We start from the raw sequence: 216,007 nt of genomic DNA, 5'->3' as shown, positions 1-216,007 counted from the left end.
AGATTAGATGCATTATTGACCTCAGCTCAGAAGTTTTTAGGTCATTGCGGTCGCTTTCTGAGTGATTTGGAGCTGTTTGTGTTCAGATCTGCCTGTTGAAATCACACAGTTCTTGAGGTAGCACTCAGTGGCACTCAACCAACATTTTTTTTCCTCTCATGTGCTTGGAGAAACAGGGTGAGGAGCAGATTCTGACAACCGCCCACGTGAGAAACATGTTCTGCCAAAAAGACGCATTTTTAAAAGGCTGGAACTGCTAAGCAGAAGGTCAGACATTTGATCAAAGCAGCTTTCAGAGCAAGAGAGTCTGAAGCCAGACCTCAGGAAAGCTGATCAACCCAATTCTGACGTGACAAAAAGTACTAAAGACAGAAAATGAACAAACAACAAGCAGCCCACTCAACCCGGCTTAACTGTGGAGATAGAAATGATAAATTTGATGAGAATGTAATTAAAAAATATATATGCATGAATGTCATTGCATTAAACTTTTCAAGCCAAATATTTCACGAATGATAAATCGATAAATACCATAAACGTATCTGGATACATTCTGGTTGTCAAATATTAGTGTTACAAGTGTCAAAATATATTTTGTCACTGCACTATATGATAGTGGAAAACTGTATGAAATGGACACAATTCTGAGAGGAGAAAACAACAGGATTGATGAAAAACATAGATGTAAGGCAATGGAAACCTCAGTGGAAATAATGTGGTTTGGTCATGTAAATTTCACACTGACAATATCTAATTTCCACAAACAGAGTTTACTGAAAAACAATGAAAGTGAAAGAGGAAAAAAGGTAAGGTATGTAAGAGGATGTTTGTATTGAATTTACAAAAGTGTAAATAATAAAATAACATCAATCCTTCCATTCTCCAAACTGTATTCTCTGGGTCCCAGGGATGCTGGGGTCTAATAATGTAAATATAAAGTAATAAAAATATAATATTTTAAAATACAAACAGATATAATAAATTAATTAAAATATTTTAAAATAGGAGCTATATATTTTATTATATTTTTTATTATTTTAAATAAAATTTAAATACTTATTTTAAAATATTTTAATTTATTATAATAAATGTATTAAGTCTAATAATGTGAATATAAAATAATACAAATAAGCTAATAAAATATTTTTTAAAATAATATAATAAATTAATTAAAATATTTTAAAATACAAAATATAATAAATATATATATTTTAAAATAAGAACAAATATACAAATTTATTCAAATAATTTAAAATAAGAACTATATATTTTATTTATTTAATATAATAAAGTAAAATTTTAAAATTAGAAAAAAATATAAATAAAATAAATAGTTCTTATTTTAAATTATTTTTATTTGTATTATATTTTAAAATATAAATAAAATATATTATAAAATAAGAAAAATATAATGAATTAAAATATTAAGAAAAATATAATAAAATATATTTTAAAATAATATAAAATATAATAAATATTTTAAAATAACACAAAACTAATCAATCAATCGATAAATAGTTGTAAGTTGTATTTGAAAAATAGGCTTTATTTTAATGTGCTCTATGTAACAAAGAAACATTATTTAGTAACAAAAGTGGCCGTTCAACAGACACCCTGAGGATAAACACATAATTCACCACATGATGTGATGCCACAATAAAAAAAATGACACAGAATAAACAGAATATATAATATACAATTGACCGTGTCAATGCAAGCAAATGTAAACAATCCGTCCATGGAGACGCCAGCGTCAGTGAACAGTGGGGTTTATCAGACAGCACCATCTGGAGGCTGCTGGAAGAATGTCACGCTTCAATCAGATCAACTGACAGATGCTACTCGTGTTTCTCAACAGTACAGCCACACCATGATGACTGACTGTGGTGTCAGAGGTCTGTGAGCCTCATGGCTGATCTCAGGGATGTTTGTTTGGTGTCCATACAAATCTGATCCCTTTTTTCTTCTTGGTGAAATTGTCACTGACAGGATGTCGGTTATTTTTTTTACAAGAAATCCAAGACCACAGACAGTTTGTAGACTTTTCCTCTTACAATAATCGTCCTGCCGTTCATCTTATCCTCTTCGTCCACACCTGTGGACACTCAAACAACTTCTCTCCTCTGGGCTCTGTGAGGCCGGTGTGGTGTTCAGTCGGACTGCTCGAATCGCTGATCCAGCACGTGCTCGTCGCTCTCGGGGCTTTTCACGCTGTCTGTGCGGACGATGCAGGTGGGCCGATGGAGGTTGAGCATCACGATCAGCTGCTGTCTCTCGGATTTCAGCTCCTCGATCTGAGACTTCAGCTCCGAGTTCAACGTCTCCAACCGTTCGGATTCCTAAGAAGACCAACAAAAAAGAGTTCGGTTAATTATACTGCCTCACGGGACGCATTTATGTGAAAAAAAAAAAAAAATGTGATCAATCACACTATTTTACAGTGTTCATGTTACAGGTTATTTACAAAGGTTTTGCGAATTCAAATGACAGCCGTGGTATTTATATATATTCCATTCATCACAATTAATATCATAAAAAAAAAAAAATAAACCTTTTAAATAAATGTCTTTACTTTTTTAAAATAAACTGATGTTTCAATGACTTTTTTTAACCATCACTAGTTCATTTTTAATTGTTTTATGAAGTGACAAACAAAATGAAAAATAGTAATACCATAAAAATGGCATGCATATAAAGTATATTTTTAAAATAGTTCTACAATGTGACAAATTAATTTTAAAAAGCACAAATATTCCATGTAATCTCTCAATAATTACAAAATAATAACATCATAAAAATGGCATGCATAAAAATTACACAAGTATCATATTTAAAAAATAAATAAAATTTAAAATATATTTTTAAAATAAAATTACGATTTAATGATGTTTTTACCTTCACTAGTTTTTAAAAATAGTTCTACAATGTGACAAATCAATTTCAAAAAGCACAAATATTCCATGGAAACTCAATTAATAATTACAAAATATTAACTTAAGAAGTTAATGCATAAAATGACAGAAGTTTCATATTTTAAAAATTAATAAATAAAAAAGGACATTTTAAACATATATTTTAATACAATTATGATTTAATGATGTTTTTAGCTTCACTAGTTTTAAATAGTTCTGCAATGTGACAAATTAATTTTTAAAAGCATAAAAAATATTCTATGTAATCTCAATTCATAATTACAAAATAATAACCATAAATATGGCATGCATAAAAATTACACAAGTATGATGTTTAAAAAAATAATATTTTAAATATATATATATATATTTAATTACAATTTTTTTTTACCTTACTAGTTTTTTAAGTAATTCTGCAAAGTGACATTAATTTTAAAAAGCACAAATATTCCATGTAATCTCTCAATTAATAATTACAAAATAAATATATTAAAAAATTATATAAATATATATTTTAATAAAATTACGATTTAATGACGTTTTAACCTTCACTAGTTCATTTTAAATACTTATGCAATGTGACAAAATAATTTTTAAAAGCACAATTATTCCATGTGATCCCTAAATTAATTTAATAAAAATGACAAAATAATAATATATATTAAAAAAAATGGCTTGCATAAAAATCACACAAGTAACAGAAAAATATGTTAACTACCCACTGCTACTAGTCATTAATAAAAGTAACATGTAATATGTGCAACAAGAACACTGTAAAATCAAGTTTTACTCATTTTTCTTTGCCAAACTCTGATATGTTACTGAATTTTCAAACTCACTTTCTGTAGAAAGTCGGTTCTTTCCTTCTTTCTGTTCCGACAGCGAGCAGCTGCAACTTTATTTTTCTCTCGCCTTCTTTTCTTGCGTTCATCATCATCATCATCATCACCTTCCTCCTATGGTCAGAAAGTTCAAATGTGTTAGTTTAGATACCTGCTTAGTGTAAACTCAACCATCATAATCAACCTACGAGCAACCTATCTCACAAAAAAGAATTGTGAAGTAAGGATCTGACAAAAACAATCGTGTCCACCAGGTGTCACTCTTGACTAGGGAGTAAAGAGCTTTCAAAGGAGCTTCTCAAACAATAGAACATCAGTTTCACTTTCTCAAACTATCGCACATATGTTGTTAACTAAAGCTATTGGAATTTTTACAACAATTCTGCAAATCTGAAGCATTCAGAAACTGGGCTTTAATATCTTGAGTTCTTAAATGTGATGTTTCGTTCTCACCTCACCCTTGATGACGTCGAACGGTCTCTTGGCGTGTCGGTTCAGGATGAGAGGAGACAGAACCGCACCGAGGCTGTAGAGCTCTGCCAGTTTGAGCTGGTCTGTCAGGGTGGTGGCGGGGATGCCGGCCAGCGGACCGACGCTGGGAAGAGACCCGGCTGTGACCAACGGATCAGGGATTTGACCTGGCATCATTGCTGCTTCAGAAAGAAAGAAAGAGATGTCAATATTTTTGTTGATCATGCATGAAGTTTTGAAGTGCCTTTTACAGATACAAGTGCATATGCAATAGGCATTCATTTAAAAAAACACTATCTATTGAGCTTTTAACAAGTTTAAGAAGAGTTTTTGCTTTGGAATAAGTTTAATAAGGACTGATAATGTGTGTTTTCTGTGGAAAGTCACAGAGAATAATGAAGTTTCCGTAAGAGGAACACAAACTCTGTAAATCTGCTTCTCAGAGAGTTATAGGGAAACTTCAAGATTCCCAAGAGCAAAAACAACACCTACGCATGTTAAAACCGAGGCTTAAAACAGCTCTTGAATTGTCTGTAAAGGCCATTACAGGATTATGTAACAGTCAAACATGTTTCTGTGCTAGAAAACTCTTGAAGTCTTTTGCAGCAGTTACTGGCTACAGTCTGCATGCTTCTTAAGAAAAACTTTACTAACAGTGAAAAAAAATCACGTGTTTTTGCAACATTTCTGCATGGTTTCTTTATTTCTGCATTTGTATTTTGACTTTTGGAAGTGAATCACTTAGGGTCTCCAATAAAAAGGACATTCTTATAGATAGATTTACATCAATGTATGGAAACATATAGGTGCTGTAACTGGTAACTATATTTTTTAAGTTTTAGGTGTTTTGTAGTTGATTTCAATAATCCTATAGTGTGACAAATGAATTTTAAGTACAAAAATAACATTAAAATAATAAAAAAGATGCATGTATAAAAACATAAGCATATGAAAATGTTGTTGCAGAATAGTTTTAGATGGGGCATTACATTGCAGGACATGTCAGCTACCAGTGTTACTCTCTATCCAGACATTCAAACGAGGGGCCTCAAACATTAAAGACTCTGACCCCATGCATCAAGACCCTCCTGATATAAAAAGCTAGATTTTCCAAAAAAAACTTTCAATTTTCATTAATAACTTAAATTGCCACTTTCTATAAAGATTAACAGATCATTAATGTATCGAAAAAATAATAAAAAAAGACATTTTAAATACATTCATGGACCTTAAAGCCTGGATTTAAACAATACAGTCAGTTAAAGTACGGTACATAATGTACTTTAGTATGCAGTAAATAACCAGGGTGTTTCAGAAAAAATACATTCAGGACATTAGTGATGCACTAACATGATTTTATTCTTCTCGAGCTTTTATTTCTTCTCATTGTCATTGCACTTCTATTTTATGTAAATATGAAATCATTTGAAGTGCAGCAGTTACGTTCGACCTTTAAAACGCGTCTTATGTCTCGTCTAATTCAACTCGTTTCCCTTTGTGATCGATTTTTGCATTAAAATCCCTCAAAATAAAGCACTTACTTGTTTTGTTCTGAGAGTTGGCGGTTGCTTGTCCGTTCAGCTTGTTTGTGCGTTTGTTCCCGTTGCATCAGCGCGTTTATATATCGCTTGGCGCTGTGGAATGCGGAACTCTCCGCGGCGTGACGCCAGCAGACGTTATAAAAATAAGAGAGAAAGAGGGTTAGGCCCCGCCCATAGCAACCAAAAAAACACAACACAGCAGCAGCCCGGGACTCCCTGTGAGAAGCCACCAGCGCGGGATATCCCGTCAAAACATAAACAGTTGAACATGATGAGCTCATATGTTTATCTCACTATAATGAGTTTCAGTAATCAACCCACGAAAAAACGAATCAAGTTATTTTTGGCTATTTAAAAAAAAGATGTGAGAAATAAAGTTCACTTTATGATAAAATGTGTAAAATATTATTTGGAAAATATTTAGTTTCTATTATGTTACATTATTAGATTTGTTTCTACTCACTATAGTACTGTATTGGTAGTATTATTTATGTTTTTATTTATTTTTTTTTTAAATATAAATCGTTTTTTAAATAAAAAAGATTTGTTTTAATTTAATCTTATTTATTTTTACACTGTTTTCCTTTAAACTATCTAGAGAGAAAATAATAATAATTATAATAAGGACCGTTCACACCAAGGACGATCAACACCAGCCTGACCCTTTTCACTTGTCCGGGTTTCTCAGAAGCGGAAGTCGTTATTGTTGAGTAAAATTCTATGGCGGTGAAAAAGAAAATTCATTAAATATGGTTTTTGTGTCCCCATTTTCTCAAATAGAAAAAGATCATCTCAACAATCATGTTTTCACAACTTTCAAAAAGAGGAAAAAAAAAAAAAAAATAGAGAGCGATTGATAACGGCAGTCAGAAGAGAGAAAGATATCAACTTTACCGTCACTCCCACAGCCGCTGTATTAGAAACACCCTAACAGCAGTGTTAACTAGTTTTTTGTAATTTGATGAAAAGGTAATACAATACTAAGTATTAAGTGTTATAAATATACATACATATTTTTAAAAATGAAAATATAAAAAACTTTGCAAGATTTACGATGCTGATGACCGTTAAAACGCGTCATCACAGTCCGTGAAAATGGTCCACTCTAAGCGCGCGCTTTAAAGCAGAATGGATTCTGATTGGCTGTCAATGTTTTCATCGTTCATCAGCTGGAAAAAAATCGTTCTGAAAGTGATTACAACGATATTGTTCCTCAGTGCCATTATCGTTATAGTTTTGGTGCGAACTCTTCTTTTATATATAGAATGATTTTTAGATCTCTATCGTTATCATTGTGAATGGGCCTTTAGACTATATAAATATTTAATAAAGATTGTATTCTATTAAGGCCCGTTCACACCAAGGACAATAATATAATGATAAAGATATAGTTCTAAAATATAAAAGAAGAGTTCACACCACAACTATAACAATAACGGCACAGAGGAACGATATCGTTGGAATCACTTTTAGAACATTGACAGCCAATCAGAATCCATCCTGCTTTAAAGAGCTCAAGCATTTAAAGCGGCAGACAACAAATTAATGCAGCGCAATAAACAGAACAATATCATCCGCTGGTGTGGTTATCACTCTTGGTGTGAATGTGCCATTACTGTCCAATGCAGTATAGAATACAGTCAGAAAGATTTGGCTTAACAAAATATCAAACTAATGCATTTATTTTACAGAAACACAGCATATAAGTAGGCCTACACATTTCTAAGCAGGAAAACCTCTTAAAAGTTGATAAAATAACAAATATCGTGTTGAGAATGAAGATAAAACACTGTTGACAGTTTGTGGTTGTGAAATGCAGGTGTGAGCTGCACCTGCGGTTTCTCTGCTATATAACACCTGTTTGAATTTGAGGGAAACTGAATTCACATACATACAAAATCATTTTGATGTTACACCAGTTAAAAGTTTAAAAAAAGGGCAAAAATGGCTCTGAAAAGTAAAGTTTGTTATGAGAAAAACAGACACACACTGTAAAAAGTAATACGCCCTATCTACTCAATAAAACTGTAGCAACAGATTACTAGCAATATTATTAATTAAATTCAACATATAAGAATTGAGTTAGAATTAATCAAATTAATTGCTTAAAAGTCAAATATTTAAAATGTGTAAATTAGCAAACATTACAAAATGACATAAAAATCAAAGAGTCAAACTGCCCAACTAAATGAAACACCGATCACCATAATGGTGACCAAACATTTTCAATAAAATCAACATCAACATCTAAACCTCTGTTAATTCTTGTGTTTCTCTTTCCTTCAGTGATTCTGCTTGTTATCATCAGGTGTCTTCAATGCTGGCAATAAAAAATAAAGAGTTCCTAATTCATCTTTGACACCTGTCTGTTATTCAGAAATTTTTGTTTAAATTTTATGTTTTAAATGGTTGACATTTAAGGAATTAATTTGATTAATTCTAACTCAATTCTATTTGTTGAATTTAATTAATAATATTGCTTGCAATCTGTTGCCAAAATTTTACGGAGTAGATATAGCGTATTACTTTTTACAGTGCAGGCACTTTCTTTGATACTTTGTTATCTAATGCAATGACAACTGTCATTATGTGTGGCTTAAATGTCCAACTCTAGACTTTAAAGACACTCATCCTCCTGCTGTTTAACAATTTCCATTTCTCAAAAACAGCTACAGGTCAGATGCAATATCAGCATAGCAGTATATGAGTTTATAACTGATTTTCTTGCTCCCTTTCCTTAAGTTACAGTGTTTTAAATGTTACTGCAGACAATATATTGCCATTAAAAAACATATTAAATTTTGCTACACTTAGAAAAAAGGTTCAATGGGGTTCTAGAACTCAATTTTAAAGAACCCTTTATGCCAAATAGGTTCTATACAAGGGTAAATGTCTTAAATTTTTGCATAATACATTCATGTTTAATGGTTATTTCATTTTTTTCTAGTAACATAAAGTATATTTATGTTCTAGCGATAAAGTATGTTTGTTAAAATTTTATTAAAACTGAATTAAAACAAAATGTATTCATTAAAACTAAATCCATAAAATGGGAAGCCCTAAAAGATTATATTTGAAGCACCTGACAGAACCTTTAAGGTTCTATATAGAACCTTTTTATCTAAGAGTGTGTAATATATTATTTTATTCCATGACTCTCTAAAGTATTTTTTTACTTGTCAATCATGGCATTCTCTGGTCAAATAAACAATATAACATGACCGCTGTTCTACGTAACTGATTTAATCTCAAATAATAAAATAAGACATCACAACCACAGGCACATGAGAGGGATACTCATCTAATAAAATGGGCGTTTAATGAGCATCTCGTTTGAATCTATGAGTATGGCTTATACATATATATGATTAAATCCATCCATCCAACCAGTTCCTGGATATTTTGCACTGGCATGCACTGAAATACACAGACAGACCGCAGACACAATCACCTCTGTGCCTCACCTCTTACACACAGACAAACTTCCTCTTCCACATTTATTATCCGGCAACATTATTGTATCATCAGAAGATTCATCAAGATTCATAAGGCCTGGACTTTTCAGTCTCAAGTTAAATTTAATGCATAAGAACTTCAAGATGTGGCTCATTTTAAAGATCTCACACAAAGTGCAGAAATTACAGGAAAAAGTGCAAAAATATAAACCTAATGTTAAGGACAAAAGGGTAAAAATGGCATGAAACGTGACCAGACATGATCAGAGCCCAATTCCTCCTTCAATGGCTGAACGTTCACATTCAGATCCTGATGAGCAATGCTGAGTACAACACTTCCGCATTTCATGATCATATTAATAAACTCAAGACAATGATAAAGACTGAGCAGCAACCAGACATTGTTCCAAACACAAGCCCATTTCCGACTCTGGAAATATGATATAATCGGAAAGACACAAACATAAAATTCAATTATGGCCGATGCACATTTATTCACTATTCACACACTTAAACAGGAGATAACGCTCAGTATCAGTAATAGAGGAGCCCTGCACGGTGCTTTCAAGCTCCCACATTTTTTCATACTGTTTATTTGCAAAAGATTTCCTAAGGCAAAATATGCTGGATTTATAATGCCTTTGCATTCCTGCAAAAGTTGCTTTGTGCATGATGCTTTTGGTTTCTCTATTAAAGAATCAACAAAGAATCAATCAAAAGCCTTGTATATTGTATGTACTGCATCAATACAAGTTGACATCAGGATTTAAATATGAACTCCATTAACATCTAAACATTTGTAAGTCAAATATAAAGGAAGAAAGTACTCTAATTCAAGCTGTTGTGAACATCCGACACGCCAGACATCTGGCTGGCTATAAACTTCAGTATATGCTAAAAAACTGAATCATGCCAAAAAAGAAGAAGTCCAGCAAGACATCATTTTATTTCGGCCAGTTGAATCATTAGCGGCCGCACACGTTGACTAATCCTGAGCTGAACCTGAAAAAACTAATCATACACCATCATCTGTCTGTCTGTCTGTCTGTCACTCATATTTATTTCCCTTTTTATCCTTTTACACTTGAACAAAGTGGCCTCCATGAAATGTTTATATTGTGTTTGTGCCAAGAACACTCTGTAATTGTACGCTGCCAGCAGTCGCGGTATGTAAGGGCAACATGAGCAGTGTGTCTCTCTGTATTGAGCTGTTTGTGTGGGGAAAGAGAGTTTCACCTGCTCATATTGCAGTCTGTCTGAGTGCTGAGATAGTCTGAGCAATGATACAGCTGAACACTGAGGCATGATATAATATGAGCAATTATTGAATAGACTATTAATAACCAATGATTTAATGATTATTTTAAAATAATACACAAACACACACACACACACACACACACACAAATATATATATCCATGAATTGCGATTAATCCCACATAACATAAAAGTTTGTGTGTGTGTCTGTATATATATATATATATGGTAACACTTTAGTTTAGGGTCCAATTCTCATATTGACTAGTTGCTTATTTGCCTGCATATTACTAGGATATTGGCTGTTTATAAGTACTTATAAAGCACATATTAATGCCTTATTCTGCATGACCATATTGACCATATTCTACATCCCTTAATCCTACCCAATACCTAAACTTAACAACTACCTTACTATTAATAAGCAGTAAATTAGGAGTTTATTAGGGCAAATGTAGTAGTTAATAGTTATATATAAATATATCCTGAAGGATTCTGAACTTTTTAAATTGTATGATGTAAGTTTGTCAGTGAAACACACACCAAGTTAATTTTTCAGTTAAACTTTTCACTCAAATTGTTGAGATGAACATTTTTTGTAAATATTAGTCTATTAAACTGCAGAACTTAATGCAAAATAGAATCGTTTTCACTAGTGGCCTTCGACTTTTGGACCTCACTGTATACTAACGTTAACCAAACACAAAGATACGCATTTCTACAGTTAATGTAGCTCTTATTAATAATTCTTAATTTAAAAACATGCGTTTAAAAGCTCAAATGAAGACTGCGCAGTGTTTGACATTGCGGGTAGTACACTTGTGTGTAAGAGGGTTTTAACACAATGTTTTCATTTATCTTTCATAGATATTATTAAAACTTTGCAACGGAGCAGTGGCCATTTTATTCAAACATACGGTTTCGGGTTGTATATGAACGCATTAAATGTTTAAAATGTACGCTGGATACCAGAACCAACTCCTGCAAAACGTTTGCGAAACAAAACAGTTCCCGTAACCTACCGAGAGCTCCACTCCTCTCTCTACTAGATCTTCCGGGAAAACATTCATTGGTGAAACAGGACTCCCACTGTTTCCATAGAGACTAAAACAACATGCCATTTTTATTACCAAATATGGACACGGAAGTGAACCCGAGAGCAAAAAAACCTGCGTGGCGTGCAAATACGCATTGACGTCAGACGCTTTACGTTGCGTCCCAGGCGTAGAGAGAACGTTCCAACCATGACAACAACCTACAACCTCAATATCGACAAATCGTCGTGGGTGAATCTCGTTGCACAGAAACCTTAAAAATAGATGGATCGCGAAACTTGATGATAATTATAAATAATAACTTGATGAAATGATAATGTGCAGATAATAGACGTGGGTGAATGTTTTCCTTATTCGAAACGAATTTCCTCGCAGACATTTCATGCAAATGAAAGAATGCGCTTGAATGAGAGGGTTTAAATTCTGCCTTTTTAACCCAGAAGAGAAAAGAAGCCTCACTCTGATAAAAAAAAAAAAAAAAAAAAATACATCCATACGTTTTTTAATTGTAATATTCATTCTTTGTTTATTAGAAACATGCCAGACCACTGAAAAGGAAGCAGGAAGAACAAAAAAAATGCATAATGATATATATATATATATATATTTTTTTTTTTTGCCACCATGGTCAGGATTACATTTTGACAATACCAAAAAACAGTTAGTCACACACTTAGACACGGTGTAACGGACTGCACTGTACATCACCACATCAACTGATACAGTTACACGTACCTACTGGTACAAAAGTGCATGAAAGCATGTCTTTCACAGGATGAACAACATATTCAACAATGTCAACATCTGGAAGAAACAAACAGTGACTATAGTGACTTCACTGGATGTAAAGATCACATTACATCTACTGCACAGCATTCACTATTTTTTGTAAATGTTGAACATGTCAGACTCATTTATGAAAGCATTTTTCTGAGGGGTTTTCGGTTCATGGACAGATATATTTCACACCCTTCTTCCTCAGAATATTTCACTCTTAAAAATAAAGGTTCTTTATTGGCATTTATGGTTCCATGAAGAACCTTTAACATCCACGGAACCTTTACAATGCGCAAAAGTTCTTTATAGTGGAAATAATTTAAAATGTTCTACACTAAGAAAAAATGGTTCTTTGGGGAACTAAAAAGTTAGTCACTGGGGAAAAAAAACCCTTTATTTTTAAGAGTGATGTGCCAGAACCTTCATAAAGTCTTCAAGATTTCTTTGGCTGCATTAGGTTTGCCAGTGTCATGCTTCTCCACATCTGCATTGCTGAAGCTGAAGACGGGCACAGCGTTGGTGCTGCTACAGGTGGGGCTGCATGTAGGCGAGCTGAGAGGTTCTAACCCGCCCCCCATTGACATGTACAGGGTTTCCCATTCACTCAGGCCCAGAGAGCTAGTGAGGTCGATATCTGGCACTAACAGATCCATGTCATCGCCGCTGTCTATCACGTCGCTAATGTCTTCCATGGACACATCCCTCATATCGATGTACGGTTCCACCTCAGCGGCACCCAGTTCGGCACTGGAACACAGAAGGACGTCAGAGTCCCCAAAGATCGCAGTGCTGGTGGGGTCGACCTGCTGAGGGGAGGTGGGCACCTGTTCTGGGGAGGCGGTGGGAGCTTGATTCTGCTCGTCCTGGGCTTGGGTTTGTTCCTCGGTCTCCGCTGCTGTCTCCTCCGTGAGTTTACAGTGGGGTTTGTGAGCAGAAAGGATGAGCTCGAGTCGTTCTTTCTCCTTTAACAGACTGGCGATCTCAGACTGCAGAGCTGCTTTGTCCTCCTCGAGACTGTCAGTTTCCTGGACATATGCAGATTATAGTCATATCATGCACAAAGTTGGATGAAGGAGATTGCAGATTATGGTGATTTATTTGTAAACTTACAGCTTGGAGACTGTTGGTTAGTTCTCGCCGACGATTTCGACACTTAGCGGCTGCGAGTTTATTTCTTTCTCTTCTAATCCTCTTCCTCTCCTCTTCCTCTGGAGAAAGCTGAAATGAAGAAACACATGCATATATATCATCGCTACATGCATATTGTAAATTAATGATTGTATGTTTATTTAATGGCAAATGCTGCATATATCTGTGGTTAATATAAACATAATTGAGTGACAGCTATTGTACACAAATTACTTCAATTCATTTTACTTAAAATTTACTAAAAATAAGGATTTCAAGAGGAGGTTTTTGCATCGATGCCAAAGAAGATTCAATTTTAGGAACCTTTAAAGGATTAGAGTTAAAATTTCCAGATAATTTACTCACCCTTATGTCTTAAGGTTTTTGAGGAAAACATTCCAGGATTTTTCTCCATATAGTGGACTTCAACAGTTACCAATGGGTTGAAGGTCCAGTTTCAGTGCAGCTTCAAAGGGCTCTACACGATCCCAGCCGAGGAATAAGGCTCTTATCTAGTGAAACAATCAATAATTTTCTTTAAAAAAATGTATACACTTTTTAACCACAAATGCCCGTCTTGCACTGCGATGCAATGCGCCACGCATTACGTAATCACGTTGGAAAGGTCATGCGTGATGTAGGCGGAAGTACTGAGCTAGTGTTTACAAAGCGAACCTGCAAAGGCTAAGTCAAACGGCCTTTACAAAAAAAGGTAAAACAACGATGTTGGACGATTTTGAAATTGGAGTAGAAAACGAGATGGAGTTTTTCGTCCTACCACAGTACTTCCACCTACGTGACCTTTCCAACATGATTACGTAATGCGTTGCGCAGAGCTAGTGGAAGATGAGCATTTGTGGTTAAAAAGTATATAAATTTTATTTATTTTTTTAGAAAATGACCGATCATTTCGCTAGATAAGACCCTTATTCCTCGCTGGGATCGTGTTTGAAGCTGCACTGAAACTGCAATTTGGACCTTCAACCTGTTGGTAACCATTGAAGTCCACTATATGGAGAAAAATCCTGGAATATTTTCCTGAAAAAACCTTAATTTCTTTTCGACTGAAGAAAGAAAGACATAAACATCTTGGATGAAATTGGGGTGAGTAAATTATCAGGAAATTTTAATTGTGAAGTGAACTAATCCTTTAAGTGAACAATTTTTAAAAGAACCATTTTTTCCCCCTTATAGTGTATAGAACGTTCTAGTAATCTGAAGAACCTTTTTCCACTATAAAGAATCTTTTGTGGTTCCATGGATGTTTCATGGAATTATAGATGCCAATAAAGAACCTTTATTTAAAAAAAATTAAAACAGGGAAGGTCACTGTCCTTGCCAATATATATCAGACGTAAATACATGTTGAAGTGTTTTCTACAGCCAGCTGAATGTGGAATTCTCCAGAAAGCCCTGTTGCATTTAAACACAAATCAAATATAAATGCTAAGCTTAGAGGTAACAGCTTAAAAAAATATATGTATTTACCTGATCTTTCACCCCCTTTCTCCGGCCAGTGAAGGTCTTTCGAGCTGGTTTGGCATCTGTTGAGTGAGATGAGCTCTGTGTTTTCTCGTGTCTGCAGGGCGACACTGAAGAGATGTCAGTCGACAGGACCATCCACTTGAGATCTGGAGCTGAAGCTACAGCAGTGACCGTTGGAACAAAGGGAGCATCAGCATCCTTCAGAATACCTGTCTTCTGAGAATGAGCATGAAATTGTGTTCATCATGTATTGTTCATAACACAAAACTGCATTTTAATACAACTTGCATCAAAAAATTTGATTGTATTGAAGAAATATTAGATCATCACATAAGCATACATCATTAATTACATAGTCTATTTAGGTTGCATTCTAGGTAAACATGCAGTTGATTGTACCTGCGTATCCTTCATCTCAGCAGCTGATGTGTGCAGCAGCTGTTCTGCAGACACCTGAGAAACACTCGCGTTTTTAGGCATCACTTCTGCTAGATCGCTCCAGGAGATGCTGGGAACCAGATCAATATGTGACTAATGTCAACAAATGCTATTCTGCAGGGGTTTTTTTTTTAATCTAGATTGAGGTTACTACGCTAGGAGGCACCAGCCATCAGCGCTGCTTCTCTTTATAGTGAGGCAGATTTTTATGAATGAAATCTGTGAGACTGTACCACTGATCCGGAGGGGAGACAGATAAGCACGAGCCAAATATATATACGGCATTTTACAAATATCCCTGGCACAAAATGATGCTCATTTTAAGTCAACATTTTATGCATTCAAATAAAAGTGCTTAATGCGTAAAGTTAGGTGGTTTTGTTAAGTTATAACGCTGCAGCTTTCACATGAATGAACAAGTACGTCATTTTACGTGCTTTGTTTGCAGCCTATCTTTCGCATTCCTCTGTGAGGTTACGATTTATGCACATTATAGAGATTTACATGGCTTAAATCTTGGTTCATCTGCGAGTGCTTGATTGTCTCACAAAGAATATAATTATGAGAAATAGACACATCATTAATGTATGAACCGAGTATGCAAAATGACCAAAAAAGAATATAACATTTTGAAATAATTGTTGTGATACTTCAACCGCGCCCTTTTCTATTAAAAACTGTGATTTTTCGTATCCCTTGTCAATTAGAATGATGGATCTCCCACTCAGAGCGCTCCAGCAACAACCCTGTCGCTAATGTGAGCAGCCAATCAGAGAGCAGCGTGTCTTGGCCATATTTGGAATATCCGGTGTGGAGCCTCTAGCTGCAGCGCTACTGCGGCACAGCCTATTTTTATCATATCACACTTAATTCAATGACATTCTTATGACGACATCTTCGCCAAGTACCCAAAATATCTTAGTATGTGTTTTTAGCTTTTTTCATGAAAGTTGGCTATTTCATAAAGCTATTATTCTGTCTAACCTGTTTATTAGGATCTGCACAAAAAAAATCAAAGGCTTTCTATGCTTCATTTAACACTTGAACTGGAAGAAAATGCCGTTGTTCTTCTCCATAACCTGTGTGAAAATCTCTATTCATAGCTCAGATGAGGTAATCCTGCTTTCACACGAGGGCGCGTGAGCGGGGCCTCCCTTCTGTCCACAGTCCAAGTGTTTCCCGGCAGATCCGCCCCTGGTTTCTGATCTGTGAGTCTCATGAACGGAATAGGGTCATATGGACCTATCACCAACATTTTAAAAGTATTATTTATAAATTATTATTTTAATAAAATATAATTTTAAAAACAAATTCCAGTAACTATATTCTTCTTCTTCTTCTTCTTTCTCCACGAGTATCCCATGATCGGCCTGTCCTCTGTCCAAACTCATAATGACATCATCATCTTTAGAATATTATTCAAGGACATTAAAGTGTTTTATTTTTTTCAGCACATCTTCTTTTATTAAATATGTTGTTAGGTTTCTTAAATAATCACAGGGTTCTGTTAGCATGACTTTTTACAGTAAATAGGCCTAATTAATTATTAAAAAACTAGATATTTACACACTGTGGTCTCGTGACCTTGCACACAATGGCGAAATAAACAGTAAAACAGTCAAAGGCATATAGTTATATGAACATGTGAAGATAAAAATGAAAAATCAATGTCGTTTCTTAACACTTCTTGCTTTAAAAATAACCACATTTTCAAACTGGAATCTCTCGCTACACCTAAAGTGTACATAATCAAAGAATTACGTTTATTTACACTAAATATTGATAGAAGACTTTCGTTGTTGAAAGGCGAAACTTCAGAGCGCTTTTGCAGAGGCTCGGGTTGCAGTGACGTCAGTGGGCGGGGCGTCGCTAAGACAACGCGGAAGATCAAACAAAACACAAACACAAAAGTAGAGCAGTAAAACATGACATCACATGGGAACGCTGATAGAGCTGTTTTCGTTTGTTAATCAATAACAAACTACCTTCAGTCATGTTTACCCGTAGCCCCTGGCAGAACATTAATAAAACAAGACTAAATATGCGCAATTTATAGGAAATCCAAACATTAGCTTGGACTTTAATTTTAACACAATATAGTAGGCCTATATGTTAATAATAATAATATTAATATATTTTAATAATAATAATAATATGTACATCACGTTTTTAAAAATGCACAGGCCTACATTTAGACTGTTTGAAATCTTACATCATGTGATTACTTATTGGTGACGCAATACGCAAAGCTGAGAGGCGAACTCAGCATTTTATTACAAAGGAATCCCTCATTAAACGTGTGAAGCCAGTTCACACTGGAAATCTGTTACTCCTCCCTTCATTCGACACGCCTTTCATTACTCAAAGGTACGAACACAACCCAAGGCAATGAATGTCTTCTGTGTTCCGCAGAAAGTATGAAATCTAACAACATTAAGTGCAAAGGTAAACATAGTCTAAACGTGAAACATATTTGATGTCTGGGCCAAATAGTTTTCAATTCCATGTCATTAAACCAATTGTATTTAGGATACAGTATAGACCTAATAATACAGTAACATTAGAACTAATAATATAATTTAATATGTTTGTAAACAGAAAAGTTTATGTTGTTTTGAAAAAACACTGAACCTTTCTCGAAGTATCTTTACATAATGCTGTATCTACACTGCACAGAGTATTTCCCATCAGCACTCCGCCTCTTCAGGATGTTTTCCATATAAGGTAAATGACGTCGTGGGATACCCTGCCATGGAACGTAATGTATTTTACTCCGTTTCACTCAAAAATGATAATCTACGAACATTTTTGCAAATATTTTGTTATGTATTAAGATTATACGTTTGCATTAATTATGTATCGATCATGTAATCAGTAAAATGCGTTCCCGGAGACGTGTTTTCCTTACGTTTCTAGGCAATCACTGGAAGCCCATCGCAACGCCTTCTCTGACGTCAGTCACAGACTGACATATAAACCTCGCGAGCGCTGGAGAGCGACAGTCAAACTTTGGATACCGACAGAGAGAAGGACAGCAGACGAACAGGGAACTAACAGACCGAGGCTTTTTAAACCGTTCTAACTTTCTGGATATATTAGCGCTGGATAGCTCTTGCTTCTCGACTTTTGACAGGATGATGTTTACCAGCCTTAGCGCCGACTGTGACGCGTCTTCCCGGTGCAGCACGGCGTCGCCGAGCGGCGAGAGTGTCGCGTATTACCCGCTCAACCAGACTCAGGTAGGGTATATTTGACAATTACCATTATTTAATTCACTATTGTATAATTATTCAATCTTAAATAAGTAGTTTTTGTTGTAGCTCAAGTGTTCAAATTATATTACAAGCCCATTATAAGCAATTAAAATAAAAACTATTAAACATAGGCTAACTAATAAATGAGTTACATATTTTAAAATCAGTCCTATATAACATTTATTAAATGATTTCTTATTTACATTTCAGGAGTTGACAGATCTGAGTGTCTCAAGTGCCTCTTTCGTGCCAACCGTCACGGCGATCTCTTCTTGCCCGGACCTGCAGTGGATGGTTCAGCCCATGATTTCATCTGTGGCGCCATCCAACGGTGGAGCTCGATCTTACAACCCAAACCCTTACCCCAAAATGAGAGTCACTGGAACGAAGTCCAACAAGAGATCCCGATCTGAACAGGTAAATAATGCATTGACTTTGTTTTTAAGGATTGATCAGCCAGTGTGGACCTACATTTTGTCTATAAGTTTGCAGTGTTCAAAAAAGTAAAATATCTGTGTTATTGCTTCCACAGCTTTCTCCAGAGGAGGAAGAAAAGAAAAGAGTCCGCAGAGAACGTAACAAGATGGCTGCTGCAAAATGTCGCAACCGCAGACGAGAACTCACTGACACACTGCAAGCTGTAAGTATTTCACAGATCTTTGTGGACATGCTTCATTTAGCAAAGTATAAATGTTTAGTAGTGTCTGACAATATTTGGTTTTGTCTCTAACAGGAAACCGACCAACTTGAGGATGAGAAATCCGCTCTTCAAAACGACATCGCCAGCCTGCTCAAAGAGAAGGAGAGGTTGGAGTTCATCCTCGCTGCACACAAACCCATCTGCAAGATCCCCACTGACATGGCCGCCAGCTTTCCAGAGCCATCCGTCTCACCTATCACCTCCGATTCGGTCCCTGAGATCCACAGCGTCACTACCTCAGTGGTCTCCACACAAAGCGCACCGGTTACAACCTCTTCCAGCAGCTCACTGTTTTCCAGCACGCCCTCCACCGACAGCTTCAGCTCCACGGTGAGGATCTCAGACCTGGAGCCCTCACTGGAGGAGTCTCTGGAGCTCCTGGCCAAAGCTGAGCTGGAAACGGCTCGCTCTGTCCCAGACATGGACCTGTCTAGCTCTCTGTACACTCAAGACTGGGAGCCGCTCTACACGCCCGCTAACACCGACCTGGAGCCTCTTTGCACGCCTGTCGTCACCTGCACTCCGGCCTGCACCACCTATACGTCTTCCTTTATGTTCACCTACCCAGAAAACGACACCTTCCCCAGCTGTGGGCCCGTGCACCGGAGGGGCAGCAGCAGCAACGACCAGTCGTCCGACTCCTTGAATTCCCCAACCCTCCTCACTCTTTGAATTCACTATTGACTCTTAGAATTTATATTTCTGTCACAACTTGATATAAAAAGGCATTGCAGGGCTATGGAACTGACTCTATCAAGCAATCACGATTGCTTCCTATATTTATCTGAACCATATATGCCTGCCAAATGTAGCAAGATAAGCATGGATTAACTGATTTTGCATTAATGATCTGGTTAATGTTAAGTTAAACTAATAATCTAGTTTTTTTTTTTTTTTTTTTGAGTTTACTGGTGCTAGATTTCAATTGTTGTATTAGTGTGTTCTGAGCAATAGAGAACTAATATGTTTTGACTTCACGGTTGATTTATGAATGTGTGAATTTTATTTACTCAAATGTGTGCTGCCTAACCATTGCATTAAATGGTCTAATGTCCAAGTATGAAGTTTTCTGTGAAAACGTAGTCTCTTTAATTTATGGGATTTTTATTTTTGTACTGAAATGTGAACTTGCGAATTGTTTGCAAAACTAGAAACAATAAATATTAAATGTACAAAAATGATTTGCTTGTGTGGATGTGAGCTCACTGTGTGATACTTTATCACAGACAAGATTTATTGACTAAATGTTTCACAAAACGTACAAACTTTTGGGGTCAGTAAGAGTTTATATATTTTATTTTAAAGAGTTTTTTTTTTTTTTTTTTTCTGATTAGTTGATGAAAAGTGATCGTAAAGACATTTATAATGTTCAAATAAATGCTGTTATTTTGAACTTTCTGTTCATGATAAACATGCATAACGGAGCACAACTGTTTTCAAAATTCATCTTTTCCATCACAAGAATGAATTACATTTTAAAATAAATTGAAATAGAAAACAGTTATTTTAAATTGTAGTAATATTTCACAATATTATTGTTTTTACTTTATTTGTGATCATGTAAACACAAGCACAAGATTTCTTCCAAAAACATAAAAAAAACTTTCCTGACCCCAAACTTTTGAACAGTCTATCAGACTATTACATATCACAATCTTTTCATAGTCATATTTTGGCCTAATATTGAGCTTCACCCTTCAAACCACACCTTAACGGTGAATGGGAATCAAGATCATTTCCTATTAATGTTTAAGCTGTGCTTTTGTGTTCTGCTCTGGTTCAGATGCAAGTAGTACTGATAAACATCAAATCAATTCATCTGAATAAATCCTAAATGTGTCAACATTCATGTTAACCTATAACCAAAGGCCAGATTAGTTTGCATCATTTTATCTACAATATTATACTGCAGCCCAAAGAAATTTCAGCGGAAATGTTGTTCATGTGCGTAAGAGACTGTGATGCAATCACGCCATTACGCTTAGGTCACTTCCTTCCCATTTCATGCTTATCGCGGTTGCACACATAATAAGTGACTGCTGATCCTCAAGAACGTGAGGATGTTCTTCCTTTTCTATGTATGCTTTTTACACGGATTTATCTTTCCATTAAGTTAGTGGCTATTAAAATGATGCTTTTAAATGTACAATATACATACAAAAAGAGGCAATTGCAAAAGACTAAATAAAACATTAGTAAGCCTCAAAACTACCGCTCTGTATCTCCAGCAGCAGACACAGCCAGTCAGTGAGATTATGGCCCTGACGTGAAATCACGTAGTATGTAATAATTCCCTGTCTATTAATACAATTGGCAGACCCCAGAGAGAGGCAGAGACAGAAATAGCAGGTGCGCTGCCTTCACCATCAGCATCAACAGCAGTAAAATTAGAACACGGTGACGCCGACCTGCGTCGATGCTGCAGCCCAGGGGAGGAAACAGACAGCCAACGTATGCTGGAGAAAAAAGCAGAAGAAAAGGGAAAAAAGGCAGAGAGAATCCAGGCTAAAGATAGACCATAATGCACTGCTCTCTCACTGATAAAGACACACAGTTGGATCACCGCCATTTTCTACATCATCTGGTGGATAATTACAGAAGTAAGGCATGAGCAGATTGTTTAGATATAGACACATTTATAAATGTGTACAGCTGCTATAGTGTCTCCACTACTAGGTATTGATAGTAAGAAGATGTCAGACAAGACAACCCTTCACCCAGAGATCATATACAGTAATAAATATGAGCAGCTGTCTGTATATAATTGCATGACATCACACTTGTGAAAGATCTAAGGTCCACAAAGGCTTGGCTTTAAAGGGAGGAACTATTTCGCTGATTTTCAGTATGAAAGTAATTCTCCAAATGAATGCAGATTTGACTGATGTTCGAATCTCCTTCACAGTAAAAAATTATTTTCATGATTTGTTATCACAAAATTTTTCCTTTTCTCAAATAAACTTCAATAATTAATGTGGTTCAGATAACATAATATTTTGAGTTTCTGTTGATTAAACCTTCGCCTTCATTGTATTAACTCAAATTTTTAATTTCAATGAACTCAAAATTTTAAGGCAACCAGGTAACTTTCTTTTTTTAAGTTAAACCAACAATTCTTTTTTACACTGTTGAAGTTACCTGAGCAGGTTGCCAATATTGTGTCAATGGCAAAACCTCTCACAAGGAGACCAAAAATAAAGTGCAACAAAATATGAAAAAATTCAGTATTGCAAATTTCAACTGAATTCATTAATGAAAAAAAAAAAAAAAAAAAAAAAACCCTAAATCTAAACAATTATGGATTTTACATATTAAATCAACAAATAAAAAAAATAGCTGTTTATTATGCACAAGGGTCAAGATATCATAACCAGTGCTGGGTGGTAACAGATTACATGTAATCTGGATTATGTAATCAGATTCCAAAAATTAAGCACTTGTAATTAGATTATATAACTACAGTTACTTCTTTTTACATGATTACATGTTATTATAACAATGGCAGTAAATTATTCAGAATTCATTGATTCTTCCTACTACTTTTTTTTTTAATCTTTATTCAATTTACTTTCTTTAAAAGCCTACTGCTTATCAGTGGTGTGCGGTGGTGTTTTAAAATGAGGAGGCAAAGTCCTCAATTTTTTATTCATACATATCAAATGTAAATTTATGTCCCTGTTACACAATTGTCCTGGTTAAATACACATTACATAAAAACAGTGACCAAATACAATTCTATTTTGTATTTTTACACTATGTAATGTTCTGTTTATTAAAACCAAGTATACATTTCATCATGTTAGTGTTTTTACACATTTTTACATTTATTTTATAACTAACATTAGTTTATTATTAGTTTATTTATAGGATTTGTCGCACGAACCAATCATGTCCAACCATAACCGAACATATCCAATCATAGCGCGGTGGAGGCACTGCCTCCTCTCACATGAATTTCCCCCATTCATTCTCAAATTACCCCCCACCAAACCTACGGCACGCTTAGGGGTTCTGCTTTATTTCTATATGATCAAGGGAGGCACAAGAGACGCGGACTCTGCGCTGTAACTTTACCTGCAGGTGTCGCTGTTGGACACTGTTACAAGTAACGGGTGACTTTTACACTTTTTAATGTCAAATTCTGTAATATGTGTTGGTTTTTTTTTCCTGTAATATCAATTATTTTCTCATCCAGTTTTTTTGAGGAGGCACCCCTGCTGCTTATATCCGTTCAGAAGGTCTTCCAGGTTTGTGGAACTGCACATACAGACCAGCCACTAGTCATGTGACTATCACTGAAAACTGAGCAAAACACAGCAGTTGATCACTGGATTTACAGAAATCATTTCACTTTTAAGAAGTGTTTACTCAACATTGCAACACTGCATATGTAATTAACTCCTGACGAGCACATTAATTATTATTTTGAATTATCACTCAGTGAGTCATTTAACCATGTATTACTGTCTTTGGAAGGCTTTTGTCTTTCAGACACATTAAAATGTGCAAATTCATGTCATTTTTATATTTTCATGCGATGCAGGGATTCCCCAACTTTTTTGTCAGCTGAACCTCTTTGACCTAATATATTTACTTGAAGTAAGCCCTTCGAAGGTAATAAGTTAGGTCAATAATAATAATAATAATAACAATAATAATAATAATAATAAATAAAATTAAGTTCATGGTTCTCTGATGTCGTTTAATGTTCACATGACATGCAGGTAAACAAATAAATTATTTTTTAAAATATTTTTAGTGTTTTATTTTGATTGTTTTTTTATTTTACAAATATTTATTTACATTTTGAAATTTTTCAGATTTAATTAATATCTTTTCATTAAACTCACAAACCCCCTGCAGTTCCATCAGGAACCCCTGTCTTGGAAACCCTGATGTAATATAATATTTAATGCACTTCATAACAAAGAAAGGCACATATTTTCTCTCTTTTTGTAATTTTATATCAGTATTTTACAAGATTATCCTATTCAAATCAATGTGATAAACAAGTTAGGTCAAAAGTAATCTAAACTAAAAGTAATCAAAAAGTAGTCAGATTATATTACCTTCAATGTGTAATGTAATGGATTATATGATTACTACAATTTTTGTCATCAGTAATTGACTGCAATTAGTAAGTAAAACCATATATTTTAAATAAAATCTTTAATCACAGTAGATTTTCAAGTTGGCAGTGTTGTTTTCAAGCTCAGTGCATGTTTTCAATGTTTATTTAAGTTTTTTTACACTAAATATGAGCAACAACACTCACCTCAGAGACAGTGAATCCAGATATCTGACAGCTGCAGTATATCTGCTGCTGAGGCACTAAATACATTCCCAGATTGATCTAAAATACAATAGAATAGATCAAGTGTTAAAAATATACATAAAAGGCCTTCAAATTACCATTATTTTGTCCCCCCAAACTGAATTTGTTTCATTTTGTCACATACGAGGGTATTTTTCCCTGAGTCAAGTGCCAATTTCAGACCTTGCTTCTGAATGCACAACGTCTCAAAAAGAAAAAAGAACAAACATTTTTGTACGTGTGTTCTAGAGACGTCTATAGATCTCCACGAGGAGGCGCTGTAGATACACAGAGAATAGCAGAGGCAGTGCGCATGCGCGGAACGAGAGCGCAGGCGCAGTGACTAGCTCGACCCGGGCCTGCAGTAGTGGAGCGATCAGCTCGTCATGGCGCGGTTCCGTGTGCTTTCGCTCTCGATCTCATTATTGTTTGTGGTTCAGTCGGTCGTGTCGATCTCATTCTACTTACCGGTGCGCAGCAGAAAGTGTCTGCGGGAGGAGATCCATAAAGATGTGCTCGTTACCGGAGAATACGAGATCAGCGAGCAGCTGAACACTAAAACCAACCTGAAGGTGACGTCACATTTAACACATCTACAGGATTAACGATTTAAATATTCACACAAACAATCGTTACAGTTATATTCAACTATTACACTACGTTTGACTGGGGTTTTTAGTTAATTTGTGATGATTGTAGCGGTTCTGTGAGTTTAAACTCAATGCCTTATGTTAGTGCTACATGGCGCTTCCTGGTTGGACGGTGATTTAATGGTTTAATTATCATCGTTTTTAATTATATTAAGCTGGTTAAATATATCAAATGACTTATGTAAATTATATTGTGTCTTTATTTAGCAATATAAAGTGGGTAAAGAATAAATGCGGGTGTTTGTGTGTTTTTCCTTTGATCTCATTCACTCTAGTTATAACACGTCAGTCTTACTTCCATACTCGCCGGCACAGAAAAAGTATTATAGCTTATAATATACATGTCAGTGTAAAAAGATTTAACTAAACATTATTGATCGGTGCTGCATTCAATAATAATTAATTTAATTATGATAATAATAACAACACATTGGTTACGTTTCTGGCCTTTATAATGCCTTTTGACCTCACTTTATAATACATGTATAGATGTTTCAGATATTTGTCTGATTTTTCTGTTTGGCTTTTACTGAATATCAAATGTTGTAACCCTGTTAGATCACAGACTCCTCTGGACACATCCTCTATGTGAAAGAAGATGCAACCAAAGGCAAGTTTGCCTTCACCACAGAGGACTATGACATGTTTGAGGTGTGCTTCGAGAGCAAGTCACCTATGGGTGAGTGTTTCACACGTCTGCAAACTTCTCAAACTGCAGCTTTAGATAAAAATATAGGTCCTCGACTGACATATGTTCAGTTTAAAGTGATACTGTGATGGTAGATAGATTCTGAATTAGCACTGATATGCTGTATGAATTCATGACTGTTAAATTTTTCTTCATTTTAGGAACTGGAAGAGTTCCTGACCAACAGATCAACTTGGACATGAAGCATGGTGTTGAGGCCAAAAATTATGAAGAGGTTTGTTTTCGCATGGCTGATTTTTATTTGCTATTTTATATCATTTGTCATTCAAAATTTTAAACTACACTTTTATCATGGTAAGATTTATTATATACCTTTAATATATACTTTTGCTCACCAAGGCTGCATTTATTTGATCAAAAATATAGTAAAACCATTATATTTTTAAATATTACTACAATTTAAAAGGACTATTTTCCATTTTAATATTTTTTAAAAACGTAATTTATTCCAGTGATCAAAGCTGAATTTTCAGCATCATTACTCCAGTCGTCAGTGTCACATGATCCTTCAGAAATCATTCTAATATGCTGATTTGCTGCTCAAGAAATATTTCTTATTATAAATATCTATGTTTCCATTCAAAGTTGTGAATTTAACTTTAAGCAAAATTGGAATATTGCATAAAATATTTGAGAATAAAGCCCATGTGTTCAAGAGAACAAAATCGTCTCTTCCTGAGAAATTGACACAAAATATCTGTAATAAAAATTAAATGCTGCAATCGGGGGATCCAATGTAGCTCTTTTTTCCTCCATCATAAATGACTTGGTGTTACATCCTGCATTTTTTATGTGTTATCCCAAAATGCGCATAATAATAGGTGGATGGAAGCATAGCTATTGTTAAACAGTTGTGCTACTTAATATTTTTGTGGAAACTGTGAACATTTTTCATTTCAAAACAACAGCATTTATTTGAAATAGAAATGTTTTGTAACATTATAAAAGTCTTTACTGTCACTTGATTAATTTAATGCATCTTTACTGGATAAAAATATTAATTTATTTAAAAAAAAAAAAATCATGCTGACCACAAACTTTTGAACGATGATGTACATTGCAATTGGAGATTATATACACCTACTTCTAATGGCAGATGTGTAGCTGTTGGTTTGAAGTCATTCTGATTGTGCCGCTTTGTTCAGATTGCCAAGGTAGAGAAACTGAAGCCCCTGGAGGTGGAGCTCCGTCGGCTGGAGGATCTTTCCGAGTCTATTGTCAACGACTTCGCCTACATGAAGAAGAGAGAGGAGGAGATGAGAGATACTAATGGTAAGAACCAACCCACTGAAGTTTAGTTCCAGCTCTAAGCAAGATTGGATAAAAGGCCCGGTTTACACCCAGTATTAAGATGCGTTTTAGTTGATCGGATGACGAGTAGACACATTCCCGTTTACACCTGGTGTTTAAATCTGTCTCTTTTGTCCACTTTCAACCACTTCTGTCCTGATTTCTTCGAGGGGAGGGTCTACGGGTGGCTAAATGTGTGGGTTTTTTCAGACAACGATGAACAGTGTGTGTGTTAGAAATCAGGAATGGTGAGAGAACATTGTGCTTTACGTTTTTCGTCTTCAAACCAAACTTTGGTCTTCACCCAAAAAAGTTTAAATCCCATCTGGCTAGCACGCTTCCCATAATGTTTAGGCATTAGGTCAGTAGGCGGTCTACACTATGAAAGCAATCCAGTCAAATGCGTTTTTGACTACCTCTGGTTGAAAATGGACGAGCTCAAAACGTTTTAGTCCCCGTTTACACTGATCAACCAAAACGCATCTTAATACCAGGTGTAAACAGGGCCAAAGTGTCTTCGAAATTAACAAATATAGATGTAAATGCAGTATTTTGTGTATGAATTGTTTCTGACGTCCTGTCATGTTTTGCAGAGTCCACCAACACACGCGTGCTGTACTTCAGCATCTTCTCTATGTGCTGTCTGATCGGTCTGGCCACATGGCAGGTCTTCTACCTGCGTCGTTTCTTCAAGGCCAAGAAGCTCATTGAGTAAAATCTGCCTGTACAATCAGGGACCCAGAACTACTTCCTGACATCAGAACCTCCGGCCCCTGACATTTGCTTTGCCTCGGCGATCCGTTCTGGTCGCCACAGGTGACCTGAAGTTTATCGGGAGTGGACGTGCATCAGGGAATTCTCTGGGAAGCGATTGATGCTTGACGGCCAAATTGTCTTTCAGTGCGTGTACATTTTTGATACAAGCTTGCTCAGTATCATTTGGAAAAAACACCCAGTCTTTCAAAAAAAAATTCTGCTTTATTTTTTTTTTTTTGTATTTATACTAAATGACAGCACAAGCCCCTATAACTGATAAAAGATGCGCTCCTGTGAGAGAAACTTTGTGGTCATCTGTCGGTTATTGAATGTGTGTGTTAATTACTGTAATTATTATTTGGAAGGATAGAATGATTGTTTCAGCCTTTAGTCATGAAGTTCTCATGAACTGATGTGTTTAGCTATCTTTCAAACACAAGTAGAAAGACTTGTTTTTGAAAATGTAAAGCCATTTTGTCAAAATGAAGTCCCACTCACTGCAAGTGAAGAGCGAATGCACATCAGAGCTTCAAGCTAAAATTTACCCTTTTGACTTTGAGAAATTTACTAATTTTTTTTAAAGCAGTTTTATTTTGGGGGGCAGAATCTAATTTTAGTTTGTTTATGGGAAAGCCTGAGTTCATCTGTAATTAAAGTCTTTATTTGTTGATTGTTAGTTGTTAGTTTCTCCACAGACTGAATAAATGCTCAATCCAACAGAACTCCTGCAGTGGGCTTGAGGTTAAAGGTGTGTAAATGCCATCATTGCTGCCCCATCAATTCTGGTGTCTTTAATTGTTTGATTTGTATTTGACGGATCAAACTAGACTTTCAGTTTTGCATTTTCTCTTCTTTTCAAATGCTTTTATGGAATAGTGGTTACACATGACCTGGGTGGAAGGTTTGGATCAGATTTATTATTATTATTATTTGCTACCAGTGGTTTAATTCTTTGCTCCAGTGTTCAATCTTTTTAAACAGCAATGTTTTTCTTCTGATTAATTTTGGTGAAAGTGGATTTCAGAAATATAATTGGCTTGTCATTCAATAAAAATTGTTAGTAAAGTATTTTGAGTGTTTGAGTGTCAGTTACTAATGAATGAAGTTGTGATGTAAACTCGACAGCAACAAAGCAGAATTTAGTCATTATCTTAGAGAATCTGAACGTCTTATACTATAATAAACTAAATTTAAAGGAAATCAGAAAATATCTGACGTTTGTTAGACAGATTCATAATATTCTAACCAATATATTTACACATTTTGAATAAAGACGTGAAAATAGACTCAATAATAAAACAAAAATTTAATAACTATTAAAAGCGAAGTTCAGCATGTATAATAACAATTACAGACATGCTTTATTTAGCCACATAACAGTATTAAAATGACAACATACTGTGCCTTCTGCATATAATATGCAGAATATTCTAATAATAGGCAAGAAGATCATTATGAGATGATTAGGAGCAATAACATTGTATAAAAACTACATGAAATACTTTTTGTTTTAATTGATTGCTTTTGATTCCAAAGAGTGTTAAATGTTACTTTCTTGAGCAGCAAATCATCATTTTAGCATGATTTTTGAAGGATCATGTGACACTCAAGACTGGAGTAATGATGCTGAAAATTCAGCTTTGATCACAGGATTAAATTACATTTTCAAATGTATTAAAACAGAAAACAGTTATTTTAATATTGTACTTGTATTAATATTACTGTTTTTACTGTATTATTGTGTAGTAAATGTAGTCTTGGTGAGCAAAAAAATAAAAATCTTACTTTCTTTTGAACACTGATGTATAATAAAAAATCATAAACCATCATGTTTTATATATCCACGTAACAGTACATATATTAGAATGGTAAATAATATATAAATTATTTTATATATAATTTAACATATTCAATACCATTATAAAAATACTTAAAATACATTTTAGATGTATAAACATTCTTGATTTAAAGAGTGCTGATATATTCGATGATTTCAATTCATTTTTTTTTTTTTTTTGGCAAATAATGAGTAGCTTTATAAAATATATGCTGATAGTGAGTGTTGATATGGATGGACGGTTGGTGGGGCTGTTGCAACACATTCCTGATCGCCGTTAAACAACAGAAGAAGAGCCGGACTCATGACCCGGAGGAGGTTTCTGTCTGGTTCCGTGAGTGTTCAAGCTGTCAGGAGAAACTCGGTCTGAATCGGCGCTTTATTGAGACAGTAGTGAAAATGCCTGGCGCTGATAAAGAGACGGATCTGTCCGAGCGCATCGAGTCGTTTCTGTCCGAGCTGAAGCGCTGCGGCAGCGGGGCAGGATCCCTCCGGGGCTCCGCGGAAACTGCCCGAGAAACGAGCGCTTTACTCCGCAAAATCACCGCACAGGCCCGCTGGAGCAACGCAGGTGAGTGAGAACCCGAGACCGGATCAGAACCCGAGCGCTGTTCCAGATGCTGGTCATATCTTGCACTACACACGGCTACTATTACATCATTCACTGTGCATGAATTGTCACGGACCCCCATTCTAAAATTTAAAAGGCAGCTATATATTTTCATGTATAAAGATCCCATATATAGGGAAAAAAATATTATTTATTATAATTAATAGTTTTATATAAAAAATATTTAGTTACATTGTTTTAACATTAAGTGTTTTTCTACTTACTATAGAAGTCTACTGTTATATGTATTTATTGTTAATTTTAAACAAATTTTTATTATTTATTTAAAGGCACAATATGTAATTTTTCACCGCTTGAGGTCGCCTGTTCAAAACAAAGGCGTAACTTGATGATTTTGCGGAATCATGGGAGATGTTGTCTTCACCTCACAGCCGGTGGAAAAGAATCCGATGGTACTCGGGCAGAAATCATGTTCATGGATGAGATTATTAACGTTACTGTAGTATGATCTCCGCTGTGCGAGCTGAACGAGGCCGCTGGAGCGATTACTAATGAGAGACTAGCGTGACACACGGCTCGACAGCAGAGGAACTTTTATTATGCCACAGTCGCCGCTTCCGCTTCTTCCGGTCAAGTGTATGTGGGGTAACGCAGCGCTGTTTATCATATTAGATACATTTGAGTGTGTTGAAAATGACGTTATAACGTTACTCTCTGCGTTTGCTCGGCGTCTGCTATGAGACACTTGTTGCACACTGCAGTAAGCTAGATCAATATTAGTCATAGTAAAACATGGTACTAGCGGTAAATCAAGACTATTAGAGACTAACTGTGTTGAGCTATATAACAATGATTAGTTTTCTGTCTTTAAACGTATCCAAACAGTTGTTCCCTTGTCTAATAAAACATAATATATTAAAGCGTCTTTGGTGTTTCCATGGTTTCTACAAAATAAAACCGGAAATCGAGGGTACCATAGGTATGATGTCATTGATAGGTGACGCAGATATGGTCCGTGTCCTTTTTAAGTATTTTTTATTTTTTTTTATTTTAATCTGCTTTTTATTGCTTATTTATTTAAAATTTTCATTGTTTATTTATTTTAAATCTCACTTTTGTTTATTTATATGAGTCTAATTTTTATTTATTTTAATCTGATATCTATTGTTTATTTTTACATTTTTAAATTTACTTTACATTATTAAACTTTTCGACGGACACCCTAGCCCTCCCTGAACCCCTGGTTTACAAGATCTTGAAGTCTCTGGTGTCCTTTTTCAGGTGAGCTGATGGAAATCATACGGAAGGAGGGCCGGCGGATGACAGCAGCGCAGCCGTCAGAGACCACCGTCGGGAACATGGTCCGCAGGGTGCTGAAGATTATTCGAGAAGAATATGCGAGGTGAGACACTCCGGCTGTATCTGAAACAGCCCTTATAACTTAATTCCCTCTTCCCTTCCACTAATATATTAAACTTGAAGAAGTGAAGGACAGAAGTTGAAGTGGTATGCATCATCTTTGGTACACATGCAAACATGTTCTTTAAAGGGGGGGTATCACACACAGTTTCTGCCAATCTCATGTTAAACTTAAGTACCTATAGAGTAGTATAGCATCCTTCATATCGCCAAAAAGTCTTTAGTTTTGTCATATTTATAAAAGATACATACGCTGTACCGAGTCTTTCCGAAAACAGCCGAGCGCCTGGAGGCGTGTCGTGTGAGCGGAGATAGAGTGACGAGCTTGTGTAGAGATCGGCTGCAAGCTATCAATGGTCAGCTAAACAAATATATTTAAACACATGCAATATACCATCGCATTATCCTTGGATAACTTTTGAATCCCTATAATGAATATAGCTTATAGTGAATGATGAATAATTAATTTATAAATTCACTGCGTTCGTGTTGTTTACATTATATGCACTTAGGCGCCTACTGCCAACAAAACAGACATTTGAAGCAGTTTTACTCACCACCTGCGGTTCTGACTCATAACCAGGATCATTATCGCTGTGACCGCTCCATCTTTCAGTTTCAAACGATCTGTAAATCCAGCGTAGAACTGGGCCTTGTTTATAAAACCACAAGCGCCGATCCTGAGGGCTCGAGCAGCCACGGAAAAACACGAGATATTCTCCATTCATTTTAACCAATAAAAAAAGTGATTGCAACTATCAGTTTCTATGGTTATTTTAATAACAAATATCGAGAGCGCATCAATGTAATGCTTGAGCACAAATCTCTCAGCTCCACTGGGTTCTTTGGGAAGCAAGGTTATCTTTCCCTCACAACCAAAAACACACTTCCTTGGTGACATTGTTGATCTCGTGGTCTAAAAACAAAGTGACAAATCTTTCTCGAGCAAGTCCTGTGCAGCGCTGCTGATGACTTCCATAAAGCCGAACGAAGTGCGTTGATGGTCATGCCTCTTGCTCTCTCGACGTGTGCGCACGCGCTCTTCTGGGAGAAGTGCCTGTACAAGGAATATAATATAATTTATAATTTTATTTTTATAATTTATAATATAATTTATAATATAATTTTTGGCACAGAAATACTCTGTCATACGTCCAACTCGTGTTTTGAAACTTTGGCTATGTTTAGCATGAGAATCCAACTCTTTAACAGTGTAAATAAGTCAGAATGCATGAAATAGCATTATACCCCCCCTTTAAATATCACTCAGACAAATGAGCAAACATGGCCAGCCAATCAAAATTTTAGCATTTTCTCAACGCGAATGACAGAAGAGCGTTATAATACTAATTTTGTAATTTTGTCCACTAGAGGGACAAAATCTAAAATCTAATCTTTTCCCTTCAATTTGAATGCCTGAACATTTCTTGATTTCCTTTTTGAAGTTAGTCTCTTTTGGATCTATCTAAGCTGTTTCATCAAATCCTATCATAGTATCAGTGGAGATTACAGACTGTTGACTTTGGAGTACAATTATATAATATTTGGAAAGATACATGGCTGTTGTGTTACCTATTTGCCTACATTAGACCCCTGTATAGAGTACCTCAGGGATGACGTGTATTTGTAGGCAAAACCCGGAAGCGAGTTAGCATTTTAGGACTTCCGGTTCCATCGCCCTAAAGTCTATGGGGTTTTTGAATGGGTTTTTGCTAAATCGCTTGAAATAAGGTCTGTAGTTAACAAAGCCTCTTAATATTTTCACGTTTTGATCTATGACATAAAACACACCAGTTATAACCCGCTTGAGATTTTTTTTATTTATTTTTAAACCTTTATTGTGTTTTAAAAACGGCGGTTGCTAACAAATTGCTAAAAGGGACTACTTCCTTTGGCAGGGACTTTAGACTTCATCATGACAAATAGGACATTTGGACAGCATTTCTCATGAAAAAGTGGATAAGTATTCATACACAGCGCAGATCATAATCAGCGAGCATGTTTTTAAATAAAGTTGTTTTTTTAAATAAAGTTTGAGGAAGCTTGGTGGTGGTGGTGGTGAGGTTGATCCACGACCATGGTGTGCTGTAGTCCATTTATAGCCCACTGTTAGCTTTTTATATCTGACGACTTTATATAGGCTTCAAAATGTATAAATGTTGTGTTAACTTATAAAGATTATCTTGATAGACAAAACGTGTAAGTGTCATAACCCTTTGTTAAACACAGAGCTTATTTTTTTGCAATTTTCCAAAAGTCTATGGGAAAAATGCATAGGCTTTCGATCGTGGAAACCCGTGCGCCGCTAACTTCCGGGTTGGCCTACAAAAACACGTCATCCCTGAAGTACTCTATTAGTTGTCGGGACGGATTTCCCGGGAAACGGCATACTTTTACCCGCACATTTTTATGCATATCCATAAATAAAAGAAAGAAGATCAGGGTACTACTATATGCAGTGGAAGTAGCTTGAACCCACAACAACTAAACCTCGATGCGAAAAAAGGAAAGTGACAGTAGGCTACCTGTAATAAACTAGGAAGTAGAAAATCAACTTCATTTGCATAGCATCACATTTACAATGCAATGTTTATGTTAGTAACAATACTAATCTCCAAATGAGTTGGTCTATTTGCCTATAAATAGCCTTGCCAAGTTATGTTATATGTATAGCTATTGACCCTTCGCCGGGAGTTTGATTGACAAGCGATCTAACCAATCATAACGCCGAATCCGCCATTTTGTCCGACAAAGCAATCAGGAGTTAGAAGATTAACCTCAGTGGACTTCAACTTGAAAAATGGTGTGTATTTACGTCTTTCCGCGTTTTAAACAACATTCCTTCTCATGTTCATTCATGTTTATTTGATGCTATAAATTCACTAGTAGGAAGAGATGATTGGTTCACGAGCCGCTTGAGCTGAGGCGCTATAGCAATCTGTCACGACACATTAAAGAGCCACAAAACGGTATTTATTGTTCGAATTTCTTAAAAAAAAAATACACAATTTAAAAGTTGGGACAATGTTTAATATCATAATTAAGTACCCTGCTCTGTATTGTCTGTCGACGTGTTGTCAGTGTCCTCTTTGCTCCGCGATGTATTTTTCATAACAGTAACTAAGCGGGGCGGGTCTTTGCGAAGGGTCAATTGTTGTCTAATGTAAGAGTTGCCAAACTTTTGTCATGTTATTTTAAAACAATTTATTTCAACAAGTCAGAACAACAACGGCATTTATAAGCTACTTACCCTCTAAGACATATTTTTCAGATATCCGCCTTTCGTTATCCTGAGAGTTTTGATGTTGTTAGTGACATTCGCACTGATAAGGCGATCATATGTAACCATCGGCGCGCCTCAAACCATCAAATTCATCCGCGCCGAAGCACAACTCACGTGATTACATAACACAATATTCTTCCGCAAGTAGTTGTAGTGTAATGCTTCAACCGCTAGAGGGCGTAAAGTTACATAGTGTAGCTTTAAGGTTTAAATAACTCCAATTAGCAGCATACACGTTTAGAAACGTGATGGTGAGTAAACAATGACAAACTTTTCATTTTTAGGTGAACAGTTTGATTTCATCAGAAGATAAATGTGTCTCTCCTCAGGTCCAGAGGCAGCAGTGAGGAGGCGGATCAGCAGGAATCTCTACATAAGCTCCTGACGTCTGGAGGATCCAGTGAGGACAACTTCAGACAGCACTTCGCTCATCTCAAAGCCAACGTCATTGAAGCCATCAACGAGCTGCTGACAGAACTGGGTGAGAATCCATAAGATGATCAAGCTTGCTCTTCTATCCAGTAGTGAATGTTCTTGTAATGCTAAATATGTTTGACTGTATAATTAGTTGAATGTTTGCCTGTGATTTTAGAGGGCACCACAGACAACATCTCCATGCAGGCGCTGGAGCACATCCACTCCAACGAGGTCATCATGACCATCGGCCGCTCCAGAACGGTGGAAGCGTTCCTGAAAGACGCAGCGCGGAAACGCAAATTTCATGTTATCGTTGCAGAGTGTGCGCCCTTCTGTCAGGTGAGCACATACTTGCATTCATTGTATTTTACTAAAGCAGCTCTGGAAAACAATACTGGCAGATTTAATAATAACAGAACATACAGCCAAAAATAAACAACACTGTCATTATGCATTAGAATAATATTTAATCATTATTTAATATTATTAATTATTATTAGAATATTATAATAATATTTATATAATATAATGTTAAATAATATAATATTATTTAATACTTTATAAAATAATATAAATTATAATTGTTATTTTTTTCAATAATTATAATGTAGTAATAATTATTAAACATTTTAATATTAAGTTCTTGTCATAATGATAATAAATTAATAATACTAATATTAGAACATTTAATAATCGTTATTAAATTATTATTTTTGAATATATTTAATAATTTATAATATGATTAATTATTGAAGAAATTAATAAATATAATGTAATTAATTTTTTTTATTTATTATTATTATGAAGTTCTTGTCATTGATGAATACATAATACATTAATTATAATAATATATTTAAATGTTTAATAATCATTTAATATTATAAATATTTTATAATATAATTATTAAATAACATTATTTAATAATTTATATTATAAAATAATATAAATGATTATAATTACTGAAAAATAATTATAATGTAATAAATAAAAATTAAACATTTTAATTTATTAAGTTCTTGTCATTAATACATGATAATAAATTAACAATAATAAAGTATATTTAAACGTGTGTGTGTATATACTATAAATATTAAACATTTTAATGTATGATTATTATTAATAATTTATTATCATTATTAATAAATGCATAATATTCAATTTTACTATTTAATTTCTTAAATAATAACATTTAAAAAATATATTAAATGGTAATATCTAATAATATTTTTAATGACATATTTATTCTATTAGTATTATTTATAAAAAAATAAGTTTTATGTGAGCATTTTAACAGGTTATGAGGTTAACTTCACATTTGTTTTAGTGTTTTAAGCAAGTGTATTTGGTGCTTGGAAAATAACTTGACTAAACTCATGAACTCCTTTTTGTCCATCAGGGGCATGAAATGGCCACAAGTCTTTCCAAAGAGGACATTGAGACAACGGTCATCCCAGACGCTGCCATTTTCGCTGTAATGTCAAGAGTCAATAAGGTGAAATAAAGGATTGATGCATCAATAGAATAGTCAAGATATAATAATTATTCAGAATCACACAACTATAAATGTTATCACATACCTAAAACATTATTATTTTGTTATATGTTAGTCATACACAGGCTTTAGTTTCTTTTAAATAATTAAATCACTTGTTTCCGCGTGTGTGTGTGTGTTGTTCAGGTCATCATCGGCACACAGACGGTTCTGGCTAACGGGGGTCTGCGGGCGCTTAATGGCACACATACACTGGCTCTGGCTGCAAAGCATCACTCGACTCCTCTCATTGTGTGCGCTCCCATGTTCAAGCTCTCGCCGCAGGTATCTGACACACCGTACACGTACAATCACACACTTGCACAGTGCAGTCAGCAGATAAGATCCTGCAAATGCTGTTTTGAGGATTAACTTGTCTTTGTTTTTGTAGTTTCCGAACGAGGAGGACACGTTTCACAAATTTGTTTCACCACATGAAGTTCTTCCCTTCACTGAAGGTAATGTCACACAGCAACATTTTACTCCTTTTTATGAAACGATTTACAATTTTAAAGTTATCAAAAGCCAAAAATAAATTGCACACCTGGTATTTTTCATTTGTATTACTTAAAGAGGCCATTTGATGCTTTTTAATGTTGTCCCTTTCCTTAGTGGGCCTGTTTACACCTGGTCACCTCATGCATTTTCTCTGATTTGATAGCAATGCGATCATGAAAAGACCAAGTGTAAATGCCCTCCGAAATGCATTTGAGACTAATTTAAATCCGATCACTCAAACTACTTCAAGGAGGTGGTTTGAGATATATTCCAGACAAAACTTCAGAAAATGTGGTGTTTGAGCGCTTCGAAACAGTGAATCATTTTGCAAAGCAATTTGTTCAATTGATTCAAAGTTTCAGTTTGTTTCTTCCGTCACTACATTAAAGCACAACCTATTGTAGTATACCCAATAAACAAAATAATGACCTTTTAAAATAGCATCACATGGCCTTTTTAATAATGCTGAATAACATATCTGACATGAAATTTGTTTCCAGGTGAGATCTTATCTAAGGTCAACGCTCACTGTCCGGTATTTGATTACGTCCCTCCTGAACTCATCACGCTGTTCATCTCAAATATCGGTGGAAACGCTCCGTCGTACATTTACCGTTTGATGAGTGAACTTTACCACCCTGAAGATCATGAACTTTAGTCTGGAAAATAAAGAATCTCTGACTCGCAATGTTTGTGTCACACTTTGGCATTCAAAACTTCTGAGATGGTGATCCACACTGTTACATGTTTACAAAGTAAAGACGACATTCATGTGTGTATTGTTGACATTTAATACACAAAAGATATTCTGCAAACAGTTTACAGAAAGTAGCATTTTATAAAATTCATTTGTTTTAAAAATTAATCAAAAAACATAAAAGCACAAAACAAAAATGTTCAGATTGATGTCAGAAGAGACCGAGGAAGCTCTGCATGAACTGTAGAAACACTGCAGCTTGATCACTCACTTGATTGTTTCTCAACTGTGGGGAAAGAAACAGAACATTAGTCATTACAGAAGTTCGATTCACAGGTAAATCTCAAACACTGAGTTTGCTGTACCTGCTTTGTGTTTTGGTCCATTTCAGAGCACTTCTGGGCGGCACTGCCACAGCTGGATGGTAGAAAGTACAGTCTGCTCGCTTACACTGCGCCGCAAATCTACACGGCTGCAAAAAAATATTAAGAGATATGAGCATATAAACATACTTTTAGCATCGGAGTCAAAATGCATTAAAACATAAGATTCTTAAATCCCAATTTGGAATAACATGCACAAAGAGTAATTAAACACTGTCAATTTTGATTTTATGTTGACTTATGTATCAGTTTAAAGTTTGAAATAATAAAGATTTTTAATGTTTTTGGGGGGAAAAAAGCTGGTAACACTTTAATTTGTAAAAAATATATTAATATATACATTGTTAGTTAATGCATTTACTAATGTTAACAAATGAGACCTTATTGTAAAGTGTTACCAAGAAGTTTCTAATGCTCACCAACGCTGCATTTATTTGATCAAAAATACAGTAATATTGTGAAATATTACAATTTAAAAGACCCATTTTCTATTTGAATATATTTTAAAATATAATTTATTCCTGTGATCAACGCTGAATTTTCAGCATCATTACTCCAGTCTTCAGAGTCACATGATCCTTCTAATGTGTGTAAATGTTTACATCAGATTTCAGCTTTATATGAGTTTGTGTTTCACGGACATTTTGAACACCACATAATAAAAATATACCCCTCAAAGTGAAACCAGCTGATGTAGAACTCACTTTAGGGTGGTAGAACGGACAGTCTGGCTTTTTACACTCTGGGAAGAAACGGCACACGCTGCTGGTTGGAGCTGGAGCTACAGGGTCAGAGGTCACAAGGTCAGATGTCAGCAGCTGTATCAAAGTGCCATTTTTAACACATTCCCATGTAGTTTATCTTTGTCCTACACACCTGCTCTTGTAGGGTTGCCGTTGACTCTTCTGCTGACGTGTGTGAATGGACAGTCTGCTTTGGTGCACTTTGCATCGAACTTACAGTTTGGATGAATAAACAGACATTTGTCTGCAAATTTACAGTTGGGAAACATTCTGCAACAGAACCAAAAACAACATGATTACATATTACGCATTTCTACATAACATACAAAAATATTACAGTCACCACATCTAGTTGTTCTTAAGGAGGTCTGTATAATTAAGATAGTTTAGTCATGTCCACCACGCATGTTTCCTGGAGGACGTTCACAAGGCACAGCCTCAGTGCTCAAGGAATAAGATGCTGAAATTGTCTTGAAATATATTGTTCAAAAATGATACAAAAATTCTGTAAATGTACGCAAAACATCCCATAGAAGGTTTTATGTGCTGGCAGTCCAGTGGTTACTGTTCAAGCGAACCGGACTAAAGCTGTCTTCTAGACAATATTCCTTGTTTAAATAATTTCTGGCCAAGGCATACGCAAAATAAAGTGGCAAGGCGCGGTTGAGTTAGTAGTGTGTTAAAACTCGCGGTTATGGTAAGGGGCGTGACATTTCCCAAACACGCTTAAAGCGGTTGACCAATCGCAACACACTGCTCTAGCTGACCAATCAGAGCACACTGCGCTTTTCAGAAGGAGGGGCTTCATAGAGACAGGAACTAAACAGAGCGTTACTGTAAGACTGGGAAGAGAGGAGCTGCAACGATGTAAAATGTGTGAAAAATAATGTGTTTTTTAAACATTCAAGCATGAAAACCTATTCTAGTACACCCCAAAAACAAGATTTTGTAAAAGGGCATAATATGGCCTCTTTAATATGTTCTCACTTGCACTGTGTGTTGGGGTGATGGTACAAACACTCGTCTCCGCTCTTGCACGCAGGCCAGAACTTGCAGCGCTCTGGAAGTTTCTGCCGCTTAGCCTGAACCGGCTCTGTGTCCATGTCCTCCAGCTCATCCATCTCTCTATCTGCAGAAGACAGAGAATGAAGGTGAGCAGGGCACAAATTGGAGAGGAATGTTGACTACAGCTAGAATAAATGATGTGTCACATGACTACACTACGAAAATGGTCCGGGTTTTGTATTAAAATTAAGCTGGCATAATGGTCATTACCACAGAAAAATAATGAGCAATTGATCATTAACCCTAACTTGTTACTGATCATCAAAAACACACATCCCAACATAGTTGTGTGTTATACAAATCATTTTAGGGGATACATTTTCCAGAAAAAAACAGCTGTATTGTGATATACACTGTTATTGCAGTACAAGTTACCTAGATAGCTATCTTACCACCAGCGTTTATAAATTCAGTGCCGAGTCTGAGGTGGATGGAAGGTTTGGGTTTGTCATTTTCCGGAAGATTAGAGGTCGTGTTGAACTCGTCCTCAGGCTCCATCTCCTGATCTGTGCGGCTGGCTAATGGACTGGGAACTCCATCCAATGTCACGATAAACTTTGGACTCGAGCCGCCCGCGCCCTCCGCTTTCTCTCTGTGTGGGAAGAGAACCAGATATGAGCGCATACACTACCATCAGTTTTTTAATACTTTATTCAGTAAGGATGCATTAAACTGATCAAAAGTGACAGTAAAGACATTTATGTTACAAAATATTTCTATTTCAAATAAATACTAATGCAAAAAAAAAAAAAAAAAAAAAAAAAATAAATCTGAAGCAACGCAACTGTTTTCAACATTGATAATTAGAATGTTTCTTGAGCAGCAAATCATCATATTAGAATGATTTCTGAAGGATCATGTGACACTGAAGACTGACATAATGATGATGAAAATTCAGCTTCGATCACAGGAATAAATTACATTTTAAAATATATTCAAACAGAAAACAGTTGTTGTAAATTGTAATAATATTTTGCAATATCACTGTTTTTACTGTATGTTTGATCAAATAAAGGAGGAGATGTCTTTCTACTTAAAAATATTATCAACCTCAAACTTTACTGTACAATACTGTATATGGATAAAAATACAGATCTGAATGTACCTGGCCTGCACCATTCTGGATGTGGTGGGCGGGTCTTCATTCTGATTGACAGTAGTAAGCCTGCTCCTGACTGGTGGAGTCTGTTCCAGCTCTGGTTTCCTCATGATGAACGAACGTGTGTCCAGAGCCTTGAGTCTCGCCGCCTCTAAAACCTGCAGCTCTGAATCAAAACAACCACAGGTCTGAGTTAGTACACCACTGTTCAACGTTTAAGGGGTTGGTACGATTTTTTTTAATGTTTTGGAAAGTCATTCTAATATGCTGATTTGCTGCTCAAGAAACATTTCTTCTTATTATCAATGTTGAAAACAGTTGTGCTTTACATTTTGTGGAAACCTTGACACATTTTGTTCAGGATTCTTTGATGAATAGAAAAGAACAGCATTTATTTGAAAGATTTTTTGTCATTTAGAAATCTTTACTGTCACCTTTGAACAATTTAACACATCCTTGCTGAATACAGAAAAAAAAAAATCCCTTACTGACCCTGAACTTTTGAATGCTAGTGTACATTCAAATAACTAAATGCCACATAAAAAACTGGTTAGTTGCTTTACACGTTGCTCAGATGGTCTCTTCCTGTCTACGTGGGCGGTTGCATGTTGCGGACCATTTCCTCAAATGTCTGGGACATTACATGAGACTACTGAGCATCACAGAATGTGACTGAATGACATCCATAGTACAATTAAGCTGTACTTTGCTATTAAGTGGTCATATCTCTCACCGTATTCACTGAGCTGCTCTTGGCTGTCCTCCTCTGGAAGCTCCAACTGCAGACGAGATGCTAAAGCTCTGGATTGGGCTGCAAAACACAAAAGAGAAAGAAATGTGTAGTCTGATTTCTAGTTCCTTCTGACAACACAATACTTCTTTAAGCAACAGATGCTTACTATTGTGCAGTGTCTCCTGGGGCGTGAGAGCATGCAGGTGCTCCTGGACCAACCGAATTGCAGCGTTACTCATCTCGTCACTGGCTGAACGTGTCCGTGGCGCTACAGGGACCGTCTGCCGCTGGGGAACTGGACATGAGAATATAGACCAAAGTTATTATCATTAACTAAAACTTTTGAAAAAATTTCTGTTCATTGAAATAAAGCTGAAATAAAATAAATTAAATATAAATATTAGATGAAAACTTAAAGCTAAAGATAAAAACTTCTAATCTCTAATCGTTTCCCCTCATGATCTCCTCCATACCGCTTTAAAATATATCATTCTGTGCAGAATTCAAATGGGTCCAATACGTTTTGTGGTCTATGGCGACTCACGCATATGATCCGCTCTGTGCTATTGTGTCTCTGGACCGGAGCAGACTGTGCCACACTGTGGCGGTTCGCATTACACTAACATTAAACCAGACATCATTCGCCTCAATGGAAAGCATGTTTACACCGTCTTAATCCTTCCCTATCCCCTATATAGTGCACTATGTACCATTTACCATGTAGAAAATAATAAATGTGTGAACAAGTGACTGATTTCACCCACAGCTTCAGCATCTATTTATAATGTATGGGGCGGGATGCTTTAGATTCTAGAGAGCATCTGATTGGACAGAAGATCTGATGAGAAGCTGAAGGGCAGCGTGACGTCATCAAAATTGTTGATCCATACTGGCGGAGTTTTGAACGCTTATATCTTCTAAATACGAATTTTATCATTGTTTTGGAGCGCACTAGCTTTCAGATAACAGTAAGGCTAACATATTGATACTAAAAGCCAAACAACTTCAATTTTGATTTCATGGTGACTTCAAATGAGGAATATTGTGACATGTTTGTTCCTGTAAGAAAACTCAAGGCTACAATGGAGGCGTTTCAGAGAGAGAAACAGTGACACTGATACAGAGAATAACTCCCGTTGGAGTGACTTTAGGCATAATAGGACCCCTTAAAATTAAAAATTAGAAAAGTTGCCTTGGCAAATAACTGAAATAAATAACGCTAAAATTACAAACGGGAAATATATAAAAACTAAACCTGAAATAAAAAAAATAAAAAATTAACAAAAATTACAAAAGCACATAAAATTAATGGGGAAAAAAAAAAAAAAAAAAAAGTATAAAAATATATAAAAAAGCTAATTCACAAAAAGATATTCAGGAAGAAGGGTCATATTTATAGACATAGGTCAAACAACAATCTCCAGGATGGCTTGAGCTTCCAATCATATGACTTAAGAGTCAAACCTTACCATGTATGGCATTTCAAGAAATATCATAACAAGTAAGAAATGTATGTGCGTAAATGCGTGTGTGTCTTCAACTTCTGGTTGTTTGCGAGAGTGTCAGTGTGTCCAAGGACTACTACTACTTGTTTTGTCTAGGTAGGTACATGATGTGCATAATGGAAAAAACCCAAGACACAAAGAAAGTCAAAAAGTGAAGCCCAAGAAATAAGAAATTATTTAACAGTTATATAAATATTAACTGATACAAACAGATCAACTCAATAGGTCACATTTCAGTTCAATATTTAATAATTGCACTGTGTTGAGTCAAAACATTTGTTCTTATTAATTGTAATATTAAATGTTGAACCTGTGTATGTAGTAGTCTTGTTGATGGATTCCTGAGCTTCTGAGATTGCTTTGAGGATCAGATTTTTGTTGGCTTGTTTGGCTGGTGGGAGAGAAGGCCTGCGAAATACACAAAAAAAACAAATTACTTCTGTTAGGAAGAGTAAACAATCCATCTTGGCAATAATATCCGAAAACATCATTATCATTTCAAAAATGTGTTTCCTATTATTTCAGAGAGGGACGTACTTGCGCTCAGGTTTTGATGGCAGAGACACTTTGCTAGCCATACCATAGTCTTCCTCGTCTTCATCCTCCTCCTCATCCAGTTCATCAGCCTCCTGCCCGCGTTCATGACCTCTGTGAACCCGAACCACTGAACTGGCCATGGGCGCTTTTCGTTTCCGGTACAAATCCTGCCAGAAGGATGACATTCATTGAGGTGATGAGCTGTGGAATCAGAGCAGGACTGAACTGATGCTTTGAATAAATCGAAATTCACTCACCCTGCTGCTCTCTGCTGAGCTCCTGTAGCCCCGCTCATGGCTGGATCCTGACCTTTCCTGACCTCTTGTGACGTCTGTGGACCTGTAAGCGTCCGCCGTCCGTCTTGAAGACTCCACAGCTGGCCGAGGCCTCTCTGCTGTCGAACGGCTGTATAAAGCCTGCGTGTGAACCGAGGTCAAGCTCTGCTCCAGAGGGTCATAGCCAATGAGGTCATCGTCCAGGTCGGGCTTGATGTCAATCACAGCTTCAGCCGATGCCTCCATCAGTGGTTTGACAGCGGATGTGAGTCGGGAGGGTCTTTCAGAAGAGCCTCTCCTACTAGATAATATAAAAATGTGAGAGTTTGTAATCAATTTTATTTTGACATATACAGCCCCAAGTCGTGAGAATGAAATACCTGGCGCGGTTCTCATGGGCGGAGCTCGAGACACGCCCCTCCACCTTATCAGAGCGCGAGCTGGAAACAGCGAGAGCGCGAGGCTCCGCCCCCCTCCTTTTGCTTTCTGCTGGGATGCTCGTCTCTGAGTGCACAACAGGAGGACGGACAGATGTGGGCTCTGCACAAGAAAAAAAGTTAAAGTAAAAATATGCACTATGGGATGCAACAAGTCACGTGATGTGAGTGTAAACAACATCTCCAACATGAAACATACCAACTGCAACTGATCTCAGCTTTTCCAGAACACCATGTAACCTACAACACACACAAAGAGCATTTACTTCATTGCTTTTAACCTTCTCTTTACTGGGTTTAAGCAGCACAACTGTTTTCAACATTGATAATAATCAGAAATGTTTCTTTAGCAGCAAATCAGCATATTAGAATGATTTCTGAAGGATCATGTGACACTGAAGACTGGAGTAATGATGCTGAAAATTCAGCTTTGACTACAGGAATAACTTTTCATTTATTTTAAACTTTAATAATATTTCACAATATCACTGTTTTACTTTACTTTTCATCAAATAAACTGTCTTGGTGAGCATGAGAGACTAAGAGACACCAAACCAAACCTACCATACGGTGAACTTGATGGTATTGTTGCCTAGAAACAAGGACAGGTCATCCGCCATCTGCTGCGGGTTCTTCTTATTGGCCACCATGACCATGATGTAATCCGGAAGCTCCTCGTCTGACAGAGACGCATGGTAAAATGTTTAATCCAATGAACCATCATATTAACCATCATAGAAACAGTTTAATCTTGTTTATAATACAGAAATGCATTAGGATGTAATTATTTACTGCTAATTTAACCCTGAATAATGATGATTACAACCCATTTGTTCAATTTTCTCCTACCGTTTAAATGTATTTGCTGCTTTCTTAGTTACTCTGCACTGTTATATTACTTAATGCTACTCATTTTGCTTGTTTATTTACACTATTGTACTTTTATATTTCAGAATACATCACTGTACACAGCTGTGCAACACAAATATAAAGTTTCTGTCATGCAAGAGTGAAAATGTAAATGCCACTTCGATCCGATTCTCTAGAAAACTTACTAAACTTCCTGTTTTGCAGATGACAAGATTTTCCTGTTACAGTTTGCTGCAGCAAGCATACTACAAATAACTCATGAAAACACAATACAGTTGAGCAAAACTAGACCATGTTGATCTGGATTGATGTGAGATCTTACCCACATAAGCGCCAAGCTCCTGCAACTTTCCTTTGATCGCCGCCTGAAAAACATTATTACAGGAGAAAATAAATAAATGAAGAACTTTGTCTGCACTGAAACATTAGTATTAAACACCAAAATAACCTTGACAGAGCACTGTGGTGGTATCATTGTACAAGTGACGCCATCACATGACTATAACATGGCTCTTTAAAATAAATCATGGTACTGAAAGCTCATATAACATAGTATTTACATGGTACTCCCGCAACGTCCTTCAAATAACACTATGATACTTAGTGAAGATATGATATCAAAACACACAACAATCACCCAAACAAACTCTTTACTCTATTTTAAAATACAGAAAACATTCCGAACACGCTCAATAATAAGGAAACGCACGTGATAAAAGACAGAAAACGAGTAATAACACACACGCAAACATACATTGAAACAACTGTGTAGGCAAGCTAGCATGCTAAACAGAGCTGAATGCAAAGCAATTTAAAAGGTTTACCCTTATTTTCTTGCTAATCTCCGTTCCAATCTCCATATTTATTTAGTGTGTTGCTTTACCTCGGATTAAGATATTATTTTAATTAATAGAATTCTAAGAAAAGAGGAAAGAGTAAGAGTTTTGCTGTTGCTAGGCCTCGCGTCCGGCTTCTCTATTCATACTGCGCACGCGCCGCCCATTCAGCTCGACAGAATAATTTTATTAATATAAACAAATATACAAGTGTCAATAATTTTGAAATGTGTTTTTGGACACAGTTCTTTTGAATCGTCTGTTTATATAAATAAAATCGTCTGTTTATATAAATAAAACTACTGCTATAATTACATTAATAATAATAATAATTTATTATTACATTTAGTGTTTTTAGTTTTATTTTATTATATACTTGATGATTAGACCAAAAAAGTCATTAAATCTTCGTATAGAAAATGGTAAAAAAACAACAACATGGATACAAAGATATGTTTTAAACTAGATTTTTAAAAGATTTCTACAACTTCTTTGTCAGAGACCCTTGATATTAATTATTATTGTAGTCTATACCTTTTTCATTTTCGTTTTACTGTGTATTTTTTAATTTCTCCCCGAATTTTTTATTATTTTTCACTTTATTTTCTGTTTTCTTGTTCAATGATATGGTTTTGTTTTCTAGTAGTTTATAATATGAAAAACAGTTTCGTGACTCCTCCTGTCCGCAAGGGTGCGCTAATGCACCCACATACACACACTCTCTCACACATGCATACAAACATACGCATGTCGTTAGCTGTCAAACAGTGTAAGTTTGATGTGTTTCAGATATTTAGGCATTAATTCAATAATCAAAAGTGAGAAGATGAGTCAGAGTTGTGTTTATATCTCTAAATCATAAGAATAAATATGAATAAAGTGATCGCGAGTTAGATCCGCGCGAGAGAAACGCAGATGTACTGATATAGGAGGATTCAGGGGGATTTTACAGGCAGGAAACGATGAGCTGGTTCGGTAGGAGCACAGTGATCGGTCTTGGTGTCGGTGTGACTATCAGCACCGGCCTGATCGCATTGTTGATCATTAAAGAGGCTCTCAGGAGGAGAAACCGCCGCCGTCTGCTTCTGCACAACACGAGCTCCGGATTGCAGAATGACGCAGGTATGGACCAAAAACACCATGTACATCATCACTCAAAACATCGTATATCACTCGTTAAATATGACCTGGCACAAAAGGCACATGGATATGGCACTAATGATGAGCTTCTCTGTCTGTGTTTATTCAGTGGACTCCGCGGCTTTTTCTGCAGCAGTGAGGGGTTTGTCTCCTGAGCAGCATGTGGAACTGAGGAAGACTCTGGATGAGGTGATGAAGAGCGTGTCCAGTCTGAGGAATGAGATCGCAGAGCTGCGTGAGGGTCTGAGGGACATCACCACCACCATCGCTGAAGATGTGAAGTGGGTGATCAGTGTTTCTTCTCATCTGATCTTCTTTGTCATCCCACATGGCATCTGTCACCTTATCTCATTTGAGTCTCCCTCTTGCCTCATCTGACTCACTTCCTCTCACATTTATTTATTTTCACTCATCTAATCTGAGTCTCTCAAATCTCTGTGAGTATCTGAGTATCTATTGTCTCATCTCACACTCTCCTGTCTCATCTGAATCTACATCCTGTCTCATCTCTCCTTTCATTCTCTCTTTTGTCTCATCTGACTTTCACATGTCTCATCTGAGAGTCTTGTCTCATTTGAGTCTCCAATTGAGCTCTTTCCTTTCATCTTATTCTCCCTATTGTTTCTTCCGACTTTCACTTCACTCATCTGAGTCTCCCTCCTACCTCATCTGACTCTTGTTTCATTTGGGTCTCCGTTGTCTCAGCTCACTTCCTCTTTTCTCATCTTATTCTCTCTCTTGTCTCATCTGACTTTCACCTGTCTCATCTGAGTCTCCCTCCTGTCTCATCTGACTTGTCTCATTTGTTCTCAGTCTCAATTGTTTCAGCTGACTCATTCTCTTTCTTCTGGCCTTCACTTGTCTCATTTGAGTCTCTTTTGTTTCTTCTGACTTTCACTTGTCTCATCTGAGTCTCTCTTATGTCTCATCAGACTCTCGTCTCATTTGAGTCTCCATTGTCTCAGCTGACTGTCTTTCCTCTCATTCTCTTGTTTCTTCTGCCTTTCACTTGTCTCATCTTAGTCTCTCTCCTGTCTCATCTGACTCTCGTCTCATTTGAGTCTCCATTGTCTCAGCTGACTTTCTCCCCTCTTCTCTTATTCTCTCTCTTGTTACCTCTGACTTACACTTGTTTCATCTAAGTCTCCCTCCTGTCTCATCAGACTCTTCTCTCTGAGTTTAAGTCTCCATTGTCTCAGCTGACTTTCTCTCCTCTCATTCTCTTTTGTTTCTTCTGACTTTCACTTGTCTCATCTGAGTCTCCCTTCTGTCTCACCCAACTTTCTTGTCTCATTTGAGTCTCTCTTGTTTCTTCTGACTTTCACTTGTCTCATCTGAGTCTCTCTCCTGTCTCATTTGAGCCTCCATCGTCTCAGCTGACTTTCTGTCCTCTTCTCTCATTCTCTCGGTTTCCTATGACTTTCACTTGTCTTACCTGAGTCTCTCTCCTGTCTCATTTGAGACTCCAATGTCTCAGCTGACTTTCTCTCCTCTCCTCTCATTCTCTCTTTTGTTTCTTCTGACTTTCACTTGTCTCATCTGAGTCTCCTGTCTCATCAGACTCTTGTCTCATTTGAGTCTCCATTGTTTCAGCTGATTTTCTCTCCTCTTATTCTCTCTCTTGTTTCTTCTAACTTTCACTTGTCTCCCTCCTGTCTTATGGGACTGTCTTTTCTCTTTTTAGTCTCTCTTGTCTCCATTCTTTCATCTTATTCTCTCTCTTGTTTCTTCTGACTCTCACCTGTCTCATCTGAGTCTCTCTTTTTTCAGGAAGACTGTGGAGGAGAATCAAAGATCGCGGCGGCGACGGGCGTTTATGCCGAGGGAACGCTCTGAATCCGTGAGCTCCAGCTCCATTTATTTCACCGCCAGCGCCGGGGCCACCAGTCTCTATGACGACAGTGAGGTTGGGTATGTCACAGTGTCATAGAGCTGCTGTGTCACACATGACGTTTGTACATCAGGATGCTGTGTAGCACTTGAGGTTGTGTTCATTTCAGTAATTGAGCTCTTCCACAGATACACCACGGCATATTCCAACGCTGAGTCCGACTACACGGACAGAGAGACGGATCGCGAGACAGATAAAGATGGTGAGGACGACGGCAGAGACTCAGATGAGGAGGAAGAGATGAGCTGCGCCACGGTGCTCACGCTGCGACAGGACGATTCGCAGCTCGAGGAAGAGGATGATGAAGATGCCGGGCTAATGGTGGACACTTTAACAGACATTCCCAGTCCTGAACTCACACTCCTGCTCGCCCAGTGTGATCTGCTGCATGCAGGGGACTCTGGGAAAAAAGCAGAGGGCTTCAAGCTGCTGACGGAGAACAGACCACTGGTGAGTGACTGATTTCTAGAGAGCAGATATTTAATTATAACCATAGAGATGTTTCTTGAGCAGCAAATCAGAATATTAGAATGATTTCCGAAGGATCATGTGACACTGAAGACTGGAGGAATGATGCTGAAAATTCAGCTTTGAACATATTAAATTAGTTTTGAATAGAAAACAATTATTTTTAAATTGTAATATTTCATAATATTACTGTTTTTATTATTGATCAAATAAATGCAGCCTTGGTTAAAATTAAACATTAAACATTTAAATTTAAACACTTAAAATGTATAAATATTAAAGATTTGAAGCAAGTGGCAAGTATTTTAAAAGAAAGATAGCGTAATTACATTGTTCAAACAAAATATTTCACAAAAGAGCGTTTGAAATGATAAAACAATAAAAATAAAGATAAATCATATAAACTAATAAAAATTGTGTTTCTTTTTGTGTCAGTATGCTGATAACATGGAGTTTATGTGGCGACTGGCTCGTGCATACAGCGACATGTGTGAGACGACAGACAACAGAGAAGAAAAGAGAAACTACGCAGAGCAAGGTAGGAAATAACATCTTAACATCATGCTTTGTGAGAAAGTCACTGTAAATGGATAGAAAACATCCCCTCCTGAGCATCTTAATTTAGGGAGCATTAAACACTCTATAGGGACCTTATGACCTGGAACGCAGCTTATAATGTACTATAAATGCACTGACCCCTGACCTTTTGACATTTAAGGTCATTATGAAGCTGAGGCAGCGCTGATGAGGAATGGACTGAGTGCAGATTGTCACAAGTGGTATGAAAACAACACACACATTCACACACTCTCTTCTGTGGAAGAGAGTTTCTGCCACAGAATAAAAAAAAAGGTAATTGCAACTTTTTATCTCACAATTCTAAGTTTAGTCAGAGTTGTGAGATATGAACTCAGAATTAAAAAGAAAAAAGTCAGAATTGTGAAATATAAATTTGGAATTGCGAGAAAAAAGTCAGAATTACAAGTCATAAACTCAGAATTGTGAGAAAAAAAAAGTCAGAATTTCAAATTATAAACTCGGAATTGTGAGAAAAAAGTCAGAATTGCAAGTTATAAACTCAGAATTGCAAGAAAAAAGTCAGAATTGCAAGTTGTAAACTCGGAATTGTGAGAAAAAAATCAGAATTGCAAGTTGTAAACTTGGAATTGTGAGAAAAAAAGAGAATTGTGAGATATAAACTCAATTGTGAGTCACAAAGTTTGAAGTGCAAGATATAAACTCGCAATTGTAAGGGGAAGAAATCAGAATTATGAGATAAAAAGTTGCAATTACCTTTTTAATTTTTTTTATTCTATGGAGGAAACAAACTTCCATACCCTTCACCTCTACTGTATGAGATGATTTGTAATATCTGTAGTTCATAATACATTGGCACTCTCTGTCAGGTTTGCCGTCCTCGCACGCTTGTCTTCACAGTACGAGAGCATTCACGGAAAACTGAAAAGCGGCCGCGTACTGAAGGTGAGCCAGTGACGCTTTACCTCAGCGTTTCAGATGAACTTCCTTCATTGACTTCAGGAGTGTGTGTTTAATGACTGTGTTTGCTCCGGGATGTTTTGACAGGAGCATTTGGATCGAGCTTTGGCTCTGCGTGACGATGATCCGATCTGTTTCTACCTGCTCGGCCGCTGGTGTTTAGAGGTCAGTTCAGACTGCTGAAACAATGGCCAACAATCTCGACAATAATTAACATGCCCCTATTACGCTTTTTTGGATATTACCTTTCATTTATTATGTAATATAGAACGTAAAAGGTCTGCAAACATTCAGTTGTTGTCTCCCAAAAGAAAGAACTGATTCTGAACTGTCTGAAATGAGTCGTCAGTAATTCCGGTCTCACGTCCTGCTTGAACCCATGTAGATTTGTAACAAATTTGCATAATGCCTACCTATGGTCTTTATTGGCTGAAACAAAAAGCCAATAAATGTTAAGCACTTTCAGACGACTGTACCAAACCCTCATAAGGACTGTGTGTGTGTTGTAGGTGAGCTCTCTGGGTTGGTTGGAGACGAAAGCTGCCGCCACACTTTATGAAACTCCTCCTACATCCTCACTGAATGAAGCTTTGGAGAACTTCCTCAAGGTATTGATGTGCTGCTGGACTTTTGATCAGTAGTATTATGATATGGATCTGAGATTTACAGCTTCATCAAACATGCGCTGATGTTTCTGATTGTCTGATCTCTAGGCGGAGGAGTTAAAACCAGGATTCTCTAAAACAGTTCGGCTTTATATCGCCAAGGTAACTATTGTCTACACATTATTCTTCAAGGCATGTCATTCTCTTAAAGGAACAGTTCACCTAAACATGACAGTTGTGTCATTGAGTTGTCATTCCAGACCTGTATGTCTAGATGAGCTGCTTTAAAGTGATTTCTTATTGGAATAAGAAGCATTTTATAATCTTGTTGTTTTCAGTGTCATAAGGAGCTCGGAAACATGTCAGAGGCCAGAAACTGGGTCCAGTTAGCTCTGAGCACACCAGCAGGAGCAAATGAGGTAGTAGTTTCACTAGGATTGGCACAAGTGTTAGTAGCATTTGGATACATTGTGACCTTTTTGTTGTAGTTTTAAGTTTCTCAGATCGATTGTTCTGTTTCTTCAGGATTCTGACAGCGCCGCTCTACAGGAGGAGCTAAAGGCTTTGATTGACAGCACTGCTGACCAATCTGCAAGCAGTATAGTTGATTAAGTGTGGGGTCTAAAGAAAATGGTCATCTAATATTTTTTACATTTCACCTAATATTTGCTCTATTTTATTTATTTAATGTTCTTTACAATAGATGTGCACTTAAAATTGATAATTTCCCTTTAGTAATCTGAAAAAAAAAAATCTATATATTAAAATTGTTTACATATCTCCTTCCAAGGTAAAACACTGCATTTCATTCCTTTTGAAAAAGATGAAGGCAACTTAAGTCATTCCTAGTTTTTTTTTTTATATTTAAACATGCTGTGAAATTATGTCTAATTAGTTACAAAATGCCTGATGTTTATTTAATTTTGAAATGAAGAGAATACCTGTAATATGTCAATAAAATTCAGCAGTTATCAGTATTTTGCTTTTTTCATGGTTCAATCCTCTTTTTAACTGTATATATGCAAACATACTTTTATTAGTTTAACAGATAAAATGCTTTATGAGTAGTTTATGTACAAGAAAAAGGTTCAGTCCAGACAAAACACAAATATAACAAAACATGTAAATAACAAAGATGCTGACATCACATTAAAGAGCAAATAATTACACCAGCTCACTCAGATCTGTCAATTTGCATATGTAAATAAACCATGAATTTCACTCTTAAGGGTTCACTCTTTTTTCAAAGTATAATTCTAGACAAAAACATTTCAACCATTTTAAAGGAGTCTTTCCTCCTCCTGATGGCCTCCTATCGCTCACAGTAGTGCAGGAAGGTTCTCTGATCAGCATCATTTCAGTCTTTGGCATCACCCACTCCATCAGCATTAATGGCAAACATGGCCTCCGCCTCAGGCAAACATGGGGAGTCGTAGATCTTACATATCCGCGTCTCACCTCGACCCTTCCGCAGATATAATCTGCAAGATAGACACAGAGACATTATAGAGTATGTGAGCATTAATCGACACCACGATCATCATCCACTGCTAAGTTTTACCGAGTAGTCGATGCGTGTGCCAGAATGTTTCCTCCAATCGGCTTCTTGGGATCTGCAGAAAACATGGCCGCTCCGTCCACCTGTGCTACCACCTGGTTAGTGATGACGACAGCCACGCCAAACTACAAAAGAGACAACACGCATATATCCATGAGCTCACGTTATATACACAAGACAGTAATGAAGGACTAGGAGCGCCACTTCAAAAAATAAAATAATTACAAAAAAATGCAAAATAATAAATCACTTTTCAGACCGATAAACATGTAAAACTTGTTTAAACAGTCAAATATTTAAAAAGCATAGTTAAATGTAAATACATGTGACATAAAAAACAAGATGTTTATTTAATGTTTAAAAAGTGTAGTTAAATGTAACAAACTAATAAATCACTTTAATTAAAAATAGATATTTAAAACTGTTTATTCATGTCCCAAAAAATTATGTACATGTAATATATTCATAAAACTTTAAGAAAGGCAACATTTAAACAACATTTTTATAAAGCATTTACAAATTGCTTTTTAATATCCATTTGATAACGGAGTTAAAAAAAATAAAATGAAAATGAAATAAAAATTAATAAAAACGACTTTTTAAAAACAAAATGGCAACATTGTACTTAAAGCCATATATATATATATATGTATATATATATATATATATATATAAAAATGCATAAAAATATTTTTAATATATTAATTATGCCTTGTAATGTACTGTATGGTCTCATGAATAATTATAACCATCGTTATAATAAATTATAATACTTATCTATTCACTGTTACACCTTTAGTAAATATAATGCATTAAAACACATGACAATCAACCAATTTCAGATGTAATCTGCAAATATTACAATGCATTTTAACTTTGGTTACAATTATTTATGAAGTGATATAATGCATTATAATGTACATTATGAATACCTTTATAATGCATTATACATATTCTTCATGTTACCATGGGTTACCAGAAAAAAAAAAAAAAAACAATAAAGGCAAAAACACACAAATTACTAAAAAATAAAAATATTACTAAAAAAAAAATATATAAAAAATAATTCTTTTTTTTTTTTTTTACACAAAACATTATAAAAGATACATTAGAAATTATTATAAAAGCCTTTTAAAAAAATAATATGGTCTTTTCTTAATAACAACAATAATCATCTTCTTGATTCTGCAAGGAGTTTGTAAACCTCTGAACAGCAGCGTTACCTCATCAGCGAGACGGAGCAGCATGCGCAGAAATCGGCCCAGATGCCCCTGACGGGCGGACAGCTCTCCTCGTCCAGAGTAATCTGTCCTGTAAAGTGCAGTAGCGCTGTCTACGATGAGCAGAGCGTATCTGAAGAGAGATTCAGAATATTTCAGCACGTCGAGCGAATGGAGACAGTCTGGAGTCAGTTTCTGGATGTGTGTGTTACCTGGACTCAGTCATCATAGCGGAGGCCTGATACAGCAGCTGCGTCTGATGGTCTGTGTTGAAGGCCCTGGCGTACGCCACATTATCCAGTACGTCACTGCCCACCAGCCCGTACCTGACACCGCAAACACAGAGTTCAATGTTTTGCACTTAATGGATTAATATGAATGTTCAGAAAGCGGCTCTGACCTCTCAGCTACAGCCAGCAGTCTCTCTGGACGGAAGGTTCCTTCTGTGTCGATGTACATGGCTTTTCCTTCCCCACCGCCCTGATCTATGGGCAGCTGAAATACAAAGTTCATACTTTAATAAAGCACTCGCATGAAAGTTATTGTGTTTACCTGCTTTACATGGTTATTGAGTTTAACAGAGGTTGAGAAACTGAATATAGCTTTGCACAAAATCATGTGATTTTATCATATTACTCTTATGTTAACACATACAGTAAATGCCCAGTTTCACAGACAAGGCTTAAGCCTAGTCCCAGACTAAAATGCATGTTTGAGCTGTTTATCTATTATTATCAATGTAGAAAACAGTTCTGCTGCTTCATATTTTTGTTGAAACTGATACATTTATTGTCAGAATTCTTAGATTAAAGGATTGGTTCACTTCAGAATTAAAATTTCCTGATAATTTACTCACCCCCATGTCATCCAAGATGTTTATGTCTTTCTTTCTTCAGTCAAAAAGAAATTAAGGTTTTTGAGGAAAACAATCCAAGATTTTTCTCCACATAGTGGACTTCAACAGTTATCAACGGGTTGAAGGTCCAAACTGCAGTTTCAGTGCAGCTTCAAAGGGCTCTACACGATCCCAGACGAGGAATAAGGGCCTTATTCGCGTTACGTAATCATGCTAGAAAGGTCATGCATCACAGGCGGAAGTACCAAGCAAGTGTTTACAAAGCGAACATGCAAAGACTAAGTCAAACGGCCTTTACAAAAAAAGGTAAAACAGCAATGTCAGACAATTTTGAAGTTGGAGGAGAAAATGAGATGGAGTTTTTTGCCCTTTCGCGGTACTTACGCCTACGTCACGTGTGACCTTTCCAACGTGATTACGTCATGCGTGACACATCGCAGAGCAGTGCAAGACGAGCATTTGTGGTTAAAAAGTATATAAATTGTTATTTTTTTTAAGAAAATGACTGATCGTTTCGCTGGATAAGACCCTTATTCCTCGTCTGTGATTATGTAGAGCCCTTTGAAGCTGCACTGAAACTGCAATTTGGACCTTCAACCCGTTGAACCCTGTTGAAATCCACTATATGGAGAAAAATCCTGGAATGTTTTCCTAAAAAACCTTAATTTCTTTTCAACTGAAGAAAGAAAGATATAAACATCTTGGATAACATGGGGGTGAGTAAATTATCAGGAAATTTTAATTCTGAAGTGAACTAATCCTATAAAAGAAAGTTCAAAAGAACCTTTTGTAACATTATAAATGTATTAACTGTCACTTTTGATCGATTTAATGCATCCTTGCTGAATACAAGTATTAAAAATAAATAAGTGTGCGTTACCTGGCAGGTGACAGCCAGTGTGTGACACAGCTGCGTCTTTCCAGTGCGGAACTCGCCGAACATCTCAGTGATGGATCCCGTCTCGATTCCTCCTGCAGAACACAGACAGAGAAAGATTGATTAGATCAGGGAATTACAGTATAGAGTGTATTATTTTCTGGCAGACAGTTCAGTTCAGTGTCGCACCCTGCAGGAGTTTATCAAGCTCTTTGGATCCTGTGGAGATCTGGATGATTTCAGCTCTGCGCTGGTGGAACTCAGTCGCTGTGGTGAAGCCCATGGGAACCATCTTAGCAGCCTCTGTCTGTTGGTTAAAGAGTTAGAGGTTTGTTCAAATCACTAACAAACAGAATAAGAGATAGCAATAGCCGCATTTCCACTGTCGGGCCATAAGCGAGCATGCTATTGCGTTACAGTGGCTAGTCGTGTTTCCACTGTCACTTCAGGGGCTTGATCGGGCCTTTTTAGGGCCTTCTGTACATCATATAAAGCGACGTGTCTCTTCAGAAAATTTGGACTAAGCCCTTGATTCATATGGATTAGTTTTACGATCTCTTTATTAACTTTTTGAAGCATCAAAGTGGAGTCAATGGAGGAACAGAAATCTCTCAGATTTCATTAAAAAGGTCTTCATTTGTGTTCCGAAGATGAACGAAAGTCTTACAGGTGTGGAACGACATGAGGGTGAGTAAATGATGACAGAATTTCCCTTTTTGGTGAACTAACCCTTTAATGGAGTTGTTTTGTGCATTTCTGGAGCATTTTTGTGCTCGAGGTCTAAAGTTTTAGCCTTGCACTGGCCTGACAGTGGAAAAGCAGCTAATGGTGACCAAGGTCTCACCAGGATCTTATCGGCTTTGGCTTCGCTGATTCCTTTGATGTTCAGCAGCTCTTTCTTGGGGGCGTACGCAACGGCCTCCACGGTGTGAAAACCACCATCTTCCAGCTTCTTAATGTCACTGCTGCTAATGCCACACTGCTGCAAAGAGATTACAACAACATCATCAATAAACATTCAAACCATGTTTGTGTTTATATCTGTCATGGCAGTCATACCTCCAGACGGGAAACAGGTTGAGGCCCAAAATTTTCCTCCTCCTCGATCTCAGCCTCCACCTCCACCCGGGATGCGTTCCTCATAGCCATATTTACTGCTCCAAAACACATTACACTTGTATATTATTATAGGCCACTAGTGATGTTTGTATATTAAAACTTCCTAAATTCATATTTTTTCCATAACACATGATTAGCTTAAGAAATTCAGCAGTATGTTTACATTTAAACCAAACACTTTCATAGTTGTAAACGAATGGTTCTATTAAACACCAGATCAGGTTTCAAACTCAACTTGACCAATATTTTAATGACTTTTCCAGGCGTTTGTGACAATTTACAAAAAATAACTTCAGAAAACAACGATATTATACATGTTTGGACATGTATCAAGCTATTATTTGAAATACCTAACGTTAGATATATTAATAATACCACAGTACTTTGATATATATAGCATAGTTTTAACATAGTACTCTAAGGTAACGTACCTCTGAGAATACCATGGTACTATTAGAAGTACCATGGTATTACAATCGGAAACAGTACTATTTTCTAAGAATCAAAAGCACAATGCGCAAATTAACTAAACTAACAAAACAATAATCAATTATTTATCCGCTAAAGATAGTAAACTGTATCTCCCCACATTGTAGGACATTAATTTAATAATCAGTCTGATTACGCTAAAAAACCCACAGAACACACACATCCTATAGCGCTCTCATCGACATAAACAATGTGTTTAAACATGTTCTCAAACTATAACTTATCTAAATGTGTCAGCGTAATCATGTAGACGTGTAATTATTACATTATTTAAATCTTTAATATCGTGATTATTGTTTTTGTCACTCACCCGCTGCAACTGTTGCTGCTGCTGTGCTCAGTCTGAATTTTCCCGCGTGCCGCCGTAAGTCCACGTTAACGACGTCATGACGTCATCGATGTTTCATAACATTATAATCAGTATTTTTTTTTTACATTACTTAAAATATAACTATATTAGTGAAACCGATGTTTGAGGACATTTGAAATAGTCATGATATGATATAGTTTCCAAAGTATCTTCAAGTATAATAAAAAAACTCAGGGTTCATAGTGTAATTATTTTTTCAGGGTTTATGTTTCTGCTCATCAGTAAAACATGTTACAGGCAAGAGCATCACAGAAAGTTAAACTTGTATAGGACCGTGTAGAACCTTCCAATATCAATAGCTTATGAAGACAGAAAATATAATAACCTACTGTAACATTTTAACATCTATGCATTAGCATTTATCCAAAGTAACTTAGAAGAGAGGAACAAAGCAATTCATCAAGGAGCTAAAAATCACAAAAATAGTATCATTTTCCTATTATAATAGAGTTAGAATTGTTATTTATCTTGCCCACAAAAATAAACATGAATAAAATAATATACAGTGTAAAAACAAATGCATCAGTAGCATTGTATAATAATGAAAATCTGTTACTTTTCTAGCAGTCTCTCTAAGAAAATGCAGCCATGAAAAAGAAACATCAAGATTATATTATTATACAGCTGGATTGTGCCCCTTTCAGAACTGAATTCCTAAATTGGAACTGCGGTAAAGCAAATACAACTCAACTCAATTCAACTTCCTGTGGGGCGTCAGCAATTCAATTCAAACTCATGAACTGAAAGAGAGCAAATTCTTAAATTCTGCCATCAGAAACACATACGTTATAGGAGAAATTTGCATTGAATTCACTATAATACTGCAAATGAAGTATCTATAGACAGATATGACATTTCAAATGCACAGATACAGAGGCGACATTCAGAAGTCCTTTTTGGAGGGTGGTGGTAGTTGGTTATCATATGGGTTTTCTGTGTTGGTTTCTTCAGTCATGTTGTTGCTATCTTCTGATGGCACTGAGTCTCCAAAGAGGGTGCTCGTTTTCACGTAATATATGAACAAGAACAATCCTTTAAAAACACAAGCATTTAATACAAAATGAATGTGGTATTATGCATGTTTTATAGTATATTAGAATATAGTATAACAGGCCTTTAGCCTGTTTGGGTCAGCGGACATTATTCCAGTAGACATTTTACCACAAACATGCTGTGAACAGGGATTTTGTTTTCGTTTTTAAGCGTATTTATAATATAACATGAAAATTAACATTTTCACCCAAAATATTATTAAAAATCCAAATATTATTAAAAATGTGTTAAGGATTTTGCTTGCATATTGCAATTGCATTATTTGTAATAACGCACAATCCTTGTGATAATTTCTTGTGAGCTTTTTTTTTTTTAAGCTTTTTTTTTTTTGCATAATAAAATAAAATCTGTAACTGTAGTTTGGCTTTTTTGTCAGATAAAGACCTTAACTAAGTTTAGTGTTTTGTTCTCCCCCTATATTTAAAATGTAAAAAAATAAATAAAAATATTTTTAAATAAAAAAATATTTTCCTAATATAATATATTGATGGTTTAATCGAACTTGTAGAGTCATTAAAAAAAATTAATAAATAAAAACAATTTTTGGACACTACTGTAATATAATATTCTTCGTAAGTTGAATACAGAAGGTCTTCTGGCGGAAGCTAGATATTTTACTTCATAACTTGTTAAATATGGATTTTTTTTTTTTTTTTTTACACAAAACGCATCACTTCGCTTCTAAAGGCCTTTATTAACCCCCCGGAGCCGTGTGGAGTATGTTTATAATGGATGGATGTGGAGGGAGGCACTTCCCTCAGCTCACACTTGTTGGTATCGTTCACTGCCATTATAAAGCTCGGATGCGTCAGGATATTTATTAATATAACTCTGATTGTGTTCATCAGAAAGAAGAAAGTCATATACACCTAGGATGGCTTGAGGGTGAGTAAAGCTTGGGGTAATTTTCATTTGAAAGTGAACTAATCCTTTAATATTTTCTGCAGAAAAGCTCTCACCTTGGAAGGAGTTTAGTATGGTGAATATGTAGTACGAGGACATACGCAGACCTCCGTAGCTGAAGAACGCGAAACTCCAGGTGAGTCCCAGCAGACAGCAGAGGCCCAGGACGGTGGTGACGTCCAAGGTGGCGGTTCCTGTGCGTTTCACCTTTACAGCCTTGTTAAACTTGCTCACCTTCAGCATGGAGAGCCATCGCAGCACCACGATGCAGGTGGAGAAGGTGAAGATGAAGACGAAGCAGTAATAACCGATGTTCACGGTGTAGTGGACAGTGGTGTCTAAAATCCAGCACCTGCAGGGGAAATAGTGCAGACGTTTTTTTTTCTATATTCATGCTCATAACTATTACTTCCATAATGTTACATGTATCCAAGTAAATCATGAAAAATTTGTAAATTTGATTTCTGACCATTATTTTCCACACTCTCACGCAGTCTGTTTATATTATTGACTAGTTTTAAACCAAATCTGTTTTTTTTTTTTTTTTTTAAGTTTACACATCTAACATTATTTTAATAGTGTGTAGAAAAACAATACTTTCTGAACTTAATAGAATGTAAATATTTTCCAGATAATATTTCACATACATAATTTGTTTTGGCTTTAGTAAAATGAAATTATAAAATGCAATTATTTAATTTAGAATTAAATTGAATATATATATATATATATATATATATATATTCACATATATATACATATACACACACACACACACACACACACACACTCATCAGCCACTTTATTAGGTACACCTGTTCAACTGCTCATTAACACAAATATCTAATCAGCCAATCACATGGCAGCAACTCAATGCATTTAGGCATGTAGCATGTGTTGTGTCCAAAATCATCCCCTATACCTTTAAACAGAGCACTATTTGAGGGAATAGACATTTGTAGTTGTGTCTGAAACCATAATGGATGATATCGAGTGCACTCATTCAATCCCAAAATGCACCGCAATAATGAGTGTACAACCGATGTACACTCAACGGCTACAGAATACCCATAATTCACTGTGAGTGCTGTGCTGAATAAATTCCTGCGTCTGACCAGAAGATGGCGCCCACAGCTTAATCATCCATCCATCTATTTTCCAAACTGCTGGTCCAATGTGGGTACAGCGTAATATCATATAGGTATAAATTCCTTATTAATTGATCATTAAATTGTTTAATTAAGGTTTATACATGCTAGTTTCCATGACAGAGTTCAAGATACATCTTTTCATCTTACTGGAGCTGCCAGTTTGCTAAGTTTCAAATGTTTTTAAACATCAAGCACAAACTATGGAAAAGCGGCAGCCCTTCCGGCGCACTCAGTGTCCGAAATACTCGTTTTGATTCACTACTTTATGTGGACTATATTAGCGGAGTAATGTAGGGAATAGGGGGTGATTTCGAACACAGCCATGGTCAAGACAATCTGCTGAAGTTCAAACTGAGCATCAGAATGGGGAAGAAAGATGATTTAAGTGACTTTCAATGTGGTAAGGTTGTTGGTGCCAGACAGGCTGGTCTGAGAATTTCAGAAACTGCTGATCTACTGGGATTTTCATGCAGTGAATGGCAGTTCTGTGGGTGAAAATGCCTTATTGATGTCAGAGGTCAGAGGAGAATGGCCGCAGTAACTTAAATAGCCACTTGTTACAACCGAGGTCTGCAGAAGAGCATCTCTGAACACGTCAAACCTTGAAGCAGATGAGCTACAGCAGCAGAAGACACACCGTCAGCTAAGAACAGGAAACTGAGGCTACAATTCACACGCTCTCACCAAAATTGTTCAATAGAAGACTGGAAAAACACTGCCTGGTCTGATGAGTCTCGTATTGTGCTGCGACATTCAGATGGTAGGGTCAGAATTTGGTTTAAACAACATGAAAACATGGATCCATCCTGCCTTTTATCAATGGTTCAGGATGGTGATTTAATGGTGTGAGAGATATTTCCTTAGGACCAATCATTTAAACGCCACAGCCTACACGAGTATTGTTACTGTCCATGTCCATCACTTTATGACCACAGTGTACCCATGTTCTGACAGCTACTTCCAGCAGGATAACACGCCGTCATCTCAAACTGGTTTCAAATCATCTCAAACTGGTTTCTTGAACATGACAGTGAGTTCACTAAACCCAAAAGACATCAACAGTCACTAGATCTCAATCCAATAGAGGATCTTTGGGATCTGGAGGAGTGGGAGATTCACATCATGGACGTGCAACAACTATGTGATGATATCATGTCAATATGGACCAAAATTTTTGAGGAATGTTTCCAGCACCTTGTTGAATATATGCAACAAAAGAATTAAGGCAGTTCTGAAGGCAAAAGGGGTCCAACCCGGTACTATATAAGATGTACCTAATAAAGTGACCGGTGAGGGTATGATGTTTGATATTTTTCAACCACAGTAAAAATATACTCTAAAAAAAAATAAGGTTCCCAAGGAGGGTTTGTGCAAAGATGTCATAGAAGATCCTTACATACTTACATGGTTACATTGCTTGACTCTGTCTGTATGGTCTGCTCACCATATTTGCGCAAGACAAAAAGGATACTGACAATAAGAGCAGGAGGAACTGAAACAAATGGTTGACAACGCAATTATAGTATAACAATCAACAGTCTGAATAGAGAAATAATTGTGCAAAATTGTGCATCTGATCACATATTTCAGCATGCATATTTAAAGTTTTTGAACTCACCCCACCCAATCACAGAGATCTTGAGGATGTAATGTTTGATGACGCCTGATTGTCTGGCCATTTGCAGGCAGAGGTGTAAAGCCTCCACCGCAAACCAGGTGAAACTGGCCAGCAAGCAGTAGTGCATGAATGCAGCCATGACCTTGCAGGCGTTGTGGCTATTCGCACGTGCAACGTATTCATTAGACAGGAAGGCCACGTTGAGCAGAAACAGTGCAAAAAAGAGATTCATCAGCACGTGGGCTGAATTAGTGGCCTTCGCTTTCCTGAAATTTAAAATGCAAAAACTAAATCAGTATTTTGGATCCGTTCTTTGTGAACTAAAAATGATTCAGGGTGGGTTGCACAACTAAGGGTTACCTTTGATAATAAATTTACTTTAAATCTTTGATCCTGGTTTTAATTCAACAGTAAACTGAGATTATTTATTACTTATTTTTTGTGATAATCCAAAAGCCTATGGGAAAATCCTATTGGGTTTTTGTAGAGGGAACCAGCCTAATGCTAACCGCCGATTGGCCTACAAAGTTCCACCACTCTATTACTGATGACTCAGTTCAGAATCAGTTCTTTCTTGTGTCTTATTTTTAAGGCCAGAGGTCAAATTTGTCGGCCACATACATCATCAAGAATGTCTCATTTCAGAAAAGTAACCATTATAAATCTGACTGCTATTCCTTGTAAAGCATAAACAATTGCAATTTCTTTATGATTTTGGAATGTAATGGTTGCTTTACTGAAATGAGGCAGCCTCAATGACATATCCGGCCGACAAATTCACGAACATCTATATTACATGGAAAGTATTATCTAAAAAAAGCATAATAGGGGCACTTTATGTAGTCAAAATTATGCCACAAAAGCTGTCCATTAATGAGATCATATTGGGGATCTCACATTTATGAGCAGTGGTACAGAGAATCATATCTCACCTTAAGAGGAAGTGAATAAAAAATGCGACTCCCAGGAAAAACATGGAGAGGCCGCAGCCGATGTACGTGATGTAGGTCAGATTGACAAGGTCACTTTCAGAAATGGTTACATCTGGAGGGGTCTGTATTAAAACATTGTTCAGTTACACTGTACAGGTCTGTTTGGACATTTGCAATCTTAAGGATTCAGTAAACACAAAATGTAGTGAAATAAATAAACACAAATCTGAAGGTGCCAGTAGAGAACTTATACTCTGACTCTAGCTTTAGCGAAGCAAATTTCACAGATTCGGAGGAAATGGAGAACCTACCATAAGCACAGCGAAGAAAGTCAAGTGTTGGCAATTACATGTAATCTTACTTTCACTGGACTCAGTAAAGCACCCTTCAGTTGTCCAGTTTGGCTTATTTCCTGATGAAAAGAAGGAACTGGTTAGTTTTGAATTGATTTAGAGAGAATTAATGAATGTTATTTGACATCATGGCTGATTTATGATTAGAAATTGACATTCATGATTCACACTCATGGCCTAAAAGATTAAGACTCTAGTTCTCTATACTTCTACACTCAAAACAATTTTAAGCATTTTTTTTAAGATTTATGAATTTCAATTGCATAGTAAAATTTCATCAAATTGAATTGAATAATCCCTACGTATTATTCATATTATGAATTAAGAATTTTAAATGAGTAAAAAAACCTAGAGCTTAATAAAACATTTTGTAAAAATCTTAATGGAACAAGAGTTAATGTGATTCATATTCAAAAAATTTTTAAAATTTATTTATGAATACGAATCACAAACTGAAATAGTCCATTCTCATTTTCCATTAAGATTTTATATAAATAATATATAATATATATAAATATCCATACAGTAAATCGAGCATAATATATTCTTGATATGCTGTATGGATATTTATCATATCCATATTCCCTCAAACTCAGGCTATATAAATATATAAAACACAAAAGCATCACAGACCACGTCCATCCCATGAATGACAAGTTCCTTTCGTCTGCTGCAGAGAAATAAATCAGGGTTTTAGAAAATAAGATTCAGACACATTTAGAATATTAGAAATACTTTTTTCCATGCATCATTCATTACCTCTTTATTGCTGAAGACCAAACTGATGTTTTCAGTCAGATTTGAAATGCCTGTGCCCATTTCGATTGCATAAACTTCATTCCCCAAAACTGTACTGTTGTTTTCATCCTTTAATAAAAATGCAATGATATTGTTTTTGTTTTTTGATTGCTAAGAATTTAGGCTTCTATATAGAAACACAATTTGATTTACATCACAGTTAAGATTAAATAAGATCAATGTCAGTAGTCAAAATGTCCTGAACACTGTTCATGAAACAGGCATTTACACGTTCAGGATACTCAGGATTTGCATACCTACAAAATGTCCTACTTTATTTTTATTTTTAAGCCACACATTTTATGAATACAGGTATTATTGATTATGTTTTTTATTATTAGTTTCACTAAAATCACTTGTTTAGAAGTAGCCAAAAATGCATTCTGTTATAATGCACAATGAGTTAAAATCATTTAAACACATCATAAAACTTGACCAAGCCTGTTTTTCCAGCATATTGAACATGATAGAAACTCTGAAAGTGCACTATAAACCTTTATACGTCTTTTGCAATATAAATATAACTCTCTATATAAGCATAAACTCTGTCAGTATGAAAACAAAATGCAAGCCAGCCTTTGTAGTTAAGCACATGCTTTCCTTGTGTATTACCTGTGCGTACGACATGAAACAGGTTATGTTTTCCTGCATACAGGAATTAAAAAAGTTTTTTTTTTTTTATACCTTTGTCATGCTGGGAAATCTGAAAAGACCCAAAAAAGCATTTCCTGCACTTTTGTTGAACGCTTGCAGAGAGGCTTCCTTTGGAATAGTGAAAGCGTTGGAATAATTATTCAGTACGGAAAAATCATCTATAACCTGCAAACATAAGGCAATTTCAGTGCTGAGGTACATGTTTTTAAGGAGAAACATTTTTGTCACCACATTATGCAAAGTTGAACAAGATGTGTATGTTTGTCATCTGTCCACTTACTTTGATGCCAGTTTCTAAAGAGTAGATGAAAGCGGCCTTCTTGATATCAGTCACATTTTGAATTTTCTTTAAAACCCCTTTAATGCTACCCATGGATATAGATGCTATGGTCAAATTCTTCATCAAAGATACCAGATTGGTGAGATTTTTCATGACCACACTATACAAAGATACAAAATGATTTGCGTTTTTGTTGTGATAATATCTCTGATATAAGAGGAAACTAAAAAGAAAATGGTACAATTTACAACCATTGAGACAGCAGGTACTACATAGTGGTTTAGATGGGATAAATCCCCTGTGACAACTAGCCCCGGTCTCCCCTATGTAATATGGATAAAGTTGCTTATTATGAAATGAAAGAAAATATAAAGATTTAAAAAAATTCTCATATACATCCCTTAATTGCAATATTAAGTGCAAGAAGTTATGATGGACATCTGAATATGGTCATTACTTTTGTAAATTAAAAGATAAACTGATGCCTGTTTAATTAATATTCTCTAAAAACAACTGACTAGACTTAAATCACATATGTTTAAAAAGAGTACTTACACAGCTGCCCCAGCATCTACCTCTGTTTTATTAGTATTATTAAATAGATTTGACATTTCTGAGGGTATATCTTGGAATTCTTCCAACTTTTGAAACGGACTTCCACACTTAAAACAAGTTGCAGTTTTGTTAGATATCCTAATGGTGTTCATTTTGCTTTCATCGCCTGCATTATCATCTGTGTAAATACATTAAAATTAAACGTAAACAAATGAAGATAGAATGATTAAGAGCAATATATACAGCATTGTGATTAGATGGCACTTTTAGTCTGTTCAAAAAGTTATTAAAGCAGAAACGTCTGATTTAGAAAATTAGGCATATTGAAACACATTCTTACCCTTGCATGTGGGATTATATTCTGCTTTCTCACATGCCGTTGTGGGATTCAGGCAGGTCATACTACATTCTTATATACACACAACACAAAATGATAACATATACAGCATCTGATGACACTTATTATATCTTAAACATCATATTTAGACTGTTGGGATAACACTTACTTGTGACTGCAAAATGTTTTGGAAGGGTCCAATTACAACCTTTAATAAAAAGAACAAAAATATGCTCTTAACTATCAGATATCTGAACTGCAAAAGACCAACAACACGCTTAAAGTGAATGCATGTAATTTCAGCAACACTATAAGCAACACTACATAGATTACAAACTTCAAAACTGAATGGCTTATAATGATCGAAGGGAAAATCCGTATGTGGCATTTAGGCCTTATTTACGTGTTGTCATCAGTGTTGGGGAAGTTACTTTTAAAAGTAATGCTTTACAATATTGAGGTACTCCCTAAAAAAATAATTGTGTTACTTAGTCATTTTACTTTATGGAAAGTAATGTGTTACATTACTTGTTCTCATCTGGGCTGGGCTTGCTTTTTTGTTTTATAACAATAAGAAAAAAAACAAAAAATAAAAGTTCTGTTTTGGGCAAATGTCGAGGCCCTTTCACGGCAAAAGTGAAATGACAAAGGAGAAGGAATTATTCACGATACAGCACAGCCTCTCGTACCTTATTGCTTACGTATACTGTTATAAATGTACATACATTTTTTAAAAAAATGAAAATTTAAATAACTTTGCAGGATTTACGATATTAATGACTGTTAAAATGCATCATCACAGTCTATGAAAAGGGTCTATACTGAATCTGTTTTTGTGCAAGTGAGATGAGAAAATGCATGCTCACATTTAATCTAGAACTACAATAACCATCATGTTTACACACAACACCTCTGCACTTACTCCTGATTTCTCTCAACATGAGGACAGGAGAGCTGTTAGTCAATAAATGGGAAAACAAAGTTACTTGTGTTACTTATTTTTAAAAAGATATAGATATTTTGTTGTAAATGTAAAAGTAATTTGTTACTTTACTTGTTACTTGAAAAAAGTAATCTTATTACATAACTCAAGTTACTTGTACTGCGTTACCCTTTTTGATCTGATTACAAGTGGACAAAGATAAATATAGGTGTAATCTAGTTTCAAAGTGTTTTGAGCTTGTACACTTTTAACCACATTTCTGAGGTGGACAATGTGACTACAATTGCATTCGTACTGCAAACCCAAACAATTTAAATACCAAATGTTAGCAGTAATGTGTTTTGCTTGAGTACTTGTGAATGGATCAACCAAAATTTTGACAACCTTTTGATATCAGTTGTAAATGAGTCTTTAGATACTTTATGAATCAGTCTTTAAAATTGTTAACTTTCCTTTTAAACATCACAACAGATATTTATCATTCAGTTTAAGTTTTTAGAATTTGACAATATTATATGTTTTCGAATGCAGGTTGTTCCGAGCGAAAATAATTTGTCAAGTGAAGTTAACTTCAACTGATATTCTGTGTTCAGTGAATAGGTTATTAGGGGTTCAAGCACATAATGCTGAAATTGGCCAATAGGTGGCGCTACAGCGATCAAAAGCGCAAGTGGGTCATAACTCCTAAACCGTTTGTCCCAGACTCAAGTGCCTTATATCACTGGAAAGCTGAGTCCATGATGAACAAAAACCTACTTTTGCAAACTATTCCTAGGTTTTTCACCCGATCAGAACCAAACCAGTGCAGAGATGTTCTCTGGAGTCCGAATATCAACAATGATCAAAAAAAGTTGAAATTTTATTTAATGGTCGCTAAGGGGCGTAAAAATCTCTGTAATGGGAGGAGACACTTTTACTAAAATTGCTATAACTCAAGAACGAAATGAAATATTGGCACCAAACTTGGTACACATGTGTAGGGGCTCAGTCTTTGGTCACGATAAAAAAATCGTGTCGATTGGACACTAGGTGGCGCTATAACATGAAAAAAAACTTGAAAACAGCTGTAACTATGCAACCGTTAGTCTTATTGACTTGAAATTTGGTATGCAGTGTCTTGGTCCAAGGGGGCACGATAGTCTATGAGGACATTGGCATATCTCAAAAAACATGGCCGCCATCGGCCAATGAAGTTTGAGCAATTATTACACAAGGTTAACGGAGGCCGATCGGAACGAAACTCGGTGGGTATGTTCGCCTCATGGCCCTAGAGGTCAGTAAGAATTTTGAAAGAAATCGGCCACAAGTTGGCGCTAAATAGTTTTATGCCTCAGTAATCACGTGGTGTTTCACAGATCCACACAATATGAATATCATTTGATAGATCTCCTCATGCTGAACAACTTTGCCTGAAGAACTCAATGCTGTCAATCAAATCGTTCATTAATTATTCGCAAATATGTGAAAAACCTACTTTTGCGAACTAGTCCTAGGTTTTTTGCCCGATCGGAACGAAACCAGTGCAGGACAATTCTCTGGACTCTCTAGATCAATAATTATCAAAAAAAAGTTGAATTTTACCCTTTGGGTCGCTTTAACAGGGTCATTTAGAAAGTGGGCTTGGCTAAATATACCAAAAATATACCCACAATATTTTGAGTTTTCGTTTAGCCTATAAAGTCTAAACGAAAACTCAGAACTTCACAAAAATAGGTGAGCACATGCAGCATATGACTCTAAAGAAGCATGCCCATTTTTATGGAGATCGGACAATAGGTGGCGCTATAACTGTTAAAAACCTTTAAAAAACATATGTTTTTAATGGTTTTGGATGAAAATGTGTATAACTTTGGGTGTGGTCGACCTATTTTCCTGACACCTTGCCGAGTCCAACGATACCAGACTTGCCAGGTTTTGGCTTATGGTTTGTGCAACGTTGTGATTTAGTGCTTAAAAAACTTCTGCGAATATCTTCGAAACCGTTAATCCGATCGAGACGAAACCAGCGTAGGAAACATGAAACCTAAGTTGATTAACTAAATGTAAAAGCCCAAATGTGAAAATTTTGATAGGAAATGGCAAAAAAATCCAATCAAAGATGTTCTACGGTCATTTTTTATGCTCTCATATATATAAGTATCTATAACTTCAAAACGAAATGAAATATTTTCACCAAAATTAACATGCATATGTATGGGCACACTCTAAAAGACACCCCAAAAAAGTGGTGGAGATCAGGCAATAGGTGGCGCTATAACTGTCAAAAAACCTTTAAAAAACATACTTTTCCTTACTAAATTGCCTCTATTGGCTATAAATGGTCTTTTCCATCTATGATCTAAGTGTTTACATGCTTGCCAAATAAAATATAATACCTTTTTATGTGCTTAAAGGCCTTAAATGCTTGAACCCCGGTAAATGCTGCTTGCAGCTTTAATAATCTAATTTTTTTTTTCTAAATTTTGTATAATATGGCATCAGAACACTTAATATAGCGCAAAAGTCTAGATAAATTAAAACTGGACATATACCAAATAAATATAAGCAAAATGAAATATCCTATATTCACCTCCTGTAATCCAGTTTGTCCAAGTGTGATTACTGCAGCACCCTTCTAATACACAGACAAACGTAGGTATAATTGGTCTGCTTATGTTGAGTTCGTATGGTGAGTGTGTAGATATATTCACATAATCTGCAAAACAACAGGTTAGAAAACAAGGTTACTCTGGGCTAAAAATAAATAACAAATCATTTGATTTCCTAAATAACATCCACAGGTTTTCATTATGGATAGTGGCGCTAAGCAGCTCATACAAAAGCCCAAGACAGGAAAGTCTACTTTAGACCCACCACTGCTGTATGTTGGTTTGGTCTCATCTTCTTTGAATGAAAAAACAGTGATACTGAATAGTTTCCTCTCTGCAGAAAGACAAAAAAAAGACAAAAAACAAACAAACAATAATTTTAAAGTGGCCATTAAAACACAACTCACCCCATCTATTTGCATTTAAATGCATGTTCTTGATCTTATTGTAAAAGTGCATCTATGCACATGACTTATTTACTTTTTCACCTCAAAATATCATAACTTAATCTTCGGCAAAACTTCAGACTTTCAAGGTGCCTTTCCAGGATATTTATACAGTCTTGCTGCAACTGGAATTTGCATATTCTCTGAGTAGGTACTTCTGTTGAATAAGTACTTACTTTATGACCATTAAAAAAAAAAGTATGTTCAATGTAGTATGAATGTAGTATAAAGTAGTAGGCGCAGCCTTTGACTTCTCATCCTACACTCTTAAAAGGAAAGGTTATATAGAACCTTAAAGGTTCTGTCAGGCGCTTCATATATGAAAGATTTTAGGGGTTCCCATCATGGGATCATTTTATAGATTTAGTTTTAATTCATTAATTTAGTTCTATATAAAACCCCACTTTACCTTTTTCTAAGAGTGGACATTTTTTTCTTTTTCAATAATCCATTACACTCAGATGTATGTCACAATACAGAAGAAAAGATTTGTCCAGTATCAACCACTGCAAACTTTAAAGCATGTATAATGACACTGAGATTTTAAAAATGGCCTATTATACATTGTTAATGGAACAGAAGATTTTGGCTTTCTTTTTCTTTGTTTTGGAGATGAAGACATGCAAAACAAAATACAATAACACTTTATTTTACAGTGTCCCTATTAAACATGTTACATGTAGTTACTGTAGTAATAACTATAAATTATGCATAAATACATGCAACTAACCCTAAACCAAACCCTTATCCTAACTCTAACCCTATAGTAAATACATGTAGTTACTTAATATTACTCAGTACTTAAATATATTATTACACTGCAACAAAAATACATTTTGAGGAATGTTTATACAAGTATGTAGAATATTTCTCTCTTTAATATGGTTTAGGCCACATTTGGTTTCTCCTCACCTGACAATCCAGAAGAATTGCACAGAGTAACAGATTGGTTTTGTGTTACGTTCCAGCAATCACCTATTTAAAGGACAAATGATAAACAATGTGTTCACCAAAAAGTAATTTTTATGTTACATAATAGAAATATTAATCCACTACATTATTTACAGTATTTTACATTCCCATTTGAATCACCTGTTTCCATGTATCCCATGAATCCATCTGTACCGAGTATGAAGATTAAATTCTCAGCATCATTACCGTTGTCTGATTTTTTCTGAATTTCTTTTTTATAAAGAGCACACTCAGGTTTATTAGAATGTTTACATTCGTTTTCATCTTTTTTTGAAGATACGCATAAGAGGGCAGATAAAATGAACAGGAGACTACAGATGTTCAACTTCATCCCTGACAGGATCTCCAGGTTCCTCAAAAACATTGAAGAGCTGCAAGAAGAAAAGAGTAAAACATGAAATGTACCATTTTTTTTCTTTTTGCTTATAGACAATAAGAACAAGAGTTATCTTTAAAGATACAATTTTTAATTAAAGCCTTGAAAGGATTAGTTATTTTGTTTTTTTAAGTTTTTGCATTGCCAATGTCTCAAAAAAATTAAAAGACCAGAATTATTATTTTTTTTATCCTATGAAAAACGAACTGTCCCAGACAGAGAATCCAACATCACATTCTCTGATACAGTGTTATGTAATATTGAGTCAAAGGCCATAGACCTGGGATAAAATCAACAAATTAATTCCCAATTCCAATGCAGTGAGGTACATTTACATTTAGCAGATGCTTTTATTCAAAATTATTTTAAAGAAATTAGAAAAAGCAAAAACTTTAAAAGTAAACCAGCGTAAAACAAAATGTAAAATCCATTACTGAATTGCATTGTGTTATTTTACCACTTTATTTTCCCTCTTATAAGATAACTGAAGCAAACTTCTTACCTGGTGAAGAGATGCTGAGTCTTTACAAATACTTGTATCATTTCATCAGATATAGGTGGAACTTCATTTTGCATGTAGCATTTCCTCCCTCCCGCTGTGGTTTTCTGTTTTTGTTAACCACGTCTCTTCATGCAAACCAGCTAACGGAGAACAGAGGGATGAGACACTCCTGAACAGCCATACTCTTTACAGTTAGATGACTATATTGAGACCTCAGTAAGAAAAGAGTTTCGGTTTTCCATGTTGTAAAGTAGATCGTAAACTTGAGGTTTATATGCAACTGGACAATGACACACAATGAGATGCTTGTACAAGAGAACAGGCATCATTATACGAACATGAGCATCAACAAATATAAAGAATCAAATAAGGTGATACAGTAAAATATAAAAACAAAAAAATGTTAAACAGACAACAGACAAGTCATGGATTTTAAATGTTGTAGTTTTATACGAATGAGTAATTAAAACAACAGTGGTTTGACATCTTGGTACGTTATTTGACAGTTTTGTTTACATTTTTTGCTTACACTTGGTCTGCTGCAGTAAACGTGAAATTTTATAAAAATATTTTCAACATTTTTTTGTAATCAGCACATTTAAAGTTTGTGTCTATAAAGAAATTGACTTTCAAGAAACTTTCCCTGAGAAAAAGTTACAAAGAAATGTATTTGGTTTGCCGTTTGCATTAATTATATTATTTTTTTTTATTGAGCATTTTTTTTAATGAAATTGTATCAATAGGATTTTTTAAATTAAGGAAACTTAGAAAATTTAGTAGTTTGTAACTTTTTTACATTAGTTACAGTGACTGACTGACATATTCTCTCATGTTGTGGTTAAAATGTAAAGTATTACTGACATCACTGATGACTTACTATCACTGCCATTGTTACCAGAAAAGATCAGTACAACTGATTACCACAAAAAAAACAGAGATACAATCTCAAGTCTTACAAATACAAACATATCCTTGTGCGCAACAAGGATTTAGTAAAAAGAAGCCCTGTGTTCATATCAAGCTCACAGTGTGGTAAATAGTAAATCATCTGTTTAACAAATGAGGTGTTTTATCACAGAGGACATCAGCCAAACAAATACAACCTTGTGAGTTGGAATGGCTTTCTGTTGAATTGAAACATACAGTATGTTGTACAGATATATAATATGAAGGAATATTGATAAGCATTATGAAAATTTGACACTGGAGCAGGTCACTAATGACTTGAAACATTTAGACCTTTTTTCCAAACAAATATTTCGAGAAGTACTTTGGTCTAATGTATGAGAAAGAGCAGTTTAATCATGATTATAAACTGCTGCCACTATAGTATTTACGCATATTGTCAATCACCTGATCTGGATCATTTAAAATTCCTCATTTTGTCAAGATTCGGTACACATTCTGTATAGGTAAATGGCAAATTTTGTTTCAACATTCTTAATGCAATGTGATCTATTAGTGACTGATCCGATTTTAACCCTGTAAAGCCTAATATATGAAATAATAGTTTTAATTTTTTTTAATACAGTTTATCGAACCTTTAAACTAAATCTTTAAAATGTTGAGTATCAAATTTGATGGATCAGGCTTTTATGGCTCACATAGTATTGTCACATCTGTTTTTGCTTGGGTTTTATGTCTGTTATTTTGTTCTTGCCATGTCTTATGTCATGTTCTCTGACTGGTTCATTGTTTTGATTGTGGACAGGTGTCCCTTGTTCATTACACTTGTATATTTATAGCCCTCTGGTTCCTTTGTCTAGCTTTGTTTGTGTAACTCATTGTGGTGAGTTTGTTTGTTCAGGTCAAGTTCATAAGTCAAGTCATGTCAGGTTTAGCTTAGTGAAGTCTTTTGTCTAGTGTTTGGTTTATGGATTGTTCACACATCTTGTTTAATAAAACTGCACTTGGGTTCTCAAACTCGCCTCAGTGGACTAATTGTTACAATATGATATAGTGAGAATATGGAGCTCATACTCGAGGAGGAAAACCTCAATTTTATTCAGAGTCCCAAACAGAGCCAAAATATGCAATTTGGTGTAGTTGCTAATATTTGTATGGCCAAAAAGATGAAATTCTGACAGCTTGTAATGCAAATGAGATCGTTATAACTCTATAACAGACTACTTACATAAAATGCATTTATATACACTGATTAGGCATAACATGACAGGTGAAGTGAATAACACTGATTATCTCTTCATCACGGCACCTGTTAGTGGGTGGGATATATTAGGCAGCAAGTGAACATTTTGTCCTCAAAGTTGATGTGTTAGAAGCAGGAAAAATGGGCAAGCGTAAGGATTTGAGCAAGTTTGACAAAGGCCAAATTGTGATGGCTAGACGACTGAGTCAGAGCATCTCCAAAACTGCAGCTCTTGTGGGGTGTTCCCGGTCTGCAGTGGTCAGTATCTATCAAAAGTGCTCCAAGGAAGGAGCAGTGGTGAACCGGCGACAGGGTCATGGGCGGCTCATTGATGCACATGGGGAGCGAAGGCTGGCCCGTGAGGTCTGATTCAACAGACGAGCTACTGTAGCTCAGATTGCTCAAGAAGTTAATGCTGGTTCTGATAGAAATGTGTCAGAATACACAGTGCATCGCAGTTTGTTGCGTATGGGGCTACATAGCCGCAGACCAGTCAGGGTGCCCATGCTGACCCCTGTCCACCGCCGAAAGCGCCAACAGTGGGCACGTGAACATCAGAACTGGACCACGGAGCAATGGAAGAAGGTGGCCTGGTCTAATGAATCACGTTTTCTTTTGCATCACCTGGATGGACGGGTGCGTGTGCGTTGCTTACCTGGGGAACACATGACACCAGGATGCACTATGGGAAGAAGGCAAGCCGGCGGAGGCAGTGTGATGCTTTGGGCAATGTTCTGCTGGGAAACCTTGGGTCCTGCCATCCATGTGGATGTTACTTTGACACGTACCACCAGCGTTGTTGCAGACCATGTGCACCCTTTCATGGAAACGGTATTCCCTGGTGGCTGTGGCCTCTTTCAGCAGGATAATGCGTCCTGCCACAAAGCAAAAATGGTTTAGGAATGGTTTGAGGAGCACAACAACGAGTTTGAGGTGTTGACTTGGCCTCCAAATTCCTCATATCTCAATCCAATTGAGCATCTGTGGGATGTGCTGAACAAACAAGTCCGAAATAAATAAATATTATTTTATGGATTTACAACTAAAAGGCTTTTTACTTGCTAAAAAATGTATAAACTATCAATCATATGGCAGAAGGCATGTAGTAGATTGTGTTCAGCAGGTATTTCAGCAAAGTTTTGATCATGTTGATAATTTAGAGGCCTTAGAAATTTGCATATCAAATATAATACAGTAAGCATTATGGCTAAACTTAGCATGGTCATATCATCCTCAGCTCATAAAAACATAACTTTGAAAACAGTGTTTAAGCTACTCTGTTATATTCTTGTTTGTGTTCTGTCATTCTGAACATTTCCCTCCTTCATTTGTAGTGTTGATTTTCACTAATATTGATGTCAGGGGTCATTCTATGAAACTGTTGCCTTGAAAAGATCATCTCAAAAGTGATTACTTTGAAACATTCTTTTGGAGAATTTCTTCGGTTTTCATTTGGAGAATTTCTTTAGGAATTAAGGTTACATTTAGAAAGGTGTTTTAAAGTTCAATTTGACATTTCAAGCTGTCCTAAGCCCATGAAGTTACAGGGTTCTCCTCAGAAAAAGAATATAATGCTGATATTTCGATGCAGTGTCAGGGTTTCGCCAGCAGAGCACGCCATAACATTTTTTTATTTTTTTTTTGGACACTGTGAAGTGACTATCCTAAAAGGTACAGCTCTTTTTTCAAAAGGGGAAATAAAGATTAAATTGAGATCTGACCTCAATAAACAAGATTTTAAGTATTAGATGTAAAAGAATGTCCAACCCTGACAAAATATTTTCAGACTGATCTCAGTTATTAGAGGAGACACATAAACTGTGGATTGACACATACAGTATGACACATCTGAAAACAAAACTGCCTATCTCACACCTCAGGAATGTGCGCTGCTTTCTTTTCTATTTTTAGAGCCCAGTTGAATTTGTGGTACTAAGGTTGTTTGACATCTGTTCTATCAATGAACTCATACAGGTTTATAGGATGCAGGTGGCTCAACACAGGAGATCCCATGGGACCCTATTGGATGCCAGGCTGCAGTTTGCTGACATCACCTGTCACCATCTTCCCTTCGGGCTCCGGCTGAGGATGGAAACGTTTCCATTGATCCGGAGCTGCTGTTGTTGACATCATCTCTGGGATTTCCAAAGTAGTGTTTTCTATACTCACACATATCTATATGTATGCATTTTTTTTAATACTTTGGCAAATGTTGCTACTATATGATTGCAGCTAACAATAAGAGTATCTGTAGTTGTGGTACTCTCATCTGCGTTTAACACATTTTACCATCTTAAAATCTTTGACGTTTTCAGTTGTACAAAAGTGGCAAGGAATATGAGCCTAAAGTTGCCACAGCTTTTTTAATTGTACAATGACAAATAAAAATGGTAATGTCAAAATTTGTCAGATATGGAGTGACATGGATATGCTAGTCTAGTAAAGAATCCAGCATCAGCAGGCTAATTAACTAATTAAATCATCTTGAAGGTGCACTAATGACTAGAAGCATTCAAACATCAAATTTAATAAATGACCGAATAATATAACTGTAGTATTCTACACTGATAAACGTTTCTTCAAAAATTAGTATTATTTTTACACTGTTATAATTTATAGCATTTATTAATATTTTGAATTCACTTCAATTTTCATTTTTTTAACATTTTTAAATTCATTCTGTTTGAGTACATTTGTTATTTTTATTTATATTTCTATATAGCTTTTATTATTAAATATTAAATAAATGTATTATTATTAAACATTATTTTATTAAAGGGTCAGTTCACCTAAAAATGAAAATTCTGTCATTTATCACTCACCTTCATGTCGTTCCACACCCGTAAGACCTTCATTCATCTTCGGAACACAAATTAAGATATTTTTGATAAAATCTGATGGCTCAGTGAGGCCTCTTTTTACAGTTTCACTTTCAATTCCCAGAAAGCTACTAAAGACATATTTAAAACAGTTCATGTGACTACAGTGGTTCAACCTTAATGTTATAAAGTGACAAGAATACTTTTTGTGTGCCAAAAAAACAAAATAACGACTTTATTCAACAATATCTAGTGATGGGCGGCTTCAAAACACTGCTTCATGAAGCTTCAAAGCTTTACGAATCTTTTGTTTCGAATCAGTGGTTCAGAGCGCACATCAAACTGCCAAAGTCAAGTGATTTCAGTAAATGAGGTTTTGTTATGTTATAAGTGTTTTGAAATTTCAATGGTTCACCACTGGGGGGCGTGACTTTGGCAGTTTGATATGCGCTCCGAACCACTGATTCAAAACAAAAGATTCGTAAAGCTTCGAAGCTTCATGAAGCAGTGTTTTGAAATCGGCCATCACTAGATATTGTTGAATAAAGTTGTTATTTTGTTTTTTTGGCGCACAAAAAGTATTCTCATCACTTTATAATATTAAAGTTGACCCACTGTAGTCACATGAACTGTTTTAAATATGTCTTTAGTACCTTTGTGGGCATCTGAAAGTGTTAATTATCTTGCTGCCAATGGAGGCCTCACTGAGCCATCGGATTTCATCAGAAATATCTTAATTTGTGTTCTGAAGACGAACAAAGGTCTTACGGGTATGGAATTATTTTATTTATTTATAAATTTATTTGCATTAGTACATCATTTTTAATTGTTTTAGTTAACAATAACAACACTGCTTCAAGTATATATGTGTATGTGTTAGAAGAGTGACTTTATATCCTTATAAATCAAATATTTGACTGAATATCTAAGCCTTAGATTCCTGCCATTTTGGTTTATAACTTAAAGCAGCCTGCTGTATCAACAATGCAAAAAAATACTTTATTTATTAAACTGATTATATTTATCCAGATCATTAACGCCGATCATTTCTTCGCCAGTTCCTTCTGATTCAAATTTGACATATTAATCTGTCAACCTTCAAGCATGATGTCATGCAATCTTACAGCCATGATGTCACTTCTGATTCATCTTCGGTTGTGTTCGTGAGCTGCAGTCGTCGTCTGGGGACTCATTCTTCTTGCTAGGTGAATCATGCGCTGCTCTCCATGCATCTAAAGTTTAAACACAAGAGAATGACAAGTGAACACTTTCTGGACCAGTTAGACCTCAAATATGAAGTTGTAAATGATGAAAATCTCTCTGTGATATCTAGATCATAACTAAAATTAGACATAAAATAACTGACAGATGCCTAGCAGGAGCTACGCAAATACTAGCAGTGAATCTTAGCAAACACTGTTGCAGTAATACAAATATGTGTGAACAAACATGTACAGTGAAACTGCACCAGCAACATGAGAAGTATGAATTTTACTCCCAGATATTACAAGTGTGTTAATGAAGGCCTGTTTGTCATACAAAATACTTCTTAGTAAGTGCAGGCCGGCAGCAACAACATCATGTTTGGCTAGCATTTGGATGACTGACAGAAGCCTAACCACACCCTGTTTTAGCAATTGTGGTTTGTTACTAGGAGTCCACGTTGCTGCTCGGCCAATCAGGATGAAGAGAAGTTGACCTTCTGCTGTGGGTGTATCCCTTCAGGGCAAAAGAGAGCAGCCGCAAAAACATATGAATGACTGAGAGATCGTCATGAGCAGCCAATGAGGACGCAGCACAGATCTCACCAATCACAGCTGCTTTCTGTTCTTCCGGACAGTTACCAAGTCACTGTTACTGCCTGGGTAAGCTGGGGCTGCCTGCTATTGGTTGAAAGTGCAGAAAACTCAGCGCCTGATTGGCTGAATTAACACACGCCGTTGCTAGGGAGCTGCACCAATCACAGCGAGGCAGAAGTCAGCTGTTTGGTTTCTAGGCAGGATTTACTCGCTGAGATGTTTTGGCGGGAGAGCGGGGAGGAAGGAGGGGGCTGTAGAGTGAAGTGGAGCATGTGATGTGTTTGTGTGTTTTGCTCTTCCTCTTGTAGGATCTTTCTGATGCAACATGCAGTTGTGAGGGCGGTGTCTCCTGGGCCTCTTGTGATTTTTTTTTTTTTTTTAACACGTCTTTACTATGAAACAAGAACCAATGATGTAGCTGTTGCCACGGTGGCAGCGCCAGCGTTTGTTTTGCCTCGCTCTCATCTCTCGTACCTCCCCATCCACAGTTACCGTAGAAACAGAGTCACTTTGAGTCTATTTCAATCCTCTTCCTCTAGTCAGTGATTTGTCTCTACCTCGTCCTCATCCTCATCTGAAACCATCCCAGCATTTCAGCAAACTGAAATCCCTGCCAGCAATGTGTTGGCCCAGCTGCAGTGAATAATGAAGTTTGTATGCAGGTTTAAAACAATCAGACAGGCTTTTATAAAGCTTACACACTTTAAACTAAAACTTTCATACATGTTAATCAGCACATTCCTTTTTAGAGTTTTCTAGAGCAGTAATTAATCTATAAATTAGCCATTGAAATCTCACAGCTGAGAAGCACCGCAACAGTGTGTGCAGGAATGCTGAGCCCAACGGCTGTCGGAAAGGATGATGTCATTGCAAGCGAGTGAGAACAGGAAGACTGTAATATTCAGGTGACTCACTGCCCATTTAGAACAAGTGCACTTGAACTGTGCACTTGAATTCTGGCTTAGGCGGAAAATATGCATGCACAAAAATGTGGAAAATGGAAGTGTGTACAAATTGATCACGATAGATCATAATAACTAAGGCTGACAGATGTCAAGGTCAGTGTATTTGTCCATAACAAAACAACAAAACAAAGCTTTCCTGTGGATATTGATGATTTGCATGGACAACAAAATTAAATTTGGAGTCAAATATTCCTCATATACAGAAAATAACATGGGCTCCTTTATAATGGTGTCATGTGACTGATAACTTGCCAGAAATATATGGTGCGTACCTGGGAAGTTCGTATTTACGAGTTGGGAAGTCGTGTTTACGACGTCGGGTGCGTTCAAGTCTCAGCAGCAAGATGGCGGTGGTCCTTCTCTTAACAAACTACACAAAAATACAGCAATGTTTTTAAACTCTACTTTTAGAAAATTAATGTAGAGGTGTGTTTTGCTTTGTTATGTTTTTAATTAATCTATGAAGCCACTGTAAACTTTATCGTCACATATTATATTGTTATATTACAATGCTATTATATTTTGTGCAGGCAGTTGGCTTATTTTGTTGTAAATTAAAAAGCCTGACAATGTCACTGTTAAGTATTTTGGTATTCCGCCATGTTTCTCACTGACACGCCCCCAAATCCCGAGATTCCCACTCGTATTTACGACTTCATGTGCGTTCGACTCGTAAATACGATCTTTCCGACGTGACTTGCACCAATATAAAGGGAATAATGCAATATATTCTAAAAGTCATTCAAAAATAATCTATCGCTGTTAAACATCTGCAGTAATATAATTAAATACTTGGAATTTTCTAGTTGGAAAACGTTTCGTCACAATAAGTGTCAATGAAAGCATGCTTTTCAGTAATTTTGATTAGTTTAAAGCACTTTAACTCCAACAACAAGCGCCATTAAAACGGTTTCTTTTTAACACAAACACTAATCTCAACAGTTTGAATTGTTTCATCTGATAAAACTGCTGAAATGCTCCGTTTGTACATAAAAAGAGAGTGACAGAGTCAACACACAAACCCTAAACTGACCTTTTCCCTCGGGCACTAACAACACCGACTCCCGCCTCTTTAGACTAATTAACATATCATGTGATGTCAGCTCGAAATGGGCGGGACTTTCGGCGCGCTCGTGTCCAATACAAACAACTCGAGCGGAGGGCGCAGAATGAAAACGGAGCGAGTCCGTGTTAGTAAATACAAGCACAGTGAAGACGGAATAAAAGAGCGCTGACAAAAAAAGCGGAATAAAACAGTACTGACAGGCACATTCAAGCACTGGCGGTGAGTGTCTCCTGTTTCTGTCTCATATGCTGCAGTTTCATTCTGTGTTTTTTGATTTCTGTGGTTTACTCTGTTGAAATAAGAACTGAAGTGACTTTTTGTAAGGAAAAAAACAAAGTTTAAGTGTTTTGATCTGTGAAAGAAAGTGACTAAAGTGTTAAATTACAAAATAAAGATCATAATCTAATACACTGAAATATTCCCAATATGATATTGTGATTCAGATGTCCATCTAAACTTCATAAATCTGAAACATCAAAGAGTGACATTACCATGAGGTTTCATGATGTTTTTCATTTGTTTTTACTTTGGCATTACTTGCTATATGTTTTATGCTATATGTTTTATTTTGCTTTGTTTTCGTATTCCCTGCTGAAAACAACATCTTAAACCAGCCTAAAATGGTTTTCTTAATAATAAGAGTGATTGATGATGGTTTTCAATGGTCTTTCAGCCTGGCCATGATAGTCTGACCCCCCACCCCCCCCAAAAAAACCCTCTAAAACCAGCCAAAAAACCAGGGTATCCAAGCTGGGAAACCAGCTAAAACCAGCAAACCACTTTGGGCTGGTTTACTGCAGGGATTAAGAGTGTTATTCACATTAATAATCATCTGTCCATATGACAATTAATCTATTAATAGAATTATACTTCATAAAATATACTCATGTGGGTTTGTAATTGATTATTTGTCCTTTTGACTTCAGCCTTCATGAACTGCAAATAAATTACACATCTGTGCATGTCTGAGACCTCAAATTTCTCAATTTGACCAATTTCACTGTAACTGCTCCAAATTATATGAAACTATTCTCATCTGAAAGCATCTGTACTAATCTACACTGTAACTCTCAGTTGATCAGATTATTCATGAACAGATTTCATAAACTGAATTGTTGTGATGGTACAGATTTGAAATGTATTGTTTTCTGGGAAGCAGCGGCACATACAACTGTGAGCACAGGCCTGAAACTTCCCCTCATTTGTTTGAGGCTCCTTTGAAATGTTGCCATTTGACGTTTTGGCGGTTTTGTTTGTGACCAGCCTATCTTAGTCATCTCACTGCACTTTGATGGCAGAAGTTGCACTTATGTGCTAATCTACTGTCTGGTCATAACGATTCATTGTTCAACCAAATGTATGTAATAACTTAAACTTATTTAGATCAGTCGTGGTTGGTTGTTCTTGTGAATGTGGGTGAGCTCTCTGTTAGATTTGGTGTTTGCATGAGGTCAGGTGTTCCTAAAATGCACTGGAGGGAAAGGGAAAAAACAATGCTAAATGCAAATTATAAAAGGCAACTAATTATATTAGTTAATATGATAACTGCATGTTTTATGTTGTTTATGTCTAAAACTGTGCATCCAATCAGATTTAAGGACATATTAATTTGTCACTTAGTAATAAACCAATAAATAAAAAATGTATTTAAATTTTGTAGCACATGAACATTTTTTGCCATTGTGTTTGGTCGCCACTTAATATCCAATGTAATATATGGGTCTTGAAGCAAAACCATTGCACTAGAAAGAAAAAACAGAAACAAACAAACTTTTTTTTGAGGCCCTGTGTCATATTATATAATACAGAAAAAGTGAACAGCATGTGAATTCTCACAGTTGCACAGAGTGACAGTCTGTGGTATATTTCAGGGCAGTTTTGCTGACTCCGCCGATGGATGATGAGGAGGACGAACAGCTTCCTCACTGCTGTGAAACACCGCTAAGAAACAAGAGCTCAGAGAACAGAGACGCCCACCGTGGAGCGGTTAACAGACACAGACGCTTTGAAGACAGATCCACGCAGACACTGAGCTCTGTCCTGAATTCAGTGAGAAACGGAGATATGGCACCGTTCCAGGGTTCAGGGAGAGACACATCATCTCCCTGCGGATCTGTGGATGCCAGGACTGCATTCAGGGCTCACTGTGGACCCAGGGGCCTTGCTTCACTTACTATGGCCTCTGGGGCTCCAGGGCCAAGAGCACTTTTTTATGGTAGGGATACACAATATGCATCATATCCATGATTATGAGATTATATTATGGCCAAACACAAATTTAACTTTGTTCACATTAGCGCTAGAGATTTTATTAAAGGCCCCAGAACTAATTTTTCTGTATGTATATATATATATATATATATAATTAGATAACAGCGTTTTGCCCTGAGCATTTTTATTTACTGACCTTGGATCACGTTAAATTTTGCTACTATTTTTCTACTAAACTGAATTAAACTTACTGATTTTCTTTCTTAAAGGTCCAGTGTGTAATATTTAGGAGGATCTATTGACAGAAATGCAATATAATATACATAACTATGTTTTCAGTGGTGTATAAAGACCTTACATAATGAACCGTTATGTTTTTATTACCTTAGAATGAGCCATTTCTATCTACACACACCGCGGGTCCACTTACATGGAAGTCGACATTTTGCGCCGCCATGTTTCTACAGTAGCCCTAAACGGACAAACTGCTCTACAGAGCGTGTTTCGTCACTATGTTGTTGTTCTTCTTCTTCCTTGGCTAGGCAACTTAATAATATTCACAATAACATATCGTTTTACTGAATAATTAAGTAAATATAATTTCTTAATTTATCTTCGTAAAGAAACCTCATTGCTTGACTGGCTACTCTCTGCTATCTCAGACGACGACATCTTTGTCCTATGTCGGCCACCGTAGCTTCTCTGCGTGCTTCGAAAGCGAGGGGTGAGCGGTGGACTGAGCCATTGGTTGCAATTCGCAACCTCACCGCTAGATGGCGCTAAAATTTACACACTGAACCTTTAAATATTTTATAGAATATTATAATATATCGATTTTAATAGCATACAATATAAAAATATAAATATTGTTTTTATCTTGTAGGAAATGCTGGATTTCGTGCACACTTCCCCGCGCTGTTCGAACCTGTCCCGGATGGCGTACAAAACATCGAAGAAAGGGAGGCTGACGAAGGGAGAGCAGAAGAAAAAGACGACGAACGTGACATGGGAATTAGCGTGGAGGTTCAGATTGGACGTAAATTGCGTGAAATGGGGGATCAGTTTCAGCAGGAACATCTTCAGCTGGTAAGAGGGATTTCAGATCAGACTAGTTAGTTTCTTTTCTTCAAGGCCGATGTGAATCAAATGGGTAAAAGATTTTCACAGGTGTGTGGACAGAGTCGGTGGTTTCATTGCAGTGGTTTCGGTCACAATGTGCAATGACAGCATCGTCTTGTTGTTACAGTGCTGCATATGCAAATGCTCAGCGGGAACGATGACATCATTATTGGTTTGCTCATCCTGTTTACTCAAGTTCTCTTAGATTTTATCAAATGTCTAATTTACTTAACATAATGAATACATACATACATATACTAAATACATACATATACAAACAATAACCTTTCAGTAAATGATGGAGTTTAATCACTAGATGATGCTTATATATCAAACTTATTTATAAAGGCTGTGTGACTATTGAAAACATTTATTATTTGGTATTAATTAAAGTTTGTGGTAAAATCGGATTAGTTTAAAGTGTTTATTTGGGTAAATAAGAATGAGAGATACATGGAAAAAAGTTTTATAATTTAACTTTTTATTATATAATTTTGAGAAGTGCCACATTTTATCATGTAAATATGGCCATCGGAAGATGTTTTTGTTGTAGATGTATTTTAAAGAAGTTTTTAAATTACAAACAGCAGATGAAGACAATGTGGTCTTGTTCAATAACATATGGTTTTTGGTAGAGGAAACATTTTCCATGTGTGAGACTTATTTATGTTAACATTTATCCAACGTGACTTTTACATTTATTAGAGAGGCATAATAACTCTCATCCTCTACATTATTGTTAACAGGGATAGATTTAGATTTATCACGGGTTTAAAAGTTTGCAAGTTGTGTTCAGCATTTACCCAGGCCGGCGGTAGTTTGTGTGTGAGCTCAGAAAGAGGATGTGAAGTGTGTTTATACTGCGAGCTAATTTTAGACAGACTAAAACGCCACGTCAGCAGACATGTGACCACAATCTCAAATGTAACACCTTTAGTAACACTCTGTGTGTTATATGCTGAGCCGCTACAACCGAGATGTTTTAATAAACGTGCAGACTGTATGATTTATAAACCGTGGAAAATTGCCGTCATGACCTCAGATACGATCAAAAACTGAAACTTCATGTTCTCACAGATGGCCTAAGGGTCCTTTGAATAATTTAAAACCTTGAAAGATGACAATCAAAATAAGAATAAATGGGTCAGAATAATTTAAATAAGTTAATCTAACTTTAAATCTAGCATGCCTTCAGTAAGAGCAGTTGCTTATGCAACATACTGCAATAGTCAAGGCTGAACTACAACACAGCTGGCCTGACTGCTGATAGGCCTCTTTAACTGTCCATCAGTGGGATTTAGAGAGAAGGGGAGGAGTTTGAAGTGAAGCTTGAGGCCACAGCGCCATCTTATGGCAGATACCTGCCACTTAAAAACAAACATGAGATCAACATTGACCCTATTTATTTTCATAATAGATGCTCCTGGTCTTATTGTGCATGTTTTATTAAAGACAACTTTGCTTTTTGGCGGATTGGGAAAATTAAGTCATTGTTCGACATACTGACGGAAATATGTCACATTATTTAAGTAAAATGGGTTGTGAATGTCAATTCATGCGGACTTAATTATAAAATGGATAGTTTAATAATGACACCTCTCTTGGATTATTAAATGCAATATAATTTTTCACCTATGGCAGAAATTTCACCTGATGAATAATTATTTTTGGTTTATTTTTGTGCAGTTCACTCACAGGGGCCGGTTGGGTTTGTTCCAGTTAGTGACGTCGATCTACAACTTCCTTTTTCCTCAAGAAGGACCCCAAAATGCAAGAGCCCAGAGATGAGAGGCCACAGCTCACCTTTTCAGGACCCAAATAAGTTTTACACAGCACCGTAAGATGTGCGCAGATCTGGATTTATGTGGCTCAAAAACTGTTGTGGAAAGAAGGTTGCCGCTGGTCAGACTTCCGTCCTTTTTCCGAAGAAGCCATTCTCAAAATGGAGCATTGGAGTAAATTTTCTGCAGGTTGCATATCAATATAAAGATATTAATATTCTGCCTTATGTTTTCCCAACATACGTTCACATACGAGCGGATCTCGGTGCAGTGGATGCCTTAATAAAACCCTCAGAAGAAGGAAGAACTGAAGAGCTGTGAGAATACTCAAGGTCAACACTTATGTGTGCGTTTGAGTATTTGTGCTGACTTTATTAATACACCTTCTGAACTGTGACGCATCCCAGAACAGAATCTTGATCTTTCCCTGCTGGTGTACCACGGATTGTGCTTGATTCACTGCTGTTATCAGTGTTATTGGGACAGAGTTTAAGGACAGAACAGATGTGATGATACATAATTCCAGAGGCCAGTAACACGCTTCAGAAAGAACTGAAAAAGTTTTGTTTAAATGCAGAAAAACAACTTGAACATCAGGTTTTACTACCTGTATATCAATAATGAGCCATTTTTGAGAAAAACAAAGGAGACAGATATGAATTTTGTGATTTTAAAATGCTGAAGAGGATCATGTTTTCTCATTAAGAGAGAATGTACCACAAAAATTACGATTTTATCTTTCTGAAATATTAGTTTGCCTTAATGAATTAATTCTGCTGTTCTGCTGTCATGTATCACAGACATTACAATATGACATGATTTCTCTCAGGCACTGAAGTATTACTTTAGATATCAGTGTTTAAAGCATCTCTTTAGTAATTGGTGATTATCAAAATGTGCTCAAAGAGCAATACACCAAATCATCTGTTACAGTTCAACTCAAGCGATAAATGCAATCAATAATATTTAACAAATATAGCTACAAGTTACCTAATGAGAACTTATCAAAGTTCTAGGAAGAGTTGTGTTGATATGTATATGTCAATCAATAGTTATTATAAAGAGTTTTATTACTGTAAATGTCTTAAGAGGGAAAATGTCCTTTGGATAGCAAATATATGCTTTAATTAGAGGGATAGTTCGCCCTAAAACTAAAATTATGTCATCACTTACTCACCCTCGTGTCATTCCGAACATTCCTGTGTAATTTCCTTTCTTAATTGCTAAAATGTTACAGATTTTCGCCAGAGCAGCGCCATTTTAATTTTGGCGCGAACAAGGCTGTGAGGGATTTAAGTAACGACGAAAAATCTTTCCACAAAAATTTCAATAGATAAAAATTCCATAAAACAGTTTTGAAAATTGGTACATACCAAGACTGTCCAACCTCATTTTCATCCGCGTAAAATTCTATGGGTTTGTATATGATGACAGATTTTGTATTTTTCGTGAACTGTCCCTTTAAGGATGAGGACAATAATGAACTCAGATGTGAGTGTGTTCAATTTGAAGCGATGTTACGCAGCGCCGCTTCAAGTCGAACAAACCTGTAGATTTACTGAAGCGTCCAATGAGACGGCCAGATGGCATCACGTGACTGGCTTATGATCTGGCGCAGATATGAATATTTAAGAGTTTGTATATGATGTGCGATAAAGCGGGGGAATTTATTTTCCATATATATATTTGTAAGACCATATTGTAAAGTCAAATTAATATAAATATGAGATTAATAATTTAAGTTATAAAAATAGATATCGTTCCATTGCTGGTTTCTTAAATGCTTTCTTTTGTGGTACAATCTACTGAGGTGCCTGTACTTTGCGGTTTACAATTTTACATGGTTTGCTTGTGCATTATCGATAGATTTTATAACGTAATGTCGTCAGTACAGTGTTAGAGACCATGAAGACGGTGTGAATATAACACAGACTGTCAGAGTCCACAAATCCACATGATTCCTCTGCAATTATTCCATTTTATTTCCTCACCACATTCCACGGAGGTGATGTTCCAGTGCTGTGCTGTATTCTTGTCCTGTTGTTCTTCTGACAGGTGTGCCTCAAATGCTTGTGTATTGGTAACGATGACACTTGCAGACAATCAAACAGCTGAAGGTGCCTTAGAACAGCAGGCCAACGATGAGGACTTAATCACACTGGGCTTCAGTCACGAGCACCCTAACAAACACGTGAACACGCATTGCAGTTTGGATGAATAAATACCTCCGCACAAACCACAGGGAGCTCAGACAGACTATCAAAGAGAACAGGCTGCTACTGCTGCCTCATTTATCTGAAATGCCCTTTCAAATGCACTTGTCTCAGAAAAAAGTCGTTAAATGAGTAAAAATGTTTTTACTTTGTTTGGAATGTGTACGGGACGTTACTGCTGGTTCTTTTTTAATTTTGCTACTTAAAATAATTATACAGTTTGATAAATATATTAAATGCTGTTATAAAATTGTGAAATAAGATGTCTTTTTTTACATATATCATAAATGCTGTCATATAAATGCTGACACTTTTTCTGCAATGTTCACTGCATTAAAATATTTATGAATACTCATTTGAGAGAGCTTTGTGATTATATTTATGTATAAATATAATATATAAATATAATATAATACACGCACACACACACACACTGTTTTATATATATATATAAAACGGTTAGTTCCTGTCCTTGATTCTGATTGGTCAATAGCTGAGTTTTATACACGATAAAACACGGCTATGACCGCTTCACCCAATGGTTCTGTGTATCACTACACAACACCCTTAGCAACCACTCTTAGCAACGTAAACTGTATGTTCTCAATTGATATTGTTCATTGACGCTTACTGTATTATGTAGAAGAGTATTGTGAGAAAGAGATCGAGTGAGCGACCTACCTGCATTCAGATTTAGCATTTTCCTTCAGGTCAGCCCCATGTTCATAATAAAGAAATCTGTTTAAATGTCCGATGTATTATCTTGTCCTTTTAACAGTTAAGGGGTTTTCCGTGACTGACAGCGCTAGTCAAAGCATTTGTCAGTTGCGTCTTGTTCCGTGTTCACAACAACTCAGCCTTTCAATTTAAAAGTCTTCACTACTGACTGACACACACTCATAAAGACAGTCTTTGCCGCCATCTAATGGCGTAATAATGTAACTTCTGTTGCTGTTCACGGTCAGGGACTAATTTTTCCGGTGGAAGGAAGGCTTTTAGTGAAAGTTTACTTAATAAAAGTTGCGTTGATACATATTTTTCGCTTTAATATTTGTATTGTGTGGTAACCGTTTTATAAAAGCAATAAGGTACTCGAGGCTAGTGCTAAATCGTGAATAAGTCATGGCTGAAGGGGTTGCAGGCACACCCTTCAGCCGTGACTTATTCACGATACGGCACAGCCTCGAGTACCTTATTTCTTACACATATATTTATACATATACATATATATACATATATATACACACACACACACATATATATATATATATATATATATATATACATACACACACACACACACACATATATATATATATATACACACACACACATATATATATATATATACACACACACACATATATATATATACACACACACATATATATATATACACACACACACACACACACACACACACATACAGTAATAATAAGAATCTGGTTATTGAGCATCATATCCTTGAATTATGAATACAAAAATTCTGCTACAAATGTTTTACTTTTTAACACTTAAAAAAAATAAAAAAAATAATATAACAGAAAAGCGCTTTAGATGTTAGAGTTGTTTTATTCATTACAATTTGTTCAGATGGACTTATAGTACTTTAAGTAGGGTCACAATACAAAACCGTATAAAAATACTGAAACAGTTATTCATTACATATTACTGCATAGATTTGGAAACGGATTTGGTTTATATCAAGTTAAAATAATACTGAAACATTCCACGTTCCAATGGGCTTCACTGCAGATTTTTTTTTCTATAAGTTTCCATAAAAAAATGTTGCAAGAAAAATGTTAACATTAATAATTTAAATGAGAAATTGATAAACTAGTTTAAAATTAGAATATGTCCTAATGAGATGATTAGTGATCAGTTAAACACAAATGATCACACCATATGATCAAACAAACACTTGATCAGTCCCTGGCTGTTATAAAGGCTAGACACAATACAAATAAAAACACAAACACACATAATACATCCTGATTCAAATGTCACAAAAGAACTCAAATTCAAGGCTGGTTACAAACTATAAAAGATAAACAGTGTCAAACAAAAATGAGAAATGCTACACAATCCGTTCCATGATCACATTAGAGTTTGGCTTCAAAAGCTTGTGCTGGTGATGTTTCCAAATGGCCCTACAAACACAAAACACATCATTAGTAATAAATATCACAGTGAAACGGCGCCCCCTGATGGCATTCATGCACACATCCACTGGAGGACAGTTAGTGTGTTAGTGGATTAAATGAAGGTTAAATGTTAGTGCAGACCATGCTATAGTTAACACACACACACACACACACACACACACACAGCTCAAGGGCAAAGCATTCAGATAGAGCAGACAAAAATCATTAAAATTGGACTCTGACTGGACACACTGACAATCAAAAGCACATCTGAATCACTTTATAAGCGATAATTAAAATGAAGCTCATCGAGTGTGATCATTGAGCGGCTGATCACATGTGCCGCCCATACCTGAACCACAGTGAGCAATAAAATCAGGCAGTGATTGATTGATCACATGTGTGAGGAGGGGAGGAGAGACGTCCCACTGTGATCCTGAACGTCTGACCTGCCCAACGCTGCCTGTAGACACACACACACACACACACACACACACACACGCACGCAAACACACTGATCTGTGAACGTGAGTAGAGTTGAACAGATATGAAACTACAACAGAGAACAAGATGAGTAGAAACTGGGGAACAAAATGAGCAGAGGAGAAACAGGTTGGGTTAAAAAAAAAAATCCTGTTCAGGATGAGTGGAAAACAGAATGGGATAAGAGAAAAATTGGAAAGGGAAAACGGGGTGAGTAGGAAAAGAGGGATGAGATGAGTGTAGGTTGTGAACATAAGCAGAAAGAAGACGGGATGAGTGGAAAGAAGAAGGACAATTTTACTACAACTCAAAAGTTTTTTTTTTTATTAAATTAATACTTTTATTCAGCAAGAATGCATTAAATTGATCAAAAGTGACAGTGAAGAGATTTATAATTCTATTTCAAATAAATGCTGTTCTTCTGAACTTTCTATTCATCAAGAAATAGAAGAATACAAGAATCCTGAAAAAATTGCATCACGGTTTCCACAAAAATATGAAGCAGCACAACTGTTTTCAACACTGAAAATAATAAGAAATGTTTCTTGAGCAGCAAATCAGCATATTAGAATGATTTCTGAAGGATCACGTGACACTGAAGACTGGAGTAATGATGCTGAAAATTTGATCACAGGAATAAATTAAATTTTAAAATATATTCAAATAAAAAACAATTATTTTAAATTGTAATAATTTTTCACAATATTACTGTATTTTTGATCAACTAAATGCAGCCTTGCTGAGAAGAGACTTCTTTTGGAAACTTAAATATATATCTTAAAGACCCTGATCTTTTGAACAGTAGCATATATAAGAGGAAAATGAGATGAGTGGAAAAAAATAACTAGATAATGGGGAATTGGAGTGTGAATGAGACACGTGGAACAAGGGAACATGACATGTTGAGTAAAAATGAGCAGGAGTGATAGTGAAGAACAGGATGAAATGTGTTTATAGGGCCGGTATTTCTTGCATATCATCCATTCACAGCGCTGGAATGTCAACACAATAAAAAGTTCAAAGCGCCACAGAAGCTGCTGGGCCGAAGACCCTCGAAAATACTGCAGGAACGCGGTCACATTCCTGCTGTGAACCTTTGAAACAAAAGCTAATAAACCACAACGACCATCTAATGAACACATTCAACAGTCGACTGAGTGAAATCACTGGAGATCAGGTTAAAACACAACAACACAGAAACAACAGGAGAGTCATTTTCTCTAGTATCAGTACATGTTAGTGGCTGTAAAAAGTTCATCATTTAGCCAAACAAGAGACATACATTTGCAGAAAACACAAAACATATACATGTAAACCTTAAAGGGTTAGTTCACCCCCCAAAAAATGAATTTCCGTCTTTAAGTACTCACCCTCATGTTGTTCCACACCCGTAAGACCTTCATTCATCTTCGGAACACAAATTAAGATATTTTTGATGAAATCCGAGAGTTTCTGAACCACACATAGGCAGCAACGTCATTGCACCTTTTGAGGTCCAGAAAGGTACTAAAGACATAGTTAAAATAGTGGTTCAACCTTAATCTTATAAAGCGACGAGAATACTTTTAATATACTAATATACTACGCTTTTGACGTAGTGAACGTAGTGCAGCGCTTCTGTGTTTACGTCCGAACGCAGGCTCAGTATTGGCCGATGCTGGACATGTGAGTATTTTAACGATGTCTTTAATACCTTTCTAGACCTCAAAAGGTGCAATGACGTTGCTGCCTATGTGTGGTTCAGAATAGTGTTGTCAAAAGTACCGGTACTTCGGTACCAAGTCGGTACTGAAATTTTGAAAATGTGACGATACCCGCATTTCTGTAGTACCGGTAGTACTATATATCCGGGTATATTCAGTACCCACTGATAGGGCTGTGGCAGTATTTACTTGAATATGACACGAGTGAAGCACAAAGCTTTGTTTACAAAAGAAATAATAGGTTAGCAATTAAATGTGACATCGCAGCCATGCCAGTTCATGCCGAATGACAGAGGTAAATAAATTTAAGCTTTGTATTCTGTTTTGCGAATCGCGATCTGGTCACCCGATAAGCAGAGAATTTAACAATATTCCATTAGTTATTCCACTGAACATGGAATCTCTGTTTCTTTTCCTAAATCTTCACTCACGCAGAGGATTATAAACGTTTCTTTCTTTCGTTCGCATTTAGGCCTATTATAGGCTATTCGCATTCTTTAGTGTGGTAAAGTAGAAAAAACACCGTAGGACAGAAACGTTTTTGCTTGCACGTCAATTTCTATTTAACACAGTTTGTGCTTGTTATTAGACTTCATAAGGCGCGTCAAGTTGATTTGTATAGCGCGTTTCACACACGCCAGTGATTTTTAGTTTCGCTTTCATGGCAGTGCTAAATCAAACATAGCCTGAAATTCATGCCCCTGCTGAAGATAAAACTCAGTTGCTTGTAATATCAGGAGATAACATGAAGGTATTATAAAAGAGAAATGATCTCTTTCCTGCTCGTGTCCCTCATCCCTCTCAAAGCGCAGAGCGGTTATATGACGCATCTTTGTGTGGAAATAAAAAACAAATGTTTTTTTAAAAAAAAAAATAATATTTAACTTTCTTATTATTTAGGTTACCATTATTTACAGATATTTATTTCATATTTTTACAGGCTGTAGTGTGTAGTTTCACTGACAGAACAGCTAAAATAAACACGCACGTCTGTTACAAAATTGATGTTTGAGCATTTATTTGTTTTATATTTCAAAATTTATTTCTTTGAGGTATATATACACACACAAACATACACACACGCTCCAAATATTTATATGTATGATTACCATATTTAATATGTTTTTAAAATAGGCTAGCCTATATAAAATAGTTCCAACAGATTTTGCTGTGGTACCGAAATTGGTACCGAGAACCGTAAAATTTTTATGGTATTGGTACCGACTACTGGAATTTTGGTACCGTGACAACACTAGTTCAGAAAATCCTCGGATTTCATCAAAAATGTATTAATTTGTGTTCCGAAGATGAACGAAGGTCTTACGGGTTTCAAACAACATGAGAGTGAGTAATTAATGACAGAAATGTAATTTTTGGGTGAACTAACCCTTTAATCTGCTTTCTTTCACAAATACATCTCATATAGTGTTAATCTGCTTGTGTTATAGAGGGGAGATGGAGGGCAGGTGTAAATGTGTTACTGTTTAGCAGGTTTGGTTTAATACTTACAGCTGCCAGTGCTTGCTGGTTTGCCAACTGTCTGCGCAGATCTGACTTAATACAGGCTGAGATAAAGAACAGAAACATGAGACATGCATTACAACAGCTTTAACATTCACAGACTATCTACTAAGATAGTCTAATGACTAATGCATCCTGTGAGCTTTAGTCTATCCAATCAGCATTTGAATTGTGAATATAAATGGATGAATCCCTCAAAAAACATGTCCAGATCACATTTAATTCCAAAAATCAAAAGGAATAAATAAGATGTATATTTTTATGCATTGCAAAACAATCATCATTATTATTATTATTATTATTAGATTTAATTCCCATGGGTATGACCCATCAATGGGTTTGGCTAAGTTTACGTGGAAGATGATTCTGGTTGGACTTTTGAGATCTCATTCATTGTTAACAGAGAAAGTAAAAACTTTGTACCTCTACGCATCAATGTTATATGAAGGACTGTATAATTTCTCCACATGAACTCTTATTGCCTGGAAAACTTGTTAAATATTAACTAGGAAGTATTTAAATCATCCATAACGAAAATCTGAATAACCACAGTGAACATTACTATTGTAATTGTATGATTTTATAACATTTAAAACATGTGACAATTTGCCACCCTTGTCCTGAACACAGTTCAATCATTCTCTATTGGGCCAGTCGAGTCACTGAAGAGATACAGAGATCCAGCTTATTCTATATTTACTCAATCCAGGGTTGTTGTTTTTTTCTGTGTGTTTAATAGCTCATACATTAACTGAAACTTTAGAGGACACCGTAGCTTTCATAATGTCACTCATGCAGCATGAATTTTAATAGAATGCTTTCTGAGAAGAACCAGGAATCAAAACATTTGAAAACAACTACAGTTCATAGGACCAGAGTAAAAATACAAAGCAGTTTCACAATCCCTCAAGTATGAACTCTACATTGAATTAAAGAGGAACAACTAGTCAGGTGGACGAGCATTGAGCGATCTGCACCTGTAATGAAGGTTCCTATCAGCAGGAAGGCACACAGGAAGAGATTTCCAGCAAGCGTATTGAACGAATCCATGATTTTCCCCTGACAGATCGTAAATATGATCCCAAATACCTGCAGTAAGAAACACAATGTTTATTAGGATTGTTGGTAACTCCATATAAACTCTATAAAATAATATAAAACTCTGATAAATAGTTTATAAAATGGATAGTTCTGCTCCTTGCTGCTGGTCAATAGCTGTGTTTTATTTACAATAAAGCATGACTATGACCGCTTCACTGAAAAGATCTGTGTATCATTGCACAACTCCTTTAAAATCTAATGAAAAAGTGCAGACAAAGAGAAGAGCTGGGGATAAATCGCCTCAGTTTTGAACTTACTGGGTCAGTGTAGAAATCTGCTAGTGCTATAAGCTAAAGCTAACATGCTGAGATGAGATAGTAAACATTTGATACCGTGAGTCTAACGTTAGCTAGCATATACTACTGTTAAAAGATATTAAATTGGGCAGTTAAAATCTCACTTCCAGTTCTCGCTGAAGAACAGATAATATTCATTTTGTTTACATTCACTTATTTGTGGGATCACGTGAGGTGCTCCCTCTGGCATGATAATCGTAATAATATCTTGTAATGGGTGATGGGCCACGATTTTCAAGTTTTGTAGCATGTTTGAGATTTGAGGGAAGACAATTCTGTAAAGATTCTGGTTGATGCAACCAGATTTCATAATGGTTAGGATTTAAAAACTCCTGTAGTCTGAGCCTGTTATTTATGTTATATGTATATATATATATATATATATATATATATATATATATATATATATATATATATATATATTGTTTATGTATTTCAGCAAAAGTAACTGTTTATTTTTTTTTTAATGAAGTATGAGTTACCCCTGCTCTCTTTTTTGTAATTAATCACACACACACATACCTGTGCAGAGCAGTTTAGAAGCCCTGAAGATGTCCCCTCAGACTCTGGGTAAGTCAACTCAACGGCAAACTCAAAACCGAGGGGAAGATAACCCGTCATGAAGAACCTGCGTCAGTAACGCACAAACAAAACAAAAGTTTTTTTTGGGGCAAAACTTTTGGTTTTTTACATTTTTTAAAAATGACAAAAGACATTTTTATTTGAAATTTTATCTGGCCATGCACAGCATGAACAACAATATAATCTTCTCATACCCGAGGGTTCCCGCTGTGATAAAGACCACCCAGAGGTGACCCAAATCCAAGGTAAAAGCATAAATCACCATACCCACAAGGGACATCAGATACACAGCTAGAGTGGTTTGTCTGTGGAGACATCACATAACAGAGAGATGGGTCAAATCTTTCATCAGGATCCAATATGTCCTAGTATGATTGAACAAGTGAGTCTGATCATATCATTTATAGTAGCTGCAAATACATGTAGATCCAGAAATACCATTTCAGCTGCTTTAGTAAAACAGCATCTGCTAAATATCTGGGCGTTTCTTCAACTATTAGCAAAAAAATGTAGTTGGTTGGTTAAAATAGTTGGTTTTGGTGGAAATGATGCCATAACTGTGGGACAATCGTAATTTGTGTAACAAAATATATTAATAATTTTCACATAATAAAAACTAAAATAATTTATGATTGCTTGACACTTTGTTTAGATCATGGGTCTGCTTTAAAAATTGAATATTTTTATAATGGATTTCCATATTATTAAGATCGAATGTCTGGATCTTTTTGGATCATTCTGGAATTTTTTTTTTTTTAAAGAAAAGTATAGTTTTATTCAGCAAGGATGCATTAAATTGAATTGAAAGAATCCTGAAAAAAATTGTATCATGGTTTTCACAAAAATATGAAGCAGCACAACTGTTTTCAACAATAATAATAATAATAGTAAAAAATGTTTCTTGAGCAGCAAATCAGCATATTAGAATGATTTCTGAAGCATCATGTGACACTGAAGACTGGAGTAATGATGCTGAAAATTCAGCTTTGATCACAGGAATAAATTATATTTTAAAATCTATTCAAATAGAAAACTTATTTGAAATTGTAAAAATATTTCACAATATTACTATTTTTACTGTATTTTTGATCAAATAAATGCAGCCTTGTTGAGCAGAAGAGACTTCTTACAAAAACATTAAAAAAGCTTACTGATCCCAAACTTTTGAATGGTAGTGTATGCATAAAAGGCATTTGAAAAAAGCAAAACTTTTTTAATAAAAATTAATTCCAGTGACACAAAAACAGCCTGTAGTTGAAGATATAACCATTAATTGTATTATTAATCTGATACTTCAGTTCAGTAGTGTGAGTGTGGTACATGGTAATAAGTGTAAACAAAGCTGAACAAAAGAAACATCACAATGCCCAGGAGGGGAAGACATGCTGTGAGGGGTCAAATGCACTTAAACAAAAGGTCACTGAGGTCTAGGTTCATGGGTCAAAGAGGCAAACACCTGGAAAAACACACTAAACCAAAGCATATGAACAGACTCACAGGGGGGGAAGGACTCAATAACACACTTATCTTCAAGGAGGAATGAAGACAAATGTTTATCGAGCACTGTCACTGCCTGAAGGACATTTCTCTGTTAGGATTAAAGTCCTGCCTCTTACTTGTATGTCTTAGATCGGTCTAACCAGATTCCACAGATGAGGGAACCCACCATGCCTGCGATCACAATGGTGAGTCCGATCCTGCCGGCGTTCACCTCCTCTCCCTGTTAAAACCAGACCAAACTTTTACATACATTCTCTGTTTTAGCACAATATGTCAGACTAAGATCAGTTCTTCTGGATTAAGGAATCAACGTAAAAATGGAAACCCACAGACACTAACTTCTACCAATAATGCTAATGATGAAGTTAAAAATCACTTGAATCACTTGAGTTATGTTATTAAGTAGGGGTGTAACAATATATCGTGTCACAATATATCGCAATACAAAAATGCAACAATATCGTATCGTAGATAATATGTGTTGTGCATAGCTCACCCAAAATGAAAATTACTGTGAGAAAAAATTCAAGTTTACAGAGTTTTAGTGTCAGTACTACATTAAACTACTATATATAATGTTGAATATAATGTATAATAATGCAATGGGGGAATATTTGTGGGTCCTGATAATGCCAAATGTCTTATATTACCAGTAAAAAGTGGCCTACATTATTTTAAATGCATCTAGTCAGTGACAGAGTGCAAACATATTCATCTAAAAAAATCTGTTTCAGCATTAGAATCAGGAATATTTTTATTCCAGTGTCCCAATTGTCCTGTGCACTGGGTTACCAGCACCAAGTTTTTGTTATCCTTTTACCATATGTCTAGAGTATCGCAATATCATTGTATCGTGAGTTCAGCATCGTGATATGTATCGAATTGTGACATGAGGGTATCGTTACACCCCTATTATTGAGTGTAGGTCATGGGCTTTCATGATTGGTTGGACAGGCAGAGGGACTTACAGGATAGTGTTCAATGATCATTCGGTTGAGAAGCGTACTGACAGCATAGAAACAGCCAACATTCAGCCCTGAGGAAAGACAGATGAAGTCAAAAACATAAATAAAGCAATAAAAAAAGCCTGCTGAAAAAGACTTAACACTGAACATCTTGTTTCAGACTATTGATTTGATGTATATCTAGTAAGCAGTAAATGTCTTCACATTTCTGAAGCAGCTATAAAGACATAAAGAGCTTTGCATTCCTGCAGGATTATTTCTGTCAATGTTCAGCCAGGTTAAATGTTTCCCGTGCCAGTGTTACACAGTTGTGTGTGTGCGCAGATGGATCATAAACCAGTGTTAATGCACTATATTAACAAATAATTATCTTAATTTATCTTCTGAAGAAGAACGAAAGTCTTACGGGTGTGGGACGACATGAGGGTGAGTAATTAATGACAGAATTTTCATTTTAGGGTGAACTAACCCTTAAGGAAGTCCCTTCAGTGTAAGACTATAGAATTGTTTTTGCCTTTTTTTTTTTTTTTTGTATTTTATAGTGCACCATGTGACTATGACTGTAAATAACTGCACATGCATGGTCTGAGGAATCATTTATGTCTGTAGCAGGACAAATTATGTGCAGAAGTTTATTAATTAATGTTAGAAGCATGTTCAAATCACAAAGACCAAGTATGCCCAAGCAACAGCAACAGAGATGCTTACATTAGCAAACAGCACTATGGAACTATTCATTTTAATGTTTTCAGTAACACACTATGACTGTGTTTAAATGGCAGCAAGCATAATGAACCCCAGTTTGAGGTCCTGAATGGCTCTGTTGTGCGTAGAGTGACATTTACCGTAAGTGATGACGAGGAGGATGAAGGCTTTGTTGCGGAGCAGCCTGAAGATGGAGGCTGTATACGAGTAGCTCTCCGGAGAAATCTGCCGAGCCGCGGCCTGAGCATGGGTGGGAGGGATCTCTGGACGCTCCTGAAACACTGACAATAACATAAAAACACAAACTTGTCCAATCACCAATCACCTTCATTTACATATAGAAGATCAGCACTGATCTGAGTTCAGTTTCATTGTGTAACTGACACTACAGCTCTCAAGCTTATTGTTAACGAAAACTAAAATTATTTAAAAAAAAAAAAATCGGTAATTGAAATAAATAAAATAAAAATTCTATAAAAGTAAATAATTAATACTAAAATAACACTGCAACCTAGACAACAAAGGGGTCCTTGATGATGATTTCACTTTTTTAACTTTAGTTAGTGTGTAATGTTGCTGTTAGAGCATAAACAACATCTGCAAAGTTACGACGCTCAAAGTTCAACGCAAAGGGAGATATTTTCTTTTACAGAAATCACTTTTTAAGGACTACAAAAAAACGCTGGTAGGGACTACAACGAGCTTCTTCCCGGGTTGTTGACATCACAAACCCCAAAATTTACATAAACCCCGCCCCCGAGAACACGCAACAAAGGGTGTGAGGCCATGTTGGGCTGCTTTAGAGAAGAGGAAGAGTTGTTGTAGTAGAGTGTTGTTACCATGCCGTCATTTTACGCTGGACTGCTTCACAAACGAGGGTCAATTCAATGCTGGATTTGCACAAAAGATTAACATGACGGCACATGCTAGTCGATGAGTTGAATCAACTCCACAGCAACTACATAAATTTATCTACTAACCATTCATAAACGTCCAGTTTCATTCTAAAAGTTGTAACTTCTTCCTGAGTCTCTCCATCAGTGTTTGAACAATGTAAGGCTGAACACCGTTACTGACAATCCTCATTTTGGCTGCGTGAGATTCTCCAGCTTTGTTGTTGTTGAGCAACCGAAGCGTGAGCTGTTAAAGCTCCGCCCTATTCTGGAAAGCGGGCCGGGAGCAGCAGCTCATTTGCATTTAAAGGGACACACACAAAAACGGCGTGTTTTTGCTCACACCCAAATAGGGGCAAATATGACAAGCTATAATAAATGATCTGTGGGGTATTTTGAGCTGAAACTTCACAGACACATTCTGGGGACACCAGAGACTTATATTACATCTTGTGAAAAGGGGCATTATAGGTCCCCTTTAATATAAATGACAAGAAGGCTGTTACAATATACAGGGAGCAAAATAAAGCCTTCTAAGATACACTCTTTTGGGCAAAATGTAAGACAGAATCACTGTATTTTCAGGCAATCCCAGAATGCATTGGAAAACTTTCATCCAAGATGGCGAGGTTTTGGCACAAAACTAATATGTTTGATCATTTAAAGAATTAGTTCACTTTGAAATGAAAATTAGCCCAAGCTTTACTCACCCTCAAGCCATCCTAGGTGTATATGACTTTCTTCTTTCTGATGAACATAATCGCAGAAATATTAATAAATATCCTGAAGCATCCGAGCTTTATAATGGTAGTGATAGGGATCAATGAGGATGGGCTGAAGAAAGTGCTTCCATCCACATCCATCCATCATAAAAATGTGCTCCACACGGCTCCGGGGGGTTAATAAAGGCCTTCTGAAACGAAGCATTTGTGTAAAAAAAATATCCATATTTAACAAGATATGAAGTAAAATATCTAGCTTCGGCACAAGCCGCCTTCCGTATTCAATGTACGCAGAAAGTGTAAAACTCTTGCAGTTCACAAAGCTTATGCTACGTCGTACACCTTCCCTATTCGGCTTACCGGAAAAGGGTGATGTGACGCCAGTTTACACTTTCTTCGTAACTTCAATACGGAAGGCGGTCTGGCGTAAGCTACATATTTTACTTCATACCTTGTTAAATATGGATATTTTTTTTACACAAACGCATCGCTTCGCTTCAGAAGGCCTTTATTAACCCCCCGGAGCCATGTGGAGCACATATTTATGATGGATGGATGTGGATGGAAGCACTTTCTTCAGCTTCATACTCATTGATCCCTATCACTGCCATTATAAAGCTCGGATGCTTATTAATATTTCTGCAATTATGTTCAAGAAAGAAGAAAGTCATATACACCTAGGATGGCTTGAGGGTGAGTAAAGCTTGGGCTTATTTTTATTTCAAAGTGAACTAATCCTTTAAATCATTTAAAATAAAAGAAGTTTGAAATAAGTAAAAAAAATAATAAAAAATCTTAAATTCTAAAGAATAAAATAAAGGCGAGATGTGTCAGTGTGTTAAAGTCCAGTTGTTCATTTGAGTGGAAATGTGCCTGAAGGAATTCACCATGTTATGACATCTGGGAATATTTGTGTTTAAGTAAAAATTTAGCCTGCTGTCCCCAAAGCTGCAGGTGACTGAACTCTGTCATATTTGCTTTATCAAACAAGCACTAGATATTAAAACCTCTGCAGCAGGATTTGAGCTGTAGAACTATTACAGAAACACTAGAATCTGCTGGGCTTGTTCTTTACTAAAGAATTAAATAACAGGCCAGCTAAACTGTTTATTTTAAGAGAAATTAAGAGAACAGTTCACCTAAAAATAAAATTTATGTGATCATAACTCACCATCATGTTGTTGCAGGTTGCATGAGTTTATTTTCTTTCATGGACCACAAAGGAAATGTTAGCAGGTGTTCACTGATATACAATTAAAAGAAGGAAGGGAGCTCCAAAAATGACAAAAAGCACCATATGATGACGTAACAGACAGACTTAAAGACCTCCTTTTGTGTTCCATGGAAAAATAAGTCATACATGTTTTGGAATGACATAAAGCCGAGTATGTTTTTGGGCGACCTTAAGCCATGCTAATATCTTGTGATTTTCTTCTTTTTATTGTCTAGACAAACATTTTTGCTTGTGAGAGCAGAACTGAATGCACGTGAGTGTTGCTCAAAATGTGACAGGAGGTTTTATGGTCATGTCAAGATAAAAATCGGAAGCTCAGCATTTAAATGGCTGAAACAAAGAGCATATTAAGAGCGAACAAAATACGTTGAAAGTGAAAGGAAAATTATCTCATTTCCCCTTCCCCATGTCATTTGTGCTAAAGGTCAGATAATCATCAAGCACTAACATACTCCATTTACACTCGTACAAGCAGACTAACAAAAAAACACACAAACTGATAATTTATTTATTACTATGTATTTAAACTATTAGCAAAGTTGTGTTTTTGTACATGCAGGAAGAACACAGTCAGACTTAAAAAGAGGAACAGACACACACACTAAAAGACACACTCAAATATCAACACACCAACCTAGTGAGCGATCTCACTGCCTACTGCCTACATAAGCATCTGCCTTCTAAGATAGCATCTTAATCTTCACTAAAACTCTCTATATAGGCAACAACTCCATGTGCCACACAAACAGACTTAATTTTTTTTTTTAATCAATTGTTTTCAAAGATAGTTGCACAATACTTAAGCAATAATCCATTTTAATTTGATTTATTTATAATCAACATTTCTCTTGCATTATTTGCTATCTGGGATTTATGTTTCTCTGAATTCATCACAATACATTCTGGAATCGTTCACCCAAAAATGTAAATTCTGTCATCATTTAAACTCATCCAAAACCCATAAAACTTGTTCATCCTTAGAACACAAATTAAGATATTTTTTAATGAAATCTGAGTGATAGTCTTCTTATATGATGAAGAGACTTAATTTAAGCATTTAATTCGAACTGTCAGACAGAAATTTCTCAGATTTAATTAAAAAATAATCACGTGTTTAGAAGATGAACGAATGTCTTATGGGTTTGGAACGACATGAGAGTGAGTAATTGATGACATAATTTTTAGGTGAGCTATCCCTTTAATTTGTATATCTTTTGGAACAACCTTCATGTCAGGAACATGTTTTAAAATACTCCCTCAGTAAGCAGCTTACTATGTTTTGGAATAGAACAATATTGTGATATTATTATAACTAACATTTGCACTTACCGATGACAACCAACACAAACAGGAATGTGGCCACACCTGCTGTGATGTAGAACATGACTCTGATGTGAGACGCTAACTCGTCCAGATCGTCCACATTTGGAACCAGTATTGGTGGAACGAGGAAGCCGATGGCAATCCCCAACTAAAAGGAACACAGACATCTGTGAAGTTCAAAACAAAGCAGTGCATGGCCTACATACTGAACACAAGCACATAAATGCAGCACTTCCAGCTTTACTTGATTGCAAAAATATTTGTTCTTTTAAAAGTAGCTAACAGCAAAAGTGTCAGCCCAGATCCGGCCCACATCTGGTCCGCCTGTAATCCACATGTACCAGATGTGGGCCGGATCTGGGCCACACTATGTTGCTGTCTGGGACACTGAAGACTCTGTCATACAATTATGTGGTTGCACATTAAACATCACTGGCATCGATTCGACATTATTGTTTCATCCTGTGCTCGTTCTCCATTTTTCTTGGCTTAAAACAGAGGTTTTCAAACTGGGTTTCAGGGACCCATAGAAAAGTTTCGAGAAAAAAAGCATAAACAATGTAAAAAAAAAAATATATATATATATAATAAAATATATATTGTGAAAGATAAATAAGTTAAAATGTACTTAATTAGACCATCCCAGCAAATATTGGTCCGACGGCAACGTCGTGTCCCTGGCCAAAAATAGTCGCGGTTGGACGGCATAAATCGGTAAAAATATGTAACACAGAACATTTCCTAAAAATGCATTCAGATACATTTGTACATGTCTGCAATTCTCTGGGGTTGCATGTATATTTGTTACTTTGACTTTTAGTTACGTGTAGTTCAATATATAATAGTTAATTAATTATATTATGTAATAACAAAACTTCAAAGATGTCCGTTCAAATTTCATTTTGGAACTATGTTTCAACCATGACAGGACGTGTCGGAGGGACGTCTTTTCAACGGTCATTAAACGCCCAAATTGTTGCTGGGATTGGTCTCATTCATTAAATGTGCGTATGCACAAATTTGTCCGTGAAATCTACGTATAAACCAATTCATCATTAACTTTCATACTAAAATTTATTCTAAATTTACAAAACAGAAAGAGAGAAACAGGAGAAACAAACAACTGAAACCACAGATATGCAAAAATCACATACTCTAGGTGGCCTTATAATAGTGTTAAGATTAAATTTTATACATAGATATTTAATCTTAAATATATTTCATCATATAGAGTGAAAGAGTAATAGAAGCTGCATTATAGCTCAAGCTTCAAGGTTTCTCTGTATAACAAGAGCGGGTCTTCTTTTAGAGAGCATTATATGTTTGCTAAAAGTGATGAAAGGCTATAAAGGAAAGGTTGTGAGGAAATTTAAATATTTTAAATATTTATATATTTTCCAGATAATATTTTACACATATTCATAGTATTTTTACTGTATAAATTGATTCTTTATATATGAAAATAATATATATAGTTGCCTTTTACATTTTAGTAATGGGGTCCCTCGCACGAGGATCATCTGAAGGTCCGTGGCATTAAAAAGTTTGAAAACCCCTAGCCGATGAAAAATTAAGACTTCATTTAGACTCAAATGAGAAATCTCAACTTAGCACAACAATGGCTCAACCAATGACGAGATTGGGGGCAGGACTATCTGTTTTCTGACCAATAGCAAAAGGGGCGTGTTCAGGATACCTGTGCGGAAACAGTCATTATTTTTGTAGTTACGTTTAATGCCGCTAGTGGCGCAACAATTACACATTTCCGCTTTAATTTTCACAGTACAGTACAGTTAAATGAGCAATTATATTATTATTATTATTTTGAAACCCACCTGATTTCCGAAGACCCCGATGGAGCACGCAGTGGACACCTCATCCGATCCGAACCACACCGATGCGATGCGCGAGGGCATCCCGAGAATAAACACCTGAGCCACGGAGCACGTGAACTGACCCAAAAATGTCACCGGAAAAAGGTCCGGTCTCGCGCTGGCCACCTTGATCCACGTGCCCGCGCAATTAAGAGCCGCGGCCACGAGCGCGATGACCCTCAGACCTTTTTTATCCAAGAGCCACGAGACGGGAAAAATGAGAGGAATGTACGTCAACATGTATATCATGGACATCCAGTCAATGGTGAAAGTGTCCACGTTGTAGAAGCGCATGAAGATATTGTTGATGATTCCATATTGAATCCATTGATATGAGTTACACAGCGAATATGAGCTGAATAAACACACTATAATCCATCTCTTTTTATATAAACGTGTTTCCGGCGGTGGTCTGTGATGTTCAAAACTCACCTCAGCATCAGTTACGGCTGTTTTTGAGAAATATTTATTATCATTCAACTCTCCGTCCATTGACTTTGATTCATCACCCATTTTCACTCGATTCAACCGCGTTCAGAAATTTTTAGAATCTTAAATATTCATTCATTCAAGTTGAATCAGAAATGTCATGTTGAGGAGACGCCGGTCAACCTACTGGAACTCGGTGCGGTACTAAAAATCATGTCAAACTCTGTTCTGACTTAATACTTACTTTACATAACATACTAACGATATATCACCTGAGTTTAAGTACTAGTGGATAAACTTCCCATAATAGATGTATGTTCATCCGCTGCTCGGATATAATAAGTCTCCGGCTCCCGCACAGAAAACTCTTCCAACATTCGTTGAAACTTTCGCCAGAGTGCTGAAGCTTCTAACGTAGAAGAATAACTGACTAGACGAGAAATTACAAACGACTGAAAACCAGAAAGGGGCGGAGCTTAACTGTAAAGCTGTTGGGTCGGTCATGTGACATTCCTGAGCAAGTAGGTCAAAATATTCTGTCTTTCTTTCGAATTGTGAATGTAAGATAAAATATAAAAAGCACTTAAAAACAAAAAATAATTAGAGAAATGAATAGCTATAAAAACAGCGGTTTGTTCAAGTCATCTTGGAACGATCATAAATATAATACTGTAAATATAAATATAACACTCACACTGTTGTGAGTGTAAGTTGTAACGTAAGGAACTCGTTACTTTCGTAAAAACTTAACATACCTTTCTTTAATACTTTCCGAGTTAGGGGCATAACGAATTATTAAGCAATTTATTATAGGCTACACAGACGATGCCAAATCTAAGCGCACATCACATTGGGTATAAAATAGTACTTGTTGGTGCAGCAATATATATCAACAGTATCTACTTTTATAACTGAAACACTTTAATAATAACAACTTAAGATCTAGTTTTGAAGTGCCGAGCTAGCGCTTCTGCAGAACGTCACGTGGTATCTGTTGCTTTTCTCAGCTCTGTCAGGGTGGAACAAGTCGTCGTTTGTGAGGGCACAGCAAATTATTTAATTATTTTACAGAAATGTCTGGAGTGTATTTCACTTTTTGTTACCGATATCAATCCTTTAAATTAATATATTTACGATTATCATTATAATTTTTCCGCAGTGATCCTGTCCTTTGAATGAGGAGGATTTGACTTTATGATCCGCCGAGCGCCCCCTGGAGGAGAACCACATTAATCACATAGAAAACATTTCAATCGCTTCAGTTCATTGGTGAAGCTGTAGTTCCTCTAATGCCTCCCTTTAGGGTTTGTGGCGGATAAAGGGGAGACGGCGCCCTCTGCTAGGCTGGATGTTATTATTATATTTATTTTTACATTACAGAAAATGTACAAAATTTGTACAAACATATACAACTCACAACAAATATGAAAACAAATATACATATATGAGGAGTTTATAAGGGAAAACAATTTATCCCAGGGGTAAAATATTTCAAGAAGTTAAACGTGTTGTACGTCTTTTTTGTTTTTAATATTATCTAAAGTAGTGATATATTGTTTAACTTCTTTTATAAAATGTTGACAGTTTGGCTTAGCTTTAGCTCATTTCTTCACATGAATGTGATATTTTCCAAGTAAAATAAAAAGATGTATGAGAAAAAAAGGTGGGAGTTACTTTATAAATTTTGGCTCTGTTGACGCCGGGTGTGTCTATTTGCTTTATATAATAAATTAATTTGTGAAATTTCTTGGTCAAAGATATTTTTTTCCTGTTTCTTTGTACACTTTTGTTTCATAATTGTTTTGCTCTTCAACATTTCTGTTTATTACAAACAAAAAGTAAAATTAGTGAGGCACACACTCATTGTTATACAATACACTGGAATTATTGAAAACATTATTCATGTCTTCACAGTCATGTTTAATATATGACTAAATAAAATAATGCAATAATGAAATTCTGTCTAACATTCAGCAACTTACATCACATTCATCAGGGAGGAGTCTATATTAAACACTTTAAATGTGAAAATTAATTTTAAGCTTTTCTGAAACCAGGGATAGAATAAGGCATAAATTATGGGATTAATGGTGGAGTTCAGGAAAAAAACCATTACAGTAACATCTCTGACATGAAACAAGTCATCATTACTGTATGGAATGACTAAGGAACAAATATAATATGGCAGTAAACACAGAAGAAACACAAAAACCAGAATCCCCAGCAGAATCGCAGCTTTTCGCTCTGATTTGTCACTGACTCTGTTTTTAGAGGTGCTGTTGTGAACCTGAAGGGCTCTTATAGCGGTCGCATGTTTCTTAGCAATGACAAAAACATGAGTGTATAATATTATGATGAGTGTACATGGCATAAGAAACACAACCAGGAGATCAATGAGGGATGAAACCCCATCTATAATAGCAACACATTGTCCTGGACATGTGACATCAGTGAAGTTTCCATTAATAAAGAGAAGAGTGAAGTTATAAAGGAGTGAAAACAGCCAGTTAAATAAAGTTGCAATGCAGATCACAGTGGGTGAGATTTTCTCAGAATAAACAAAAGGATAACTTAAAGCCAAAAACCGATCAACTGCGATTAGAGCCACAGTGTGAACAGACACACTTGTTGCTTGAAAATTCACAATTTTTAAAGCAGAGCACATGACCGGTCCAGAAATCCAACATGACTCGATGAGCCAAGACAAATGAAGTGGCATCACAAAAACTCCGACCAGCAGATCAGACACAGCCAAAGAGAGGATGAGGATGTTAGCAGGTGTGTGGAGCTGCTTGAAGTGACTAACAGAGATGATGACCAGCAGGTTTCCACACACGGTCAGAAGAGTCACAGCTGCTGCGGCCACATACAGAATCACATAGACAGATAAAGAAACAGATCTCTCTGGACAGAAATATTCCTGACAGCCATCAGATAGGTTCATTGCTGTGAGATTCATTCTGAAGTACTTGGAAGAAACATCAAAACAGAGTATTGTTCCCTGTTACTTCCTTCATATAAAGTTCAATGTATACATAACCACAGATAAAGATCTCTGAAGATACTATTTGTCTTTCTAACAGCTCTGACCTGCTCTTCACTGAAACACAGTCACTCCTGGAGGCTCAACAATAAAGATGTGCTACAATCTATGCTGCCTTTTTATACACTTGACATGTTGACTCTTTTCAAGACCGGCAGCATCAAGGGAGAAGAACATACAGCTGGGAGAACAACTGATTTAGACATAGAATTCATACAAAAACATAGATGAGCTTATATGAAATGTATAAAATCAAAACTAAGTGGTTAAAAATTCTAATCTTTAATTGAAGCTCATATGTACTGTGTAACACATGAGAATTAACCTCATTGGTTCTCGCATGTCAAGCAAGCATGATTGAGCTTCCGCTTACCACAACTGATGTGTGCGCTGATGAATGTTTATGTGAATAAAAGCCTAAATTATATCTTTTCATCATATAAAGTGATCGTGTCTCTTCAGAAAATTTGGAGTAAATTGCTCAAATCATATGGATTAGTTTTACGATCACTTTATGAACTTTTTGAAGCGTCAAAGTGGTAGTTGTGTGGACTGTCAGTGGAGGAACAGAAATCTCTCAGATTTCATTATAAATATCTTCATTTGTGTTCCGAAAATGAACAAAAGTCTTATAGGTTTGGAACAACATGAGGGTGAGTAATTAAAATGAAAATTCTGTCATTAATTACTCACATTCATGTCGTTCCAGACCTTCGTTCATCTTCAGAACACAAATTAAAATATTTTTCATGAAATCCGATGGCTCAGCGAGGCCTCCATCGCCAGCAATAACACTCCCTTTTTCAATGCCCATAAAGCTACTAAAAACATATTTAAAACAGTTCATGTGACTACTGTGGTTCAACCTTAAGATTATAAAGCGACTAGAATACTTTTTGTGCACCAAAAATAACAAAATAGCAATATGGGCGATTTCAAAACACTGCTTCATGAAGCTTCAAAGCTTAGCGAATCATTTGTTTCAAATCAGTGGTTCAGAGAGTGTATCAAACTGCCAGAGTCACGTGAACTATTGAAGTTTCAAAACACTTATGACGTAACAAAGCCTCATTTACTGAAATCATGTGATTTTGGCGCTCTGAACCACTGATTCAAAACAAATGATTCGTTAAGCTTTGAAGCTTCGTGAAGCAGTGCTTTGAAAATCGCCCATCACTAGATATTTTTTAAAAAAGTTGCTATTTTGTTCTTTTTGTTATTCTTGCCGATTTATAATATTAAAGTTGAACCACTGTGGTCACATGAACTGTTTTAAATATGTTTTTATTAGCTTTATGGGCATTAAAAAAGAGAGTGTTGTTGCTGGTGATGCAGACCTCACTGAGCCATCGGATTTCATGAAAAATATTTTAATTTATGTTCTGAAAATGAACGAAAGTCTTACGTGTTTGGAACAACATGAGGGTGAGTAAATCATGACAGATTTTTGGGTGAACTAACACTTTAAGCTGAACTCAAACAGAATGAGTGCAGCAGAGTTTTAGTTCCCATCATGCTTTGCGTCAAACTGAACAAGGAGTATAAATGTTGAAAATAAGTGTTTTTTTGTGTTTTTGCACAATATTAATATAGGGAGATATGTGTTAGTGTTTAATCTTCTGTTATGTTGGAATTTATAGGGTTTTCTGTTAAGTTGCAGTTTTGCAGGTGGTGAACAGTAGAGCATGTGATTAAGTCGAGGATGGACTAGCTCAGCTGGGTTCATGTAATTATATAGTGATGATCTCTTTTCTAATCATGTTAGTACATGCAAGTGTGCTAATGCTGGTTAGAAACTAGGTGTCAAAGATTTAACAATGTCTATGTAATTAAAATATATAATTTAAACTAGTCAACATATCAATTAGTTTATCATTAGTGTATTTATGTAGCGCAGAATCAATGTGCTGTAAACAGTAGACCAATGAGAGCAGAGTAAGCAGTATAAAGGAGGAGTTTAGAAAGACTGAATCCTTGATCAATCTATTTCAGACACTGCAGGTGATGCTGCAGTATGTATTATGAGAAATTTTTTTGAAATTTTTTTGACCTTGGATACATGTAAACCTATTGTAGAAACCCTCCAAAACAAAATTAGGAACCTTTAAAATGCCACAATAGGGGCACTTTAACAGAAAAAAGTTATGTGAACACATGAACTGATTATTTTGAGTAGAAATCAACCTGAATGAGTTACAGCAGATTTCTAGTTCCCAGCATGCTTTGCTTCTGACTGTTAAAGAAGATTAAATGTTAAAATTAGGTGTTAATTTATGTGTTTTTGTCATAGACTGTAAAACAAATATAGACGTAGTGTTCGTGACGTCACCCATAGGTTTCTGAAGAGCATTTTTGAAACCTAAAGCCGGCCGTTGCCATCTCGGCAGCGCTTCACCGCGCATCACTCCCGGATAACAGAAAATGGGCAAAGAGGCGGGACGTGGGTGGAGCTGAGGTGACGTGATGGCAGCAGACAAACGGCTAGTGGTGACAGCAGCGGCAATCCACCTGTCACTCAAGTGACCGCGCCCTTAATTATGCAGAACTTTAAGGCTTAATATAATTTAAACGGATGAGTTATAAAAAAATTCACTCCCCTCACAGTTGTCATGAAGGGCAAAATTAACTATATAGACCAAAAACACAATTTGTACCAGGCTGTAAACATGTTTTTTTTTTTCTGCTGTAAAGTTGGGCATTTTAACATGGGGCTCAATGAGATTCTGCTCTCTTTTGGAGCCTGTCCCTAGCGGCCAGTAGATGAATTGCAGTTTAAGTCTCTTCCGTATTGGCTTCAAGAGAAACTGGGGGAGGTTGCCGCTTGGTTTTTGTTCAAGATTAAAGGGTTAGTTCACCCAAAAATGAAAATTCTGTCATTAATTACTCACCCTCATGTCGTTCCACACCCGTAAGACCTTCATTCATCTTCAGAACACAAATTAAGATATTTTTGACAAAATCCGATGGTTCAGTGAGGCCTTTATTGACAGCAAGATAATTAACACTTTCAGATGCCCAGAAAGTTATTAAAGACATATTTAAAACAGTTCATGTGACTACAGTGGATCAACCTTAATGTTATGATGCGACGAGAATACTTTTTGTGCGCCAAAAAACTACTTTATTCAACAATATCTAGTGATGGGTGATTTCAAAACACTGCTTCATTAAGCTTCGAAGCTTTACGAATCTTTTGTTTTGAATCAGTGGTTCGGAGCTGCCAAAGTCACGCCCCCCAGTGGTGAACCATTGAAATTTCGAAACACTTATGACGTAACTTTGGCAGTTTGATACACACTAGGCTAGGGTATGTTAATCAGTTCCTTTGTGAATCAGTTTATCATGTATGTGAATTTGGGAGCAGGTAAACACTCTGGCATACTATATGTGGGGGCACTGATGACGCGGTGTCCAGCAACATCACTACTGGTATTGATATCTTTCTGACATCATGTTTTTATTTTATTTAAAGGGGACAAATTAAAGAATAGAGGTTTATTTACATTAAACTACTATACAATACTGACCATTCATGACTAGTCATCATAATACCTGATTTCACCATTACATTTTATTTACTGGAAATGCACTTTTTTAATATTTTGAGTGAATGCAATCACTGATAATACATATTGTAACAAAATACAAAAACAATATTACAACAATAAACAATTATATAATTGTTCTATTGTAAAAACATGAAATAATTTAAACTGCTTATACATTAATGTTTTGTATTACATTAAAATAATATGATAAGAAATACCAGTTTGCAATATCAAGCAGCATAATAAGCTGTTTTTGTACAGCTAAAAATAACTTGAAGCGGGTGACACCGGATGCCTTGAACATTCAAGGTACAAATGCTGCATCTGCTCTTGTGTTAAAAAATGAGGTGGACAAGTGTCACTTATTACAAACTGTACTGATTCAGTGACAGTGTGCAAGCTATTATGTCTAACACAACTCTGCATTTTCAGCAAAGCAGAATTATGAGTATTTCTATGCTGGTGTAACCACTGCCTTGAGCATGAGGGACCAGGATCACAATTTCTGAAATTATGTACAAAAATATTTATAGGTAATTGTGCTCTTACTGCCACTAACACTAATTACATAAGTACATACACAGTATATATACAGATATACACACTATATTTACCATATATATACCATTATATTCAACAGTTCCTTTTATTACATAGAAATAAGTAAAAGAAAAAAATTCACCCACTCATATTGTTATACAATACTGGCATGATTGAAAACAACATCCGTGTCTTCACAGTCAGGTTTAAAAACAAACCAAAATAGTGAAGAAAAGGCATTAACTTGTAGCCAAAGTACACCTGAAATAACATGGAAAAAAAGAGGAAATGTTTTGTCTTACATTTAATGACTTATTGCACATTCATCAGGGAGGAGTCTGTATTAAACACTTTTAATGTGAAAATTATTTTTAAGCTTTTCTGAAACCAGGGATAGAATAAGGCATAAATTATGGGATTAATGGTGGAGTTTAGGAAGAAAGATATTACAGTAACATCTCTGAAATAAAACAAGTCAGCACTGTCATATGGAATCACTAAAGAACAAATATAATATGGCAGTAAACATAGAAGAAACACAAAGACCAGAATCCCCAGCAGAATCGCAGCTTTTCGCTCTGATTTGTCACTGACTCTGTTTTTAGAGGTGCTGTTGTGAACCTGAAGGGCTCTTATAGCAGTCACATGTTTCTTAGCAATGACAAAAACATGAGTGTATAATATTATGATGAGTGTACATGGCACAAGAAACACAACCAGGAGATCAATGATGGATGAAACCTCATCTATATTATAAACACATTCTCCTGGACATGTGACATCAGTGAAGTTCCCATTAATGAAGAGAAGAGTGATGTTATAAAGGAGTGAAAACAGCCAGTTAAATAAAGTGGCAATGCAGATCACAGTGGGTGAGATTTTCTCAGAATAAACAAAAGGATAACTTAAAGCCAAAAACCGATCAACTGCGATTAGAGTCACAGTGTGAACAGACACACTTGTTGCTTGGAAATTCACAAATTTAAAAACCAAGCACATCACTGGTCCAGAATTCCAACATGACTCAATGACCCAAGACAAATAAAGTGGCATCACAAAAACTCCGACCAGCAGATCAGACACAGCCAAAGAGAGGATGAGGATGTTAGCAGGTGTGTGGAGCTGCTTGAAGTGACTAACAGAGATGATGACCAGCAGGTTTCCACACACGGTCAGAAGAGCCACAGCTGCTGCGGCCACATACAGAATCACATAGACAGATAAAGAAACAGATCTCTCTGGACAGAAATATTCCTGACAGCCATCAGATAGGTTCATTGCTGTGAGATTCATTCTGAAGTACTTGGAAGACATCAAAACAGAGTATTGTTCCCTGTTACTTCCTTCATATAAAGTTCAATGTATAGGCTACATAACCACAAATAAAGATCTCTGAAGATGCTATTTGTCTCTCCAACAGCTCTTCACTGAAACACAGTCACTCCTGGAGGCTCCACAATAAAGATGTGCTACAATCTATGCTGCCTTTTTATACACTTGACATGTTAACTCTTTCCAAGACTGGCAGCATCAAGGGAGAAGAACATACAGCTGGGAGAACAACTGATTTTGAGCCACATAGAATTCATACAAAAAATATGTATGAAATGTATAAAATCAAAACTAAAGGTGATGATACAGGGGGCAACTTTTTGAGCAATGTTGCCGGGCACTTTCCCTTTGAGAATGAGCAACAAATTTCTGGATACTTTAGATCAGTCTTGGGCATTTTTTTGAGATCCTCCAATCAGATTGCTAGCAGCTGATCACGTGACTGGCTTGGAGATTTCAGAAGATGGCGGCCTCTCAGCGGCAGTGGATCGAAGAAAAGGAGCGTGAACTTATATCTTTTTACACTGGTAAGTTGTCATGTGTCAACCCAAAACAGGGAATTTACCTAATCTAATGCTTAAAATACCAACAGATGTCCAATTTAATGTGCGTAGGCAGTAGTGATGGGCAAATGAAGCCTCATCAAGCACTGATGCTTTCCCCTCATTGTTCCAAGAAAAGATTCAAAACTTTGAGAGTGTTGAAAACAGCGCCATCTGGTGTTTAGTTAAAAATGTAACAGCCAAAACCCTGTGAAAGAAGCTTTATCGGACGAAGCAGCCACCACATATTTCATAGGCTGCGTCCGAAAACTGGAAAATGCTGCCTTCGGAGGACACATTTCAAGGTAGGAAGGCATCAAGGCACATCCGAATCCAATGTAAGCTTCACTTCCTGTTTCTTGAGATACCTTCCTCTGATCGATTTTTGAAGGCAGCATAGATGTATCCTTCACTGCCTTTGATATCCCACAATCCTGTGCTTTCCATTCTGTGACAGTTAAGCTCGAAAAATAAAGTTGCATTTGCTGGTCAAGTTTGTGTTTAAAAGTACGTTTTTGACCAACATTTTCCACTTTTGATGTTATTTCTAGCGAGAAATTACTATTGTAGTAATTAAATATTTGCTTAGTTATAATCAAAGCTCGCGCTATTTTGCGTTAGATCATTAAACTGTTACGCTGCATCACAAGTCTGTCTGAAATCAGTTTCGTGAGGTGCCTTCATGCACAAACGCTGCCTTACAAGTCATCGAGGCAACAAGTCAGCTGCCTAGGTTTTCGGATGCAGCCATAGTTTCATGTTACGTGCTCAAATAAAAGCCTAAGAGCGCGTGCGCATGCGCGTGTTGAATTTCTCCCCGTGATAAATTAATTTACCCATTAAACTGTGGCATTTAATGCCAGTATGAATATCAATATGATGTAACAGAAGAATAAATATACACATACATATATGAATTGCATATGGCAAATATTTTATTTTCCTGAAATAATTTTGTGACGAGCAGGGCGGGCGAGAGCCGTGGGGGAACGGCGCGAGGCCGGTGACGCGAGAGTTAACGAGCTCCACCTGTGAGGCGCACCGGCCTTGAGTCTCTCACGGAGGAGCTCCGGAAGCATAAAAGGAGGAGCGACGACAGTGAAGGACGAGAGAGGACCAGGCCTGGACTTTATTTTGTTTTATTATGTTTGTGTGGCCGGCAGACGTCCGCGAGGGTCTGCCGGCATTACTTTCGTTTTGTTCTTTGTTTAGTTTATTAAAGTTTGTTTGAATGTTCGCCGGTTCCCGCCTCGTTCTTCCCACATCTTACGAACTGTGTTACATTGGTGCCGAAACCCGGGAAACCTGAGAAACCAACAGAAACCAAAAGTCCTGAAAAGTTTACAGGCATAAAAAAGAAAAATTTAAAAGCTCGACTGATCATCAGAAATCTCAGTTTTAAGTGTGAAGAAGATGATTTGAAGAAGATCTTCTCCAAGTTTGGAACCGTGCTTGAGGCCAACATTCCCTTAAAACCAGATGGGAAGAAGCGAGGTTTTGCATTTGTGCAGTTTAAGTGCATGTCAGAAGCTGGAAAAGCTCTCGCTGCAATGAACCTGAAGGAGATCAAAGACAGAAAGGTGGCTGTGGATTGGGCTATTGCAAAGGACAAGTATCAAGCTACCCAATCAGCGGCTGGAACTATCAAAGAAGAGAATGTGAATTCTGAAGGTGCAGGAGCTGATGGGAATGAAGGTGCCAAGAAAAAGTCTGTATCGCAAGAAGAGAAGGATGACTCCGAGTCAGAGGAAGAGGACGCTTCAGAGGATGATGACGACGACGACAGTGCAGAAAATGAATCTCAGCATACAGATAGTGATGCCAGCGAACCTGATGATGATGATGACGATGATTACGACGATGACGACGATTACGACAATGAGGGAAAAACTCTTCCAAAGAAGAAGAGAGACCCTCTTCCTTCAGATGTGAATGAAGGAAGAACCATCTTCATCAGAAATCTGTCCTTTGACACAGATGAAGAGGGTTTGGAGGAAACTTTGTTGCAGTTTGGCGAGCTAAAATGTGTACGTGTGGTGATGAACGCAGACACAGGATATTCAAAAGGTTGTGCTTTTGCTCAGTTCAAAAGTAAAGAAGCGGCAGAGAAATGTATTGCTGCTGCTGCTCAAGATGAAAAAGAGTTTGGTGGCATTAAGGTTGATGGCAGGAGATTGTACATTTTGCCTGCTGTAAACAGAGAAGATGCTTCAAATTTAAAGGACAAGAAAGTGAAAACTCACACGGGCACCAGGAACCTTTACCTCGCCAGAGAGGGCTTGATTCGTCCTGGATCCAAGGCTGCAGAGGGAGTTTCAGAAACTGACATGGCCAAGAGAACAAGATTTGAGGAGCTGAAAAGGGCAAAGTTAAAGGACGTTAATGTGTATGTGTCTAAAACACGGCTGTGTGTGCATAACCTGCCTAAGAGCGTCCATCAGCCTAAATTTCGCAAGCTCTGCCTTGCCGCCGCTGGTGGTAAAGGCGTCCGCATCACTGAGTGCCGTGTGATGTATGACAAGAAGCCTATTCGGGGTCAGGTGGTCGGTCAATCTCTAGGATATGGCTTTGTGGAGTTTAAAGAGCATGAACAGGCTCTACAAGCACTACGTCACCTCAACAACAACCCAGACATCTTTGGACCTCAAAAGAGACCCATAGTGGAGTTCTCTCTGGAGGATGGTAAGAAGCTGAAACTTAAAGCCATTCGTCTGGAAAACAGCAAGAAGCGACTTAAACAAGTCAGTAGCCAAACAGAAGGGCAGCCGCTACATCCTTCAGGAAAAATGAAAGGTCCCTTGCAGAAAGGAAATGCAGCTAGTGTTGATAAACAGGAGAAGGCACAAGGAAGCCAGTACACTGGGTTTATGACCAAACCAGAGGTGGAGCACGTAGAACTGAAGGATGGCAAAAAACGGCAGAAGGTTCTTCACATGCCTTCACATAGAGGCCCAAAGATCAGGAAACGAGATAAAGGGAAACAACCCATGGTGCAACCCAAGAAACCGAAGAAAGGGCCCAGCAGGAAAGATAGAAATATGTCTACTTTCATTGAGAAACGCAGCATGAACAGTAAACAGAATGGCAAACCTGCGAAGAGAAAGTTTCAGAACAGAGAGGATGCTCGCTTTGACAGTTTGGTGGACCAGTACAAAAAGAAACTAATGGGCAAATCAAACACTAAGACTTTAGTCAAGAAGAGCAAATGGTTCAGCTGAATATATGAGAGAGAGAAGGACTACTGACTGCGGCCCCGCTGGATATGTCTTTTTGAGAGAGAATTGTGAATGATTTATGACCGCTTTGTGCCTGTCTGCACCCCTTTGTTTTTTGCATATGGTGAATTAGTTCAAATAAAGCAGTCAGTAGTCAAGCCGACCCTGTCCTCTTCCTTCCTGAATCCTGAACCTTGCTACAAATTTGTATTCTTCATATTACTTGTATGACTGATTATTGAAAAATGTAATTGAATATGGCCTAAGTCTGAATGAAAACCTACTCATAAAGTAAGATCTGGGGGTTTGAACATTCTGACACGTAATCGCGCACGTGATTGGACATAAGTGAAGCTTCGTTTGTCGTTGGTCACGTGATTTCTACGTTACCAACACAAGCCTCGAATCAAGGCTTCATCTGGCACACCCATTTATACTCGGCACAAGCTCTGTTCAAATGTAACATCACTACTGGGCAGTAATTTAACCATCGAATGTTTTCAGTTAAATACAAAAAAGACGCGTTCCGTTTGACGTCTGTAATGGTGTAGGGCGTACGGCACATGAAAGTAGCTTTTTGATGCGATTGACGCGGGTTAGAATCTGCCTTTTGCCAAACTTTTCCTATCACAAATCAGGTCGGAAAGGCATTTACATTTAATAAAAACAAAGAAAATATTTGAAAAGTTGAAATAAAGTGCCTAACAAGTGTTTATAATAAAGTATTTATTGGATTGGCAATAGATTTGCTCCTCTCTGATTAGTTGCTGCCAACTGTCCGTTGCCCTGTGTCTCACCAGGTTGCCCATTGACGGAAACATTGCCCAGCAACATTGCTCAAAAAGATGGCCCTTGATCATCACCTTAAGTGGTTAAAATTCTAATCTTTAGCTGAACGTGCTGCGTAACACATGAGAATTAACCTCATTGGTTCTCGCATGTCAAGCAAGCATGATTGAGCTTCCGCTTACCACAACTGATGTGTGCGCTGATGAATGTTTATGTGAATAAAAGCCTAAATTATATCTTTTCATCATATAAAGTGATCGTGTCTCTTCAGAAAATTTGGAGTAAATTGCTCAAATCATATGGATTAGTTTTACGATCACTTTATAAACTTTTTGAAGCGTCAAAGTGGTAGTTGTGTGGACTGTCAGTGGAGGAACAGAAATCTCTCAGATTTCATTATAAATATCTTCATTTGTGTTCCGAAAATGAACAAAAGTCTTACGAGTTTGAAACAACATGAGGGTGAGTAAATCATGAAGATTTTTAATTTTTGGGTGAACTAACCCTTTAAGCTGAACTCAAACAGAATGAGTGCAGCAGAGTTTTAGTTCCCATCATGCTTTGCGTCAAACTGAACAAGGACTATAAATGTTGAAAATACGTGTTTTTTTGTGTTTTTGCACAATATTAATATAGGGAGATATGTGTTAGTGTTTAATCTTCTGTTATGTTGGAATTTATAGGGTTTTCTGTTAAGTTGCAGTTTTGCAGGTGGTGAACAGTAGAGCATGTGATTAAGTCGAGGATGGACTAGCTCAGCTGGGTTCATGTAATTATATAGTGATGATCTCTTTTCTAATCATGTTAGCACATGCAAGTGTGCTAATGCTGGTTAGAAACTAGGTGTCAAAGTTTTAACAATGTTTATGTAATTAAAATATATAATTTAAACTAGTCAACATATCAATTAGATTATCATTAGTGTATTTATGTAGCGCAGAATCAATGTGCTGTAAACAGTAGACCAATGAGAGCAGAGTAAGCAGTATAAAGGAGGAGTTTAGAAAGACTGAATCCTTGATCAATCTATTTCAGACACTGCAGATGATGCTGCAGATATATATTATGAGAAAATGTTTTGAAATTTTTCGACCTTGGATGCATGTAAACCTATTGTAGAAACCCTCCAAAACAAAATTAGGAGCCTTTAAAATGCCATAATAGGGGCACTTTAACAGAAAAAAGTTATGTGAACTCATAAACTGATTATTTTAATCAGAAATCAAACATAAATGAGTTACAGCAGATTTCTAGTTCCCAGCATGCTTTGCTTCTGACTGTTAAAGGAGATTAAATGTTAAAATTAAGTGTTATTTTGTGTTTTTTGTTCAAGGTTAAAGGGTTAGTTCTTTCTGACATTTTTTTAATGTTATTTAAAGGGGACGAATTAAAGAATAGAGGTTTATTTACTTTAAACTACTATACAATACTGACTATTATGTATATTAGTCATCATAATACCTGATTTCACCATTTCATTTTATTTACTGGAAATGCATTATTATTTCGAGTGAATGCAATCACTTATAATAGTATTACATATTGTAACAAAATACAAAAACAATATTACAGCAATAAACAAATTGTAAAAACATGAAATAATTTAAAATGTTTATACATTAATGTTTTGTATTACTTAAAAATAATATGATAAGAAATACCAGTTTGCAATATCAAGCAGCATAATAAGCTGTTTTTGTACAGCTAAAAATAACTTGAAGTGGGTGACACCGGATGCCTTGAACATTCAAGTTACAAATGCTGCATCAGCTCTTGTGTTAAAAAATGAGGTGGACAAGTGTCACTTATTACAAACTTTACTGATTCAGTGACAGTGTGCAAGCTATTATGTCTAACACAACTCTATATTTTCAGCAAAGCAGAATTATGAGTATTTCTATGCTGGTGTAACCACTGCCTTGAGCATGAGGGACCAGGATCACAATTTCTGTAATTATGTACAAAAATATTTATAGATAATTGTGCTCTTACTGCCACTAACACTAATTACATAAGTACATACACAGTATATATACAGATATACACACTATATATACAGTATATATACCATTATATTCAACAATTCCTTTTATTACATAGAAATAAGTGAGTTGACGTAAAAGAAAAAAATTCACCCACTCATATTGTTATACAATACTGACATGATTGAAAACAACATATATGTCTTCACAGTCAGGTTTAAAAACAAACCAAAAAAATGAAGGAAAGGCATTAAAGTACAACTGAAATAACGTGGAAAAAAAGAGGAAATTTTTAGTCTTACATTCAGTGACTTATTGCACATTCATCAGGGAGGAGTCTGTATTAAACACTTTAAATGTGAAAATTAATTTTAAGCTTTTCTGAAACCAGGGATAGAATAAGGCATAAATGATGGGATTAATGGTGGAGTTCAGGAAGAAAGATATTACAGTAAGATCTCTGAAATAAAACACGTCAGCATTACTATATGAAACCACTAAAGAACAAATATAATATGGCAGTAAACACAGGAGAAACACAAAGACCAGAATCCCCAGCAGAATCGCAGCTTTTCGCTCTGATTTGTCACTGACTCTGTTTTTAGAGGTGCTGTTGTGAACCTGAAGGGCTCTTATAGCAGTCGCATGTTTCTTAGCAATGACAAAAACATGAGTGTATAATATTATGATGAGTGTACATGGCACAAGAAACACAACCAGGAGATCAATGATGGATGAAACCTCATCTATATTATAAACACATTCTCCTGGACATGTGACATCAGTGAAGTTTCCATTAATGAAGAGAAGAGTGATGTTATAAAGGAGTGAAAACAGCCAGTTAAATAAAGTTGCAATGCAGATCACAGTGGGTGAGATTTTCTCAGAATAAACAAAAGGATAACTTAAAGCCAAAAACCGATCAACTGCTATTAGAGTCACAGTGTGAACAGACACACTTGTTGCTTGAAAATTCACAAATTTTAAAAATGAGCACATCACTGGTCCAAAAATCCAACATGACTCGATGAGCCAAGGCAAATGAAGTGGCATTACAAAAACTCCGACCAGCAGATCAGACACAGCCAAAGAGAGGATGAGGATGTTAGCAGGTGTGTGGAGCTGCTTGAAGTGGCTAACAGAGATGATGACCAGCAGGTTTCCACACACGGTCAGAAGAGCCACAGCTGCTGCGGCCACATACAGAATCACATAGACAGATAAAGAAACAGATCTCTCTGGACAGAAATATTCCTGACAGCCATCAGATTGGTTCACTGCTGTAATATTCATTCTGAAGTACTTGGAAGAAACATCCAAACAGAGTATTGTTCCCTGTTACTTCCTTCATATAAAAAATAAATATAATAAAGATCTCTGAAGATGAAACTCAAGTCACTTCTGGGGGCTCCACAATACCAGATAAAGATGGGCTACAACCTACGCTGCCTTTTATACACTTGACATGTTGACTCTTTCTGAGACCGGCAGCATCAAGGGAGAAGAACATACAGCTGGGAGAACAACTGATTCTGTTCATCCAGAAGAAAAGAGCTGAAGAGTGTCATATAGAACTAAACGTGTGCTTATATAAAGCATATTAAGTGTTCTGCTATTTTGCTTGTAAACAAATCTCTGAACACAGCTAGTTTTCAATGGCCTTTATTAGAGAAAGATAATCTTTAGCCCCAGAATGCTAAAATTACAGCATCTACCAGCAGGGGCTGACTGAGCCACACTAAACAACCAAACCTTCACCTTGAGCTGAACTGGAGGTGGAAAATATAAGAAAAACACAGGACAGCATCTAAAGGCCTGCTCTGTGTCTCGGTCTTTAAGTTACATTTGAACATATTAAGATTTAAGATGTAGATATTTACTTTTAAAATCGTTTTATGAAATCAAATTGTATTTAAATACACACTGAACCTGTATAGACATTGAAATGTAATGTATAGCCTAAACTAAACAAGAAAGAATCTGCTTCATGGTTAGAATTTACTGCAGTAATGTTCACAGTTGAACATGTATTTATCAGTTTGTTTAGCCAATGTTGATTATCCCCCTCAAATGATCATTTTTGGTGGAAATTTTCTTTGGAAGAATACAAAATTGCAAGCTGCTGCAAAAATGTAAGGATTTGTTTAATTTGCATTATGCCTGATTCTTGCGATAGATAGAAACTAGATTGAGGTGTCCCACACTCCACAACAAACATTATGAAAATAACTATAAAAATACAATACAATAGCCCTTTGTAATGTCTTGTTTTGGTTGTTACGGTTTATGTTCTTGTTTTCATGTTCATGTTTCATGTTTATGATTTCATGTCTTTTATTTTGTAATTTTGTTCATGCAGTTTGTGTCATGCTTCCCTTGCTCCTCATGTGCTCCCTTAGTCAATGTGTCATGTTCTGATTGGTTGTATATGGTCATGTGGTTTCTCAGTTCTGTTCTGTTATTTGTTTCCTTTGTTCGTTGTGTCACTTGCCCATTGGCTGCTGTTGTCATGTGTTCCTTATGTTCATGTATTTAAGCCCTCATGTTGCCATTGTTCTCTTGTCTAGCTTTGTCCCTGTATACCACTGTTTGGTGAGTTCCTGTTCCTGTTCCTGTTCTCAAGTTTAGTCAAGCCAAGCCAAGCCAAGCCAAGTCATGTCAAGCCACGTCTTTGTTTTGTATTTAGTTAATGTCTATGTTCAATAAAACTGCACTTGGGTTCTCAACGCTTGCCTCCAGAGGACTATTGTTACAGAAAGCTAGACCGATAATAATGAACCCAGCAGTTCATCTCTTGCATCTTCGTCAGGGCAATCGCCCCATTGAGGAGTATGTGGAGGATTTTTGTGGACTATGTCATCTTGTGGACTTTAATGATGTGGCACTAAAGGGCATTTTTCATTTAGGGTTGAATGAACCAATTTGTTTCCAGTTGCCTGGAGGGAGAATACACTGGTCCCTTGAGGAATATATTGATTATGCACTCTTGCTCAGTGGTTCGTCATTTACTGTAGGTTTTGTGGATGTGGAGCCCCGCGATCCCACAGTACCCTCCATCCCAGAGTGTTTACATGCCCCTACTGTCATGTCTGGAGTTGTTCACATCATGTCTACCAAGCCAGAGACTGTTCACGTCATGCCTGCCACGCCAGGACCTGTTCACGCCATGCCTGCCACGCCAGGACCTGTTCACGCCATGCCTGCCACGCCAGGACCTGTTTATGCCATGCCTGCCAAGCCAGAGAGTGTTCATGTCAAGTCTGCCAAGCCTAAGTTTGTTCATGTCATGCCTGCCACACCTGAGTCTCTTCACAAGATGGCTGCCACACCTGTGTCTTCTGACAAGATGGCCGCTAAGCCTGTGTCTTCTGACAAGATGGCAGCAATGCCTGTGTCTCATGACAAGATGGCCGCAATGCCTGTGTCTTCAGCCAAGATGCCTGCCAAACCAGAGTTTCTTCACATCATGCCTGCCAGACTGTAATGTCTTGTTTTGGTTGTTACGGTTCATGTTCTTGTTTTCATGTTCATGTTTCATGTTTATGATTTCATGTCTTTTATTTTGTAATTTTGTTCATGCAGTTTGTGTCATGCTTCCCTTGCTCCTCATGTGCTCATGTTCTGATTGGTTGTTTATGGTCATGTGGTTTCTCAGTTCTGTTCTGTCATTGGTTCCCTTGTTCCTTGTGTCATTTGCCCATTGGCTGCTGTTGTCATGTTCCCTAAGTTCATGTATTTAAGCCCTCATGTTACCATTGTTCTCTTGTCCAACTTTGTCCCTGTATACCATTGTTTGGTAAGTTTATGTTTCTGTTCAAGTTCATGTTTTCAAGTTTAGTCAAGCCAAGCCAAGTCATGTCAAGCCACGTCTTTGTTTTGTATTTAGTTAATGTCTATGTTGAATAAAACTGCACTTGGGTTCTCAACGCTTGCCTCCAGTGGACTATTGTTACACCCTTATTACGGTATTCATTATTTCCTTGAAACAATTTAAAAATGACACAATAAAAATGCAGTCTATACTGGCGTATGCACAGCCAGCGAATGAGAGGTTTGAAATGTGATCACATGTAGCCTACTCTGGGTCTATAAAATGTGTTTTATGTTTTAAAAGCCCTTCTATCATGGACATGGTTTGAACCTGTTTTATTCAAATTACTATCCGCAGCAAGTGCTCCATCATTTAGAATATAGACCTATTGAATCATCAACATTAACAATTTAAGAACAAATTTATGCCGCTACTCGCCTGTTGTGAATCCGGCGGAAACTTTGTGGGAGAACTTTTTCTGAACACAAATACGCCAATCAGATAAAGTATTACTGAATGTGACCCATTATTTTTTTACCCACATATTCCCTTTGGCTTGAATTGATTCACAAATTGTGACTCGAGTTGACTCTTTTAATGAAACGAGTTGTCAGTTTGAATGATTCTAACCAGTGATTCTAAGAAATATTAGAAGCTCTGAATCCACCAGAGCTTTTAAGATGTGACCAAATTACTGAAAATATTATTATGTATAAGGCCTGGTTTGGGATACTTATAATCCATGGGTGTTTATATAACAATATGTAGTACAAAAAGAAAAAATTCACATAGGCTACTGAGACTGAGATATAACACAAAATGGCAAAAGTGTATAGGCTATGTTTTAGTACTCTGCTATTGGAGCCTATTGTTAAAAAAGATCAATGTGTGATAACTGAACTGTATTTCGGTAATTTGAGGAAATTCAATAGCTGTTTTGTAGTCAAGACTCATGTTTAATATGACAAAATAATGTACATTAATCTATAGACAAAGTATATATATGAAAATAAACAACAGGAGAAAAGAGGGGAAACATTCTGTCTTACATTCAGTGACTTATTGCACATTCATCAGGGAGGAGTCTTTATTAAACACTTTAAATGTGAAAATTAATTTTAAGCTTTTCTGAAACCAGGGATAGAATAAGGCATAAATGATGGGATTAATGGTGGAGTTTAGGAAAAAACATATTACAGCAACATCTCTGACATAAAACACGTCAGCATTATATGAAACCACTAAGGAACAAATATAATATGGCAGTAAACACAGGAGAAACACAAAAACCAGAATCCCCAGCAGAATCGCAGCTTTTCGCTCTGATTTGTCACTGACTCTGTTTTTAGAGGTGCTGTTGTGAACCTGAAGGGCTCTTATAGCAGTCACATGTTTCTTAACAATGACAAAAACATGAGTGTATAATATTATGATGAGTGTACATGGCATAAGAAACACAACCAGGAGATCAATGAGGGATGAAACCTCATCTACAATAAAAACACATTCTCCTGGACATGTGACATCAGTGAAGTTTCCATTAATGAAGAGAAGAGTGAAGTTATAAAGGAGTGAAAACAGCCAGTTACATAAAGTTGCAATGCAGATCACAGTGGGTGAGATTGTCTCTGAATAAAAAAAAGGATAACTTAAAGCCAAAAACCGATCAACTGCTATTAGAGTCACAGTGTGAACAGACACGCTTGTTGCTTGAAAATTCACAAATTTTAAAAATGAGCACATCACTGGTCCAGAAGTCCAACATGACTCGATGAGCCCAGACAAATAAAGTGGCATCACAAAAACTCCGACCAACAGATCAGACACAGCCAAAGAGAGGATGAGGATGTTAGCAGGTGTGTGGAGCTGCTTGAAGTGACTAACAGAGATGATGACCAGCAGGTTTCCACACACGGTCAGAAGAGCCACAGCTGCTGCAGGCCACATACAGAATCACATAGACAGATAAAGAAACAGATCTCTCTGGACAGAAATATTCCTGACAGCCATCAGATTGGTTCATTGCTGTGAGATTCATTCTGAAGTACTTGGAAGAAACATCCAAACAGAGTATTGTTCCCTGTTACTTCCTTCATATAAAAAATAAATATAATAAAGATCTCTGAAGATGAAACTCAAGTCACTTCTGGGGGCTCCACAATACCAGATAAAGATGGGCTACAACCTACGCTGCCTTTTATACACTTGACATGTTGACTCTTTCTGAGACCGGCAGCATCAAGGGAGAAGAACATACAGCTGGGAGAACAACTGATTCTGTTCATTCAGAAGAAAAGAGCTGAAGAGTGTCATATAGAACTAAACATGTGCTTATATAAAGCATAATAAGTGTTCTGCTATTTTGCTTGTAAACAAATCTCTGTCTGAACACAGCTAGTTTTCAATGGCCTTCATTAGAGAAAGATAATCTTTAGCCCCAGAATGATATAATTACAGCATCTACCAGCAGGGGCTGACTGAGCCACACTAAACAACCAAAGCTTCACCTTGAGCTGAACTGGAGGTGGAAAATATAAGAAGAACACAGGACAGCATCTATAGGCCGGCTCTGTGTCTCTTTCTTTAAGTTACATTTGAACATATTAAGATTTAAGACGTTGATATTTACTTTTAAAATCGTTTTATGAAATCAAATTGTATTTAAATACACATTGAACCTGTATACACATTGAAAATATATTTATTCTTTAGCCTAAACTAAACAAGAAAGAATCTGCTTCATAGTTCAATGGCCAGTCCAGCCCTGCTCACTTTACAATAGAATTTACTGCAGTGGCAGTTGCACATGTATTTATCAGTTTGTCTGATCTTTTTTTGATTAGCCATCGTTGATTATCCCCCTCAAATGATCTTTTTTGGTGGGAATTTTCTTTGGACACATACAAAATTGCAAGCTGCTGCAAAAATGTGGGAATTGGATGAATTTGCATTATGCCTGATTCTTGCGATAGATAGAAACTAGATTGAGGTGTCCCACACTCCACAACAAACATTATGAACATTAAAAACGCAGTCTGTATTAGCGTATTTGTACAGCCAGCAAATGAGAGGTTTGAAATACGATCACGTGTACTCTGGGTTCATATAAAATTTGTTTAGCCTATTATGTTTTAAATGTCCTTCTATCATGGACATGGTTTGAACCTGTTTTATTCAAATTACTATCCGCGGCAAGTGCTCCCTCATTTAGAATATAGACCTATTGAATCATCAACATTAACAATTTAAGAACAAATTTATGCCGCTACTCGCCTGTTGTGAATCCGGCGGAAACTTTGCGGGAGAACTATTTCTGAACACAAATATTTAAATCAGAGAAAGTATTAGCCTACTGAATGTGACCCATTATTTTTTACCCTCATATTCCCTTTGGCTTAATTTGATTCACAAATTGTGACTCGAGTTGACTCTTTTAATGAAACGAGTTGTCAGTTTTAATGATTCTAACAAGTGATTCTAAGAAATATTAGAAGCTCTGAATCCACCAGAGCTTTTATTATGTGACCAGATTACTGAAATTATTATGTACTGTATAAGGCCTGGTTTGGGATGGGTGTTTACAAAATGGAGTACAAAAAGAAAAAAGGTTCACATAGCCTATACACTTTCTACAGTCAGTGTGAACAGACACTCTTGTTGCTTTAAAATTCGCAAACTTTAAAAATGAGCACATCACTTGTCCTGAAATCCAACAAGACTCGATGAGCCAAGACAAATAAAGTGGCATCACAAAAACTCCGACCAGCAGATCAGACACAGCCAAAGAGAGGATGAGGATGTTAGCAGGTGTGTGGAGCTTCTTGAAGTGACTAACAGAGATGATTTATTTCTTTACACTTTATAAAAAATTGGTCCCCCCAATGTTCAAGACTATGTCCTTGTTTTTGAGTAACAATAAAAATGACATGACAAAAACGCAGCCTGTACAGATGCATTCACAGCCAGCAAATTAGAGGTTCCAAATATGATTACGTGAAACATAAAAAACTGTTTATTGTGTTTTAGCTGGTTTTGGGAACGGCGCACTTTTGCTTTACTTGAGGAATGTTCAGCGACAAACTATGTGAAATTAATAACGAGCATAATAATATTAAATAATTTAACCAGAGTTTTGATCCTGGGTAGTATGTGAATCAGGCCACTACATGATGACTACCATCACCAATTAGTAACCTTAATTGTCAAATTACATTTTCTCTAGCATTTTTGCCATAACAAATGTGCTTTAGAAACACATAGTTAAAGCAGCCAGAGAAAAACTAAAGGCGGGTGCACACTGTGGGATTTTGGCCACGATTTGGTTGTCTGAGACTAATTTTGAGAATCCTAAAACATTCCTGTAATCCTAGGCTAAAATCTGTAGTCTTTGATCGCTAGTTTGACATGTTCAAATTTGCGATCAAATTTTTACCTCTGACAAGCCATGATCAAAATTAACACTAGAGATTTCTTTGTTAGCCACTAATTCAGTCCCGCATCTAATGCAGCTCACAGTCGCCAAACGCGTATGGGTTGATGTACAAGTTTTCATGTATGCGTCCATTTTTAACACATCTTCACTGTCGCACAGTCTGACATAATGGTTTTTCAGTGAAAAAGTCAAGGATCAAGAGGCCAAATAAAGGAAACACTGATCTCCATAATGGTGACTTTATTATTTTCAATAAAACATCAACATCTAAACCTCTGTTAATTCTCAATAATAACTTTTGTATGTAAGAAATAGTCAAACTGTATTGTAATAAGTGAAGATGCTGAGATCACGAGAGATCTGTTAGTGTTTAATGTTCTGTTTGGATTAAAAGGGTTTCTGTATTGTCCGAGTTTTGTGGGTCACCATTGTGCTGAAGAGTAAAGCCTGTGCTTCAGTCCAGGATGGGTAAAAAAAAAAAAAGAATGTTTTGCATGAATGCTGCATGTTGCTTTATATCAAAAGCAGTAACTGTGTAATCACTAATGCACTAATTACATTAGCTCATGCATATTGCTATTGCTAGCTTCGGTTAACATTTTACAGTGACAGTATTTAATCATAATAATTAAGGAAATATCTGTAAAAATTGTTTTTCTGTAAAACGTATAATGAAAATTTATATCAACATTTTTGCATTTTATTCAAATTAGGATGTTTTACATTATTTTTTTATGGTTTTTGTTCGGCAGCCATAGCTGCCAGTCAGTTGACAATTTTTTTTTTTTTTTTACAGTATAGGCCTATTATATGTGCAAGGCCAATGTAATGTTTGTGACACATGAAGCAGCTATAATCTGGTGTTCACATTACAACATGTTAGACGACAACCCTTACGAGTCTGTCAAAAACGTCAATGTGTTAAATATACTCTATTTCTGCAATAGTTGAGGAAATATTCAATAGATGTTTTATAGTCTAGACCCATGTTTAATATGACAAAATAACGTAGAAAAATACATTGACCTAGACATGCAAAACATGATAAAAAAAGAGAAGAAACATTTTGTCTTACATTCAATGGCTCACATCACATTCATCAGACAGGAACCTTTATTAAACACTTTAAATGTGAAAATTAATTGTAAGCTTTTCTGAAACCAGGGATAGAATAAGGCATAAATTATGGGATTAATAGTGGAGTTCAGGAAGAAAAATATTACAGCAACATCTCTGACATGAAACACGTCATCATTACTGTATGGAATCACTAAAGAACAAATATAATAAGGCAGTAAACACAGGAGAAACACAAAGACCAGAATCCCCAGCAGAATCGCAGCTTTTCGCTCTGATTTGTCACTGACTCTGTTTTTAGAGGTGCTGTTGTGAACCTGAAGGGCTCTTATAGCAGTCACATGTTTCTTAACAATGACAAAAACATGAGTGTATAATATTATGATGAGTGTACATGGCATAAGAAACACAATCAAGAGATCAACGATGGATGAAACCCCATCAATATTATAAACACATTCTCCTGGACACATGACATCAGTGAAGTTTCCATTAATGAAGAGAAGAGTGAAGTTATAAAAGAGTGAAAACAACCAGTTAAATAAAGTGGCAATGCAGATCACAGTGGGTGAGATTTTCTCAGAGTAAACGAAAGGTGAGCGTAAAGCCAAAAACCGATCAACTGCGATTAGAGCCACAGTGTGAACAGACACACTTGTCGCAAGAAAAGTCACAAAATTGAAAACCAAGCACATCACTGGTCCAGAAATCCAACATGACTCAATCAGCAAAATCAAGTGAAATGGCATCACAAAAAGTCCTGTAAGGAGATCAGACACAGCCAAAGAGAGGATGAGGATGTTAGCAGGTGTGTGGAGCTGCTTGAAGTGACTAACAGAGATGATGACCAGCAGGTTTCCACACACGGTCAGAAGAGCCACAGCTGCTGCGGCCACATACAGAATCACATAGACAGATAAAGAAACAGATCTCTCTGGACAGAAATATTCCTGACAGCCATCAGATTGGTTCACTGCTGTTATATTCATTCTGAAGTACTTAGAAGAAACATCCAAACAGAGTATTGTTCCCTGTTACTTCCTTCATATAAAAAATAAATATAATAAAGATCTCTGAAGATGAAACTCAAGTCACTTCTGGGGGCTCCACAATACCAGATAAAGATGGGCTACAACCTACGCTGCCTTTTATAAACTTAACATCTTGACTCTTTCTGAGACCGGCAGCATCAAGGGAGAAGAACATACAGCTGGGAGAACAACTGATTCTGTTCATCCAGAAGAAAAGAGCTGAAGAGTGTCATATAGAACTAAACATGTGCTTATATAAAGCATATTAAATGTTCTGCTGTTTTGCTTGTAAACAAATCTCTGAACAAAGCTAGTTTTCAATGGCCTTTATTAGAGAAAGATAATCTTTAGCCCCAGAATGCTGAAATTACAGCATCTACCAGCAGGGGCTGACTGAGCCACACTAAACAACCAAACCTTCACCTTGAGCTGAACTGGAGGTGGACAAAATAAGAAGAACACAGGACAGCATCTATAGGCCGGCTCTGTGTCTCTTTCTTTAAATTACATTTGAACATATTAAGTCTTAAGATGTTCATATTTACTTTTAAAATCATTCTATGAAATCAAATTGTATTTAAATACACACTGAACCTGTATACACATTGAAAATATATTTATTCTTTAGCCTAAACTAAACAAGAAAGAATCTGCTTCATAGTTCAATGGCCAGTCCAGCCCTGCTCACTTTACAATAGAATTTACTGCAGTGGCAGTTGAACATGTATTTATCAGTTTGTCTGATCTCTTTTTGATTAGCCAACGTTGATTATCCCCCTCAAATTGCCTTATTTGGTGGGAATTTTCTTTGGAAAAATACAAAATTGCCAGCTGCTGCAAAATGTGAGGATTTGTTGAATTTGCACTATGCCTGATTCTTGTGATAGATAGAAACTAGATTGAAGTGTCCTACACTCCACAACAAACATTATGAAAATAGCCATAAAAATACAATACAATAACCCTTATTGAAGTATTCATTATTTCCTTGTAACAATTTAAAAATGACACAATAAATGCAGTCTGTATTAGCGTATGCACAGCCAGCAAATGAGAGGTTTGAAATGTGATCACATGTATCCTACTCTGGGTCTATTTAAAATTTGTTTATTATGTTTTAAAAGCCCTTCTATCATGGACATGGTTTGAACCTGTTTTATTCAAATCTTTGGTGCCGCTCCCTCATTTAGAATATAGGCCTATTGAATCATCAACATTAACAATATAAGAACAAATTTATGCGGCTACTCGCCTGTTGTGAATCCGGCGGGAACTTTTTCTGTGCACAAATATGCAAATCAGAGAAAGTATTACTGAATGCAACCCATTATTTTTTACCCTCATGTTCCCTTTGGCTTAATTTGATTCACAAATTGTGACTTGAGTTGACTCTTTTAATGAAACGAGTTGTCAGTTTGAATGATTCTAACCAGTGATTCTAAGAAATATTAGAAGCTCTGAATCCACCAGAGCTTTTATGATGTGACCAAATTACTGAAATTATTATTATGTATAAGGCCTGGTTTGGGATACTTACAATCCAAAAAGAAAAAAAGTTCACATACACTTTTGCCATTTTGTGCTATATCTCAGTCTCAGTAGGCTATATTTTAGTACTCTACTATTGGAGCCTGTTGTCAAAAAAGGTCAATGTGTGATAACTGAACTGTAATTTCGGTAATTTGAGGAAATTCAATAGCTGTTTTGTAGTCAAGACTCATGTTTAATATCACAAAATAATGTACATTAACCTATAGACAAAGTATATGTATGAAAATAAACAACAGCAGAAAAGAGGGGAAACATTCTGTCTTACATTCAGTGACTTATTGCACATTCATCAGGGAGGAGTCTTTATTAAACACTTTAAATGTGAAAATTAATTTTAAGCTTTTCTGAAACCAGGGATAGAATAAGGCATAAATGATGGGATTAATGGTGGAGTTTAGGAAAAAACATATTACAGCAACATCTCTGACATAAAACACGTCAGCATTATATGAAACCACTAAGGAACAAATATAATATGGCAGTAAACACAGGAGAAACACAAAGACCAGAATCCCCAGCAGAATCGCAGCTTTTCGCTCTGATTTGTCACTGACTCTGTTTTTAGAGGTGCTGTTGTGAACCTGAAGGGCTCTTATAGCAGTCGCATGTTTCTTAGCAATGACAAAAACATGAGTGTATAATATTATGATGAGTGTACATGGCATAAGAAACACAATCAGGAGATCAATGAGGGATGAAACCTCATCTACAAAAGAAACACATTCTCCTGGACATGTGACATCAGTGAAGTTTCCATTAATGAAGAGAAGAGTGAAGTTATAAAAGAGTGAAAACAGCCAGTTACATAAAGTTGCAATGCAGATCACAGTGGGTGAGATTTTCTCAGAATAAACAAAAGGATAACTTAAAGCCAAAAACCGATCAACTGCGATTAGAGCCACAGTGTGAACAGACACACTTGTTGCTTGAAAATTCGCAAATTTTAAAAATGAGCACATCACTTGTCCAGAAATCCAACATGACTCGATGAGCCAAGACAAATAAAGTGGCATTACAAAAACTCCGACCAGCAGATCAGACACAGCCAAAGAGAGGATGAGGATGTTAGCAGGTGTGTGGAGCTGCTTGAAGTGACTAACAGAGATGATGACCAGCAGGTTTCCACACACGGTCAGAAGAGCCACAGCTGCTGCGGCCACATACAGAATCACATAGACAGATAAAGAAACAGATCTCTCTGGACAGAAATATTCCTGACAGCCATCAGATTGGTTCATTGCTGTGAGATTCATTCTGAAGTACTTCGAAGAAACATCCAAACATAGTGTTATTCCCTTCAAATAAAGTTCAATGTATACATAACCACAGATCTCTGAAGATGCTATTTGTCTCTCCAACAGCTCTGAACTGAAACACAGTCACTCCTGGAGGCTCCACAATAAAGATGTGCTACAATCTATGCTGCCTTTTATACACTTGACGTTGACTCTTTCCAAGACCGGCAGCATCAAGGGAGGAGAATATACAGCTGAGATTAGTGTCACATAAAATTCATATAAAACATAGGCTAAATGGGCTTATATGAAATGTATAAAATCAAAAACTATGAAACAGTGAAAAAAATTAAATGCAAATATTATCATCAAATAGTTCAAACGGATTATTTCCCAACTAGAATTAGAGGTACAGAATTTCCTTTACTGCTTTATTTCTTTACGCTTTATGAAAAATTGATCCCCCAAATGTTCAAGACTATGTCCTTGTTTTTGAGTAACAATAAAAATGACATGACAAAAACGCAGCCTGTACAGATGCATTCACAGCCAGCAAATTAGAGGTTCCAAATATGATTACGTGAAACATAAAAAACTGTTTATTGTGTTTTAGCTGGTTTTGGGAACGGCGCACTTTTGCTTTACTTTAAGAACGTTCAGCGACAAACTACAGTATGTGAAATTAATAACGAGCATAATAATATTAAATAATTTAACCAGAGTTTTGATCCTGGGTAGTATGTGAATCAGGCCACTACATGATGACTACCAACACCAATTAGTAACCATAATCATCGGATTACATTTTCTCTAGCATTTTTGCCATAACAAATGTGCTTTAGAAACACACAGTTAAAGGATTAGCTCACTTCTGAATGAAAATTTCCTGATAATTTATTCACCCCCATGTCATCCAAGATGTTCATGTCTTTCTTTCTTCAGTCGAAAAGAAATTAAGGTTTCTGAGGAAAACATTCCAGGATTCTCCTCTATACAGTGGACTTCAGTGTGATTCACCGGATTGAAGGTGCAAATTTCAGTTTCAGTGCAGCTTTAAAGGGCTCTACATGATCCCAGATGAAGAATAAGGGTCTTGTCTAGTGAAACGATCAGTCATTTTTAAAAAAAAAATAAATGTATATACTTTTTAACCACAAATGCTCCTTTTGCTCTGCTCTGCGATGCACCACGATGCATTACGTTGAAAGGTCATGCGTAATGTAGGCGGAACAGTCGTACAGTCTGACATAAATGACAGCTGAGATCCGACAGTGTGACATGAGGATCATGTTCGTACAGTCTGACAAGCAACAATTGCAAAGGACTATTATAAATCGCACAGTGTGGCTTAATGTGAAAAAGTCAAGGATCAAGAGCCTGAATAAAACAAACACCAATCTCCATAATGGTGACTTCAAACTTTATTATCTTCAATAAACATCAACATCTAAACCTCTGTTAATTCTCAATAATAACTTTTATATGTAAGACATTGTCAAACTGTATTGTAATAAGTGAAGATGCTGAGATCTTGAGAGATCTGTTAGTGTTTAATGTTCTGTTTGGATTAAAAGGGTTTCTGTATTGTTTGAGTTTTGTGGGTCACCATTGTGCTGAAGAGTAAAGCCTGTGCTTCAGTCCAGGATGGGCCCAAAAAAGATGTTATGCTGCATGTTGGTTATTTAAAAGGCAGTAACTGTGTAATCACTAATGCACTAATTACATTAGCTCATGCATGTTGCTATTGCTAGCTTCGGTTAACATTTTACAGTGAAAGTGTTTGATCATAATAATTAAGGAAATAAATGTTTTTCTGTAAAACGTATAATGAAAATTTCTGTAAACATGTTTGCATTTTATTTAAATTAGGATATTTTACATTCATTTTACAGTTTTTGTTTGGTAGTTGTAGCTGCCAGTCATTTGACCATTTTTTTTTTTTACAGTGTAGGTGATAGAGCTGGCCTCACTAACACCTCTTCCAGCAGCGACCTAGTCTTCCTAGGCGGTCTCCCATCCAGGTACTGCCCAGGCCTCGACCATGCTTAGCTTTAGTGGGTGTGCAGGCGAAAGCTTCAGGCTGATCGCTACTGGCTTGTGCTGCTGGTTTCCTCAAGCGTCCCATATACATCTGGCCCAGAGCTTTCCAGGCATAGACCAGCATGACTGTCTTTTACATGTTGTTCATTGGCATTTAGTTTCTCATCTCAACTATGTTATGCACAAAGGCACATCATATATGTAAGTAGTAGCTGACAACTGGCCGTTGAATTATTAGAAAAATAATGCACACCTGATGGTAATGCGGCCATGATATGAAGTATTATCTTTTACAGAAGCTCAGCTTCTGTGAATAGTAAATCCCACCTCCTATGACTTGATTGTCTATCTTAAGCATTTTGACATGGACAAGCGCTGTTAGACCACTGCGATGTAAAACCTGTCCTAGTCAAATGTAATAAATGAAATTAGTTGTAACAAACTGTAACAAATTTGCCTAATACCAGACTATGGCCTACGTTGGCCACCAACGAATGATGTCTACTTTGTCGACATGTTGAGAAGATGCTGTTTTCTGTGCTGCGGAAGCAAATCCACTTTGCATGCACTTCCAAAGGATGAGGACTCATGCTCAAATTGATACAGTAAAACCAATGTCATTGTTACTGTTCATATCACTGGGTATCAAGAGCAGAGGAAGCCTCTGCAGCTGAAATTCAGATATGGTAATGGACGTTTTGTTTCCGACATGTGCTGTAAACAGTAGATCAGTCAGAGCAGAGTAAGCAGTGTAAAGGAGGAGTTTAGAAAGACTGAATCCTTGATCAATCCATTTCAGACACTGCAGATGATGCTGCATTATATATTATGAGAAAACAATTTTCAAATTTTTCGACCTTGGATGCATGTAAACCTATTGTAGAAACCCTCCAAAACAAAATTAGGAGCCTTTAAAATGCCATAATAGGGGTATTTTAACAGAAAAGTTATGTGAACTCGTGAACTGATTATTTTAATCAGAAATCAAACTGAATGAGTTACAGCAGATTTCTAGTTCTAGTTCATGCTTTGCTCCTGACTGTTAAAGGAGAGTAAATGTTAAAATTAAGTGTTATTTTATGTGTTTTTCTTCAAGATTAATGTAGGGTGAGATCTGTTAATCTGTTAGATTGCAATATCAAGCAGCATATTGAACAGTTTTTGTATAGCTAAAAATAACTTGAAGCGGGTGACACCGGATGCCTTGAACATTCAAGTTACAAATGCTGCATCAGCTCTTGTGTTAAAAAATGAGATGGACAAGTGTCACTTATTACAAACTGTACTGATTCAGTGACAGTGTGCAAGCTATTATGTCTAACACAACTCTGTATTTTCAGCAAAGCAGAATTATGAGTATTTCTATGCTGGTGTAACCACTGCCTTGAGCATGAGGGACCAGGATCACAATTTCTGTAATTATGTACAAAATTATTTATAGGTAATTGTGCTCTTACTGCCACTAACACTAATTACATAAGTACATACACAGTATATATACAGATATACACACTATATATACAGTATATATACCATTATGTTCAACAGTTCCTTTTATTACATAGAAATAAGTTGTCGTAAAAGAAAGAAATTCACCCACTCATATTGTTATACAATACTGGCATGATTGAAAACAACATCCGTGTCTTCACAGTCAGGTTTAAAAACAAACCAAAATAGTGAAGAAAAGGCATTAACTTGTAGCCAAAGTACACCTGAAATAACATGGAAAAAAAGAGGAAATGTTTTGTCTTACATTCAATGACTTATTGCACATTCATCAGGGAGGAGTCTGTATTAAACACTTTAAATGTGAAAATTAATTTTAAGCTTTTCTGAAACCAGGGATAGAATAAGGCATAAATGATGGGATTAATGGTGGAGTTCAGGAAGAAAGATATTACAGTAACATCTCTGAAATAAATCACGTATGCACAGCCAGCAAATGAGAGGTTTGAAATTGTTTATTATGTTTTAAAAGCCCTTCTATCATGGACATGGTTTGAACCTGTTTTATTCAAATCTTCGGCGCCGCTCCCTCATTTAGAATATAGGCCTATTGAATCATCAACATTAACAATTTAAGAACAAATTGATGCGGCTACTCGCCTGTTGTGAATCCGGCGGAAACTTTGTGGGAGAACTTTTTCTGTGCACAAATGCGCAAATCAAAGAAAGTATTACTGAATGCGACCCATTATTTTTTACCCTCATATTCCCTTTGGCTTGAATTGATTCACAAATTGTGACTCGAGTTGACTCTTTTAATAAAACGAGTTGTCAGTTTGAATGATTCTAACCAGTGATTCTAAGAAATATTAGAAGCTCTGAATCCACCAGAGCTTTTATGATGTGACCAAATTACTGAAATTATTATTATGTATAAGGCCTGGTTTGGGATACTTATAATCCATGGGTGTTTATACAACAATATGTAGTACAAAAAGAAAAAAAAAGGTTCACATAGCCTATACACTTTTGCCATTTTGTGCTATATCTCAGTCTCAGTAGGCTATATTTTAGTACTCTACTATTGGAGCCTGTTGTCAAAAAAGGTCAATGTGTGATAACTGAACTGTAATTTGGTAATTTGAGGAAATTCAATAGCTGTTTTGTAGTCAAGACTCATGTTAAATATGACAAAATAATGTACATTAACCTATAGACAAAGTATATATATGAAAATAAACAACAGGAGAAAAGTAGGGAAACATTCTGTCTTACATTCAATGACTTATTGCACATTCATCAGGGAGGAGTCTTTATTAAACACTTTAAATGTGAAAATTAATTTTAAGCTTTTCTGAAACCAGGGATAGAATAAGGCATAAATGATGGGATTAATGGTGGAGTTTAGGAAAAAAAATATTGTAGCAACATCTCTGACAAAAAACACGTCAGCATTACTATATGAAATCACTAAGATACAAATATAATATGGCAGTAAAAACAGAAGAAACACAAAGACCAGAATCCCCAGCAGAATCGCAGCTTTTCGCTCTGATTTGTCACTGACTCTGTTTTTAGAGGTGCTGTTGTGAACCTGAAGGGCTCTTATAGCAGTCACATGTTTCTTAGCAATGACAAAAACATGAGTGTATAATATTATGATGAGTGTACATGGCACAAGAAACACAACCAGGAGATCAATGAGGGATGAAACCTCATCTACAATAGAAACACATTCTCCTGGACACACAACAGTGAAGTTTCCACTAATGAAGAGAAGAGTGAAGTTATAAAAGAGTGAAAACAGCCAGTTACATAAAGTGGCAATGCAGATCACAGTGGGTGAGATTTTCTCTGAATAAACAAAAGGATAACTTAAAGCCAAAAAACGATCAACTGCGATTAGAGTCACAGTGTGAACAGACACGCTTGTTACTTGACAAGCCACCAATTTAAAAAATGAGCACATCACTGTTCCAAAAATCCAACATGACTCGATGACCCAAGAAAAATAAATCGGCATCACGAAAACTCCGACCAGCAGATCAGACACAGCCAAAGAGAGGATGAGGATGTTAGCAGGTGTGTGGAGCTGCTTGAAGTGACTAACAGAGATGATGACCAGCAGGTTTCCACACACGGTCAGAAGAGCCACAGCTGCTGCGGGCTCATACTGAATCACATAGACAGATAAAGAAACAGATCTCTCTGGACAGAAATATTCCTGACAGCCATCAGATTGGTTCACTGCTGTGAGATTCATTCTGAAGTACTTAGAAGAAACATCCAAACATAGTGTTATTCCCTTCAAATAAAGTTCAATGTATACATAACCACAGATCTCTGAAGATGCTATTTGTCTCTCCAACAGCTCTGAACTGAAACACAGTCACTCCTGGAGGCTCCACAATAAAGATGTGCTACAATCTATGCTGCCTTTTATACACTTGACATGTTGACTCTTTCCAAGACCGGCAGCATCAAGGGAGGAGAATATACAGCTGAGATTAGTGTCACATAAAATTCATATAAAACATAGGCTAAATGGGCTTATATGAAATGTATAAAATCAAAAACTATGAAACAGTGAAAAAAATTATATGCAAATATTATCATTAAATAGTTCAAACGGATTATTTCCCAACTAGAATTAGAGGTACAGAATTTCCTTTACTGTTTTATTTCTTTACGCTTTATGAAAAATTGATCTCTCAAATGTTCAAGACTATGTCCTTGTTTTTGAGTAACAATAAAAATGACATGACAAAAACGCAGCCTGTACAGATGCATTCACAGCCAGCAAATTAGAGGTTCCAAATATGATTACGTGAAACATAAAAACTGTTTATTGTGTTTTAGCTGGTTTTGGGAACGGCGCACTTTTGAAGAACGTTCAGCAACAAACTATGTGAAATTAATAATGAGCATAATAATATTAAATAATTTAACCAGAGTTTTGATCCTGGGTAGTATGTGAATCAGGCCACTACATGATGACTACCAACACCAATTAGTAACCTTAATTGTTGGATTACATTTTCTTTAGCTATTTTGCCATAAAAAATGTGCTTTAGAAACACACAGTTAAAGGATTAATTCACTTCTTGTCACGGAGTCACAGCCAACACCCGCCAACACCAACGCATCGTCACCGGATCTTCACGCTCCACCCACTCGTTCACAGTCTCCTAATCACCTGCACCTGCACATCATCATCTATGGACACTATAAAGACTCTCACTTCCCTCACTCCTTTGTCTGGTCTCGTCTTACGTACCTGGACTTCTTACCTGCTACTCACCTGAGTTACCTGTGTCTCCATCCTGTTGTCTTCCATCTCCAGTTCTCCGTTCCCCGTGTTCACCAGCATCTGCAAAAGACATTCCTCTGTTACCATCCAGCTAAGTTACCATTCTGAAAGTGCTTGTTCATTGACTCACCTGTATCCATCGTCTACCTGTGTTCGTGCCTCTGTTCAATAAACATCTGTGTTTCACTTACCCCTCTGCCTCCATCTGTGTCCTGACACTTCTGAATAAAAATTTCCTGATAATTTACTCACCCCCATGTCATCCAAGATGTTCATGTCTTTCTTTCTTCAGTCGAAAAGAAATTAAGGTTTCTGAGGAAAACATTCCAGGATTCTCCTCTATACAGTGGACTTCAGTGTGATTCACCGGATTGAAGGTCCAAATTTCAGTTTCAGTGCAGCTTTAAAGGGCTCTAAATGATCCCAGACGAGAAATAAGGTTCTTGTCTAGCGAAACGATCAGTCATTTTCTAAAAAAATAAATGTATATACTTTTTAACCACAAATGCTCCTTTTGCTCTGCTCTGCGATGCACCACGATGCATTACGTTGAAAGGTCACACGTGATGTTGGCGGAAGTACTGTGGTAGAGCGAAAAACTTCATCTAATTTTCTCCTCCAACTTCAAGTCATCCGATATCATTGTTTTACCTTTTTGTTGTAAAGGCCGTTTGGCTTAATCTTTGCATGTTCGCTTTGTAGACACTGGATTGGTATTTCCGCCTACGTCACGCATGACCTTTGTAACGTGATTACGTCATATGTGCGAATCGCAGAGCTAGTGCAAGACAAGCATTTGTGGTTAAAAAGTATATACATTTTAATTTTTTTTAGAAAATGACCGATCATTCCGCTAGATAAGACCCTTATTCCTCATTTGGGATCGTGTAGAGCCCTTTGAAGCTGCACTGAAACTGCAATTTGGACCTTCAACCCGTTGTACCCCAGTGAAGTCCACTATATGGAGAAAAATCCTGCAATGTTTTCCTCAAAAACCTTAACTTCTTTTCGACTGAAGAAAGAAAGACCTAAACATCTTGGATGACATGGGGGTGAGTAAATTATCAGGAAATTTTCATTTAGAAGTGAACTAACCCTTTAAAGCAGCCAGAGAAATACTAAAGGCGGGTGCACACTGTGTGATTTTGGCCACAATTTGGTCGTGTGAGACAAATTTTTAGAATCCTAAAAGATTCCTATAATCCTAGGCTAAAATCTGTAGTCTTTGATCACTAGTTTGACATGTTCACCGACAGCCAATTTATGACCGTTGTGATCAAATTTTACCTCTAGATTTGGCAGATACAATTCAGTTCTGCAGTGTGACTTCTACGACGAATGTCAAATTGTCTTCATTTTTCAAGACAACAGAGATCTCCTTGATAGCCACCATTTCAGTCCCGCATGTAATGCAGCACACAGTCACCGAATGTGTATGGGTTGACGATGTAAAACTCTGGACAAGTTTTCACGCACGCTTCCGTTTTTTAACGCATCTTGACTGTCGTACAGTCTGACATAAATGACGGCTGAGATCCCACAGTGTGACATGAGGATCATGTTCGTACAGTCAAGGAAAAGACTATTATAAATCGCACAGTGTGCACCCAGCTTAATGTGAAAAAGTCAAGGATCAAGAGCCTGAATAAAGCAAACACTGAACTCCATAATGGTGACTTCAAACTTTATTATTTTCAATAAAACATCACCATCTAAACCTCTGTTAATTCTCAATAATAACTTCTATATGTAAGAAATAGTCAAACTGTATTGTAAAAAGTGAAGATGCTGAGATCTTGAGAGATCTGTTAGTGTTTAATGTTCTGTTGGGATTAAAAGGGTTTCTGTATTGTCTGGGTTTTGTGGGTCACCATTGTGCTGAAGAGTAAAGCCTGTGCTTCAGTCCAGGATGGGCCCAAAAATGAAGCAAATCCACTTTGCATGCACTTCCAAAGGATGAGGACTCATGCTCAAATTGATATGGTAAAACCAATGTCATTGTTACTGTTCATATCACTGGGTATCAAGAGCAGAGGAAGCCTGAAATTCAGATATGGTAATGAACGTTTTGTTTCCAGAATCAGAAAGAGCTTTATTGCCAGGTATGTTTACACATACTAGGAATTTGTTTTAGTGACAGAAGCTCCACAGTGCAACAGAGTGACAGCAACAAGACACAGATAATAAAAAGAATAAAAGAATAATATACAAATATACAAGATAGACAAAGTGCAAAAAAAGCAAAAAAACATATATAATATAGACAATTTGTATGTACAGTTATGATATGTGCAAATTTGAAATATAAATAAGTATGTGTTTTAAGTAAATAATGTATAATAGTGTTGTGTGTTCCATGTTTGTCAAGTGTTCATGAGATGGATTACCTGAGGGAAGAAACTGCTCCTGTGTCTGGTCGTTCTGGTGCTCAGATGGCAGACGTCGACCAGATGGCAACAGTTCAAAGAGGGAGTGTGCTGGATGTGAGGGGTCCAGAGTGATTTTCTTTGTCCTTTTTCTCACTCTGGATAAGTACAGTTCTTGGAGAGTAAGGAGGGTTGTACCAATGATTCGCTCAGCAGACCGGACTACCCTCTGTAGTCTTCTGAGGTCAGATTTGGTAGCTGAGCTGAACCAGACAGATATAGGAGTGCAGAGGATGGATTCAATGATGGCAGAGTAAAACTGTTTCAGCAGCTCCTGTGGTAGGTTGAACTTCCTCAGCTGGCGAAGGAAGTACAACCTCTGCTGGGCCTTTTTCACAATGGACTCAATGTGGTTGTCCCACTTCAGGTCCTGGGAGATTGTGGTGCCCAGGAACCTGAATGACTCCACTGCAGTCACATTGCTGTTCATGAAGGTGAGTGGGGGGAGTGCAGGGGGGTTTCTCCTGAAGTCCACGATCATCTCCACTGTTTTGAGCGTGTTCAGCTCCAGGTTGTTGTGACTGCACCAGACAGCCAGCTGTCCAACCTCCAATAAGCAGACTCGTCTCCGTCCCGGATGAGGCTGATGACTGTGGTGTCGTCTGCGAACTACAGAAGCTTGACAGAGGGGTCTTTAGAGATGCAGTCATTGGTGTACAGGGAGAAGAGCAGTGGGGAGAGCACGCAACCCTGAGGGGCGCCGGTGCTGATGGTGAGGTGCTGGATGAGAATTTTCCCAGCCTCACTAGCTGCTGCCTGTCTGTCAGGAAGCTGGTGATCCACTGACAGACAGAGGTGGGCACAGAGAGCTGAGTTAATTTGGGCTGGAGGAGTGATGGGATGATGGTGTTAAAAGTAGAGTCCACAAACAGGATCCTCACATAAGTCCCTGGTCTGTCCAGATGCTGCAGAACATAATGCAGTCCCATACTGACTGCATCATTCACAGACCTGTTTGCTCGGTAAGCAAACTGCAGGGGGTCCAGTAAGGGTCCAGTGATGTCCTTCAGATAAACCAGAACCAGTCTTTCAAATGATTTCATGGCCACAGATGTTAGAGCCACAGGTCTGTAGTCATTAAGTCCAGTAATTTTGGGTTTCTTTGGGATGGGGATGATGGTGGAGCGTTTGAAGCATGAGTGGACTTCGTACAGCTCCAGTGATCTGTTGAAGATCTGTGTGAAGATGGGGGCCAGCTGGTCAGCGCAGGTTTTCAGACAGGCTGGTGAAACGCTGTCTGGGCCTGGTGCCTTTCTTCTCTTGTTCTTTCTGAAGACCTGGCGCACGTCATCTTCACTGAACTGAATTGCAGGTGTGGGGGAGACGGGGGTTACAGGAGGTGTGAATGGTGTTTTTTCAAACCTGCAATAAAACTCGTTCAGATCGTCTGCCAGTTGTTGATTCTCCACAGAGCTGGGGGATGGTGTCTTGTGTCCGACATGTGCTGTAAACAGTAGACCAATCAGAGCAGAGTAAGCAGTGTAAAGGAGGAGTTTAGAAAGACTGAATCCTTGATCAATCCATTTCACACACTGCAGATGATGCTGCAATATATATTATGAGAAAACAATTTTGAAATTTTTTGGACCTTGGATGCATGTAAACCTAGAAACCCTCCAAAACAAAATTAGGAGCCTTTAAAATGCCATAATAGGGGCACTTTAACAGAAAAAAGTTATGTGAACTCGTGAACTAATTATTTTAATCAGAAATCAAACTGAATGAGTTACTGCAGATTTCTATTTCCCAGCATGCTTTGCTTCTGACTGTTAAAGGAGAGTAAATGTTAAAATTAAGTGTTATTTTATGTGTTTTTGTTTAAGATTAATGTAGGTTGAGATCTGTTTAATGTTCTGTTATGTTGGAATTTAAAAGGGTTTCGGTTATGTCTGAGTTTTGGGGGGTTACCATTGTGATGAAAAGTAGAGCCTGTGATCAGGCTGAGGACTGGCCAAAACATTTAGCTAAGCTGTGTTTCAATCAGTTCCTTAGTTTCCAAGATTGTGAATCAATTTAACATGTACGTGAATTAGGCAGCAGATAAATATTAGGGTATATGTGGGGGCACTGATGACGCGGTGTCCAGCAACATCACTACTGGTATTGATCCCTTTCTGACATTGTTTTTATGTTATTTAAAGGGGACAAAATTAAAGAATAGAGGTTTATTTACATTAAACTACTATACAATACTGACTATTATGTATATTAGTCATCATAATACCTGATTTCACCATTACATTTTATTTCCTGGAAATGCATTATTATTTCGAGTGAATGCAATCACTTATAATAGTATTACATATTGTAACAAAATACAAAAACAATATTACAACAATAAACAATTATACAATTGTTAAATTGTAAAAACATGAAATAATTTATATAGTTTAAATAGTTTATACATTACTGTTTTGTAATAGATTAAAATAACATGATAAGAAATACCAGTTCGCAAGCAGCATAATAAGCTGTTTTTGTACAGCTAAAAATAACTTGAAGCGGGTGACACCGGAAGCCTTGAACATTCAAGTTACAAATGCTGCATCAGCTCTTGTGTTAAAAAATGAGATGGAAAGTGTCACTTATTACTAACTGTACTGATTCAGTGACAGTGTGCAAACTATTATGTCTAACACAACTCTGCATTTTCAGCAAAGCAGAATTATGAGTATTTCTATGCTGGTGTAACCACTGCCTTGAGCATGAGGGACCAGGATCACAATTTCTGTAATTATGTACAAAAATATTTAATTGTGCTCTTACTGCCACTAACACTTACATAAGTACATACACAGTATATAAACAGATATACACACTCTATAGTATATATATACGATTATATTCAACAATTCCTTTTATTATAGAAACAGGTGAGTTGACGTAATGAAAAAAAATCACCTACTCATATTGTAATACAATACTGGCATGATTGAAAACAACATCCGTGTCTTCACAGTCAGGTTTAAAAACAATCCAAAAAAATGAAGGAAAGGCATTAACTTGTAGGCAAAGTACACCTGAAATAACATGGAAAAACGAGGAAATGTTTTGTCTTACATTCAATGACTTACATCACATTCATCAGGGAGGAGTCTGTATTAAACACTTTAAATGTGAAAATTAATTTTAAGCTTTTCTGAAACCAGGGATAGAATAAGGCATAAATGATGGGATTAATGGTGGAGTTAAGATAGAAAATTATTGCACTAAGATCTATGACATAAAACAAGTCAGTACGGTCATATGGAATCACTAAATAACAAATATAAAATGGCAGTAAACATAGAAGAAACACAAAGACCAGAATCCCCAGCAGAATCGCAGCTTTTCGCTCTGATTTGTCACTGACTCTGTTTTTAGAGGTGCTGTTGTGAACCTGAAGGGCTCTTATAGCAGTCACATGTTTCTTAACAATGACAAAAACATGAGTGTATAATATTATGATGAGTGTACATGGCACAAGAAACACAACCAGGAGATCAATGATGGATGAAACCTCATCTATAATAGAAACACATTCTCCTGGACATGTGACATCAGTGAAGTTTCCATTAATGAAGAGAAGAGTGAAGTTATAAAAGAGTGAAAACAGCCAGTTACATAAAGTGGCAATGCAGATCACAGTGGGTGAGATTTTCTCTGAGTAAACAAAAGGATAACTTAAAGCCAAAAAACGATCAACTGCGATTAGAGTCACAGTGTGAACAGACACGCTTGTTACTTGACAAGTCATCAATTTAAAAAATAAGCACATCACTGGTCCAGGAATCCAACATGACTCGATGAGCCAAGACAAATAAAGTGGCATCAAAAAAACTCCGACCAGCAGATCAGACACAGCCAAAGAGAGGATGAGGATGTTAGCAGGTGTGTGGAGCTGCTTGAAGTGACTAACAGAGATGATGACCAGCAGGTTTCCACACACGGTCAGAAGAGCCACAGCTGCTGCGGCCACATACAGAATCACATAGACAGATAAAGAAACAGATCTCTCTGGACAGAAATATTCCTGACAGCCATCAGATTGGTTCATTGCTGTGAGATTCATTCTGAAGTACTTGGAAGAAACATCCAAACATAGTGTTGTTCCCTTCAAATAAAGTTCAATGTATACATAACCACAGATCTCTGAAGATGCTATTTGTCTCTCCAACAGCTCTGAACTGAAACACAGTCACTCCTGGAGGCTCCACAATAAAGATGTGCTACAATCTATGCTGCCTTTTTATACACTTGACATGTTGACTCTTTCCAAGACCGGCAGCATCAAGGGAGGAGAATATACAGCTGAGATTAGTGTCACATAAAATTCATATAAAACATAGGCTAAATGGGCTTATATGAAATGTATAAAATCAAAAACTATGAAACAGTGAAAAAAAATTAAATGCAAATATTATCATCAAATAGTTCAAACGGATTATTTCCCAACTAGAATTAGAGGTACAGAATTTCCTTTACTATTTTATTTCTTTACGCTTTATGAAAAATTGATCTCTCAAATGTTCAAGACTATGTCCTTGTTTTTGAGTAACAATAAAAATGACATGACAAAAACGCAGCCTGTACAGATGCATTCACAGCCAGCAAATTAGAGGTTCCAAATATGATTACGTGAAACATAAAAACTGTTTATTGTGTTTTAGCTGGTTTTGGGAACGGCGCACTTTTGAAGAACGTTCAGCAACAAACTATGTGAAATTAATAATGAGCATAATAATATTAAATAATTTAACCAGAGTTTTGATCCTGGGTAGTATGTGAATCAGGCCACTACATGATGACTACCAACACCAATTAGTAACCTTAATTGTTGGATTACATTTTCTTTAGCTATTTTGCCATAAAAAATGTGCTTTAGAAACACACAGTTAAAGGATTAATTCACTTCTTGTCACGGAGTCACAGCCAACACCCGCCAACACCAACGCATCGTCACCGGATCTTCACGCTCCACCCACTCGTTCACAGTCTCCTAATCACCTGCACCTGCACATCATCATCTATGGACACTATAAAGACTCTCACTTCCCTCACTCCTTTGTCTGGTCTCGTCTTACGTACCTGGACTTCTTACCTGCTACTCACCTGAGTTACCTGTGTCTCCATCCTGTTGTCTTCCATCTCCAGTTCTCCGTTCCCCGTGTTCACCAGCATCTGCAAAAGACATTCCTCTGTTACCATCCAGCTAAGTTACCATTCTGAAAGTGCTTGTTCATTGACTCACCTGTATCCATCGTCTACCTGTGTTCGTGCCTCTGTTCAATAAACATCTGTGTTTCACTTACCCCTCTGCCTCCATCTGTGTCCTGACACTTCTGAATAAAAATTTCCTGATAATTTACTCACCCCCATGTCATCCAAGATGTTCATGTCTTTCTTTCTTCAGTCGAAAAGAAATTAAGGTTTCTGAGGAAAACATTCCAGGATTCTCCTCTATACAGTGGACTTCAGTGTGATTCACCGGATTGAAGGTCAAAATTTCAGTTTCAGTGCAGCTTTAAAGGGCTCTAAATGATCCCAGACGAGGAATAAGGTTCTTGTCTAGCGAAACGATCAGTCATTTTCTAAAAAAATAAATGTATATACTTTTTAACCACAAATGCTCCTTTTGCTCTGCTCTGCGATGCACCACGATGCATTACGTTGAAAGGTCACACGTGATGTTGGCGGAAGTACCGTGGTAGAGCGAAAAACTTCATCTAATTTTCTCCTCCAACTTCAAGTCATCCGATATCATTGTTTTACCTTTTTGTTGTAAAGGCCGTTTGGCTTAATCTTTGCATGTTCACTTTGTAGACACTGGATTGGTATTTCCGCCTACGTCACGCATGACCTTTGTAACGTGATTACGTCATATGTGCGAATCGCAGAGCTAGTGCAAGACAAGCATTTGTGGTTAAAAAGTATATACATTTTAATTTTTTTTAGAAAATGACCGATCATTCCGCTAGATAAGACCCTTATTCCTCATTTGGGATCGTGTAGAGCCCTTTGAAGCTGCACTGAAACTGCAATTTGGACCTTCAACCCGTTGAACCCCAGTGAAGTCCACTATATGGAGAAAAATCCTGCAATGTTTTCCTCAAAAACCTTAACTTCTTTTCGACTGAAGAAAGAAAGACCTAAACATCTTGGATGACATGGGGGTGAGTAAATTATCAGGAAATTTTCATTTAGAAGTGAACTAACCCTTTAAAGCAGCCAGAGAAATACTAAAGGCGGGTGCACACTGTGTGATTTTGGCCACAATTTGGTCGTGTGAGACAAATTTTTAGAATCCTAAAAGATTCCTATAATCCTAGGCTAAAATCTGTAGTCTTTGATCACTAGTTTGACATGTTCACCGACAGCCAATTTATGACCGTTGTGATCAAATTTTACCTCTAGATTTGGCAGATACAATTCAGTTCTGCAGTGTGACTTCTACGACGAATGTCAAATTGTCTTCATTTTTCAAGACAACAGAGATCTCCTTGATAGCCACCATTTCAGTCCCGCATGTAATGCAGCACACAGTCACCAAATGTGTATGGGTTGACGATGTAAAACTCTGGACAAGTTTTCACGCACGCTTCCGTTTTTTAACGCATCTTGACTGTCGTACAGTCTGACATAAATGACGGCTGAGATCCCACAGTGTGACATGAGGATCATGTTCGTACAGTCAAGGAAAAGACTATTATAAATCGCACAGTGTGCACCCAGCTTAATGTGAAAAAGTCAAGGATCAAGAGCCTGAATAAAGCAAACACTGAACTCCATAATGGTGACTTCAAACTTTATTATTTTCAATAAAACATCACCATCTAAACCTCTGTTAATTCTCAATAATAACTTCTATATGTAAGAAATAGTCAAACTGTATTGTAAAAAGTGAAGATGCTGAGATCTTGAGAGATCTGTTAGTGTTTAATGTTCTGTTTGGATTAAAAGGGTTTCTGTATTGTCTGGGTTTTGTGGGTCACCATTGTGCTGAAGAGTAAAGCCTGTGCTTCAGTCCAGGATGGGCCCAAAAATGAAGCAAATCCACTTTGCATGCACTTCCAAAGGATGAGGACTCATGCTCAAATTGATACGGTAAAACCAATGTCATTGTTACTGTTCATATCACTGGGTATCAAGAGCAGAGGAAGCCTGAAATTCAGATATGGTAATGAACGTTTTGTTTCCAGAATCAGAAAGAGCTTTATTGCCAGGTATGTTTACACATACTAGGAATTTGTTTTAGTGACAGAAGCTCCACAGTGCAACAGAGTGACAGCAACAAGACACAGATAATAAAAAGAATAAAAGAATAATATACAAATATACAAGATAGACAAAGTGCAAAAAAAGCAAAAAAACATATATAATATAGACAATTTGTATGTACAGTTATGATATGTGCAAATTTGAAATATAAATAAGTATGTGTTTTAAGTAAATAATGTATAATAGTGTTGTGTGTTCCATGTTTGTCAAGTGTTCATGAGATGGATTACCTGAGGGAAGAAACTGCTCCTGTGTCTGGTCGTTCTCGTGCTCAGATGGCAGACGTCGACCAGATGGCAACAGTTCAAAGAGGGAGTGTGCTGGATGTGAGGGGTCCAGAGTGATTTTCTTTGTCCTTTTTCTCACTCTGGATAAGTACAGTTCCTGGAGAGTGGGGAGGGTTGTACCAATGATTCGCTCAGCAGACCGGACTACCCTCTGTAGTCTTCTGAGGTCAGATTTGGTAGCTGAGCTGAACCAGACAGATATAGGAGTGCAGAGGATGGATTCAATGATGGCAGAGTAAAACTGTTTCAGCAGCTCCTGTGGTAGGTTGAACTTCCTCAGCTGGCGAAGGAAGTACAACCTCTGCTGGGCCTTTTTCACAATGGACTCAATGTGGTTGTCCCACTTCAGGTCCTGGGAGATTGTGGTGCCCAGGAACCTGAATGACTCCACTGCAGTCACATTGCTGTTCATGAAGGTGAGTGGGGGGAGTGCAGGGGGGTTTCTCCTGAAGTCCACGATCATCTCCACTGTTTTGAGCGTGTTCAGCTCCAGGTTGTTGTGACTGCACCAGACAGCCAGCTGTCCAACCTCCAATAAGCAGACTCGTCTCCGTCCCGGATGAGGCTGATGACTGTGGTGTCGTCTGCGAACTACAGAAGCTTGACAGAGGGGTCTTTAGAGATGCAGTCATTGGTGTACAGGGAGAAGAGCAGTGGGGAGAGCACGCAACCCTGAGGGGCGCCGGTGCTGATGGTGAGGTGCTGGATGAGAATTTTCCCAGCCTCACTAGCTGCTGCCTGTCTGTCAGGAAGCTGGTGATCCACTGACAGACAGAGGTGGGCACAGAGAGCTGAGTTAATTTGGGCTGGAGGAGTGATGGGATGATGGTGTTAAAAGTAGAGTCCACAAACAGGATCCTCACATAAGTCCCTGGTCTGTCCAGATGCTGCAGAACATAATGCAGTCCCATACTGACTGCATCATTCACAGACCTGTTTGCTCGGTAAGCAAACTGCAGGGGGTCCAGTAAGGGTCCAGTGATGTCCTTCAGATAAACCAGAACCAGTCTTTCAAATGATTTCATGGCCACAGATGTTAGAGCCACAGGTCTGTAGTCATTAAATCCAGTAATTTTGGGTTTCTTTGGGATGGGGATGATGGTGGAGCGTTTGAAGCATGAGGGGACTTCGTACAGCTCCAGTGATCTGTTGAAGATCTGTGTGAAGATGGGGGCCAGCTGGTCAGCGCAGGTTTTCAGACAGGCTGGTGAAACGCTGTCTGGGCCTGGTGCCTTTCTTCTCTTGTTCTTTCTGAAGACCTGGCGCACGTCATCTTCACTGAACTGAATTGCAGGTGTGGGGGAGACGGGGGTTACAGGAGGTGTGAATGGTGTTTTTTCAAACCTGCAATAAAACTCGTTCAGATCGTCTGCCAGTTGTTGATTCTCCACAGAGCTGGGGGATGGTGTCTTGTGTCCGACATGTGCTGTAAACAGTAGACCAATCAGAGCAGAGTAAGCAGTGTAAAGGAGGAGTTTAGAAAGACTGAATCCTTGATCAATCCATTTCACACACTGCAGATGATGCTGCAATATATATTATGAGAAAACAATTTTGAAATTTTTTGGACCTTGGATGCATGTAAACCTAGAAACCCTCCAAAACAAAATTAGGAGCCTTTAAAATGCCATAATAGGGGCACTTTAACAGAAAAAAGTTATGTGAACTCGTGAACTAATTATTTTAATCAGAAATCAAACTGAATGAGTTACTGCAGATTTCTATTTCCCAGCATGCTTTGCTTCTGACTGTTAAAGGAGAGTAAATGTTAAAATTAAGTGTTATTTTATGTGTTTTTGTTTAAGATTAATGTAGGTTGAGATCTGTTTAATGTTCTGTTATGTTGGAATTTAAAAGGGTTTCGGTTATGTCTGAGTTTTGGGGGGTTACCATTGTGATGAAAAGTAGAGCCTGTGATCAGGCTGAGGACTGGCCAAAACATTTAGCTAAGCTGTGTTTCAATCAGTTCCTTAGTTTTCAAGATTGTGAATCAATTTAACATGTACGTGAATTAGGCAGCAGATAAATATTAGGATATATGTGGGGGCACTGATGACGCGGTGTCCAGCAACATCACTACTGGTATTGATCCCTTTCTGACATTGTTTTTATGTTATTTAAAGGGGACAAAATTAAAGAATAGAGGTTTATTTACATTAAACTACTATACAATACTGACTATTATGTATATTAGTCATCATAATACCTGATTTCACCATTACATTTTATTTCCTGGAAATGCATTATTATTTCGAGTGAATGCAATCACTTATAATAGTATTACATATTGTAACAAAATACAAAAACAATATTACAACAATAAACAATTATACAATTGTTAAATTGTAAAAACATGAAATAATTTAAATAGTTTAAATAGTTTATACATTACTGTTTTGTAATAGATTAAAATAACATGATAAGAAATACCAGTTCGCAAGCAGCATAATAAGCTGTTTTTGTACAGCTAAAAATAACTTGAAGCGGGTGACACCGGAAGCCTTGAACATTCAAGTTACAAATGCTGCATCAGCTCTTGTGTTAAAAAATGAGATGGAAAGTGTCACTTATTACTAACTGTACTGATTCAGTGACAGTGTGCAAACTATTATGTCTAACACAACTCTGTATTTTCAGCAAAGCAGAATTATGAGTATTTCTATGCTGGTGTAACCACTGCCTTGAGCATGAGGGACCAGGATCACAATTTCTGTAATTATGTACAAAAATATTTAATTGTGCTCTTACTGCCACTAACACTTACATAAGTACATACACAGTATATAAACAGATATACACACTCTATAGTATATACAGGTGCTGGTCGTATAATTAGAATATCATCAAAAAGTTGATTTATTTCACTAATTCCATTCAAAAAGTGAAACTTGTATATTATATTCCTTCATTACACACAGACTGATATATTTCAAATGTTTATTTCTTTTAATTTTGATGATTATAACTGACAACTAAGGAAAATCCCAAATTCAGTATCTCAGAAAATTAGAATATTGTGAAAAGGTTCAATATTGAAGACACCTAGTGCCACACTCTAATCAGCTAATTAACTCAAAACACCTGCAAAGGCCTTTAAATGGTCTCTCAGTCTAGTTCTGTAGGCTACACAATCATGGGGAAGACTGCTGACTTGACAGTTGTCCAAAAGACGACCATTGACACCTTGCACAAGGAGGGCAAGACACAAAAGGTCAGTGCAAAAGAGGCTGGCTGTTCACAGAGCTCTGTGTCCAAGCACATTAATAGAGAGGCGAAGGGAAGGAAAAGATATGGTAGAAAAAAGTGTACAAGCAATAGGGATAACCGCACACTGGAGAGGATTGTGAAACAAAACCCATTCAAAAATGTGGGGGAGATTCACAAAGAGTGGACTGCAGCTGGAGTCAGTGCTTCAAGAACCACTACGCACAGACGTATGCAAGACATGGGTTTCAGCTGTCGCATTCCTTGTGTCAAGCCACTCTTGAACAACAGACAGCGTCAGAAGCGTCTCGCCTGGGCTAAAGACAAAAAGGACTGGACTACTGCTGAGTGATGAAAGTAAATTTTGCATTTCCTTTGGAAATCAGGGTCCCAGAGTCTGGAGGAAGAGAGGAGAGGCACACAATCCACGTTGCTTGAGGTCCAGTGTAAAGTTTCCACAGTCAGTGATGGTTTGGGGTGCCATGTCATCTGCTGGTGTTGGTCCACTGTGTTTTCTGAGGTCCAAGGTCAACGCAGCCGTATACCAGGAAGTTTTAGAGCACTTCATGCTTCCTCCTGCTGACCAACTTTATGGAGATGCAGATTTAATTTTCCAACAGGACTTGGCACCTACACACAGTGCTAAAGCTACCAGTACCTGGTTTAAGGACCATGGTATCCCTGTTCTTAATTGGCCAGCAAACTTGCCTGACCTTATTGTGAAGAGGAAGATGTGATATGCCAGACCCAACAATGCAGAAGAGCTGAAGGCCACTATCAGAGCAACCTGGGCTCTTATAACACCTGAGCAGTGCCACAGACTGATCGACTCCATGCCACGCCACATTGCTGCAGTAATTCAGGCAAAAGGAGCCCCAACCAAGTATTGAGTGCTGTACATGCTCATACTTTTCATGTTCATACTTTTCAGTTGGCCAAGATTTCTAAAAATACTTTCTTTGTATTGGTCTTAAGTAATATTCTAATTTTCTGAGATACTGAATTTGGGATTTTCCTTAGTTGTCAGTTATAATCATCAAAATTAAAAGAAATAAACATTTGAAATATATCAGTCTATGTGTAATGAATGAATATAATATACAAGTTTCACTTTTTGAATGGAATTTGTGAAATAAATCAACTTTTTGATGATATTCTAATTATATGACCAGCACCTGTATATACGATTATATTCAACAATTCCTTTTATTATAGAAACAGGTGAGTTGACGTAATGAAAAAAAATCACCTACTCATATTGTAATACAATACTGGCATGATTGAAAACAACATCCGTGTCTTCACAGTCAGGTTTAAAAACAAACCAAAAAAATGAAGGAAAGGCATTAACTTGTAGGCAAAGTACACCTGAAATAACATGGAAAAAAGAGGAAATGTTTTGTCTTACATTCAATGACTTACATCACATTCATCAGGGAGGAGTCTGTATTAAACACTTTAAATGTGAAAATTAATTTTAAGCTTTTCTGAAACCAGGGATAGAATAAGGCATAAATGATGGGATTAATGGTGGAGTTAAGATAGAAAAATATTGCACTAAGATCTATGACATAAAACAAGTCAGTACGGTCATATGGAATCACTAAATAACAAATATAAAATGGCAGTAAACACAGGAGAAACACAAAAACCAGAATCCCCAGCAGAATCGCAGCTTTTCGCTCTGATTTGTCACTGACTCTGTTTTTAGAGGTGCTGTTGTGAACCTGAAGGGCTCTTATAGCAGTCACATGTTTCTTAGCAATGACAAAAACATGAGTGTATAATATTATGATGAGTGTACATGGCATAAGAAACACAACCAGGAGATCAATGAAGGATGAAACCTCATCTACAAAAGAAACACATTTTCCTGGACATGTGACATCAGTGAAGTTTCCATTAATGAAGAGAAAACTGAAGTTATAAAGGAGTGAAAACAGCCAGTTACATAAAGTGGCAATGCAGATCACAGTGGGTGAGATTTTCTCTGAGTAAACAAAAGGATAACTTAAAGCCAAAAAACGATCAACTGCGATTAGAGACACAGTGTGAACAGACACGCTTGTTACTTGACAAGTCACCAATTTAAAAAATAAGCACATTACTGGTCCAGAAATCCAACATGACTCGATGAGCCCAGACAAATAAAGTGGCATCACAAAAACTCCGACCAGCAGATCAGACACAGCCAAAGAGAGGATGAGGATGTTAGCAGGTGTGTGGAGCTGCTTGAAGTGACTAACAGAGATGATGACCAGCAGGTTTCCACACACGGTCAGAAGAGCCACAGCTGCTGCGGCCACATACAGAATCACATAGACAGATAAAGAAACAGATCTCTCTGGACAGAAATATTCCTGACAGCCATCAGATTGGTTCATTGCTGTGAGATTCATTCTGAAGTACTTGGAAGAAACATCCAAACATAGTGTTGTTCCCTTCAAATAAAGTTCAATGTATACATAACCACAGATCTCTGAAGATGCTATTTGTCTCTCCAACAGCTCTTCACTGAAACACAGTCACTCCTGGAGGCTCCACAATAAAGATGTGCTACAATCTATGCTGCCTTTTTATACACTTGACATGTTGACTCTTTCCAAGACCGGCAGCATCAAGGGAGGAGAATATACAGCTGAGATTAGTGTCACATAAAATTCATATAAAACATAGGCTAAATGGGCTTATATGAAATGTATAAAACAAAAACTATGAAACAGTGAAAAAAAATTAAATGCAAATATTATCATCAAATAGTTCAAACGGATTATTTCCCAACTAGAATTAGAGGTACAGAATTTCCTTTACTATTTTATTTCTTTACGCTTTATGAAAAATTGATCTCTCAAATGTTCAAGACTATGTCCTTGTTTTTGAGTAACAATAAAAATGACATGACAAAAACGCAGCCTGTACAGATGCATTCACAGCCAGCAAATTAGAGGTTCCAAATATGATTACGTGAAACATAAAAACTGTTTATTGTGTTTTAGCTGGTTTTGGGAACGGCGCACTTTTGCTTTACTTGAGGAACGTTCAGTGACAAACTATGTGAAATTAATAACGAGCATAATAATATTAAATAATTTAACCAGAGTTTTGATTCTGGGTAGTATGTGAATCAGGCCACTACATGATGACTACCATCACCAATTAGTAACCATAATCGTCGGATTAAATTTTCTTTAGCATTTTTGCCATAACAAATGTGCTTTAGAAACACAGAGTTAAAGCAGCCAGAGAAAAACTAAAGGCGGGTGCACACTGTGCGATTTTGGCCACGATTTGGTCGTCTGAGACAAATTTTGAGAATCCTAAAAGATTCCTGTAATCCTCGGCTAAAATCTGTAGTCTTTGATCGCTAGTTTGACATGTTCACCGACAGCCGATTAATGACCGTTGCGATCAAATTTTACCTCTGACGAATTTCTGGCAGCGTCAGAAGATAAGGCGCACAGTCCTGCAGTGTGACTTCTCCAACGACGGCCGTCAAATTGTCTTCATTTTCAAGAAAAGCCATGATCAAAATTAATGCTAGAGCTTTCTTTGTTAGCCACTATTTCAGTCCCGTGTGATAAGGAAGCTCACAGTCACCGAACGTGTATGGGTTGATGATGTACAAGTTTTCATGTATGCAACCATTTTTAACGCATCTTCACTGTCGTACAGTCTGACATAAATGACAGCTGAGATCCGACAGTGTGACATGAGGATCATGTTCGTACAGTCTGACAAGCAACAATCGTAAAGGACTATTATAAATCGCACAGTGTGGCTTAATGTGAAAAAGTCAAGGATCAAGAGTCAGAATAAAGCAAACACTGATCTCCATAATGGTGACTTCAAACTTTATTATCTTCAATAAACATCAACATCTAAACCTCTGTTAATTCTCAATAATAACTTTTATATGTAAGAAATAGTCAAACTGTATTGTAAAAAGTGAAGATGCTGAGATCTTGAGAGATCTGTTAGTGTTTAATGTTCTGTTGGGATTAAAAGGGTTTCTGTATTGTCTGAGTTTTGTGGGACACCATTGTGCTGAAGAGTAAAGCCTGTGCTTCAGTCCAGGATGGGCCAAAAAAAGATGTTATGCTGCTTATGTTGCTTTATTTAAAAGGCAGTAACTGTGTAATCACTAATGCACTAAGTACATTAGCTCATGCATGTTGCTATTGCTAGCATCGGTTAACATTTTACAGTGAAAGTGTTTGATAATAATAATTAAGGACATATCTGTAAAGCCGTAGCTGCCAGTCATTAGGCCTTTTTTTTTTTTTTTTTTTTTTTTTTTTTTTTACAGTGTAGGCCTATTTTATGTGCAAGGCCAATGTAAAATTTGTGACACATGAAACAGCTATAATCTGGTTTTCACATCACAACATGTTAGACGACAACCTTTAAACATTATAAAATCATATATAAACCTTTCTTGATCCAGTAAGGTTTTTCAATTTTCTCATAGTTTTAAAATAAATGAATTATAGAGGGGAGACTATTTGTCACATTGAGAAGGTGTCACAAGGGATATATCTCACTGTTTTTGTACTATGCTATTGGAGTGTGTTAAAAATGTCAACGTGTGTTAAATATACTCTATCTCTGCAATAGTTGAGGAAATATTACGTTTTATAGTACATACCCATGTATAATATGACAAAATAATATAAAAAAATACATTGACCTAGACATGAAAAACATGATAAAATAAGAGAAGAAACATTCTGTTTTACATTCAATGACTTACATCACATTCATCAGACAGGAGCCTTTATTAAACACTTTAAATGTGAAAATTAATTTTAAGCTTTTCTGAAACCAGGGATAGAATAAGGCATAAATGATGGGATTAATGGTGGAGTTAAGATAGAAAAATATTACAGAAACATCTCTGACATAAAAGTAGTAAGCATTATTGTATGGAATCACTAAGGTACAAATATAATATGGCAGTAAACACAGGAGAAACACAAAGACCAGAATCCCCAGCAGAATTGCAGCTTTTCGCTCTGATTTGTCACTGACTCTGTTTTTAGAGGTGCTGTTGTGAACCTGAAGGGCTCTTATAGCAGTCGCATGTTTCTTAACAATGACAAAAACATGAGTGTATAATATTATGATGAGTGTACATGGCACAAGAAACACAACCAGGAGATCAATGATGGATGAAACCTCATCTATAATATAAAGGCATACTCCTGGACACATGACATCAGTGAAGTTTCCATTAATGAAGAGAAGAGTGAAGTTATAAAAGAGTGAAAACAGCCAGTTAAATAAAGTAGCAATGCAGATCACAGTGGGTGAGATTTTCTCTGAGTAAAAAAAAGGATAACTTAAAGCCAAAAAACGATCAACAGCTATTTGAGCCACAGTGTGAACAGACACACTTGTTGCTTGAAAAGTCACAAAATTGAAAAACGAGCACATCACTAGTCCAGAACTCCAACAAGATTCAATAAGCAAAATCAAGCGAAATGGAAGCACAAAAAGTCCTGTAAGGAGATCAGACACAGCCAAAGAGAGGATGAGGACGTTAGCAGGTGTGTGGAGCTGCTTGAAGTGGCTAACAGAGATGATGACCAGCAGGTTTCCACACACGGTCAGAAGAGCCACAGCTGCTGCGGCCACATACAGAATCACATAGACAGATAAAGAAACAGATCTCTCTGGACAGAAATATTCCTGACAGCCTTCAGTTTGGTTCACTGCTGTAAGATTCATTCTGAAGTACTTGGAAGAAACATCCAAACACAGTATTGTTCCCTACTTCCTCGTTCATATAAAAAATATGTGTTAACCCCAGATAAAGGTCTCTGAAGGTGCTATTTGTCGCTCCAACAGCTCTGAACTGCTCTTTTCCGAAACACAGTCACTCCTGGAGGCTCCACAATAAAGATGTGCTACAATCTATGCTGCCTTTTTATACACTTGACATGTTGACTCTTTCCAAGACCGGCAACATCAAGGGAGAAGAACATACAGCTGGGAGATCAACTGATTTAGAAAAGTGTCATACAAAAACATAAAATCCAAAACTTCTAATCTTTAAATTCTGATGTATGTAAACCTCTATGTGTTCTAATATGCCTACTTTCCTTGGATATAGTATGCGAAAAGCATCTTAACTATGCTTTGCTATCACATGAGGCCACAAGAAAAGATTTGTAAATAGCAGAGAAGTTGCATGAGTAGCGTAAGTCAAGACATTGTCAAATGTAATGTCTGGTTTGTGTTCGCCAAACACAGGTACTTTATTAAACATAATTTTTTAAGGTCACAAAGTAAGTGCTTCATTGTAGCTTACCTATGATTATTTTTGGACAAGTAATATGTTAAGCCTATTGTTGAAAATAGTTATTGCTGCGTTTTCTGAAAGCATCATGGATCGTAGAGACCATTGGTGGCAAAGGCTCTACGATCTACTTAGGCTTACGATGCTTTTGGGAAAAGCAGCCCTGGGCAGTGGATCTGTAGTTCCACCCAAGCTTTATAATGGCAGTGAACAGGGGTCACGAGTATGAGCTGAAGAAAGTGCTTCCATCCACATCCATCCATCAAAAACGTGTACTCCATGCGGCTCCGGGGGGTTAATAAAGGCCTTCTGAAGCGAAGCGATGAGTTTGTGTAAAAAAAAAAAATCCATATTTAACAAGTTATGAAGTAAAATATTTCGCTTCAGCCAGACCACCTTCCATATTCGACGTACGAAGAAAGTGTAAAACTCCAGCAGTTCAAAAAGCTTATGCTACGTCCTACACCTTCCCTATTCGACTTACGGAAAAAGCGTAACTGACGCGACGCCAGTTTACACTTTCTTCGTAAGTTGAATATAGAAGGTGGTCTGGCGGACTCTAGATATTAGCCACAGAGATATTGCACTTCTTCAATGTTTTCATCCTCACTAATTTTGCGCTCTGGCTCAAATTGAAAAGGCCGATCGGGTTTTAAAAGGAACCCCGCGGGTATTAAGATTTGTATACCTTACTAGATTACCGTTGCCCCAAAGTATACAGATGAAAAAGTATCAAAAGCATCAGAGCTAAATTGGAAAGAACAAAGACGCGGTTCTTTAGGAAGTTTTATTCATCCACATTCTTCACAACTTCCCATTCTTTTCTCCTCTTATTGCTAGTAAAACAGTGAAGACTTACATCGCTTCTCTTGTTGCCCTTTGACTGAAAATTACAACCAAAAGCCGCACATGGTGGCATCGTATATTATATTCCAAGTTGTGTTGTGGAAAAAATAGCAACAGGGTAGCGTCAGAAGCTCACCGAGTGCAACCATTTGACATCATCGACATAGAATGCACTGTGCACCTAAACAAAATGGCGCCCCCCATTGTCTAAAGTATGTCATAGGTTTTTTAAACAATGTAAATCTTTCATGGGTCAATTTTCAATGTTCATTACCATTATGTGTCCGATGTTGTAAAAAGCGATACCATTGTGCAGTATTTACCTCAGTAAGTTGACTGAGTGGATCTCTGAGCTCATGCTGTTGTGAGTGGAGGCGGGGCTAATTAGCATATTCGTGCATCCGCATATACTAAATGAAGCAAGGGTGTAGAGTTACATTCAAGCTATTTTAAGGCATTAAGATTTTTTTTCACAGGAAAAAAACAGGAAAAAAATGTTTAAATATGTCATTTTGGTGATAAAAGATGAGTTTTAAGGGATAAAATTATTGACTACAGGGGGACTTTAATACTAAACTGTGAGACCGCAGATGCCTGCCATTCAGTGTACTGCATTAATATAAAGATTTTTAATACAAAGTATTCTTCCAAAATTAAGTGTTAATAGTATTTTTGTGCCGTGACCGTGGGGGTGGGAACATGACTGACGCTGTTGTAAAAGTATTGTAACAAGAAATATTGAATGATCTGAATGATTATGTGAGTTAATGAAATGAACTGAGCCTTGTGAGGCTTGAAATAGCTATAATCGCTGAGGTGTTCACATAACAACATGTAGTTAGATTACAACCTTTAAACACTATAAAATCACATATACATTTTTTTTTTTTCGTTAGTAAGACTTTGAAGACATATTTAGTGTATAGGCTTTAAATAAAGCACTATATTCAACAATTCTATTTATTTTATTAAGTGAAATTAGTGCAATATAACATAAAAGAAAAAAACTTCCCCACTTGCATTGTTATACAATACACTGGCACTATCCATGTGTTCACTGTCAAGTTTAATATGAAAAAATAATAAAACACATTAACCTAGACAACAGGAAATAGAGTCTGATTCTGTCTTAAATCCAATCACTTACAGCACATTCATCAAGGAGGAGTCTTTATTAAACACTTTTAATGTGAAAATTAATTTTAAGCTCTTCTGAAACCAGGGATAGAATAAGGCATAAATGATGGGATTAATGGTGGAGTTAAGATAGAAAAATATTACAGTAACATCTCTGACATAAAACAAGTCAGTGCGGTCATATGGAATCACTAAAGAACAAATGTAATATGGCAGTAAACACAGGAGAAACACAAAGACCAGAATCCCCAGCAGAATCGCAGCTTTTCGCTCTGATTTGTCACTGACTCTGTTTTTAGAGGTGCTGTTGTGAACCTGAAGGGCTCTTATAGCAGTCGCATGTTTCTTAACAATGACAAAAATATGAGTGTATAATATTATGATGAGTGTACATGGCATAAGAAACACAACCAGGAGATCAATGAGGGATGAAACCTCATCTACAAAAGAAACACATTCTCCTGGACATGTGACATCAGTGAAGTTTCCATTAATGAACAGAAGAGTGAAGTTATAAAAGAATGAAAACAGCCAGTTAAATAAAGTTGCTATGCAGATCACAGTGGGTGAGATTTTCTCTGAGTAAACAAAAGGATAACTTAAAGCCAAAAACCGATCAGCTGCTATTAGAGACACAGTGTGAACAGACACACTTGTTGCTTGAAAAGTCACAAAATAGAAAACCGAGCACATCACTGGTCCAGAAGTCCAACAAGACTCGATGAGCCAAGACAAATAAAGTGGCATCACAAAAACTCCGACCAGCAGATCAGACACAGCCAAAGAGAGGATGAGGATGTTAGCAGGTGTGTGGAGCTGCTTGAAGTGACTAACAGAGATGATGACCAGCAGGTTTCCACACACGGTCAGAAGAGACACAGCTGCTGCGGCCACATACAGAATCACATAGACAGATAAAGAAACAGATCTCTCTGGACAGAAATATTCCTGACAGCCATCAGATTGGTTCATTGCTGTGAGATTCATTCTGAAGTACTTGGAAGAAACATCCAAACATAGTGTTGTTCCTTATGACTTCTCTAAGGATTCATGGATTCGAATGCAGCTCTGAACTTCTCCTCACTGAAACACAGTCACTCCTGGAGGCTCCAAAATAAATACTGGCTACAACCCATGCTGCCGTTTTTATACACTTGACATGTTGACTCGTTCCAAGACCAGCAGCATCAAGGGAGAAGACAATACAGCTGGGAGATCAACTGATTTTGTTCATCTAGAAGAAAAGAGCTGAAGAGTGTCATATAGAACTCATTCAAAAACATAAGTGTGCTTATATGAAGCATAAGACACTTCAAAAAAAGTATCTAATTAAATATTTGCAATGTACAGTATATGTTGCTTGCAAAAAATGCAACATTTACTGTCAGAATCATAATGCTGTGTCAGGCCCACACCTGACACGGCATTATGATTCTGCCCACACATCATATGGAATGATGGCACTTAGGCAGTCTGCTCCTGTTTGCCAGATCTGGTCCACAAGCATCAATAGTTACCATCGGCAATTAACCCATCTCACCTGATGACATTTTGTCTTGGCTTTCTTTGCTATTGCTGAAGTGTTTTACAAACACACTGTTACAGCTGGCAAAAAAAAAGATTTTGTTAATTAAGTTAGGATCAAGAGCCCAACTAACCGAAACATTAATCACCATAATGGTGACTTCAAATGAAACTAGAACTACAGTAAACCCCTGTTAATTCTCAATGAGATCTTTTGGAGATGACAGAAATAAAGTCAAACAGAGTGCCCAAGTGCCATCATTACACGCAGTAGACTGTGGGCCAGATCATCATTTCACACGTCAGGTGTGGGCCGGATCTGGGCCGACACAATTTTGCTATCTGGGTAAGAGCACATATGCACACATTTCTGCAAATTAATGTTTTCCCACAGGAATCATGATTCTAAAAATGTGTACTTTGTATTAATATTAATCCTAAATTTACCATAATATTTAGATTAAAATCCAAATAAATTGAATAACTAAGTGTTTCTTAGTAATGATTATTTCTGAGTTACGATAAATCAAATAGAAATGACATGAAGACAAATACAGCCTATGGACATATGTACAGCCGACAAATTACAAGTTTGCAATCAAGATCACGGGGACTTTGAAAATGGCATGCTTTCAAAGATCTTGCTGTGCATCAGGGTTGCCAAGTCCGTAGTTTTCCTGTGGAATTGGGCTACTTTTAAACATCTTTCAAAAATCCTTCGAAGTGATGGTGCTTTATGTAACATTATGTAATGTAAGCGACAAATGCTGTTTGACATTTGTGCTGGCCACTGTATACAGGCCACCAGGGCACCATACAGACTTTATCAAAGAATTTGCTGATTTTCTATTGGAGTTAGTACTGGCTGTGGATTAATTCCTAATTGTAGGTGATTTTAATATCCATGTAGATAAAGAAAAAGACGCATTGGGATTGGCATTTACAGACATTCTAAACTCTATTGGAGTTAGACAACACGTGTCAGGACCCACTCATTGTCGTAACCATACTTTAGATCTAATATTGTCACATGGAATCGATATTTATGCTGTTTAAATTCTGCATTCTGCATTTAAATTCTAGTCTTGTGTATGCTACATTTAGCCAAGGCTGCAAAACCGCCTCCCTGCCAAAAATATGGTAGAACTATCACTTCTACCACTGAAGTTTGCTTTATAAATAATCTTCCTAATCAGTTTCATCTCCTTAACATACCAGATAACTTAGAAGAACAGAAACTATTGACTTTCTCCTTTCCAGCACATTAGACTCAGTTGCTCCTTTGCGCTTAAAGAAGATTAAGGAAATTATTCAATGCCGTGGTACAATGAGCACAATCGGGCCCTTAAGAGAGCAGCCAGAAAAATGGAGTGCAGCTGGAAGAAAACAAAACTAGAGGTTTTTCGCATTTCGTGGAAAGAAAGCATTTTTACATACAGAAAGGCCTTAAAAACTGCTAGATCTACTTATTTTTCAAATCTCTTAGAAGAAAACAAACACAACCCTAGGTATTTATTTGATACAGTGGCTAAATTAATGAGAAATAAAGCTTCAACTTATGATGTTTCCAAACAGCACAGCAGTAATGACTTTATGAACTTCTTTACTTGCAAGATTTATAATATTAGAGAGAAAACTATAACCAGTATCACGTCAGACAGTGCATTGTAGTGTGCCTGAGGAAAAATTCCATTCATTCGTTGCTATAGGAGAGGAAGAATTGTCTAAACTCATTAAAACATCAAAATCAACAACATGTAGGTTAGTCCCTATACCGTCTAAGCTACTGAAAGAGATGCTTCCAGAGGTCATAGCTCCTCTTCTTAAAATCATTAATTCATCTTTGTCAGTAGAATACATACCGAAAACTTTTAAGCTGGCTATTATTAAACCTCTCATTAAAAAACACAACTAAATCTTAGAGAATTAGTCAATTACAGGCCAATCTCGAATCTACCTTTTCTGTCAAAAATACTAGAAAAGGCAGTATCATCGCAACTATGTTTCTTTTTAGAAAGAAATGGTATCTGCGAGGATTTACAATCAGGATTTAAACCGTACCATAGTACTGAGACTGCTGTCATTAGAGTTAAATGATTTGCTCTTATCACCGAATCGTAGTTGTATCTCTCTATTAGTGTTACTGGATCTTAGTGCTGCTTTTGACACTATCGACCACAACATTCTTTTGAATAGACTCGACAATCATGTTGGCATTAGTGGAATTGCATCGGCATGGTTCAACTCATACTTATCTGACCGTTATCAGTTTATGGTAGTAAACGAAGAGATGTCACACCCATCACAAGTTCAGTGTGGAATTCAGCAAGGCTCAGTACTAGGACTGTTGCTTTTCACCTTGTACATGCTACCCTTGGGAGATATCATTAGGAAGCATGGCGTTAGTTTTCACTGTTACGCTGATGATACTCAGCTCTATATTTCTTCGCGCCTTGATGAAACATAATTCACAAAATTAACAGAATGTATAACTGATATAAAAAAGTGGATGACTAGTAATTTCCTACTACTAAATTCAGAAAAAACAGAGATTCTAATTATTGCACCAAAAACCGCCGCATGTAATAATCTAGAATACTGTCTAACACTTGATGGCTGCTCTGTTAAGTCTTCGTTGTCAGTTAGGAACCCGGGTGTGCTCTTTGATACCAATCTTTCATTTGAAAGCCACATTTCTAGCATTTGTAAACTGCATTCTTCCATCTTAAAAATATATCTAAACTACGACATATGCTCTCAATGACAAATGCGGAAGAGTTAGGTCATTCATTCATGACCTCAAGGCTAGATTATTGTAACGATCTACTGGGTGGTTGCCCTGCTCACTTAATAAATAATAATTTGTCACCTAAACTTTGGAACAATCTTACTAGCATTGTTCAGGAAGCAGACACACTCTGTCAGTTTAAATCTAGACCAAAAAACGCATCTCTTTAACCTGGCATACACATAACACATGATCAATTTATATTTTCACATCCGTTAAAGGATTGTTAGGCTGAAAAATAAGGTCAGCTGGAACCAGGAACACTTCCTATAACACCTGATGTACTTGTTACATCAGAAGAAGAATGGCATCTATGTAGGGTGACCACCCGTCCCGCTTTGCGTTGTACCGCACAGCATTTTCACCCCTTGTCCCGCAAGTCGCATATAGAGAAAATGTCCTGCATTTTCATCAGTGTGTTGGTTTTTAATTATCATATTAGCAAAACGTGCATGCGTTTTTTTGCCTTTTTAAGAAAGCATTTTATGAAAGCATTTTATTTATTCTTTTTGCTGCGTAGTTTTTCACCTGTATTTAACAGCGCTTCGACAAAAGTAACATCCTGCCTTACACAAATACAACAGCCTTTTTAAAAATCCTATCCAATGGTTGAAAAGAAAGGAGTAAACATGGTTACTAGTACGTTGTGACAGCTGTCAATCGAAATGTGGAGCAGAGTTGGACTTGGTCAGAACTGTTTCAAAAATAGGGTAACTGCTCTGGCCAATCAGCAGCTCGTGGCTTCTATCAGGACCAGAGCCCATTTCCTCTGAAGCTTTTCCAGAGGATGCTAGGGCTGATGGCTTCCACCTCCCCAGTTCTACAGCTTGTCCCCCTACGAATGTGGCCTCTGCGGCACTGGCTAAACCTTCGGGTCCCACCTCACGCTTGACGGCACAGCCGCTTTCATGTCAGGGTGAATCAGGCCTGTTTAACAGCTCTGAACCCCTGGAAGGACCCTCAGTGGTTTTGCCGTGAGGTCCAGAATCATGGTGGTCTCGACAGATGCGTCCAACACGGGTTGGAGCGCTCTGTGCGAGGGCAGACCAGTCTTCGGCTCATGGTCGAGCGAGGAGAGTCAGCTGTACATCAACTGCCCAGAGATGCAAGCAGTTTTGTCGGGCCCTCCAAACCTTCCTATCGGTCCTGAGGGGACATCACGCCTTAGTCCTATCATACAGCATGATGGTGGTGTCCTACATAAATCACCATGGCGGTCTTTCGTCCAGACGTCTCTATGCACTGGCAAAGCAGCTCTTGGAATGGGCGCTGTCCAACCTGCGATTTGCTGAGAGCATCGCACGTACCGGGCAAAATGAACCTGGGAGCAGACATGCTGTCTCGGAGCAATGTCCCCTCAGACGAGTGGACACTCCACCCCCGGACAGTTCTCAGAATCTGGGAGTTCTTTGGGAAGGCAGACGTTGACCTCTTTGCCTCAGAAGACAACTCTCACTGCCCAATCTTTTCGAAGGACAGGGATGCGCTGGCCACGACTGGCCCAGCCTCCTCCTCTATGCAAAAGTTTGCCTGGTGTCCCCGCTCTGGAGGAACCAGCATCGGTCCTCAGAGCGCTCAAAGGCCCTCCCTTTGAACCACTCCCTTTGAACAGCTGACCTTCGACCCCTATCGCTTAAGACCGCTCTGCTATTGACTCTAGCACCGGTAACGCGTGTAGGTGATCTGCAGGCCCTCTCCGTGAGCCCTGCATGCCTCGAATTTGGGCTTAATGACTCGAAGGTCGTCCTGAAACCCAGGCATGGCTACGTTCCTAAGGTGCTCTTGACAGGTAATTACCCTCTCGGCGCTACCTCCCTCAGGGGATGAGCGTGAGCTGGACTTACTCTGCCCTGTTAGGGCATTGAGGACTTACATTGAGCAATCCGTGCCTTTTTGGCAGTCGGACCAGCTCTTCATGTGCTTTGGCGGCCGCACCAAGGGGCTTCTGGTCACAAAGCAAAGACTCTTGCGTTTGATTGTGGTCGCTATCGCTATTTGTTACTCCTCTATGGGCCTGGATAGCCCGATGGGAGTACAAGCCCACTCCACTAGAGGTATGGCCTCCTTGTGGGCCTGGTCTTTCCATTAAAGACATCTGTGAGGCGGCCGGCTGGTCCTCGCCGTCCACATTTGTCAGGTTCTATAACTTGGACGTTCTGGCGTTGCATGCTCGGGTCCCTTCAGCATGATTTGACCACCTCTACATAGCCCGTCGGCTCCAGCTCCCTCTTAGCATTTGTAACCATTAGGGCACGGCGGCTTTTGCCTCCCTACTTATCCCCTGGGCCCCTCCGGTGCCCAAGATAGGTTCAGTCGTTCCCTCCCATGGCACAGCGTGATTGCATTCGTTCTCCACACGCAGTATGAGTGAAGTATCGAAAGGGAATGTACTCGGTTATGTACATAAAGTTGGTTCCCTGAGATACGGAATGAGTACTGTGTTTGCTGCCGTGCCATAGAGCTGTATGACTCAGTGTCGTCACTTCAGTCGATTGACCTGAAATCCTATGACGAAATGCTTGCTTATATAGCCAGACGCCCCGCCCATTCTGGCGGGCTTTGGCGTGCTGCATCGCCATAGGCTCATGCAGCTCTGTCGCACCGTCATTGGTTCAAAAAGTTTTCCAGTTTGAACCAATGGCCATGCAGTTACACTGCGTTATTGAAAAAGGCTTCAGTATCGAGGAAAAAAGGAGCTTTTCCCCATATGCAGTATCTCAGGAAACAGAGGTTACATACGTAACTGAGTATGTTCTCGGTTGTGTACTGGTGATCCGAAAACCGTTGCAACCGATTCTTGAATGGAATGTAATCTGGATCTGGACCAGAGTAAAGCGCCATTATAGTCAAATATCAAAATAAACATCATTATTGGTTTCAAGGTAGTAACATACTAACTATTCATGTTAAATGAAAGTAATACTGTTTGTATGTTTTATAACAGGGCCTCAACAGGGTGTGAGATTGTTTTGCACAATTTTAAACGTCCACAAAAGTTCCGCAGTCACAACGCAGCAATTTCCACACACACGTCTTAACTACGTGATGAAGGTACACTCAGATATGAATAAAAAATAAAATAAAATAAAATAATACATGTACTTTGTGCGTGTATTAAAATGAGTCTAAAATGAATCTAAAATGCAAAATAATAGTTAAAAATTGTTAAAAGTTAAAACAGTTGAAATTTCTGTATACAGTAGCTAAAAACAGCTTGTGAAAATTAAAATATTAAATTCAATAATGTTAAAAAATATTTGTTAAATGCCGTTTTATATTTATCTTCTTATGTTGTTTTATTTTTGTAATGTAATGTGCTTTTGTAAAGTCATACTTATGTTATAATAGGCATATTGTTTTGAACTGCTTTTACAGTGGTTAGGCTACTATTAATCATGTAAAAGTTTTTTTTGGTAAATTGTATTAAAAACAGAGCAAAAATCCTAATAATAAAACTAATTCATAATTATTAATGTAATAATAGCCTATAAGGAACCCGCAACAATAAAAACAAAAACATTCAAAAATGTATTGTCCCTGTTTTTTAATAAATAGATAATAACAAATGAGATTTTGGTGATATTTTGACCACTCAAATAGGAAATGTCCCCAGTTTCCATTCCATATCCAGATCAGATGGAGGACCTGCACCTAGTCACGACCAGAATGCATCCCTGAAGTGTCAGCAGAGATTGTGTCAACTAGACCATCCCCTGTGAAGGCCTCATTGACACGACAGCCAGTAGCACAGATCCCCAACAAAACTGTTTTCATACCGGCGTAATATCTCAATATTTTAGTACTCCGCTATTGGAGTCTGTCAAAAAAGTCAATGTGTGTTAAATGATCTGTATCTCTGCAATAATTGAGGAAATATTCAATTGATGTTTTATAGTCCAGGCCCATGTTTAATATGACAAAATGTAGAAAAATATATTGACCTAGACAAAGTATGTATGAAAAACATAATAAAAACAGAGAAGAAACATTCTGTCTTACATTCAATGGCTTACATCACATTCATCAGGGAGGAGTTTTTATTAAACACTTTAAATGTGAAAATTAATTTTAAGCTTTTCTGAAACCAGGGAAAGAATAAGGCATAAATGATGGGATTAATGGTGGAGTTCAGAAGGAAAAATATTGCAGCAACATCTCTGACAAAAAAATAGTTAGCATTACTGTATGGAATCACTAAAGAACAAATATAATATGGCAGTAAACACAGGAGAAACAAAAAGACCAGAATCCCCAGCAGAATCGCAGCTTTTCGCTCTGATTTGTCACTGACTCTGTTTTTAGAGGTGCTGTTGTGAACATTAAGGGATCTTATAGCAGTCGCATGTTTCTTAACAATGACAAAAACATGAGTGTATAATATTATGATGAGTGTACATGGTACAAGAAACACAACCAGGAGATCAATGAGGAATGAAACCTTATCTACAATATAAACACATTTTCCTGGACATGTGACATCAGTGAAGTTTCCATTAATGAAGAGAAGAGTGAAGTTATAAAAGAGTAAAAATAGCCAGTTAAATAAAGTTGCAATGCAGATCACAGTGGGTGAGATTTTCTCTGAGTAAAAAAAAGGATAACTTAAAGCCAAAAACCGATCAACTGCTATTAGAGTCACAGTGTGAATAGACACGCTTGTCACATGAAAATTCACAAAATCGAAAACCAAGCACATCACTGGTCCAGAAGTCCAACATGACTCGATGAGCCAAGGCAAATGAAGTGGCATCACAAAACCTCCGACCAGCAGATCAGACACAGCCAAAGAGAGGATGAGGATGTTAGCAGGTGTGTGGAGCTGCTTGAAGTGACTAACAGAGATGATGACCAGCAGGTTTCCACACACGGTCAGAAGAGACGCAGCTGTTGCGGCCACATACTGAATCACATAGACAGATAAAGAAACAGATCTCTCTGGACAGAAATATTCCTGACAGCCATCAGATAGGTTCACTGCCTTAAGATGCATTATGAAGTATCCCTACTTTGAAGAAACATCCAAACAGAGTATTATTCTCTATGACTTCTCTCACACAAGGATTCATGGATTTAAATGAAACAGCTCTGAACTTAAAAAAGTCACTCCTTGAGGCTCCACAATAAAGATGCAAACAACCAACACTGCCTTTTATACACTTAACATGTTGATTCTTTCCAAGGCCGGCAGCATCAAGGGAGAAGAACATACAGTTGGGAGATCAACTGATTCTGTTCATCTAGAAGAAATAAGCTGAAGAGTGTCACATAGAACTCATTCAAAAACATAAGTGTGCTTATATGAAGCATATGCCAACTCAAAAAAAAAAAAAGTATTTAATTAAATATTTGCAATGTACAGTATGTTGTTTGCAAAAAAATGAATTCAACTACTTTTAAGTGGCCTTCAAATAAGACATCCGCTACCCAGATAGCAACATTGTGTCAGCCCAGATCCTGCCCAAACGGCAGTCTGCTCCTCTTTGCCAGGTCTGGGCCACAAGCATCAATAGTTACCATCAGCAGTTAGCCAACATAGCCAACAACAGGCCTTCTGTCCTCCTCTCTTTCAAACATAGGACCAGGAGAAATTAAATCTGCTTTGCCCAGTCAGAACATTAGATGTGTATGTCCACAGTGCTGCCCTGTGGTGTAAATCCGATCAACTGTTTGTGTGTTTTGGGTCACCTAGGAATGGGTACCCAGCATCTAAGCAGAGAATGAGCAAGTGGGTAGTCGAGGCTATCTCTCTTGCACATGGGTCGGCTTGGTCAGCCTTCATCTATGACTGTCCGGGCCCACTCAACAAGGAGTATGGCGGTTTCTAAAGCCTTATTATCAGGGGCTTCTCTTCAAGACGTATGTGATGCGGCGGGCTGGTCCTCTTCACACAAAGGTAAGGTTTTACGACCTAGATCTGGGCTCCACCATGGGTCGGTCGCACATCCGCCATAGTCGCACACATAGTATGCATGGATCCACACTTCAAAAACCTAGGTGAAATAGTAGGTGTACTCTTTTCAACATACTATGCTTTGGGACACACTTAGTTCAATCTCACGTACTATTTAGGATGGATAGTATGGACACTGGGACACGGTATATTTATACAGAATAAATGAGATAATTAATTGAACAATAGGTTAATGGAATGATGAATCACAGGAACAAACTGGCACACACTAGGAAACTAGGTCACACAAGGAAATCAGGAACAGAGAAAACAGAACTAAAACACAATGAAACTAAGCAAAAACAGAAGATGTATGTGACAGTAGCAAACAACTTCATGTGTTTTCGTGCCTGAATATGGCGGGAATTATTCTGTGAAAAATGGTTCCTGTGAGTGCGAATAATACATGCAATTATTTGTGAATTAAACCCACTCTTCGCATCTTGATGGTGTAGTTACGGCATCTACCAGCAGGGGCTAACTAGACCACGCTAACCAGCTAAACTATTATTGGTTAACTTAGTTGGTCATATGTATAGAAACACATGACAGCATGCAGCCTGACTGTCCTCGGCTTTAAGCTGTTAAGGAGTTAATTCACCCAAAAATGAAAATTTGTCATTAATTACTCACCGTCATGTCGTTCTACACCCATAAGACCTTCGTTCATCTTCAGAACACAAATTAAGATATTTTTGATAAAATCCGATGGGTCAGTGAGGCCTCCATTGCCAGCAAGATAATTAACACTTTCAGAGTGTTATCTATTAAAGAGATATTTAAAACAGTTCATTGACTACAGTGGTTCAACCTTAATGTTATGAAGAGACAAGAATACTTTTTGTGTGCCAAAATAATGACTTCATTCAACAATATCTAGTGATGGGTGATTTCAAAACACTGCTTCATGAAGCTTCGAAGCTTTACAAATCTTTTGTTTTGAATCAGTGGTTTGGAGCGTGTATAAAACTGCTAAAGTCACGTGATTTCAGTAAACGAGGCTTTTTTTTTTACATCATAATTGTTTCAAAATTTCAATGGTTCACCACTGGGGGATGTGACTTTGGCAGTTTGACACACGCTCCGAACCACTGATTCAAAACAAAAGATTCGTAAAGCTTCAAAGCTTCATGGCTTTGAAATCGCCCATCACTAGATATTGTTGAATAAAGTCATTATTTTGGTGCACAAAAAGTATTCTTGTCGCTTTATAACATTAAGGTTGAACCACTGTAGTCACATGAACTGTTTTAAATATGTCTTTAGTAGCTTTCTGGGCATCTGAAAGCGTTAATTATCTTGCTGGCAATAGAGGCCTCACTGAGCCATCAGATTTTATCAAAAATATCTTAATTTGTGTTCTGTAATTAATGACATTTTCATTTTTGGGTGAACTAACCCTTTAAGTGTCCATATGTTTTGTACTTTTAAAATGATTTTATGAAATGAAGTGTCATTTAAATAGGCCTACACATTAAAATGTATGTATTCTTATACTGTATAAAACAAATAAATGCTGTAGAAGAATGAATTTTACATACATTCGTAAAACTCCAGTGTGGAAGTTTTTATTCACTTTAGGCAAAACACACTATAAACACTCTTTAAACAAGAACAACTTATCAACAATGGAAATGTTTGAGTGTTTTAGCCTTGAGGTGAGAGACATAGAGATTGCAGAATTATACATTTCTGTATGTGCATATAACTTTGCATTTGTATAGTTTGTATAGTCTGCTTTCTGTAAAAAGCCAAACCTACAGTATGACCTATAGATGTCTTATCTGACATATTCCATTATGAGGATGACAGCCAAAAGCCCGGGACACACCAAGCCAACGATTGGCCGTCGGGCAACGTCGGACCGTTTTTAAGCATTGGCCGACTAAGTTTTCCCAGTGCACCGTTTTTAGGCCAATTCAGCATGTATAATCAGCGTCAGTGCAGATAATAAACTTTGTGCAGATAATAAAGTCATGCTTCTTGTATAACACGCCTGGTTTTATTCATCAAAAAATAAGAATAATCATATTTTATCAATAATGATGAAAAGAACATCACGAAAAACTAAAACAATTAAAAAGCAAAAAAGGAAACATTTGTTTGACATGATTCCATATTAAGAGCTTAAAGAGAGCACATTCATCAGAGAGGAGTCTGTGTTGAATACTTTAAGAGTTAGAATTATTTTTAAACTTTTCTTAAACCACGGGTATAACATAGCGTAAATAAGTGGATTGATAGAGGAATTAAGGTAAAAGAGAATCAAAACACTGTTGATAACATTAGAAAATGAGTCATCTCTTAAGAAATTTGTTAAAGAAAAAATGTAATATGGCAGTAAACACAAAAGAAACACAAAGACCAGAATCCCCAGAGCTAATGCAGCTTTTCGCTCTGATTTGTCACTGACTCTGTTTTTAGAGGTGCTGTTGTGAACCTGAAGGGCTCTTATAGCAGTCACATGTTTCTTAGCAATGACAAAAACATGAGTGTATAATATTATGATGAGTGTACATGGCACAAGAAACACAACCAGGAGATCAATGAGGGATGAAACCTCATCTACAATATAAAGACATTCTCCTGGACATGTGACATCAGTGAAGTTTCCATTAATGAAGAGAAGAGTGATGTTATAAAAGAGTGAAAACAGCCAGTTAAATAAAGTAGCAATGCAGATCACATTGGGTGAGATTTTCTCAGAGTAAACAAAAGGTGAGCGTAAAGCCAAAAACCGATCAACTGCGATTAGAGCCACAGTGTGAACAGACACACTTGTTGCTTGAAAAGTCACAAAATTGAAAGCCGAGCACATGACCGGTCCAGAAATCCAACATGACTCGATGAGCCAAGATAGATGAAGTGGCATCACAAAAACTCCGACCAGCAGATCAGACACAGCCAAAGAGAGGATGAGGATGTTAGCAGGTGTGTGGAGCTGCTTGAAGTGACTAACAGAGATGATGACCAGCAGGTTTCCACACACGGTCAGAAGAGCCACAGCTGCTGCGGCCACATACAGAATCACATAGACAGATAAAGAAACAGATCTCTCTGGACAGAAATATTCCTGACAGCCATCAGATTGGTTCACTGCTGTGAGATTCATGATAATATTAAGTACTTTGGAGAGATATCAAGTCTTGTATTGTATGAAAAAAAAAAAAAGAATAATAATCTAATAATGGTATTTCCAGCTGAGTGAGTGTCTCATTCGATCCTCAGTGTAAAGTGTTTGCATTGTTCCCAGTAAGGTGGATGACACCAACTTTGGCAAACACGTTTAGCTGATTTTTATACACATAAACGTCCCCTCCCCTCGACTTCTGCTGGGAGTTCATCTTTGCTCATATTCACTATCACTTTTTTCATTATTTCATCATTATATCCTAAATTTCAAACTCAATGCACAAGTGTTTCCAACTTTTAAATGAAAAACTACTTTCCACTTTGTAGTTTCCACAGTATTAATCTGATCTCGGTCAAGTCAAATCAAGTCATCTTCATTTATATAGCGCTTTTCACAATACATATTGTTTCAAATATATAAGTAACCAAATATATATTTATCTGGCACTTTTATCCAAAGCAGTTTGAGAAGAATTTGAGAAGAGACCAGTGACACTAAAGAGGCACAAATGTACAGTTATTCCAGAGAGCCGTGTATTAAGTTTGTGTTAATGTTATGGACATGTATTGTCTCTTTTTGAACGTTTATCTTTGCAATAGCTTACTTTACTCAGATCCCAAATTGAGTTTTGCTGTCATTTCAGAATTAAAAGAAATAAACAAACACCTCTGGATTAACCACATAATCTTTGTCTTCATTTATCCCCTCAGCAGCATTTCAGCTTTTGGGAAAAGGTTGATTCTACATTAGTTACATATTTATATATATTTTTAAATTAAATTAATTAGGCAGCTCTTTAGTAAGCATTTTGTATTTGTTACTCATTTTAGTAAGTTATGGAAAGCAACCCTGTGTGTGAGCAGGTCAAAGGTGAACTGTCTTGTCATTAGAGCTGAGCTGAATATGCAACTCCTCATTTGATAATGTCTCCATCTAGTGGTTATTTCCTGTCACAACGAGTCAACTGGATAAACCTGATTTAGCTCCCTCTGTTCAACACTTTGTACTCTTTTTAGGTTATAGCATTTGTATAAAACAATATCACAGAAACAGACAAAAATGTAGTGACATTGCTGGTTTGTTGAAGTTGTAAATCATTCAGGATAATTTTACATAGACATTTTGGCACAGTGAGATATGGCTAATGATGAATAAAATTAAAATTAAATGGGAAACACAACATGCATTAAGAATTCATCTAAATATAATCAGCAGTAGCTTTACATTCTCCTGGATATGAGAGACTTTTTAGGGGAATATAATGAACTGAACATACATTTCTGTAATTCATAAAATTTTCATTGTTCTTGAGATTCACATACATGTATAATCCTACTTATATATATATATATATTAGGGCTGTCAAGCTATTAAAATTTTGAATCCAATTTATTACATGATGTGCAGATTAATTAATCTAATTAATCACAAATCAATCACGAATAATAAAAATAATCGAGGAATTACTTCTAAAAGATAATTTAAAGTCATTATTGTGTTAAATGAGAAAAGCATCAAATAGACATTACAAAAAATAGCTTTGGAAAGAAATATTTTATTTGATTCAACATTGAATTTATTACACATAAAAGTTTAGGTTACAACGACCATGATTGTTTTTAAATTTTTTATTTATTTATTTATTTTTTTTTTTCAGAAGCTGCATCTGAATTGGTATTTAGATATATTTACAGACCAAAACAGTTTGGTTACCAACATTCTTCAAAAGATCTTCTCTTATGTTCCGCAAAAGAAAGAAAGTCATACAGGTTTGAAACGACATGAGGAAATGTAAATAAAAAGAATTTTCAAATTTTGTGCAAACTATCCCCAAAATATGAAATTGAAACTAAAACTGCCAGTAGTTGGCAGTAAACTTCTAAATGAGTAAGTCATTGAGTCATTCATAAATTCGATTAATTCAAATGGCTGATTCATTCAGGAATGAAGTAAATGGTTCTCTTTATGAATGGTGCTTTGAATAATTGGTTCACCTGACTAATTTGCTCAAAACGTGGATTCATTCAGAAATGAAACACTTTACAGGTAATATTTTTGTTGGCAAAATTGAGACAATAACAAAACTGTGGAAGCTTGTTTCCAGCACTGAATAAAAATAAAGAAGGTAATTGCGACTTTTTTTCTTACAATTTTAAGTTTGCATCTTTCAATTCTGACTTTTTTTCAGAATTGCATGATATAAACTCGCAATTGTCAATGTCAAAATTTTTTCCCTCCGAATTGGACTTTATATTCCACAATTATGACTTTATAACTCACAATTGTGAGAAAAAAAGTCAGAATTGTGAGACAAAAAGTCGCAATTATCTTTTTAATAATTTTATTCCGTGGCAGAAACAAGCTTCCATAGAAAACAGACAATATTTTGTCCAAAATATAAAACAATATTAACTTTATTTATTGAACTGTTGTATAAAATCCATATCACATTTGCACTCATGCTATTCTGGACAAATTTTATTCCCATAATTAATTAAATTAACACATTAAATCGATAGCCTTATATATATATATATATTTATATTACGTATATAGTTTTTGGACCTGAGTGAATCTGACCTTACCAGTCAAAAGTTTAGGCACATCTACTCAATCTTTATTACTATTTTATACATTTTAGATTAATAGTAAGGTCATTATAACTATGAAACAACAAATGGAAATATGGGAATTATGTAGTGTTCATAATGTTCAACTAAAGAAAACTTTCTTACACTCCTTTTTTGTCTACATTCCAGATTTGCTCACTATGGATGATGAGAAATGGATTCTAGTGTCTAATGTTTTGACCTGCAGTGTATTCTCAGAGTCTTTCTTCAAATAAAGTGTTTGAGAGCAGTTTAAAAGTATAGTGCTCTTATACTGTACTTCTTTAAAGCAGCAGCTTTATACTGAATGACATTTTCAACCATTGAAATCTCATATTTAGGGCATTTTACTATAAGGAATGCTTGCTTCTACAACAAATCAGATGGGTGGAAGATGCGCAGAGTGGAATGATAATTGGTTAACAGTAGCAATATTAAAATCATTTTCTAGGTTAAACTCTATATACAGTCTCTGTGGAATGTTGTAACACAGTGCTTTAAAAACATGAGTTGAAATAATTTCCTGTTGTAATGGATTGCACACCAAAGGTGCTGTTTATAGAGTTGAACTGTTATTAAAGATTCCATTAATGACAATATCTTAAGTCAAGGCAGCTTCACTTGGTGACAAAACTTCGTAACTCATTAAAAACATGCCAGTGCAAACATTGGGCCTTCAGATAGAGTTGACAAACACTCATTTTTTCACAGAAGCGTAGACAATCAAACCAATAACAACAGCCACCACAACCAGAACAATGATGAAGATGAAAATCTTCTTGCGGAATGATGTCTACAGGGAGCCGAAGAAATAATAATAATAATAGTCAATTTACATTTCAGTAAAACAGTATGTTTAATTAATTTAGCAATTTAATTTTTTTTAATTAAATAGTAATTTAATAAAAAATAAAAATGAATGCATTAATGTAATTTACTTGAGCTTCAATATAATACAATAAAACGGTAAAAATAGCATAAAATTAGCATAAACGTAGGCCATACAAGTACAAGCTTTCAAGTTACAACTTACATTTGCATCTGTTTCTCACAAAGCTATTGTATGAATTAAAAGCTATTGTGAAGAATTGGAATTTTCATGGTGCTTTTTTTGTCCTTTTTGGAGCTTGACAGCGTCCATCTACTTTCATTCGACAAAATTTGGCCTATTGTGTTCCACATTAGAAACAAAGTGATACAGGTTTGAAATAGCGAGAGGGTGAGTACATGATGTACCTGGTAACCTGCTGCACTATTCAGCTGTTGTGTGGCTGACTCCACATAGACCTCTGCGTTTGATACATTGGCCTCTATACTGTCTGCAAAACAGGATGGAGATAAAAAAAATTCAGAGTTAAACACAGAATGAATTTTTTTCCTACTGTTTTGCACAGAGAACTAATCAAATATTCTTCCTGTTATTTTCATCAAAAAATTATTATTCTGTTTAAAACAAAAATGTTGATTATGGATAATGCACAGTCCTTCAGATCCTCAGAACTTCATTCAAAATCCCTTAGCGAGCAATATTTCATCATCCATTCAGGTATGCATCTCAAAGTTTTGGTGGGCAGCACAAACAATGATGCAAACTGTTGTAAATTTGATGAAATATCACATATGTAAACAACACCAATAGGTGCTTGCTAACAGCTCATGTCTTATCATTAAAAGTTCTTATCATTAAAAGTAGTGCTTGAACAAACAGTCCCAGTGAGCTGGTGTGTGTGAAGCCTCGCAGGTCTTCATTATCAGCATCTGCTTTTCCTTTTAACACCTTTAATTGCTCTTTCCTGTTAAGAGTTTCATCACTAAACACACATTCCCTCAGAGCCAAGTCTAAACAAAACACCACAGATATTATTTTATTTTAAATGTATAAATATTTTTAATAATTATTATGCTTATATTACATATATATATATATATTATTCTTTTTAAGTCTTCAGGCCTGGATCTGTCAGATATGCTATGCAAGCTCTGTTAGGTGCAATTATTTAGGAAAAAGAGGCAAAATATTGTTATAAAAATTACAATTTCCTAAAATCGTAGGCAGTATCCTGTTAATAGACATGCTGTAGAGATCTGGGAAATAATACTAACCCTGACTGAAGCAGAGATTTATTTACTGTCCACAAGATTGTGGCTCATTAGTCACAGGACTGTTTACTTTTCAACAATTAAAGGATACATCAGAGCATTTGGTGTGAGCCAAGTTGGTTAGACATCAGTGTTCAGTTTGTTTAGTGATATGAATGCTGTCTTCCTAACTCGAGTGTCCAACAGCAAACTTTTGAAGCAGTTTATTTGAACTCACTATTTCGAAGACAGCATATGGTACTAATATAGATTTGGGGGTGAAAACTTTTGACTTGGGCTAGTTAGCAACGCTCTGGCAACCTTCTCATATATCCTAACATAATGTGGGTTGCCACTCAATTTCGAAAGTGTAAAAATCTAGTTAAAGGATTAGTTCACTTTCAAATGAAAATTACCCCAAGCTTTACTTACCCTCAAGCCATCCTTAGGTGTAAATGACTTCCTTGTTTCTGACAAAGACAATCGGAGAAATATTAATAAATATCCTGACGCATCCATCCATAATAAACATATTTCACGCAGCTCTGTAGGGTTAATAAAGGCTTTCTGAAGCGAAGTGATGCGTTTGTGTAAAAAAAAATATCCATATTTAACAAGTTACGAAGTAAAATATAAAGCTTCCGTTAGACTGCCTTCCGCATTCTTCAAAAAGCTTACGCTGTACGTCCTATGCCTTCCCTATTCAACTTACAGGAGCTTTATATTTTACTTCATAACTTGTTAAATATGGATTTTTTTTTTATTACATAAATGCACCGCTTTGCTTCAGAAGGCCTTTATTAACCCCCTGGAGCCACGTGGAATATGTTTATGATGGATGGAAGTGGATGGAGACACTTTCTTCAGCTCATACTCGTTTGGTAGCCCATTACTGCCATTATAAAGCTCGGATGCGTCAGGATATTTATTAATATTTCTCCGATTGTCTTCGTCAGAAACAAGAAAGTCATATACACCTAGGATGGCTTGAGGGTGAGTAAAGCTTGGGGTCATTTTCATTTCAAAGTGAACTAATGCTTTAAATCTCTATGAGATCTTACCAATCATGTCTCCCTGTTCATGTACCATCATGCCCAGATCTCTGAAGATTTCATTAATGCCTGTGATGTCCGACTGAAAAACAAGAGAGTGTGATTTACAAAGGCCTAATCTTTGCACACACACACACACACAAAAAAAAAAACATTCAAAAAGCATTACATTAGCACAATGCTTGTAACTTGTAAGATTAGTTCGTCTTTGTCGTCTTAAATGAGTCTCACCTCCAGCTGTCTGATTGCTGATTCTCTCTCCTGAATGAGCTGCAGATCTTCTTCTGTGATGTTCTCCTCATATCTCTGAGTTTGAGCCTGAGTATCACTAAAAACACACAGACAGACAGTTGAAAACACACTTGTATTTATTTTTTATGCATAAATGTGACAGGTCAGCAGAGATGTTCTTTGGCCCTGTTTACACCTGGTATTAAGATGTGTTTTGGTCAATCGGATCACAAGTGGACGAGGGAGACACATTCCCGTTTACACCTGGTGTTTTAATCCGTCTCTTTTGTCCCCTTTCAACCACTTCCGTCCTGATTTCTTCGAGGGGAGGGTCTATGGGCGGATATATGTAGGGGCTTTTTCCAGATCTTTTGATCTAATGGACGACATAAGCTCACTCAATTTCCATATGAACGCGACCAGATACGATAGGATAACACACGGAGAGCAGAAGCTTTCGTCTCTGCTCTGATAGCAGCAAAACCATGTCGAACACTGTGATGAGTGTGTGTTAAAAATCAGAAATGTTGAGAGAACATTGTGCTTCCTACATTTTTCGCCTTCAAACCAAACTTGGATTTTCAGCCGACAAAGTTTAAATCCCGTCTGGCTAGAGCACTTCCCATAATGTTTATGCATTAGGTCAGTAGGTGGAAAGTGGGTGGTCTTGTGTATCTGTTTGAACACATTCAACCACATGAGCATCTACACTACGAAAGCAATCCGGTTGAATGCGTTTTCGACTACCTCTGAAAGAGGTCAAAAGTGAACAAGCTCAAAATGTTTTAGACCCCGTTTACACCTATGCTTAGCGTCGTCTACTTGGCATCTTAAAGTGTCTAACCTTTGAAAGGGTGACAAAAATCCTCCAGTGCTATCATCTGGATCACCAGTCTGTGGACAGAAACAGAATTGTAAGAAAAACATAACATGCTGCTAATATGCCACCATTTATTACTTAGAAAAAACTTTGGAGTTAACCTTCAGTTGGGTAGATAATATCAATTTATGTAATTCTTTCACTACAATTGTACCAGATGAAACTTACAGAAATTCTTGAGCTCGCACGGACACGTGCCACAAACTCCTTCTCTTTCTTTGCTACCTCTCGCTGAATTTTCTGGAAAACGCCCAGTGCATTGGAGAATTCATTTATCAGACGTTCTCGTTGGATTTTTCTTTGCCGCTGTGTGAGAACAGAGGAATGTCACATTTGAACAGTACTGTGAAAGGGATAGTTCACCCGAAAATGAAAATTTGGTAAAGTCAATGGGAACCAAAACCATTTAGTTATCAACATTCTTCAAAATATCTTCCTTTGTGTTCCACAGAATAAATAAAGTCATACAGGTTTGGAACGGCATCAGGGTGAGTAAATGATGACAGAATTTTCATATTTGGGGTGCACTGTCCCTATCAGTTAAATAATGTCATATGTCAATGTTTAAGCCCTGTCCCAACACTAAATATTTGTATTTCTTTACTTCTAAATCAGAAAGTTCTGGACGCTGAATGTTCCACCATATACAAATTCATACTAGTTTAAGTCTATTTAAGTGCTTTCATGGGAATTATTGTATGTATATGTGGTGAAATATGAGGTAATATGGTGGGACAGTATGATTTCTGTACCTGTTCTGTGGTCACAGGTAAAGAGCTGAAATCTTTCATGTATTTATCTGTCACTTTAGCGAGATGATTGACACTCTGCTGTTTCTCCTGTCTGTGTGTTTTGACAAATACAAACAAATATATTTGCATTTACATATATAACTGTTTATCTATTTATTTTATGTGTGATAAATTAAAGGGAACTTAACTAGCCGCTTGCATTCGACTCACAATGTTTGTCGCAGGACAGTCGTGTCTTGTGCTGTTCCAAAATGTCTCATCATCTGCTGGATTTCATTAGCTGGTAAAAACAAAGGCAAGACCTAAACAAACTAGATAACGACTAAGCACATCTCTCGTGCTATGGGGTTATGTAAAAGTGTACATTATGGTTTTTCATAAGCATCCATTTATTATCGATTCCCCTTATACTTGATTTTACATGTTGTGGTTTGTAGATGTGACTTTTCTCATTAAATTGCATTATGTAAATATGAGGACATTTATGTGCAATGCATGCTAACTGCACAAGGAACTGAAATTGTGACAGTAGAAACAGGACAACTAAACATTCTGGCAGGGTTAAAGACACAAGTAAAGACTAGTCTAGACATAGTTTAAGAAGGACTGAACCCCAGTAACCTTCAAGTTTGTTTTCAGGACAAAATGGATGGTTATGTATCTGACCAAATTAGTGGTTCAAACAGTCCACACATCACATAAATAAGGAGGTAGAGTAAAACTGACTCACTCAGCAGTGTTATTCTCTGAATATTTGAACTTATAGACTGTGCCAGCAAATTTGCATCAGCTCCGCTTGACCCAGACATGATGGAGATCAAAGAATCACCAAACCTAGAAAGATTATAGATATTAAATCACATTTACTCTCAGACCTCTCTTTGTGTATGTATATAGCAGTTTTTTTTTATATCTATAAAACATTACATAATATATCATTTTTTTCATAGACCTATATGTATGTTGTTGATTTTAAATAATGTTTGTTGATTTTAAAATATTTTTTGTGAATTCTGTTCTCCAATATCATTAAAATATTAATATATTCTCTCTTTATTATATAGTCTGATATTATATAATGAAGGATTTAACAGAAAACGTTTCATATTTTTTTCAGAAATGTCATATCAGGGCAAGTTGTCACTTGTTGTAAATGTTATTATTTTATACAAATTATTATTCATACTAGGGTGAATTCAGGTTGATTGAGACACTTTCCCAAGTCATCTCAATGGTAAAAAGTGTCCCAATCACCCTGAATTTGAAGGCCAGAAAAAAAGTTTTCTATTTTGTGATGATTTTACTGTTGGTTTTTTCCCTTGTAAAGCCAATAATGTGCTACTCCATGGTTCCAATTGTGACAACTTGCCCCATATAGTGTGACTACGTGCCTCGCTTTACTGAAACACCTCCTAATAGTTCGATAATGATACGAAAAATGCTGGAGTAGTGTTGCTTATACGTTAGCAGGCTAACTAGTTGAGTAATGTTTACCGACCTCTGCACCTGTAAAACGAAAGAATGCGGAAATCACAGCGCCCAAACTCACTAACACATTAATATACAAAATCAGACGGTTTTTATTTTTACTTTACTGACACACACCAAACATACACCAAGAATGGTCAGGAATATGAACGTGTCGTATTGTGTTAAATAAATGTTCAGATCACGCGCTGTCAAAAACTTTCACATTGAATGAACTTCATAATCAGCGACGCTTGTACATTTAATCACAGACTTTTCCCGTAAAATCATTCTTAATTAGTCAACACACTTGCACTGTGTACAATGACACGTCTTTTACTTTGATATATACTTTCGTTGTACAGTTTACCTGTATTTCCTGAGTGAAACTCCGAGCCCTCAGCTGATTTCTTGACGCCTGAGTCACGTGATTTCTGTTCAATCTTCCGCGTGCGTTCAGAAACATGAGAAGTCTATTAGGGGAAGACCGGGGATGGTTGCAACATTTTGAAGTTTTTTTTTAAACCAGTGCGTTCAAAATGTGCTTAAAACTAGTTACAAGTGTCAGTTATTAAATGACATAGCTATTATATCTGCAGCACAATCAGAAAATGCGTGGATTAGTTAAAACATGGGGAGTGAAATGTTACAATTCACCCCATAGTCCGGGTTAGTTGTAACAGACCCTGGGGTGAGATGTAACATAATGAAGTAGGGATAACAAAAAATCAGTTTTAAAGCTTTTTATTCAACTCAGACTTTTTAACATAATTGGTGTGTGTGCATGTGTGTAACAAAAATTAATAAAATGAGCAAATGCTCATTTTACATCCCTCATTTTGTCTTACTGTTCTAAGACTTAGGCCAGAATCCTGCTCCTGGAGGGCCACCATCCTACAGAGTTCAGCAACAACCCCAATTAGACACACCTGAACCAGCTAATCAAGGTCTACTAGGCATATTAGAAACTTCCAGTCAGATGTGTTGAGGCAAGCTGGAGCTGAACCTTTTAGGACAGTGGCCCTCCAGGACCGAGTTTGGACACCGCTGACCTAGGAATACTGAAATTAAAAACAAAAACAAAAATAACTAAAAATGTACTTGGGGTAGACTGTTACAGGCTTCACTGATGTTACAATTAACCCAGAGTCATGAACTAGATCACCTTACAGCTAACAGCCAAAACATTGGCACTAACTTTTATGAAAAATATCTACACAGACACACAATATACATAATTTAACTCTGATGAGTTTAACTACAAAGCAGGAATTGCCATAACAAAAATAAATAAAGTAAAAAAAGTTACTTTCTTACATCAAAATTAGTTTTTCTCCTCTAAAATCTGCTGTGTCTGCCACAGGACTCTACTTTCCCACATGTGGAATAAGGACTAAACCAAGCATGTGTGAAGTGAATCAGGTGATTTGTAACTTGTTCCTGATTGAAGAAATTGGAGGTGTTACAACTAACCGGTGTTACAACCATCCCCGGTCTCACATATTTTCATTTGCAAATATTTGATAGCTGTCTCTAAATATAAGACTTACCTTTGTTAAAAAAAGAAAGCATAACTTGTTCTTGTGTTTATTTTTTGCAAACTAGTTAGCAAATATGAAGCAGACTTTAATAGTTAATTATGTTATTTCCACATGAGTTATAATTATTCATCATTAAAATTCAGTTACAGTATATCTGCTAATTATAATGTCCTTTTTTTTTTTTAGCAAACTGTCATTCTAAACAAAGAGAATGAATGATGTATAAAGGTAAAATATCCTCTTTTTTAATCAAAAGGCCAACAAAGATCACCAAATGCAAACATAGTTTTGTAACATATAGATGCATTTTCATATTAACAGTCTTCAGGAAATAAGTTAAGCTGGTTAGTTGCTGTCTGCAGTATTTTTAGGCTAACCACAAGCTTCACTGATCTTTTGAACCAGGGGTAAGATATCGCATATATAAAGGGATTGATGCATGAATTAGTGTAAAATAAACACAGTAAAGCAGAGAGGCTCACAGATGACTTTTGAAATTGTTTCATATTAAGCATACTTATATACCAGGGAACCCAGCAAATGAAATACACAAAGACAATTGTGCTCAATGTTTTTGTCGCCTTCACCTCTGATTTCCTGAGTGATTTTAAGTTTTTCTGAGATCCTCTTTTCTTTGCAAAGTTGGAGATTGCTTTTGCTTGTCTCAAGGCCACTGTGAGAATTCTTACATACAGAATTAACATCACTATACATGGAGCAATGAAGCTCACTATCAAGTCAGCTGGACCCCAGGAGTTGCTGACAGCCACTGCACATTCTCTTAGACAGATCACAATTATCCCTGTCAGGTTTGAATTTCCCAAATTCAATGGTACAAGATTATAACAGATGGATGCAGTCCATCCTAAACTTATGAAGATCAGTGTTTTTCTCATTGTCATTTTGGACATATACAGGAGCGGATCACATACAGCAAAATAACGATCAATAGCCACAAGCATGATATTGATGAGGGACGCAGATCCAAGAATGGACATAATCATATGAAAGATACGACAGTGTGATTTTTCCATATAAAAACATGAGTTAATGCTCCTAATGCTTTCAACAGGCATCACACAAATTCCCACCAAAAAGTCAGATACGGCCAGTGAGAGGATGAGCAGGTTGGTTGGTGTGTGAAGCTGCTTGAAAACTGTTATAGAGATGATGACAAGTAGGTTTCCACACACCGTCAGCACAGAGATTGCAGATATATACAAGAATAACAATACATTGACATAATTCAAATGAAAGTCCAGAGAGCAGCTTGTATTCCAGAGGGGAAAGCAGTGATGCTCAAGAAATTCCATCGAGAGATTCTTCACTGCTTTAAACTTCAATGCCCATGTTTATGATGGCTGCAGATCCAAAACCCTAAAGATGATTTCACTGCCAGTTCGCTTATATAAGTCAAATGACAGGTGTGGTTTATAGGAGTGGCCAAGAATTACGTAAGCATTGGCTACAGTCATGAAGAGTTTATTATCATACAACTACAATCTATTTTCACCTAATCCTAATCTTACATTGTGTCATGTTGATTAAAAAAGTAAAATTATAATTAAAATGATATCCCCCATTTTCACAGATAAGGCTTAAAGGGATAGTTTACCCAAAAATGAAAATTCTGTCTTCATTTACTCACCCTTTAAGTTGTTCCAACCTGTATGAATTTCTTTCTTCTGCTGAACACAAAAGAAGATATTTTGAAGAATATGGGTAACCAAACAGTTGATGGACACTATTGACTTTCATAGTATTTCCTCCATACAATGGAAGTCAGTGGTGGCCATCAACTTTTTAATTACCCATATTCTTCAAAATATCTTTTGCGTTCAACAGAAGAAAGAAATTCATACAGGTTTGGAACAACTTGAGGGTGAGTAAATGACGCATGTTTGAGCTGTTTTAACTGAAAGCAACTTGTACTGACATATCTTAAAATATGTCAGTGCCGTTATTTTATCTCAAGATGCACAGGTTTTTTTCTAAGGCATGTTTATAAAAACTACTTTAGGCTTTGATCAAAGTTTGAACTAAGGCCTAATCCTGGCTTAATCTAAGCTCTGTCTGTGAAGGCCTATAAGATTTATTTTGGATTTACTTATTGTGCTCTTGGTTACATAATTGCAATTTAATTCTTGAATATTCCTTCCTAATAGAAAGAACTCAGGGACAACAACTTTTTTTATTTTTCATTTTATGCCACAAGAAAATAACACAGAATACAATGATATAAATTAAATAATAAATTAAATAAATAATAATAATGATAAAAAAAGATATGAGCTACTAGCAGCTATCAGTGCTATGAAAAAAAGAAAGCAGAGGACCACAGTCTTCTTAATATTTAAATATTAGAATTATTTGGCTACTTGATTTCATTCTCAAAACAATACATGCTTTTGGTTATTATATTACTCTTTTGTGAATATCTGTTCACTTTCATCAGTGCATGATATTTGAGATTATATAAAGCTTTTAATCGAGACATATTTGTTAAGTTTATATGTTTTCACTTTATGTGGCATATGGGCCTATATCCACTTGTGACACATTCATGCAGTGTTTTGCAGTTTATATATGGAGAAAAATGTGTAACCATATTCCAACATTTTTTACACTGTTCATTATATGTGCACAATGCAAAAATCATTTCAGTAAGAAAGCATGTGCTAGTGCAAAACAATGTGCAAGAGTAAAGCAACAGATTAAAATGACATGAAAAAGAGGTCAAACAGTGAAAACACTGATATCTGATGAGTTTGGTTCAAATATTCTCATTGTTAAAATGAGAGAAAGGGTTTTTCTAAACCATGGATAGAAAAGGCCATATATGATGGGGTTTATGGTTGAGTTAATGTAGCCTAACCAGACAAATGCTTCAAAAAGAGCAACTGGGGTAGAAAAGTTGATGTAGGGATCCATTATAGAGTTAATAAAAAACGGCAGCCAGCAAATAATAAAGGCACCCACGACCACACCAAGAGTTTTTGCTGCTTTGCGCTCAGATCGTCGAGAGCTCTTAAACGTGCTCTCATTTTCATGCTGATTTGCATCACCAATTGTTCTAATGTGCTTTCTTGCAATTACAAAAATTCTTGCATACAGTCCAATCATGACAGAACAAGGCAAGAAAAAAGTTAGTAATGTGTCCAAAACGGACCACAATGCATTGAAAAGCAGAGTGCAACTTCCCATACAGTACATAGATTCAATAAATTCCTCCAGTCCTTCCACATTAGCTTTTGAGTACACTAAACCATATGAATATAAAGCAGCCATGCTCCAACTTATCAGCACCATGACCCATGCAACAGGTATGGTTATTCTCGTAGGGTACTGAAGTGGATAACACACAGCCTGATGTCGATCAATAGCAATAAAAATTAGATGAAAAATAGACACAGATGTAAGAAATAAGTCAAAACTGGAGTGGAGCAAACAGAAGACATCTCCATAGTACCAGCAGCCATCGACAGAACGGATCATACTGAAAGGCATGACCACCAGTCCAAGCAGCAGGTCCGCAAGAGCCAGAGACATCACCAGGATGTTAGTGGGTGTCTGGAGCTGTTTGAAGTGCGCTATGGAGATGATGACCACCGAATTTCCTAGAATAGTCACAGTCATCGCCGACACCAATATGAGATACAACACAGTCTGAGTGGAAACAAGGTGTGTGCCTTTAAGACAAGAGTTGTTCACTGCAGGAAAACAAAACTCAGTGGGATCATATTTTTGTGATGATAAATCCATCCTGCCTGTCTCAGAAAACAAGAACCTATAAAATGGTGGTTTATTTAGTTTAGTTAGGCATTTAAATACTCTTCATGCTCTTCTCTGACCCTCCCACATCATCACAGGGCAGCAAATGACAATCAAGCACTCATTAAAAATTAAGAGTTAAAAAATATACAAACGCTGGTGATGCCTGCTGGTCAAAATAGTGCAAATGCAACAAAAACTCAGGCCAAGTATGCATAAAAACATCTTTTACAAACCCATTGCAAATATTTTATTGAAAGTAGTCCATCAGATGGAATAAACTAACTGTAATAGCAACCTCACTCTTTACCTTCGCCAAGGTGACTGTGCCATTGAGGATTTTGTAGAGGACTTTTGTGGACTTTGTAATCTGGTAGATTTTAATGATGTGGCACTTAAAGACATTTTTCACATTTAGTGATTTAATTGTTTTAAATGAGCATATCGTTTCATGCCTCAATAGACCCCTAACTGGACTCTTGTTCAGTATCTTTACTTTGCCCTAATGCTGAGAGGTTCATCATTTATTGTTAAAGTGGCTGATGAGGAACTCAACGCTCCTACAGTAAACGCAATGCCAGAGTTTCATCACATCATGCCCGCCACGCCAGAGTCTCATCTTGTCATATTGTGGGCGCTATGCCAAAGTCTCGTCTTGTCACATTGTGGCCGTCACGCCAGAGTCTTGTCTAGTCACGTCATGGTGGTCACGCCAGAGTTTCTTCACGTCATGGCTGCCACACCAAAATCTTGTCTCATCACGGTCGTCAAGCCAGAGTCTCGTCACATCATGTCCGTCAAGCCAGAGTCTCATCTCGTCACATCTTGGCCGCTGTGCCAGAGTCTCATCTCGTCACGTCGTGGCCGTCATGCCAGAGTCTTGTCACGTCATGGCGGCCACGCCAGAGATTCTTCACGTCATGGTTGCCACGCCAGAGTCTCGTCACGTCATGGTCACCCACACCATGGTCCGCCACGAATCCCCTCGATTCCAGTGATCCCAAGTCCAGTGGTCTCAGTCTGGTCCAGTGGTCTCAGTCCGGTAGTGGTGGCTACTGCTATAGCTCCTCCCGAGGTGGCAGTGACCAATACAGCTCCTCTCGAGGCACCTGTGTTTGCTTGTGAACTGTTTTACATGTGCTCACTGTTATCTCTGTGTGCCCTGTCATGGCCAAGGAGGCCGAATATGAACTTTCTGTCTGTCCAGGCACAGCCAAGAAATGCGAATCTAAACTCTCTACCTGCCCTGTTATGGCCAGGGAGGTCATCTATGAACTCTCTGCCTGTCCAGTATAGGCTAAGGAGGCCATTCTTGAACCCTTTGTCTGCCCAGTCATGGAGGCCGATTTTGAACTCTCTGAGGTTCCTGTTACGGCCGTTGAGGCTGTAAATAATCTCTCTATGCTCTGTTTCAGTTTTGCCGTGACACATGTAGGCTAATTCTGGTCAGCCAAATTATTGCCATTGAGATGAATATGGTTTAGGGCAAGTATTGACAATTCCAAGATTCAATTCAATTTTAATCCACAAGCTTGGGATTTATTCAAATTCCAAACAATTTGATTTGATATAAATTCCTTTGGAAATATATCAGATACAGTACTTGTCAATTTGTTTTCAAGAAAAGAAATCTCTTAACTTGTGTAAACTATAGACAGAACCCTGTCAGTTGCTACATTACTAATAATGGTTGAAAGTGACATCTGATTTGTATACAAACATATAAATTGCACATACGATATTATAATAATGTTTTTAATGAAATATTTTTGTTTCTGCTGTAATTTGTTTTTATTTTTTTAAATGCAAACATTTAAACAGTGGCTCATAAACACTTATTTACTCAAACATATATAAAATATTAAATAACAGGTTAAATAAAGTTATATTTAATATGTCATATAGTGCATATATTTAGCAAAAAGCTCCTCTCTGGAGTTACTTCATTTAGCTGACTATCAAGCTATGGACAATGAGTGGCTTTTCTGAGGTAAACATAACTGCATGACATGTTTACAAGCTGTTTTATTGATGTCTTTCCACAGTCTAAACATTGCTTGAGTGATTATATGAGATTATGATACATTTTGGCAAGTTGTAGCCTTCTCTTTCAACATACCTTCTGATGTTCATTTATGTTTATTTCATGTTATAATTAGTATTAAATTCTATTTTTTTTTTCATAATTCGGGATGCAATATGTATTTTATGTCATACATAAAAGAGTGGTGCAGTGATAACATATTTTTGTAAGCCAAAACTCAGAAACGAGTTGGCATTTTAGCACTACCGGTTTCATTGTCCTGAAGTCAATGGGTTTTTTGAATGAGTTTCTGGTTAAGTGCTTGAAATAAGGTCTTTGGCGAACTCAAGATTATTTTTTCACAATTTATTCTATGATATAAAATACATCAGTAATACCCTCTTGTGTTTTTTTTTTTTTTAAAGCTGTTACTTGTCTTGTAAAAGGTGGTTGCTAACAAGTGTCTAAATGGGACTACAGAGGTTGTCAGGAATATTAAACGTCATCAGGCAGAACAGGAACACTTATGTACTCACAACTCTGCTTTTACAGTCTCGTTGCGTTTATAATCGTGCTCTTGCAAACTATTATAACTTGACCTTTCAGGGAAAATGTTTTTAAACAAAGACTGAAAGAGTTGTCGGAAGCTTAGTGATGGTGATGCTGAAGTCATGCGACCGTGGTGTAGTTCATTTATAGCCAACATTTAGGAAGGCTGACTGTCTTTACACTTCAAAATGTACAAAAGTTGGGTTCATTTGTGAAGATTATCATGATAAACAAATATGAGAATTATAAACTTTTGTAAGTCACAGAGCTTATTTTCTGCAATAATCCAAAAGCCAATGGAAAAAATCCTATTGGGTTTTTGTTGAGGAACCGAGGTGATGCGAACTCAAGATACAAAAATACATCATTACTGCAGCATTCTGTGCACATATTGTTTATAAGTATGCGAGGATTCCCTTCATTTTTGCTCATACAGTCCTACTAAATGAGTGGGCAGTTTTTTAGACCTGGTATTTATGTATGTTTATGTTTAAAATACAGTCAAGTCTGCCTTACAACTTGTTAAATTAAGATGGACTGCTTTTGCTTTTTTTGTTGTTGAAAAAGTTTAATTTTTATATGGGCCACTGTTTTGATCTTTTTCACAGATAAAACACATGGGATTTTACACTGTTGTTTATTTATGTGAGGTCAGATCACAATGAAATAAAGTCAAACAGTGAAAACAGTGATGTCAGACGAGTTTGGTTCAAATATTCTCATTGTTATAATGAGAGAAAGGGTTTTTCTAAACCATGGGTAGAAAAAGCCATAAATGATGGGGTTTATGGTTGAGTTAATGTAGCCTAACCAGACAAACACTTCAAAAAGAGCAACTGGGGTGGAAAAGTTGATGTAGGGATCCATCACAGAGTTAATAAAAAAAGGCAGCCAGCAAAAAATAAAGGCACCCACGACCACACCAAGAGTTTTTGCTGCTTTGCGCTCAGATCGTCGAGAGCTTTTAAACACATTCACATTTTCATGCTGGTTTGCCTCACCGATTGTTCTTACGTGTTTTTTTGCAACTACAAAAATCCTCACATACAGTCCAACCATGACAGAACAAGGCAAGAAAAATGTTAGCAATGTGTCTAAAACAGACCACAATTTACTGAAAAGCAGACTGCAACTTCCTATACAGTATCTTGATTTAATATATTCTTCCAGTCCTTTCACATTAGCCTTTGAATACAGTAGACCATATGAATATACTGCAACCAAGGTCCAACTTATCAGCACCATGACCCATGCAACAGGTATGGTTATTCTTGTAGGGTATTGAAGCGGATAACACACAGCCTGATGTCGATCAATAGCAATACAAACAAGATGCAAAATAGACACAGATGTGAGAAATAAGTCAAAAGTGGAGTGGAGCAAACAGAAGGCATCTCCATAGTACCAGCAACCATTGACAGAACGGATCATACTGAAAGGCATGACCACCAGTCCAAGCAGCAGGTCTGTGAGAGCCAGAGACATCACCAGGATGTTAGTGGGAGTCTGGAGCTGTTTGAAGTGCGCTATGGAGATGATGACCACCGAATTTCCTAGAATGGTCACAGTCATCGCCGACACCAATATGAGATACAACACAGTCTGAGTGGACACAAGGTGTGTGCCTTTAAGACAAGAGTTGTTCACTGCAGGAAAACAAAACTCAGTGGGATCATATTCTTGTGATGATAAATCCATCCTGCTTGTCGTGTTTTCTTCTTCTTAGTCTATGAAAACATGAATCTAGTCAATTCTACTTTAGCTGGACTGGTTAGGCTTTTAAATATTCTTCATAGTCTTCTCTGACCCTCCCACATCATCACAGGACAGCAAATGACAATCAAGCACTCATTAAAAATAAATATACAGACTGACATGACATTGTTTAATTTTATTTATTTTTTTGTCATTGAGATAGTGTTGTAGTTTTTATTAATATTTTGAATTAGTTTTTTTCATATTTTCCTTTTTTAAATTTAAATTTTAGTTAGGTCAGCATGAAACGTAAATTGCGATAGCCTTTTCTTCCTCATCTCAAACAAGAAAAAAACGTAGGACTTGATTTTGTCTATCGGGAATTGATTGGATGGTTGTGGTTTTCTACTGGTTGATCTCATGTGAGTGACAGGTTGTCCCGCCCTCATGCCAGTAAATACGTCATCAGAGAAGAGAAGAGATGTCCAACCAAAGGGAGGGGGAGTTTGATTAAAGATTATGTGAGCATTTGAAAAAAATGTGCAAGGATAAATCATTTATATTAAATACTGCAATATTCCATATTCTTAAAATATGTCAGTGCCATTATTTTGTCTCAAGATGAACACCAGTAATGTTTTTTTCTAAGGCATGTTTATAAAAGCTACTTAAATGCCCTAATTGAACTAAGGCCTAATCCTGGCTTAGTCTGGCTGTCTGTGAAACCGGGCCTTAGTGTTTTAGTTAACTATAAAAACCCTGGCTTAAATGAAATAGTGTAAATGACAGAATAAATAAAAGTTATGCCATTTTATCCCATGGCAAAGCTGAAAATCCATCCATTTGTTACTAGTAGAATTAATTATGGTACTGATCTGTTTAGTGGCCTTCCCCAAAAGACAAATAAATCTTATGAATCAAAATGCAGCACCACGGATCATAACATGCCACCCCATTTTTAATAGACATCACTGGTTACCTGCACAGGAAGGCAAAAGAGCTTTATGTTCTTGTCCTGATCATTAAAGATGTCTTTGGGCCCAATTCATAACCCCCTTTCTTCAGCTCTATAATCTAATTAAAATATTGGCTACAAGAAGATCATTTATTTCTGACCAGGAAAGCATATGCCATTGAGATGAATTAAAACGCTAAGGGATATCTTTTTCCTGGAAGGCTTTTATAGATCTCCTTGAGTTAAAAAAAATACTGAAAGCTACTTAAGAAATATGCCCTAAGCTTCAAACAAGCATGGCACTTTTATGTGAACTGAAAACTGATTAAAACCTACATTTTAAGAAAAGGTTTTCTAAACTATGGATAGAAAAGGCCATGTATGATGGGGTTTATGGGTGAGTTAATATAACCTAACCAGACAAACACTTCAAAAAGAGCAACTGGGGTGGAAAAGTTGATGTAGGGATCCATTATAGAATTAATAAAAATGGCAGCCACAGTACAACAGCGCCAGTGCGCTCACCACACACCAGCTATAGGTGGAGAGGAGAAAGTGATAGAGCCAATTCAGTGGATGGGGATTATCAGGAGGCCAAAAGTTAAACTAAATGAAAATTAGAAATGTTGCCTTGACAACTAAGTTTAAGTTTTTATATTTTATTTTATTTCACTTATATTTATTTTACTTCAGGTAGTAAAAATGTTACTTGATGATTTTAGTTTTAGTTTTTAGTTAACTATAATAGCCCGGCTTAAATTAAATAGTGTAAATGACAGTATAAATGAAAGCTATGCCATTTTATCCCATGGGAAAGCTGAAAATCCATCTATTCGTTACTAGCAGAATTAATTATGATACTGATCTGTTTAGTGGCCTCCCCAAAAGACAAATAAATCCTATGAATCAAAATGCAGCACCACATATCTTAACATGCCACCCCATTTTTAATAGACACACTGGTTAACAGCACAAGAAGGCCAAAGAGCTTTATGTTGTTGCCCTGACCATTTAAGACGTCTTGGACCCAATTCATAACCCCCCCTTTATATATATTTATTACACGGCTCTGTGGAATACTTGATTCTGATTGGTCAATGGCGCCATCCAGCGGTATGTTATTCCCCGATAACAACCGCTGAAAACAGTTAACACAGGCTCATCCGGGTTACTGAAGTCTGCAGCGCTATATGCTTACTAGAAACGTTTTTTCCTCGTGGAAGTTTTGCCTTTGGTGAGCTAATAAAATATTAAAAAGCAGTCAAATTTTGTGTAGTTATTTAATTATGTCATCCGGTATTGCGGACGTGCTTTCTCGTTTCATATAAACGCAGCTGCTGCCATTTTGCGACGATTGTTTTATTCACTGTAATGGATTGAGATAACAAACAGGTACGATTTTAAATCAGTTTAATCTCAGATCAATATCTCATGCCCATAATTATTTATGTGGCGAAATGCCGTATAATATGCTGTATGACTGTACCGTATCTCTTAAATGTGTTTCTGTCTCTCACCGTGGAAACGGACTCAGATTGACTCAGATCAATATTTCGTGTCTAATTATTTACTTATGTGGCAAGTAGCCATGTAATAAGCTTCGCGTTGGGGTCCTGATCACCCTGTCGGGGTTTATTCTGAGATAACAACCAGCTGGATGTACATTATCCCTTATGTATATATATATATATATATATATATATATATATATATATATATATATAAACAGTATACGGCACAATACATCTTTAGTATTAATTGAAAATGGCAACAAGATGATCATATTTCTGGCCAGCAGAGCAAATGCCACTGAGATGAATGTAAGCACTATTGATATCTTTCTCCTTGAAGGCTTTTATAGATCTCTTTGGGTTAAAAAATACTGAAACATACTGAAGAAATATGCCCTAAAGCATGCCACTTTTGTATGTGAACTGAAAACTGGTTAAAACCTACATTTTAAAAATGTTCAAAACATCAAATCAGAATTCAAGTTTTTCATCATTCAGGATGCAATGTGTATTTAATGTCATGTATAATGCACAATAATGCACTGTAAGTATGCCAGAGATCTGATTTTAGATCACCCTTTAATTTAGCACAGATTAAACATCTGATTTTACAAAAGGAAACATCAATGTGCTGCATAGTGAGATCAGAAATGTAATCAAATAGTGAAAACATTGATGTCAGACGAGTTTGGTTCAAATATTCTCATTGTTAAAATAAGAGAAAGGGTTTTTCTAAACCATGGATAGAAAAGGCCATATATGATGGGGTTTATGGTTGAGTTAATGTAAGCTAACCAGACAAACACTTCAAGGAGAGCAACTGGGGTGGAAAAGTTGATGTAGGGATCAATAATAGAGTTAATAAAATACGGCAGCCAGCAAATAATAAAGACACCCATGACCACACCAAGAGTTTTTGCTGCTTTACGCTCAGATCGTCGAGAGCTTTTAAACACATTCTCATTTTCCTGCTGGTGTGCATCATCAAGTTTTCTAGCATGCTTTTTTGCAACCACAAAAATTCTTGCATACAGTCCAACCATGACAGAACAAGGCAAGAAAAAACCTATTATTGCGTCTAAAGCCCCCCACAATGCATTGAAAAGCAGAGTGCAACTTCCCATGCAGTATATTGACTCAATATATTCCTCCAGTCCTTCCACATTAGCTTTTGAGTACGCTATACCATATGAATATACTGCAACCAAGGTCCAACTTATCAGCACCATGACCCATGCAACAGGTATGGTTATTCTTGTAGGGTATTGAAGCGGATAACACACAGCCTGATGTCGATCAATAGCAATACAAACAAGATGCGCAATAGACACAGCTGTGAGAAATAAGTCAAAAGTGGAGTGGAGCAAACAGAAGGCATCTCCATAGTACCAGCAACCATTGACAGAACGGATCATACTGAAAGGCATGACCACCAGTCCAAGCAGCAGGTCTGTGAGAGCCAGAGACATCACCAGGATGTTAGTGGGAGTCTGGAGCTGTTTGAAGTGCGCTATGGAGATGATGACCACCAAATTTCCTAGAATGGTCACAGTCATCGCCGACACCAATATGAGATACAACACAGTCTGAGTGGACACAAGGTGTGTGCCTTTAAGACAAGAGTTGTTCACTGCAGGAAAACAAAACTCAGTGGGATCATATTCTTGTGATGATAAATCCATCCTGTCTGTGATGTTTTCTTCTTCTTAGTCTATGAAACCATGACTCTAGTAAATTCTGCTTTAGCTGGACTGGTTAGGCCTTAAAATATTTTTCACGCTGTTCTCTGGCCCTCCCACATCATCACAAGGCAGCAAATGACAATCAAGCACTCATAAATATACATTTTTAAATTTTCTGTTTGTCTATTAATAATTATTCATGTTTATACATATAAAAGTATGGTTTTAATCAGTGTTACTTTTTGTCATTGAGATAGTGTTATAGTTTTTATTAAATTTTGAAATTAGTTTTTATTCTCATATTTTCAAATAAGTCTGCATGAAACGGAAGTTGCGATAGTCTTTTCTTTCGTAAATTGATCGGATGGTTGTGGTTTTCTATTGGTGGATCACATGCGAGTGACCAGACAAACACTTCAAAAAGAGCAACTGGGGTGGAAAAGTTGATGTAGCGATCCATTATAGAGTTAATAAAAATGGCAGCCACAGTACAACAGCGCCAGTGCGCTCACCACACACCAGCTATAGGTGGAGAGGAGAGAGTGATCAGTGGATGGGGATTATCAGGAGGCCATAATTGGTAAGGGCCAATGGAGGGAAGTTATTTTTTACAAGAAGTGCCATGGGATTTTTAATGACCACAGAGAGTCAGGACCTCGGTTTAACGTCTCATCTGAAGGACGGTGCTTGTTACAGTATGGTGTCCCCGTCACTATACTGGGGCATTAGGACCCACACAGACCACAGGATGAGCACCCCCTGCTGGCCTCACTAACACCTCTTCCAGCAGCAACCTTGTTTTCCCAGGTCTCCCAGGGTACAGACCAGGCTCAACACTGCTGAGCTTCAGTGGGCAACCAGTCTTGGGCTACAGGGTGATATGGAAGAGAAGAGATGTCACTGCCAGAGGGAGGGGAAGCTTTTTTTTATTATTAAAGATTATTAGGGCATCGAAAAATAAATATATATGTGCACTAGGGTGGCCCTTATTTTTGGACTTTTGAAATCTTCTGCTCTCACCCACCCAGTCAACGCTCCTTCACGAAAAAATGGAAACAAACCAAATTTCACTGAGATTGGAGTACGTTTAGGGTGTGCTCAACAAAATTGAAATTCCGTCTTAATGACCATAACAGCACATAATTAATAATTATATAAGACCATTATTAAATGTTGAATTAGTTTAAAAATGAGAACACATAACAGTGTTGTTAGTCTTAAAATGTTAAATTACAATGCTGCCGATTGGGAATGTGGGCCTTTTCCCAAAAGTCTTAGACCTCCTTCATGGTCTGCACTGATGCTTCATGCTTCACTATACACTTTTCCCATTTGGTGCAGATATACTGGAAGAACACTGACAATGAAAGGGGAAAATGACATGTGAAGGCCAAGTATGGTAACCCATACTCGGAATTTGTCCTCCGTATTTAACCCATCCAAGTTATAATTTGTCCTCTGTAATCCAAGTTAGTGTGTGTGTGTGTGTGTGTGTGTGTGTTCACTACTCACTGCAAACCATGGACACACACACCCAGAGCAGTGGGCAGCCATTATGCTGTGGTACTTGGGGAGCGATTAGGGGTTAGGTGCCTTGCTCAAGCACACCTCAGTCATTTCCTGCCAGTGCTGGAATTAGGCCATGACTGCCCCCATGTAAAATTGGTGGTAAAGACTCCGTCTTGCTTTTAAGCAAGTATACTTCATCCTGGTTATGCAAAGTGGCCATTTGATATCAGAAACAGTCAAAATTTTAACAGTGAACAAAACTTTCACTAATATCACCAATCAGATATCAAGTACCTGTTGATAAAAAGATGCATGCTTTGAGCATACCCTAAATGACAAATTATCTGGATGAAATTTTGCATACATTACTTACTTCGAGTGGAGAAACGAATGGGGGGGGGGGGGGGGGGGGGGGGGAAATAACATTTAAAAAAAAAAATTAAAAAAAATAATTACCCCTCAGTAAGGGCTACCCTAATGTGCACAGATAAATTATTTATAATAAATACTGCAATATTCCATAAAAAACTAGAATTGTTCATTGTCCATTTTTTAAATGTCTATATAATTTGTATTATTTCAGTTTCATTTTTAGTTTTTTTTTTAATATATAAAGTTAAACTAAATGCAAATCAGAATTGTTGCCTTGGCAACTAAGTTTAAGTTTTTATATTTTTTATATTTTATTTTAGTTTTAGTGTTTTAGTTAACTGTAATAGGCCGGCTTAAATTAAATAGTGTAAATGACAGTATAAATGAAAGCTATGCCATTTTTCCCATGGCAAAGCTGAGAATCCATCTATTTGTTACTAGTAGAATTAATTATGGTACTGATCTGGGGTGCGTTTCCCGAAAGCATCATTGGTGAACTATGGTCATAAGTTCCATTGATCTCTATTGGTAATGATGGAACTTGCGACCATAGTTCGCTTTGGGAAATGCACCCCTGTTTAGTGGCCTCCCCAAAAGACAAATAAATCATATGAATCAAACTGCAGCACCACAGATCATAATACATCACCCATTTTTCATAGACATCACTGGTTAACAGCACAAGAAGGCAAAGAGCTTTATGTTGTTGCCCTGACCATTAAAGACTTCTTGGACCCAATTCATAGCCCCCCCTTTAATATATATAAGAATATATAAACAATATACAGCACAATACATCTTCAGTATTAATTTGAAAAAATGGCAACAAGATGATCATATTTCTGGCCAGCAGAGCAAATGCCACTGAGATGAATGTAAGCACTATTGATATCTTTCTCCTTGAAGGCTTTTATAGATCTCCTTGGGTTAAAAAATACTGAAACATACTGAAGAAATATGCCCTAAAGCATGCCACTTTTGTATGTGAACTGAAAACTGGTTAAAACCTACATTTTAAAAATGTTCGAAAGATCAAATCAGAATTCAATTAGGTTTTTCATAATTCAGGATGCAATGTGTATTTAATGTCATGCATAATGCACAGTAATGCACTGTAAGTATGCCATAGATCTTACAAACCCGATTCCAAAAAAGTTGGGACACTGTACAAATTGTGAATAAAAAAGGAATGCAATGATGTGGAAGTTTCAAATTTCAATATTTTATTCAGAATACAACATAGATGACATATCAAATGTTTAAACTGAGAAAATGTATCATTTTAAGGGAAAAATAAGTTGATTTTAAATTTCATGGCATCAACACATCTCAAAAAAGTTGGGACAAGGCCATGTTTACCACAGTGTGGCATCCCCTCTTCTTTTTATAACAGTCTGCAAACGTCTAAGGACTGAGGAGACAAGTTGCTCAAGTTTAGGAATAGGAATGTTGTCCCATTCTTGTCTAATACAGGCTTCTAGTTGCTCAACTGTCTTAGGTCTTCTTTGTCGCATCTTCCTCTTTACGATGCGCCAAATGTTTTCTATGGGTGAAAGATCTGGACTGCAGGCTGGCCATTTCAGTACGGGGATCCTTCTTCTACGCAGCCATGATGTTGTAATTGATGCAGTATGTGGTCTGGCATTGTCATGTTGGAAAATGCAAGGTCTTCCCTGAAAGAGACAACGTCTGGATGGGAGCATATGTTGTTCTAGAACTTTGATATACCTTTCAGCATTGATGGTGCCTTTCCAGATGTGTAAGCTGCCCATGCCACACGCACTCATGCAACCCCATACCATCAGAGATGCAGGCTTCTGAACTGAGTGCTGATAACAACTTGGGTTGTCCTTGTCCTCTTTAGTCCGGATGACATGGCATCCCAGTTTTCCAAAAAGAACTTCAAATTTTGATTCATCTGACCACAGAACAGTTTTCCACTTTGCCACAGTCCATTTTAAATGAGCCTTGGCCCAGAGAAAATGCCTGCGCTTCTGGATCATGTTTAGATATGGCTTCTTTTTTGACCTATAGAGTTTTAGCTGGCAACGGCGAATGGCACGGTGGATTGTGTTCACCGACAATGTTTTCTGGAAGTATTCCTGAGCCCATGTTGTGATTTCCATTACAGTAGCATTCCTGTATGTGATGCAGTGCTGTCTAAGGGCCCGAAGATCACGGGCATCCAGTATGGTTTTCCGGCCTTGACCCTTACGCACAGAGACTGTTCCAGATTCTCTGAATCTTTGGATGATATTATGCACTGTAGATGATGATAACTTCAAACTCATTGCAATTTTTCTCTGAGAAACTCCTTTCTGATATTGCTCCACTATTTTTCGCCGCAGCATTGGGGGAATTGGTGATCCTCTGCCCATCTTGACTTCTGAGAGACACTGCCACTCTGAGAGGCTCTTTTTATACCCAATCATGTTGCCAATTGACCTAATAAGTTGCAAATTGGTCCTCCAGCTGTTCCTTATATGTACATTTAACTTTTCCGGCCTCTTATTGCTACCTGTCCCAACTTTTTTGGAATGTGTAGCTCTCATGAAATCCAAAATGAGCCAATATTTGGCATGACATTTCAAAATGTCTCACTTTCAACATTTGATATGTTATCTATATTCTATTGTGAATAAAATATAAGTTCATGAGATTTGTAAATTATTGCATTCCTTTTTTATTCACAATTTGTACAGTGTCCCAACTTTTTTGGAATCGGGTTTGTATTTTAGATCACCCTTTAATTTAGCACAGATCAAACATCTGATTTTACAATGTTCTTTCTATGATATGCAAAAGGAAGCATCAGTGTGCTGCACGGTGAGATCAGAAATGGAATCAAACAGTGAAAACATTGATGTCAGACGAGTTTGTTTCAAATATTCTCAATGTTAAAATAAGAGAAAGGGTTTTTCTAAACCATGGGTAGAAAAGGCCATATATGATGGGGTTTATGGTTGAGTTAATGTAACCTAACCAGACAAACTTAAATTAAATAGTGTAAATAATAAATGAAAGCTATGCCATTTTATCCCATGGCAATGCTGAAAATCCATCCATTTGTTACTAGTAGAATTAATTATGATACTGATCTGTTTAGTGGCCTCCCCAAAAAGACAAATAAATCATATGAATCAAAATGCAGCACCACGGACCATAACATATTACCCCATTTTTAATAGACATCACTGGTTAACAGCACAAGAAGGCAAAAGAGCTTTATGTTGTTGCCCTGACCATTAAAGATGGCTTTGGGCCCAATTCATAAACCACCCTCTTATAGTGTATATATATATAAACAATAAACATCTTCAGCTCTAAAATGTAATAAAAAAAATAAAAAAAACGGCAACAAGAAGATGTATTTTATGAGCATATGCCATTGATATGAATAAAGACGCTAAGGGTTACCCATCTCTTGGAAGGCTTTTATACAGTAGATCTCCTCAGATTAAAAAAATACTGAAACCTATACTATAAGACATATGCCCTTAGCTGCACACAAGCATGCCACTTTTGTATGTGAACTGAAAACTGGTTAAAACCTACATTTTAAAAATGTTCGAAAGATCAAATCAGAATTCAATTAGGTTTTTCATAATTCGGGATGCAATGTGTAATTAATGTCATCCATAATGCACAGTAATGCACTGTAAGTGTGCCAGAGATCTGATTTTAGATCACCCTTTAATTTAGCACAGATTAAACATCTGATTTTACAATGCTCTTTATATGATTTGCAAAAGGAAGCATCAGTGTGCTGCACGGTGAGATCAGAAATGGAATCAAACAGTGAAAACATTGATGTCAGACGAGTTTGTTTCAAATATTCTCATTGTTAAAATAAGAGAAAGGGTTTTTCTAAACCATGGGTAGAAAAGGCCATATATGATGGGGTTTATGGTTGAGTTAATGTAGCCTAACCAGACAAACACTTCAAAAAGTGCAACTGGGGTGGAAAAGTTGATGTAGGGATCAATCATAGAGTTAATAAAAAAAGGCAGCCAGGAAAAAATAAAGGCACCCACGACCACACCAAGAGTTTTTGCTGCTTTACGCTCAGATCGTCGAGAGCTTTTAAACACATTCTCATTTTCCTGCTGGTGTGTATCATCAAGTTTTCTAGCATGCTTTTTTGCAACCACAAAAATTCTTGCATACAGTCCAACCATGACAGAACAGGGCAAGAAAAAACCTATTAACGTGTCTAAAGCCCCCCACAATGCATTGAAAAGCAGAGTGCAACTTCCCATACAGTATATTGATTCAATAAATTCCTCCAGTCCTTCCACATTAGCATTTGAGTACACTAAACCATATGAATATAAAGCAGCCATGCTCCAACTTATCAGCACCATGACCCATGCAACAGGTATGGTTATTCTTGTAGGGTACTGAAGCGGATAACACACAGCCTGATGTCGATCAATTGCAATAAAAATTAGATGAAAAATAGACACAGATGTGAGAAATAGGTCAAAAGTGGAGTGGAGCAAACAGAAGGCATCTCCATAGTACCAGCAACCATCGACAGAACGGATCATACTGAAAGGCATGACCACCAGTCCAAGCAGCAGATCCGCGAGAGCCAGAGACATCACCAGGATGTTAGTGGGTGTCTGGAGCTGTTTGAAATGCGCTATGGAGATGATGACCACCAAATTTCCTAGAATGGTCAAAGACATCGCCGACACCAATATGAGATACAACACAGTCTGAGTGGACACAAGGTGTGTGCCTTTAAGACAAGAGTTGTTCACTGCAGGAAAACAAAACTCAGTGGGATTATATTCTTGTGATGATAAATCCATCCTGCCTGTCTCAGTTTCAGAAAACTTAGTTGGTAGTTTGTCACTTTAGCAGTGAGAGAAGAGGCCCTTAAATACTCTTTATCATCTTCTCTGACCCTCCTACATGATGAGGCAGCAAATAACAGCTAAGCACTTGAACTATGCATTATTTTAGCTTAATAATTCTTCATCTTGCATTCATTTGAAATATAAGTATTTTGTAAAATTATAAATCTTTACTGTCACTTTTTTTTATCAATTTAATGCATCCTGCACTTTATTTACCAGTTTATTGGTCCATATCTGGTAAGGGTTGCAATTTGCTGAAGCACTCAACATGGACCTCAAAGATACAAATGCAAGATTTATTAAGATCATTTACAATCCCATAATGCATTGCGATAAGCTCGGTCAATTATATCCAGGCCTGGTTTCACAGACAGGGCTTAGATTAAGCCAGGATTAGGCCTTAATTTAATTAGGACATTTGAGTAGCTTTTATAAACATGTCTTAGGAAAAAACATTACTGGTGTGCATCTTGAGACAAAAGAATGGCACTGACATATTTTAAGATATGCCAGTGCAAGTTACTTTCAGTTAAAACAGCTCAAACATGCATTTTAGTCTGGGACTAGTCTTAAGTCTTTTCTATGAAACCAGGGGCCAGGATGTTGGATGAAGTGAGAGAAATGCCCATTACAGTTCATTCAACACTAGTTCAACATAGTTCATTCAACCTCACTAGGTTTTGGAACAAAACAAAAGACTATTATTACTATTATTATTATTATTATTATTTTTAACATTTTTATTTTTTTTATTTGGTTAAGATGTTAACCCTATATCCTGGGCCTAATTCTTGCCCTGACCATTATGTCCAATTCTACACACAAATGTTTTATACAAAAACACAACAGGAACACCATATTAAAAGGCTTTTTATAAGGCTTTAAAATAAATTTTCATTTTCATTGCTTCACAAAACATCTTGTTTGTTTGTTGACTGCATTATCTAATTAGCACAATCACAATGATGCAACTCCAGACCCTCTGAGCTGCAGGTGAATGTTCACTCCTGTAGGGATCAATCAGAATAAAGTGTGATTCTTTTGTAGTTTAATGAGGACAGGTGTGAATGTGCTGATAAACAGCAGAACATATTGCAAACATGTTTAACACATTTAATAAGTCCCTCTGCTCGCGAACTGTTTTTAGATGAAGAAAACATTAAACTAACCTCTAGTTATTTCCACAGAATTTCTCTAGAGACAGAAATTACACAGGTATGATGTCACTGGAGGAATCAAAAAAACATTTGCTTAGGATTTTTTGAGCATATTTTAGTTGTTCACTACTGTTCTAATGAAACATTTTTACATGAAACATATGATTATAATGTACAGATTAACACCAATGTTGTAGGTAATGCATTACAAGTAACATGAGTTACGTAATCAGATTAGTTTTTTCAAGTAACGAGTAAAGTAATGCATTAATTTTACAACAAAAGTTACTTTTTCAAACGCAAGAGACTTTGTTTTCCCATGAATTGACACCTGTCCTGTCCCCGTGTTGAGAGATATCAGGAGTAAGTGCAGAGGTGTTGTGTGCATTGTGTAAACATGATGGTTATTGTAGTTCTAGACTAAATGTGAGCATTTACTCACCTCACTTGCACAAAAACAGATTCAGTATTCCTCAAAATGAATAAAAACAGTGAAATGCAAACTCAGAATATTACGCAAACCTGCAACATTTACATAAAACATACGAATAAGCAAAAATGACTTTAGATGAACATCGCATTCACATTTATGATTCATTTTTTGTTTTTATTGCTGAAGAAAGAGTGTTGAACTTTGTTCTCCAGCGTTCTATTCATCTGCAATCTAGGGGTGCGTTTCCCGAAGCCAAATATGGTCAAAAGTTACGTCGTTACCAACACAATTCAGTGGAACTTGCGACCATAGCTGGCTAACGATGCTTTTAGGAAATGCACCCCAGAATAGCAGCACAGCTTAAAGGTTTGTTTGAGCTGCGCCCTCTACTGTACGGGCGTGAATTTGCATTTCCTTCAGCCCGAGGCTTATTCACTTTTGTTTCCACACAACAAATACGGAAATGGAAATGATTATTTAACTCTTTCTTTAAATTTTTAAAGTTCTTAAAATGCATTAATTTATATTTTATGAAGGGTTTTCTTGCTTTAAAATGTCTGGAACAAGGGCAAAAGAAAATATATATATAAAATCCATCTGAAAATAGCAAAGATAAATAATGAATGCATGATAAATTATTTCAGAGAAGTTGAACTCTACTAGTTTTAATAATTATCAACTCCTGGAACATAAAAGTACCTGTCAGGATATATATACACTAAATAAGGTGGTAAGTGAATCCAAAGAAACTTTATTGAACACACAGCAGATGAAGAGATGAACAGGTGAGTAGGAATTCAATATTGCAGATTGAGGATGAGGTTTGAATGTCTTTCTTTAAAGATGGTGGATGGATGGAGAGGAATGCAGAACAGCACACATCAGTTGAACGGCACTGGAGCAGAGCACAGGTAAGTATCACAAAACACTTTGAATTACTTATGGAAACATGTGGAACTAGAGGTTTGAGGAGTGAAACATGGAAGACAGGGTGAATTCTGTAATGTGCTGGGAGTTTTAACTCATAGGTGACGGGATTGAGTTGTTTCACGACCTGAAAGGGACCGATGTACTTGGGACTCGGCTTGCAGCAGGGCATATACATTCAAATATCCATTCTATATCCGTGACATTACTTGACTGGTCCCTGGGTGACCAGTGCACAAAGAGGAGTGAGAGGAACACTGGCTCTGGATGTTCAACATTGTCTTGTCTGGGGTATGGAGACGGGATAAAACATCCCCTGTAACGTTCTTGGACCCGGGTCGATATGAGATGGTAAAGTGGAAATGTTTGAAGAATAATGCCCATCTTGCCTGTCTTGGATTCAGTCTCTTGGCTTCCCTGAGATATTGGAGGTTCTTGTGATCAGTTAGGACAGTGAATGGATGCTGAGCTACCGCCAACCAGTGCCTCCACTCCTCCAAGGCAAGTTCGATGGCAAGTAACTCCTAGTTGCCAATATCATAATTTTGCTCCGCCGGAGTGAGTTTCTTGGAAAAGGCGGTGCAAGGAAGGAGTTTGGATGACTTCTCCTGCTGCTGGGACAATGCTGCACTGACTCCTGAAGTTGAGGCATCAACTTCGACCACAAAGGTTTTGGAAAGGAATAGGAGTGGTGCAGAAGTGAAGGCCATTTTGAACTCTTGCATGGCGTGGTCCGACTCAAGGGTCCAGGACAGAGACTTGGGCCTGCCCTTTAACAGAGAGGCAAAAGGAGCAGTGATGTACTGTAATTATGGATGAAACATCAGTAGAAGTTTGCAAAGCCAAGGAATTGTGGGAGAATTTTTATGGAAGTGGAAATTTAACACTCTGGAGTCGGCAGTATCGCCGGCGATACAACCTCGTTTTTTTTCTTACCAGTGTGAAAGAGACTAAAAATATTCTGTCAATTTTGGACATATCAATTAAGAGTTATAGACCATTCTAATCTGTGAAATGTCTTCTTTTATTTGTGTACACAGAGTAAAAACAAAATGTTGTGCTTTTTGCAAAATAAAGAAAACTAACATGATGCGTGATCTGTCGTCTCTCTCTGAATGAAGTCCAATCTGATACTCCCTCAGAAAATGAACTGTAACTTAGTGAATACTAATGACAAAAATGAGACATATGTCTAAAGAAACATTGAAATGTCAGGTTTTAAATCATGTAAGTCAAATCGAAAACAAATATTCTCTGTTTATGTAATCTGTATGAAAAGAGAGACATGTCAGTAGTTCGCGGCTCAGCTCATTATCCACTAATTCGGCCACGCCCACTTAGCGAGACGCAAATTCTGAGGCGATCCATGCAACAGAGTGAATGCCCGCGTCAGCTCAGAAAAACGCACCAAGTTTAGTCAGATTCATGTACTTTTCATCATTTTGAGATGCGGTGAGGAATAATTTTAAAAAGATTTGCCTCAGAGGATGAGCATGACTGGTTTCACTTTCATTTCGAGGATCAACTAGATTGAGCCGATGATTGTAAAAGGTAAGTTGTTTTTTATTCTCAAGTTCTTTATTCTAATTGCGATATAGTGTCTGTGAATATTAAACCGCAAAAAAACTGTTTAAATATGAATCCTGCAAGTTTTGTGTGTCTCAGTGTGAATTAATGGGGCAGACTGACGTGCAGTTTCGTTTACTACACTCAACTTACATTAGTAAATTGCCATATTGGCTATTCCCAAACTATATTGCTATACTGAGATTAGTTAAATCGACTGAAATACATAATAAATACTGAAATAAAATGTGTTAGCAATGTATTAAACTGCACAACATTTAGGCTCTATATATAATATATAAAATACCATAGAGGTAATATGAACGTTTAGATGCTTTGCATCACAGAAATACATTATTTTTTAAAGTATGTTAAAATAGAAAAACATTATTTTAAATTGTAATAATATTTCACAGTATTGCTGTTTTTTTCCTGTATTTTTGTAATAATATTTCACAGTATTGCTATTTTTTTCTGTATTTTTGATCAAATAAATGCAGGCTTGATGATCGTGAGACTTCTTTCAAAAACATTATAAATAGTAATGTGTCCAATCATTTGACTGGAACTGTAATTTTAAATGTATACCTATACAACATTTTCTTCATATGATGTGCAAAAATACATGCATGCATAACATCACAAAAATCATATTTTCTGTTAAGAGTGTACATTATATTAACGTTAATACAATAGCTGATATGATCCTGTTATCAGCATGCTCACAGAGGGTTTTTTGTTTTTGAGAATTATAGTGACCAGATATTGGCCAACACTGGACATTCTGAATGAATATATTGGTGAGATCGCTGACTGGAAGCAGGAAAGTTTTTTTTTTTTTTTTTTTTTTCTCCAGTGCAGAAACACAAAACACCTTGGAATGCCAGGTAAGTGATGTTCACTTATATCTTTGAACAGGATTTATTTCCAGGTAAAACTCTATACTCAAAATGTGCCCTCATTTATTCAAAATGTGTCTCATTTATATTGTTAACTATATTCTGAATAAACTACCAAAAAAAAAAAACTTTGTACTTTGATTTTTTTAGTTTCCTCTCACATAGCCTACCTGACTGAAAGGGCTCATTATGCGGGTCATTATGCGGGTCTTTGTCTTCTCAGGTGTGAATCACAGCATTATTCATGAAGATTCACGCCTCCTGCATACTGTCTTTCTTGACAAAAAGTGTCTTACAAAATTTAAATCAATATATTGTTTTATATGAACGAGTAGGCAGGATAATTTTTACATAATTTTGAAGCAAAAATTCTAGTCTACAACCTCCAATACCCAGAAGTCTTGTGAAGACATATTTAGTATTTGTTTTGTGGCCGTATTTTAGTGACTTAAGTTTTTTGTTTTTTCTCTCAAAAATACAAACATGTACATACATGTTGCTCACATATTATGGTAGCTTAGTTCGTGCTGAATACAGTGTAATGACACTTTTGCCATTATTATGTTTATAAGCAACTGAAAATAGCACAAATGTCAGGGCATGTCAAAACTTCTCCAGGGCCCCAAAAATCCTCAGACTCCAGAGGGTTAATGGTGGATACCTTCACCTCATCCATCTTGATGCCTTTCTTGCTGATCTGGTAACCAAGGAAATAGATGGATTCTTGATGGAAACTGCTTTTCTCAGCCTTCACGATGAGGTGATATTCTCATAGTTTTTGAAGGACCTCCGAAATGTGTTGCCGATGTTTGGCCAGGCTCTGGAAGTATATCAGGATATCGTCGATGTAAACTATCACAAACTGATTTAGGATCTCCCGGAGCACATCAATTATGAAGTCCTGGAATACAGAGGGGGCATTGACCAGACCATACGGCATGACGCAGTACTCGTAGCGTCCTGAAGGGGTCACAAAAGCTGTCTTCCACAAAAGCTGTCTTTCTCTCACATATCCGGATGAGGTTATATGCACTTCGGAGGTCCAACTAAGTGAAAATGGAGGCACTGCGGAGTTGTTCTAGAGCAACTGGGATAAGGGGAAGTGGGTATCTGAACTCGATGGTTATTTTGTTTAATGCCCAGTAATCGATGCAGGGCCGCAAGCCTCCATCCTTCTTGGTCACGAAAAAGAAGCTGGAAGCAGTAGGGGAAGTGGAAGGGTGAATATAACCTTGACTGAGAGCCTCTTCAATTACTCCTCCACGGCCTTTTGTTCTGGGATGGAGAGTGGGTATACTTTTCCATGGGGCACTGGCTCCCCCTGAGCCAAGGTGGAGCCAACTGGTCGACGTGATGGGCTCGGCAGCTGGAGGTGAAGCCAGGGGATCCTCTTGACAAGGCGGAGCTGGAGACCAGAAGACAGATCAGATCCACACAGCAGAGAGAAGTCAGAGGAGGAGCCAAGGGCCTGAAGGGAAACAGCAGAGGCAGGGCCGAGGAACTCGCTGTTTTAGGCAGAGGAGGTGGGAGAGGGTGGCTGGGCGGAATCTTTGGAGACACAAAAGACTTGGAGCTGGGCGGGACAAGCGGGGACGGGAGATTCAGGGAAATATTCTCTTCCAGCAGCTGCAGCTTACCCCTAGCAGCGGGAATGTGGGCGGGGCTCCATTCCATCCCCACAAACTCCATGTGCACGCCCACTGGGACGGATTGTGGTGTTGCAGGGTCATGTACCAGGTCAGACCTTTCCTTAGGCTCGGGCTTCGGGGCGATGGTAGGCTCAGTTCTTCTTGTCTGGCATAATCATCGCGGTAGGCTCTGGCTCTTTGTCTGCGGTGGGCTCTGGCGTTCGCTCTGTGCAAGGTGTGTGAGGCAGCTGGCTGGGCTCTGAGTCTGGAGTAGGGCTGGTGATGTCCTCCTCAGTGGGGCAGATGGTGAATGGGGACCCATAGTCCACCAGCACCCACTCCACATATGCAGCGAAATCTCCTCAAGGACCATTCACTGGCAGGCGTGCCTTAGTGGGTTAGGCACGCCAGGTCTAAAAAGTCACTAGTGTGGTCCTCCAGTGAACGGTCCTTCTGCTCGAGGCAAAGTAGCTGAACAGCGGTTAAGTCAATCTTTATTCAGTTTAGGTCCGGTATTCTGTCAACCTGTGGTTGTAGTAATCCCACGACGCAGGAGAATCCAAACAAACACTTCTTTATTAATCCACAAAGTAACATACAGGAGATCGCAGGAGCAAACTAACGAACAACCACATAAAGCAAAGACGAGACCGAACAAAGAACTGAATGAACTGAAGGCTTAAATACACAGACTGAGTAATCAACGGAAAACAGAACGTGCGTAAATTAAAAACTATGGAAACTAATAAGTACAGGAAATGCAGGCAAACCAGAACAGGGAAAACAGAACCAAAACACAATGAAACAAAACAGACATAGCTACATGCTACATGTTCCAGTAACACAATGTCCAATGGTTTTACAGGATGAATTTTGAGTGTTTAAGCTTTTGAATGATGCCTAATTTATGATGATTACAAAAATATGTTGTAGGGAAAAAAGGCAATAAAAAAGTGGGACACTGACAGGTTAACAGATTGTATTCATTGTTTTATGTAATTAAGTATCCAAATAGAGGGAAATAACATGGGAATAGGTTTCTGTTGTTGAAAGGTGAAAGATGTAGTGACAGTAGTGATGCAATACAGGAGGGGTAAGACATATAAATATGTGCTTTCTAAACATTCACTCTTGCATGGACAGGTAAGATCTGTGTCATGAATGTCTAAAGGTATGATTTCTGTTCAAGCTGCAGGGCTGATAATGTTTTGTGGGTTTAATGCAATGAATTCTAATGTAATAATTATTAGTGGTATTTTATTAAGTCACATTGCTTTTATGATAATAAGAGCACAGTTCATTATTTGCTCATAAATAAATGTGTTTGTTGGTTTGTTTTCAACAGACCATGTCTGGAAATGGACCTGAGACTAGGATTGACCGTGGGCCTGTTCTCTGCTTTGAGTCGTTCAACAACTCATGTGTGAGATTTGTCTACCCGTCTGAGATTCAGATTTTGTTGTATTTGTTCTTCAGTGCCATAGCGCTTACCACAGTATGTGGAAACCTGCTGGTCATCATTGCCATCATTCATTTCAAGCAGCTGCACACGCCAACAAATTACCTCATCCTGTCGCTGGCCGTGGCCGACCTGCTAATCGGAGGCTTTGTAATGCCTCCCAGTATGCTGCGCTCTGTTGAGACTTGCTGGTACTTGGGTGACATGTTCTGTAAAATACACAGCAGTGTTGATATTATGTTATGCATCACATCTCTCTTGCACATATCTTTCATCTCTATTGATCGCTATTATGCTGTATGTCACCCGCTTCAGTACCGGAATAAAATCACACCACCCATTTCCCTCATTATGATTTCCCTAAGCTGGGGTCTGGCAGCCGTTGTTGGATTTGCTATGGTGTTTCTTCAACTCAACATTTTGGGTGCAGAGGAGTTTTATTTTGATAATATAGCTTGTAAGGGAGCCTGTATTATCTTTCAAACCCGCGCAGCCAGCACCATTTCCTCATTTTTAGCTTTTGGCCTACCTACAATAATTGCTGTCAGCATATATCTAAAAATTCTCCTTGTTGCACGAAGACAGTCAAAATCTATACAGCATTCAGCACACATGGCCAAGAAAACCAGCATATCTATAAACAAAACTGAGGGGAAGGCCACAAAAACCCTGGCTATCATCATGGGGGTATTTTTTGTGAGCATCTCACCCTTTTTCTTCTGTAATCTAATAGATCCTTTTCTTGATCACACAATACCACCGGCTGTATTTGATGTTTTTTTGTGGATTGGATATTTGAATTCTCTGTGTAACCCCTTTGTGTATGCATTCTTTTATAGATGGTTTAGAAAAGCTCTAAGAATTATTCTTTTGGCCAAAATATTTCAAGTTAATTCTTCACAACTTGACTTGATGGGAAGACATGATTAGAAATGACTATTTTTTTTTGTAATATATAAAAGTAAATAAACAGAAATATCCTGGATATGTTTTATGTGTCCATGCTATGTAACTAGAAATAATTTCACCTCTGTATAGTAACCATGATTCCAAATAACCAGATCACGCATGCATTATTTATAACCTGAGCAGCCAAATGTCTGGGAGTTTTTTTAAATAAAAAATGTAATGTGAGATCAGCATTTAGGTATTGCTTTACTTTTATATTATTTTTTTTTTCCTCACTGAGCCACTACATCAAAACTGTGCAGGTTAAATGTAGGCTATTTAATGCTTTATAACATTACATGACAAATATGAACTAATGTCAAAGTGTATCATGTATCATTATGCCATCCATTACATGCATACATAATGTTCAGTTTTGTAAGTATATGTATATGTATGTAAGTGAATATTTCAATGTCAAATAAATCACATGTATATTCAAAATATTACATACAAAAAACATAAAAAATTTAAGTTTAATTTTTAAGTTTAAGTTTTTCAGTATCAAAGACAATGTTAATTTCCAAGAAACACTGGAGCAAGTGGAGCCTCCTCTTGACTTGAAGGCACAAAAAACACAATTAAATAATATATAATTCATTGCTTTCAGAAAGCATTCAGTAAACATACTGAAATACTTCATTTAATAACGCAATAAATTCAACAGGCATATTAACAAACACACACACACACACACACGCTTGTTTTTGTGAATTGTGAGGACATTCCATAGGCGTAATGGTTTTATTTT

The 216,007-nt window shown here is 36.9% G+C and overlaps 30 protein-coding genes and 1 pseudogene across 38 annotated transcripts; 7 read left to right on the top strand and 24 right to left on the bottom strand.

Annotated features, from left to right (window-relative positions):
- Positions 1 to 2,150: 2,150 nt before the first annotated feature.
- On the bottom strand, positions 2,151 to 4,399 carry jdp2b (Jun dimerization protein 2b). Its single transcript, XM_051875690.1, has 3 exons — positions 4,208 to 4,399; positions 3,752 to 3,868; positions 2,151 to 2,339 (listed from the first exon to the last, which is right to left on the bottom strand). Exons 1-3 carry the CDS (start codon positions 4,397 to 4,399, stop codon positions 2,151 to 2,153), a joined length of 498 nt encoding a protein of 165 aa, XP_051731650.1.
- Positions 4,222 to 18,190, bottom strand: si:ch211-153j24.3 (protein c-Fos). Of its 3 annotated transcripts, none has more exons than XM_051875106.1 (5): positions 15,324 to 18,190; positions 14,928 to 15,140; positions 13,422 to 13,529; positions 5,767 to 13,336; positions 4,222 to 4,407 (listed from the first exon to the last, which is right to left on the bottom strand). In XM_051875106.1, the coding sequence occupies exons 1-4, from the start codon at positions 15,402 to 15,404 to the stop codon at positions 12,734 to 12,736; spliced, it is 1,005 nt and encodes a 334-aa protein (XP_051731066.1). In that variant the 5' UTR covers positions 15,405 to 18,190; the 3' UTR covers positions 4,222 to 4,407; positions 5,767 to 12,733. The 3 variants fall into 3 exon arrangements, with proteins under 3 accessions (XP_051731066.1, XP_051731067.1, XP_051731068.1); XM_051875107.1 differs by having other exon boundaries at positions 4,222 to 4,404; XM_051875108.1 differs by having other exon boundaries at positions 14,928 to 15,137.
- Positions 18,191 to 18,342: 152 nt separating this feature from the next.
- fosab (v-fos FBJ murine osteosarcoma viral oncogene homolog Ab) lies at positions 18,343 to 20,497 on the top strand. Its single transcript, XM_051875105.1, has 4 exons — positions 18,343 to 18,601; positions 18,827 to 19,033; positions 19,149 to 19,256; positions 19,350 to 20,497. The coding sequence occupies exons 1-4, from the start codon at positions 18,497 to 18,499 to the stop codon at positions 19,986 to 19,988; spliced, it is 1,059 nt and encodes a 352-aa protein (XP_051731065.1). The 5' UTR covers positions 18,343 to 18,496; the 3' UTR covers positions 19,989 to 20,497.
- A 4,443-nt stretch (positions 20,498 to 24,940) lies between these two features.
- Positions 24,941 to 29,103, top strand: tmed10 (transmembrane p24 trafficking protein 10). Its single transcript, XM_051875283.1, has 5 exons — positions 24,941 to 25,202; positions 25,839 to 25,959; positions 26,130 to 26,203; positions 27,135 to 27,261; positions 27,873 to 29,103. Exons 1-5 carry the CDS (start codon positions 25,017 to 25,019, stop codon positions 27,992 to 27,994), a joined length of 630 nt encoding a protein of 209 aa, XP_051731243.1. The 5' UTR covers positions 24,941 to 25,016; the 3' UTR covers positions 27,995 to 29,103.
- A 1,042-nt stretch (positions 29,104 to 30,145) lies between these two features.
- On the top strand, positions 30,146 to 38,279 carry eif2b2 (eukaryotic translation initiation factor 2B, subunit 2 beta). The gene is made up of 8 exons (XM_051874599.1): positions 30,146 to 30,443; positions 31,725 to 31,845; positions 35,475 to 35,626; positions 35,738 to 35,901; positions 36,959 to 37,054; positions 37,241 to 37,378; positions 37,485 to 37,551; positions 38,092 to 38,279. Exons 1-8 carry the CDS (start codon positions 30,272 to 30,274, stop codon positions 38,247 to 38,249), a joined length of 1,068 nt encoding a protein of 355 aa, XP_051730559.1. The 5' UTR covers positions 30,146 to 30,271; the 3' UTR covers positions 38,250 to 38,279.
- Positions 38,280 to 38,362: 83 nt separating this feature from the next.
- zc3h14 (zinc finger CCCH-type containing 14) lies at positions 38,363 to 46,944 on the bottom strand. Of its 3 annotated transcripts, XM_051874597.1 has the most exons (17): positions 46,760 to 46,944; positions 46,258 to 46,300; positions 45,630 to 45,744; positions 45,265 to 45,305; positions 45,009 to 45,168; positions 44,611 to 44,929; positions 44,354 to 44,520; positions 44,127 to 44,224; positions 42,478 to 42,606; positions 42,312 to 42,389; positions 41,585 to 41,744; positions 40,872 to 41,071; positions 40,402 to 40,543; positions 39,548 to 39,684; positions 39,376 to 39,452; positions 38,654 to 38,760; positions 38,363 to 38,574 (listed from the first exon to the last, which is right to left on the bottom strand). In XM_051874597.1, exons 1-17 carry the CDS (start codon positions 46,793 to 46,795, stop codon positions 38,571 to 38,573), a joined length of 2,013 nt encoding a protein of 670 aa, XP_051730557.1. In that variant the 5' UTR covers positions 46,796 to 46,944; the 3' UTR covers positions 38,363 to 38,570. The 3 variants fall into 3 exon arrangements, with proteins under 3 accessions (XP_051730557.1, XP_051730555.1, XP_051730556.1); XM_051874595.1 differs by having other exon boundaries at positions 38,363 to 38,760; XM_051874596.1 differs by having other exon boundaries at positions 38,363 to 38,760; positions 44,611 to 44,926.
- Positions 46,945 to 47,467: 523 nt separating this feature from the next.
- Positions 47,468 to 53,349, top strand: rmdn3 (regulator of microtubule dynamics 3). The gene is made up of 12 exons (XM_051874598.1): positions 47,468 to 47,893; positions 48,021 to 48,192; positions 49,682 to 49,822; positions 49,931 to 50,252; positions 50,706 to 50,808; positions 50,989 to 51,049; positions 51,677 to 51,752; positions 51,855 to 51,932; positions 52,277 to 52,375; positions 52,481 to 52,534; positions 52,711 to 52,791; positions 52,898 to 53,349. The coding sequence occupies exons 1-12, from the start codon at positions 47,734 to 47,736 to the stop codon at positions 52,982 to 52,984; spliced, it is 1,434 nt and encodes a 477-aa protein (XP_051730558.1). The 5' UTR covers positions 47,468 to 47,733; the 3' UTR covers positions 52,985 to 53,349.
- A 39-nt stretch (positions 53,350 to 53,388) lies between these two features.
- rad51 (RAD51 recombinase) lies at positions 53,389 to 58,898 on the bottom strand. The gene is made up of 10 exons (XM_051874600.1): positions 58,802 to 58,898; positions 57,943 to 58,037; positions 57,728 to 57,865; positions 57,073 to 57,190; positions 56,887 to 56,978; positions 55,551 to 55,645; positions 55,363 to 55,476; positions 55,154 to 55,283; positions 53,934 to 54,055; positions 53,389 to 53,853 (listed from the first exon to the last, which is right to left on the bottom strand). Exons 2-10 carry the CDS (start codon positions 58,030 to 58,032, stop codon positions 53,730 to 53,732), a joined length of 1,023 nt encoding a protein of 340 aa, XP_051730560.1. The 5' UTR covers positions 58,033 to 58,037; positions 58,802 to 58,898; the 3' UTR covers positions 53,389 to 53,729.
- Positions 58,899 to 59,044: 146 nt separating this feature from the next.
- adgrg11 (adhesion G protein-coupled receptor G11) lies at positions 59,045 to 80,933 on the bottom strand. 2 transcript variants are annotated; one of them, XM_051874592.1, is made up of 20 exons: positions 79,415 to 80,932; positions 76,127 to 76,346; positions 73,323 to 73,462; positions 72,565 to 72,815; positions 72,385 to 72,447; positions 71,292 to 71,360; positions 71,008 to 71,133; positions 67,665 to 67,703; positions 67,499 to 67,567; positions 67,159 to 67,336; positions 66,604 to 66,763; positions 66,354 to 66,488; positions 65,631 to 65,738; positions 65,505 to 65,541; positions 64,830 to 64,930; positions 64,519 to 64,640; positions 63,587 to 63,852; positions 63,373 to 63,460; positions 60,874 to 61,169; positions 59,045 to 59,893 (listed from the first exon to the last, which is right to left on the bottom strand). In XM_051874592.1, exons 3-20 carry the CDS (start codon positions 73,394 to 73,396, stop codon positions 59,745 to 59,747), a joined length of 2,331 nt encoding a protein of 776 aa, XP_051730552.1. In that variant the 5' UTR covers positions 73,397 to 73,462; positions 76,127 to 76,346; positions 79,415 to 80,932; the 3' UTR covers positions 59,045 to 59,744. The 2 variants fall into 2 exon arrangements, with proteins under 2 accessions (XP_051730552.1, XP_051730554.1); XM_051874594.1 differs by having other exon boundaries at positions 65,631 to 66,488; positions 79,415 to 80,933.
- A 1,248-nt stretch (positions 80,934 to 82,181) lies between these two features.
- Positions 82,182 to 89,799, top strand: bmf2 (BCL2 modifying factor 2). Its single transcript, XM_051876121.1, has 4 exons — positions 82,182 to 82,339; positions 83,992 to 84,335; positions 85,215 to 85,417; positions 87,137 to 89,799. The coding sequence occupies exons 2-4, from the start codon at positions 84,014 to 84,016 to the stop codon at positions 87,236 to 87,238; spliced, it is 627 nt and encodes a 208-aa protein (XP_051732081.1). The 5' UTR covers positions 82,182 to 82,339; positions 83,992 to 84,013; the 3' UTR covers positions 87,239 to 89,799.
- A 1,197-nt stretch (positions 89,800 to 90,996) lies between these two features.
- flvcr2b (FLVCR heme transporter 2b) lies at positions 90,997 to 107,332 on the bottom strand. Of its 4 annotated transcripts, XM_051874641.1 has the most exons (12): positions 106,923 to 107,327; positions 106,452 to 106,675; positions 104,623 to 104,764; positions 100,585 to 100,725; positions 99,743 to 99,810; positions 98,891 to 98,994; positions 97,469 to 97,579; positions 97,215 to 97,320; positions 96,273 to 96,384; positions 95,284 to 95,339; positions 91,941 to 92,051; positions 90,997 to 91,594 (listed from the first exon to the last, which is right to left on the bottom strand). In XM_051874641.1, exons 2-11 carry the CDS (start codon positions 106,530 to 106,532, stop codon positions 91,983 to 91,985), a joined length of 990 nt encoding a protein of 329 aa, XP_051730601.1. In that variant the 5' UTR covers positions 106,533 to 106,675; positions 106,923 to 107,327; the 3' UTR covers positions 90,997 to 91,594; positions 91,941 to 91,982. The 4 variants fall into 4 exon arrangements, 3 of the variants coding, with proteins under 3 accessions (XP_051730601.1, XP_051730599.1, XP_051730600.1); XM_051874639.1 differs by having other exon boundaries at positions 106,452 to 107,329; XM_051874640.1 differs by lacking the exon at positions 91,941 to 92,051 and having other exon boundaries at positions 106,452 to 107,328.
- Positions 107,333 to 114,180: 6,848 nt separating this feature from the next.
- On the bottom strand, positions 114,181 to 115,343 carry LOC127502092 (trace amine-associated receptor 13c-like). The gene has a single exon (XM_051874642.1). It carries the CDS (start codon positions 115,341 to 115,343, stop codon positions 114,363 to 114,365), a length of 981 nt encoding a protein of 326 aa, XP_051730602.1. The 3' UTR covers positions 114,181 to 114,362.
- A 502-nt stretch (positions 115,344 to 115,845) lies between these two features.
- On the top strand, positions 115,846 to 119,155 carry LOC127502634 (RNA-binding protein 28-like). The gene is made up of 2 exons (XM_051875689.1): positions 115,846 to 115,909; positions 117,206 to 119,155. The coding sequence occupies exons 1-2, from the start codon at positions 115,846 to 115,848 to the stop codon at positions 119,140 to 119,142; spliced, it is 2,001 nt and encodes a 666-aa protein (XP_051731649.1). The 3' UTR covers positions 119,143 to 119,155.
- Positions 119,156 to 122,222: 3,067 nt separating this feature from the next.
- Positions 122,223 to 123,203, bottom strand: LOC127502093 (trace amine-associated receptor 13c-like). The gene has a single exon (XM_051874644.1). The coding sequence runs from the start codon at positions 123,201 to 123,203 to the stop codon at positions 122,223 to 122,225; it is 981 nt and encodes a 326-aa protein (XP_051730604.1).
- Positions 123,204 to 126,780: 3,577 nt separating this feature from the next.
- Positions 126,781 to 127,759, bottom strand: LOC127502449 (trace amine-associated receptor 13c-like; annotated as a pseudogene).
- A 3,479-nt stretch (positions 127,760 to 131,238) lies between these two features.
- LOC127502900 (trace amine-associated receptor 13c-like) lies at positions 131,239 to 132,219 on the bottom strand. The gene has a single exon (XM_051876342.1). The coding sequence runs from the start codon at positions 132,217 to 132,219 to the stop codon at positions 131,239 to 131,241; it is 981 nt and encodes a 326-aa protein (XP_051732302.1).
- Positions 132,220 to 134,087: 1,868 nt separating this feature from the next.
- On the bottom strand, positions 134,088 to 135,065 carry LOC127502902 (trace amine-associated receptor 13c-like). Its single transcript, XM_051876345.1, has one exon. It carries the CDS (start codon positions 135,063 to 135,065, stop codon positions 134,088 to 134,090), a length of 978 nt encoding a protein of 325 aa, XP_051732305.1.
- A 3,783-nt stretch (positions 135,066 to 138,848) lies between these two features.
- LOC127502901 (trace amine-associated receptor 13c-like) lies at positions 138,849 to 141,370 on the bottom strand. The gene has a single exon (XM_051876344.1). The coding sequence runs from the start codon at positions 140,797 to 140,799 to the stop codon at positions 139,822 to 139,824; it is 978 nt and encodes a 325-aa protein (XP_051732304.1). The 5' UTR covers positions 140,800 to 141,370; the 3' UTR covers positions 138,849 to 139,821.
- Positions 141,371 to 147,033: 5,663 nt separating this feature from the next.
- On the bottom strand, positions 147,034 to 148,383 carry LOC127502899 (trace amine-associated receptor 13c-like). The gene has a single exon (XM_051876341.1). It carries the CDS (start codon positions 148,321 to 148,323, stop codon positions 147,343 to 147,345), a length of 981 nt encoding a protein of 326 aa, XP_051732301.1. The 5' UTR covers positions 148,324 to 148,383; the 3' UTR covers positions 147,034 to 147,342.
- Positions 148,384 to 156,278: 7,895 nt separating this feature from the next.
- LOC127502405 (trace amine-associated receptor 13c-like) lies at positions 156,279 to 158,544 on the bottom strand. The gene has a single exon (XM_051875326.1). It carries the CDS (start codon positions 157,417 to 157,419, stop codon positions 156,439 to 156,441), a length of 981 nt encoding a protein of 326 aa, XP_051731286.1. The 5' UTR covers positions 157,420 to 158,544; the 3' UTR covers positions 156,279 to 156,438.
- A 1,222-nt stretch (positions 158,545 to 159,766) lies between these two features.
- Positions 159,767 to 161,075, bottom strand: LOC127502393 (trace amine-associated receptor 13c-like). Its single transcript, XM_051875312.1, has one exon. It carries the CDS (start codon positions 160,745 to 160,747, stop codon positions 159,767 to 159,769), a length of 981 nt encoding a protein of 326 aa, XP_051731272.1. The 5' UTR covers positions 160,748 to 161,075.
- A 2,223-nt stretch (positions 161,076 to 163,298) lies between these two features.
- LOC127502413 (trace amine-associated receptor 13c-like) lies at positions 163,299 to 164,521 on the bottom strand. The gene has a single exon (XM_051875335.1). It carries the CDS (start codon positions 164,286 to 164,288, stop codon positions 163,308 to 163,310), a length of 981 nt encoding a protein of 326 aa, XP_051731295.1. The 5' UTR covers positions 164,289 to 164,521; the 3' UTR covers positions 163,299 to 163,307.
- A 7,101-nt stretch (positions 164,522 to 171,622) lies between these two features.
- LOC127502415 (trace amine-associated receptor 13c-like) lies at positions 171,623 to 173,196 on the bottom strand. The gene has a single exon (XM_051875337.1). It carries the CDS (start codon positions 172,601 to 172,603, stop codon positions 171,623 to 171,625), a length of 981 nt encoding a protein of 326 aa, XP_051731297.1. The 5' UTR covers positions 172,604 to 173,196.
- Positions 173,197 to 175,029: 1,833 nt separating this feature from the next.
- LOC127502555 (trace amine-associated receptor 13c-like) lies at positions 175,030 to 178,103 on the bottom strand. Its single transcript, XM_051875536.1, has one exon. It carries the CDS (start codon positions 176,673 to 176,675, stop codon positions 175,683 to 175,685), a length of 993 nt encoding a protein of 330 aa, XP_051731496.1. The 5' UTR covers positions 176,676 to 178,103; the 3' UTR covers positions 175,030 to 175,682.
- A 128-nt stretch (positions 178,104 to 178,231) lies between these two features.
- stx7l (syntaxin 7-like) lies at positions 178,232 to 186,228 on the bottom strand. Its single transcript, XM_051875537.1, has 10 exons — positions 186,137 to 186,228; positions 185,030 to 185,133; positions 184,510 to 184,579; positions 184,300 to 184,390; positions 183,716 to 183,853; positions 183,512 to 183,561; positions 182,668 to 182,764; positions 182,446 to 182,518; positions 180,542 to 180,624; positions 178,232 to 180,098 (listed from the first exon to the last, which is right to left on the bottom strand). Exons 2-10 carry the CDS (start codon positions 185,106 to 185,108, stop codon positions 180,003 to 180,005), a joined length of 777 nt encoding a protein of 258 aa, XP_051731497.1. The 5' UTR covers positions 185,109 to 185,133; positions 186,137 to 186,228; the 3' UTR covers positions 178,232 to 180,002.
- Positions 186,229 to 187,621: 1,393 nt separating this feature from the next.
- Positions 187,622 to 188,620, bottom strand: LOC127501782 (trace amine-associated receptor 13c-like). Its single transcript, XM_051873936.1, has one exon. It carries the CDS (start codon positions 188,618 to 188,620, stop codon positions 187,622 to 187,624), a length of 999 nt encoding a protein of 332 aa, XP_051729896.1.
- Positions 188,621 to 190,043: 1,423 nt separating this feature from the next.
- Positions 190,044 to 191,069, bottom strand: LOC127502551 (trace amine-associated receptor 13c). Its single transcript, XM_051875532.1, has one exon. It carries the CDS (start codon positions 191,067 to 191,069, stop codon positions 190,044 to 190,046), a length of 1,026 nt encoding a protein of 341 aa, XP_051731492.1.
- Positions 191,070 to 194,322: 3,253 nt separating this feature from the next.
- LOC127502603 (trace amine-associated receptor 13c-like) lies at positions 194,323 to 195,348 on the bottom strand. Its single transcript, XM_051875627.1, has one exon. The coding sequence runs from the start codon at positions 195,346 to 195,348 to the stop codon at positions 194,323 to 194,325; it is 1,026 nt and encodes a 341-aa protein (XP_051731587.1).
- A 3,119-nt stretch (positions 195,349 to 198,467) lies between these two features.
- On the bottom strand, positions 198,468 to 199,493 carry LOC127502528 (trace amine-associated receptor 13c-like). The gene has a single exon (XM_051875496.1). The coding sequence runs from the start codon at positions 199,491 to 199,493 to the stop codon at positions 198,468 to 198,470; it is 1,026 nt and encodes a 341-aa protein (XP_051731456.1).
- A 5,672-nt stretch (positions 199,494 to 205,165) lies between these two features.
- On the bottom strand, positions 205,166 to 206,191 carry LOC127502526 (trace amine-associated receptor 13c-like). The gene has a single exon (XM_051875494.1). The coding sequence runs from the start codon at positions 206,189 to 206,191 to the stop codon at positions 205,166 to 205,168; it is 1,026 nt and encodes a 341-aa protein (XP_051731454.1).
- Positions 206,192 to 214,151: 7,960 nt separating this feature from the next.
- taar10 (trace amine-associated receptor 10) lies at positions 214,152 to 215,238 on the top strand. The gene has a single exon (XM_051875284.1). The coding sequence runs from the start codon at positions 214,168 to 214,170 to the stop codon at positions 215,236 to 215,238; it is 1,071 nt and encodes a 356-aa protein (XP_051731244.1). The 5' UTR covers positions 214,152 to 214,167.
- The last annotated feature ends 769 nt before the right edge of the window (positions 215,239 to 216,007 follow it).

Source organism: Ctenopharyngodon idella, chromosome 20, assembly GCF_019924925.1.
Source record: "Ctenopharyngodon idella isolate HZGC_01 chromosome 20, HZGC01, whole genome shotgun sequence".
NCBI lineage: Eukaryota > Metazoa > Chordata > Actinopteri > Cypriniformes > Xenocyprididae > Ctenopharyngodon > Ctenopharyngodon idella.
This window is presented reverse-complemented; position numbering and strand designations above follow the sequence as displayed.

Excerpts from the sequence above, each read along its gene's own strand:
- jdp2b (XM_051875690.1), bottom strand. The coding sequence starts at position 4,399 with ATGCCAGGTCAAATCCCTGATCCGTTGGTCACAGCCGGGTCTCTTCCC. Across the intron at positions 3,869-4,207 it reads TCGACGTCATCAAGGGTGAG|GAGGAAGGTGATGATGATGA; the intron begins GTGAGAACGAAA and ends TTCTGACCATAG. Across the intron at positions 2,340-3,751 it reads GAACCGACTTTCTACAGAAA|GAATCCGAACGGTTGGAGAC; the intron begins GTGAGTTTGAAA and ends TGGTCTTCTTAG.
- si:ch211-153j24.3 (XM_051875106.1), bottom strand. The coding sequence starts at position 15,404 with ATGCCTAAAAACGCGAGTGTTTCTCAGGTGTCTGCAGAACAGCTGCTG. Across the intron at positions 15,141-15,323 it reads CTGAGATGAAGGATACGCAG|AAGACAGGTATTCTGAAGGA; the intron begins GTACAATCAACT and ends GCTCATTCTCAG. Across the intron at positions 13,530-14,927 it reads GAAAGGGGGTGAAAGATCAG|CTTTCTCCAGAGGAAGAGGA; the intron begins GTAAATACATAT and ends TCTTCATTTCAG.
- fosab (XM_051875105.1), top strand. The coding sequence starts at position 18,497 with ATGATGTTTACCAGCCTTAGCGCCGACTGTGACGCGTCTTCCCGGTGC. Across the intron at positions 18,602-18,826 it reads ACCCGCTCAACCAGACTCAG|GAGTTGACAGATCTGAGTGT; the intron begins GTAGGGTATATT and ends TTTACATTTCAG. Across the intron at positions 19,257-19,349 it reads TCACTGACACACTGCAAGCT|GAAACCGACCAACTTGAGGA; the intron begins GTAAGTATTTCA and ends TGTCTCTAACAG.
- tmed10 (XM_051875283.1), top strand. The coding sequence starts at position 25,017 with ATGGCGCGGTTCCGTGTGCTTTCGCTCTCGATCTCATTATTGTTTGTG. Across the intron at positions 25,960-26,129 it reads CGAGAGCAAGTCACCTATGG|GAACTGGAAGAGTTCCTGAC; the intron begins GTGAGTGTTTCA and ends TCTTCATTTTAG. Across the intron at positions 27,262-27,872 it reads GGAGATGAGAGATACTAATG|AGTCCACCAACACACGCGTG; the intron begins GTAAGAACCAAC and ends CATGTTTTGCAG.
- eif2b2 (XM_051874599.1), top strand. The coding sequence starts at position 30,272 with ATGCCTGGCGCTGATAAAGAGACGGATCTGTCCGAGCGCATCGAGTCG. Across the intron at positions 35,627-35,737 it reads CGAGCTGCTGACAGAACTGG|AGGGCACCACAGACAACATC; the intron begins GTGAGAATCCAT and ends CTGTGATTTTAG. Across the intron at positions 35,902-36,958 it reads AGTGTGCGCCCTTCTGTCAG|GGGCATGAAATGGCCACAAG; the intron begins GTGAGCACATAC and ends TTTGTCCATCAG.
- zc3h14 (XM_051874595.1), bottom strand. The coding sequence starts at position 46,795 with ATGGAGATTGGAACGGAGATTAGCAAGAAAATAAGG. Across the intron at positions 44,225-44,353 it reads CCATCAAAACCTGAGCGCAA|GCCTTCTCTCCCACCAGCCA; the intron begins GTACGTCCCTCT and ends TGTATTTCGCAG. Across the intron at positions 40,544-40,871 it reads TGAATTTATAAACGCTGGTG|ATAGAGAGATGGATGAGCTG; the intron begins GTAAGATAGCTA and ends TGTCTTCTGCAG.
- rmdn3 (XM_051874598.1), top strand. The coding sequence starts at position 47,734 with ATGAGCTGGTTCGGTAGGAGCACAGTGATCGGTCTTGGTGTCGGTGTG. Across the intron at positions 50,253-50,705 it reads TGACGGAGAACAGACCACTG|TATGCTGATAACATGGAGTT; the intron begins GTGAGTGACTGA and ends TTTTTGTGTCAG. Across the intron at positions 50,809-50,988 it reads GAGAAACTACGCAGAGCAAG|GTCATTATGAAGCTGAGGCA; the intron begins GTAGGAAATAAC and ends TTGACATTTAAG.
- rad51 (XM_051874600.1), bottom strand. The coding sequence starts at position 58,032 with ATGGCTATGAGGAACGCATCCCGGGTGGAGGTGGAGGCTGAGATCGAG. Across the intron at positions 57,191-57,727 it reads CCAAAGCCGATAAGATCCTG|ACAGAGGCTGCTAAGATGGT; the intron begins GTGAGACCTTGG and ends TTTAACCAACAG. Across the intron at positions 53,854-53,933 it reads GCACACGCATCGACTACTCG|ATTATATCTGCGGAAGGGTC; the intron begins GTAAAACTTAGC and ends TCTATCTTGCAG.
- adgrg11 (XM_051874592.1), bottom strand. The coding sequence starts at position 73,396 with ATGCAAAATGAAGTTCCACCTATATCTGATGAAATGATACAAGTATTT. Across the intron at positions 71,361-72,384 it reads CAATTCTTCTGGATTGTCAG|AGAGGAAACTATTCAGTATC; the intron begins GTGAGGAGAAAC and ends GTCTTTCTGCAG. Across the intron at positions 65,739-66,353 it reads GATTTCCCAGCATGACAAAG|GATGAAAACAACAGTACAGT; the intron begins GTATAAAAAAAA and ends TTTTTATTAAAG.
- bmf2 (XM_051876121.1), top strand. The coding sequence starts at position 84,014 with ATGGATGATGAGGAGGACGAACAGCTTCCTCACTGCTGTGAAACACCG. Across the intron at positions 84,336-85,214 it reads GCCAAGAGCACTTTTTTATG|GAAATGCTGGATTTCGTGCA; the intron begins GTAGGGATACAC and ends TTTATCTTGTAG. Across the intron at positions 85,418-87,136 it reads AGCAGGAACATCTTCAGCTG|TTCACTCACAGGGGCCGGTT; the intron begins GTAAGAGGGATT and ends ATTTTTGTGCAG.
- flvcr2b (XM_051874639.1), bottom strand. The coding sequence starts at position 107,003 with ATGGGTGATGAATCAAAGTCAATGGACGGAGAGTTGAATGATAATAAA. Across the intron at positions 104,765-106,451 it reads TCGGGGTCTTCGGAAATCAG|TTGGGGATTGCCATCGGCTT; the intron begins GTGGGTTTCAAA and ends TGTTCCTTTTAG. Across the intron at positions 96,385-97,214 it reads TTCTAAACTGCTCTGCACAG|GTATTTGGGATCATATTTAC; the intron begins GTATGTGTGTGT and ends TTCTTACTGCAG.
- LOC127502092 (XM_051874642.1), bottom strand. The coding sequence starts at position 115,343 with ATGAATCTCACAGCAATGAACCTATCTGATGGCTGTCAGGAATATTTC.
- LOC127502634 (XM_051875689.1), top strand. The coding sequence starts at position 115,846 with ATGGCGGCCTCTCAGCGGCAGTGGATCGAAGAAAAGGAGCGTGAACTT. Across the intron at positions 115,910-117,205 it reads ACTTATATCTTTTTACACTG|CATTGGTGCCGAAACCCGGG; the intron begins GTAAGTTGTCAT and ends CGAACTGTGTTA.
- LOC127502093 (XM_051874644.1), bottom strand. The coding sequence starts at position 123,203 with ATGAATATTACAGCAGTGAACCAATCTGATGGCTGTCAGGAATATTTC.
- LOC127502900 (XM_051876342.1), bottom strand. The coding sequence starts at position 132,219 with ATGAATATAACAGCAGTGAACCAATCTGATGGCTGTCAGGAATATTTC.
- LOC127502902 (XM_051876345.1), bottom strand. The coding sequence starts at position 135,065 with ATGAATCTCACAGCAATGAACCAATCTGATGGCTGTCAGGAATATTTC.
- LOC127502901 (XM_051876344.1), bottom strand. The coding sequence starts at position 140,799 with ATGAATCTCACAGCAGTGAACCAATCTGATGGCTGTCAGGAATATTTC.
- LOC127502899 (XM_051876341.1), bottom strand. The coding sequence starts at position 148,323 with ATGAATCTCACAGCAATGAACCAATCTGATGGCTGTCAGGAATATTTC.
- LOC127502405 (XM_051875326.1), bottom strand. The coding sequence starts at position 157,419 with ATGAATCTCACAGCAATGAACCAATCTGATGGCTGTCAGGAATATTTC.
- LOC127502393 (XM_051875312.1), bottom strand. The coding sequence starts at position 160,747 with ATGAATCTTACAGCAGTGAACCAAACTGAAGGCTGTCAGGAATATTTC.
- LOC127502413 (XM_051875335.1), bottom strand. The coding sequence starts at position 164,288 with ATGAATCTCACAGCAATGAACCAATCTGATGGCTGTCAGGAATATTTC.
- LOC127502415 (XM_051875337.1), bottom strand. The coding sequence starts at position 172,603 with ATGCATCTTAAGGCAGTGAACCTATCTGATGGCTGTCAGGAATATTTC.
- LOC127502555 (XM_051875536.1), bottom strand. The coding sequence starts at position 176,675 with ATGAATCTCACAGCAGTGAACCAATCTGATGGCTGTCAGGAATATTTC.
- stx7l (XM_051875537.1), bottom strand. The coding sequence starts at position 185,108 with ATGTCTGGGTCAAGCGGAGCTGATGCAAATTTGCTGGCACAGTCTATA. Across the intron at positions 183,854-184,299 it reads TACCTGTGACCACAGAACAG|CGGCAAAGAAAAATCCAACG; the intron begins GTACAGAAATCA and ends GTTCTCACACAG. Across the intron at positions 183,562-183,715 it reads GTGCGAGCTCAAGAATTTCT|ACTGGTGATCCAGATGATAG; the intron begins GTAAGTTTCATC and ends TTCTGTCCACAG.
- LOC127501782 (XM_051873936.1), bottom strand. The coding sequence starts at position 188,620 with ATGGAATTTCTTGAGCATCACTGCTTTCCCCTCTGGAATACAAGCTGC.
- LOC127502551 (XM_051875532.1), bottom strand. The coding sequence starts at position 191,069 with ATGGATTTATCATCACAAAAATATGATCCCACTGAGTTTTGTTTTCCT.
- LOC127502603 (XM_051875627.1), bottom strand. The coding sequence starts at position 195,348 with ATGGATTTATCATCACAAGAATATGATCCCACTGAGTTTTGTTTTCCT.
- LOC127502528 (XM_051875496.1), bottom strand. The coding sequence starts at position 199,493 with ATGGATTTATCATCACAAGAATATGATCCCACTGAGTTTTGTTTTCCT.
- LOC127502526 (XM_051875494.1), bottom strand. The coding sequence starts at position 206,191 with ATGGATTTATCATCACAAGAATATAATCCCACTGAGTTTTGTTTTCCT.
- taar10 (XM_051875284.1), top strand. The coding sequence starts at position 214,168 with ATGTGTTTGTTGGTTTGTTTTCAACAGACCATGTCTGGAAATGGACCT.